At 36.5% G+C, this 288,358-nt stretch overlaps 1 long non-coding RNA gene across 1 annotated transcript; it reads right to left on the minus strand.

Moving 5' to 3' along the window:
• Positions 1-2,789: 2,789 nt before the first annotated feature.
• Positions 2,790-240,890, minus strand: LOC135363736 (uncharacterized). Its single transcript, XR_010409792.1, has 3 exons — positions 240,737-240,890; positions 240,267-240,362; positions 2,790-3,003 (listed from the first exon to the last, which is right to left on the minus strand). It is a non-coding gene; the product is annotated as an uncharacterized LOC135363736 (long non-coding RNA).
• Positions 240,891-288,358: the final 47,468 nt, after the last annotated feature.

Consider the following 288,358-nt stretch of genomic DNA (forward strand, 5'->3'; position numbering starts at 1 on the left):
AATACACTTGAAAGTCAGCTATTTCATAGCATATGAGTTTGAATCCCATGCAATCTGCTATGAAATACAAATTGATTTACTACAGCCAGATAAGACAGTAAGTATACACATTAATATTTTCTCTGTTGTACAATAGCCTCCTTTTATAGAACCATATCATATATATTTAGCTCTATTCCCTATAATTAAAATTAATCCTTAAACATGCCCCATGGTTGAGGAAAAAAAAAAAAGAGTGGGCTGAATGATTTAATTGCTGCTCAGGGAAAATGACCATTTAAAAACCATTATGAGCTCAAATCTCTTCCAATTCCAGAATGTCAGCCTTTGTTCTATTTAGTTCTCAAAAATGGACTATACTACAGATTCAGTTTGAATATTCTTAAGACACTTTGTTATGATACACAAGAAATAGAATTTTGATAAGTATGAGTTGTGAGTTGAAACATCTACCTTACTGTTCTTATGTGATAGGATTATAAGGAAACAATGATACAATTTGAATTTCAGAATTATTACTTTTAGTATTATACACATAATCCCTATAAGAAATTCCCTTCCCCTTTACTATTGATTATAAATCCAAAGCTTTCCAAGAGATGCAGGAAATACGGTCTTAAACATGGAAGTTAGGAGCAATTTAATTCAACATTTACTCAGTGTCTACCATTTATTACAGTGCTGCACAAAACTCACGATTATACAGACATGATTTAAGCTCTAAAATGACTTAAAATTCTGTTCTCTAAGTCAGAAATTATATAATGTGGAACAGGTAAAAAGAGCCCCATAAAAGCAATTAGGAGATAAAGATTCCCGTCTTAGTCCTCTTGGATAAATGATTTCACCTTCCTTACTCTTTGCTTTCTCATCTGTAAAATAAATGTTTGAACTAGTCCATCTCCAAAGCTCCTTTCAACTTGCATGTTCTGTGATCAGTTAACACTGTAGGTAGTAATGGCATTAAAGATTGTATGAAAGTTTAAAGAAGGAAAATTATGGTAACTGATTTGAATGTCTAAAGATAATGTAGGAATTCCTGTAACAAAATTAGCAACAGCTACTTATTCGTGTAGGCTGTGGACTTCATAGATATATACAGAACATTCTCCCCTGAAACAACAGAATACTCATTCTTCTCGAGCACTCATTTAGGTTATAAATATCTGTTGCCAAGTCCTGTACACCGTGTCCTGTGTCAGGTACTGGGAAATCAAAACTGAGTAAGACTTCAAGCAACAGTTAACTAGACAGTTTCAAGGAAGAGTGTTAATTTGTGTAATAGAGACAGGATGCTATGAGCACATTTCTAAACCACACAGTGAGGTTATGAGGGAGATTCTCTGGGGGAAGTGATGCCTGAAACAAATACCGAAGGAACAGCAAGGCGAAAGTGGGAGGCAGCTTTTCTACATGGGGAGGGCATGGAACCAGAATGACTCAGTGCTTTGCATGGAACTGTGAGGAGTTCTGAGTAGCTGGAGTAGGATTCCAAAGATGCAAAACAGTGAAGGTGCTCAGCCAATTCTGCCATGTCCTTCCATCAAATGACAAACAGGCAGGGTGCGAGTATGTACATGCACGTCATTAATCCTACGCATGCAAAAACATGACGTAAGAAATTTAGCTAAGCACTCTTGTTAAAGTATGCAGGATTTTACTGCATAATAAACATAATTTCTATGCATACTTTCCAAATAATGCTATGCCGCAAGTTCCAATTTATTTATATCCCTGTCTCCTCTCAGAATCTAAGAAATCCCCAGCTCATGTCTATTTGCTTTGTTTCAGGTCAGACATTTTTGCTTACACAATACAGATCAGCAGAAATTGACCTAACAGTCTTTCTAGACCTGCATTCCAAACAACCAAGAATGCCCTCCTAGACTGAGACAGACCTTTTCTATATCCCCAGCTCACTTTCCATAGATCTTTACCTAAACATTCCTCTCGTGAAGTTGTAATTTGTTGTTTGTATGTTTGTTTCCCTTGAAGGCAAGCGATAGCTTTGTGTTCTCCAGTTTGCAGGACCTGGAATCTTCTGGGGATGCATCCTTGAATCCATAACCGAATCAGTCAATGTATTAGCTGCCCCTCACCTGGCTAGTGTGCTATTTTTTGCCTTTAAGAGTTGGATTTCATGATATTGCTATCATGTAAACAGACCCTTTTAATTTTAAGGATATATGGTGAAAAAAGTGGGAGTGTTAACCTAGAAACATTAATTTTAACTTGTGACAGAGGAGTAAACACTGAGCTCTCTGGCCCAGCAGCTTATTTCGTTTTATTTGTATTGAACTCGGCTTTGAGTTGAATGCCTCCTTATCCTAACATATGTGTGCATCTCTCCAAGGCACATCAAGGCTATTTAAAGCTCTTGCCCCTGACAGCTATTTAAACTGTACAATCTTTCATCATTGAACAAATGGCATTGCTTTGGGAAGGGAGATTTAATGTCCAGAATTTTCTTTGGTGTTCTCAAAACTAAGTCCACTTATAGGCAAAACTGAGTAGCGGTGTAACCCAGCAGCTGAAAATAGGGCAATGGAGTCAAGATCCTGCCTCTTCTACCTACTTTTCCAGCTTTGGGATGCTGAATGAGTTATGTTACATCTCTGGGGTTGTTTCTTCACCTGTGAAATGAGGACAAAATAAGAGAACTGATAACCATATTTTTTGTGTGTTTATGTCTAAGAATAAAAGAATGCACAAAATGTGCACAGAACAGTGACTGATGCCTAATAAATGCTCACCATATGCATCTATTGGGAGAAATACTCTTTTCTCTACAATTTTGTACTTAGGAATAAGCATATGCAACTAAAGGGAAAATCTAGCCAGACTCATCTGCAAGCACAAAATTATTTCTGTAGGCCAGCGTACAGAGATTTCCAATTTGATTATTCAGTAGTCATTCTGTGTTTACCGTCATTCTTAAGATGAATATGAATTTCTGTCCATGAGTCCTTCCCTTGCTTTGTCTTCTAACAACACCAGTAATGTCTGAAAAGATCAGCAGATAAAGGTGAAATGATTCAAGGTCTTTATTAGCTCTCTATGCAGTCTCACAATGTTCAAACAACTTCTAAGAGTTTCTTCAAAAGCCACTTAAGAAAGGCTTGCTCACATATCCCATCACCAAGCATTATTGACAGATGAAAACTGGAAATGCTGTCCTGCCATTAGGAAATGGAGGCCTCTTTCCTCCAGCTTTTACTAGAAAAGACAGCCAAAACAGTTTGAAGCCTGTTTAGCATGGTGGGCACCAAACCTTCAATTAACACCTCACATTCAGTACCATCTCAATTGAATCAAAGTGTAACCTGACTCATTTTCAGAAGGGACAATATTCTACTCGCTGAAAATTTGGAATTTAGTCAATGGTGTTTATGCCACCTTAATTATTATTATTTTTTTAACCTTAACCCAATATCTTACACCAGGGACTGCAGAATTTCCAGGTACCATCATTTTACTGTTGGCCACCTTTTAAACCTTCATGGACAGATTGACCAAGTTGCAGCAAAATAAAACTTTATTTTTTTATTACTCCATCATTGGCTTTTGATTAGAGAGAAATCAACTATGATCAAAAGCCCTGGCTATTACTGCTTCCATAAATTACACATTTTAAAGGCACTGTAAGAATTATATTTACCATAAATAGAACACTGAAAGATAAGATCAAAATCTCAAGTGATATATTGTTAACCAGGGTTTTACTCCTATATTCTTTAATTTACACCATAATGGTCTGAGACTATTTAGAGATCAACTGAATGCACAATTTTCTTTGCAAGTAAACAGGGAGAGGAGTCCTTACTGCTTGCTGGGGTGATTTTATATGCAAAAACTAGGAGTGACTCATAGTCCTGTTATCAATCTAATGCTCATTTTTGGTATCATTAAAATGAGTTTTCTAAAGCATATTCTGAGTCAATTTGTCTAGATATGCAAGGCTATTTCACCACTGAAATTATCCTAGTGGCCACACAGAGAGATCTATTTAAGATGAAATGTTTTTTTAAGGATCATCATTGGGCTAAACTCTATGTAATAAAATCCTCTTTGATATAGGTTTAGAACTCTGGGATTTTATTTGTCTCTTGTGCAAATGCTGAAATAAAATCAAAATGACTCTTGGAGGAAATAAAACAACCACAATACGGTTTTGCCTGAAGGAGACTCAGTGATTCAATTCATGTGGAAATGATGTGGCCATCCACCCATCCACCTCAGAAAAACAAAAACAGAACAAAAAGCAAACAGAAACATGGTTGGGTTTTCAAGTTTTAAAGCAGAGTGTTGACTCTATATGAACTTATCTAATTTTTAAAGTATAGAGAATGTCTCTCTCTGAGTATAACAGACTAGAAACTCTCTAGGTCAAGTCAAAGCATACCATCAAATTGCTATCCAACTTCATCTCTTTTCCTAAATAGTCTATATTCCACCCACATGTGAGATTATTTTTATCAGAAGCAATATTAACAGAATTGCTTGAATGTTAAAACAAATAACTGCATAAGATTTGTAATTATTCAATAACCTATGCATTTGTACATGTGTTCCACGTCTCAAATAAAGGTTCATGTGAGAAATTTATTTTAGGATTGATTGCATAGTGAATTGTGTTCGCCCTTTGAAAATCTGAGAGTATTTTCCTCCAAAAAGTAGAAAGACTGCAAATGCTGGCTTCCCTCATGTTGGTTGTTGGGAAATCCAAGAGTGTATATGGTATCTGTCAGTCACTTTACTCATCACGGTTACTAGTATAATGCTTTTACCCACTATGTTTATTTTAACACAGAATATCTAAATATATATGATGTTTACATATAAAGACTATGTTTGGATACATAAATATATACATAAGTGTTTATGTATCCACATAATTATAATCTTCCTCAAATAATTTTGGGTAAGAGATAGGGCATAGACAAATATATATTGGGTGTAACTAATTCTGTCATAATATCCTATGTAATTAGGTGTTTTAATGTGATTTTCAACAGTTTCAGTTACTATTATGAATGACATGTTCAATATATTATGCAATATGTAACTTCAAACTTCTCCATGGTTTTAAATGGAACAAATTTTATACCATGCTAGTCATGGTATAGAGTTGTGGAGGTTGTGTACTGCATAACTCCAGAAGTGCCACTAATTCCATAGTCTAAGTAAATAGCTTACTTGGGGTTGTCCCATGCATGAAAAATGTGACTGACAGTTGGCCCTATTATATGTAAGTGCATATTTCTCCAAAGAAACTCAATGAGATTGTAATGTATTAAGGTGTTCTTGACTACAAATCCATCACTAAACTATGTTAATCATGGTGAAATTGATGGGAAATAAATGCAGTCAATTTCCATGTATTAAAACTTCCCTTTCTTTTGGATTGATGGGTAAAGTAGCACCTAAGAAGGCAGATTCTTACTAAAAATTTATAGATTTTGTGATTTATTTATCCATAAATTTATTCCTGACTCTATAAACGTGTTTCTGCAAAATCTATCTACAATAGTTTAGTGTAAAAATATGGAAATTTTCATGGCAGGCATAAAAGATGGACTCATTAATAAAAATTTAGGAAGGTATTATTTGATATGACTGGTTCACATGGATGGAGTGGGCCATAAGCAATGTATAAAAATCAGGATTTGAAGTAAGATATGTAAGGATCTGAAATAAGATATGGTGGCTGTATGAGGGGTAATGCAAATATCTTGGTCTCTCTAGTCAGATCCAAGTGATAAATTATACAACTTTGAGCAAGTTCAATCTTCTTGAGTCTCATTTGCCTCCTTAGAACACTGGTAACACCAAGACTTCTTTCACTCTGCAACTGTTAATTAGAATGATACCTGGGCAGGAGTCAGCTCTCTTTAGCATATACTAGCTATTCCCAATCCTCCTTTGAATTTGAAATGTAATGAAAAAAATAATAGACAAGAAACAGAATGACAACTGAACGTGCAAAAAGCAGATATCTCTTCTTCCTGAGAAACTTCTAAATCTAATACATTGAATTGCAAAATAATTTGGAAATTTTATTTTGAAACTACATCTTAAAGTACTAGAAACTTAGGAATAAAAATGTGACATTACATAAAAAAAAAAACTTTATGGAAAATTATCTATAAGGATATTAAATATAAATTAGGAGAAATGTAAATAAAATTTACTAAATACTATTTTGTATATTTATGTTAAAAGGATGAACATCACAGTATCTGGTGATTGAGCTCTTTTAAAATTAAAAAAAAAAATTTCCTCCAAACCAAGATTATTTAACATGCAAACGTAGTGTAAAGATCACAAAAGCTTTGTCCTAAAGCAATAGAATTCTACCCAAGGTGCAGTTAAAGCCGATGCTAATGAGTGATGAAGTAAGAGTAAGAGACTTAGAAATGAGAGACATGCCAAGCCTTCCTTTGCTCTGAGGGAAATGAGGCTGGAGGAGGTTAAGCACATTCTCTGCAAGAAGAGAGGTAGGTCCCGAGAGATCAGGCAGCTCATCTACTTTCTGTGTGTCAGGAGCAACCGAGGCAGCTCATCATGTGTGCTGGGAACTGCATCAGACTCGGTTCAAAGAAAAATAATAGAACAACTTCTATTAAAAGTCCAATGTTCTCCTTATAATCATATTTGTCTTATAAACCTTAATAAAGGGGGATCCAAATATTGGGATAATTTTGATGTTTTCCTCATGCAAATCTGGCTCATTTGAAATTACAGTAAAGCTGTAACACTGAGCCTTTATTCTCTGAACCATAACTGGTCCTGGATGGCCCTGACGAAGGGCTCTGTTATCATAAAGTAGCAAAACAGATGTACTGCACAGTATGACCTTCATCTTCACCATGTTTCTGAAAGATGCCTTGTACTACTTTATTTAAAAAAAAAAAAACAAAAACCACGCACACAAAAAAACCCAAACATACACACACATTCTTTTGGGGACCTCACCCAGTCTTGTGCCTTAAAATACCATCTACATTGGGACAACACTCAGAATTATTTATCCAGTCCAGATCTCTTCCTGGAACTCCAGGCTCCTAGATCCAATGGTCTACTATACACCTCTACAGGAATGTTCAGTAGGCATCTCAAACTTACCATTTCCAAAATCAAATTACTGCTCTTTTCTCCAAAAACTTTATCTGCAGTCTGTCCGGACTAAGTTAATTTCAACTCCATCCTTCCAATTAATTACTCAGGCCAAAGACCTGCGACTCACCCAGACACTCCTTCCATACTCCACATCTCATCTATCGCCCAATCTCTTAGCTTCATCATGAATCTGATTCTTACCACGTTTCACCACCCCTACTGACATCATCCTGTCTCACTTCCCCATCATTTCCCACCTGGTGTGCCACAAAGCCTCATCACCGGTGCCTCTGCCTCCACCATGCACACTGTGTCTCTTCTCAACAAGGAAGACCAACAAAATGATCCTGTGAAACTGTGAATCTTATCACATCCATCTTTGGGCTCAAAACCCTCCAATGGCTTCCTACGTCACTCTGATGAATTGGCCAGGTTCACTCTCACTTTTGAGGCTCCATAGAACTTGGCATCCCAGTATTGCTCTCATTGCATTCTCCGATAGTTGCCTGGTCCTTCTCTCAGGTCCAGCCACACATCCAGCTGCCCCTCAGACATCCCCAGCCTCCACATCATTCCACTTGCTTTTCCTCTATCTCCCCCATCACTCTCAGGTCTGTGCTCAAATATCACCCACCCAGCGCAGCCTTCTGTCTTAGGCTGTTTGCGCTGCTCTGAGAAATTGGCATTGACTGTGTGACTTAAACAGCAAACATTTCTCACAGTTCTGGAGGCTAAGAAGTCCAAGATCAAGGCGCCAGCAGATCTGGGTCTGAGAACCCTTTTCCTAGTGTACAGATGGTTGTCTTCTTATGGTTTGCTCACATGGTGGTGAACAGAGAGATGGCACAAGCTCTCTTGTCCCTCTTCTTATAAGGGCATTAACTCCATCAAGAGGGTCCCCACCCTCAAGCTCTAATTACCTCCCAAAGCCTCAATCCCCAAGTACCATCACAGTGAAGATGAAGTTTTCGATACATGAATTTTGGGAAGTCACAAACATTCAGTCCATGGCACCTTCCCTGACAAGTCTATTTACAATTAAACTCTCCCATTGCCCACACTATCCCCTTGTCCTGCTTCATCTTTTTTATACACCCATCATCACACTGTACATTTTAATTATTTTGTTATTGTCAGTCTCTCTCAACTATACCATAAGCTCTATGAGAGCAGGAACTTGTGTTCATTTTTTAAGAATTTATTTATTTATTTATTTGAGAGAGAGTGTGAGAGAGAGAGATCATTAGCAAGGAGGAGGGGTAGAGGAAGAAGCAGACTCCCTACTGAGCAGGGAGCCTGATGCAGGACTCGATCCCAGGACCCTGGGATCATGACCTGAGCTGAAGACAGATGCTTAACCGACTGAGCCACCCAGGTGCCCACTTTTGTTCATTTTAATAACTATCTCCCCCCCACCCCCGCAAGCCTAAAGCAGGGGCTGACCCACCAGGAGAAGCTCAATACATATTTGTTAAATTGATTAGTAAATTTCTCTCCCAACAAATCCTGTCATTAATTTTCCAATTTTCTGTATTTTTGTCTTAGTATCTTTCCTGTATATTTGAGTCTACAGAAAACACATTTTACTTGCTTTCACCAAATATAAAGTTTACAGGACTCATTTTTTATTCCCTTTGATGTTTTTGATTGATTTTTAGAAAAAGAAGAAAATGTTGACTTCTACAGCCAAGTGCATGGAGAAAATCCTTCTAGTCTGTGTCTGAGACCAATTGTTTCTTCTTTGCTGCCACATCTCTAAATTTCACTCATAATTCAGAGCCTCTCACACAGTTCCCCGAGCTCTAGTACCTTCCTGCAATACATCTTATACCTCCTACAGGAAAACACAACATTTGCTTTTGCCACCCTCGGATCTAGAATTCCCTATTGCATCTTTTGAAGTTTCTATCTAGAATCCGGGGTCCCTGAGGTTTATGTTCCTAGCTCTGATGCCTTTTTTATTTTACTTACACATATCCTCCAATATCCCTTTCCTACCTCAATTCAAGCTTTCCACCTTCCTCCCCCATTTTGTCTTCCTGCCCTATTTCCCCAAATACTCGTCAGTCTTCAAGACCTAGTTCAACTGGTCCCTCTCCTTATAGCAATTTCCAATCATTCCAGGTAACATTGATCATTTCCTTACTGAAGTAACTACATAGTTTTAGTATGAGACATAATTGAGCATTTAGTTGTTCTTTAGTTTATAAGCTCCTTGAGCACTATATAAAAACTCAAATTTCTTTGATATCGTCTGGGACATATAATCCTAAAACCTCAATCATTTTTTATTCATCTGACATATAACAAGGTGCCTAGCACCTATTGGCCACTTCTGTTTTCTTTGCAGAAAATGAAAAAGGAAGGAAGGAGGAAAGAAGAGAGGGTAAGAGGGAGGGAAGAAGAAAGGAGCTAAATTTTTGAGTTCTAGGTATTGGGGAATAAATATATTACCTTATGTATTCCACAATTTGTTTGCTTTTTGAAACTCATTGACTTTAGTGAAGGTACATAAAATTAACAAATAGCATATTAACTTTTAAGGATGTTGCGATAAAACTATGATACAAATCACACCCTTTAAATATGCAAAGAAAAAAAAGTTATTGGTAATTGGTATTGTATAAATGTAACTGAAAAACAAGAATTTTACTGTGCTACGGTGTTATTATGGAGTGTTCATATGGAGATTATATGATAAGCCAAATTCAGATTGTTTATACTCAAATGCTTTATTCATAATAAATGCTTAGATTCTACTACTTCTCTTAAAACTACTTCAAATGTTCTTCAGAAATTTGTTATGGCTGTTTGGTAGACATGTAAAGATAATTTAAAGGTGGCCTTCAACTTAAAGGAAATCACAATCAATTGGGGCAAATCTATTTCCTTCCTATTTCTACAATAGGTTTTCTCTTTTTTTTAAAAAAAAGCTAGAGTTCACTAGACATTTTAGACTAGAGAGCAAAAGATAGAAAAGAAGTGGAGTTTCAGTTTTTAAATAGTAAAAGAAGCTTGTGACACAGATTATGTATCAAAAGTAGTCAGAGATAAGATGTATGTATTTCATAGGACTAACAGATCATAAGGGTAGAAAATTATTAAATAAAGGCAAATTTATTTTGAGAGGAATAATATATGCATTCAAAAGCACATTTTAAAATGGTAAAATATTTGGTGCATCCAGCCTGTCTATTCCCTGCAACAGATTTCTCATTTGGCCACAGTGAACAATCGTCCAGCTGTCAGGGGAAAATCTGTCATATTTGGGCCAACTTCCTCTGTGCCAAGAACAAGGTCAGACGTAAAGAAAAGGAATATCCTGTCACTTAATGGATTTGACAGTAAATTACTCTTTGATGAACAGATGGACTTCGAGTGATTTAAATTCATAATCAAAGTGTAATCTTGAGGAACAGTGATTTGGAATCTTCTGTCAACCCATCAGTGAAGGACATATCTTGAACACAAGTCACTGAATCCTGTCTTGCTCCCTATCTAGATCTTGTCCACCATCATGTGAAGTGTATCTATGTGCTACTAAAAATTATGCAGTTCTGCAAGTGTGTGAATTACATTTGTAGCATCTTTCCTATATAAACTGAAAATCATGTTCAATACGATGTGGGGACTAAAAAGCAAAGCTAGAGCATTTTTTGAAAAATTTACTATTTTTAAGGACAAAATACACATTAGTAAATGTGCATATATCTGAATGAGCTAAACTACAAGCCTTTACTTGATAACATTAGGGTGGGGGGGATTAATGATAGCAGCAGCTTTCAAATCTCCTAAAGTAAGCTCCCACGAAGTTCGTGGGTCTTTCAAAGGCAATGTGTATAAAGTGCCTAGAAAGTGCTCAGTATATGTCCTCACCATTGCGTTTATTAATGTGGTGGTGACGAAGACACTAATGATGATGATGAAAAGTTTGGTATAAATATGCCGACATGCAAGGAAAGATAGTCTAAATGTAGATCTGCCATGAATTTATCGAGAAACTCAGAACTCTTCATCACAATACTGTTTTCCTTTCTCCCTATTTGTGTCTCTTCTTCCTGGCATCCTCCCATTTTTCCTCCTCTCCTCCCTCACTTTCCCTTTTTCCTAATAAGTAAATGCCTACTATGTGTTAAATAATATGCTATATGGTAGAGAGAGAAATATGCACAAAAAAGTTCCCTAGCTTACAAGAATATATAGACCATTATATTGTATTAGGCATGTAGAAATTCAAAGATAATAACAATTTATGAGTGGCACACAGACATAACAGAAGTTTTTCTATTTAGAAACTTTCCCTATATGAACATATGCTCCAAAGTAAATTGGATTGCCTCAATGCAATGTTTCTGAAGATGGACTCATTCTTTTAATTTGTGCAAGTGCTTTGAAGGACTGAAAACAGAAACATCTCTTAATCATGCTAGATTTAGAAACAGCAAGTTGGTACAACACACTTAAAGGCACAATACAGGGCAGAAGAAAATAATAGTTTTGTGTGGGACAGCATAAAGATAGACAAAACTTCATTAAGAGAAGAGGCTATTCTTGCTGAATCTTAAAGGTAATAAAAGCAAAAATTTGGGGTGAGACTAGAGATGAATGGCAGGAACACGTAATTAGAAATTTAGAGTAAGCACAATTACAAAAATAATAAAAAAGCACGTGAATAAAACCAATCCATTTGGCAAGGATGGAGTCTAGAGCTCATGGTAGATAAATGGGCTAAGCTTGATTTAGAGGTGCAGAGATACACAAGGCCAAGTTATGATAGATCTCAAATAGGTTTGGACTTTATCCTATAGTTTTGGGAGAATTCTTCAAAAGTTTTAAGCACAGGGGTAGCATCTCCGTGTTTTGTAAAGAACATTCTGATGGTGTCGAACAGTGGTTCTCAACAGGGGACAATGTTACCCTTTAGAGGATGTATGTAACTATATGGAGATATTTGTGATGATCACAACTTATGATAGGGAAGGGTGCTGCTGGTTTCTAATGGGTAGAGAACATGGATGATGTTCAATATTTTTAAATGCACAGGACAGCTCCCCCAGAAGGAATTGTATAATCCAATATGCCATGGTACTGAGGTTGAAAACCCTGATGTTGGGCTGCCTGGGTGGCTTAGTCGTTAAGCGTCTGCCTTCGGCTCAGGTCATGATCCCAGTGTCCTGGGATGGAGCCCCACATCGGGCTCCAGCCCCACATCGGGCTCCAGCCCCGCATCGGGCTCCCTGCTCGGCGGGAAGCCTGCTTCTCCCTCTCTCACTCCCCCTGCTTGTGTTCCCTCTCATGCTGTTTCTCTCTGTCAAATAAATAAAATCTTTAAAAACAAAACAAAACAAAAAACGCTGATGTAGACGATTAACTGTGGGCATGGAATGGGAACACAGAAAATGAATAGAGAGAGAACAGTTTCAAGATCAGAGGAAAATAGTCCCAAGGCATCAAAGAATTTACCTAAAAGGGGATGGAAGTGCTAGTGGGTAGGCAGTCCCACAAAGCCCGGGGGTCAGTTACTCCTGCACTTGGTTTAACATTCTGCTTTTGTGATACAAAAATTCATAGTATTTTTGAAAAAGAAGTCCATATTTTCATATTGTTGCCAATTAAGAACTAGTCCTAAAGATCAGATTTTGGAGTTGTTAAGGAAGACAAATGATGGGTACAGCGAGGAGGGACTGAAGAAAAGGAAGGAAACGGAGTTAATGGTAAGGCTTGAGATGCATTGTTACTAGTTAGGAGAAATAGAGTTCAGGTCTTAGGGAAAAGATAATGAGCGTAGTTGATATGTATTGATTTAGAGCCACCTCTTGTATGTTCAAGTAAAATTAGGCAAAAGACAGCATCCTGAAAGTATGAGAATTTTAGGAGCAAGGGTACCTCTGGGCCACAGTCATTAATGTTAAGAATCTAAATTCTACAGTAGAGAGAAAATGATATGACAGTATCTGGGAAAAATCAACTTTTGGCTAACATAAGCACGTTCATGTCATGGAAGTAGTTATATACTTAATTTAAAATGCACAATGATTATTTCATCCTTTTTAAAGAGATTAAAATATGGTGAAATTTTTGCAAATCAAAGCACATTTGTACTTGAATGCCTGTGTTTTCTCTATTTGAGGACAAGTTCTTTGAAGTAACTTTTTTTTTACTTTTTTAAAGTATTTTTAAGCACTTAGAAATCTGTGTTACAATAAATGGACCCAAAAGAAATGTACTCATTTTCCTAAAAGAAGCATAGATTTGGTAACCAATGAATATGAGCCAAAGAAGTGATATTATGTTATTTTTTTCTTGGTAGGCCTTGAGACATGGCAACTACAGCTGCTAAAGTTTATAGCTAAGATTTTAATAGCTGCTAGTCCTGAAACTGACTTTAAAATACATTTTAACAAAAATATACACAATTTCCAAAGTAAAAATCTTTTAAAACTTAGATTTTTTTCCTATCTTAGGGCCTTTAATTTTTTTTCATATCTTTGATCAGTCATGTGCTATCTTTTCTATGTCATGCTCCATCAAAATCCATTTGTAGTATACAGTATTCATCATAAAGTCAGTATATTACTGTGTTCAATGGATGCTGCCTCTATAAGAGTTGTTTGAAAAATGTATTCCTTTAGATATTATAGTCTCATGACACTTGAACCTTATCTATTTTGCTGGTATTAGTTGAATTTTTCCAAATAAATCCTAAAACACTTCAGAAATCATATACAAAATATGTATAGTGCATTTCTTTAGGGAAAGTTGAATTTTTTTACCTTTGCAGATTTCTATTCTGTTCCCTCAGAATAGAATGTGGAGATAAGCTGATGTATCATGATTACATTTATGAATGGTCATAATTACATTTACGAAGGAAGTAGAATTCTTTCTAGTCATGCAATGCCCAAGTCATACTTATAAAAGAATGCTCGAACTTTGTAAAAGGAAAGAAGAGGTCTTTAAGGATAAATAACTTGTTAGAGGCATGGAGCTAAAATTACCAAAATTATCTTTGTTTTTTGAGACTGAGGAGGTGGTTTAAACTAAGGACAGATAAGTTTAACCATGGAGATGTGCTTAACCTTGGTCTGAGCTGGGTATCCTGGGATGTGGTTAGAGTCATTCCAACCCTGACCCTGAAAATGATGTTGCTGAATACTGTGGAGCCAGATGGATCAAATCAGACAGATTGCAGGCTATTTATATGACAATGGAGATTTCTATCATTAACAAGGACTATGTAGCCTAAATAAGGATGTTCCCTGCCCTTGCTGAAGAAATAGGTAAACTTAAATGAAAGAAATGTAGTGTCACATTTTCTAACTTTTATATACAAATGACAGCCCAGACTAACAAAGAAAAAATATAGTGTTACAGTTTCACTTTGCCATCCTTTATGAGGCCATGCTCCCATTTCCCTCAAAGACAGACATGCATTATCTTTTAAGAAAGGTTAGGGAGAAAAGACAGTCTGATTCCTTTGTACTGCATTTCTGCCATTTTCGTCAAAGTAGTTTAGGATCTCCAAAACTCTGCCATGCCTTTAGTCAGAAATTCTGTTTTTGTAAAATTATAAAAATGGAAACTTAGTTCTTATGATTTCACTTTCTCTCTTCCATTTATTTGTTCATCTTCCAGTCAAGTAGAGGGCTCATGCCTTTCTGTGAATCAGTGCAGTTTGGTCTAGCTAGCTATTCCACTGCTCACTTCCAAGTTCAATGTATTTTCCATGTTTACATTCACACCACAACCTAAAAATCCCCTACATGCTGATTTGGATCAAAAACTCCAAAAAAATCAAGAGTATGTTAGTAGAAAACAAGGTTTGTGGGTGATTTTCTATTAGAAGCTACATTATGTAGGTACTCATTAAATTGGAACTTGCTTTTAAATGTTATAACAACTTAAACTGTAAGACTATCACAAGGAATGTTTGTATTTACAAGACACTTCCCATTTTAGAAAGTGTGCTTTCCTTCACATACTGTTCTAGAAAGTAAGGGATGAATGATGAAAAATCATCATATTCATCTTAATGAAGGGGGGAGGCCATTTAGAGGATGATGTTGCCATTGTGGTCATGGCTCCAAGTTGTTGAAATGATGCATAAACGGTGTGGCCTAGAGTTTGAGGAAGGACAAAGGCTCTGGATCTAATTTTGCCTCCTCTGAAATAGATCCCTGGGGCTTCCTCTGTGTGTGTCCTTTGGTGAGTTACAGAGCTGGGATTTATTCTGCGGTGTCACCATTCCCTAACCTATCACATGGGATTAATAACCGTGTCTTCCTCATAGGCTTACCCTAAGTATTAAATATTAATGTAAAGAACAAAGCTGGGCACATATCATGATGTTAAATGTTAGTTATTTCTTAAATTCCTTTCCAAATTTCTAAATTTATTTCTAGTAAGTCTTACTTATTAAGGAGTTTTTATTCTACTCCTTCTAAGAACTTTAGCTAGTTTTGGTGCTGTTGTTAATTTAATGCACACTTCTCTGTATGTAGGTTTTTGTTAAAAGGTGACTTGGTGAACAAGTTTTCTTTGATAACTAGGACCTGTTAAAAATAATCACGGTTATTCTGTATCTGTGCCCATAGAGGAAAGCTCCCTACCTCTTTTATACACACATTTGCCTTTGTTTCCCTTTACACCTGCCTCCTTCAAGCTGCTTCTACCATATTTCTTAAAGATGAATTCCTATAGTAACTGCAATATTTACCTACTAATTAGAGATTGATACTTTTAACTGGACTATTATTTTTATTAGGATTGTGCAAATGTGTTTGCCTATGGCGACAAAGCAGAAGTTAGAACATTAGCCCTGTTCTTGTAGGAGCACGACGTTACAGAGCAGGATGCAATGCTGTTTGTTTTGCATGCACTTATCACCACACTTGAACTAAACATACGATTTATAAAAACCAACGACTGGGACTGCCTTTGAATGCCTAGAAGTTGAATCCATTTAGGGTTCATGGATATAGGTCTCTAGTCTTTCTTTTCTGGTACCTGAGCTTTTGCCAATTTCACAGCCACTCCAAAGTGTTGGTAATTCCATGGTGAGCATAAAATTTCTGAAACTCAAATCAGTCTTTATTGACACTTATTAAGTCATCTATAAACAACATTGGAGTGGAGGCTTTATTATTGACTATACTTGCATATTTTTAAATGTACTGACTGTGGCAAATGCAGAACATATTATGCTACATATTCTTTATTATGACAGAAATCTTGACTGCCATATAAATACTCATCCATCTGATTCTCATCCTGCATGGCACTAAAATTATTTTGGTGATTATTTCTCTGTTGAAGTGTTGAGTTGATGTTCTACTTTTTACACACATTATCCTAACGAAAATTTTAGGAGGGGTGACATGGAGGATATAAACCAAGCTTCCATACAGAGCTAGATACCTACACAGATGTGCTGAGTGGACCTGGACCAGATTGTTCATCTCATTTCACCAAGGGAAGGAGTCAGCTAACTGATTTGTAATACACTGCTGGACCCAGAGAAATCTATCAGGCTCGTGGTGCTTTGGCACTCAAAAGTAGAGTGGCAGAAAGTTATTTTTAATCCTGCCTGCCACTGAAGTGACCGTTCCAGTTTGCTTCAGGTGGGACCAGGAAAAGGATGGATATGGACTCAAGTCAGCCAGATGAATGTTAATACGGGACATATCAGCACATATACATGTTTCTATTAGAAATCATAATTCATTAATGCTGTTATTTGTAAACTTGGAGTAAAAAGAATAGATACCCAAGACTCAGTATTTCCCACAATAAAGGTAAGCGATAACCCTTATGGAGGATTTCTCTGTGCCAGGAACCAGTTAAAAGTTTTACCTTCCTCATCTCATTTTATTTTCCCACAATAACTTACTATTCCACATTAAGTAGGAAAGCAAAGACTTAGAGAAGAAGCCCACTGACTGCTACAATAGGTCCTAAAGATACAGAGCCTCTTCTGGAACCTCAGCCCAGGGATTAACGGCTTCAATGTAATACACTTCAGTGTAATACTCGGTGGTCACACAGCTCTGATACATTGTATAATCTGCATTTGGCCTGGTTTCTGTACTCAAGATGTCGGTTTTACATGTTCTATCACCTCCTGGATTAGAAAATCGACCGGCTTTTGCTGCTTCCAAACAGAAGTTTATCTTTACTTCATGAGTATGCCTAAATAAAACTGAAAACTGAAATATTCCAACTCTGCTTGTGTTACTGGGATGGGGTGGGAGACAGGAGGCCAGTGAATGTACAAGCCCCTCCTGATAGCTCTTCTTCAAAGTGCCCCATCTTTCAAGACCCACCATCAATGTAAATTAAGGGAAGATGTGTTTGACTTCCAATATTCTCTGAACAACGCCCAAGTTCTGCTTGGTCATACTTTCCTTTTATTTAAGGTTTGACATACAGATCTTTCTGCTGTCAGCTTTAATGTGGTAGACTATGAAATGTAAATTGACACTGAAGTATACATATGATTTTGTAGTATTGTTTTAATGGTTTGGTTATAAAAACATTTGCTAGATAGTTGCTTTTGTTTTACTCAGTGGACCTGTATGAAGTTTTATCTTCAAGATGTCATACTCCAGTCAGAATTCCAATGCTTGGATGATTACTGTGCTTGATTTTTCAGTATTCATGGAATATTATAAGCTGATTTCATTATGCCCTACTCAACTCAACTCTGGTTTTAAAACTCTTTTATAATTTTTCTATTTCACTTTTATCTTTAGCTAATCTATTCACTGCATTATACGATGCTTATTGTCTAAGCAGAAAAACCAGAACTGTAGATTTCAAGTTTCATTCTAATAAAAATACTACACATAATGCCATGTATTCCTATTTAACATACAGTAATATTTATATTCACATTTAAACATAAGGTGTAAATAACATGGATTTTCTATACTCAGTATTTGACTGTAAGACCAGCTAGTTAGTTGAAAGGTAGTTTAATGAACCACATGACTCAATGACACAGAAGGACTGCATCTGAGAACTAGAAACAAGAAATAAAACCAGAGTGCAGTGTATGCGGGTTCAAGCAGCAAGGAACACTATGGTGCTACTGGGACTGCACCTGATAACCACCACTGTTGTTATTTAATTCGTCTTTTGAGATATGCCTGCCCTTTTCACTTTAACTAAGAAGTCTTGAACATGACATTTTTTGAATATCTTTGGACTGATAAGAATCATGGGAAGATTTATCAGTGGAAAAACTGAGCTCCCATAAAATTGGTTGGGAAGAGTCCAGAGCCTGCACTTTACCTGAGAATTACCAGAACTGTCTCAGAACATCTGGATGAAGTAAGTCACCCAACACATCATCTGACTTTGCAACTCTTGAATCTTATAGGTTACAGCCATCCCAGTAGGCACTCTTGTAGTATCCAATAGCATTAGCCTTATTGGGGGTATAATTGTATTGGCTCCATCACTAAAGGATGCTTCTCTTTCATACCATTAAGTAGCAATCTGCCAAAGTTCTATTACCAGGATAAATGGAGTTTTAATATAGATTAATTTTATATGCTGACTTATCCATTTAAAAAATAATGTCTAAAGGCATTTTGAAAGAGCGTTTCTCATACCAAAGTAAAATAATAAAATCAACAAAATCTAAAGGTAAAGTAATTTTCTTTAGGCTCATCTTACCAATTATGCTAAGTCCAACTCTATGCCTGTCAGAATCACATTAATGTTTTCTTTTTCTGAAAAATCATCTAATAAGTTTTAAAATACAGATAATATTGATATATATCACTGCAGTATTTACTAAGCATTTCCAAAACATATTTAGAGTTTGAAATTATTTGGACACCATTTAGTTATTTCATGTATTACTTCAGATGGCTTTTGTTTAGTATTTCGTGTATCTGATACCTAATCAACTTTTAGAATCACATATTCTAATGGCTGGCTGATTTTTAAACCAAGTTGGATTTACTGCACACTTTAGAAGCACATTCTCTTTTGGGGAATAATCCTCAAGTGAGTCATATATTTATTATCCTCTAATTTCCAAATATCCTTCAACAAAAACCTCAAAGAAAATACAGGTATATATTCTCCTTTCTTTAAATAGCAAAATAAAACCAAGGCCAATAAAAAAATGAAGCTGTTGTAGAAGATGTATTTACTTTTTAAAACCCTAAAGTATTTTTAAAAGTTTCATTCATTTTTAATTTCTTTAAAATTGAACTGAAAGAAATTATATGCCTAACTGCTCAAATGCTTCCTTTTGGAAAACAAAAATTAAGTAAAGCTGCATGATCTGCAACCACCTCTCCTAATTGCTGTTCGATATATGCTGCATCAGGGAAATAGAGTTTAATTTACTCAAAATGAAATTTATCCATAAATAATTATCAAATTGATAGAAAAGAATGATTATGAGAAAATTGATAGAAAATAATTCAAACTGCAATACTCTTAGATAAATCATAGTTAATTGTACATGGAAATCCATTAGCTTCATTTGGAAACACAGTTAGATGACTAATTATGTTGAAAATGCAGTGGCCCTCTAAAGCATATGTTCCCTTCCCCAAGCCCTGGAGGGTGGCCTTTCTTCTGGGAATAGAAGTCATTTGTTAAATTTAAAAGATCTTTACATTCCATAACATCTTTAAAATTTGAAGGCAATGATATGTGGAATTACTTGTCCACGTCAGAAAAATCTATTACTTTATTTTCAAAAGCAAACCATTTCGCTCCTGAAGGACATATATATCCATTTAAGGTTTGTCAAGAATTGGATTCAGCTTTAAATATTAAGGGTTTTTCATTACCATATGATGAAACTAATGTTATTTTAGTTTTCCTTATTCCCATGGGTAATACATCCCTACCAAAATAATAATAATAGTAATAATAAAACAAAAAATAAAAAAAGCTTCTGTTCTCATTGCATTCCAGCTTCTGTTTAGTTTTAATTTTTTTTACATCTGATGTATACCCTACAGTTACTATAACTTTCTCTAGTAAATGTACATGATCTTTTCACCTATAAAAGCAATGAGACATCCCCGAGAGTTGCTAGTTGTCATTGATGGTACAGATAGCGTTAAGTCTTCTGCGTATTCCTCTACCCATAGGAATGTATGCCATCCCAGCCTCCTGAGATTGTACCTGCTAAGATCATTTATGCTTGTCCATTTGCCAAATCTATTCAAGCAATTTGGTCTCTCTTGTCTGAATCTCTGACTTATTGGACTATATTGACCATTTTTCTTCTGGAATCCTCTTCTTCATTTTTCTCAGAAGGAAATAGCCTGGTCTTGTCTCTGCTGTCTTTAATGCTCGTTTCTTATTCCACCTACCCTTCAATCCTGGAGTTTCTTAGAGTACAGAATCCACTCTCCTCTCTCTCTCCATGCTCTCTAGGGGCCATCCTATTATTTTCCCCTCTGTTGTTTTTTATTCAACACTGACTTCTCTTCACAATTAGAGGTTCATCTATTTAGTTGTCTGGTTAATATTGCCACTTAGTTCGTTATATCAGCTACTCATATTAAATGGGTACTAACTGTAATTTTTGGTACAGCCTTTTAAAATCACTACTCTCCCAACCACGCTGTTTCTCAACCTGAGAACAACAATCATTCTAGTAAATTGTTCTGAGAGCAAACACTGAGTCTTACTCATTTCTATATTTCCAGCAGCTGGTATAATACCTGAAACATAGAAGTTGCCCAGTATTTTGAATAACTTTTTCCTTTCCCCTGCTTCTCAAATCCAACTCACTCTATTGATTTCTAGCTCATTCTTGAATATAAAAACTGTGCCATCTCAAAAATCTACTTACCTGAATGATATTTCTCTTCCAGACAATACCTAGTATGTATTCATTCCTGCTATAGCTGTGTAGAGATTTCAAAATCCATAATTCCATCTCAGTATTCCTCCAATTTTCCCAATATGTCAGACCTTTGTACCTCATTTTCTTGCTTACAGAGTTGGAAACAGTCAATCAAGTGGACTCCAGTAGTACCTTCAAGTCTAATCCCCGCCCCCGCTTTTTTTACTCACTTGGGCCCTCCACACCAGATCAGCAGTGTTTTCCCTTGCAATTGGTCAGCTCTCCATTTTCCTCAGAGATTGTTCAGATCTGCTACTTTTCTCCACACTCCTCTCTCCTTCTCTTACCCAGAGATGATCGCCTTTATTCATTATTTCAGAAGTTTAAAGCCACTAGGCATGAAAGCCACCAACAACTCCTAACTGCAGCACCCACGAGTTGCTACTTGCGGATATTTCAGGGCTGCTTCCCCTCCAGTCTTTGAAGATAAGGTCTGTTCAGTGCCACCCTGCCTGTGATAGTCTCAGTCCTGTTCACTCCTGTATCTTCCTGCACTTAGCTTTTCAGTCATTTGTCTCTCCTGAGTCTTTATGTATCCCTTGCTACTGATTCTTTCCCCTTAGAGCAAATTATACTCTGTATCCTTGGTCTCTGCCTCCCTCACTAAATCTGCTTTTGCACTTGGCCCTTGAATGCTGATGTTTCCACATTTCCATTCTTTTCTAACCTTCGTGCTTTAATAAGATGATGTCGGGCGCCTGGGTGGCTCAGTTGGTTAAGCGACTGCCTTCGGCTCGGGTCATGATCCTGGAGTCCCAGGATCGAGTCCCGCATCGGGCTCCTTGCTCAGCAGGGAATCTGCTTCTCCCTCTGACCTCCCCCCTCTCATGCTCTCTCTATCTCATTCTCTCTCAAATAAATAAATAAAATCTTAAAAAAAAAAAAAGATGATGTCATCTTCCACCTATAAATTAACAACTTTCAAATCTCTATCTCCAGCTCTGACAAAACCCATGAATTCTAGGTATGTATACCCACCTGCTTACTGGCTAAAGCCATGTAAAGTATGTAAAATACATACAAATGAAATTATTTCTGCCTTTATTTCATCCCACCAAAAACTTATTCATTCTCCTTGTTCATTCTCTTAGGGACCATCTCCATTCTCCAGCCAATGGCTGAAGCCAGAAATTCTAGGACAATGACTGACTGCTATCTTTTCCTTTAAAGACTTCAGGAAGACTTGAATATTACTTATTATCTTAGTTTCATCTTTATCATTTTTGAAGAATCCTATATTCAGGTATTACTTACTAAAACATTTTTCACATAGGCATGGAAAATATCGATACCTAGAGACAACTGATTTGTATTTTTTTTTTTTTAACATCCTAGGGATCTTCTGAACACTATAGGCTTTGGGACAGATAGACTGTGTCTTAGAGCCAACTGTGTTCCTTGGTATGACATAATGAAGTTTGTCTTCAAGGGCCTTGTGTAAGGATTCTACATTCTAGTCTTATATTACTCTCAAGGTTGCCATTCCCTGAATCCCAGGGTATCTACCATGAATCTGCTATATAAAAGAAAGAGTGAGATAACCCAAGGGGGGGAGTTGGACATTATCTTATAAATTTGGGGTTTTAAGAAGGGTCATCATTAATCTTTCAGTACATAGCTAGTGCTTTGCATACATCAGGACTACACAAATATATTCATTTGATTCTAGCAACCACTTGAGGCTGATATTTATTCCTAAGCCTCCTTCAGTTTGGATTGCACCCACACTACACCCTGAATCATACTTTGTCAAAATCACCAGTGGGTCCATTCCACTTATCAATCTTCTTTTGCATGACTTCCCCCATAGGATTTGAAAAGTTTGGCTACTCCCTCCAAATTTGGAAACTTTTGAAATTCTCATTTGTCTTGCATAATAGCAAGTGTCCTAGTTCTTCTTTGTCTAGTACACTTTATGTATTCTCTTTCTTGAGCCACTTCTGAAATGGAAGTGTTAGTGGACCTGGGGAGGATGTCTTAGATCTTCTCTTCTCATGCAACATACCCTCCCTAGGAGACAGCTTTCAATTCTAGTGACTCTAATTAACCTTAGGTACTGAGCATTGTCCATTGTTTATATCCAGCCTAGATCTTTCATCTGAACTCTAATACACCCAACTGCATAATAAATACCTGCATTTGCTGCCTTAAAAGGATTTCAAATTTTTCATGTTCAATATAAAGCCATCCTATTATATTCCCCCGTCTTTTTTGTGTGTGTGGATTCATTTCTTCCCTATGCTTGCAATTCCTCCCCATCCTTATTATAGAAACAGCTTTTCATCTCCCAGTGGCTCAAGCCAGAAACCTAGGCATCATTCCTGACTTCCTTTCCCCTTCATACCTTTATCTATTTAACTCCCAACCCTGGATCCACCTGACAAATTCCAATATATCCATTTATAGACATACCTTCATGTCACAACCATGGTCCCAGTAAACAATCATCTCCCACCCAGATTTATATCTCCTGGTTTTGTAACTGGTTCCCATTTCCTCAAATGTTATGCCTTTCAGCTGTTTTGGAGACTGCAGCCAGGGTGACTTTTAAACACACATTTGATCAGGTAATCCCTTTGATTAAAAAACTTAAATGTTTTCCCATTCTCTCCCTTTTCTCCCAGTGCTAGCCATCTGTGACCACCTTCTCCTCTGCAAACATTGAAAACTATGTTACCCATGTTTAAATTGAACTTCTTTCAAGGCATTCATTGTCATATTACTCATTTTGCTTTGACCACCACCCCACCCTTTTACCCTACAATGGTCTTCATTTACTGAATAAATCCTGGTATTTCCTCCAGGATACAGCTTACAAGACTGATTTGGGAGTTCCATTGACATGCTCATATGTACATTATGGCTCCTTATACAGCTCATCCTTTATTGTAATCCCCTCCATTGAAGTTTAAGATTTGTATTAATGGGAACTGACTCAATTTTGCTTATTTCATTCCCAGCACTTGGCACCTGTGGGAGGCAAAATTCTAAGAATAACCCTAATGACACTTAACCCTTGTATGATCTCTACCCCTTGAGGGTGGGTATAAATAGGATCCAACATCATTCCCTGATTATATTACATTATATAGTAAAAGAATTAAGGTTAATAATCAGTTGACTTCAGGTTAATCAAAAGGAAGATTATCTGTATGGGTCCACTCTAACCATATGAACCTTTTAAAAGCATAGAGTTTTCTCTCATTTGTAGTAGAAGAGAGAGTCAGAAATATTCAAAGAATGAAAAGGATTCCAGCCAATACTGCTGACAACCTGAAGCAACTTGGATGTGGATTTTTTTTTTTTTGTATGACCTACAAGTAAGAGCTCAGCCTAGCTGATACCTTGATTTTAGTCCATTAGACCTTAGCAGAGAACCCAATTAAGACTACTTGGACTTCTGACCTAAACAACTATGAGATAATACATGGGTATTGTTTTATGTCACAAAGTTTGTGCTAATTTGTTATAGCAGCAATAGGAAACTAACATAGCATGCTTCCTGAAACAGTTGGGGCTCAAGAAATTATGGAATAATTGAATGCAACTTTAAGAATATAAAAAAGAGTTCTACACTATTCTGCTCTTTGAAGTACAACTGTATTTTTTGAAGGTATACTATGTATATTGTTTTTAAGTTAGTAATGGACTCATTTTTAAGGTGATTCATTTGATGTTGTCTGTGTAATTTAAGCAGTGTCTCTAGGCCAAGAGCTTCTCAATGTTAAACTACATTTAATGGGTCTATTATAAGAGATATATAATACATCCAACAAAAATATAAAGACTCCAATATCAGCACTATTATTAGTAATTCAGGGAAAGATCTAGCATTCAAAGCTTGCCATTGGTTTCAAAAGGGTTGGTTCTATTGATGTCTTTGTCTCCCACATACATCCCTGGGTGACTGCCTTAGTGTTCGGGTTTTAGCTTGCCATTTTTCCCAGAGGCAACTCTTAAATCTATGTCAGTGCAATGTAGAATGTCTGCTTATTCAAACCAGGTATTCAAACCACCTGCTGTTCCGGGATTGTTGTTGGATCGCTGGCATTTATTTCTCTTTGAGTTATAGTCTATTAAGAAAACATTTCCTATGATAAGGAAAGTAAAGCTATAAATCCTTCCCTGTTTTGACCATATTTTCCCTTTAAATAATTAAGGTTATTTAGAGAATCTTTTAAAAGAACACCTAGATGAACCTTTGAAATACAACTGTGTGGATTCATTAGATTTTTGTTGAAAACTTTGGGTCAGGCACAGTGTTGGGCACTGGAATAAAAGGATAAATTAGTCACAGTGAACATCATATTTCAAATAATCTCATACAAAATTGATCTCAATGCAAAATCAAGTAGCAGATACTGCCTTAGTCTAGCCACATAAATACTAAAAGGTCAAAGTTCTGCCTTATGAGTGGTTTGAGCAGAAAAGTAGTTCAAAAAGAATGTGGATAGAATATTCCTGAGTGGAAACTTAAAGAAGATCGGTCTATAAATTAGGATATAGATTTGTGAGTTATATTTGGGAAGAGCGAGTAATGCACCTTAAGTGTCACGTAGACTGGAATATAGGGAGGATCAAGAGATGAAATTGGAAAAGTCATGTCAAGAACTGTGAAGAAATGGAGCCCATCTATAGAGAGCTACAAAGTTAGCCTGCCAGAGTTTCACGGATGCTATAGGACATACAAGACTGCTACTGAGTTAGATGCAATGAGAAAAGGGATTTTTGTCTTCTCACAAATGCCATATGAATGACCAAATCCTGTTATAGCTCTCAGGGTATACATATTTATCTCTACACAAAAAACACACATTCATATACTGGATTGTGTAATACCTAAGATAGATTTTTCCAAATAGCCCCAGAAGTTTTAGCCATGTAGGGAATACATAGGTCAATGGTACCACAAACAAAGTAAGTCTTTAACACAAAGTAAAACCCAGGGGCCACCTGGGTGGCTCCATCAGTTAAGCAAATGCCTTCAGCTCAGGTCATGATCCCAGGGTCCTGGGATCGAGTCCCATGTCAGGCTCCCTGTTCAGCAGGGAGTCTGCTTCTCCCTCTACCCACTTGGGCCGTTTCTCACTCTCCCTCTCTCTCAAATAAATAAAATCTTAAAAAAAAAAAAAAGTAAAACCCAGGCCACTTTTCCAACAATGTTGAGAGATGATACAGTGATTAGAAGCTTATTTGACCCAGGGCCAGAAAGAATGACTGTAGTACCAAAATAAAGACAAAATATTCACTAGAATCAATTTAAACAAATGGTTGCTACTACTTTTAGAAGATAAAAGATTCATTTAAACGTGAATATTTAGTTAAATAGGTTACTTAAATTTAGGATACTGATAGTTCCTACATTTCATTTAGAAAATGAAGTGCTATATTTATTTTTAAAATATTTTTATTGAACACACAGAGAGAGAGCATGAGCAGAGGGAGAGGCAGAGAGAGGGGAAGAGGGGAAGAGAGAGGGAGAGAAAGACTCTGAGCTGAGCTCAGAGCCCAACATGGGTCTCGATCCCAGGACCCTGAGATCATGACCTGAGCCAAAATCAAGACTTGGATGCTTAACCGACTGAGCCACTCTGGTGCCCCATGAAGTGCTATATTTTAAAGGTATCAAATGTGAATCCCAAGTTACTTTTTGTTAAGTGCCTTAAATGCCCTGGATATGTTCTGCCAAGTTTAGCCTATTTCTAAACTTCCTATTCAGACAGTATTTTGATCAAATATGCATAATCTTCTCTGATGTATCTGTGTTCATGAGCACAAACTCTCATACATATAGTCATAAAGACGACTGATTGACCAAACTAATGACATTTGGGTCTTTTGTTCTTTGTCCATTCTTTTATAATTAATGCCCAGGGGTGACTTTTTTCTTTTCACACATATATATCCCTCCCCACAGTTTGCCCATGACTCAGTTCTCTTTTCAGGCATTTCTAACACTGTCTTTGTAAAGTCTTTCTTCTCATCATATTTCTGAAAGGATGTCAGTCCCTTTTAAAATTCTCCAATGAGGGCATTTTCTCCTTCTTCAGAACAGAATCTTTTTTCTTTGACAAAAAGTTTCTCTTTCTCTCTGCTACTTTCAATCTCTTTTTAATATTTTTCATTGTTTTTGAGAAACTTTCCAAAGTAGTTATATCTTTTTAATCCTCCACCCTCCCAGATTGCTAAAATACAATTATTTATATATTTAGAATAATTATATCCTTTTTGTGTTGATCATAGTCTATATTCACAATCAAATCACAATAAAAATATGGGAGATTATAATGTATATTCTTTCAGTTCCAGATACAGGACAGAAGCAACAGTTTTAAAAGCACCTGGGTTATACATAAAGGACATTTACTGATTAATTTTAGGGCATGTGCTGGAGGAGCAGGAATCTGTAGAAGCTTACTCCAGGAACAAAAATTCTGGTGGGTGCCATTTTTCTTATCTTCCTTTAACCTAGCTGGTTGGATCGTTGTGGGAGCCAGCTCTGACACTTTCCATGTTGCTAGTACAGCTTGCCTTCCTCTGCTGACCCACAGCACTCAACGCACCCACCCAGCAGGCAACCCTCCAAAGCAGCTCCTGCCCTGGGGAGGGGGTGGTCAGCCCCATCAACCAGTATGCCTGCAGCAGCTATAATACTCTGAAAACTGTAAGACACTGATGAAAAAAACTGAAGATCACACAAAGAAACGGAAAGACATCCCACGCTCATGGATTGGAAGAACAGATATTGTTAAAATGTCTACACTATCCAAAGCACTCTACAGATTCAATGCAAGATACCTATGAAAATATCATCAGTGTTTTTCACAGAACTGGAACAAATTATCCTAAAATTTATATGAAACCACAAAAGATCTGAAATAGCCAAAGAAATCTTGAGAAAGAACAACAAAGCTGAAGGTATCACAATCCCAGATTTCAAACTATATTACAAAGCTATGGTAATCAAACAGTATGTTACTGGCACAAAAATAGACACAGAGATCAATGGAACAGGATAGAGAGCCCAGAAATAAACCTATGCCTATATGGTCAATTAACCTATGACAAAGGAGGCAGGGACATACAATGGGAAAAAGAATCTCTTCAATAAATAGTGTTGGGAAAACTGGGCAGCTACATACAAAAAATGAAATGAGACTACTTTCTTATACCATATGCAAAAATAAACTCAAAATGAATTAAAGACCTACATTAAGATCTGAAACCAAAAAAACTCCTAAAAGAAAACATAGGCAATAAACTCTTGGACATTTGTCTTAGCAATATTTTTCTGGAGCAGTCTCCTCAGGTGAGAGAAACAAAAGCAAAAATAACCAATTAGGACTACATCAAACTAAAAAGCTTTTGCACAGCAAAAATAACCATCGACAAAATTAAAAGGCAACCACTGAATGAGAGAAGATATTTGCAAATGATATATTCACTAAGGGGTTAATATCCAAAATATATGAAGAACTCCTAGAACTCAATACAAAAAAAAAAGGGGGGGGGAAATCCAAAAGCAAATAGTCCAATTAAAAAATCAGCAGAGGACCTGAATAGACTTTTTTTTTTTTTTTAGATTAGACATAGAGGTGGCCAACAGACACATGAAAAAATGTTCAACATCACTAATCAGGGAAATATAGATCAAAACCACAATGAGATACCACCTCACAGCCGTCAGAATGGGTAGTATCAAAAAGACAAAAATAACAAGTGTTGATGAGGATATGGAGGAAAGAGAACAGTCTTGCACTGTTGGTGGGAATGCAAACTGGTGCAGCCACTGTGAAAATCAGTACTGAGGTTCCTCAAAAAAATTAAAAATAGAACTCCCATATGAGAGGCACCTGGGTGGCTCAGTTGGTTAAGCATCTGACTCTTGATTTTGGCTCAGGTCATGATCTCAGGGTCATGAGATCAAACTCCACATCTGGTTCCACACTCAGTATGGAGTCTACTTGAGATTCTCTCTCTCCTTCTTCCCGTGCCCCTCCCCTGCTTGTGCACACTCTCTCTCTCTCTCTCAAAATAAATAAATAAATAAAATCTTAAAAAAAAAAAAAAAGAACTCCCATATGATCCAGGAATTCTACTTCTGGGTATTTACCTGGGCGGGGGGGGTGGGGGGGAAATAAAACACACAACCAAAAAAACAAAAACACTGTTTTGAATAGATATATGCACCCTTGTCTTTATGGCAGCATTATTTACAATAGCCAAACTATGGAAGCCACTCAAGTGTCCATCAGTAAATAAATAGATAAAGATTTGGTACACACACACACACACACACATACAGAGGAATATTACTCAGCCATAAAAAAATAAGATCTTGCTATTTGTGACAACATAAATAGACCTAAAGGGTATTATGCTAAATGCTACAAGTTAAACAGAAAAAGACAAATACCTTATGACTTCATTTATATGTGAAATCTAAAAAACAAAGCAAATGAGCAAACAAGCCCAGAAATGGACTAAAATACAGAGAAAAAACTGGTGGCTGCCAGAGGAGTGGAGGGGGTGGTGGCCAGGGGTCGGGAGGGGTAGGTGAAAGGGATTAAGAGGTACAGACTTCCAGTTATAAAACAAATCACAGAGATAAAAAGTACAGCATAGGGAATACGGTCAATATTTTAATGACTTTGTATGGAAACAGATGGTAACTACACTTATTGGGGTGAGTATTTTGTAATGTATATAACTGTTGAATCACTATGCTGTATACCTGAAACTAATATTGTATGTTAACTATACTGCAATTAAAAAAAAAAAATCTTCATGTGATGACATTATTCAACTGATTTTCAAAAGTGAAAGCTAAATGCTTCTGGTTTCAATTAACATGGAACTCAATAAAACTTTATAAAGAAATAAAATATAAAGAAATATCTTGAGCGCCTGGGTGGCTCAGATGGTTAAGCGTCTGCCTTCGGTTCCAGTCACAATCCCAGGGTCCTGGGATCAAGCCCCACATCACGCTCCATGCTCAGTGGGGAGCCCTATTCTCCCTCTCCCACTCCCTCTGCTTGTGCTCTCTGGTTCTATCTCTCTGTCAAATAAATAAATAAAATCTTAAAAAAAAAAAAAGGAAACATCTTAAAGGCACGTTAATTACACCATTTAATCTAGGAATTTGGATATGAAAAAGTATTATATATATTATGCAAAGCATATGTCACTTTCTTACTATAATTTTATCAAAACTTGAAAAAACAACTAAGATCAAAAATGCATGAGATAATCAGTAAAGATTTCTGCTAGTTTAGCTTCAAGCATAATCATATGCAACATAAATATGATACAAATCCTAAAGCTCCGGTTGACTGGAAACAGAATTAGAAGACCTGGATCCTCACCTTGCCTTTGCTCTTAATTCACTGTTGTCACCCTTACATCAATTTGTACCCTTAAGGACAAGTATTTTTTTCTCATCAGTAAGATAGTCAGGATCTCTAAAGCGGTTGCAAAACTTAGACTCAGGTTTTAGTTAAAAGTTTTAGATTAGAAATCCAACACATCCTTAAATTGTTATCTGATTTCACTCCTCTGCATTTCCCACAAACAACTGACTAGTCTTGGTCATCTTAGCAGAGTGAGAAAATTATTCTTTCAAAATCTAATTGAAATCCAGTATCTCCTAAAATATTTTTTATAGTTTCCTTTGTGAGGTTCTTATACTGGTACAGCTTTATAAAACTTAGGAGCATCCTCAGGAACATCATCTGTTCCCCACCTAGAGACTATCTGGAAAAAAAAACAAAAACCCCCAAACCCTTCTTCTTACCTTTTATGATAAGAGCTAGCCTTAACTAGTATAAATATTAAATCTGTAATACAGAACAAAGCATAAAAAAAATATCAAGAAGGATACAGAAGTCAGGAATAGATCCCAGAAACAGATGCTCAGCAAAATTGATAGTACGTGTCCCCATATTTAGCAGACTGTATTTTCAAAAAATGGCCACATGTGCTTCTTCAAATTGGATATCAGTGCTCCTCCCAGGAGAATGAGGTTCATGTTCCCTCCTCTTGAATTTGCCTAGCCTGAGAGTACAGTGTAAATGATAATGTTGTGATTTTCAAGGCAAGGTTATAAAAGGTGATTCAGCTTTAGCCTGGAGCTCTAGGGCTTTGATGTTGGAAGCCAGGCACCGAGCCGTGAAGAAGCAGAGGGGCCACATGGCAAGAGCACATGGCAGTGTTTGAGCTGGCAACCACAACCAAGGCTAGTCATCAACCTCCAGATCTGTGAGTCAGCATGCCTTCAAATGTCTGGTCTGCAACCACCAACTCACTTTCAGCCTTCGACTCTTCCCAACTGAGGTTCCAGACATCATGAAACATACTGTTTCCCATATTCTATCCAAACTCCAAGTCACAGAATCTATGCATATAACAAAATATTCATTGTTTTGTGCCAGTACATTTGGGGTATTTTGTTATGCGGCAAAAGATAACTTGAGCACAATGCAGTAGTCAAATGATTTTTTTTTCCTCTCATATCAACCAAACTGGATATGAATTTGTGGTCATTCTATTATAGAGGATTCATAATACACAGCTTTATTTCTCATGTTATAAAGGAAGTTCAAGTAATACTACTGACTTTACTACATGATCAATGCCTTTATGCCTATTAAAATACAAATTACATTCATTAAAACATCATTTTATATAAATTAGTAATTACTCATCAAAGCTCATTAATGTATTGATAATAGTAAATTGATTTGCTTTCTCAAACTTAATCCTGTCGCCTGCCAAAGGCTGTATCAGTAATAACCAATCAAGATTCCTTCATTCTGGCTTTGCTTTTTCACTTTATCTCCAATCCATATAAAACACCACTGCCCCTTAAAACTCACAGGGAAATACTCTCTTCTAGGTTGCTATGTCAGGCCCTTAGTGCTTTTCTTTCTGTTTCATCTTGAAATTCCATTTTTTTTTAAGATTTTATTTATTTGTCAGAGAGACAGACGCAGGCAGAGGGAGAAGCAGGCTCAGCAAGGAGCCTGCCGTGGGATTTGATCCCAGGACGCTGGGATCATGACCTGAGCCAAAGGCAGATGCTTAACCAACTGAGCCACCCAGGCATCCCTCATCTTGAAATTTCAGTCCCTAACCTCTCCCATGTCTATTTGACACAGTGGAATCAATTCCCTCTTCACCCTAGTGTTGGATCAAGGAAATCTCCTGTCTTCCATCTCACTGCTCTATTGTTCATGAATTCTTCTTTTTCTCCTTTGAGCTGAGAACTCACTGTTCATTGAGAAGAAGCTTCTACAGTTCATGAACATCAAAATATTTACAATGGGATCTCTGATATTGAAATGTAGAGATAAATCAGCACTATACAAATATGGGTTTTCTTTCTCAGTTGAAATATTAAAAAATGTGTAAATGAATTTGACTTTTAAGAGTTAACAGAATTTATTTTAGAAGTGGAATCCAACCTGCTAACATCATTAAGATAGGTTAGAAGAGCTAAACAGCAGCCTTTGAATTAAAATAGAGATTTCAGCTTTGGCATTTATATGTTTATGTCACTTCAGCCCGTATCAGAAAAATGGTAGAATGCCTCAGCGACTATTAATTATTTAGGGCTTTCTACATTGTAGACATTTGATTAGGTATTATGTCTTTAATATTTTTAATGCTTTTAACAATGCTACAATGTAGATCTCAAAATCCTAGTTTTCCAGATAAGAAAACTGAAGCCTAAAAACATTAAGTAGCAATCTAAGATCAAAGACTATTACATTCATTTATATTTAACTCAGAGTTACTGCTTCTGTCACTTCAATAGATTTCTTCCTCCCCAGCTAAATACAGTCACAGAAACAATCCCATTTCTTTTTTTTAAGATCATAGCATTTTTGGCATTTTTAAAGACACTGTTCTTCCAGTTTGTCAAGATATAATTTCTAAAAGATTTATTGAGAAATATTATATACTTAACCAAAGATTTGACAATAACATCAGTCTGATGTTATTTTTATTAATAATATAGAATGATATGGTGTGGTATGATTCCTACTTCATTATTTTTTTAAACATTTTTATTTATTATTTATTTGAAAAAGACAGAGACAGAGAACACCAGCAGAGGGAGGGGAAGAATTAGACCCCCTGCTGAGCAGGGAGCCGACGATGTGGGGCTCAGTCCCAGGACCCTGGGATCATGACCAGAGCTGAAGGCAGACACCTAACTAACTGAGCCACCCAGCCACCCCCTAATTCATTATTTATTTAAGCATGCATGTGTGTGAGTTTTTACTGCCTAGTATACATTTAGTCACTCACCTACAGAGCCTTTTACTTAAGCCTATACTTAGTATGTTGTCAGTAAAAGTTAATTCTAAACTACATTTTCAACTGAGGGTTGCTGGAGTTGGGGGTGGGGTGGGAGGGATGGGGTGACTGGGTGATAGACACTGGGGAGGGTATGTGCTCTGGTAAGTGCTATGAATTGGGCAAGACTGTTGAATCTCAGATCTGTACCTATGAAACAAATAATGCAATATATGTTAAGAAAAAAAAGAAAAAGAAGATAGCAGGAGGGGAAGAATGAAGGGGGGGAATTGGAGGGGTAGACGAACCATGAGAGACAATGGACTCTGAAAAACAAACTGAGGTTTCTAGAGGGGAGGGGGGTGGGAGGATGGGTTAGCCTGGTGATGGGTATTAAAGAGGGCATGTTCTGCATGGAGCACTGGGTGTTATGCACAAACAATGAATCATGGAACACTACATCTAAAACTAATGATGTAATGTATGGGGATTAACATAACAATTAAAAAATTAAAAAAAAACCCCTTATTTAATATCTATATCTCAGTTCTTAAAGATCCTCAGAGAAAATCTTATAGCCACAGGACACATTTTTCAATCACGTTTTTCAAAGTTGCTCTCAATATCACTAGACAGAATGTCTACACATCTCTTTTATTTTCACACTTCAGTTTTCCAGGATATACATTTCATAATTTCACCTCTCTCCTTAAATCTATATCTGGCTGATCCTTGAGAACCTTATTCATGTGCAACTTGTTTTTGGAGACACATCACATGTTCATTACCACCTGGAGGTAGGTGTCATTCTTTGCTGCTTCTAAACCATTTCTTTGCCCCTACTCTTCCCAAACTTCCTGCTCCCTTAAGAATACAAGGCATCAGGCAGGTCTTCCTTTGTGATAAAATCTCTTAACCTCTCATTCACTTATTTATAATTCACTTAAATTGTATCTAGTTTTCTTGTTTTATTCAACTCTATGCCTGTACTAACCATTGAAGACCTCAGCATTCATATAAAGAATCACCTAGCACCTTCATCTCTCAGTTCTTGACACCCTCACCTTCAACCATCTTTTCCTCCACTTCTCATCAGTCATGAACTGTCATCCCCAACGATGACTCTAGCTCTGCCATCATGATCTCAAGCATTCCACCTTGGGGTCAATATTTCCTATTTTCCATCTTATGTACTATACAGTATTCCCATTCACTCAGGTCTCCTATCTCATCAGAGTTTCAATCCATTAATCTACCATCTGTTCTACTCTCAGATGTTAACCTTACCTCCCAATTCATAGAGACAATAGATGTGATCATATAGGATAGCCTCTTCTTTTGTCCATCAAATTCATCAATCTGGTTGTCTGTGTGTCCATATAACCTACCTTCTCAGGTTATAGTGGAAAATGTGTCCTGATTTTTTTTTAATTTTATTTATTTATTTGTGAGAGAGAGAATGAGAGAGAGCATATGAGAGGGGGGAGGGTCAGAGGGAGAAGCAGACTCCCTGCTGAGCAGGGAGCCCGATGCGGGACTCGATCCAGGGACTCTGGGATCATGACCTGAGCCAAAGACAGTTGCTTAACCAACTGAGCCACCCAGGCACCCATGTGTCCTGATTTTCATCTCTGCCCTGAATCCCATGTCTTTTCACCTTTTCATTGTCTTTACTTTGGGGAATATTCTACTTTTTTCTCCTGCATGATACTTTCTTCTCATTCTGTGGTTCATTACCATCAGCACACAAACATGTTTTAATATTAACCATCTTAAAACTTACTTTGACTTATTCTCCCCCAGCTACATCTGATTTGACTATTAAAGCAAATTTCCCAAAGTAGCAGTTCTGGACACTTTCCCTACGATATCACTGCTTTAATAATCTTACCTGGTCCAAAATTTTACATCTCATCTTTCTATTAATAACTACCAAATATTTTTGTTTATCTGGAATATCCTAAGCCGTAGACTAAAACAACCAAATAAACCCTCTCTATTAACAACTTAGAGGTTGACATCTTATATTTAACCAAACTCTTGATGTTTCTTCGTATTAAACCCTGTCTTCTCCAAATCTTCTCTAACTTTGTAGAAGGTATCACAAGTTTCTCAGGCTAAAAATCTAGTGTACGAGTCAGCTAAGGCTACCAGAGAAAATATCCATATACTCAATGACTTAAACAACAGTGTTTTTCTCATGGTTCTGGAGGCTCAAAATTCAAGCTCCTGGTGTTTGTAGACAGCCACCTTCTCACTATGTGCTAGAGAAAGAGAATTATGTGATATCTCTTCTTACAGGGTACTAATCACATCATGAGAACTCTATCCTCATGATCTCATCTAAACCCAATTAATTCTCAAAGGACCTTCACCATATACTGTCACATTAGGCATTAGGGCTTCAACATGTGAATGTGGGAGGATGCAATTCCATCAGTAACACCTAAGTATAAACCCTCACTTCCTCCTTTGTTGATCCTTTCTACAGTCAATTTACCCACAGATCCGATCATTTGTCACCATGTTGCTCTGACACAAGTTCAAGCCACATAGTTCATCTATGACATGGCAACAGCCTTCTAAATAGTCTTTCTGTTTTCTCATTGGGCTGTAAGTCCTTTGTAAACTCAGAGGTCAGGGTCTTAGTTTGGGATGCCATAAGAAACTACCACAGATTGGGTGGCTTATTTCTCATAGTTCTGAGGCTGCAAGTCCAATATCAGGGTACCAGCATGGTCAGATTCTGCTGAGAGCCTTCCTCCAAGTTGCAGATTGCCAACTTCTTATTGTATCTGCACACAGCAGAGAGCTCTCTGGGGTTCCTTTTATAAGGACACTAATTCATTCATGAGGACTGCATTCTGAAGACTTAATTACCTCCCACAGGCTCCAGACCTCCTAATAGTAGAGCTTAGGATTTCAATATATGAATGGGGTGGGGGCACAAACATCAGTCCATTGCTGCCAGAGTAATCTTTTTAGATCCAGCCATGTTATTCCTCTGCTAAAATCCTCCCAATAGCTTCCCTGGCAACTTTCCTTCCCATGGCCTCACTTTTCTTTGCTGATAATCTATTTTACCTTATCTCCATCTTCTCTACACTGGCCTTTTCCAAACCTTGGTTATATTAATCTCTTTGTATTTCAGAGCTTCTCCATTTGTTAATCTTCTAGAAGTTGTTCTCCTGCAGACCCTTGTATGGCTGCCTCATCATTTACGCCAAGTGTCCTCTCTTCACAGAAGCTTCTCTGATGGACAACTTAAGCTAATGAAGCTGTCTGTTAATGGCTCATGATTGATCATGTTCTATTTTCCTATTGCAGTCATTATCTCAAATTTTCTTTTGTGTATGTTTATGTGTAGGTTTGTGTTTGGCCATTAAAATGGAACCTCCTCGAGAGCAGGAATGCGGTCTTTCTCAACATTTCATAACTAACACTTAGAAATGTGGCTGCACATAGGAAGCCATTAATAAATATTTGCTGACTGGTTCATGCTTTGTGATAACACACACATTAGGATCCTCTAAAATGCATAGTCTCAGAGTATCTGTAGAGTTTAACTGGTTTGGGAGAGAGAGAAAAAAAATCTAAATTATACATTTATCAGACACCTATTGCATAGTGCTGGTCAACAAACACCACTAATTGAGAAATATTTTATATAGTATCTCTGATGTTTTGCACCATTTCCTGTGAGAACTAACTTTTACATTCATATGTTTGAAAAAACAAATCCCAGGCCAAAGAGTTCACCTGAAATGATTTTTCTTTATAAAAAGATTTTTCTGTATATACTTAAGGCTGTCTATTGCTCATGACTCCTTTAAGTCTTATAACTTAAGACTGTCTCATGAAGTTTGTTATACCAATTAACCAGCCATTTTCAGCAGGCTTTAAAGAAACTCCTCTAAAAAGCTACCATTCTTACTATTCGGATTTTTCTGAATTTTGACTATCTTCCTAATTCAGTGATTCTCTTGTTGTAATGTGCGTTAAGAACCATATGGGTAGTCAAGAGAAAGGCACAAAAATGTGATAAAAATGTAGATTCTACCTCATCCCCACATTTGCTCAGAAATCTACATTTTGAATAAACATACCAGATGATTCCAATGCAGGTAATGCTACATTTAATTCTCAAATAAAATCAATGAGATTGATTCTTTGAAGAGTTATCCTTTCTTAGTGGATGGCTCCATGGGAACAATTTGTTGGTAGCTTGTATCTTTAAAAACATCCAATATAAGGAATATATGCTGTTTTAGAAAATTTGGAAAGTACTGAATAATATGCAGATGGTGAATATCACTTATAAACTTATGGTTACAGGCAACCACTGTTAACTTGATAACACATTTCTTAATATAAATGCTTTTCTATTTTTTATAAGCACATACAATATACCAGGCACTGAATATACAATACATATGTAAGCAAGATGAAAATGTATCTGTTCTCATGAAGATATATCATGAAGATATATATAGACATATATATGTGTGTGTGTGTGTGTGTGTGTTATATAATTTCAACTGGTGCGGTCATCAACAATTCTTAATGGTTAAAAAAATATTTCATTGCATAGATGGACTACAACTTTTAAAACTATTCTAGTGTTCAGTATTTAAGATGCATAAAAAACATCTTTCTGTATAATATTCACCTAGGTTTTAGATTATTTTTATATGGATACCTCTTAAAAGCACAATTTACAGAAATGGTGAATAAACAACACACAGCAGGGTGCCTGGGTGGCTCAGTTGGTTAAGCGACTGCCTTCGGCTCAGGTCATGATCCTGGAGTCCCTGGATCGAGTCCTGCATCGGGCTCCCTGCTCGGCAGGGAGTCTGCTTTGCCCTCTGACCCTATCCCCTCTCGTGTGTTCTCTCTCTCTCCCATCCTCTCTCTCACAAATAAATAAAATCTTTAAAAAAAACAAAAAAAAACAAAAAAAAAACAAAAAACACACAGCAAATGGTTTGTAAAAAAAAAAAAAAAAAAAGGGCTGACAATTTTCCTTCCAGAGGCAATAATCTTTCAGGTCTCCTTTCCCTCTGGGGAAAAGTATTTTAATTTTCCAAAATCTATTATTACAAAATTTAGATTAAAAAATCTAATTTAATATATTAACAAGCATTTTTATTTCTTTAAAAAGTTCTTTTTAATTCATCATTTAAACATTAATATTTAATACTTTATGTATTATTATTGCACCTGGTCAATGGTACCTCATGGAGTTGTTCCACATAGCAGCTCTGATGCACCCATTTTTCATTTGTGGGGAATCTTAATGATTTTCTTAATAACAAGAAAGTATTTCACACTATTTTCTTAAATTTTGAATGGCTTCATGACAGATCTGTATATGAATTATTCTCTTAATCTTTCTTTTCATTTCAATCTTATCCCACTGATACTATAGACAGAAAGTGCTTTATTTTATAAACAGTATACTTTTGTTCTCTTTGGTCTTTAATTTTTCAACTCTTAGCTCTTAATTTGCAAAGAATGTATTTGTTTTAATGTATGAAGTTAGGATCTAAATTTGTTTATTCCCCAAAGCTAACCAATATTCCTTAAACCATTAATTGGCAATCCTAATTATTCTTTCCTCATCCATGTAGTATACAGTAATCTTAACATGTACAGGGAAATTGTTTCCAAAGATTTGTCAGACATTTTTTTCTAGCTAAAGATATATATTTTTTTGTTTGTTTAGAATTGTAATTTCACTTTCAAAAGCATGGATCAATAGGATCAATTACTAATGAGTAGCTATATAGGAGCATTCCTAAATTCTCCACTGGGGGTTGGAATGACTGACATCAATGTCAAGCCTTGTGTATGACATTTCCTACAGAAAATGTCAAGCCTTTAGGTAAACTTAGTATAAAATATAATGTGACCAGAGAGAACTCTAAGCTGTCACTATCAACTGATCATTGGAATATTTTGATGTTCCTTTTTATTCAAACTCATAGTTTCTGTGATATATTTGAGCCAACGATGATCAGACAGACATCTACTCCCTTAACTGAATATTTGAAGGAAGTAAACCAGTGAGAGTATTCACCCTTTTGTAATAGATCTGGGAAATAAAACCAATCAGAAGCCAGGGGGCATCAGGAGAGCCAGGAGTTGTGGGTGGATTCTATAAAAGGGCCAAGGCTCTGGGACGAAGTAAGGATGGTTCAGGATATATCTTCCTTGTTCAAATAATGCTCTGAGAGTTGGTTGAATTAGAATTATTTTCCCTGTCAAACAAGACAAACAAATTAAAATGTGGCTCAACTCAGCCAAAATATGGTCCAAAACAGGAGCTCCTTATAATTAGAACAGCAAAAGCCGTATCTGTTCTAATATATCATTCAGTTGGGCCAGGAATAAGAAAATGAGGAGATGATATTTGGAAGCAAGGCTACATATTACTAATTGTTATTATTATTATTTTACATTGGCAATAAGAAAATCTGTGTTTTTTGTTGACTAATAAAACCTATTGTTGACAATACTCAATAAAACATGGAGGTGAGAAAAATTGATACAGACTATCTGTAAACATCTTGTTCATGCTCTCACTCGCTGTTCACTCAGTGCAGAGCCATTCGCTGATTTATGTCAGAGCTAAGTTCCAAAGAGTTTGCTCACCCTGAGGAATTTGTACATTTTCCTTTATTTAACAATAAGAATCACATAATGAATCGTGTATTGATTCATGTATCAAACCTGGTTCAGTTATCTGGAGTATCTCATATGTTATTTACCAGTCAACTGAAATACAGTAGAGACCTATCTGATACAGGAGTTAGGTTTTCAAGTTAGCACATCAGGCAAAATAATATATAGTCAAATTCATCCTTAAAAATCTCCTTTCTAGGTTCCACCTTAGAAACCAACCCACCGTGTTTCAAAACTCAAACCCAGCCCATCCAGTCTCTTTTCCAATATTGAAAATGATTGCTATTCTACAAATAGGTCAAGTATTTTTCATATACATTCAGACTCCAAATCCACACTGTGCAATAAGATGCTCTCACTGTGGGAAGCAACCAGAAGTGAGTGGGCCCAGGTGATGACCAGGACAGCAGACTCACATCTTTCATCCAACCTCGTGAGGGGGATTAGTAGTCCAATTTCCCACGTGGTTGAACTAGTTCTGTCTTGCGCTCTTCATTTTCATGGCTCTCCTATATTTTAATTCACTACAATCAGGTAGACAGATGAGTCAATAGCATTGTAACTTGTATATAACTATGGTCTGTATGTATATCCATATTCCAGTTTTCTAGTCTTTGATCTCTATCCAGCATTTACAGTTCCTGAATTTCTGATTTTCATTTATTTTCTGAATTGTATATATCATATGTGATCAATGCCTGGGTGAAAGTAGGTAGAGAAAAATGTACAGAGTATAGTTAAGCATGAAAATACATAAAAGTAACCAAGAAGAAAGGCAAAAAAGGCAAAGTTTCCTATATTTTCCCCAGTGAACACTGTGATAAAAAATTGTTTAAAAGTAAATAAAATTTTCCATTATAAGAATTATAAAAGACTTTTATCTGGCCTTCCATCTACAAGTAAATGGAACCAAAACAGAAATTGAAACAGATTGTCACTTCAAGAGAAATACTAAAAAAAGAAAAAAGAAATTCAATATGGAAGCGGATTGAAACATGAGAAAACAAGGCCACTGTGGCAGAAGTGGTAGCTGGTCTTTTTTGCAGGACATGCAAAGAACAGCTCAGAGTTGGTAGTAGAGAAGGTAGAAATGACAATCGAGTTAACAGTATTCACTGAAGGTCTAATGCTGAGACTTTCAGCATCTGGCCCCACCTTTATTCACAGGACTGAAAGCCTGATGTATACTGTAGAGAGGAAGAGAGGGCAGGGAAGAGGCTCTTCACTAAGTAAACTGAACAAACGGGAGAACTGAAGCTTCCACTCTAAGTCTGGAGTGCCTTAAAGAAAAGCATTCCTAAATCTGGAATCACAGAAGTGTTTTGTATGCAGTGTCGGATTGTCTGTAATAGAAAAGTGCCTAAATATCTATCAATGAGGGACTGAGTGAATGAGTGTAGATACAAGGTAGCATAGAATTTTAGATAGCCAATAAAAATAATTATAAGTGTGCAGACATAATATTAGCAAGTTTTTTTAAGAGAAAATGGCATAGCATAACACTGTATAATATGCTACTGTTTGAACTAAAACAACTTAAAAGGAGAACTATAAAATATCTCCAAATATTTACATATTTGGAAGAGAGAAGCAGTGAAAGTGGGTTTAAGGAAAATGAACTGAACCCTTTTCTTTCCTAATGGAGAGCTAAAAGGCATTATCTAGAGTTGATTAAAAAATACAGGCATATCGGGGCACCTCAGTTGGTTGTCTGTGTCTGCCTTTGGCTCAGGTCATGATCAGGATCCTGGGATAGAGCCTGGCATCTGGTTCCCTGCTCAGTGGGGAGTATCTCTCTCTCTCTCTCTCTCTCTCAAATAAATAAATATTTCCTAAAAAAATACAGGCATATTGCTTAGAATTATGGGCTGAACTACAAAAAAAAAAAAAAAAGCCAAATTTACAAAGACTACAGGAAATAAGTGAAAAAAAAAAAAAGGTTCTGAAATCTGACCTCCTGGGTTTAAATTTGCATAGCCACACCTTAGTTATATGGCTTTAATCAAATCACCCATTTCCTCTCTTCTAAATGGGTGATAAAAATAGAATCTTTGACATGGATCGGATGTGTTAATTTTTTTTATGGAATATAAAGATCTTAGTCCAATACTTGACATACAGAAACCAACCAATAAGCTTTAGAAATACTAGCTAACATTATTATTTCTGAGAGGTAAGTCTATGAGTGGGTAGAAGTAAGAGATGGTAAAATGTCACTATCCAGAGATACTATGTATTTATTTTACATGTTATCCTATCATGATTTACTGAAATAAAATTTTTAAATCTGTCTTTTATGAATAAGGACATTTGGCAAACTGGGTGATCCTGATATGAAGTAATAGGGAACAGAACAAAGCAGCAATGGAGACTGATTGGAGGAGAATCATGAGGACAGGGTCAGCAAATGAGCCCAAGACATGGAAACATGAAATAACCATGAACAGAACTAGAAAATGTTGGCTGGAGATCCAGTTTGGGATATAACTTAATTTTAGGTATGTTGAGCCTGAAGGGATATCAGTCTATCCAGATAGAAATATCCAACCCTTCTTTTCAAAGCAGGGATTCTGTCTCATTCATCCTTAATACTCACAACCTAGTTCACTTGGTGAAATATAGTAGCACTCAATATATGTTGAATGAATGAATGTTTGGATGGATGGATAAATAGATGAATATTGATTTAAGTGTCACACATATGTTTCAGTAAAACCATCAGAGTGTGTAAACAAAGAGAAAAGATTGAGTATCTGTATTTAAAGAAAAATAAGCAAGAAAGATCACTGAGGGACACCAGAAAATTAGAAATAAAACCAGTGATCATAGCATCAAGCCATGGAATAAGGATTTTAACTTATTAATAATAAGTGTTTCTGCTTGTTTTCTACTGTTAGGAAAAATGGATGACCCCTCCCTTTGGTCAGAAAAAATGCCTGTTAATTGAAAAATACATAGCATCTTATTTCTAGAATAAAGATGAGGATACTTAAATTTCTGTTTTATAGTTTAAAAATAACCAAAAAGTCCTATTGTATTGAGTGCTGATTTGTATGTATCTATTCAATATATATTTATTGGATTACATTAAATATCTTTGCTTGAAGGTAATATCATATCACTCAAAAAAACTATACATGCTAATTATAAGCAATTGAAAAACATACAGAAAATTGGAAGGAAGAGTAAATCATTGGTTTAACTATAACACTTTGATGACTTAGAGTTTCTAAGTTGTTATATTACATTGATTTTTGAAGAAGTTATTATGCTAAAGGAATTTTCATACCATCAAAGGTGTTTTTGTTTATTAAATGCATGATCAGATCAAGGTTATATTAGGAAATATTTATACATTTCTTTCAGAGCAGAGGCATTCTGTACATTTCAGTTTTCATCTTTTAAATTATCTGGACCTTACACAAAACTTCTTACTGACATGCATATTCATTACCCAAGAATGCATAGATATTAATTTGATATTTTGCAGCATACTGCCTGTGGAAGTGATTCCTTTAAATATTCTGACTTTATGGTGGGTAAATTTTTATGCTTTTAATGTGGCTTTATTATTTCATGTGCAGTAAATGGTCACTGTTTGAACAGGCTCATGGTAGCCAGTGATAGGTCTTTAGGACATATCTTTAATTCTTCTCTGGCTATGCAATCAAACATGCAATTTTACTACAAATGGTGCTCCTTAGGCTATAGGGATGTGCAATGGGTATTTTCAAAGTGAAGTTGCTAAGAAACATTAAGAAAATTGCTATGAAAGCAAAGTTAATGATCTCAGTTGGTACCATTTAGTGAAGGCATTTAAGCTAATGGCAGCATCAGACTGAATTTACTGTGAATCAGCAGCTCCTTTTCTCTGCTTTGTTGGAGACATCTTCATTCTCCAAACAACAGTTAGTGCTTTTGGTCTTTCAATTGCTCAGCAAAATTAACAAATTAATATACCACACTCTGTGGAGTGGTTATTATTCCCATTTCACTATTAGCAAAATAATAAACAAGTAATGTGTTTTGATGGGAAAATAAACTAGATAAATTAAGAGAAAAACTCAAAACACTAAAATTTGTTGATATTAGCAAGACAACATCCTTAGATCTTCCTTAAATATTGTAAACTTATTTGATGCAAATACTTAATACATGAGAAATTCTTAAAATATTTTGCTATTTTCCTGGATTTTATGTTTCATTTGGTGTTAACACAAAATACAAAATTCACAAATTACAAGTGGGTGGCTCAGGTTAGCTGACTAGATTAGTTAATGGATCTCTTGTACTGTTGCTACGTGAGAAATCAGCAAAAAAAAAAAAAATCAAATGGCTTGTAGATACATCCTTGAGTGATGGAATTGTGAAAAATGGCCACATTCTTTGTCACAGAGTCTTCAGCAGCTGGGACCATCACCTGTCTGCTCTATTCACTATTGGTTAGTACCAACCTTATGAACAACCCACCCTCTTCTAATGTAAAAAGAAGAGAAGGATCAGAAGTATGGGTGATGGGATATTGGGGTCATATAGGGTGCTTAAACGAATATCTCATGAAGTTTGGGGGTACAAGTTACTATGGAAAATTGACCTCTTGATTTGGGCTAGATGCTTACCAAGTCTTAGGACCACGGACTCACTGTGGTGCAAAGTTCTTGGAAGAACATTCTGGGAACATCTGTCCAAACTGTGTTATCCTTGTTTAGGCCCTGTCTGCTATTAAGTGGGGAACAGGGAGACACTTTACATGTACCCCCTGAAGTTTAAGTAGATCTTTTAAACAGAGATTAGAGCTCTCTTCAGTTCTAGAGAATTTTGAGGGCAGGAGTCTTTGGAGTTGTGTGTGGAAGCAGGGCTTGAAAATATGGTGGTAAGTTTTTGTCAGGAAGAATATGGAGCAACCTCTGGCCTATGTCCCATTTCTTCACAGCACACTTGAAAAGGGCAAATAAAGCTTTCCTCATGTGGTTTTAAAGTTCTAGGGAATGATATGTTAAGAAGTATTGGTCAGGAGGGGGCAAAAGCTTTGAGTCTTCTAGTATGTCAAACCTGAGAAGGGCCAAATTGAGACAGAGCCCCCTGCACTAGATGAAGGGAGGTATTTGGCAATCATATACTTGGAGCGAAGGGGATAGTCTCATCACCAGTATAAACCACCTCAGGAAAAACAGAACCCCACCAGGTGCAACAAAGAACTCCCACCACTGGCATAAGGAGCCTTATTCTTCCTCTCTCTCCTGCCTGATTCAAACACAGGGGGAGCTAGCTGCTGAGGGACATGGGACAGACAGCACCACCACTCAGGAAGAGCAAGACTTACTCTTTTAAATTAAGTTAGCTTAGAAATCTGTAATGTTAACAAGGGTGATGTCTTCTATGTAGTAAAGAAATTGTGCTCTAAACCCAAAGTCAAAGGGAAAGTTATGGAACTTGGCAAAGATGTCATTAAAGTACCTATTACAAAGAGTCAAGGGAGATATGACAGTGTTCAGACGAAAAGAATGGTTGGGGAGACTATCAAGCCATTCATGTTCCTACCCTAGTATTTTGAGACTTCTCACAAAACTGGTTCCATTCTATTTGTGGCAAGTTACATACTTTATCAAAGAGGAAATGAAAACTCATGTCCATATATGAAAGGAAAATTTCCAAAAGAACAGCATTATGAGAATTTCCCTTAGAAGAATAATGGAAATAATACTATGTTTAGGTTAGATAATGAGTATATTGTGGCTTGAAATAATTTTTTCTTTACTAGAAAACAGTATTTTGATTTGTACTATCTTCTCTAGAATCTCTTAAAAAGGTCAAAGAGTTTAGCCAACAGAGATTCAACCTCTATATCTTTAACTGGACTGGAGGAATTATGTCAATAAAGGTTACAACTTTGAGGATTAAGGATAAGTTGGAAACAGATCTTACACTGATAAGGATCTGTGTAGAGAACGTGAACTGAAAAGAACTATAAAATGGTTTGAGCTTTGAAGTAGGTCAAAGGTAGGATTTGGTCCTTATTCATACATCCTATTCAGACAATGATGTAAGGCCCAGAATGCCTCAGAAGAGTCATGTACTTCTTGAAGGGGAGAATGTACAGGCCATGCCAAGAGAGAAGAATGGGAGATGAGGGGTAATTGACTAGTGGGATCATTTAGTCTTTTGTGAAGAAACACAATAAATTAAACTTTCCCTTTGAGTTCTTGATGTAAACAATGTATGGTAGGACAGAATCTAACATTATATATCACCTGTGGGTCAAAAACTTAATATGTATGAACTTTCAAGACAAACGTGAGTTTCACAGTATGAAATTTACTCTTCATTGAGGAAACTGAGGTCCAGGGTTGGCATTTAATAATATTTCACACTGGCCATTTTACCTAGGTTATAAGATAGAATCAGGATTCTGAAATTCTTATTCTAATAATTCACCTTTTTGCAGTATACAATGGATTTTAGCAAGGAGGCACCATTTAAGAGAGAGTGATGTGTTATGAAAGGAAGGAAAAGTGACTCGTTACAGCCAAAATAAGCAATAACAATGCTTAACAGTTTCTCAGCTGGAAAAAAAAAAATACAGCTTGATCTTGGCTGTGGTCTAATGAAGGATGTGACTTCCGTCTCATTGTTAGGAAAGCTCAGATTTGTTTTTCTGCAGTGACAATGGTTCCCCTGATGACCCAGGTGGCAGTCTTATTGATTTTTATGACTAAATGAGTTGCTGCAGCTTATATGCATAACTAGGCTTAAGTGCTTCCCTGAGTGAAATTGACAGTTCATTTTATCTGGTTTGCACAGAATTCTTGTCCTTTGCTTTACACATCTTATAAGCAATGTGAGAAGAAGTTGATTTTCTACTATTTACATTAGGCAGGCAATGTTTACTCTCCAGGGCTGGGAATTGGCCCTGGAGAAGGAGTGGGAGGGTGGGTTGGTATTTTCTTAGCAGAAATCTTATGCCTTCTTTAGTTGAGGGTGCCATAGGTATAATTCTCTCCCTCTCCTATAACTCCTCTATGTCTACCTATTTCTTTCAATATAATTTGCATTTCATCCGGTCCAATACACAAAGGCTGAACCTTGAAGCAAAATGGTTGAAAGACACAAAATAGTAACTGAGAAAGTCAGACTAAAGGATATTGGTTGCTCTTACCTACATTCTAGCATCATGCCATCAGACAAGATTTTAAGAATGAAAAGTGATCATTATACATTTTAAGCCTGGCCTTGCCAAGTGTGTATTTTACACTATTAGGAACTTGAATATGTTAATGATCTCAGAATCCTCCGTCTTTGCCCCCTCACTCACTTTAAGCTCACTATTAACATTATTTCCCTTCCTTCCCCAGGTGGCTTCTTTAAAATCATCCCCTTCTTTTCCCTAAACTATTCATTGCAAATCTTCTCTCTACTCTTCAATCTTCTCATCTCCCATATCTGTGCTATCAGTAAGTCATCTTGTCCCAGTGTGATTATTGTTTTTTAATATAGCAGCTTTACAGAGATTGTAATTCACATATCATTCATCCATTTAAAATATCCAATTCAATAGTTTCTAGTGGACTCACAGAATTGTGCAATATTACCATCATCAATTTTAGAACATTGCCATCACTGCAGAAAGAAACCCCATACCCATTACCAATCATTCCCCTCTTCCACCCATCCCCAGCTCCTGATAATCCCTTATCTGTAGATTTGCCCATTCTGGATATTTCAAATAAATGGAGTCATACATTTGAGTTTTCTGTGCCTGGCTTCCTTCACTTAATATAATGTTTTCAAGGTTCATCCACATTGTAGCATGTATCAGTACCTCATTCAGTCTTCTGAGTAATATTCCATGGTATGTATATACTACATTTTGCTTATCCATTCATCATTTGATGGACAGTTGGGTTGTTTCCACTTTTGGGCTATTATGGGTAACATTGCCATGCATGTTTCTTTCAAGTTGTTGTTTAAATCTATGTTTTCACTCATTTCAGGTATACATCTAGGAGTGGAATTGCTTCTAGATATGTTCTCATGACTCAGTTTCTTCTGAATAGCCCACACTCATGCTTATAGTACCAGGCTTTGTTAGTACTTTTCAATTTCACCTTCACTTGGGACCTTCCATTGAGCATTGGACTTACACCTAATTAAATCCTTAACACCTTGACTTAGGTATCACACAGAAACTTTAAACTCAGTGTCACACAACCCAGCTCATGATGTTTTCCACAAAACCCTGGTCTGGGGCCAGGGCTCTTTCTCAGTAAATAGTACATTTGTTCTTCTGCTCATAGAAGCTAGAATCATTCCTTAACTCCTTCCTTACTTCCTGGGTCCAATTAATAACCAGATACATATAATTCAATTTTCTAAGTTTATTCCACATGTATCTACCTTTTCCTGCCTCCATCACAGCTCCTTTTAGACTTTGCTTGGATCACGTTAATTATCTTCCAAACCATCTTTCACATTTGCTCGAGACTTCATCCAAATTCACTCCACCCTCCTTTAAAATCAGGAACATGTTGTTAAAGTGTATGTATGACACTACCCTGCCCAACTCCTCAGCTTTGTCTTCCTCCTCAACCCCTTTTGGGCAGCACAGATACCTTCCTCTCATTTTTTCCAGTTCTTTCAATAGGCTCATTCCTTTCCCAACTTGAGGACTTGTTCAAATATTCTTTCTTCTGCCACACTCTAGCCTCATTTAGAAACGCTACCCGTCTTTACTTTCTTAACCTAAAATTACATCTTCAAAAATCTAGCTCTGAGCACTCAATATCGCTCAGCATCAGGGAAATCCAAATCAAAACCTCAATGAGATACCACTTCACACCAGTCAGAATGGCTAAAATTAACAAGTCAGGAAACGACAGATGTTGGCGGGGATGCGGAGAAAGGGGAACCCTCCTACACTGTTGGTGGGAATGCAAGCTGGTGCAGCCACTCTGGACAACAGTATGGAGGTTCCTCAAAAAGTTGAAGATAGAGCTACCATATGATCCAGCAATTGCACTACTGGGTATTTACCCCAAAGATACAAAAGTAGGGATCTGAAGGGGTACGTGCACCCCGATGTTTATAGCAGCAATGTCCACGATAGCCAAACTGTGGAAAGAGCCAAGATGTCCATCGACAGATGACTGGATAAAGAAGATGTGGTATATATATACAATGGAATATTATGCAGCCATCAAAAGGAATGAGATCTTGCCATTTGCAACGACATGGATGGAACTGGAGGGGATTATGTTGAGTGAAATAAGTCAAACAGAGAAAGACATGTATCATATGATCTCACTGATATGAGGAATTCTTAATTGCAGGAAACAAACTGAGGGTTGCTGGAGTGGGGGGTGGGGTGGGAGGGATGGGGTGACTGGGTGATAGACACTGGGGAGGGTATGTGCTCTGGTAAGCGCTGTGAATTGTGCAAGACTGTTGAATCTCAGATCTGTACCTCTGAAACAAATAATGCAATATATGTTAAGAAAAAAAAAAGAAGAAGAAGAAGGTAGCAGGAGGGGAAGAATGAAGCGGGGGAAATCGGAGGGGTAAAGGAACCATGAGAGATGATGGACTCTGAAAAACAAACTGAGGGTTCTGGAGGGGAGGGGGGGTGGGAGGATGGGTTAGCCTGGTGGTGGGTATTGAGGAGGGCACATTCTGCATGAAGCACTGGGTGTTATGCACAAACAATGAATCATGGAACACTTCATCTAAAACTAATGATGTAATGTATGGGGATTAACATAAGAATAAAAAAAATAAATTAAAAAAAAAGAAAGATTTTTGAATTAATGAGTCAGTGAACCTCCAACCCACTTCATTCATAATTTGATTTGGCTTATAAATCCAAATTATATAATAGGAGCAAATTAGAAATAACTAGGACCAGAAAAAGTTAAAAAATGAAAACCTTAGTAGATGATGACTATGTGTTAGAATACACCACAAGAGGAAACATATTTCATGCTTTCTAAGAAACAAGGAGCCCAAAGCCCTCTTCCTCCTATTTAAACTCTCAAATAAAGCTCACATCGGGCTCCCTTGTACTGCTGCCCCTGCGCAAGTAAACGCTGATGGTCCTTGGCAAGTTTACGTCATATCTTTCTCCTTGGCACAGCCTGTTTATCTGAATTCTGTGTTTTCATCCAAGCCCACAGAGTGCTCGTGTTGATGATATCAGTCCAGTTCCCTCCACTGCTGATCTTTACTCTTGATTTAATTTTACCTCTTATCTCTCCCATCTTTTCCTCTTCCATGACACCAACTCATGCAAAAATCTTGTTTTCAAAAATAAATACTAAATAATATCCCTTAAAAAAAAAACTAAGATGGGATTTGGGCTGTATCAATTGTACATGCTGTTTCTGTGATAAAAGTGGAGTTGAAATCATTAAGTAGGAAGCATGCCTGTTTACAGTGTCTGGCCAATAAACCTGATTTACTCACTTTATTCTAGATTTAGATGGCAATCCGAACTATTTCAACCCAAATTGCTGATAATACTTAAATTGCTAAGTAGTGTTAAGGAGCTGTAAAGCCAGTACTCGGTATAATATAGGACTTTGAGCTAACTCTAGGTCATAGGGAACAACTAAATTTAGAGTCAAGAGATTAGGATTTAATCAAGGCTCAACCACCCACCGGGTCCAATCTGACTCCGGACAACTCACTCAAATTTTCTGGGTCTGAATTGTCTCTGTTTATAAGATGGGAAAAGAATTACCTATTTCATTTGGTAGCTTTGAGAACTTAATTTGATAATATAGCTAAAGCATTTGGCCCATAATAAGTTCTCCACACTTGTTAGTTTAATGGAAATCATATTTTGAATTCTACATTTATCTGACAATAGTATATCCACTAATGGAGATACTCAGTAGACATAACAGGCTTTCCTTTTTTTTTTTTTTTACCAGCAAATACACCAATGTTTGAATTTTAATTTGGAGAAGGTTTTAGCGGAATAGTGTATTAATAAGTTGAGATCTATATATATCGATATGTATTTATCTGTAGACATTTACATTGATATGTATTTATCTATACACATTAACTGTGAATTTTGGTAGGCAAGTGAAATATTACTAAGTTATTTAATGCAAGTGTTGTTAACAAACTTTCTCTGCAAAGGACCAGATAGTAAATACTTTAGGCTTTGCAGATCATATGATCTCTCTTTCTCAACTACTTAACTCTTGGAATGCAAAAGCAGCTATAAAAAATACTTAAACCAATAAGCATGGCTATGTTTCAGTAAAAGTTTACTTATACAGAGGAATTTTAAATTCACATGTCATGAAATCTTCTGAAGTTTTTCAACCATTTAAAAATGTTAAAACAAACAAACAAACAAACAAAAATAACTTAGCTCACAGGCCTTCTAAACACAGGTGGCAGGCCTGACGTACCCCATAGGTGGTGGTTGCCCCCTGGGCACATCATATGACTTGTTGAATTATTATGTTCACTTTTCATTGATCCTCTAGTCTGCAAAATACATAAATTCAATAAGCACAGGGTTGTTTTATTTTCTGATGTATTCCAAATGCCTGAACAGTGACTAGCATTAGTTAAATAATAAAGATTTGTTAAATAAATGATCTTTTTCCTCCCAAACTCTTTATGGTAGAAATCTCTAGCAACACGAGTTTGTACATGCTCTTTGACATGCTCCCACAGACAAAGAGGGTTGAAGATTTTAAAAAGGTGACTTTTGACTTAATGACTATTACTCTAAAGTAATAATTATAATTTAACCATGGTGTCAAAAGAAGTATATGTTAAAGGTTAATATCTTTTTCATGTATATGTATAGAAAGTGTGTAGTTATATACAGAAATATATATGTGTACACACACAACTATTTTCTAAACATATACAAGTTCTATCGTGACATCAATACTTCACAGAGCTAACTTACATATGGGTTTATATAAATTGTTATTCCAGTGTAAATTATTTCTTTGAGTATGGTACTTAAACAGATGTTTAATCAGGGCAGCTAAGTGGTAATGACACTAATTAATCACAAAATGAAAACACATTCACCTTAGAAAAACCAACAATATTAAACTCTAAGAGATTAATTGGCTTAAAAAAAAACACATTGTAACATAATTATCTTAGGACAAGTTCAAATGTTCTGTTGAATCTATGTTTGTATTCAGTAAGCATGAAGACCAAACCATTCACCATAAATCATAATCCACCTTGGTAACAAAAGGGAAAAGAAGCATGTTTTTACACAATACTTACATAGCATAATTTCTCAGAAAAAAAATTCTAAAATAAATCTGTGTAGTTAACCTTTTAACTTCTACATATAAGACTGTCTGTAAACATTTTAGAATGGATATTCTATACTGCAGATCAAATAATCATATATAATTCTATAGAAAATGTAGTAGTTTCCCTATCTCAAGTAATTTTTAGTAGGCCAAAGTGGACTATATTCAGTTATCAGATTTATATCACATCTGCAATAAAATGAGAACTAGAAAAAATAAAAGTAACTCTTAAAATCCTTATACAATGGAGTTACTGCTGTGAGATTTAAATTTAGCCAAAATCATAATTTAGGAGTTGCAAATTTATTGTCATAGTTGAATGCTTGAGGAGAACAATTTAATCCACTTGTAAACTCAAAGTTAATTAAAAGTTTTTTTTTTAATGTTTTATTTATTTATTCATGAGAGTCAGAGAAAGAGAGAGAAAGGGGTAGGGGCAGAGGGAGGAGCAGGCTCCCCACCTAGCAGGGAGCCCGATGCGGGACTCGATCCCAGCACCCTGGGATCACGACCTGAGCCGAAGGCAGATACCTAATCATCTGAGCCACCCAGGCGCCCCCCAATTAAAACAGTTTTTATGTTAGTTTCAACAAAAGTCTCGCTAGCATCTTGGCACTTCTGCATCAAAACCATTCTCAATCACCGTCTTTGTGTGTTCCTGTTACCGCTGCCAGAAAGCTTAGAAAATTCAGCACCAAGGGCATTAAGCTTAATGTATTAAATAGCAAGGACCACTTTGCACAACATTTTGAACATACTGCAACGTGCCATCTAGTTTCCACTCCAGTAGCAAATGTCATCACCAAAGGAGTGAACAGTCACAGACAGCAAAGCTGTAGCTGGCATAGTAAACAGCACCTGTGTAGCAGGTGAGGGACTAACAGAACGTGTAGAGATTAATTATTCCAAGGCTCACACTTTGAATCATAGAATCAAAGTATAGCAACTATCATCCATTTTCTCAGGTGCTATACCCCTGGGGTCATTCATAGATTATCATCTAGCCCTCAATGTGACCATGTTAGGCGTCAACGATAGGCTACAAAAACCCTTCCACGTGGTTACTCTGTAACTTTGATTCACTGGTGTTTAGTTTGGCCCCAGTGATCTACTAAAAAGTTCTGTAAAAACATCATGAAAAAAATTGTATTTAATCAAGTAATACATGAACAAATATTTACTGCAACATCCTCAAATAATATGAGTAAAATATATTGAGTAAAATGGGAAAAAGCCTCTCTAAAATGCACACTCACATGCACACATACATCTTATTTCTATACGAATATGAGTGTAATTTATAGAGGGTCTCTTGTCTTTTTTTCCTCCTTGGCTTCATCTATCGGAAAGTGATCTACACCACTATTTATATCTCTATTCCGTTCCTTTTAAAGGCTGAGCATACATATACAATAATTTATTCAATTATAATCTTATTTATGGAACTTAGTTTTCCCTTTCCATTTCCAGTATGATAGAATTCTGCAGTGAACATTCTGGGCATATATCCTGGTAGTAATGTATGACTATTACTCTAGGATAAATTTCTAGAGAAAAATCCTAGGTCAATGGGGATGTGGACATCAAATTTGAAAATAGAGCTAAATGCTCCCTCAAATGGGCTTTACCCATAGAGTCTATGATTTGTTCTGCTTTTTGTATCCTCATGTATAACAGATATTATCAACCTTTCTGATAATGGTCAAGTATACAGATTAAAAGGACCATCATTGCTTAATTATATTTCTTAGATTGTGAGACCAAGCATCTTTTCTAACACTTTTTGGAAATACTTGTAATTCTTGCTATCTGATCTGTACGTTCTTACTCTTTGTTCATTTGTTCCTGGCTATCTTTCACTCATTGTTATATAAGCAATGACCCTATGCCTACTATATTTGTTAAAAATATTTTTTCTAATTGTCATTTGTATCTTTAATGTCAAATTTTAACATTGAGAATATTTAATTTTCATTTGTCAAATATGTAAATTTTTGCATTATGGTGTTTGGGTTTTGATTCTGACTTGGGAAAGTCTTTCTCCAATATTATAAATCTTTTTCATTATTTATTATTTCTAAACATGTTAAATTTTAGCTCTTGGCTTCATCTAAAATGCAGATGTGAGTGTGTATGGTGTAACTGTGTATGGTATATGGAAGGTGTTTATTTACCAATGGATAGAGTGTAATCAAAGCATAATTTATTGAATAAATAGGTTTTAAAATGACAACTCTATCATAAACTATATCTCTGGAGGCTGATTTGGAATCTAATATGTATTCCATAGATATAATTTTTCTATTCATGTATATATTATACTGTCTCTTTTATTATAGATTAATAAACTTTTGGGGCATGTAGCAAAGGAAAGCCAGGTCCCTGTACTTCTTTTTAAAAATTGTCATGGTTATACCTTCACATTTTCTTTTATTTTTTTTTAAAGATTTTATTTATTTATTTCACAGAGAGAGATGCAGCGAGAGAAGGAACACAAGCAAGGGGAATGAGAGAGGGGGAAGCAGGCTTCCCGCTGAGCAGGGAGCCCAATGCGGGGCTCGATCCCAGGACCCCAGGATCATGACCTGAGCCGAAGGCAGACGCTTAACGACTGAGCCACCCAGGTGCCCCCCCTTCACATTTTCTTATCCATACACATTATGAAATCAGGTTGTCATAGTTGATAAAAAGTCATTTGAGATGTTGATTTGCATTACATTTAAAATATATACATATATTTTTACATATATATTTTTTTACAGTGAGAAGATCTTACAGAGTGTCCAAGATGTCTCAAGGAAGTTGGAAAAGAGAAGCTGAGATACCTTACAAGACTCCAAAATTCTGCTCTCTAGGCCTGTGATGCTATCCTGTAATTGCAGTATGCACTGGACTAAGAGAGGCTTACGCATAGGCAACTCAAATAAAACATAATGCTAATATTTTAAACTTATAATGAAAAGGATCATTGGGTGAGTTAAGTCCTCATGTCTTCTACATATCATATTTTCTCAATGTAACAAGCTACAGGGTAACACAAATTATAATCAAAAAGTTGATTGAGCATGAAATAAGAACAAAGGAAGTCCATTATTTAATTCAAACATTTAATGATGCAATTGATCCAACTATTCAACAGAGATTCACAAACCACTTGACTTGGACACATAAATTCCCTGTGCCAGGCTGTACTTTCCCATGGGCATTCTTGAAGTCCTTTTGGCAATATTTACCTTTTTTACACTCACATTTCTATACTTGTGTTTTATAGCAATCCCCCTTCTGATGGAAACAGATTTTCTTATATTTTGCATCTGATAAGAATGTGATAAGATGTGCATAACTGAAATCCTGATAAACAGTGACTTGAATGACTCAATAGTAGTAAATGCAGCCAAAGGGGGGTAATGGTTGGGAATAGGTACAGTGCTGTTCATGTAGGGCCATGGTTCATCTAGGTACTAGCAAATCCCATCAGCTGGGTCACCATTTTGCTAAAAATACTCAGTTTAACCATTCTATAGTGTTAGATATTATTTTTATAGTTTCAAGTGGGTACCTAATTCATATTGGTCCCACATTCCTGAGAAGCATTTTATTTATTCTCTCATGGTCTAGATGTACTTCTGTTTCTTCTTTTATATTTGATTTCTTTAGAACAAACACTCTTAAAATTTCTATAAAACCACAAAAACAACCCTGAATAGCCAAATCAATCTTGAGAAAGAAGAACAAAGCAGGAAGTATCATACTTCCTGATTTAAAATTATATTACAAAGCCACAGTAATCAAAACAGTATGGTATTGGCTTCAAAACAGACATATAGATGCATAACAACATATATGCACCATTACAGTATCATATAGAATAATTTAATTGCCTTAAAAATTCTCTGTGCTCCACATATTCAGAATGTGCAACACAGAGAAAACCCTAATGTAAATTTAGACTGTAGTTAATAATAATAGATCAACATCAGCTCATAATTTTCTAAGAAATGCACCACACTAATATGAGATGTTATTAATAGGAGAAACTGGGGAGGGGAAGGTATTGAGTGGGGACATTGGAACTGTGTACTTTCTGCTCAATTTTTCTGTAAACATTTAACTGCTCCCCAAACTAAAGTCTATTAATTTTTAAAATGAGACATATTTAATTATGGTCCTCTTAGAATATTTCCATTTTTTAGTGAGAGCAAAAATGTAGTATTAATAAATGGAACATCAAAAAAAAAAAAAAACAGACACATAGATCAATGTAACAGAATAGAATGGCAAAAAATAAACCCATCTGTATTCAGTCAATTAATTTACAATGAAGGTGCCAAGAATATACAATGGGGAAAGGACAGTCTCTTCAACAAATGTTGAGAAAACTGGACAGCCACATGTAAAAGAGTGAAACTAGACATCTTACAGCATATACAACTATTAATCCAAAATGGATTAAAGCCTTAAAGGTAAGACTAAAAACAGTAAACTCCTAGAAGAAAACATAGGCAGCAAGCTCCTTGACATCACTCTTGGTGATGTTTTTTAACACCACCAAAAATTTTGATTAACACCAAAAGCAAAGGCAAGAAAAGCAAAAATAAATAAGTGGGAGACTAAAAAGCTTCTGCACAACAAAGGACACCTTCAGTAAAATGAAAAGGAAACCTACAGAATGGGAAAAGGTATTTGTAAACCATATATAAGGGTTTAATATAAAAAATATACATGGAGTTCATACAACTCAACACCAAAAAAAACAATTTCATTAAAAAACAGAGTATCCAAAGAGACATTTTTCCAAGGGGAAGATACAAGGGGCCAAAAGACACACACAAAAAAGTTCAACATCACCAATTACCAGGGAAATGAAAATCAAAACTACAATGAGATATCACCTCACATTTTTCAGAATGGTTATTAACAAAAAGACAAGAAATAGCAAATGTTGATGAAGACGCACTGTTCATTTCTATGTGAATAGGTGCAGCCACAATGGAAAAGAATACAGAGTTCCCTCAAAAAATTTAGAAATAGGGCTACCATATGACCCAGTAATTCCATTTCTGGCTATTTAGAGGAAGGAAAAAAAACATATTAACTCGAAGATATATATGCACTCCCATATTTGTTGCAACATTATTGACAGTAGCCAAGACATGGAAAAACCTAAATGATCATCAATAGGTGAATAAAGAATATATATAGATGTAGATATATAAACACACACATACACACAATAGATTATTATTCAGCCATAAAAAAGAAGGGAATCCCACCATTTGTGACAACACAGATGGACCACCATTTGTGACAACATAGATGGACCCCTTCAGGGCATTTATGATAAGTGCAACGAGTCAGACAGAGAAAGACAAATACCATATGATCTCACTCACATGTGGACTCTAAGGAAAAGAAGAAAAGTAATTCATGGATACAGAGAACAAACTGGTGCTTTTCAGAGGCAGAGAGTGGGGGATGGGTAAAATGGGTAAGGGTGGTCATGGGTACAAACTTTCAGTTATAAAGTAAATGTGTCATAAGGATGTTTTGTACAGCATGAGGACTGTAGTTAGTGTTGCTATGTTTCGTATTTGGGAGCTGCCAGAAGAGTGGATCTTGAAAGTTCCCATCATAAGAAAAAGAATTTCTGTGTGTGTTGATGGATGTTAACTAGACACCATGGAGATCATTTCCCAATGTGCGCCATGTGTGAAATCATTATGGTGTTCGCCTAACTTTAATATTATATGTCAATGGCATCTCAAAAGAATTACAGTTTTTCAACTAATTAAAAGTAGCTACCCTATCGTCCATGGTATGATTTTAATTTTTGTGTATTTCTACATTTTTCAAATATTTTGCTACATGATGATGTTCAGATACCTCGCCATCCTACTCACTGTTCTGTTTGAATTTTAAGTACTTAGTGTGTATCAAAAACATGGAGGCTGTAACTAGACACAAGAGTACTGATGTTGCTTAACCAGCATGTGTTCTCAACCCCTTTTTTGTATTGTCAAGTGTATTTTATTAAACAATACCTGATCTCCACATTTCTATTATGGACCCATTTCTTACCAATACAAATATATTTTACGTGGAAACATCTTCCCAGTTCTCCTGCCTTAATGTTTAAAATTTTCACTATTAGAGTCACAGGATGAAAAAGTCACAATCCTTGTAGAGATACATGACAGCACAGTGGTGCACTACACCTCAGAAATACACCAAATGTCCAAAATTGTCCACATTGCCCATTGTATGTCTGGTCCGTTCTCCTTTGTTGGAAATGTTTTCTCAACAGAAGCTCTCCTGAAGGGGTGGGCCAAGATGGTCTCCTTGCTGCTAAATAACCCCATTTGCTGGTCACAGCTGTGTGCACACATGCATATCTGGCTCAGGGCACTTATTTTAGGGGAATTCAATTCATTAGTCTAAGCTTATCCAAATATACGCTTCCTTTAATAAATTTTGGATCGTAAAACTGAGAGATAATTCAGATTCGTATCAGTAGAAATGAAAGAGGTTATAAAACTAGTTCTAGACAATGTCACATACAATTCAAAGCTGTGAAATACAAGGAAGCCAAAGGAGGAGAGAAAGGTGCTCTGCAGAGAAAAATTGGAGATGTGAGGTAAACAGAGCTATACACCACTGAGGGCCCATGAACTAAAGAGAGAGTAGCCTTGACTCATGACTTTCCACTTGGCTGTGAATTAAAAAAATCTTCGTGGCTTGGGTGAAAAATGTCTTTTTGTCCATGGAAAGCTACCAGATTCCCCTGTGTCTCATCAATAATACCCTTTCATATTTGAGCTACTTTGATTGGACTTTTCTTCCTTGTAACAACATTGTGAGTTTGTAAGTCAGGCATCATGGAACTAGAGAAATGCAGTCACCAGTTTTGCTCTGGAATGTCAGGGAATGCTCCATTGAGTAGGTGGCCTATGTGCTGGGTCTTGAGGAATGAACATAAATTGGTAAAGAAATGAACAGATGAATTCCATGCAGGGGTCAATGAGGACACAATCTGAACTATCTGGGTTTTTTAAGGAAATATTTGGTTACATTAATTTCCTTAGATAACTAAAACCAGTTGATTTTTTACTAGTATAGTCAATAGACATGTGACTTTTGTCAAAGACCAGAAGGAAGTAAGGTAGCAAGGCATGTGGGTATCAGGGGAAGAACACTCCAGACAGAGAGAATAATAAGAACAAGAGCCCTAAGGTAGGACCTGTCTGGTGTATCTTAGGGACTACCAGGGCAGTGTGACAAAGAGTGGTGTGAATAAGACATAATGTGTTGGGAAATGAGGTCAGGCAGCGATTGGGAGCAGAGCATATGAGGTTCGGCAATGCAACCTAGGAATTGGGGACTTTATGTTGATCAAGATGGGAAACTGTGGAACATTTTTGAGCAGAGAAATGATTTTAAAGAATCATCATTAAATATACTTAAGTGAAACATAAATTCATGACTACTTTTAATTTACCAAAGACAACTTCCAGATTGTAATAATGTAATCATAATTAATAATTAGTTCATACATAAGCTACTGAAAAATTAGATCAATGGACATATTTGATATTTTTTAAGTAATCCATAACCCCCTCTCTGTGTAAAAGTTTTAGTAACAATTTTATAGAAAATATGACACCATATTCTGTAATGAAAGCCTGGAACTGAGGAAATTTGTTTTCTCAAATTAAGTGCTATTAAAAAAAAGTGAAACAAATATTCAAAGAACACAACAGACTATACAGTACACAAAATGTACTAAACAATTGCTAATTCTCACTATTATTAAAAATTGACATTTTTAGAATCAACTTAGAGATAGAGGATAATACTGATATTCCACTTTGAAAGAGTGGGCAGCCTAATCACTACCTATAGAACATTCAATTCGAAGCAATGTAAATTTGTGATGAACACTCTCTTTATTAACTACACAGAGTAATCTGTGGAATGGGTATGTTAGTAAAAGCTAATTAAACATCAGATGATATCTACCAAACTGTTTATTTCTATTTCTAACTAGTCGATCTTAAGCCATACTTTAAAAATGACAATCTTAAATAGCAATTATATAGGCTGAGTTAGACAGGCTTCAGGTAAAATGGTCAATAAGATACAGGAAAATTATTTCCATTCATTTTGAATAAAAAGTAAGAATCTCTGAACCTAAGCTATTTCTTCCATTTCACTCTCATATTTTATTACTTGGTAATTCTAAAAAATTAAAAGTTCCCAGAACACACTGTTTAGCTCGTCTATAACTGTAAATGCTGTTCCCTCCACCTGGACAGGTCTTCCAACTTGTCTGCCTAGCGAATTTCATATAGGGTCCCTCCATCTGAAGCTTTCCCTCAACAGAGGCACAGTTCACTCCTCCTCCTCCTGCTTTCCTGAATTAGTTTTCTATTGCAGCTATAACAAAACATCTCTCTCTCTCTGACTATAGTCTGGAAAAGCTCTCCACTTTTCGGGACTCATGTGATTAGGTTGTAGACACTCATATCATCCAGGGTCATCTCCCTGTGTCAAGATCCCTAATTTAAATACATCTACAAACTCCTTTTTCTATATAAAGTAACATATTCACAGATTTCAGGAATTAGAATATGGACATCTTCAGAGGCCATTATTCAACCTACCACAGAACCTAAAAGCCTAAGTCATCCACTATAGTAACTACCATGGGTACTGTAATTATTGGTTTGTAGTCTTTCGATAACACTGCATTCTTGGACAGTAGGGTTTATATTTGTTATACCCACCATGTTTGACACAGTGCCTAATACAATACTAAGTAGCTCAAATAAATGAATAAATTTATAAATCAATAAATATACCATTTAAATCTATATGGTGCTATTAAAATAAAGGACAATGAAAATTCAGAAGTAATGAGTGGATATTTTAGAGAAGTTACTGTCCATAGGACAGTCATACTGTAAAGATTTTATTCTTTAGTACATTTGGGATACTTTTACTCTATAAATCATTTTATATAATTTGGAGATAAATTTTGTATTTGTTATATCAGTATTTTGATGACACGCACAATAACTTTTTTTATGGGTTTTCTCATTAAAATTGAAGTAATGATGGGATTTTATTTGTTTTTAGTTCATATTTGTTTATATTTTACTGTTTTGTGGAACAATGGCTATTAAATATTTAAATTAGGTCATTAATTGTCAACATCTAAGATCATTACATACCAGGAACTGATATTTCCTCAGAAATTAGCCAGAATAGACAGGCTACAATTTTTATTTTTCTAAAAAGAAATTAAAACTAAAATTCCTTCACTATTTTGTAATGATTTTCTTTTAGAGTTGGTCATATGGTTTAGTAATAGAAGCTCCATTTATAGTTTAAGATTTTATTTGTTTTTCAGTTATTTAAATGATCATTAGGCAAATATTTAACACAGGTTTCTCTGAAAAGTCATATGCAGAATGGAATCAAAGACTGAGAGATCTTCTAGCCAAATCTAATTTCATTCACATACCAGGAATTGAAGACTTCTAGAATCAAATGAATTTTATAATTTTACACTAGAGAGGCTTCTGTACATTTTCTAAATAGTATAGAAGTCATGATGTAAAGAAAGATTTTTACATCTCAGACTGTCCATAAAGTAAGCATATTCATAATTTAATCAAAATTCTGACGAGAATTTAAATAATAGCATTTATAAAAAAGAGCAGCTTTGAGCCTATTCTTCACCTTGGTGTGGTGTTATTTTAATCCTCCATCTGGTTTTCAAATAGGCATAGTGCTGGTATTCAAGACAATAATTAGATTAAATTAATTATGAGCATGATCCAGTGCTTTGTTAAAATCAATGCATATTACACCTGGACTTTCTCTTTATAGACCAATGTTTTACTTCCATAAAGTTTATTGACAAATTATTTTTTCCCTAAACTTCTATGACTTTTCGGTATTATCTTTATCTTGTTTGTTCATGGATTTTTCTTTAAATTGACTACATAATAAAATCAAACTAATCACACAATAATTATCTTCTTTTATGTCTTAATATTTTATCAGACTTCTTTCTATTTCACCTATTTCTCCATAAATTTTCGAAAGAGCTTTGTCAATAATCTACTTTTCCCAAATGCAGGGCAGTGCTTTGCATTAATATGTGTAGCTACATATTAGAGAAAATAACACATTTAATTTTTTGAGCAGTAATACAGGAAAAAGAATCATTGCGACACATAGATCTCAAGTAGTACCAAGAGGTTGTAACAAGAGAATAAACTCAGTAATTCTTATTACAAACTTGATCTTAGTAGTAAAAAAGGAGTTAACTATATTTGGAAAAAATGGCCTCAATTTAATGAAGTAGTGAGCTTAATATTTCAAAATTCCATTAAAAAAATAGAGACTATTTCATAAAGGTTACCAACACACCATTTTATCAATTAGTGGTTAAAAACAACTTTCTTTTTCTTTTAAAGATGCATAGAACATTTAAATAATTAAACCATTAAAATTTGTTTTTGGATAGATATTCCTGTTTTTACACATAATTCAGATTGCGTATTCCTAGAAGTAATTTCTGTTTTTGTGCATCAGCTTAGAAATAGATGAACGAAATGTTGACAAATTCAATTTATGTCATCCTGCTTCAAAGCAAATCAGTAAAATGCTAATTTCTTAATATCACACTCATAGAAAAATTTTAATTCAGCTATCATTGGATATTTACCCATAAACTAAAATTCTATCTAGTGGATAATTTCGAGAATATAATTTTGAGCTTCACATTCATATCCAAATCTTGACTAGAAGATCAGCAGTGGAGGTTAATACTAATCAGAAAAAAAATCTGCAAAAAGGTAAATACTATCACACCCAGCAAATGGCCATCAGTGTCTAGTAATTGAGAGAATATGCCATACTTTACTTCAAGAATATTATCAGAAGACAGGAACACACACTTTCCCTCTCCAACATGTGGTTGAATTTCAGGTTTACTTAAAAAGTTCATCATATTGAGTACTTTGTATTTTGTATGACTTAATTTAGCAAGACATTGAGATCTCTAAGCAAATGAGGTAAGAAAACACATTTGAGTGGGGAGATATGATCTTGGTTTAGTGATACACTTCAGAGCAAACATTATCTGGGTTTACTTATACACGTCTATGCTGTGAAGGGGTCTCCATATTTTGAATTTCCCATCAGAATGACCTGTGGATGAACACAGAGTGCAGCTGACCACCTGCCTCATGGTAGGTACACAACATCTGTGAACCATAGGATTCTCTGTGCCTTGGTTTTCTTAACTGTAAAACAACCTCCAAATTCCTTCCTGGCTCCCAATCTATTATAGTAGAATAAAATCTTATTGTTTCTACAAATACAGAAAGTGTTAAAATCATGAAGTCAGGGGAATTAAGGGGTTATTAAGACATCGTTTTGAAACAATGAGATCCCAGGTTGGGGTTTCATGGAAAACAACGTATACAATGAAAGTTTAACTACAAGGGTATCTCTCTTGGTTGCCTGGATTATAATGACCCTCCTCATCTTAATTATAAATAGTAAGAAAAGACATTCATGTTAAATAAATATTAATGGCAGAATAATTCATGATTGAGTTAGCTCCCATTTGGGAAACAGGAGATGCATTTGGATGATGTACCAGAGCAGCAGACAAAGAGTGAATGGAAGGTTAAATAGATATAATGAACCAGATGCTCAAAATCTCCTGGGTAAAGAGACCTGGTCTATTCCTTAGTCATACTTTGTATGACTCTATCTGGCATTAATATGTTTTGTGTGGATCCACTTTATACCACCTGTTCTGACACTTGGAAGAATACCCTAAGTAGAGTAGCAAAGGTGGATCAACTCTAAAAACACCAGATGGAATCATTTATCTTCTTTGTAATTGTACCACACTTTCCAATAAATGTAAGATGACAGAGGACATGTAATGCAGACTTTTTTTTTTTTAAGGTTGAATACCCTGGGGGCGCCTGGGTGGCTCAGTCCATTAAGCGTCTGCCTTCAGCTCAGGTCATGAGCCCAGGGTCCTGGGATTGAGCCCCACATCAGGATTCCCGCTCAGTGGGGAGCCAGCTTCTCCCCCCCACCGCTTGTGCTCTCTCTCTCGCTCTCTCTGTCAAATAAATAAATAAATAAAATGTTAAAAAAAAAAGGTTGAATACACTGAACACTGGAGAGATGAGAGTCTAGAGATTTTAAACACTAGTTTCATATTCCTCATTTTCATTGCCCTAATCATTTGGCATAAACAGGATATCATGTATTATGAACTTCCAATATTTACACAAGGACATAGTCGTCTTGAAAATAATTTACTCTTTTACTTAAATTTCACTCATCTGACTTTGCAAACCCAGTGCTCTTGTTGAAAAAAAATCTTGAAATTTTTAAATATATAAAATATATATACTGAATTGAATTTATAAACTATATATAAAATCTTAAAGAATTTTGAAAAATCTGATTATCAAAAAGGGATCCTAACTACACTGAAACGTATATGTAAAGAAAAGTATCAGTGATGTACCCTTAAAGTGACACCTGAATCAACAGTTTAAGATCATTGGGGAGCCTGGGTGGCTCAGTCTTTAAGTGTCTGCCTTCAGCTCAGGTCATGATCCCAGGGTCCTGGGATCGAGTCCCACATCGGGCTCCCTGCTCCACGGGAAGCCTGCTTCTCCCTCTCCCACTCCCCCTGCTTGTGTTCCCTCTCTCGCTGTGTCTCTGTCAAATAAATAAAATCTTAAAAACAAACAAACAAACAAACATTTTAAGACCATCATACCAGGGGTTATTTATCTCTATTAAGCATCTTCTGTGGAGCCATCTCAGGGAAATGGTGGCTTAGTAGAAAGGACCTGGGAGCCTGTCAGAAGACAGGGCTCTTATTCTAATACCACCATAGTGACACTTTGAGAAGAAGACAGTGTAAATCTAGTTCCTTTCTGTAAATCAGGAATAATAAAGTCACCAATTTTCTAGTCTCTGTGAGTGATTACTCATTCATTGAATACATATTTGTGTGAGGTCTAAACTTTTTACTGGAATTAATGAAATAAGAAAATAATGAATAAATAAAAGGAATATTAATCACCTGCTATTTGCCAGGCATTATGGTGAATGCAAAAAGATACAGGAGCTAAATCATTTTGCTTTAGTTTAATCTTATTTATAAAAATGGGCTTTGAATTATTGGGAAGCTTGTCCTAATTTTTTTCCCTTTGGTTATTTGTTCAACAAATTTTAATTCAGCAAGTCCCAAATGCTTGGCACTATTTCTAGCATCTGATGACACAGGGGTGAACAGGAGTAACAATGCCCTTACTTTCAGAAATCCACTCACCTTCTAGGTTTTAAAATTAACACTGTAACAATCAGAAAACAATACTAATCATAAAGCAACAAAAATAACTAAACTATGTAGAGAAGGGAAAAGTTAGCTATCCTGAAAGCCTTTACTTTTCACCTCCCTTCTTAGTAATTTTATAGAATTAAAATCACTCACATTTCAAACACAAAGCAATTCAGGGAGTATTATGAATATTGAACAATTTAATAACAGTTAAATGAATAAAGTCTTTAGAAAAATCATATGTAAGAGAATACTACTAATTTGATTCTGAAAAACACTGCAAACTAATTTGTTTTTGTCTTTTTTTTTAAAGAGAATGGTAGATTTTTTTCAATAAATAAGTTTGTAATATACTTGTATTATTTCTTTTGCAGAAATTATTAGTTCCATGAATGACTTCTTTACCATTTAGCAAAATAATGTAAAAACACCGACAATGTTTGCAATTTCTCTGTTAGCGTGTGGATTATGACCTTGCAGTTTATTGACATGGATCTACATCCACTTTTCTACTCCCTCATTAAAAAGAAACTAATAAATATTGTATAATTACAGAACAGTATCTCCAAAATGTTACAACATGCTGGGGTCTGTTTCAACTTTTTTTTTTTTGCTCCTTTTACTTTTATTTTTTATTATAGTTTTTTATTATTATGTTAATCACCATACATTACATCATTAGTTTTTGATGTAGTGTTCCATGATTCATTGTTTGCGTATAACACCCAGTGCTCCATGCAGTACGTTAAATTCTTAAATCTCACCCATTAACATTTCAGCAGGTCAATATAATTTTTTAGGCATCTTGCCTTCAACTTCACAAAACCTAACGGACTAGAAATGTGTTGGACAAAACTGAGTATGAAAATATAGTATAGGGGCGCCTGGGTGGCTCAGTTGTTAAGTGTCTGCCTTTGGCTCTGGTCATGATCTCAGAGTCCTGGGATCGAGCCCCGCATCGGGCTCCTCACTCTGCGGGAGGCCTGCTTCTCCCTCTCCCACTCCCCCTGCTTGTGTTCCCTCTCTTGCTGTGTCTCTGTCAAATAAATAAATAAAATCTTTAAAAAAAAAAAAGAAAATATAGTATAGTTCTATATTAAATTATGAATTTTGAGTTATATCTCCAGTTGTCTATTGTTTTGAATATAATGAATTAAAATTTTACTAAGAAACATTCACAGGTAATCATGAGGGAGGTTTTGGAGGAAGGCGTGACTCCATTCTTGTAGAGAAGAGCAAATAGAGCTATGCTGCTGGACGATGGGGGAAAAAATCTCAAAAGCTGAGTTTAAAGTTGGGTGGAAGAGAAGCATGAAGAGAATTTCTGTTCCCTTTATGAATCTTCTGTGACATGAGTAAAACACTCCATAGGAGCACAATTAACTTAAGGTTTGGGGGGGCTTCTGATCGACTTTGAAATTCTTAGATTTGTCAAGAGCTTCCAATGGACTTTTAAGAGCTTTTTGGCTTCCACTTTGATTCAATTCACTAAGAACAAGATCAAGAAAAGAAGCTACAAATTTAACCAAATAATAAATAATAAACCACACAAACATACTACATTTCAATATCCTTGAAAATGGCTACCGTCAAACTCAAGGTGCAATGGAAATCAAGACCATAAAGAAAAAAACATGCATTATCATTATGTTGTATAAAACTAATTTGGCCCCAAATATCTCAGAAACCTGCATACTATCAGTCTGAAGAATGCTGAGACTAAAATCTCAATAGCTATGCTGAAAGGAAGTTTACATGGAACTGCCTATTTACAGTTTCCTTATTGTCATTAGTAAAATCAAAATCAAGTGCATACATGGTATTTAGTACTTCTCTTATTTGCCCCAACTTCCTGCCATTAATAAAGTGATGGCTGATCTTAATACTGAAGAGGTTAAATGCTAAAGGAGATAGTATTACTTAATCCTGATTAGTTCAAATTCTAGTTAAAGTCATACCTAGCACAATGATTATGCTCACCAATTTCTTTCCCACTCAACACATTACCAAGGAGAATACAGACTTTTTGAGAAAAGGGGATCAACTAGATCAACTGCTTTTAATAAGGGACTTTCTTATGTACAAACAGTGGGACATAAGGTTGTTGGGTCAGTAGATCACTAAATGCTATACATATATACACCTATATATTAAATTATTATTTTTTTCTTTCTAAAGACAATTAAATACAGTTAAGAACTTTTTTTCAAGCAAACAGGGAGCTTTCAGACAATTCTTTCTGCCAACCTAGGCAGCCTACCATAGAAAACTTAGCAAGGTACCATTTACTTCATGTTAATGAGAAGAGTATGCAATGAACCCACTGGAGGAAGAGTTCTGTGTTCTTTTTAAGTAACAATGTAACGTCCTCTTCATGTACATGCTTTCTTGTTCAATTTCTGCTCAGATAATTAAAGGCAAAATGTTGGTATCTGCAATAGAATTCACCATAGTAACTTTCACTTTCAATTCTTTTGGATTTCTTTAAGAATATTCTAATGAAATAAGTTCCCAAAACTCTGCAAATTCAATATGGGTTATACACAATTTTTTCCTTATGTATTTTTATCTTCTTGACTTTCTCTTTTTAATTTTAATTTTACTATTCAAAAATTGAATACAATCTTTGCAAGTCACCAGAATAATTTCTTATATTCCTCCACATCGGTTGAATTTAATCAGTGAAAGGAAGTTTAAACATAATATGGTGTTTTGACTTCTAATATAATGGTCTAGTCATTTTTATTAACTCCTTATTGTTTAATCTCTCTATATATACATATATGTATATACATATGTATGTATATACATATATGTATATGTATATACGTGTGTGTGTGTGTGTGTATATTCCCCCCCCCAACAGGACAGGTCATAATGCTAGATACCCCTTACTAGGTACCTAGAGTATAGAAAGACTTGTATCACATCTGTAAGGAGCTTACATATTGTAGAAGTTATATTATTTATCTTCCTTCAATTTTCTCAAAACAATACTTCTTTAGAAAATTAAGAAGAATTAAAAACCGAAACCAATAGTGGCAAGTATATCAATTATTGGCCAAGTGAAGAGTCTCCTGTGGAAGTCTGTTACAGGAAGTTCCTCCCATTTTGGGAACAGAAATGCTTCATGATTTCCCATTTTATTTTGTAAATCCCATTATAATTGGCACTTTGAAATCAAAGTCAACAACGTCTGTCTGCCCCTGAATATGTCCTAGGAAAAAATGTAACCACCTTATGCCCTACCCCAAGAGCTGATATCCCTTTTTTTTTTATAAATCATATAAGAAAGTTCAGACAATAATTTATTTGTCAAGAATTCACAGGCCTGAAATGGAGAAAGGAAATATGATTCAGGCTTAATCTCTATTTTGAAAAGTATTTAATTAACCAAATTATATATTCTTACTAGTAGAATAAAAAAATTACTAAAAAACAAAGTGATAACTGCCATAGGAAATACAGACTTGAGTGCTTTGTAAAGTTCAAAAGGCAGGAGAGAGAAGTTCTCACTTCACAGAAAAATGAAATTTTGTGGCATTTAGGTTAGATCTTTAAAAACACTAAAATTTGGGCATATGCAAAGACAAGGGGGAAATTCCAGGATAATGGAACAGCTTAAGCAAGAGAATAGAGTTCAGAAAGCAAATAGATTTGCATAATATGCCATGATTAGTGTTATGTGCTGTGAATTTGTACACATAGTGGGGCATAAGGTTGTTGGGTCAGTAGATCATTAAATACTGTACATATATATACACCTGTATATTAAATTATTCTTTTTACTTTATTATTTAGATACATTGGAACCTATCTTTTTATTTTTAACCAAATAGATCTTGGACATATGATACTGACATTTGTGCTGCTTTATGCTTTATCTCATTTAGAGTTCAGGATCCCACCGATAATGCCAGAAAGATTGTTTCACCACTCCATTCCTTTTTCGAAATGGACTTTGTAGTGGGAGGCAATTCATGAAGAAAAATGGCAAGCTACAGCATATCCCAGAGGCCAGGACTGACTGCAAATTTGAATTTTTTTTTTCTAAACTCAACCAATACCTGACCACAAACTGAATTATAAAAGTCTAGAGTCAGTCAGCCACAAATAATCGTCTAGAAGGGGTGAGTTGCTGCATTAGATGCCCTTGGGGGAAAAAAAAAGTACACAATATGATTGTTGCCCTGAAATAACTTAGTTTCCTCGTTGAAGGGATGAGACCCAGGCACACAAAGTGAAATAATAATGAACGATAAAGCATGGTTAGGCAAATACATGATAGATATGGATCTGTCTGAAGCGACAGTAGTTTCTATCCCAGGGCACCTTCATGCCCTAGGTCTCTGTGAGTAATAACTTGCTTCTGAGGGAACTACGTTCAGTATTACAAGAGTCCAAAGGAAAATGCATGGTTCTTTCCTTTTGGCCAGATTCACATGAACTCTGTGTGACAACACTGTTTATCACTAGTAGAAAAACAGGTTACTGCTGCAGGTTTCCAATTTGTACGTGTGTTGGAGGTTAAGCAGCTGGGGTGTTTAAGTATATGGTAGGAAAGGAAGCAATGTGCCTTAAGGAATGGTCTGAAATGAGTATGTAGTGTAAAATGATACCCAAGGTCCCTGATTAATGTGGTAGGCCTAATAGAGGATAACCTATTCAAGATTATACAGTTATAACTATATACAGACCACTCTTCAATCACATGATAACAAGAGTTTCTATTAATACACCCATCACAGTTTTTAATTATTTTTAAGGATCTATATTTTATCTCACTAGACTGTGTGATTTTTAGAGTAGACATTCTAATTTATTCATCTCTGCAACCCAGTCTCTAGCATAACACTTGACAGATGTATATAACAAAAAGTGTTTGTGAAAGAAATAAATAGAAATGTGGAATCAAATCATGAAGAATATTTAATGTCAATTGGCAGGATCTTATCTGTAGAGGAGTTGTGGGTGGAGGTTTGGCCTGAGCAGAACTCTAGGAAGAGAAATCCAGTAGTACTATAAGCTACACGGCACTCGGTCTTACAACCCTGAGATCATGACTTGAGCCAAAATCAAGAGTCAGATACTTAACCGACTGAGTCTCAGGCATCCCCTGATCATGAATTTTAGATCACTGCATTTTAGCATGTCAAGTTTGCCTTCAGAGTCCTACAAGTTGGTGTGATACAAAAATTATACCAAGCTATAGCCTAGAAATAATTTATTTTCTTTTTTCTTTTCTTTTTTTTTTTTTTTTAAGATTTTATTTATTTATTTGGCAGAAAGAGACACAGCAAGAGAGGGAACACAAGCAGGGGGAGTGGGAGAAGGAGAAGCAGGCTTCCTGCAGAGCAGGGAGCCTGATGTAGGGCTCGATCCCAGGACCCTGGGACCAGGACATGAGCTGAAGGCAGACGCTTAACGACTGAGCCACCCAGGTGCCTTGAAATAATTTATTTTCTAAAATAATTCCACTCGATTTGTTTTAAATGGCAGTTATACAGTGACACTTTGAATATTTGCTCTTTGCTTCTTTTTCTCAAACTTTTCTTCTCATTTCCTCAGATGTTTAGAGTAAAACATCATATGGATAAAGAAATTAAATGACAATGTCGTAAGGGTCAAAAGGAGGAATTAGTAATATTCCATTATCTCTGTAGTGCGTGAAAAGTGGTACAGCATTATTTGAAGGCGGTTAAATTAGCTAAAATATATATTAGAAACTCTAAAACCACCACTAAAATAATTTTTAAAAGAAGAATAATTGACATGCTAAGAGAGGAGATAAAATGTTCAGTGAAAACCTGAGAAAACATTAAAGGAGAGGGACATGCAACAAATATAAAATAGGTTTAGGGGCGCCCGGGTGGCTGAGTCATTAAGCATCTGCCTTCGGCTCAGGTCGTGATCCCAGGGTCCTGGGATTGAGCCCCACATCGGGCTCCCTGCTCGGCGGGAAGCCTGCTTCTCCCTCTCCCACTCCCCCTGCGTGTGTTCCCTCTCTCGCTGTGTCTCTCTCTGACAAATAAATAAAATCTTTAAAATAAAAATAGGTTTAAACATGTTAGATAGTAATTCAACTGTATCTATAATACCTTTAAATAATGCACTAATTAAAAGACAGATTGTCAAGTGAATAAAAATACAAGACTCAATTATGTATTCTCTACAAGAAACTCACTGTAAATATAAAGACACAGGTAGGTTAAAAGTAAATGGATAGAGACATATATACCATGCTAAGAGTAATCAAAAGAAAGATGGAGTAGCTACATTAATTTCAGACAAAGCAGCTTTCAGAACATGGAATAAATTAAAAGACAAGCAACAAACTGGGAGAAAATATTTGCAAAATCATATCTAATAAAGAACATATATTTTAAAAATACAAAGAACTCTTTAAACAGTAAGTAAATAAATAACCCATTACTTCCTGACTTTGACTATATTCCCAAAGTGAAATTTATACAAGGACTGAACTATCCTAATGTACAGATATTAGGCAGTTGAGTTTCTCATTACTAGAGTGGGAGATGACAGATATGTGCAGGAGGCTAGAATGTGTCATGCTGTAATGGTATTCTATAGAATACCTTACTAGCGCTTACTCAAAACTATTAAAGTCGTCAAAAACAATGCAAGTTTTGGAAACTGTCAGACTCCAAAAGAGCCTAAGAAGACATGACTGCAAATACTATGTGTCACCTTGGATGGGTTCATTGGGGGGATAAAAAAAAAGGACATTAAGTAAAAATGAGGTAATACGAATAAACTATTGTGATGCTTAATTTTATATGTCAATAGGCTATAGTGCTCAATTTTTTGATCAAATACTAGTGTTGATGTTGTTGTGAAGGTCTTCTTTAGTTAACAATTAGCATTTAAGGCAGTACAATATCTTGAGTAAAACATATTACCTTGCATAATGTGGTTGCTCTTCATCTAGTCAGTTGAAGGTCTTAAAAGCATAAGACTAAGGTCCTCCGAGGAGAAGGAGTTCTCAAGACTGTTTTCTGGAGAACCCTAATGCAACTATGGACACTGGTTAATAATAATGTTGGTTTATTAATTGGAACAAATGGACAATGTTAATATAAGCTGTGGATGATGGTGGAAACTGCATCAGAGGTATATTGTAACTGTCTGTACTACCTTCACAATTTTTTTTTGTAAATCCCAAGCTATTCTAAAATAAAATGTTCATTTTTAAATAATGATAAGGACAGTTCTCAAATCAGGCTATGTTTTACATATAATTTTAGCCAAATACAGAACCCTAAAATATTAAAAATCAGGGAAAGAAAATCACGACAACACGCACACCTGTCCTGCCTAAATATATGTGTGTGTGTACTCTACATATCAAAGAAAAAAAGAATAATTTGCAAACTAGATCAAGGAATTTCAAAATACTTTCTCAGTGGCAAACCAAAATTACAGATATGGTGGTTCAATTTATGCAGAACATAATTCAAAGAGTACTAAGTACTAAGAATAAGATTAGGGCCTAAGGAAGGCTAAGTATCTTTGGGCAGGGGGTGGGAGGGGGGGGAACTACTGAAGGACAAACAGGGATACTTCAATTTGAATTTTTTTATGAGTGAAAAGCCCTTGAAGAACATAGAGTATGTTATCCCTCAGTTATGCATCTTTACCTACCCCACTGACTATTAAACTTATCATAAAGATTCCTTAACAGTTTGTCTAGGCATGCAAATTTAAAAATCAACTCAATAGGGCGCCTGGGTGGCTCAGTTGGTTAAGCGACTGCCTTCGGCTTGGGTCATGGTCCTGGAGTCCCGGGATCAAGTCCCACATCAGGCTCCCTGCTCAGCAGGGAGTCTGCTTCTCCCTCTGACCCTCCTCCCTCTCATGCTCTCTGTCTCTCATTGTCTCTCTCGCAAATAAATAAAATCTTAAAAAAAAAATCAACTCAATAAATGACATAGTTGTTATAAAATAATTCCTGAAGAAAAGTAACACTTGACTTAAAAAAAAAGTACACTGGGGTGTCTGGGTGGCTCAGTCGGTTAAGCATCTGCCTTCAGCTCAGGTCATGATCCCAGGGTCCTGGGGTTGAGGGAGTCTGCTTCTCCCTGTCCTCCCTGCTCTTACTCTCTCTTGCTGTCTCTCTCAAACAAATAAATAAAATCTTCAAAATAGAAAATAAAAATGAAAAATAAATTTTAAAAAAGTATACAAGAAAAATCTTAGGTTAAAAAAGTTGAAATTCTGTCAACTAACACTTTAAATTTATAAAATGGATTTTATTGTAGAGACATCTAGTTAAATCAGAAAGACAAAATTTTCTTCTAAAGAACTATGTGCAGGCAATCAACAAATCAAATATATTGTTCTTTTGTAGCTAATTAGTTGAAAATATGTGTCTTATTTTGATTAGAAAGTAACTTCCATGACATCAAATACTTTGAGAAAGGTATGTATAGATAGTACATGTACATGTGTATTGTATGTACACATAGAAACACACCAAGTACAGGAAATAGATAAGCACCTTTTTAGTTCATCTGCCTCTGTAAGTAAGAGCAATGGTCTATTTGACCACTGAATCCTTTGAGGTCCAAAATTCCACTTTGCATTCAATGTGGAAAACGTCTTCCCTTTGTCATTCAGCCTGTGCTTGAATACCTCCAGGGATGGAAAACTCACTTTATGAAATAACCCAATGATGTCTGGAAAATTCTGAACACTACAAAATTATTCCTGGAAGACATCTAGGAATTTGATTTGTACAAGTATAATAACTGCTAATCTAGAACATTCTTGGGTATTTTTTTCCCAATATGGGGGTAGTTCTAGCCTTTGAAATAGAGTAGGCCACATAGCTCTTTCTCACAGGAAAATTTTCCATGGATAAATACATTTGCTTTTTATTAAAATGTACATTTTTTTCCTCCAGAAAGTCACAGTACGAATGGTTTTTCTCTTTAGTTTTATCACATTAACTCTTTTGGGGTTTTGCTTTAGCTAACTAATGCTGATCTTCTACAATTTCATATATCCTTAAATGGGTGGGTATCTCAATTACTCATGTAATTCATTCCTCTTATCAAATCATTAAGGTGGGTGAGATAAGATCACCTACAATCTCCTTGCCTCCAAAATCCATCCCCTCCTGCCATTATTATGCAGTTTAGCTGTGAGGACTCCAATCTGACCTACATCTTGCTAGATGTGAGCTTTCCTAAAGTCATAACCAATGTGCCTTTGGTTCAATATGACTGCCTAAAGGATTTAGTAGTGACCTCTCAAATAAGGAAGCCCAAAAGAATTGGCCAATATTAGTAGGAAAAAGTCTTTACAAAAGATCATGAATAAATACAGTATCAGATATTAAGGTAAAAATTAGAATATATATTATTCATGTAAAGAGTAATAATCCAGAAGATGGATATCATAATTCTAGTAGCAAATGAATGGATCTATTGTATAACATTTCAACTACAAAATAGAGTCTTTGGAACATTCTGTTATACTTGGGGAGGATCATAACAATGTATAATAAGCCTTAAATAATAATATAAAATCTTTAATAATGTATACAAAATCTTATTCTGCATTGAAGATCCCAAGAAAATGAAATACACTGCGCTTCCAAATAAAAGATTGAATCCTCTGACATTTTAAACAAATTACTGTGAGAAATTTACTATTGTAGCTTATTACTCGCAATAGTACATTTTGTGTTCACTGTTGGACTGCATCTTAATGGACAATCACATCTCATTTCTGGTAAAAATTCAAAAGTAACAGAAAGGTGATGCAGCCCTTGTACCTACTAAATTAGTATTTACAGTTGCAAAAGTAGCAACTAAAAATATGGATTGGAGAATTCACAGCATTACTATAAAAAAGTGATTTGTTTTCTGTGTTTAATACATCAAGAATTCTATTAATGAGATTTTTCTAAATAAAAGGTGTTATGCCTCTCAAGCAATACAAGGCCACTCTGAAGAATGTTAAGTGGACATTGATTTCTTGTATGATTTCATAATTAGGTCTCTACACTTTAAAGCAAAACTGTCATAATTCAAATCCAATTTTAACTCTAAGACTTATAAATAAAATTAATCTATACATTGATACTGTGACTAGTTGAACCAAAGCCCTATATATTTGCCAAGATTTTGCTAAGATAGCTATCATTAATATGCTAAATTTAAAATGGAAACTTCCTCATTAAAAATATGTATATTTGATAAAACATACCCCGTTTCTGAAAAATTGCTTTCCACCATAAAAGATAAGGTGCGCATAAAGTCAATGAGGACAAGAGAAATACCAATGAAGACAAAGAATCACAGACCCAGAAGGAAACTGCGGCAAACATCCTGAATAGGATCATGTATACACGTCTGCGGGAACCCTGTGTGTCAGGTGTGTGACTATCTTGCCTATACTCCCATAAAAGGTAGCTGCTCTTTAGCGCCCACGTGATTGTGTCATGCAGAAATGCAGGGCACACAGATGTCTCCATCACACTCCCACTGGCTGTTTATCTTGGTAGAGATCGGCTTATATTTTTTCTTCAAAAAAATCCCTGAGTAGATCAATACTCTTCAGACTAAACAAAACATGTCGGCAAACTACATTTTTTCATCGACTGATGGTCTGCCACCTCTCATCTAGACCATTCAGTAGTTCATATAACTCACTCTCCAGATAGAAATCTTTTGGACTAATAGTTGCATTATCTTCTTTAGATATTTTAAGATCTAATATAAAATGATCTTTTTCAGTTTATACTAATTTTCTCCTGTCTTAGAGTAAACTATTATATTTGACCTTTTGTTGACATTAGGTTTACATTGTAGATCATTTTTTAACTCTCTTTCATGAGCATATACATCATTTAAGCAAATCCCCTGAAGATAAAATTCTAATCAAGTTGTAAAAATGGTGATAAGATGATTATATTTCCTATCTTTAATAACATTACCATAAAGCCAGTTTTATCTGACAAAGTGGTAAGAATTATACATAGTAAATTTTCTAGATTATAGCATTTTACCCATTTAGTAACCAATTTGTTGTATTTCATACTTTTTAATATACTTTCTTAAATGTATAGCCTCCATAAACTCAATAAAATGATTATTTTACATTTTTGTAAAATAGGATACATTTAGGGTATCATAATAACCAAAATAATATACAATGTTTTATTATGTACATACATTAATGGAGCCTCAGAGATTGATTGTACTATTTGTCTTTAAAAGTCCCAAACTGATTTTGTCTTTGAGATCGTGTGTCTAGGGTTTTTTTATTCTCTACTAGTGTTGGCAGATAGTGTACAGAATGCCCCTCATTCTGTTTTGTGGTACACAATTTCTATTATTTGAGCATACAGATAGTAAGTTAGAAAAACAGGTGCTAAGTCAGAAAAACGCCTAGAGTAAGATTCTAAAAGAGAATTAGAATGGTTCTAATAGGAGTCCTTGTTCCCATGATAGATGGTGCAGTTTTAAGCAGAATCACCCAAGTTTTTTATTTATTTATTTTAAAGATTTTATTTATTCCTTTTAGGGGTGCCTAGGTGGCTCAGTCAGTTAAGCGTCTGCCTTTGGCTCAGGTCATGATCCCAGTGTCCTGGGATTGAGCCCCCTCTCCCCCCCACTAAGTGGGGAGCCTGCTTCTCTCTCTGACCCTCCCCCCACTCATGCCCTCTCCCACTCGCTCTCTCAAATAAATATTTAAAATAAAAAAATTTTTTAAAGATTTTATTTATTTATTTGAGAGAGAGAATGAGATAGAGAGAGCATGAGAGGGTGGAGGGTCAGAGGGAGAAGCAGACTCCCCGCTGAGCAGGGAGCCCGATGTGGGACTCGATCCCGGGACTCCAGGATCATGACCTGAGCCGAAGGCAGTTGCTTAACCAACTGAGCCACGCAGGTGCCCCTAAAATAAAATTTTAAGATTTTATTTATTCTTTTTATTTTAGATTGTGAGAGAGAACAGGGGAAGGGGCAAAGGGAGAGGGAGAGAATCCCAAGCAGACTCCACACTGAGCACAGAGCCTGACCCGGGCTCAATCCCATGGCCCTGAGATCATGACCTGAGCTGAAACTAAGAGTCAGAGGTTTAACCAACTGAGCCACCCAGCCACCCCTCACCCAAGTTCCTTTGTATGAAAGTTGTGTGCCCCACCCTTCCCTCTAGCATGCTAATTGAAACACTTGGAGGAAGTATGGCCTGGTAGAAAGAGAATGCATTCTGGAGAGAGATGGTTTTGAGATTTAACCCTTACTTTAAATGTGAACTTAGGTAAACCACGTCATCTCTCTGAGTCTTGTTTCCCAGGCTACAAATAATGCTAACATTCTTTATACAACTAAGACTCTTGTGCAGTATAAATACGGTCGTATATTTGAAGTATTGAGCACAGTCCCGGCACTTAGTTGCCTTTAAGTAAACATTGGCTTTATTTGCCAATAATTACCGATTGTTTATACTGTGAACACGGTGAGAAAGAGAAAAGCAGTCCCTGGCCCCTTTGTCACTTATACAGCTAGACTCTAAAATTTTCCTGTTGAAAGAAACAGCTTCACAGAATATTAACATCAGCCAAGGTCACCCTGTGACCATAATGGATCGAGAGAAAAAGCAAGACTGCTCCATGACTATTTCTGAACACAGATGGAAGCATAGTCTTTTTCCAAATCAACAAAATTGACTTAAACAACTTATCCTGGCTAATACAAAACAAAACAAACAAACAAAACCCTACTTCTAGATTATTAAAATACCTAGTCATAAAATTATTTTTGCTTCCTGACAGTATCCAATTCAGAGCAAAGAGCTGCTTCCATAGCGATTTCCCCAAATGATGTAACGTGAACCCAAATCTTAGAAGTCTTTGTAACACCCTTTTACTGAGATGCCCCGTGCCTCCTTATGGTGAGTGTCCTCTCAGCAATGAGCAAAAAAATCTAGCTTGTTCAATCCCAGGTGTATTCCTTATAGTCATTGGCTGGAGAGAATTCACAAAGGAATATCAAGGAAAGTTCCAAAATGGGGCAGTCTTTTTTGTCAGAGATGACATTTATAGTCATGCTGTTCTAGCCACCATATAGGCCCCAAATTCTTTCATCAGAGACTATGTATCTTGCAAGTTAAACGTCAAACTTAGTTAACAGAAGTTACAGTAAGTTAACAGCAAGCTTACTATTTTTCTTAAGCCAAACTATTGGAAATAGGTTTCCATCTCCATTCTTTATACGTACATAGAGAAGTTAAAGATCAAGATTATTGACTTCCCTTTTTATTTTTCACTAACTCAAGCAAATTGTTAATAGAAAGAAGCAGTTACTTCAGACTCCTAAAATGGGAATTTTAAACTAAAAAATAAAGTTCAGAAGGAGTTTCAAAGCCATATTAAAACTACATTTTTTTTTAAAGATTTTATTTATTTATTTGACAGAGAAAGACACAGCGAGAGAGGGAACACAAACGGGGAGTGGGAGAGGGAGAAGCAGACTCCCCGCCGAGCAGGGAGCCTGATGCGGGACTCGATCCCGGGAATCCAGGATCATGACCTGAGCCGAAGGCAGTCGCTTAACCAACTGAGCCACCCAGGCACCCCAAAACTACATTTTAAACTCTAACTTCAGAAGGAAAAGATACTTTAAGAAGGCAAGTGTTTCACATTGATTTTGATTGTAGAAGTATTTGATGCACTTCAATCTTCAAGCAATATGGAAATCTTGAGCAGTATCCTCACATCAATTATAAAATACAGGCTGTATTAGGCAAACAATTTAATCAGTGAAATGGTAATAATGCCACATCAGTTGCATGCTGATCACCTGCTAGGCCCTCTGTTACATGCCTTACATGTGTAATCTGAATTAATCTTCAAAACAACCCTTTGCATTAGAAATTACAATTATCTCCACTTTACTGGTAAAGGAACTAGGGCTTCAATAGGATAAGAAACTTGTCTGAGCTTATATAGCTTGATGCTATAGCTGGAATGCAAACCCATAAAAGCCAGTTCCAGAAGCCACACACTTAACCTCTAAGAATAGCTTTGGCATTGCCCAAGGATTCAGATTTCTTCTGGGAACATCATACATTTCCACATACAGTGAACCCTGTATATGATAGGAGTATAAAAACTTCAGAGAAATGTCTCTGTTGAAGCAACTCTAGAACCTCTCCAGAAATCAGGAAATAACATTTTTGAAGTCTAATGATTCAAAGGCTGGTGGCCCCACTTCTGCTTCATTAACAACAACTTCATTAAAAATATTTGCAGTCAAGTTAACTATAGGCCATGTGTCACATCGTCAATAAAAAATCACTGGAATGAGGTGTCAGGACCTGCAAGTTCTAATCCTGACTCCAGTAAAGGCATTAATAACCCATCTTTTTAGAGGTGAACAAATTAGAGGTTAATTCCAAAATTATTAGCAAAAGCATTAAGTTTAAATTTGAAGCTAGGAATTAATGTAATGCCCAATACCCTGAGACTTTATTATCAATAATTATGTCACTACAATGGTAAGTACCTTCTTATAATACAGTAAGTTCCAGACCAGAACAACAAATTAGAAGTTAAAAAGGAAATTCACTAGAAAATAAACTTTTTAAACATGTGGAATCCACGGTCTTTTGACATGGAGCCATGTTTACGGGAATGGCTGCTTGTTCCCATAATGTACCACAGGTATAATTCTAACAAATGTACCTTTCAAAAGCAGATGGAAAGTTATATTCCCATTTAGTGGTTAAAACACATTTATTGAAGGCCTTTTAGGAGCTTAACATGGTTCAAGACACAATGGGTATATTAAAAACAATTCAGCTGGAAAATAGTTTACTATCTATGAATTGGGAGTCATAGAAAGTGACTTATAGAACCTTCCTTTTTGATACATACCTCATGGTATGATCATGTCCCAGTGTCATTCAGAGCACACTAATCAGGTCCAAGCATTATTATCTCTGACCTTACAGAACCACTAAAAGTGATATTGTTAAGATCCCACTGGGGGGCACCTGGGTGGCTCAGTTGGTTAAGCGACTGCCTTCGGCTCAGGTCATGATCCTGGAGTCCCTGGATCGAGTCCCGCATCGGGCTCCCTGCTTGGCAGGGAGTCTGCTTCTCCCTCTGACCCTCCCCCTTCTCATGTGCTCTCTCTCATTCTCTCTCTCTCTCAAATAAATTAATAAAATCTTAAAAAAAAAAAAGATCCCATTGGTTTTCTACCTATAGCTAACAAGTTTAGTTTTGCGGAATGTTTGAGCCAAAATGGCAAAATATAATACTGTGCTTAGGAACAGCAAATTGCCTGGAGCTCACATTAGCAAATTCTTCATCATGAGTTTAAAAATGTTTCTAGAAATCTACACCTTTACAGCTTTCCTAGATTTTTCACGGACCGTGGCTTTTCTCATATGTTGAACTAAGGATATGAAAGAAACTACGTCTTACTAGGTTTGTAAAGCTTTAAATAGGCTCAGTTTAATTTGATGAAGTAGGCAAAGGTAGTTACATCGACAGATATTCTATGGTTCATTACATCACCCTAGCTAGAAATAGGCTTGTTTTATGGGGTATAGCCTTGCCATTGGAAGGCCTTTGAATGCCTGCTAAAGAACAAGTGAGTCACTTAGGTATGATTTTCAGTCCCTAAATGAAATATTTTACTTTGTATTTCTTTTGATCTGTAATTTATATATATGTACACACACACACACAAACACACACACCTACATACAGCCCTATAGTACATAGTATAAACAGTCCACGGGGTACAGGACAGCCAAATTCTCAACCTTTGCCATAATAGTTGGAATATAACGAAATGTATGTATATAGCCTTTTTATTCAGAATTAATTGGCTAGGAGTAGGCTACTACTCGGATGTTCCAGCACACTGAAGTGAGAGACAGATGCTTTGCTCCCACAGTGAGAGCTGGAAAATTAAAGGCCGTATTTGGGGAGTGTTTTCCTATCTGCTCTACAGATAAGATGTCTGTTCTAAGCATTCTGTAACCCAGGAAGTCACAGCAACATGAAATCACCAGGGCATCAGTCACGCCTTTATGATGCAGTCAGGTTGGCTCTGAACTCCCTCGAAGCTGGCCTCGGGCGTCCTTTCAGAGTGACGGGGGTGATGGGTGAGGGGATTTCGGCACTGCTGACTGCCCAGCTATCACCTTAGCAGACGTGTGTGATGAATACCTTCGCCTCACAAATGCCATTAGTTCACAATTCTGCTTGTCTCTCTGTCATTGTAGACGAGTGCCCAGGGGTGAAAGAAGACAGGAATTATTTGGGGTGACGTTTCTGCTCCCTTTCCAAACCCTCCACGTTTACCATGCTATTCTGTTGGCACCGATTCTGCACAGATTCTCTCCGCCAGATAAAAATACTACTGTTTGTGCAGCTACCTTACTCGCCCCGCCAACCTCAAAGTTCACATGCTGGAATGGTCTGCTTTTAAGATCACTCTGTAGAAATTTTTAAGGAAGAGAAATGACACATTGCCTTGGTACCACGGAGATATTTATGTTTCAGAAATATATTACAGAACTGTGGGTTGATTACATCAATGATGGGATTGTAATTACATTTCCTTAAGTCATGCTGAGTCTTAATAGAGCTGACTAAAATAATTTGATGTTTTTTTCAAGCAAGTTTTTGCTCAACATAGCAGGAAAACAACAACAACAACAAATACAAGAAAAAATGAGTTCTGCGGTTGTGATATCCCGTCTTGGGTCTCCAACTGGGCTTCAGAGTCCTATAGCAGGAAGACAGGATTGATTACAAACTGGGCACCAAATGATATCTTTGTGTAATCATCCATACCTGCAAAAACCTCTGCCCCATCTCCTCTGAGACTCAGCAAAGCTGCCAGTTCTAGTTACTTACAGATCAGGTGGCAACTGAAAGAACCTGAAGTGAAGAAGTAAAACATAAAAACAGTACATATATCTACCTTAATATGGCATTTTGTGAATTAATTAATTCATTAATTATGGGGGGTGGGGCAAGGGCAAGGCAAAGGCAGAGGGAGAGCGAATTTCAAGCGGACTCCCCACTGAGTGCGGAATCCACCAGGGACTCCATCTCCCGACCCCGAGATCACGGCCTGAGCTGAAATCAAGAGTCCGTTGCTTAACTGACTGAGCTGCTCAGGCGTCCCTTGTGAATATATTTAACTGAACAGGTTGCTCTCTGCCATACTGAATCTTATTCTTCATGTTCAAATTTTGGAGAAACCACTGAACAAATGGCCTTCATTAATGAATTTGTCCTGCAGTGTAGCAGCTAAATACTTCTCACTTCTAAATTTCAAATGCTAAGTATCTAGTTTTGTTCTCTAGTGACAGGGTTTACATCCTAATGGCCACTATTGGTTTTTCTGAAGAATTATGCTCGTGATCTAAAATTTCATTTCTTAACTTTGTAACTGAAAAAAGAATTTTTAGAAGTTAAAATAGAACTTATTTATAGTCTGGCCTTGAGTGGTTAATTGACGTATCTTTAATGTGCCTAAAACAGGCTTTACTAAAGTAATTAAATTAAGGGGAGTAGATAATGATGAGTAGAATAGGACCTGAAATACTTCACTAAAAACTGACAAGAATTGGTTTCACTGTTTCCTCCACAGGTATTTTCCCTTTTATGACTCATTCTATTTTCAAAGAATACAGTAAGAATATACCTGTGCACTAAACCAAAACAAGCATGGTGTAACCTAAGTCTTCTGATTTTTTATTCTTGCAAGAGTACAAAATTAAATAATATCACTGTTTCCTTTGCTTATAATATTGTACATTTATGTGACAATCAGCCCTGGAGGCAAAACTTCCGTACTGGAAACTATCTTTGTTGATTTTCAAGGGCTATTAAATATTATTCAATGACCAAAGGATTTACTACTTAGCTTAAAAACAAGTAGTTATTTTACAAGTATGTGTGAGACATTTCTGCTTTTACAAGTGAATTTTACTTCTCCAATATGCCATGGTAATGGTCTATATATGAAATGGGTTTAAACATGTTTTATATTAAAAAAAAAAAGAACTTTAATGTTTCCTTTGGGAAATAAAATGGCAGGTGACGAAGATGTGAGAGCAATGAGCATCATACATATTAAGATGAGATTGTCCTTTTTATGGCCAATGAACTGAATACTCTTGTCTACTATCTTGCAATTATGAAAGTATTCTCTCCATAATATGATTTCTTATAATTTGCTTTATAATGTGCATGTTCCATTAACTGATATGAGCTAACCAGGGACAAGATTTTCTTATATAAGAACTTTGCCAGTATATTGACTTAAGGTGAACTAGTGTCCATATAATAGTGTCCAATGTATACAACCTCAGCCAGAGAAATAAGTTTATTTACACCTATCAGAAAATATGCTCTTCTCATTGTGTTCAATAGCACTATAATTAAAGTATAAAATGCAATATTCCTTGTAAGCATTCTTCAGAGTGGTGAGATAACCTAAATCCCCATTCACATCATAGAACAGATGTGAAGCCAGGCCTTCCTCATGTTCATTTATTCATTCAACATCATTGTAAGATAGGTAGGACAGATGTCATCAGTGATAATGCAGGAAACAAAGGACCAGAGCGTACAATTTACTTTGCAAAATTAGAAGCCACTCATTTTTGGCAGACCCCAGATGGTATGTAGCATTCTGTGTATAATGAGTAAGAAAAAACATACAGGCATTTTGAATGTCTCCTTACCAGCCCTACTTTGATTTACTCTGTTAATTCCATGTTTACTTTAAAATAGCCATTTTTTTCAGTAAGAATGGACAAATAGAAGCTAGTATTTTAAAAAGGTCATCATAATCTGTAACAGAATGTCAAAAGGAAATTTTCCTGTGGTCTTATAGAAGAGATAAAGTGTCAAAGGTGAATACCTTGATCGTACCCATACTCTAAAGAACCTTAAGGAGCTTCCAGATCTATCTCCACAAAATCTGCTAAGTTGGCAAACCCAGCCCAGTTACCATCAGCAGACTACACTCCTCCAGTCTCCGTAAGCAGCACTATGAAAGGAAATTGGAAGCATTCTCAGGAGTGTAATGTTCTTGGTGAGAGATTATGTGGGGATGGAGAGGGTTACTTCTCTCCCAGAGGCCAAGCTAAGTGAGGAGGGCACATCAAGGGAATCATTCCTTGTGAAAGAGGCTGCCACAGAAACGCATACCAAGATTTCATTTATGCACTGGAAGCCGGCTTATGCGGTAGCCTTATCAAGCTGCACAAGTTACCAAGTTAAGAAGAAGGAATTAAGTAGGCTGAGACAGCTGGGAGGTTTAACCACCAACCAGCCTGCAGAACAGTTTGACATGGGAAGGGTGAAGCTACCTAAACTACAAAGATCAGCAAAACCAGATATATCAAGCCAAAAGGCCCTTTGCTGTCAGAGATAAATGCCTAAAAGATACCCTCCTACATCTCCAAAACTTACATGTGTGAGTCAAGAGAAAGCCAGCAATTGATTACTCGCTACACAGAGGACAGATGGGAACAGACAGTGCTAATCAGAATTAATGGCTTTTGTCCCTTTTCTCTAAGAAAAGAGCACACCTTCTCCACATTTCGGGTTTCTCAGCTGGGGCCTGGGTAGCATTAGGAAGAGGGGAGAACATGAGCATTGATTTAGAAGAAACACTGAGTAGACTAGAGTGAACTTGAGTAGAAAGACAGAGGATAGACAGGATCTGCCTCAAATCGTATCAATGGATGAGAAAGGGAGTTTCAATAGAATATGTTTGAAGCTAGTGATTGCAGAAATAATTGAGTAATGTCTGAATCCCACCAAAATAATAAACCAGTTTCACAGGTAATCTTTAGATAGTTACTTAATACTGCTAAATATTACTTAATATTTCTGGGCTTCAGTTACTTCATTTTAAAAAATGAGATGCTAATATCCCACCTTTTTACATTTATGCCACTAACATCTATTAACTGCTTTTTGTATGCCTAATTCTTTTCTTCCAGAAGAAGGCTAACATACATGATCAGAAGACTGGCACCTCTACATGTCAGATGGCATTGCAGAAAGTTAGACTTCTCAATCAAGTAACAACCTTTAAGAAGTCAAACAAGCTAAAAAATACCCATCATTTATTCCTCATGTCCTCCATGCCAGACTATGTAATGTCCTTGGGGGGAAAAAAAATCCCAGCCCTCAAGATGCTTACAATCTAAAAGTAAAATATACACATAGAATAGCTTTGAATTGTAATAAATGTGATGACTTTGTTTTTCATTTCACATGTGCAAAACTCTGCAATAGGTCTCATTAAATCCAGTTTTACAAATGAGAAAATTAAGTCATCGTGCTAAGAAACAGTATATCATGGTTTTGAATAAAGGTTTCCTCGGCTCCCAAGTCTATATGTTTTGATATCACTGATCATAACCTCAAAGACAAAGCAATGCTTCGCATATACAATTTATAACCTCAAGTTGAACCAAAGCCTGGAAATATGTTTAAAATTGTTTTGCGGGCGCCTGGGTGGCTCAGTTGGTTAAGCGACTGCCTTCGGCTCAGGTCATGATCCTGGAGTCCCAGGATCGAGTCCCGCATCGGGCTCCCTGCTTGGCAAGGAGTCCGCTTCTCCCTCTGACCCTCCTCCCTCTCATGCTCTCTGTCTCTCATTCTGTCTCTCTCTCAAATAAATAAATAAAATCTTTAAAAATAAATAAATAAATAAATAAAATAAAATTGTTTTGCATCAATAAATAGTTATTAAGGGAAGATAAGGACATTTGAAAGAGGAATTCCAACCTTCTTTTAGTGATGACATTATGAACTGCCATGGTTTTTGTAGCAAACATTTGTCTTTTTTTGTTGGGCTGTCTACAATCATCCCACTGCAATTAGTAATGTATCATGTTTACTTGATTTTAATTTAGCCTCGCCCCTTAATTCCACATATGTGACCAAGAATAATCCTAATCCTCTGGCATTTGTTTCAAGACAGGACAATCAAGCTCTCCCAGGGACTAGGGGGAACATAGCATTCTTTTAGTTGGATCCCTAGATGGATGATTTAAGCCAAGAGTTATTTATGGTGACCTGGTGGCCATATTTTCCACCTTTAAAGAGATATGCTTGAGAATAAAGGCATTAGAGAGAAAAGATACGGTAGGGAGGGAGAGAGGGAAACAGGGCAGGAAAGAGAGAGAAAGGAAGAGGGAGCTTCCCTAGCTCCCTTTAGTCCAACCCGGATGTGAGGCAAAAAAAAAAAAAAAAAGGTTCTGCCGCCCTAGCTTTACAATTCATGAAGCAAGTAATTATGAGTATCTATGATGTGTCAGGCCTGCACAAAGGGCTAAAATGTTTTAGCTTAAGACAAAGAACACACTAGTGTTTTATTCTAAGTTAATGATATGGACTATATCCTGTGATTAATAACTCTAGAAGTTCCAAGAAAAAATTTACTAAATGGCCCACCAGGACCCAGGTTTTGACAATTCCACCCTTTTTTTCCCCTCTATGAATCATTATGCATTTTTAAAAATTTGACTGTTATTCAAAGATAATTTTAATGGGACTTTATTTTTCTGAACTCAATCCAGTGTTGGCAACCACATATGTGTGTATCTATATACACAGGTGTAAACATATATAAAACTTATCTGTGGAAATGAAGATTAAAATTTTTTACTATCTTGAGTCTTCTGTTTTATCTTTAATGATTTGGAGGTTCCGTCTCTGCCACACAACATTTATTATTCATTCTCCAACACATTCTTCCCCCACCCCACCCAACCCATGCTTTCCTCTTTCCTTAGCTTCATGAATTCTTAAACTAAGCTGAATAGTTAAAAAATGAAATTCTTATTAATAAACTTTTCTAGTTGCAATTTCCATGTAATATTACAGAAACAATCTGTTCCTTTGCTCCCCCATCACTTGGTTTTTCAACTATTTTGCCTGATACATACTGTGAATCCAGGCCTGGCAGATCTAGTGAGCAATCCTTACAATACTATACTAATTCAAATGTAATTCAGTAAACACTCATTGGACACTACTAACTTGTCCTTGTCCTCCAGGAGTTCACAGTATAGAAGGGAACACAGACATGCAGAATGTAATCAAACTTCTTAGTGAGAACTGCAGCAGTGCAAGCATGTGCCAAATACGGGAGGCAACACGGAGGAGTGATTCATCCCATTTGGAGGCATTTATAAAGGCTTCAGGGAGTGAATTGATTCAAGAAGTAAGATTGGAAGGATTAAAAAAAAAAAAAAATCTGCCCAGTAGGGTATCAGGAATAGAAGTCAAGAACAATTAGAGAATAGTTCTTTCTTGCCTTTATTTCAGAACATATTTCTGAGTTAAAAATTTACTTAATTACTGAAGAAAGTTATAGTGAATTTTCTGTGAAGAGTCAGGTAGTAAATATTTTTTATTTTGTGAGCTATGTTGTCTCTGTTACAACTACTCAACTCTGGAGTTGTAGCTTGAATGCAATTATAAGGTAATACTTAAATGAAGAGCTGTGACTGTGTTCCCATAAAACTTGACTTAAAAAATAAGTGGTGCATTGGACTTGACCCATGGGCCTTATTTTGCAGTTCCTTGGTTTGCAGTATTTATCAATAGCACAGAGAAAATGATCTTTAATTTTAGCCAGAGTCTTACAGACCAATGATATAATGTTGGGGAGGAGGCATGTGAAATTGAAGACACTTTATTCATGTCTTTATTTTTAAATAAATATCAGAATCCAAGTACATAGTTTATTTTCTTCCTACTTCAATATATCTTTTGAGAGGGGACAGAACACTGAAAAGACTCTTAATTAGCTTTCCAAAAGTGTTTTAATTCCTTTCCAATGACAACAACTTTGGGAATTGAATAAATTTTGTCACAGAATAAGCTAAGAGCATGAGCTAATATTTAAGCACCACTAGGGACAATTCTTTGAACAGAGGACAAAAATTATTACTACAAGTGTATTTCTTCTAAAAAGCAACAATCCCAAGCTTCATTGAAATTATACTATTCCAAATAAATTAGAATTAGCAAATTCCTTCAACTACCACATAGAAGAATGAAACTAAACAAGAGATATAAAGACAAAAATGAAGGAAATAAAAATTTACTGTGTTACCTATTTCAAACAACAAGGGTAAGAGACAAAGATTGAAACCTAAAACTTGCTGGAAAAGGAGTATACTTTATATGTACACAAGTATACACAAACACATTTTTCCACAAGATAACATAAATTAAATGATTTATGAGACCTTTCATTTTCATTAAGTAAACAATAAATTGTAATAATTCTATTTCAAAAGTAATCCTCCTGACTTATTTTAAGATTTTTTTCCACTAAGCTCTTCTAAATCATGGTATATTTTTTAACATTATAGTTATATTGTTACTTATGTCTGTTTTTAGATGTGTAAATATGCTACTAATTACAAAATGAACAAACAAACAAAACTACTTACCCTGTGAAACCTGGAATACGTTTTGGGCCAGTCATCTTATTTAAGCTTGAGGCTTTAAAGGCTTTAAAATTTGGTTCATTAAAAGCTCCTACTTGTGGGCCTTAGAAATGTAGATTTTTGATAGCCTTCCCCCAAGGTTTTTCTGATGCAGAAAACCACACTTTGAAAGAAAATATTAAAACTTTCTTAGGAGGGGTGCCTGGGTGGCTCAGTCGTTAAGTGTCTGCCTTCGGCTCAGGTCATGATCCCAGGGTCCTGGGATCGAGCCCCGCATCAGGCTCCCTGCTCGGCGGGAAGCCTGCTTCTCCCTCTCCCACTCCCCCTGCTTGTGTTCCCTCTCTTGCTGTGTCTCTCTGTCAAATAAATTAAAAAAAAAGAAAAAAAAACTTTCTTAGGATACAAATGACTCTGAAAAAGACAAATCTTGCTCTTTCAACTCTGCTCACAGGATGCATTTGGTTTCTACTTGGTTTTGATGCTCTAAGAATGCTCCTTGGATACATTTCCTGTGGGAGCTTTCTCCCAACTTCATACATAGTAGGCAGTGATGAGCTTGGATTAAAATTAGTATTCTGGGGCGCCTGGGTGGCTCAGTTGGTTAAGCGACTGCCTTCGGCTCAGGTCATGATCCTGGAGTCCCGGGATCGAGTCCCGCATCGGGCTCCCTGTTTGGCAGGGAGTCTGCTTCTCCCTCTGACCCTCCTCCCTCTCATGCTCTCTCTCATTCTCTCTCTCTCAAATAAATAAATAAAATCTTTAAAAAAAAATTAGTATTCTGCTTTCTTATTTTAATGTACATTACTAATATTTTCATCTTAGACATTACAATTTTATCATTAAACTCATGTAGCTTTTGTCATTTAATAAGTTATGTGGTTTAGGGTGAAAACGTAACAAACAAATGTAGTTTGTTATATATAAAAGCTAATACATACAGCTCTGAACAGAAAAGCGACCACTTTCTGGAAGGTAGGACGTGCGGAGAAGTGAATCCCAAGCGATACTAGGGAGGATAGACGGCGGGGGAGGGGCCTCCGCCCGCCGCTTCTGGCAAGTGATAGAGCTGTGGAGCACAAAATCAGAACTTCTAGACGTCTGCTCCGCTGAGGGACGTCACTCCGGTGGCTAAGTGGGGGGTGGAAACCTCGCGGGACAGTGTGGTCTCAGGACCCTCAGGGTCACAGAAAGACCGGGGGTGCCTGAGTGCAGCGGAGCTCCCAGGTATTGGAGCAGGGAAGCCGGCTGCAGAGGCGGAGCCCAGACGCGGGCTCTCAGCTCAGGGTTGCCGTAAACCATGATCTGCGGCAGAGTCAGGCCACTGCTCCTCCAGGAGGGACCCAACAAGCGGCAGATCCGGGGAGACTCCCCTTTCTCCCCGGGGAGGAGAGGCGCCGGAGCGCACCATAGGGATCTGCTGGGTTTGGAGACTCCACACGGGGTCAGGTTCCAGAGATAGAAACGCTCGGTCATAGGCCAGGTGAGCACAGAGTGAGGCCGGAGACCGGGGAGATGGGAGTGACTGACTGCTTTTCTCTGGGGGCTCATTGAGGAGCGGGGCCCTGAGTTCTCGGCTCCTCTGGGGCGGAGATTGGGAGGCTGCCATTTTCACTCTCATCCTCCAAAGCTGTACCGAAAGCTTGCAGGGAACAAAAGCCCCCAAGAGCAAATCCGAGCAGGTTACTTAGCCCGGACTGGGCAAGGGCAGGGCAACTCCGCCTCCTGCAAAGACATTTGGGAACCACGGCAACAGGTCCCTCCCCCAGAAGATCAGTGAGAACAGCCAGACAAGACCAAGTTTACCAATCAATGAGAATGGCAGAACTCCAGTGCTAGGGGAATACTGCACATAGAATCCATGGCTTTTTTACCAAGATTCTGTTGTCTCTCAAAGTTAATTTTTTTTTAACATTTTTTTTTAATTTTTCTTTTTCCATTTTTCAACCAACATCTTATCAATCCCTTTTTTAAAAAACATTTTTATTATTCATTTTTAGAGTCATATTCTATCCCTTCATAGTAGTTACCTGTATTTTTGGCATATATATAAGTTGTTCTCTCTTTAAAATTTTGAGATAGTTTCTTCTAACAGATCAAAATATACCCTAAATCTCTAGTGTATGGTTTTTTTCTACTCTCCTGCCTGATCACATTCTCTCCCTTTTTCTTTTTTTTTTAAATCCTCTTCTTTCTTTTTTCAAACTTATCAATTCCTTTTATAAAATTTTTTATAATTTCCATCTTTACAGTCATATCCCATCCCTTCATCATATCAACCCTTATTTTTGTACATATATAAGTTTTTCTTTCTTTAAAATTTTGGGAGGTACTTTCTTCTAACAGACCAAAATACACCCAAAATCTAGTGTGTGGCACTGATCATATACCAGCCTGATCATATTTGATCATATTCTGTTTGTTTTGTTTTGTTTTGTTCTGTTTTTGTTTGTTTTTATCTTTTTCTTTTTCTTTTTTTCTTTTTCTTTTTTCTCTCTTTCCCTTTCTTTTCCCACTGCTTCAGGTCTTTTCTGATTTGTTTAGAGTATATTTTCTGGGGAGGTTGTTACCCTGTTAGCATTTCATTCATTAATCTATTCTCCTCTGGACAAAATGACAAGACGGAAAAAATCACCGCGACAAAAAGAATAAGAGGTAGTACCGAACTGCCAGGGACCTACTCAATACGGACATTAGTACGATGTCGGATCTAGAGTTCAGAATCATCACTTTAAAGATACTAGCTGGGCTTGAAAAAGCATGGAAGTTATTAGAGAAACCCTTTCTGGAGAAGTAAAAGAACTAAAATCTAACCAAGTCGAAATAAAAAAGGCTATTAATGAGGTACAATCAAATATGGGGGTACTAACTGCTAGGATAAATGAAGCAGAAGAGAGAATTAGTGATATAGAAGACCAAATGATGGAAAATAAAGAAGCTGAGAAAAAGAGAGACAAACAACTACTGGATCACAAGGGCAGAATTCGAGGGACAAGCGATACCATAAGACAAAACAACATTAGAATAATTGGGATCCCAGAAGAAGAAGAAAGAGTGAGAGGGGCAGAAGGTATAATGGAGCAAATTATAGCAGAGGACTTCCCTAATTTGGGGAAGGAAACAGGCATCAAAATCTAGGAAGCACAGAGAACCCCTCTCAAAATCAATAAAAATAGGTCAACACCCTGACATCTAATAGTAAAACTTACGAGTCCAAACTCATTTTATGAGGCCAGCATTACCTTGATCCCAAAATCAGACAAAGATCCCATCAAAAAGGAGAATTACAGACCAATATCCCTGATGAACATGGATGCAAAAATTCTCACCAAAATACTAGCCAATAGGATCCAACAGTACATTAAAAGGATTATTCACCACGACCAAGTGGGATTTATCCCTGGGCTGCAAGGTTGGTTCAACATCTGCACATCAATCAACATGATACAATACATTAACAAAAGAAAGAACAAGAACCATATGATCCTCTCAATAGACGCAAAAAATGCATTTGACAAAGTACAGCATCCTTTCTTGATCAAAACTCTTCAGAGTATGGGCATAGAGGGTACATACCTCAATATCATAAAAGCCATCTATGAAAAACCTACAGCGAATATCCTTCTCAATGGGGAAAAACTGAGAGCTTTCCCCCTAAGGTCAGGAAGGCGGCAGGGATTTCCGCTATCACCACTGCTATTCAACATAGTATTGGAAGGCCTAGCCACAGCAATCAGACAACAAAAAGAAATCAAAGGCATCCAAATTGGCAAAGAAGAAGTCAAACTCTCACTCTTTGCAGATGATATGATACTTTATGTGGAAAACCCCAAAGACACCACCCCAAAACTGCTAGAACTCATACAGGAATTCAGAAAAGTGGCAGGATATAAAATCACTGCACAGAAGTCAGTGGCATTCCTATACACCAACTACAAGACAGAAGAAAGAGAAATTAAGGAAGTTGATCCCATTTACAATTGCACCCAAAACCCTATACACCAACAACAAGACAGAAGAAAGAGAAATTAAGGAGTCGATCCCATTTACAATTGCACCCAAAACCATAAGATACCTAGGAATAAATCTAACCAAAGAGGCAAAGAATCTGTACTCAGAAAACTATAAAATACTCATGAAACAAATTGAGGAAGACACAAAGAAATGGAAAAACATTCCATGCTCATGGACTGGAAGAACAAATATTGTGAAGATGTCAATGCTACCTAGAGCAATCTACACATTCAATGATATCCCCATCAAAATACCATCCACTTTTTTCAAAGAAATGGAACAAATCATCCTAACATTTGTATGGAACCAGAAAAGACCCTGAATAGCCAGAGGAATATTGAAAAAGAAAAAGCAAAGCTGGTGGTATCACAATTCCGGACTTCAAGCTCTATTACAAAGCTGTCATCATCAAGACAGTATGGTACTGGCACAAAAACAGGCACATAGATCAATGGAACAGAATAGAGCGCCCAGAAATGGACCCTCAACTCTTTGGCCAACTAATCTTTGACAAAGCAAGAAGGAATGTCCAGTGGAAAAAAGACAGTCTCTTCAACAAACGGTGTTGGGAAAATTGGACAGCCACATGCAGAAGAATGAAACTGGACCATTTCCTTACACCACACACAAAAATAGACTCCAAATGGTTGAAAGACCTCAATGTGAGACAGGAGTCCATCAAAATCCTAAAGGAGAACACAGGCAGCAACCTCTTTGACCTCAGCCACAACAACTTCTTCCTAGAAACATCGCCAAAGGCAAGGGAAGCAAGGGCAAAAATGAACTATTGGGACTTCATCAAGATAAAAAGCTTTTGCAAAGCAAAGGAAACAGTCAACAAAACCAAAAGACACCCGACAGAATAGGAGAAGATATTTGCAAATGACATATCAGATAAAGGGCTAGTATCCAAAATCTATAAAGAACTTATCAAACTCAACACCCAAAGAACAAAGAATCCAATCAAGAAATGGGCAGAAGAGGGCGCCTGGGTGGCTCAGTTGGTTGGGCGACTGCCTTCGGCTCAGGTCATGATCCGAGGGTCCTGGGATCGAGTCCCGCATCGGGCTCCCTGCTCTGCAGGGAGCCTGCTTCTCCCTCTCCCACTCTCCCTGCTTGTGTTCCCTCTCTCGCTGTGTCTCTCTCTGTCAAATAAATAAATAAAATCTTTAAAAAAAAAAAGAAAAAAAAGAAATGGGCAGAAGACATGAACAGACATTTTTCCAAAGAAGACATCCAAATGGCCAACAGACACATGAAAAAGTGCTCAACATCACTCGGCATCAGGGAAATCCAAATCAAAACCTCAGTGAGATACCACCTCACACCAGTCAGAATGGCTAAAATTAATGAGTCAGGAAATGACAGATGTTGGTGGGGATGTGGAGAAAGGGGAACCCTCCTACACTGTTGGTGGGAATGCAAGCTGGTGCAGCCACTCTGGATAACAGTATGGAGGTTCCTCAAAAAGTTGAAGATAGAGCTACCATATGATCCAGCAATTGCACTACTGGGTATTTACCGCAAAGATACAAATGTAGTGATCCGAAAGGGTATGTGCACCCCAATGTTTATAGCAGCAATGTCCACAATAGCCAAACTGTGGAAAGAACCAAGATGTCCATCGACAGATGAATGGATAAAGAAGATGTGGTATATATATATACAATGGAATATTATGCAGCCATCAAAAGGAATGAAATCTTGCTATTTGCAACGACGTGGATGGAACTGGAGGGTATTATGCTGAGCGAAATAAGTCAATCAGAGAAAGACATGTATCATATGACCTCACTGATATGAGGAATTCTTAATCTCAGGAAACAAACTGAGGGTTGCTGGAGTGGGGGGTGGGGTGGGAGGGATGGGGTGACTGGGTGATAGAAATTGGGGAGGGTATGTGCTCTGGTAAGCACTGTGAATTATGCAAGACTGTTGAATCTCAGATCTGTACCTATGAAACAAATAATGCAATATATGTTAAAAAAGAAAAAAGAAGATAGCAGGAGGGGAAGAATGAAGGGGGGGAAATTGGAAGGGGAGATGAACCAGGAGAGACGATGGACTCTGAAAAACAAACTGAGGGTTCTAGAGGGGAGTGGGGTGGGAGGATGGGTTAGCCTGGTGATGGGTATTAAAGAGGGCACGTTCTGCATGGAGCACTGGGTGTCACGCACAAACAATGAATCATGGAACACTACATCTAAAACTAATGATGGAATGTATGGGGATTAACATAACAATAAAATTTTTTTTTAAAAAAAGCTGTTACATACATATACACACACAGACATACACACGCACACCTAAATGGTATATACCCATACATATTTGTGGTATAGGTTTATATTTGCCATAGAAGAGGCAGCCCCACTCATCTATATTTTAAAATCTTATGTTTTAAATTTCACTTTAATAATTTAGTGCAAGATTGAATATACAATGGGTAATGGCTTGACAATATATGACAAATGAATTCTGATTCACAATCTGTACAGCAACCAGCCTGGGAAGCAAAACCACAACCCCTGCAGCAATCACCTTAGAGTATTCATAACTTTGTTAATGTTTTCCAGCTTTCCTATTTTGGGTCCTTGACTCCAACTAGGACCAATTAATGGGAGCCAAATACATACCCCAAACATTTTATTAGAATCTGGTACTTTTCTTCCTTGCAACACCTAATTCCTGTTCTTCTGCCCTTACCAGAAGAAGGGAAATAGTTAGTCCATACCTATCAATTATTAATTTAAATCCAAGTGGGACTAAATTCTCCAAAGAGACAAAGAGGCTGACTGGATTAAAAAAACAATACCCAATGATATGCTGCCCACACAAAATTCACTTAAGTTTTAAGGGACATACAGATTGAAAATGAAGAAATGGAAAGAGATATTCCAGGAAAATGGAAACCAAAAGAAAGCATGGGTAGCTAAACTTATATTAGACAAAAGTCTTTAAGCCAAAGACTATAATAAGAGACATAGAAGGTCATTAAAGAAAGAGGTAAAGTTTTTGAAAAGATAAACAAAATAGTCTTAAGCTAGACTTACCAAGAAAAACAAAGACACAGAATTATAAATGAAAGAGGAGACATTACAACTGATACAAATACAAAGGATCCTAAGACATAGCTATGAACAATTATATGCCAACAAATTGGGCAACCTAGAAAAAGTGGATAAATTCCTAGACACATACAGTGAATCATAAAAGGAAAATATGAACAGAGGGATTATTAGTAGGGATTTGAATGAGTAATCAAAAACCTTCCAACAAAGAAAAGTTCAGGATCAGATAGATTCACTGATGAATTCTACCAAAGATTTAAAGAAAACATTCCAATCCTTCTCAAACTTTTTCAAAAAACAAAACAAAACAAAACAGAAACAAACAAACAAAAAACCAAACAAACAGAAGAGGAGAGGCCACTTCCAAATTTATTTTGTGAAGCCAAGATTACTCGGATACCAATCCAGACCAGGAACACTATAGCAAAAGATTACAGACAATATCTCTACACATGCAAAAATCCTTATATAATTAGCAAACCAAATTCAGTAGTGCATTAGAAGGATTATACACATGATCAAGGGGGATCTATTCCAGGGAAGGAAGAATGGTCCAACATCTGCAAAACATTAAGCGTCATACACTAGATTAACAAAATATAGGAAAAGTCATATGACCATTTCAGTGGATGCAGAGAAAGCATTTAACAAAATTTAGTAATTTTTCATGACACAAACTCCCAACAAACTGAGTATAGAGGAAACATATCTCGACATAATAAAAATCACATACAACAAACCCACAGAGCTAACATCATACACAAGAGCGAAAAGCTAAACACTTTGAGACAAGGATGCCCTCTCTCACCACTTTTATTTGACATACTACTGAGAATCTCAACCAGAGAAATTAGGCAAGAAATAGAAATGAGACATCCATATCAGAAAGAAGTAAAATTGTCTCTATTTGCAGATGACATATTAAATATAGTAAACCCTAAAGACTTAAAACTGTTAAAAAAAATGAATGAATTTAGTAAAGTTTCAGGATACAAAGTCAATATACAAAAATTAGTTGTGTTTCTGTATACCAACAAACTCCCAGAAAGGGAAATTAATAAAATCCCATTTTATAAAATCATCAAAAGGGAGGGAATACTTAGGAATAAATTTTACCAAGGAACTGAAAGATGAAGAGGACACAAATAAGTGGAAAGATAGCACACGTTGAAGAACTAGAAGAATATTGCTAAAAGGTCCATAATACCCAAAGCAATCTACAGATCAGTATAATTTCTTCAAAAGTTCCTATGACATTTTTCACAGTTACAGAAAAACTGATCCTAAACTTTTATGAAACCCCAAAAGCCTCTAGATAGCCTCTTGAGGAAGGACAGAACTGGAAGCATCACACTTCAGATTTCAAACTATACTACAAAGCTATCTAAACAGTATGGTATCAGCATAAGAACAGAAACATAGATGAATGGAACAGAATAGAGAGCCCCAAAATAAGCTCATATGTATATGGTGAATTATTTTATACTAAAGTTGAGAATATACAATGGGGAAACACCAGCTAGTCAATAAATGATGTTGAGAAACCTGGGTGGCCGTGTGTCAAAGGATAAAACTGAACCCCTTCTTACGTCATAAGCAAACATCAGCTCAAAAGGGATTAAAGACTTGAATGTAAAACTGAAACTGTAAAACTCCTAGAAGAAAACAGAGGGAAAAGTACACTCCTTGATATCATTCTTAGCAGTTTTTTTTTTCTTTTTTGATACCAAGAGCAAAAAATAAACAAGTAGGACTACATCAAACTAAAAAGCCTCTGCACAGCAAAGGAAACCATCAACAAAATGAAAAGGCAACCTAGGGAATGGAATAAAATATTTGCAAATCTGATAAAGGATTAATATCCCCAACATACAAGGAACTAATACAACTCAGTAGCAAAAAACCAACAACCCAATTTAAAAATGGCAAAGGATCTGAATATTTTTTCAAAGAGCTACAAATGACCCATGGTACATGAAAATATGCTCAACATGACAAATCATTAAGAAAACACAAATCAAAACCACAGTAAGAAAACACCTCAGACCTATCAGAATGGCCATTACCAAAAAAATTAGAGATAGTAAATGCTCGCAAGGACATGGAAAAAAGGAAATCCTTGTACACTTTTGGTGGAAATGTAAACTAGTAAAAGCCAATGTAGGCACCAGTATGGAGCTTTCTCAATAAATTAAAAATAAAACTACCATATGATCCAGCAGTCCCACTTCTGGGCATATACCTAAAGGAAATAAAATCATTATCTCAAAGAACTATCACTCCCATGTTTACTGCAACATTATTCACAATAGACATGGTATGAAAACAACCTAAGTGTCTGTCAACAAATGGGTAGATAAAGAAAATGTATATATGCACATTGGGATATTCAGCCTTTAAAAAAAAATACTGACGTGATATACATGATGACATGGACGAAGCTGGGGAGCATTATGCTAAGTGAATTAAGTCAGATCAAGACAAAACTGCATGCAATCACTTATATGTGGAATCTAAGTTGAACTCATAGAGTAGAAAAGTGGTTGCCAGGGTCTCAGAGAGTGGAGGAAACACTGGTTGCCAAAAGAATACAACTTGCCTATTCAGGACCAATCAAAAAAAAATTAGTATGTTCCCCAAACCAATCACATGCCCTGATTCTAGTTAGCCCACCTGCAGCTTCCAAATGTCAACAATCTCCTACCACGGCACATCTGAAGCTTTTCCCCACTGCCACCAACAAAACTTTCTCATTGCCCTGTTTGACTTTGAGTCTCTGACAGTGACGGATTCCCCTGCTCTGAATGAATAGCCTGCCTGTTCTCATCTGGGTTATCTTCATTCATTTCCACATTAGTCATGTCCTCCTTTTACTAAGAAGAAAATCTGACACTTATATAATGAACAATTTTGATAGCTCTTAACATTAACTTAGACTAGAATAAGGTCTCACAATGCCTATCTTTTTCTCATCAAACAATATGCCTGCCATGGGTCTTTATGAACTTTAATGCAAAGGCATCTTCTGAAAAGTCTTTGAACTGCTAATAATGACTTCCCAGTTTTAAGCTGCTATCCTCACTGAAAATTTCTCCCACAACTTTTACGTCTTTCCTCTGGGACTTATTTTTATGACCTGTAGTTTCCACATCATGTTATTAGACATGTCTGGCTGATTTGAACCATATCTCTAGGTAACATAAATCAACACCTTTCTTTGTACTTAATCCTCATATCATCACACTGCAGTGTGGATAAAGTTCCTTATGCATCTTTAAATTGCTATCATTTTGTTTCTGGCTAGTATCTTATTATAAATTGCCAATTCTCAAAGGCAAAGACAATTTTTTTTTTTTAATTCCACTGTAGCTCTCCACAGAACATAGAACATAGCTCTAAACCCATGGATGGTCATTCCATGTTGGCAATGGAATGATGAGATAAAAGAACCAACAGATTTGAAACTGTAATTTGAAACTGTTCTCTTTCTTTTTTTTTTTTTTAAAGATTTTATTTATTTATTTGAGAGAGAGAGAATGAGAGATAGAGAGCACGAGAGGGAAGAGGGTCAGAGGGAGAAGCAGACTCCCTGCTGAGCAGGGAGCCCGATGCGGGACTCGATCCTGGGACTCCAGGATCATGACCTGAGCCGAAGGCAGTCGCTTAACCAACTGAGCCACCCAGGCACCCGAAACTGTTCTCTTTCTATATACTCCTGAAGTGAACACAAAATTCTTCAGTGTTCTGATAGCTCTCTGGACCAGTAGAGATTCTCAAGATTGGGTCCCTGGACCCAAGTCAGCAGTATCACCTTGGAGTTTGCCAGAAATGCAAATTATTACCCAATCTCCCTCCTGCCACACATATACTGAATCAGAAACTCTGGAGCCAAGCATATTTATTTTAACACGAGCACATGGTGATTCTCATCCATGCTTCAAGTGTTAGAACTAGTGTCATATACTCTTACAACTCCACGTACGGCCCATGGAAGCAGAAGTTTGAGCCTCATCTGGGGACTTGTTAAAAAGGCAGAATCTTAGGCCCTATCCCAAGCTGAATAAGATTCTCTTTTTTAAATAAAAATCTACTTGCGTGATTTGTTTGCACATTAAAGTTTGAGAAACATTGGTCTAGAGAATTCCATCGCACAGAACCTATCAGAATTTTAACCAGAAAATCAACAATCCATTTTATTTTTTGTCCAGGAGGAGGCTGTTATTGGCTCCATTCATAAGAATCAATTGTGCATATCTCCTATTAACTAGAAGTTTAGTGCCATCATGCTGAGAGTTTAAAATATGCCATTATAGAAACATTTGCACCACAGAAATTAGCAAATACTACACTGTCACTCAGCTACTTTACCTGCATACCAAGGGTAAGAGGACTCATTTTATTAAATTTCACCCAATCTAAGGTGTGATATATTCAGTTAATAAGGAATCAGAACTTATTGCGAAAGGTGTTATTCCGTTTTTGACCTCTTCTACTGGGTTAGAACAGTGGGGTTTTTTTTAACTAAGGTTTGAACCTATCCCATGGTTTCCATTTGTTAAATTTTACCAAGTTGATTCTATAGTTATTGAGAGGGTTAATAAAACACCAGAGCTCAGGGTTTTGATTCATTCGTAGGAAAATTGCAACCCAAGGTCAAAGCAGTATGCTATAATATTAATAGAATTATTGAATAATTTCAAGAAAATATGAATGGCATTTTAGTAACTACATTCAGTAACATTACACCAATCATATTACTATGAATTATTTATCAGTTCCATGAAACTAACCATTACACTCCCTTCACTGTTAATCAGATGAAGGAACATTATTGTGACCTTGGCTAGTTGTGACAGGATCCGTCACTTTCAGAAAGAGTAAAACCAAACTACCTCGAGTTGACTACTATTTTTCTATAATGCAAATTCCACTGGAATGGACTTTGCGATGTGTACAATTTCACCTTCATAACCCTCCTGCTATACTTTAAAAGAATCTTTTTCATGAGATATATTCAATAGCAGAATATCATCAGGGATACGAAAGACTGAGTTAGAAAGATTTATAATCACAGATACAAAATACCTACAAGAAAACAAAATATTGGGCGCCTGGGTGGCTCAGTTGGTTAAGCGACTGCCTTCGGCTCAGGTCATGATCCTGGAGTCCCGGGATCGAGTCCCACGTCGGGCTCCCTGCTCTCTCTCTCTGACTCTCCCCCCTCTCATTCTCTCTCTCAAATAAATAAATAAAATCTTTTAAAAAAAAAAGAAAAGAAAAGAAAACAGAATATTATAAACTCATAAAGTATACGTTGTGAAAAAATTAAATTATTTGGGGGAAAACTGACAGTGCATTGAGTTTAGAACGCATTCTAAAAGAGTAGAACACAACTAAATATTCTAATGGTAAATGGACAATGCTTTTTAAAAATCTTATTTGGAAGGGACTCAGTTAATTTTCCATCATTTTTTCCATTTAGCAAAATGTTAGAGGTAACTAACATGCTGATTTTTCTTTTTATCTTCACATTTTAAAAGCAAACCACTGACTTCTGGGTTTTAAATAAAATTAAGTAGTTGGAGTTTCCATCCCATCTCAAGAAAACATCAATTTTGCTGATATAATAGGCTTCCTTTTCCATCTATTATTTTAAGGTAATGATTCCCTGTGCCTTTTATAATTCAGAAACTACCCATCTATTGACCATTTAGTGGAAAATAAATAAAGGAGTTGCCATCCAAACTCTGTAGGTAAGCAGTGTAGTCCTCCTGCTAAAATTCATGAGCCTTAGAAAGAACCGGATATGGTCATAATTGACTAGAAGAAAGCAATTTTAACAGTCTCCCTCCAACTTACACCCATGATGCATTGGTCTTACAGCAATTCCCACATATTTCACCAAATTATTTCAGACTCATCTTCCATATGAATTTTTAGATTTGTTTGAATCAAACTAATTTTCTAATACTCACCTAAATTTTCCATATTCAGGTCTGACATTTATCATCATATAGATATATTTTACATTTTAAACAGCAATAGATGACAGCAGGAATTTTACATTCTAAGGAAAAATTATCAGGCTCAAGTTGGAAATAATGCTTTAGTGATTCTGGAGAAGTAGAAAAGTCATCTGGAGATAGTACGTACTAAAGTTGTCTTAAAAAAGAACCTGCTTATAAGCACTGATAGGAGAATACATAGATGAGCACCTTACTACATGGGCTTATTAAATATTTGTTGATTTTCTTTAATAGAATTGTAGAGTTAACATTTGAAAGTATATCATAAATCTCTTTCTGGCCTTTAGCGGAGTACTTATTTTGGTATCTTGTGAAATTATACTATAAAAATCAATTCTAATTACTACCTATAATACAACACAGGCAAAAGATAAGGAAATGAAATGTTAATAGTAAGTGATTATGCATTAAATTGCAAGGATTTTTATGATGGGAAGTTCTGAGATTTGGTGTTATCACTACTCTTAATTCATTTTTATTGAGGTTCATTGAGCGAATAGCTCAAGACTCATGAAGTAGTAGTTTGTAGTACGCATATCCACAGTTTTATTCATTCAGCCTTTGCTTACTGAACGCACATTTGATTCAATATACTATGTTGGATACCAAAGGAAATACAGCAACCGTGAAAGCGTTAGAAACAGTTCTAAAGACACACTGGTGAATGACAGTTCCCATATTAGAGTCTAATATGTAGCTGTCTTATCTTTTTACTTATTGCAATCCTTGTGAAGGCAAAGACTGTACCTTGTTTATTATTTAATCACCCAGGGCCTAACCCAGTACCTTGCAAATGGTAAGTGTTCAGCAAATACGATCTTAAAGACTTTGTTTTGTCTATGAATTTTTCCCCATTATACCTGACAAATACCAGTGTGCTGGTTGAGAAAAGATAATACAGTAAGTTCACGCTTGACTACAGCACTTAAAGACAGTTTTTCTTCTCATACAAAGAAACCATTAACCCAAAGCCAATAATTACTCTTCTCCTTAGAAAACCAAAGGAAACCCTTAATTCAAAAGTGTGTATGTCTAGCTTTGGTTAACTTAATTAGTCAGATTCTAGCCTTTCTAATGAACATAAAATGAATACCAAGGCTTTTAAAAGTAGTTGGAATTGTAACTCTTTTGTAAGTTATTACTTTCACAAATTTCGTATTTCAGTCCAAAATTTTAAAATGCACTTCCCAAGTTTAACTTTTAGGATTCTATTTCATTTTTGGAGGTCTCTGAGGTTAAGAGTATAGCTTTCAGCTGCTTATCCGTGACAGTAAAAGGTTTTACCTTAGTAACTTGAATAATTCTGTATGCTTTACCATTAACAATTTCTCCAAGTAGAAAGGATTTATCAACTCCTGAAGAAGGCAGAACTCCTTTCTGATACCCTGCTCTCATTTCCAGCAGTGGGGAATACCCAGTATTTGTTGACTCTTCCTATCAAAACCCAAGAGAAATTGCATTTTCATAAAATTACCTTATAAATTAAGGAGGAAATGGAAAAATAGGTTTTAAATCTCCTTCTGACTTCATCATGTCAAATCATTGTATTTACTCAACTACATAAAGATATGTATCTGGAGTTTGGTGATCTTAAGTGAAGTAAAAAAATGGAAAAATAACTTTCAAAATAGAAAAATGGTATCATCACTAACTTTGTTATATAATGAATATAAAATATCCCTTCTCAGCTTCAGACTTACATCACTGAAATCATGAGAAAGGCAAAAAATGACAAGAGTTAGGATAAACAAAAGGTAAAATAACAAATGTTTTAATTGTTGAAGATATTGTTAAGACTATCCATTGGATGCAAATTCTTTGGACTTTTGTGGCAAAAAGAGTTTCTATGTCAATGATCCAATGACCTTCTAGAATATCACTCTTGATGAATGCCTCCTGATGATTAAAATTAAATCAGGATTGTATGTGGAACTGACAAAATCATTGACAAAGTCAATTAGAGTATGGAATGGATTACATCTCCTGGCCATGAAAATCCTTGTTGCTCTAGAAGCAGATAGTCTTATGTCACAAACTCTGAGAGTTTTCTGATTAATGTGGGCTTCCTTTTTTCCATTTTGTATCTGGTTGTTTCTTTGTGTGCATTAGTTTTGTAGACTTTGACATTTGGCAACAAACTGAATGGATTATTATTATAACTGTCCTGTCTGAAATGGGTGTAAAATGATGATTCAATATAGAGAAGTAAAAACTATGCTTTGAAGTAAAATAAATCTAAGCAACAATGCTGCAAGTACACCAAACTGCAAATTAAATTTTTTTGCAATATGTCAATTCCCAAATCCTCTATCCTACTCTACAAATAACAAAATTGTATTTATTTCTATGATATGTGCACTAGTCTTGAAGTGCTAACGCCAATGTCTGAATAATAATGCTATCAGAGTTTCAATCAAAAAATGAAATTTGTGTTGATGTCGAGGTGACTTTTTTTCTCTTAGGTGTAGGGCTGAAAGTACTAGGTTTATGAAAAGAAGTAATCCTCTGTCTTTCTGTCTGACAAATATTTAATAGAACAGCAGTAGCTGTAAATGCTGGTGGCCTCAACTTTGAATTGAAATGTCAGATACAGCATTCAAACCTGAATATGTCTTTTCAGACACTACATTAAAAAAAATGAAACCTGAATTACCCTCATAAGAAGATGCTTTACCATCTGTTAGTGCACTCAAACTATGAAGAATTTCAGAAAAAATATCTTAATGGTGCAATAATGCTAGTTTTACCGTGGTTTGCTATTACTCCTGTTTACCTAGGTCAATGAAAGTTATTCATAAGACATCCATCCCTGCAAAGTAACGAGTCAATCAAATAAAAGACCAATTAATAAAAGCTTTTAAGTGGAGAATTCTCTGATTACAAGGAGAAGATAAAGGAAAGAACCAACAAGGCCAGAACCAGAAAACAGAGAATCTTGCTGCTACATATTATTTTTAAGTAATAATTACAAAGTTTTGCTTGTTGTATATTTATGCATTTATTTATATAATGTACTTTGTTTCTATCATTATTACTCTGGGGAAACATAACTCGATTGCTTATTCCTTATTCTCACTAACTTAACTGGGGAAAAGCAAAAGGAGGGATTAAACTTATATGAAGACAGCTAGAAAAAAAATACATTTCTAAAATCAATGTTCATTCTCAGTAGAAATGTGTCACAATCTCAAAATGTGGACTTGATGCCTTCTCTAAATTATTAAAATTAGGAAAATATTTGAAAACAAAATTCACACTTTGTTTTCGTCAGAAATAACTCAAGGCTAGTTTTAGGTTTCCAGCATTTCTTCAGGAAACATTGAGTACTTAGTTATATGCTTAGTAAGGTAGTCCCTACTGGAGAGCAAAAGATGAGTGAGTCTATATCCTTGTAAGCCCCATAGGGTATCTTTTGCAGAATACTACCCATGCGTTCATCTGAATTTCAGTTTTCACAAGCAAGATTTTCCAATTTTCAAATTTATATGCTTAATAAAATACTTTTCAGTCCCTCTTTTTTTTAATATATTCCATTTCTTTCCTAGTCATGCACATCTTTCCTTTACTCCCTTGAACATAGGAAGAATAATTATAAGCACAATTTTGCTGTCCTTGCCTACTAGAATCATCTTTTTCAGTTAATTCCTTTTTTATTTATCTCCTCTTTATGGATGACATATTTGTGCTTCTTTGCTTAGCTGGGTATTTATGACTGTCAGACATTATGTATTTCACATTGTAAGTTGTTGGATTTTGATGTGTCTCTCAAGACTGTTGTCCTTTGTTCCGGTGTGCAATTAAGTTACTTTGGGACTAGATGAATGCTTTCAAGGCTTGCTTTTAAGTGTCATAAAGCAAGTACAGAACAGCTTTAGTCTAGGGCTAACTTAACCCCATTGATAATAAACATCTGACAATCTTACCAAATAACCCATGTGTTACAAGATTTTCACTCTAGTTTATGGGAACAGGAAATGTTCCATTGTTTTTCCCTTTGCTCTGGGTAGTTATCACTCATGCATGTGGGACCAGTACTGAGCTCAAGTACTGTTTGAGGAGATTGAGGAGAAACCCCCTTCAGTTCTGTTTGCCTTTGTCTCTAACTCTCTCCTCTGATATTTTCTCCACAAACTGGCAATCTTGGCCTCTGCGAATTCTGGTCTCTGCTTCCTCGACTCGCCAAGACCACCAGGCCCTGTGTGGGTTCCCTATTCTACGCAATGGCCTGGGAATTGCAAGCAGTAAGCTGAGGCACTTCTAGATCTTGACTTGTCTATTTCTCTTCCCTCAGCCTTTTCCCCAATGCATGAAAATCATTGTGTGATGTAATCTGCCTTTCTAGTTGTTTAAACCAGAAGGCTATTCCCTCAACTTGGGCAGAAGTAAAACCACTCCCCAAAGCTTAATAAAAAAAATTTGCATTAAAGAAATATTGCTCAAAAACTAAGGGAACAGTCTGTTACTTCTAGCAAACACTAAAGCTTTTATTTTTTTTAACCAAAAGAAAAATGTAAGAATGGAGCAATGAATTTTCAAGGCTGTTGAAAATGTTTCCTGTGAGTTCTCAATGTCTTATAGGACTTGTACTTGAGTTCCTGGTGATGAGACAAATCAAAGGACCATCAAAACTCATCTCTCAGCTGGGGTAAATACGTACTTGAATTTTCAAAGGCGGGAGAAGAATTGCTAGTGACGGTGTTCAGGAAAGAAGTATATATAAAACCCTCGTTTGTAACTAAAACTGGTGACTAAAATAGTCTTGGTCAGTTTCTCAACAGAACTAAATCTCCTTGCTCTTGTTAGTCAAACACCTGTCTCCCTTGATAGAGGCTGAGGACAGCTAGTAATAGTTCTTTGTGGCCACATTTTAACAGGAATCCTTTCAGGCTAATAAAAAGGAAAGAACAATCACAAATGCTTATGCAAATACACAAATACATCTGTAACAACAATTTGAGTTACAAAAAAGTATAAAACTCTCACTGGGTACGTGAAGAGGATGAAATAGTAGGAAATTGTTTAATTCTACATTACTTTCCCTAAGCTAAAGAGTTAGTAGTAGCATAACAATTATTTCTTTTATTATTTCAGTATCATGGTTAAGGAATCTGTCTCCACAAGATTTAAAAAGTGCCTAAGGTCTATAGCAAATAATGAAAAAAAAATTGAATTTAAATCTGAGTGTTTTATATTTATATAATGCAAGTTTATCCATGTAGATCATCAACTTTTTATGCTATTACCCAAGAATGGAAATGTCAAGCATAACTCTGAGAAAACCCACCTTTTTTGCCAGGTAACCCAATAATGAATGGATCATTATAGAGAATTCTATAATCTATGGAGGTTTTCTTGAGCCAGATATTTGTCTTCAGCTTATTTACAAATGATTAGCACCCACTTTCTCCCCAGGCACTCTCTCCACTCCTAAGAGGCAAGAATTTTTTTCTACTCTTGGGCTGTCCACATCTCACCACCTAGGTGCTCTGTTGTGGTTGCTTCTCTGAATCCATCCACTAAGCTCCACGTTTCACTCCCCATCAGACATCTGTATATTAATTGGTAGTCTTTAGGGAGCAAAAAACATTCTCACCCTCTCTCAGCTCATGTACTATTATACACATGACAGCTTTTCTCACCCACAGGGTGGTTGTCTGTCAAAATCTTGATCCATAATATTAAGGAAACCTAGAGTACAGCACCTATTCCTTTTTGTTTTGTTTTGGTTTCCAGAATAAAAGGAGGAGCCTGAAACTCAGACAAGTTAGATGACTGGTCTAAGGTAAGCCAGCAGTGTAAGCTGCCATGATGGGATTCAAGTTTGAGTCTTCTGAATCCCAGGGTTTCATTAAAGGTTTCCTACTATCCCCAGATGTTCCAAGTTATGGCATGTAGACTTTTGTGACCCAGGGTTTTGTTTTTTTCTTTTTTGTGCATTTATTTTTTTCATTCATTTGAAGGGGCAAACATTTTATAAAATTAGGGTATTTTACATACAAACTCAGATTTCCTGCTTCTCTGGACTAAATGGCAGATTCAGCGGCAATGCCCACACTCTCACATGGCAACCATTTGCTAGAACAGACAGAACATGAGCCTCTCCATTCCTTCCACTTTCTGTGGTCTCTGCAGTACTGAGACAAAGTTTGAATTTTCATTTGTTAATTTATGCCAAGCTCACATCACCCATTTATTCAATTGGTCTCCCAGACAATTATGTGGAGACCTTTGTAATCCACACTATTTACTTGTTTCTGCAACACAGTGCTAATGGTATACCAGATCAGACTATAAACAGTTTCTCCATTCTCAGTCTTCTTCTTCTCTGCGAATGGCATTTCCATCCTTCCCATTTTACAGGCTGAACACAGGGGAGCCATTGCTGTTGTTCACTCTCATCCATATCCAACCCATATCCAACCCATGTTCAGTTCTCCCTTTAAAATGTATCAAAAATCCAACAACTCCCCACCACCTCCACCAAGAAGATGGATACCATAATCTCAGACCTGGAATATTTAAATAACTTCCTAATTAGTCTCCCCATTTCCATTTTTCTCCCCTGCAGTCAGACACTGTAACAACACTGCTCAAAACCCACCAAGAGTTCCCATCTCATTCTAAATGCTAAGGAATTTGCCAGGGTTACTTGCTCTAGCCCCTCCTTCTGCCATCTCTTCACGTCTGACCTGATCCTCAAGTTCTGTTTCTGTGGCTCATTCTTTTCTAGTCACCCTGGACTCCTAGCTGTTTGGGTCATATTATATCATAAGTATGTGTATTCTCAATAAACATGTGCACAATAAATAAATGGTTAGAGAATGAGCTAAATACACAAGGACTATGCTGGATTCTCTGGTCAGCTAGGACCTTCGAATTTTATCTAGATAAGAGAAACGGAAGTACCAGTGAGTAGAGAGCAGACTTTAAAATAGGGCTGAAGTCTTCCCTAACAGGAATGATGGTGGAAAAGGGGGTCAAAGGAGTGGGGTATTCTGGGTAATGACAGGAAAGAGACAATGTGAATTTCAGTCAAACAATGAGGGCATTGAGGGTCTAAAGAAAGCGATTTACATTGAAAATCTGGAGGAACCTGGTAATTGCTGCAATGAAGCTGTAAGAGATAGAAGATGACTGTGATTAGTGAATGGGTATTTGAAACTGCATTTTGGGGTATGGGCTCTTATTGGTCATGACAAAGTCTATTATATGCACATGCAGGAGATAGCTGATGTAAGTGAGGAGAAGGAACGGAGAAGTCAAGACACTGAATTGATCATCTAGTGGGAATGGAAATAACAGTGTAAGCAACAAAAATATTTGTGGAAAAGAATACAGTAAGAGAAGTGTTACAGTCTTCAGCAAATGAAGGAGACAAATCAAGAGGACAGTATGACTAAAAATGGGAGGACCACAAGATAAAATCTGATGTCAAGTACCTCAAAGGAGCTCAATGGTCTGGAAGCAGCAAGGAGAATCCAGACGTACTCCTCTGGGCTAGTGGTAAGGAAATCAAGGGACATAAAACATGAAAGGCTGTGGGAGAAACAGTCTTAGGTTGTTTCATTTCAATATCATAGATTCAAGGAAGTTTCCTTATATTACTTTAAATCTAACAAGGCTATAGAGCTCTTATTGCTTTAGCTTCATAAAAATAAAGTATTTCCTTCACTGAGTATTATATTTTAATTTTTCTGTCTTGAAAATCCAGTTATGTTGAAAACAAACCACAAAACCTCTAAGAGTGCTTAAATTTCCAAGGTGAATAATTTATCTTCAAATAGATTACATATACACATGTATATATGTGCACACATATATGCTAATGTTAATAACATATCAATTTTTAACATTAAATAATAGAGAACCACAGATTTGAGCTAGAGGTCTCAAAACATTTACTTCAATCCCTTAACTACTTCTCAAAGAGGTAACTCAAATATAGGGCATGCAATACCAGCTTCATTATCAATCCCTTCTGCTACCCTTTTCCTTGCCAACTGAATACCACTTTCTCTTTTATACACAATGTTCTCCAGCATCCCAAGATTATTTTCAGTCCAGGACTTTGCTCAAGGATTATTTATGCCTGGAATTCTCCTCCATTGATTTTCGTAGAAGTAACTCCTTCTTCTGACTCAGATCTCAGCTTAAATGCCATCTCCTCAAACAGGATTCTCTGACTACACAGAATACAAGGGCAACCCATCCAATCATTATCATACACTCTTTTAAATCCCATAGCATCTAAGTTTTATATTGGTTTCTTTATTGTCTCACCCATTAAAAAGAATAACCAGTATTACTGCCTAAAATTGTGTCTGGTACACAGTCAATTCTCCGTAAGACTGGATGAATTAAAAAAAAATTATGGATAATGTTACTCTCAAATTGTACAAAATGGGTTCTTGTTCCATATCTCTATTGCTTAGCCAAGTTTATTATCTAAATCACATCTCTATTTGACCTGCAATCAACTGATAAAATGGAAAAGGATAAAATTGATAAAAGCAGCAAAATAAATTTCACGATAAAATGCTTTAAGCTATTTTAAGAAAAAGGTTATATATACCTTAGCTATATTATCATGGTTATATCAATAGAGAATGGCAAGTCAAAGAACCCAGGATTTAATATAAATTAGCTTGATTCCTTAGTGGATAATTCTATCAAAATTTGTGACCAGAATTACTGTCAAAGTATACAACAAACGCTTAACAGGCTGCAATTGTAGTTCAGAGCATGTGTAACTTTATAATCATCACATTGAAAGTTATGTTTTGACAAGGTCAAACAGAAAAAATGTTAAACTATGGGTAATAGGTTACTAACAAAATGCATGGGAAACAGAGACAAATAGGTTTATGAACTTTTTTTTTAACATTAAGTGTATAATGGGTTCTAAAAATATTACTCTTCCACATAAGATTTGTACATTTTTCAAAATAGCTAAACACTCTCAGTTGTGCATGGTGTAAGTTTGTATACATTTTTATTAATCCCTTCACACTCAGAAATAAAGTTCAAGTAATCTCAAAACATATTAACATATAGTAGGTCTATTAGAATCCTTATCTAGTGCTAGATGTTTAGTGTACGAGCTAATGAAGTCAGTGATAATCCATACCCCAAAAAACACTAAGGTTGTAATTATTATTCATTTTGAACTTCAAAAATCAAGTATTGAAATAACTGTAAGGCTTTGTGAATTATATGTGCTCATCATTTGTTTACTCCTGGCCGGCTATGTAGTGATTTATTTAATAAATTTTAATGAGTTTTCTACCACAAGTCTAGAACCCAACACAATATTTACAAAAACCCAGTGGTTCCTCCTCAATCTCATTCCTCTGCCTAACAATCGGAGACGATCGGAGAATCTTTCCATTCCCATGCTTGTCCCTCCCTTTTTACTCAGTTTTATATGCATACGTACTCTGAATAGGCCTTAAAATGTATTTGCTTGTATTTGTGATATTTCTAATTTTATTAGAAAGACTTCATACTGCATGCAATCTTTAGGAACATACTTTTTTCATTTATTCTCATATTGCCAAGATAAATCTGTACTGCTGTGTATCATTGTATTGCATTTGTTTTGTCTCTCATATAATATTCATCATAGAAGTATCCAGAGGTTACTTCATCCACTCTTAACTGATAGACACTTCCACTGATTCTAGACTTTTGTTATTACGAGCAGCACTACTATGAATGTTACTGTCCAAATCTGAATATACATGCACAAACATTGTTCTTGGATACACTCCAAAGGGTTTAGAGTATGTAAACAATTTCTTGAATTTCTATTTTTTTTATTTTAAAGACTTATTTATTTGAGAGAGAGCGAGAGAGTGTGTGTGAATGCGGGGGGAGGAGCAAAGGGAGAGAATCTTCAAGCAGACTCCATGCTAACTGGGAAGCCCGTCTAGGGGCTCAATTGCATGACCCACGAGATCATGACTTAAGGCTAAACCAAGAGTCAGTCGCTTAACTGACTGAACTACCCAGGTGCCCCAAGTTTTTGAATTTTTAAAAGGTAATACTATAGGGCGCCTGGGTGGCTCAGTTGGTTAAGCGACTGCCTTCGGCTCAGGTCATGATCCTGGAGTCCCGGGATCGAGTCCCACATCGGGCTCCCTGCTCGGCAGGGAGCCTGCTTCTCCCTCTGGCCCTCCCCCCTCTCATGTGCTCTCTGTCTCTCTCATTCTCTCTGTCTCAAATAAATAAATAAAATCTTTAAAAAAAAAAGGTAATACTATAATACTCTTTTTCAAAGTTGTTGCACAAATGTGTGCTCCCATTAGCAATACATCAAGATACTATACCTGTATCTTCTTTAAAACTGTTTCCAGACTTTCTATTCCTGACAATAGGTAGAAAATGGCACCATACTGCTATCTTGATTAGTATATTAATGATCAGTAATATTGAATATCACATGTTTACTGATCATATGGGCTTTCATTTCTGTGAGATACCTAGTTATGTCTTCTGACAAGTTTCTATTGAATTTTGAAATTTTCTTATTCATTTATAGGAATTCTTTATGTATTCTTGATACTAATATATTGTGGTTTGTACAATTATCTTATCCCAGTTTGTAATCTATTCCTTTGCTTACCTTAAGGTAGCTTTTTAAGTATCCATGATCTTATTTTAATATGACTAAGTGTAGTATTTTCTGTTGTAGTCAATTAAGAAACAAGAAATATGAATTAAACATTTCACTATCTCAATATAGAGGTTTATCTATATTTTTAGTCAAGCATTTTAAAATTGTATTTTTGATGTATGACCAATTGGATTAAGTTTCAATATCTTTTATGAGGTAAGGATATATTTTTTTCCATACGTATAGTTATTTTTCAGGTTCATTTATGATATAATCCTTCCATAATCCACTGAAATGACAGGCCAATGTTGTCATATAATAAAGTCCTACACATTAATGAATTGATTTCTCATCAACTGGACTGTCTCTGCATCTTTGCCATACTATCTTAGTAACCATGGTTTATTATTAGCAAATATTTTCTTGCTGCACTTCTGATTTCTACGTATTCTTTGTTTACCTGTCAACGTAAAATTCAAAATCACATTATTGAGTTTCATCAACAATTTGGGGGGATTTTGATGGAATAACACTGATCAATTTAGGGAGATTTAACATTTCACACTATTGTTTTCCTGTCCGTGAATAGGACAGATCTCAATTAACTTAGTTCTTTAATTTTTATAATCTTCTCTGTATTTTTACTTTATAAACTTATTCTTAAACACTTGATATTATCTTTTACAATTTTAAATGATGTTTTCTCTCTAAACTTTCCAGTTTGCTGCCTTTTATAGAAATGTAATGGATTTTCCCATATTAATTATTCTTTATGTATCAACACTTATCTGCCACCTATCAATTTCTTGCATTATATCAAATAATTTGCAGGTGAGTTATTTTGTATTTCTACATATATGATCATATAATAGGGTAAAATTGCTTTTATTCCTAATTTACAGTCTTTGTCTTCTAGTTATATTTTCTTCCCTTTTGCCTGGGGTAGAACCTCTAAAATGATATTGAAGACAAATGGTGATAGTGACGTTAATAACCTTGTTCCTGTTATTAAAGATATTTCTTCTAATGTTTCAACATTTAATATGTTTGTTATAATGTGTAGTAGATATTCTTTAAGAGAATAAGTACAAATCAGTTCTGATAAATTATGTACTTTAAAAGATGTATCCATTTTGCCTACTTTTTAAAAATGTTGCTATATAGTGGTTACTTTTCTCATGCTATTATTAAAATCTATTTTTCATGTGGCTAGTATCCATATTTTCATTAGTACCACTATTAATTTTTGTCTTTTCCTAATCTGCTGGATAGACCTATATCTATTTTGCTAGATTTTTTTAAGAATTATCAGGAAAAGAAATTAAGAAAATCCCACTTAAAATTACATCAAAAAAATAATGTACCTAGGAAATAAATTGATGAAAGAAATGGAGTCTCTTTCCACAATAAGTGGAAAGATATTCCATGCTCATGGATTGAAAGAATATTTTTTCAATATCTATACTACCGAAAGCAATCTATAGATTCCATGCAACTCCTATCAAAATTCCAATTGTATTTTTAATGGAAAAAAAATAAACAATCCTAAAATTTGTTGGAACCACAAAAGACCCCCAATATCTAAAGCAAACTGAAGGAGAACAAAGCTGGAAACATCATGCCTTCTGACTTCAAACTATATTATAAAGATATAGTAATCAAAGAAGTATGGTGTTGGGACATCTGGGTGGCTCAGTTGGTTAAGTCTCCAACTCTCCATGTCAGCTCAGGTCTCGGTCTCAGGGCATTAGTTCAAGCCCCATGCTGGGCTCCACACTGGGTACGGAGCCTTCTTAAAAAAATAAATAAATACAATTTAGAAGTATGTTGTTGGCACAATAGCAGACACAGATCAGTGAAACTAAATAGCCCAGAAATAAAGCCATGGATACTTGGGCAATTAATTTATGGCAAAACAGACAAGAATATATAATAGGGAGAGGGCAGTGTCTTTAATAAATGGTGCTGGGAAAACTGGATAGCCATAGGCAAAAGAATGAGACTGTACCACTATTTTATACCATACACAAAAATCAACTCAAAATAGATTAAAGACTTGAGCCAAAGACCTGCAGCCATACAAATCCTGGAAGTAAACTTAGGGGATAACCTCCTTGACCATGGTCATGGTGATGTTTTTTGTTGTTTTTGTTGTTGTTTATGTTTTGTATGTGATACCAAAAGCAAAAATAAACCAATGAAACCATAGCAAGCTAAAAAGCCTCTGCACAGCAAAGGAAACCATCAACAAAATAAAAAGACAATCTACAGAATGGGAGAAAATATTTGAGAACCACGTATCTAATAAGGGGTTAATATCTAAAGTATATAAAGAACTCCTACAACTCAGTATCAAAAAAACTAAAAATATGATTTTAAAAATGGACAAAGAAACTGAACGAACATTCTTCCACAAACAACATACAGATGACAAACAGGCACATGTAAAGGTATTCAAGGCACATGTAAAGGTGTTCATCTGTTACCAGGGAAATGCAAATCCAACCACAATAAGGTATCATTTCAGACCTATTAGAATGGCTATCATCAGAAAGTCCAGAAATAGGTTTTGGTAAATATGTAGAGGAAAGAGAACCCTTGTCCACTGCTGATGGGAATGTAAATTGGTATAGCCACTATAGAATACAGTATGGAAGTACCTCAAAAAATTAAAAGCAGGACTACCATATGATTCAGAAATTCTACTTCTGAGTATTTATCTGAAGGAAATGAAAACACTGATTTGACAAGCTATATGCACTCCCAGGTTCACTGCAGCATTATTTACTATACCTGAGACCTGGAAGAAACCTAAGTGTCTGTTAACAAAGGAATGGATGGATAAAGAAAATATGGCATATATATACGTACATTATACATAGGTACATACATGTAGTGTGTGTATATACACATACATACATACACAATGGATTATTATTCAGCCATCAAAAAACGGAAATCTTTCCATTTACAGCAACATGGATGGACCTTGAGGGCATTATTCTAAGTGGAATATGTCAGACAGAGAAAGATAAATACCCTATGATCTCACCTACAAGTGAAATCTAAAACAAAAAACCTCCCCACATCCACCCACCCCCCAAAACAAACCTAAGTCATAGATACAGAAAACAGAGGCAGGGGTTGGGAAGTACACAAAATGGATGAAGGGGGTCAAAAGTACAAACTTCGGGTTATAAGTCATGGGGATGTAACATACAGCATGGTGACTTAGTTAACAATACTGTATTATGTATCTGAAAGTTGCTAAAAGAGTAGATCTTAAAAGTTTTTATCACAAGAAATGAAAATTTGTAAATATGTGTGGTGATGGAAGTGTAAATATATTGTGATCATTTTGCAATATATATTTATCAAATTGTGTTACACATCTGAAATTAATATAATGTTATGTCAATTATAGCTCAAAAGAAAAAAAAAAGCAGCAAAGAGGTCATTAAACTAAAAAAAAAAAAAAAATGGACCAAAGGACAATAAACTTGAGAATACTTTAAGAACCCATACTGAATTCCTGAACTCATACTATAATAGCAGTTTTACATTAATATATTGTTAACACAAATAAGCTCCAGGAATATGGTTTAGGTGACATTTTTAAAAATTTAAGTCATATCTAAAGAATTATGGGTCGATGGTATTTATCACTGAATGAAGTATATTTTCTTAGAGAAGTAGACTTATCTTTTAAAAATGACTTTCATTATTTGCCATAGAAATATACCTATTTGGTCATTTCAGGACAACACACACTTATTCATCCTTATCTTTTAGAATGCAATTTCTTGCCTTCTCACCATGAGACTGGGCTTGTCATTGTTAGCTTCCACATTCTCCTAATACAAGTTTACCCCACTATGCAGAAGTAAAGTGTTATGAAAACATCCTAAGCCAAAATGTTTGAAAGTGAGAAGTAACTCACACTTTCCCACGAAGTTCACATTATGTCACTTTGCTTTTAGGAAAGACCAGCAATATTATCTGTTTCACTAACCAGAAATCCTAAGAGAATTTTAACACTAAAAAAAAAAAAAAAAAACCTGTTACCATACTAGAGCAGATCTTTCATAAAAGTGAAGCGGCATAACAGCAAGTTTTAGAAAGTGAGGGATACTCGTCTAAGACTGGACAATAGATTAGCAAAAGCAAATGGATAATAACACATGTTCGATAAACTTATGTGGAAATGAATCAAACACTGATTTTATATAGAACAGGTTTTGGCAGAATATAAAACTCTGGCACATTTCATTTAGATAATTTAGTGATGAATGTTATATTGCTTAGTTTACATTTTGAAACTGATTTTACAATGACTACCAGTGTTTGATTGAAATGTGGGTCAGTGTTAGGAGGAAGCTACTGAAATGTTAATTTTATAAAAATTATGTTAAGATGGGTTCATTGTAAAAAACAGAAAGCATCGATATTAATCAAGACAACTCTATTGTGTTTCAATACATGTCTGACTTATATCAAAATAGCCTAGTTTGTCGAAAGTAGACCTTGAGAACTCATGAAAAGAAATATAGTAAGAGAAAAATCAGACAGTAATATACCATGATTTCAGAGGAAAGAAAAATAAAAGAGGTAGTTTAAGGACAAGAATATTAGCAGAATGGAGCACTGGGTGTTATACGCAGACAATGAATCATGGAACACTACATCAAAAACTAATGATGTAATGTATGGTGATTAACATAATAAATTAAAAAAAAAAGAATATTAGAACCACAAAATCAAACTGAAAGCACTGTACTCTATCTTATAATACAGGGCAATTTGAACTTCACTTTGTCTTCTAAACTGTCAGTAATTAGCAATTTCCTGCTCTCCCTGGCTCCTGGGATGTAGGCACAGACATATTGATCCTCATGCTGGTGAAGTATCACTTTGCAGTAAGTGTCTAAGTGGTGTTGTAACACCTGGTACTTTGATGGTCTAAGAGAAGGACACCTCTAGACCCATCTCATTATAAAGAAGTAAGACAAATGTCGGTCTCTTGATAAATAAAACCAAAAACTAAGGGTGGTTGTAAACTTCCCATCTCACCATGTTACTCTTTCATCTGTTACCTATTTAAATTTTTTTCATTAAAATATTAAATATAAAAATACTGTGTTCTAGAGAGACAAAATATGATCTATTAATGTCGCAATATATGAAAATGAAGTACCTAGAAATGTATATAAAGCAATATGATAAAATTCTGACCAGTTTAAATAAATCCCCTCAAGATAAAGTTTGATTACCCAAGGCTGGAGTAATAGAAAGTGGTGGGCCAGGGGGGGAAAGTGGTAAGAAAGTGGTAGAATGCTTTTGGGTTTGTTAAGACTTAGTGTGGCATCACTGTGAACAATATCCACCAATAGCAGGTGCACAGGAACTAGTTAGGAGATCCCTGGAATATTCCAGGGGAGAAAAGTTTCCTTGATGAACAATGGACAGGAATTGATAACTGACTAGAATGGATAAAAATACCTAGTTAAGGAGTGTGCAATGAAAACAGACAGAGTTCAGTGCAATAGACACCATGCCCCAAAGAAGGCAGTTGTAGAGATCAGAGTTGACCAGAAGGTGCAAGGTCAAAGATTGTGGCCTGATATAGGAGCCAAACAATTAGAAAACAAGAATTTCCAGAAAATAAGCCAATTGGTGATAGATGTTAGGGATGCAGAACTCAAGATATCAAACTCATGATCAAGGTTAAGAATGAAAATTGTAGGACGATAGCAAGACAATTTATAAACATGATGGGTCCTGCGTAACAATGATTTCTCGCTCAGAAACCAGCTACCCCAATTTGCCTCCCCTTTATAAACATCATAACTTGTAGCATCTTTTTCATATTTTTGTTGGTAGAGATTTTCCCCCTCGATAAATACTATGCTCTAAGTTTTTGTCATCTTTTATTGATTACACACAATAAGATTTCTTTAGTATTTAAAGAATAATTTTAATAGATTTACTTTGACAAAAATTTCATGTTTGTAATGATTCCGTTTTTTTAAAATGTGTAATGTCATTCATTCATTCATTCATTCATTCATTCAGAGAGTGTGTGAGTGAGAGGGGAGGGAGAGAGAGTATCTTAAGCAGGCTCCATGCCCAATGTGGAGCCTGATGTGGGGCTCAATCTTCCCTGAGATCATGACCTAGCCAAAATCAAGAGTCAGTTGCTTCCGGACTGAGCCACCCAGGTGTCCCATTCAGTTTATTTTCATACAAAGTTGTACTTTGTATATGATCAAGATATTTTTGAGGTTGGGTGCCTGGGTGGCACAGTTGGTTGAGCATCTGACTCTTGGTTTCGGCTCAGGTCTGATCTCCAGGTGGTGGGATCGAGCCCCAAGCTGGGCTCCGTGCTCAGTGTGGAGTCTCTGCTTGAGTTTCTCTCTTGCTCTCTGCCTCTCCTCTTCATGCTCCTCTAAAATAATAAATCTTTAAAAACAAAAAGATATTTCTGAAGAAAATCTGAAAAAATGTTTCTTTGCTGTAAAACAAGTTCCTATAATATTTACAGAATTACTTTACATTGATCAATACAAAGTTTCTTCTAATCTTGTAACTTAATCCATGTTTCTTCTTTAATATTTATTTTTAAAAAAGATAAAGCAACTATGTCTTTCATAAATCTCTTATCAAAAATTTAGAGGCTGATCCAGTATAGGATTCAGCAACGTGCCTTTAGAATTTAGGCCCCATATAAATGGAACTGAAGCCCAAATTTATTTCCTCCTTAAATGCTTGCTATCATAAAATTCATTGTGAAATGTCCAAGTAAAGCCCTTGGACCTTTTTACTGGGAAGAAATCAGAGCAAAGTAATGGTGCCTGTAATTTGTTTTTTTTAACTAACTATTTCATCATCTAATCTCTTCTTTGCCTGAGAACATGGACATATTTACTTTTATCCAAACTTTCTTGAAACTTGAAAGTAAATTATTTCCATTATTTTGTCAAAGATTTCTCAAAATAGGTCTTTTCTTGGGCGCCTGGGTGGCTCAGTTGGTTAAGCGACTGTCTTCGGCTCAGGTCATGATCCTGAAGTCCCTGGATCGAGTCCCGCATAGGGCTCCCTGCTCGGCGGGGAGCCTGCTTCTCCCTCTGATCCTCCCCCCTCTCATGTGCTCTCTCTCTCTCATTCTCTCTGTCTCAAATAAATAAATAAAATCTTTAAAAAAAATAGGTCTTTTCTTAAAATACAAACTTTTAACATAATAAAATTTTAAAAAAATACGAACTTTTAAAAACTAAGAAGCACTAGAGCAAATCAATGCAATTCTGCAAAACACAAACAGAAAACCCTTGCTGTTTTAGTGCTTCTTGACAGAATGGTATTTGCATGTTTTACAACCCAGTAACCTATCTGATGACACTGTATGCTGTACAGTAGGAAATATGAGAAGTAAAAATTGTTTCCATTATTTTTGCTCATTAAAATCAAATTGAGTTTTTGTATCTGTTGGGAGTAAAAGTCAAACATTTAGACTTTCATAAAATCCACACTATTTTTTATTGTCAGGACAGCCATGTGACCAATTTTATATTTTACCCCTTAATAGTTTCAAATCCCGCCCTTTCAGAAAGTAAAGAACTATTAAAATTACACTGCTTAAAATATTCATGTTTTAATATAAAAAGCTTTTAAAGCCCCTGAAAATCTAAGATTGTTTTTATTTTTGATAAAACACTAGTTTTATAACTACTTTCAAATGTTTAAGAATTTAGATTCAGTCATATTTCAGAAACTGGGCATGTAGACTAAAAGTTATTATATCTACTTGCTTCACATTCAGTTTTGGCTTGGAGTTAGAACACTGACATTGAATGGGAGGTTTGTTTCCCAAATCCCACCTATTTTCATCATTATGTGCCATTATTGCTTCCCTGAAAGTAAACAACACAGTTATCATTTGAATATAATTTTATTATGGACATGTGTAATATGTAAATATTTTCTGATTGTGACATTAGTAAGCCAAAATTTTATCTCATCTTAAACATTAATACTAAAGTAGTATTACTATTCCTGTAATTTTTGTCATTTAACTTTTATTTTGAGTGTATTTTTGGGAAAGTAAGTAGAGATGATAAAGCGAATATGTGCCACAAAAAGTAAACAAATGACGAACATACTCATCCTCCTGTATTTTGTTCATAGGGACAAATACTCTACATAATTAGGGTCTAACACAAATTAAAAAACATTTTTGTAGATACATGTGTGTGCACATTTGGCATCATAAATACATTTAATTCATTGTAAAAACACAGCTATAAAAATAAAAAATAAGCTACCCAATTAGCAATTATATATTTGGGGTTTTTTTTAAAGATTTTATTTATTTGAGAGAGAGAGGTAAGGAGCAGTGGGGAGAGGCAGAGGAAGAAAGAGAGAGAAGCAGATTCCCTGCTGAGCAGGGAGCCTGACTGGACTTGGGCTCAGTCCCAGGACGTGGAGATCATGACCTGAGCCAAAGTCAGACCCTTAACCAACTAAGCCACCCAGGTACCACTATATATTTGTTTTAAATAAAATTTCTGTAATTATTAGAACATTAAAGGACATTATTAACTGTCCTTTAAAGCCTTTTAGAAATGTCCAGATCAGTAAAAGCAAGTTCCTGAGCTTAAAACTGCACATTAGTAGTAGCTTTGGTAATTCTCAAAATGTATAATCCCCGGCTTTCATATATACCCAATCAACATTTTCCTGTGTGTCTGAGATCAAATATCCTTAAAAATACTTTCAAGTGCACATTGCTAGCTAATTGGATAGTTATAATAGCATTTAATTCATTCCTAAATGTGGAAATAAATGTGGCAGAAGTCTAGCTAATGTCATAAAACACAAGGCTCTGAATAGGTCTCCCATTTTCATGAAATACAATAAATAAATATTGCATAAAACACTTAATGGCTCCTTAAAAACTTCCATTTTAATGTCATTGATTTCTCAAACACCTATGGCCTTTTCATTTGAAGTCTGTGAAGCAAATATTTATAAATAGAAAATTCTACTCCAACCTTACATTACAGGCATAATAGGACATCCTGTCTTGAAGAACAATATCACTAGGCAAGAAAGACATGAAGAAATATTGGAAACAGAAAACAGTATAGACAAATAACATCCTATATATATGTTATATATTATTTATATATAATATATACTACTAGTAAAGTAGTATTAATTTTCCTGTAATTTTTGACATTTAACTTTTATTTTGAGTATATTTTTGGTAAAGTAAGTAGAGATGATAAAGTGAATACATATATTCATATATATTCGTATATTATATGGCATATGTGTGTTTACACATAAGCTATATAGTATATATATATGTGTGTATATATCCAGATATATAGCATCTGTTCTTTGAACAGAAATAATATTTTGAAATGGTCCATCTGGTGCCAAGCAAGCACTTTCATTTAATGAATGTTTTAGGAAAATAAAATATCTTCATCGTCTTATTCTTTTCATTACGGCTAAGTCTACCTAAGGGATCAAATTCAACCTATGAGGAGGACTGTAGAGAGTGACTTTCTCGGACAAGGAAATTTTCTCTATTTTCTAAAATAAAATTTGTGATCTGTTTCCAAATTAAATTGCAATGATTGCAATGTGTTGACTGCTTACTCTACACTGTGCTGTTACTTCCCACAGCATTCCTGTGAAGTACTCCCATAGTTCTCATTTTAAAATTGAGAAAACTAAGGATAGAGGCAGTTACATAAGTGAATTATCTTGAGCCATTTCAGTAGTAAATCATGAAGCTGGGATGGGGCACAGATCCCTATGACTTTAGAGCTCACACTATTAACACCCTACTTATTGTGCGTCAATCATCTTTACTCCTCACTGCTAAAAGTCACTTAAAGGTGAAGTACAGAGAACAAAAAAACAATGCAGGAGCTAACAAACCAGTATTCCCAGCTTGTTTACCCTAGTCCCAGTAAAAAGGATTATCTTTGAAAAGCTTAAGCAATACGGAGATACATCCCACCTCAGCTAGAATGTACAGTTTAGTATTATATATGCAGTCAGAACTTCTGAAAATGTGTTATTGAGAAAGTGGAAGGACTGCAAAGTCATTATAAAAAAGCATTTGAGAAAGTTCAGAGTGGGAGAGTGGCTGGGGCGGGGGAAGGAAGGAGACTCATGATGTCAGCAATGGACCTTGCCAGGAATATTTCAAAGATTTTTAGGGCTATGAAATGAGGATTTTGCACATATGCCTCTAATTACATAATTTATATACCCAGTTGCTTTTGTTTTGTTGCAAACTGTAATTACTTCTTACTTTGCTTACTAATCAAAATTGTACTGAGTGCTCCGATTTTTCTTTTTTGTTGTTGCGGAATTGAAATTACAATAAAGAATCCTCCACAGGGTGCATGTTAGTTAGCATCTAAAACACTCTTCTCTAATATAAATTACAAGGGTCTGGTAAAGATCTGAAGACAATGGTTTAAGTAAGACTTTTTTTTTGGTCAGCAAAAGTTTGGTTGCGTGGACACACAATATGAAATGAAATAAGATGTACATTTCAGCTGGTATTCAGACAAATAAATATTTTATTAGCCATTTCTGTGAATGATTTTTTTTTCAAGCTGCAAAAATATTTACACTTGGAATACTGGAGGACAGGTAGAAGGGAGGCAATTTGAAATCCTGTCTGTCATCGACCCAGCCAGGGTGTTACTGTGCTTCTATTTCAACCAGGTATCTCAGACATCGCTATTTTTGCTTTATAATTAACATTACTGTGAATATAAAGACTGAGAAGACTTTTTCAATTTAGCCTTCTCTTTAGTGAAACTTCAGATTTCACCATTCATCAGTTTCTCATTATGTGATAAAATATCCAAAGACAGAGTGGAACCGGATGAGAAGTAGCTTTAACTCGCAGACTTTAGTCATTTTGAGAAAATATAAACTGGAGGCAGTCTGTAATAATTATGCTTTAAAATACATTCCTACTTTGACTTCTGCCTCATTGAATTTAGGGTGTTCTCGTGCATTAAAAGATTGAGGAAGAAAGGAAGATGGAAAGACTAGATCATTGAAGAAATTATGCAGTCTTCACCCAAGAATGAGCAGAGATAATACACTGGCAATTAAAAATTCAACAAGTAACATCTTATTATGATGTTTTTAAAAATTTAGATTTTTGGGGTGCCCGGGTGGCTCAGTTGGTTAAGCATCTGACTTCTGCTCAGGTCATGATCTCAGGGTCCTGGGATAGAACCCTGAATCAGTCTCCCCACTCAGTAATTAAGTCTGCTTGTCCCTCTCCCTCTGTCCCTTTCCCTGTTTGTGTCCTTTCTCTCTCTCAAATAAACAAAAAATTTACACACACAGGATTATAATATATAGGAAAATGCTTGTTTGGTGGACGGATGAATTAAAGAAACAGTGAACACAGGTGCCTGGGTAGCTCAGTTGGTTAAGTGTCTGACTGCTGATTTTGGCTCAGGTCATGATCTCAGGGTCCTGGAATCAAGCCCCTAGTCAGGCTCCGCCCTCAGCAGGAAGTCTGCTGGAGATTGTCTCTCTCCCTCTTACCCTGCTCACGCCCTCTCTCTAAATAAATAAACAAAACCTTAAAAATTAAAAAAAAAAAAGAAAAGAAAAAGTGAATAAAAAACTAATGCTCTGCAGGGAATTGTATCCCCTCCATGATATGCCAAGAGCTGGTCCTAGCACATCCCCCTAAGAACGGATGTTAAAAATAGGCACATGGAGGTGATTACCATCTTCCACCACTGGCAATCTCCCTTAACCAATGAGAAGAGACAACTGGGATTAGAATCAGAGGATTCTGTGCAACTTCCCTAAGGGCCAGAATTTGAGCCCTCTCAGTATACCAACCCATTGCATTGCTAAATAGTGTCTCTCATCTCCAAATGTTGATTCATGTTTTTCTGAGGCTGCGAAGTACTTAATCAGCCTTCCAACAACTCCTTCAGTTCTCCATCTGACTAATTAGGAAAAGCTGGCTTGAAGCAAGGAAGTGTGAGGAAGAAAAAATGCGGTGGGGGGAAGGTTTTTTTTCCAGAACTTCATGGTCTCATAACTGGTTCTCTTTCATAGAAGGGGAAATTAACATCAAAGCCTCTTCTAACTCCAGAACAATTATGTAGAATGCAGTTCACCTAGTTGAAGTAAAGCACCTTTATTGAGAGGTCTCCACTTTTTACAACTTCCTTTGATGACAGTTTACCAAGCCAGAAGACTGTGGCTATCTTATGCTGTCTTCTTGGCCCCTGTTGATAGACTGCTATAGCCATGGTCTGGGCTTTTCTAAGCCCAACATTTTTACTTCAAAAGATTCCTCAAGTTAAAATGAATGAAATGAATGAATAAATACAGCTGGAATAATAACACTCCCCCTTCTATAATACTTAAGTTTTGTTTTTAGAGTGAAATCAGAAACTGATGACTAGAGGAAGCTAAGCCATCTAATTCTTTGTACATATTTGAAGGAAGAATTATAACCTACTTGACTCCCTAGTATGTTCCACACCCTCAGTTTCTCAGAAATTTAGGATTGCAAGCCCTGACATAGGTCAGGGCACAAAATTCTAATAGGTTGAAAGAGGGAAGGCATAAATCAGGAGTTGCCTGATACCTGAGCACATAAATTCAAGAAGAACATGAAAAGCAGCATCAAAGAAAAAAAAAATACCAGGTCATTGATCCAAAGCCACTAAACACAGAATTCAGTATGGATTAAATAACAAGCACCACCACAAAATGATGAATAGGAAACTCAGCTGGGACCAAAGCATTGGAAATAGGTAGGGATGCGGAATCCAAAGAAACTCTTTGAAGGCGGAAATGAAATGGCAAGCCTCTTCATTAACCCTCTTTTCCTTTCCAGGGAGATGGAGAGGTATGAATGAATCTGACCTGACCTAGAGGCACTAAGCAAAATCTGTTCCTGCCCATGGGTAGTTTGAGGAGTACTGAATCATTGGTATCTTCCTGTGTATTTACTCTGGTTCTTTTCAAGTCAACAACTCTTACCTTATAGCCTACTTCCAGAACATGTTCAGACTCATTTCTCTGGGACAAAGGCCTTGATTTAATACTTTCCTTAATACTCCCATCTACTTGGGAATGAAATCCCTACTTCTTTTACTTGGCCTCTTAGGAATAGGCAAACTGTCTAATAACTCAATCCAGATGCTCTATCTTGGTCTCTTTATTTGTACTTGTAGTTTCCCTTTGGGAAACTTCCTACCACACTGTATGCCTGCATCTTGCAGCCCCCAGATATTTGTATGCCATGCTCCTCATGCCTACCCAGCAGGACCTATCATGTGCATGTGCCCAGTCCCAGAAGTACAAAGAGAAAAAGACATCTTTCCTATCCTCAAGGGGCTCTCATTTTAATAAGGATGACTTGTTAGTGACCAGATGAACCACAGTGCCTTAAGTACCAGAGAGTACACAGAAAGCTTCTTCTGCCCTGAGGCAAGGTAGTAACAGCTCTACAAAGTATATTGCAAGGAATTTGGCCCAGCTAGGAAAAGCCTCAGAGAGGGTTGTGTTGGGCTTTGAATTTGAGCTAAGACTTTATCCAATGAAGACAAGCTGGAAGCATCTTCCAGTCCTAGGGAACTTCATTGCAGGAGGCATGGAGGAATGAGGACTTGCTGGTTTGGGAAGTGAGGGATTTGCTAGTAAAGAAGCAAGGGCAGGAAATGATTCCAGAAATGTGATTTCAGGACAAAATGAAGGGTTCTTGAGTATCATAGTCAAGGGTTTTGATTTTGTTCTGTAAGAAATCAAGGAGCCATCTATAGCTTTTAAAATTAGAGCATGATTACGTCTGTAGTTCACAAAAGTAATGCTGATGGTAGTGTTAAAGATGACTATGCACTCAGATCTTCACCCCTCTTATTACTGGGAGATGTACAGACTGTTCACTCTGTTCTAGCAGCTACACCATTTCCCCTGATCTTGTTCTCTGACCTACAACCAATAAAGCCCTTATTTTGATAGGTTGAATGCTAATTATCAGGGGGATCTTTCAAAATATCTAAGAAAACATGCTAATTTTCTGAACCAAATGAGAATTTTCCCCAATGTATAAAATAACACAAGCAGGTGTAATACACAGCAGGAGACAGGAAAGAGGTGAGGGTTTTCGAGTGGTAAGTGTTTTAAAAAGAGAAACTGGGCTTTTCAGATGGTATAGGAGCAAGTTTGAATTAAGCAACAACATTGTAAATTAAACTTGCCCACGTGGTTCTTTGCTATCAGCTGGGAACAAACGATGATGATTTAAAGAAGGCAAAGACAAAAACCATTATGAAATGGGTCTAGGTTGCTGCAGTAAATGCTTATTAGCAGGACATTGTAAGAAAAGTATTTCTTCCTGCTACAAATCACAAACCAGAATAAACATCAATTCTTAGAATGTCAGGAATGAAGGAAACACTGAAACAGATTAGCCCGAAGTAAAGACAGGGAGACAGGATGGAAAAGATGAAGGTAGTACATAAAGTGAGATCACAGGGAGCCTGCGTAGCTCAGTGGGTTAAGCAACCGACTCCTGGTTTTGGCTCAGGTCATGATCTCAGGGTTGGAAGATAGAGCCCCACGTTGGGCTCCATGCCCAGCATGGAATCTGCTTGTCCCTATTCCTGACCCTCTGCCCCTCCCCCCTCACAAACTATCTCTCTCAAATAAAATCTTAAAAAAAAAAAAAAAAGAGAGAGGTGGCAATTGTTACTGCAGGTAAGTTAGGCAAGTGAGAACTGTTTATAACTAGTGAGGGTCATTCTTCCCTGGCCATAGAGCTAGATGTTGACAGCTAGATGTTGATATCTGATATCCTGATACCTGTCCTGTGAGAAACAGAAAAATAAAATTGCATGAAGAAAACTAGTCAAGGTAGAAGTAAATACCTGAAAACCGAGTCAGAATAAATTAATGTCATTTGCTCTAACAGTTAACATCATAATAGAAAACCAGATTTTAGCCTTAGAGAATCCTGGTTCCACCACTTACTAAACACCTAGTATATGGCAAGATCCTGCCCCTTCCTTTGCTTTCATTTACATTGTTTAAAAAATAGATTCATTCAACGATCCTGATTATAAACAGATAAAATTGGATAATATCTAAATGGCACTTGGCACATATTCATTGAATGCTGGAAGACATTCTACCACCAGATCAAGAGAGAGGGTCTTGTTTCCAGCAGCATAACGCAACCTCATAAATGATGACATTAAAAAGGACCAATAACTAATGGCAAATTTTGATGGCACTGGCAGCTAAGGTATAAATCTTGCCCATTAGAAGTGCCTTCAACCAGCAATGAGAACAGCGACAGCAGATCAGACTTGTAAGGACAAATGCAAAGGCTGGAGCCAAGGTCATGGAAAAAAAAAAATGACCTCAAATTTGGAAACAGGCAAAAGGATGCAAGGTTTCTTTGCAGAGTAGTAGAGGATGTTGTAGTAGCTCAATCTGCTTGAGAAATTATCTGACCTTCAAGGTACATGTACCTGTCTTCCTATTTAAGTACATTTAATAACTCTTAAGAGTGGAAGTTAGCAGGCACCTGGGTGGCTCAGTCGTTAAGCGTCTGCCTTCGGCTCAGGTCATGATCTCGGAGTCCTGGGATCGAGTCCCACATCGGGCTCCCTGTTCGGCGGGAAGCCTGCTTCTCCCTCTCCCACCCCTCCTGCTTGTGTTCCCTCTCTCACTGTGTCTCTGTCAAATAAATAAAAAATCTTAAAAAAAAAAAAAGTTGGGGGCGCCTGGGTGGCTCAGTCGTTAAGCGTCTGCCTTCGGCTCAGGTCATGATCCCAGGGTCCTGGGATCGAGCCCCGCATCGGGCTCTCTGCTCAGCAGGAAGCCTGCTTCTCCCTCTCCTACTCCCCCTGCTTGTGTTCCCTCTCTCGCTGTGTCTCTCTCTGTCAAATAAATAAAAATCTTTGAAAAAAAAAAAAGTTGAAGTTAGCATGTAGAAAAGCAGTAAGTAAATGACTGTCTGAGAGCAATGAAGATGGTTTTATTCAATAGCACTATAAGTATCTTCTGTCCAGGATAGAAGGTAACACCAGAGGTTACCGTTTATTTCCCTGAGTTTTGTATCTATTAGCACATTCATTGCCCTATTCCTTTGACTGACCGATCTCTAAATTTCTGTTCCTTTGTTTTTGAGCTAGTCTTAAACATCAAACTGATCCTTTCAGTAACTGATATATTCAAGGAAATCTTTGGCATATGTTCAAATTTTGTATCAGAGTCATTTCTAAGATTTTGAACATACTCTACCACAAACTTCTTTCCAATGATAGTACAAAACACTTGGAAGTCTTGATTACTATGTGAATTTGTTAATGTTTCATTACAAATATGCCTTAGTTAACTATTTACATGTAACTCACTGCAGATGTTACTTTGGTCCCTCATCCTTAATTCCACCATTTCAAAGTCCTAAAGATTCCTTTCTAGGTGTCAAGAAAAGAGAAACTTGGAAGCCATGGGGATTGACCACATTTCAGGTGGGACTGCTCCTCCCTTGAGTGTGCCAAGTTGGCCAACCATTTACATTAACTTTGCCCACACAGCTGTTGATCACAAAAGGATGGTGCCAGATGACCATCTTTCCCAAAAGCAGTGGAAAGTATAAAAACTGGCCACGCTATCACTCCATGTTTGATATAAGAAGTGAAAGACAGAAGGCAAGGAGAACAGGTTTATCCACCACTTCAGGTTTTGCCTGCACAACAGCCTCCATGCCCACTTTCCTACCCCCGGCCCCACCCCATGCACACACACATCACACTCTCCCCACTGAGAATGACTAGAGACATTACAGTAACGCAGCCTTCTCTAATAGCTAGGCACACAGTTTTTCTTGGGTAACGGATATATTCTTCTAATAATTTTATCAATAATTTTTATCTTACAAATAACTTATTTAATAACTTACCAGTAACTTACAAGTAAGTATTTAATAAGCCCTTACTATGCACAAAGCATTCTATTATAAGTTTTGTGGCTGTGTGTGCACTAACGAAGAAGTAGAAGACTGAATTCCTGCTCTGGACTAAATGTTTGTGTACCTCTAAAATTCATGTATTAAAACCTAATGCCCGGGGCGCCTGGGTGGCTCAGTCGTTAGGCATCTGCCTTTGGCTCGGGTCATGATCCCAGAGTCCTCGGATCGAGCCCTGCATCGGGCTCCCTGCTCAGCGGGAGGCCTGCTTCTCCCTCTCCCACTCCCCCTGCTTGTGTTCCCTCTCTCGCTCTCTATCAAATAAATAAATAAAATCTTAAAAAAAACAAAACAAAACAACCTAATGCCCAGTGTATAACAAGGTGGGGCCTTTGAGAGGTGCTTAGATCTAAGGATAGATCCCTCTTGGATGGGATTAGCGCCCTTATAAAAATGGTCTGAGAGCTCCCTTGTCCCATCGTGCAGAGTTACTATATGAAAACCACTGTCTAGGAAGCAGTTTTGCCCCAGACGCCAAATCCACCACTGCCGTGAGCTTGAATTTTCACCCTTCAGAACTGTGAGAAATGTTTATTTATAAGCACCTATTTTATATTATAGTAGTCCAAACAGAATAAAACAATTCCTTTAATGAAGGTGTTCACCATTTATAACAATTTTTAATATTATTAATAGTAACTAAGTTGCCCTGAAAATGTTTATGAATTTTCAAGGGCCTAATTTATAGGTGAGAATTCCTTAGATTACATTAGGTAAAGATGTTTGCTTTATTTGATTTATCCAAGTATTAAACATGGATCTCACAGTATGATCACTGAAATCATTATGTGAACAATTGGATCAGCTGGGGCCCAAGAAAGTAGTGGAAAAAGAGAGGATAGCCTCCTGCTAAAGCACCTATATTTCACTATCTTGGGAAAACACTTTTTTCCAAAGTATTGCTGCTCATAAAATTATTTTTCATGGACACTTAAATGTGTTATCACTATTACAAATATAATATGAAGCCAAGTAGACTTACAAAACATTAAAAATCAATAAACTACCCAAACCAAAGAAATAGGTGAAAATGTGCATACACACTGAAGTTTCTATAAAAATATGATTAAGGAGTTGAATGCTATAATTTTTTTTTCATTCCCAGACTATTTACATGTAAGCTTTTTCCTTAGAGTTTTAGGGGGAAGGGGAAAGGAAGGAAATACCTCTGTGTGAGTCTGAATTTTTTTTTAACCTAGATATGTAAGCTACTTACTGGTAAGAGGCATTGTACTTGAATGAGAATATCAAACCTATTTTTTTCTCATTGATAACTTTATTCCTTACTCAGAAACCACAATTAATGTTTCAGATGATTTTGAAAAATCTCAGAATCACGAGTTCAGATTTACTTTCATTTGCAATCTTCCTTTGCCTCTTCCAGATATATGACAACATATTTTGTAAAATCACTACTTCCTTTTGCAAATGAACCATATAATTGTGCTCTTAGTCTATACAGTTTTTCTGATTTGTGAGATATGAAGTCTTTTCGGGATGCCTAAAGATAAGATATTTCAAAAATGGCTCTAAAACTCTTCTTGATCAAAATTTGTCTCCTTTCAAATGAAGAAGTTTACAATAACATGTTTAGGTCTATAAAATCTCTACAGCAAAAAAACAATGAGAAAAATCAAAGTCACACACACGGTAATATGCCGAATGCTTTCCAGCAATATTTTGTCTTACCAGATAATGCTGACTAGAGCTCATACTACAACAAACTTTAACAAGGTATCACCTGCTTGTTCTTAAAGTCTTATTTCTATTCTCAGGTCTCTTCATTTGGATCTTGCTCTCCAGTCTGTGCTAATCTACAAGAAAGACCAGAGAACTGCCACCTATTTAACTGTTTTATTTTCAGTCATTTATTATGGCAACTAGGCACATAAATTATTTTATCTTTATTGCAGAGTGAAAACCTTTGTTTCCTGTTAGGATAATATTAGGCATTAATATTCAGGCATGGAGACTTTTAAATTGGCTAACAGCAAACATGTTTGTATCTAATCATAAGGTAGGATGTGGAAGCAGTTCTAAAAGAGTGTATTTTTTATCTCATCATCCACACCTTTATGTGCTGTGTGTGGGCCAACTACCATAATCACTTTGAATCTAGCACTGGAGATCTCAAGTACAGCCAATATGGTCTTTTTTTTTTTTTTTTAATTTTAAATTACTATCTTGTATATGTGCAAACAGGCTTTCAGGTGTGTTCATTGTTGTATTTAAAGTATGCATGAAAAGAATTTTTTTGCCATTAACTTACTCACAGATTAAGTACAGAAATCTCTAGGATATACACGACACTACCGAACTTCTTGATAAGAATTGTCATTTTAGTTCTCATGAATGGAAACCACAACATTAAAGTACATGAAATACAAGAGGTAATGGCACTTTAATAAAAACGTACTAATTTTTATGCAATTGTTTTGTAAATTACTACTTTTTAAGCAGTGACGCATGAATTGTCAGATAGCTTGAAATCACACAAACTAATGGATTTGTTTTCCAAAACTGTGACATAACCATCTATATCTTTAAAATAAATTGGATTGTATGTTTCATAAACAGAACATGGATATTAGCAAAACAAAGGATTCATTTTTTTATGGACAGTTAAATCTATTTTTTTTTTTAGTTACTGTCAGTCTTCGTTTATTAAATTTTTTTTTTGAATTTCATTTTTTTTATTCTTCTGTTAATCCCCATACATTACATCATTAGTTTTAGATGAAGTGTTCCATGATTCATTGTTTGTGCACAACACCCAGTGCTCCATGCAGAATGTGCCCTCCTCAATACCCACCACCAGCCTAACCCATCCTCCCACCCCCCCTCCCCTCTAGAACCCTGTTTGTTTTTCAGAGTCCATTGTCTCTCATGGTTCGTCTACCCCTCCGATTTCCCCCGCTTCATTCTTCCCCTCCCGCTACCTTCTTCTTTTTTTTTTCTTAACATATATTGCATTATTTGTTTCAGAGGTACAGATCTGAGATTCAACAGTCTTGCACAATTCACAGTGCTTACCAGAGCACATACCCTCCCCAGTGTCTATCACCCAGTCACCCCATCCCGCCCACCCTACCCCCCACTCCAACAGACATGAAAAAGTGCTCAATATCGCTCGGCATCAGGGAAATCCAAATCAAAACCTCAATGAGATACCACCTCACACCAGTCAGAATGGCTAAAATTAACAAGTCAGGAAATGACAGATGTTGGCGGGGATGCGGAGAAAGGGGAACCCTCCTACACTGTTGGTGGGAATGCAAGCTGGTCCAGCCACTCTGGAAAACAGTATGGAGGTTCCTCAAAAAGTTGAAAATAGAGCTACCCTATGATCCAGCAATTGCACTACTGGGTATTTACCCCAAAGATACAAAAGTAGGGATCCGAAGGGGTACAAACTGAGTGTTGTTGCAGTTAAATCTATTCTTAACATCAGGAATCCTGCTTAAGAAATCACTTGACTTTTTAAAAATTTTCAGTCTTTCCTACCAGCTTAAAAATTGATTTTAAAGACACACTTTTTATTACTAGATTAGATATTCAATACATAAGTGAACTTTTCAGAAAATTGTTCTTTGGAAGATATAGGATATATACTTTAATTTTTTTAAAGATTTTATTTATTTATTTGAGAGAGAGAGAGAGAGAGCACATGAGAGGGGGGAGGGTCAGAGGGAGAAGCAGACTCCCTGCTGAGCAGGGAGCCCGATGTGGGGTGCTCAACCAACTGAGCCACCCAGGCGCCCGGATATATACTTTAATTTAGAAAATAATCCAACACCTAGTGTGTGCCAACTCCTTTAAATATATTTTCACTGTCTAGTCAGTTCAAACCAGTATTTTTGCTTATATTACCAAAAATACACCTCATATGAAAAAAACTAAGAACCTCGTTTGTGTGCCCAGAAATAGTAATTAATAAAGTTGATATTGGCACTCTTATGTATTTTATTTCATAGACTTTTTCCTTTCATTACAGAGCTTCCTTCAGAGCATGTTATATTTATTAACAGAGAGCAATGGGGGGGATTTTAGGAACTATAAAAGTCAACTATTTTTTTTTTCTAGGAAGAATCCTGAACAAGATCAAAACTCTGCTTCTCTGTAACTCTTAAATTTCTTAATATTTTGCCCCCTTCCCTGACAGACACAGAGCTGATCCAAAGCATTACTGGGCTCCCTCTTCCCTGGTGTGAGCTGTACATGCTTCCTGGTTAAGGACGTGAATGTTTCCTGTTTACAGAATGCTTGTGGTAGCATATTAAATACTTGCCTGATGTGGAGAAATTCATTAGAGAGTAAATGGAGTCTTCAAATCATTTTGTCCATGATGGAAATTGAGCATGAAACCCTGTTTCTTCAAGGATGAAAGTCATGTCGGTGTTGAGCTCATGAAATTTGTTTCTACTTAGATACATCGTTATACATACATTGAGATTTTAATGAATTCACAAGTACTTATTGAATGCCCACTATGTACACAGCATTGAATTTAGTCTATAGAGAATTTCAAAGGTATACAGTCTAGCTAGTGAGGTTGTATTAGCCATTTACAAAACCTATGTGCTTGTATGTGTATTGCTCTCAGTTTAGGAGGCCAGAATTCCTGTGGTTTCTATAGAAATTGATTTCAAAGTCATGCTTTGAGATACAATTTACAGATGCCCCATAAGATTTTTCTTTTTATGTCCTAAATTAGGCCAGATCTAGAGTTTGCTCATAGTTTGTGAGCTTCTCTTATCTTACCCCACTCACCATCTACTTGGTAACTTGGTTACTACTCATCTCTCTCCTAAGGTTGTATCTAAAGCTCTACCACTTACTATATGTGTGAACTTGTAGGAGTTATTTAACTTCTGTGTGTCTCAGTTTCCCCACCTGAGTTAACAGAGGCTATGTATTAGCTTTTTATTCCTAAGATGAGCTGATGCATTACATACATACTTCTTACATGGATAAATTCATTAATTATTGTTTGGTTATAAAAATAAAGCTAGATTAAGTATGATCACTGAGACTATTTTGGCTGATATCTGTATTTACTATTGATTGGGAATAGAAAGTATCATGGCAGCCAAAACTAATTCAAAGAAAATGAATAAAAAAATATTTTTTCAACCCATTCTAAAATGTCTGAAAGAAATAAATAGGACTGTGTATGTTAAGTTACAAGAGAAAACAAATTGATAAAGAAATTTAGTAGCCAAATCAGTATACTTCAATTATAAAAGTATAAAGAAGCATAAAGTGTTACTAATTTTCCCCATCAATAATTTAATTTGCCTAATAATTCCATTTTAGATACTAGTCTTTCATCTTAGCCCTTTTTCAACTTATGCATTTGAAAGTCTTTACATTTACCTTACCTTATATTTAATGTAATTTACTTAAAAATGCATTGATGTAAAAAGATGACAGTATGTAAATCAATGATACATGTATCTATAAGAGTTTGACATCAGCATGCTGTCAAGCCATTTTCATTTGTTAAAACGTGGGCTGAATGACTTACTCCAGAGATCTTCCACCGTTTTAGTAAGGTGATTTCTAACAATACTATTCTATGCTGTACAAAAAAAAAAAAAAACAACAGTATTTTGTTATCAAGATAATTCATTCAAATTTCATTAGATACCAGGATTTATTATCAGTGGGTCAAGGATTCAAGAAGAATGTTGGTTTACTGATTTTAAAAATCCACATTTAAAAAGATCTTCAAAACAGTCTTGTTTTCATAAATCATGTTATGCTTCAAGATATTTAAAACAATTCCATGAAGTTCAGGCATTTGGGGGCCTTAATTTTCTGTCTACGGTCTTTCTAGTTGTTAATCTGATTTGGCATTTGCTTTATGTTTTGATGAGAAGGTTGCAGTTTTGATTAGAAAGAGATTTTAGACAAAAGTGTATTTTCCCTTATCAAGGGTCATTAAGAAATAAGGCATCCAGCAAAAGACAAGCTGGAACTCATTAGTTAGCTTAATAAAACACTTATGAGGAACATCGCATACTAAAAGAATGACTTTATTTATATGGCCTTTTAAATAAAGCAAAGCCAAAAATCACAAGCAAAAATGACCTAAAATAGATTAAAAGGTAAAAGTTGAGCAGCTAGGAAAACCACCTGCATGTTATTATCTTATACATTGTGGAAATTAGTTTTTCTTCAAAAGAGTAAAATAGGGTCTTTATACAATTCATTTAATCCTATATCATGCTTTACTTAAGACAGTGGTTGGGATTTCAAGATTTTAACTTTCCCTCAAATATAACATTTGAGTTGATAAGTAATTTAAGTTTCTTAGATTACTCACCACAAAAATGCATGCAACTCCATACACTAACGTGGCTTTGCATTTCTTGGAAGAAATTATAGAGCCAAAGCAAAAGATAGTACTAAGTTTAATTTATAAGTTATATCCTGTGCTTATTTTTTTTTCTAACTTAAACTATGGCAGACTATGTTGAAAAACAATAAATTACCTTGAAATAAAATGGTTTATTAATAGTGGTAATGATACTTAGAAAAAAATATTGAGATTCAATGAGTAAATGGAATTACAGATGTTTATTGTGACTACAGACCCAAAACAATGATAAATAACATGAGTAATACGTATAATGTTTGAAGTGCCAACGCACTAGTTTTCATAGCCTGCCAAACTACAAATTATGTTTTACCTGATGCAAGAATTTTTAAGCTTTTCGAAAATTCTCAATGAAAAATGATGGTAACAATGTTGATGCATTGTACTGCTTAGTTCATGTGACGTAAGTGTATGGAAATACCTACCACTAGGCAAATAAAGCACAAAAAGGGCCAGCTACTTTTAACGTATTAAGAAAATAGCTTTTCGGGCGCCTGGGTGGCTCAGTTGGTTAAGCGACTGCCTTCGGCTCAGGTCATGATCCTGGAGTCCCTGGATCGAGTCCCGCATCGGGCTCCCTGCTCGGCAGGGGGTCTGCTTCTCCCTCTGACCCTCCCCCCTCTCGTGTGCTTGCTCTCATTCTCTCTCAAATAAATAAATAAAATCTTAAAAAAAAAAAAAAAAGAAAGTAGCTTTTCCTTAAGTCAATGATTACTGGAGTAGTCATAAAAATGTTAGCTCCTGAAAGTTCAGTTTTATGGGGAATATATTAAGGATATGCTGATCTTCCAGACAATCAGTGCACATAACACAGATGGACCGTGCTTTAGATATTCGAAGGATTTAATGATGGAGATTGAGGTAGACAATCTTTATAAAATATGTATTGCCATCTTAGTTCATATTTTTCTAACTAAATTCCTCTTAACTTTAGAGATACAGTCTCATGAGGGAAAAATACTTTGGTACCAAATTATACTAAAAATCACAGTTAAGATTCCTAATGTTTTTTTTTTCCAAAACTATTCTACCTTAGTGAAAATACATGTATATTTAATTCACTAACACTGATTCTGAGAGAATGAGAAAATTACCCTGATAAACTGCATTAACATTCAAACTGCCATTTCCTCAAGTGCAAAAGAGGATTTCCACTTTGATAGTTGTAATCTATTGAAAGGAACTTGGATGTTCAATACCCCTGCTGTGTCAGTCTCCACCCACCTCTCAGCCAATTGAAAGGGCAAATGGAGAGGACTTTGCTAATAATGTTTCCATTTAAGGGCGCCTGGGTGGCTCAGTTGGTTAAGCAACTGCCTTCGGCTCAGGTCATGATCCTGGAGTCCCGGGATCGAGTCCCGCATCGGGCTCCCTGCTCGGCGGGGAGTCTGCTTCTCCCTCATCCTCCCCCATCTCATGCTCTCTCTCTCTCTCTCATTCTCTCTCTCAAATAAATAAACTCTTAAAAAAAAAAAAAAATAATGTTTCCATTTAAATATATGGTCCTTAAATACATGAGGTGTTCTTAAGTAAGTTCCTGCATCTTTTATTCACTCACCCAACCAAAAAGCAACATTCACAGAAAATATCCTTTGGACCAGTAGCTGCAATTGTTCTCGGGGATGTGGAATGTAACAATGACATATACAATGAAACAAAAATGCTAGAGCATATCTACCCTCCTTTCCAAGACTTGAGATTAGTGGGGACCCACAAAAAATTGCAATACCTTGTGAAAATTTCCACAATTAAAATATATCTGCAATTCTATGGGAAAACATAAAAGGCAATGGCTAACTTTATAACATTAACTAACAGAAAACCTAACTGATTAATGCCTATTAAGATGGTACGGAGGCATGTATCCTGAACTAAATTGAGACAGTATTTCTGTTCTATAAAGATTACCTTTGGGCCCCTGGGTGTTTCAATCGGGCTTCGGTGTCTGACTCTTGATTTTGGCTCAGGTCATGATCTCAGGATTGTGAGATCAAGCCAGCTTCATTCTCCCTGCTCAGCAGGGAGTCTGCTTCTCTCCCTCTCCCTCTGCACCTCCCCCCAACTCTCTCTCTAATAAGTAAATCTAAAAAAAAAATTCTCTTTTAAGACAGGTGCTGGCAATTATCAGGAATTTGGGGAGCAAGTAGTTCAACACACATTTTAAAAATTTTAAGTTTTAAAATTATTTTAATTTTTAACTTACAGTAAAACCAAAGATAATAAACACTCAAAACCCACAACTTCCTACTATTTTACTATTATCTATGCTCTTGAGGTTATTTAAGCCTGTGTGATAGAAATACTATAAAAATAAAAAACTCCACGTTTAGTGATGTCATGTCGGAGACTGGAAATAATCTGTTCATATTTACAACAAAGAAATTGGAAAATAGTACAATGCAGGTTTCAGTGTGTGTGCATGAGAGTGATGCAAGTCAATTATTAAACATTTTCTAGCATACCACAGAAGGCACCCAAAACAAGTCATCCGATTCACAGTAACAAAATATAAACAGAAAATGTACCTTAGGTATATTAGATACATTAAGGTAAAGATACCTTAAACATTTAAAAAAAAAAAAAAAACAGCACAATGACACTTAAGTCCTTCCATGATAGGTATGGTTATGTTGTCTAATATGAAAAGCTTCTACCAGGGAAATTAGGAATTGATATTAAGATTTTCTTTTTTTTTTCTTTTTTTTTTTTTTTAAGATTTTTTATTTATTTATTTGAGACAGAGAGAATGAGAAAGAGAGAGCACATGAGAGGGGGGAGGGTCAGAGGCAGAAGCAGGCTCCCTGCCGAGCAGGGAGCCCGATGCGGGACTCCATCCAGGGACTCCAGGATCATGACCTGAGCCGAAGGCAGTCGCTTAACCAACTGAGCCACCCAGGCGCCCTGATATTAAGATTTTCTTCACTTAGTCTTCAGACCGTGATTAATGTAGGTTTGATGGTCTCTTAACTTCTGGAATATATTTTATCTAATAAATTCCATTATCCAGAATTGAAATTGATTACACTGGAAATACTTCAAAATCTTATACCACATGATCTTCCAGACTGCTGTAGTAATTAGAGGAGCAAGGTCCAATTAAAATGTTAACCAGCACCTCTTTCAAATGTATAAAGGGTAAATGCAACACATGAAGAGTAAATTCTATTTTCTATTTCCCACCATCCAAATCCGTCACTTTACCCAGAGACCTCTTTCTTGACCATTATGTTGGATCCTTTTCCTCACCCCACCACCTCCTACCCTTCTAAGAGCATTCCAGATAGATCACACGAACTGTCCCTTGCTGCCTACAGCCCCTGGACACTAAAAGTTCTGTTGTCCCAGACACACTATCACTATTATGGCTTTTATCTCAAGAATCCTGCCCCTACACCCTTGGTCGTTGGAGAAAGCTCTGGACAACTGCACATTAACTATCTTTGGCTAAACTTTGATATATTTAACATTTAGAAGTAGGAAAGCTTATGAATATAATTTCTCAAACTATGATTTGATATGGAATTTTCTATAGCTTATAGAACAGTATCAGCCACACCCAAAAGATTGCAATTTATTACTACAGTAAGGAGAATATGGTGTACCATTTAACATGTAGAAATGTGATTAATTTATGAGTGATTAAGAGAAAACCATCATATATAAAAGTTGAGGTAATTACAAGTAACCTTAGTTCAATACCAAAATTTGATCTTGAACCCCTTTCCTTATCCAGAAAATTTTTTCCAAAACTGATTTATACATATATATGTAACACTTTCTACTAGAAGAATCTTCAATTACTCTATCAAATGCAATACTATTCTTGGAAAAATATAAATTCCTTGTGCATTTGAGATAGTAACATTAATTTGAATCTATTAAATAGAGCTTCAATGCTCATACATTAGATTAATAGATATTCAAAACTCATAGTATGTCTTTTATTATATATATATTTTTTACAGAAAGCTATTTAGGTAAAAAATAGCTTATATAAACACTTAGGTAGCTGTCATTCCATGCCTAAAATGTCATTTTACTGAAAGCTACATAAATGTACAAAATAGGATTTTGATTAATGCTAAAAGCTAAAGGAAATGCTATGTTAAGGAAAGCATAATTAACTGCATATACCCCATTCTTGTGTATTACCTTCCCTCCTACTTTATAAGAAAATCAATGTTTTTTTTTTTTTCTATGTAATTAGCTTGTAGATATTTAAAAGTAAAACCCCAGGCATTGGCTGGATGGAAAGGTGGTGGTATGGTCAGTGTTTTTCTGAGTTTACATAGTTACCATTCTCATTTTGATTTTCCATGGTTTCATGTTAAAATATCTTACTGATCATTGCCTTCTTCATATTATACATAGACTGAGATGTGATGAGAGAAATGTAATCACCAAACAGAAATTTTTAAAATAAAAATCTTCTAATCTATTGCTATCTGAACCTGCCCTTAGAGTTAATCAAAATGTCAAAGCGGGGAATTATATAACTTGTTCTTTTCAGTGTCATTTTAAACGCATGAGAGTATGTTTATTAGTCCCTTAAAGTAAGGTCAAGCTTTTCTCTTTGCGAGTATTTTCACTGAGTTCCCTTTACATAAACCACATCCACAACACATTTACTTTTTCTAATTTTATTTTCTTTCAAGTACAGCACAAATTAAAACACTTTAATATAAGTGGGAGTTCTTCTTGGATGTTTACTAATTGTTTTTCCAATCCATATCTTGTTCAACAAAATTTTAGTACTTTACCTTTTCTAAACTGATCCAAAACTGGAGTTTTAGTTTTAATGGAAAAAACTGCTCTTCAGTCTTTCTTCTTCCACCTTTAAGTTTACACATTTCCACGAACCTAGTCACTTCTGGTGTCAGCACACATGACCTACAAGGTCAGGGCGGCATTCAAGAAGTGGATAGGAAGAAACGAGAGGTACTCTTCCAACTCTCACGTTCAAGTCACAGTGGATGGGAGTCCGAACGTTTCCAGACTGAATGGGGAGATCTGGTAAATCCATTGTTTCGGTAAAATGAAAAGTGAGTTAAAAAGAAAAAAAAAAAAAAAAAGATTCCAAGCGGTTAAAATTGAAACTTGTGAGTAAGTCCTTATCCAATTACCGATACCTGGAAAAAGAGTACTTAGGAGACTATCCAATTTATCTTACCTGCATCTCCTCAAAATCTCTCTAGTCTATTCATTCTTTTCTACTACATTTCTGATTCTGCAGTCCAGGTAACCACTGTCTTATTCCTGAACTTTTCCAGAACATTCTAAAAAGAATTTGTTCCTCCACTTGTTCCTTTTGCAAGATATCCTAACCCAGAAGTTAATGCCCTTTCACTCTATTGCATCTGATTACATCATCCTTGAATTTAAAACCTAAATTAATGTTCTACTGACTTTTGGCTAAAAGCCAAAGTCATCAATATAAAAGACATTTTATCATTTCCCCCTTCCCTCAATGTCTCTCTCATTGGCTTTCTATGTGCCCATCTCATTACTATTATGTATTCCTCTACTGCCCTGTGTTTTGAGGATATTATCCCCTTAACACCATGTTTTCAAACAATTTTTCTCACTTTGCAACACTCTTCTAAACACTTGTTCAATTTCTCTCTGGTCTTCATCTGGATAATTTTTACTTATTTACCAAGGGTCAGCTTATAGTTCTTTCCCTTACCTCCTCGAGTTGGTTGAGTATTTTCTGTATTCAAATAGAAACCTGTTCTGCCTCACTAGTCCACTAGAATTGCCTTTTTCCTGCATGTTGCTCACTATGATACACATAGAATGCCTAAAAATGAAATAAATAAAATCTTTAAAAAAAAAAGAATGCCTAAAAATGTGTGTTTAGTAGAAGAAAATAGGTAAATGGGGAAAGAATAGATGCTTGTTTAAAATTCATAGTTACTGTTCACTAAGTGCCATGTGTAAAGGTACTTAACACAGTATCTCTCATCCAGCAAACTATTATTCACTTGCATTGTTCTTGCTCTAACTCTTGGGAGTGTGTCTAATGGCAGAAAATTATTCTTCTGCAGTGATTTCAGTAGGTCTGGGTTTTTCTTTGCAGCCCTGGGGTACAAAACTTGAGGATATTTTGAAAGTCTGAAAGGTGTAAGAAACTGACACAGAAGCTGTGACAAAAGGGATTGAGAGAGAGACAGGAGATCTACAAGGTACCTGACAACTGTCTAGCTACCCTTGCTTCTGGAAAGTTCAGGACAGAGCAGTTACCACTGAAAAGAAATTTTAGGAAGTATTGAATGTGGCATGTGATAGAATTCTCCTCTCCATTTGCCTCAAAAAAACTTCACTAAAAAAAAAAAAATCCATTAAACTCTTGATGTCAGAGTTTATATGCATCCTTTTTATAAATGTAATTAGTGTTCTGAGCTATAGATTTCAAACTGATAGAAGGACTCATTTTAAGCTTGGTCTAAAGGTGGTTCTGGCAAGAGAAGTTCAAATTTACCCAGGTTAGTACTACAAATGGATATGGGAAAATCTCTCTCGTTCTCTCCTCTTTTATGTGCAAAGACCATTTTCCTATAAAGGACAAAATGGAAGTAAGGGCTGAAGATTGTAAGAATAGGGAAACAAAAGGTGTCTAAATAGGACTCTGCCTGGTTCCAGATTGGACCCTCAAACATTAAGAAAAACGGATAAAGTCTGGGGCAGGAGTAGTCTTTGATCTCACTTAGTTCATGGTCATGAGAATAGACCAGGGATTTGGGGCAGAAATCCAACCCAACAACTTGACAGACACATCCTCTATGTATCACATTGCTCAGGTAAAGAAGGAACTGGCTGGCTGTCTGAGTCTTCTTTAGGCCGAGGTAAGAGAAACCTTGACTTCTGGGACAAATAGCAAAAAAACAGAACCTCAACTTCTGGAAACAGTAGACTTTAAAAACAAAATCAGTGTGAGGCATCTCATCTCTTCATTTTCCTTTCATTTTTCCTGTGCTGCTTTGTCACAAATTATTTGCAATTATCTCAAGTGCAGAAGGACCTTTCTTTGGGTAAAATTTTGGAACTGTGCAACTTTCAGATATAAATGGTACTAGGTAGATTAAGATAAAAAAAAAATCTGTTACTCTTCTCAGCATGGCTCCCAGGAATTGATATTGCTATATTATTCTTTGGGAGTGGAGAATTGGCATGAACTTTTACTTCAATAACCTCAGTGGCCAGAAAAAATGCTTGTTTGCATCAGCAGCTATGTGACAATTCTGTTTCTGGCTCATACTGTTGCCCGCCCCCCAGTTAGGTTTCTTTGGTCAGAAACATCCCATTCTAGGTACAGAGGAATGACAGTAATGGTTTTTTAGAAAATTTACGCTTTATATGTACAAGCGCATGGTCCACATCATTACCTCAACATTAAGATAGGTTTCATGTAGTAACTCCAGAAATTATTTCCTCAAAAACTAGGTATTTTGAAATTAATGAATGATATTGGAATTTGTTACTCATCTGAATTAGAATAATAAATTCCTTTACCACACATATGTTTTAGAAATGACCTAGGTACTGGATATTATAATCAAGAGCTAAAAATCATTTTCTAAATTTAACTTGGGATTAAAGTTATTAAACAAAATGTTACATATTAGCAGAAATTGAAGACAAAATTATATTTACAGAACAATTCTATTTTTCTAATGTGACATGAAGATTATCCTGTCACTTTAAAATTATGTCAATAAATGGTAATTTTATGATTAAAATACAAAGGAAATTTTAAAGATAAGCAAGTCAATGAATTTTATTCTATTAATGAATATTCAGTGCTAAGTATCAAGCAATTACTTAAATTATGAAAATAATATGTTGATAACAAGTGTTGGCAAGGATGTGGATAAAAGAGAATCTTTGTACGCTGCTGGTAGGAATATAAACTGGTGCATCCAGTGTGAAAAACAGTATAAAGTTACCTCAAAAAATTAAAAATAGAACTACCATAGGATTTAACAAAACCTACTTCTGGGTATATATCCAAAAGGAGCAAAATCAGTATCTCCAAGAGGTATCTACAGTCCATGTTCATTGCAACAGTATTTACAATAGCCAAGTTATGGAAACAAACTAAATGTCTAATGACAGATTAATAAAGAAAATCTTGTATATATACATACATAACATGGTATATTATTCAGCCATAAAAGAGAAAGAAATTCTTCCATTTACAACAACATGGATGAACCTGGAGGACACTGCTAACTCCAATAAGCTAGATACAGAAAGACAAATACCATAGGATAGCACTTGTATGAGGAATTTTAAAAAGTCAAACTAATCAAACCAGAGAGTAATAAAGGAGTGGTTGCCAGAGATTGGGAGATGGGGGACAAACAAGGGGAAATATTGGTCAAAGGGTACAAACTTTCAGTTATAAGATGAGTAAGTTCTAAGTTCTGAAGATCTAATGCACAGCAGAGCAATTATTGTAAACTTGAAAATAGTTAAGAGGGTAAATTTCTATTATTTCTTTGCAGTAGGTACTATTAAAAGTTTGTTTAGCTTTTAAAATATTATGTAATACATATAGGGCCTTAGTTAAACTGCTTAATTGATATACTCCTGAACTTTTTTTTCTTCTCAACAGTATGTTACATATATCAGTGTTTTCTTACAGTGCACAGATCTTCAACCTCTCTTAAAGTGGAAAATGAATAAACCGGAGATATCCTAGAAAGAGGAGTACAAGAAAGTCTTTGAAATTCATATCCTTTGAAGATTCACAATGTTTTAAAGATTTTTTTATTTATTCATTTGAGACACAGATACAGAGAGAGAGAGCATGAGCAGGGGGAGAGGCAGAGGGAGAGGGAGCAGCAGGCAAGGGGCTCAGTCCCAGGACCCCGGGATCATGACCTGAGCCCAACGCAGATGCTTAACCATCTGAGCCATCCAGGCACCCTGATTCACAATGTTTTAAACCTAATCTAGTCCTACAGAGGCCCAAGTCATCTTTTCAAAAAGCAGATCTGATCTTGCCACTGTTGTGGTTAAAATTCTTTAATGACTTCCCAGTGCTCTTGGAATAAAGACCGAAGTCCTTTATAGAGTCACAGTGGTGTGACTGATTGTCCCTTTATCACTTCACTTACTCTCCTCTCCCACTTGTTCTCCCCACCCACCCCCCACACCATTTCCACCCAGCAGATCTCAATCAAAGGTTATTTCCTCAGGAAAAAATCACCAGCACCAAAACTGAATCAAAGTCTCCTGTTCCTCCCCTTTCTCCTTTATACTTGTGTCATAAGTCATTAAATGATGGGTTCATTTTTAAAATGCCTAATTCCTCTAATAGTAAATGCAGTGAAGATAGGGCCATTTAGGTCTTACTCACTGCTCTATCCTCAGTGGCTAAGATAGTTCCAAGCACTTGTTAGCTGCCCTACAAATATTTTGAATATGCATTTTTTTATTACTATGTGACTTTTATATTTTAGAATTCCTCTCACTCTTACACAGATTCCCATATGTATACCTTGTATTTATGAATTTTCAACTCTTGCAGTTCCTTAGTTATTTTCATTAGAAAATATCAAATGGCCTTTTTCTATGTGAATCATTTAATGTTTTCCCCTCTCTTTTAATTTTCTATTTTGAATTTCAGGCTAGTTTAACATTTGAAGCCTGAAAATTAATTTCTACTAAACACAAGAGATATTCATGGAATAATGACATGATACATTCAACTAGGATAACCAACCAAGCATTTATTTATTCAAACTTTCATTCAAAATACTCATTCTCAATGCTATCTGTAAAAATTAGCACATAGCCTTTCACCACCCCTTCCCTATAATGTGTTTTTTTTTTAATATTTTATTTATTTGTTTGACAGAGAGAGGCACAGTGAGAGAGCGAACACAAGCAGGGGGAGTGGGAGAGGGAGAAGCAGGCCCCCCGCGGAGCAGGGAGCCCGATGCGGGGCTGGATCCCAGGACCCAGGGATCATGACCTGAGCCAAAGGCAGACGCTTAACGACTGAGACACCTAGGCGCCCCAATGTGGTTATTTGTATACAAAGTGCAAATTCAATGGTTTTTACATCTTCTTATCTACTTGCAACCTATATATACTGTAATCGGGAAAAAATGAGATTAAAGTCTTAGAAAAAAGGCAGTAAGGAGGATAGAAAAATATCTTAAAAGTTTTCAGAATAGAAAATGAGAGTAACCATAAAGCGTTTGGGAAAATCTATCCCTGTCTACAACAGGACTAATCCACAGATAAAGTATAGATGTGAATTTCTTACTGGTCTGCTTTCCTGGGACTCTGCAGAAACGGTTTTGTGAAGGCCATCTAAGGCAACTTGCGTGGAAAGAGATGGATTGCTACCCCTGAAGCCATGCTTCTGCTTTCCAGAAAGGTAGAACCACAGCTCTAGACTAAATTTTTGGTAAAAATAGATGTTTCTTGGGCGCCTGGGTGGCTCAGATGGTTGAGCGTCTGCCTTCGGCTCAGGTCATGATCCCAGGGTCCTGGGATCAAGTCCCGCATTGGGCTCCCTGCTCCTTGGGAGCCTGCTTCTCCCTCTGCCTCTCTCTCTCTCATGAATAAATAAAATCTTAAAAAAAAAAAAAATAGATGTCTCTTTCTGATGCACCATAGATGAGCATCAATAAATATAGAAATGTGGGGCACCTGGGTGGCTCAGTCGTTAAGCGTCTGCCTTTGGCTCAGGTCATGATCCCAGGGTCATGGGCTTGAGCCCCGCATCGGGCTCCCAGCTCAGCGGGAAGCCTGCTTCTCCCTCTCCCACTCCCCCTGCTTGTGTTCCCTCTGTCTGTCAGATAAATAAATAAAATCTTTAAAAAAATAAATAAATATGAAATGAGGAATATGGAGGTGGGTTCAATACAAAAGCGTGAAGCAATTTTGTTCAAGACCCCAACCTATTAGTATAGAAAACCTGCCTCATTCAAGTGTGTGAAAGTCCAGGAAAAAAAGAGAAATGACAACCACTGCTATTTATAGGGAATTTAAGAGGTCCTGTTTTAAGAATATTTTTTAAAGTGTATTTCTTAATTATTAGCCAATAAGGTAAATGAATTAAACAGTATCTATCCAGTGGCCTGAATTGATGATAGTGAGACAGAAATAACAGATTAAACGTGTTTACATGTAAACACATTTAAACTGTTCCATTCTTATAATATACATAAGAATCCAATTATTAAAAATACACAAGTCATGAATTCTTAGATGTCTGAAACAAGCCTTGAGATATCATATAATTATGTTCCATTCAGGATTGAGTTATTAATCTTGTGCCTGTAGATTCCCAGTGAAACGGAATATATATTTTGTTTCCTCAATCATTGCAGTGTATTGCAGCTCTTACAATCAGAAAATTGCACATTTTACCTTCAATTACCTTTTCCTATTATCTAAAGAAAATATACTACTACAATGTGCACAACAGGGTCTATATTCACTCCATTCTGCTGCAGATGCTATGTTTTCAACAGCTATTAAAAAGCTAGTGTTTTGTTTTGTTTTTCATTGCATGAATGTGTTCAATATTTGCATAATGATCCCTCTCAAAAGATGAGAGAATGAATGAGGAATAAATAAATTGCAACCTCCCTGAATAATGACTCTACCTTTAAAGATGGATCACGCATGGCCATGCTCGAATGCATCCAATATATCAATATTTATTAAGTAGACAGAAAGTCAATTGAACCATAACTTGCTTTGTGCTAAGAAAGAAGAAACATTGAAAAGGATATGGGAGGATTATTAAAAAGAAACATAAGAACCCTCCCCGACGTCAATATCAGAAGCTCTTACTGAATCTTTTTTTCCAAATCTTTATGGAATTGAATAAACCATCTACACAGGGAATTAAAAAAGATAACTGAATATGAAATGGCCATGCCGTGTCAGAAAACCTTATTGAGTTCTTAAAACAAAAATCTTCAATCTCTATTTGCAAAGATGTTCTGTAGCATTCTTATACATTGTGCAAGAATTTTTAGTTATTATAGATATACATTCATCTCCCCAACTGGAACATATTCCTTGAGAACATGGTCATTGCTCTCATGTATTTTGAGTTCCATAGAAAAGTGTTTAGTAAATGTAAACTAGCAGATGGTGAAGAACTGGGGCAGTGTATTAGAAAGATAGCAATCACATACAAAAACCAAAACAAAATGCCACTCCTAAGCATGGTCTTACCCCTTTATTATAGTAATACTTGTTGAACATTCTGTGTACCAGGCACATTAAATAACTCTCCTTATGTTATTTAATGCTGACAAACTCTGAATTTTATAATTTCCACTGTATAAAGGAAACAATACTTAAAATACTCTTTTTTTCTAGATTAAAAAAGGAATAATTAGAAACCCAGGCACTGAACACTGTTTTTTCTAATCCCACAGACCATGCTTTTAACCACCTTACTATAATTTTTGGACCACTTGGTGATTACCTTGAAAAAGATTGATATGAACAACACGTTTGATTGAAAAAGAGACTTAAAGTAAATCCTCAGCTGTCACTCTCTGCCTGATAATTAAAAATGTACTCCCACACAGATGCCAACGCAGGCTTTTTGAAAATATTTATTCCTCCCTAGATGATAAAAAAAAGTGGGGGGCAAGATATCTAACCCCTCACTGCCTTATTATCCAATCTATAATGTGGATATACTGTTTGGAGATATTATTTTAGGTTCTCTGTATGTGTATAGGTTTCCTTTTCTGTGTTTTCTATTTTCACCTCCCTTCGTCCCAATACCTGTCTGGCTCAGTCTTAGGGAAGGGTTGTGACTTTTGTTTTACACAAGTTTGGGCTCCAGGAAAGGAAAACTTCCTCGGCCATGACCAAAATAGAGAATGACAAACTTTTGGATTACATAGGTAGGGGGGGTGTGTGTGTGTGTGTGTGTGTGTGTGTGTGTGTGTGTATAAATATATGGATAACCTACAATTTTGAGTATAAGCATAAAGAAAGATACATGTTAAAGAACACAAGTTTTGGGGCGCCTGGGTGGCTCAGTTGGCTGGGCGACTGCCTTCGGCTCAGGTCATGATCCTGGAGTCCCTGGATCGAGTCTCACATCGGGCTCCCTGCTCGGCGGGGAGTCTGCTTCTCCCTCTGACCCTCCCAACCCTCCCCCCTCTCATGTGCTCTCTCTCTCAGTCTCTCTCTCTCAAATAAATCTCAAATAAATAAAATCTTTAAAAAAAAAAAGAACACAAATTTCATAAATTACGTTTACTTTTCAGCATGTAGGTCTTCTAGGAATAGTCTGTCTAAGGAAATACAAAATTTCATCTTCCTATAAAAAGTTAAATTTTAAAATGAAGCAAAGTAGCTAAATAGCAGGGATTTTCAATATCCTGTGATTTTCCTTCCATCGACTTTGACTCCTGCTCTCTACCATAAGATCTTTGTCAAAACAAACATAAAACCAAAAATCTATGTTTTGCTCCTCTAAATTAATTGGTCCCAGAGACTGAACAGTTGAGCTCAAATGCACAATAATAAGGCAGCAGGTTAAAGGTGAGATAACAAATGATTTTATGCCAAGGGTAAGGCCCGCTGGGGCCACCATTCATTATGTGCTTTCTGTTTAGATCAAGAATGAGAGTAGACTTTGGGCAGGATTAGCTTTAAGAGAATTAAGAAGGATCCACCTGGCTGGAGTAGAGTCTCCATGAGGCTACCTCCCACAGGATGCTTCCTCTTGACAAAATTTGTTATTTCTGAGGATCCTTCAAGTTCTTCTACTCCTTCAGTTTACTGGGCATCTCCTTTGTGCTTTTTCTCTTATATTTTTTCCTCTCTTACCTGGTTAAAAATCTCAAAGGTATGCTCCGCCTCTAGTTTGCAAATTATGTTCTATACATCCTAAGTCTGAGAACTAGGAAGAGGAGGGGAAGAATACAAGTTTTACTTCTTACCATTTTCAGGGTTTCTCTCTCTCTCTCTCGGTCTCTCTCACACACACACACACACACACTCTTCCACTTTTGAAATAATAAAAATAAATAAATCTCAAAGTTTGAAAAACATCGGTCTATTCACACTTAATTTCTTATTGTTCATTTACTCTATAGCATCCTAAAATCCAGTTTCCAATCTCACTACTCAACTGAAACAATCTTTTAAAAGCCACAGCTGGACTTAATGGAGAAGCCAGTCCATTTGCTTTTTCCCACCAGATACTTTCCCATCTCTCTGTAGCACTTGAAACTGACAGTACCCTCCTTTGAAAAAACTCTTCTTCACTTTGTCCTTCTTGGGCAATCTACTATCCCAGTTACCCTCTGACTACCCTAAAAGCTACTCCCCAGAATCCTTCACTGACTCTCATTACTCCAGCCACTCTCTGTGGGCAAAGCAACGTCAGGGGCAGAGGGGGGAGGCAATAAAAATAGTGGACTTGGAATCTGAAGAGTTGGGAACAAGCTTAGGGATTTTTGGATTTTCTATCAAATATGATCAAATATATCACACAGTCCTGAACACAATGGATGCTTAATAACTGATTGTGAAGGCAAGAATATAATAACTGAATATATTCTTAGCAAAAGTGGAATAAATTTAAAATACCAGATTTGAAATATTTGCTTTGGAATGATATTCTTTTAGGATATTCTTTGAGTGAAATGTAGTGTTAACATTTTGACAGTCTAGTTTCTTAACTCGTGATATTTCCATGATAACGCTGTGTGAAGGGAAGAATATTAAAATAACCAATTGATAGAATCAAGGCAACGTGTTGAAGGAAGATATCTTATTTTCCCATGTATACTAAAATACAGTTTTGTTGACTAAATGTCTAAATGTCAGGTCATTTGGGATTTTATCCAAGAAAAATACTACTACTTCTAAAAAAGTAATAGAATAATTAGACCTATATGATCTGAGTTTTAATAATTCTCTATTGAACATATTTTTAGACTTAATAACCTCTGTATTTTAAAAATTGGTGATAAGTTTTTGCCCTGTATTTAACTGAATGTAGCTTTGATGGCTAATACAAATGACAAATGGTAATTTAGTATGAATAGTTGCATATGAGCAATGAGTAGTACGTTAATCAGAGAGTTACATCATTTAGCAACATTTTTTTAAAGTAGTGAAAATTAGATAGATTCTCCTGAGATAATGATTATGGCTATATTCATTTTGCATCCTTTTTAAGTTGCATTAAAATGGTTTAACACAGATCTCAACTATGGGAAATGGATTTCTGAGATCATAAGCTTTATCTCATGATCAATTTTGTTTCATTCATTTCAATTAGTGGAAAAAATATCAAAATCTAAGATAAAAACAAATGGTCCAATTATACAGAGTTACAACACAAATTTATAATCTTTACAGAGAATATATTTAAAGGAAAATTATCAAAAAGTTTGAAGAATTACACATTTAAATGGGGATTTGTAATATATATTTGAAAGATTTAAATAATTATCTGTCTACTCAAAGATAAAATGTGCAGGGGCCTTTTCACAATATACAACAAGAATTACAATAAAGATGATGAGATGGTCTACCGATTGATTACCTTCTAAAAATTAGGTTCCAAGCAATATTTAATTTGAAAGCACATGGCCACATTAACTCTTTGCACTAAAATCTTGGAGAGCCCAGTACCTGGAGTGAAGCTTGTAAATCACGGGGTTCAAGTCCTATAGATATCGTGAAGTTAGACAAGTTACTTAGTTGATGTGTATTCACCATAACTCAAGAGTAAATAGAATGGAACTTTTTTTTTTTTAATATTTTATTTATTTATTTGACAGAGATAGAGAGAGTGAGAGCAGGAACACAAGCAGGGGGAGTGGGAGAGGGAGAAGCAGGCTTTCCGCTGAGCAGGGAGCCCGATGTGGGGCTCGATCCCAGGACCCTGGGATCATGACCTGAGCCGAAGGCAGACGCTTAACGACTGAGCCACCCAGGCGCCCCTAGAATGGAACTTCCATAAAAGCTGAAGAGGTACATCATATATTGAAGCTACCTTAACACATTTATAGTCTATTAGCAGGGTTTTTGTTTTTTGTTTTTGGTGGGTTTTTTTTTTTTTTTTGGTGTTTTGAAGTCATATATCTGTAGGGCCCCCCTTCTAATGTGTGTAGCTGAGGCTGGGAATCTGCTCACTCACTGTTGTGACCTCATAACTATCACAGGGCCTGCTGCAATGTAGATAACTATTTGTTGATTGGATGAATGGAATAATTTATCAAACACTAAGTAGGTATCTATCACTTCCTAATCATCTGCTCTCTGGTCTCCGATTCTTTGTGCATAATGACCCAGGATGGCTTTAAATCCTGCCTGATCAGCTGTTCTTGGTTTCTGTTTGAACAATATTTCCTGGTTTGGACTGAATCCTTGATAGCCAGTATCCGGTCTTTCATCGCCAGTGACCTCAACCAATAGCTTTCAGCCCCTATCCTTGTTAATTGCCTCTAATGGTCTATCTCCTATCTACTTGGCCATCTAGATTCACATTTCTTAAATTTTCAATATTAATCCCAATATTCTTCCAGGAGTAACCTCTCCATTTGGAATCCTAACATCTACTCATTCTCACCCTGCATGCTTGAATTCTTAGATTTTGAGTTTGGACTATTTCAGAACTAGACATTCTGCACCTGTCCTTATGAACATAGAACTTTATTGGCTATAGTGACTCATTTAACTTCTCTAACAAGTATAACCCCCAAGCACCCTTTACACTGTCACTGAGACTTTGGCAGGGCATTTTTTTTGCCTCTCCTGCAAAGAAGTATCAAACACAATCAAGCCCCCACAACTCTGTGCTGGACTGCTCCATCCCATCTCCCATATTCAGTATCCATATGCTTCCCAACGGTAGGAAAGGAACCAGAGAAAATAATACAACTACAAGAAGGTAAAAACAGAGAAAATAGAGGCATTGGTTACAAATGAAAATGAAAAATTCTAGATCATAATTGGAAAGGTAATTTAGGATAATAGGAATTAGGGGTTTTGAAATGGAAAAGGTTGAATTAGAGAGATCGCAATAAAGAGGAGCTTTCTCTTTACTACTTTGATCTTTCCATAAAGGTAATAGGAAGGTGGGTTTTATTGAAAGAGATGAGACAGATTTTAAGGAGCTAGCAAATGTTTCTGGAAAATGTTTTTGCTGTAATTCCCCAGGGAATCTAGATACTTTGCATTAAAATAAATAAAGAAGTAATAGTCCAGGTGATGTTAGGCAGCATAATGCAGTTGGTCAACTCTATCATAAAACACTGACAAGATACGGTACTTGCTAACTAATCTTATTTCCAAAAATAATGTTATAATCATAAAACTTACTATATTCTCATATATTGAATTTAATCATTTCTAAAGAAACAGTCCAACAAAGAATCTAGTAATACAAAAGGTAGAGTAAAAATAAGTGCAATATTCAGTTTAAAACGCAATTCTTTGATTCTTGGTTTGCTACCTTCTTTCCTGTAAAGCAAACTACTGTAACCAAATGAGGTTTGCATTTGGGTTATATCCAAGGGCACCATTCAATTTCACAATTTTCACTACAGCAATTATACTGAGCTCATTTCATTCATGTGCATAGAAGCACTAAAAAAAAATCTATGTCAACAATTGTGGTACTTTCTTCTTTTCCCTATGGGCATTATCTTGCTCAACTGTCCTCAAACAACATAACAGAAAAAATAAATATTAAGAGCAACATTAATTAAAGTGCAGAAAATTAGTGCCAACATTGTACTTGCAATGTGTTAAATGGAAGATTAATGTATGCAATACTGTTTATTGTGAGGGACTGAAATTCATATCTATTCATATGTATCTACATACATATGAAAATTTATTCTACATATATAGATGTATACTATATTAAAATATCTAGACAAGCATATTACATAGATATGTCTACGTTATACAAATATGAAACTATGTATCTCTAAGTATATTGACATTCAGAATTTATACATATCTGTACCTAATAAATCTGCTCCACTTGACAAGTTAAAATTTAAACTACTATAATCACATCAGTAAAATAGCATCTTAGGCTTATATGTAACTTTATAATTTAGAGTTGTGACTGGTTTTTATATATAATCCCTAAACCTGATGGAATAGAAGATGCATTATGCTCACTACAGAAGTGAATAAACTGAGTTATGGATAGGTTAATCAATAGGTACTAGGTCAGAAAGCTGGTCAGTGAAGAATCCGAATTTTGTAAGAGACCAAGTTCTCCAAGTCTTTTCTTGCTACCCTATTTTAATAAACTTCAGTCCCGACCGACATATCCTTATCACCTACAAGTTTACCTAGACTCTCAAGTACCTTTTTACATGTCTCGGCACAGCCCCTTCTCCCATTTCCAGCAACAGGGATTCCAGAGCCTCCATCTTTCCAAGCCCTTTTAGCTCATTGCTGACTTCTGTCTAGCAGATGATTACATGATCTACCACTTTGAGAAAACTGGAGTTTTCAGGAATGAATAGTCAGTTTGATATTTCAAAGGAGCCCTTATTTTTCTGGGTTTCAATATTTCCTTTGCTAAAAGGGAGGTTTAATTTCCAGACAAGTTGATTCCTTTCAGTGGCATGTTAAAGTCTCTCCCTTTTCTTATACTATGTACTACTAGCTATTCTGACGCTTCAAGAGGAAAATAATAGACTTTATTGCTGTCGAAACCACAATGACAACCCTAATTAGCCAGGAATCCTGCTTTTCACCAGTTCCAGGGAAGAGGGCTAGGATCTTCCTAACAGGTGTAACCCTTACTTACACTTAAGCTAGCAAAACTCATCTGACTTATCTTAGATTTTCCAGGTGATTCTACTGTAGCTCAGATTTGAGAACCAGTGACTTATGTATTCAACAGTAAGGCAGAATAAAAAGGAGAGAATCCAGATTCTCTAGAGGAGTTAAAAATCAGAGAAATTGGTGCAACAGGTTTTGGGCATAGGTCTTTGGGAACCACAGTGTCTTTGTATGCAGGCTAATTTTCCTACTATTGTGCTGTATTCCTTCAAAACATTCTAGGATTATATACCCTTTGCTTTACAGTCCTCTACATGTGAAAAGTATGCTTCCAGAAAACCTGTCTTCAAAAAACAATAAGGAATTTCAGCTTTATGTGGTTTGAAATTCAAATGAATATAGTTTCATTCTTTTGTGAATGATTAATCTGTTGTTTTCAGGAAGAGTTTGATTTAAAAAACAATCCTTCCAGGTATCGTTACAAATATGTTATCACTTTAAAATTTGGTTCCAGAGTGGGCAAATTAAGTGAGAAGCACTCCTTACAAAACGTCAATTTCACACACCTGCTTTTTCATAAGCCTTAGGCTTACTATATAATTTGCATATCATACAAATGATACAACATAATCATACTAACAGCTTAAAAGTCTCTACTATGTATGCAATACTTAGATAAAAGAACCCTATTCTTCAAAAAACTTTAAAGCAATTGTTACTAATGATTTCTTAGTTAAATATGCCCATAATTTCAGATACAAAAGATGAAAAGTTACTTGATTTTTTAAACTAGAAGAGTAATCATTTTTTCTTAGGCTTCAGAAATAATCATTTATGGTTATAGATCATCTTCTGGGAGAAAAAGACAAAATCTCTGAGTTTATGCTATATTTATTAAATATTTTATTGTTTTTACCCTACCTTTATAAAAAGTATTTTTTAAAAGTGGGAGCGTGCTATAATTGCTAAGATTTTTCTTAGAGATGTTAGTACTTACATTTAAAAGGAATTGTTGATATTGGAACTGGACATTTATAAATCTGAACGTTAATTACAGCCATTATGCATAGTCATTACACTTTTGGAGGTATGGATATCACCCTAGTGTTTCATTATATATTTAAAAAAAAAAATGCACCATCGAAGACTTGCTCCTAAGCATATCAGCTTCTGTCAAAAGATTTTCATTACTATAGAAATTATTTAAAATAACAATGGTCTATCATGTGGAATGCTTTGAAGTGCTGAACTATAGCCTTTAAAGATCTTTATGATAAGTTATAAGACAGAAAAACATAGGGTATTTTAAGTATTGGAATGCTATATATCACTTATTTTTCAAACTTACATATTTATTAGAGAGCCTTTACAATTCCATAACTTAAAGTACTAGAAAACAACATCCTAAAATTCTAACTGAACTTAAACGATTTCCAATTTCAGAATCACAGCTTATTTGAATGTGTATTTAAAAATTTTGCTAATATTTGATTTTAATCAGCAAGTGTGCAAAATAAAGGGGTTTCTTACAGTAATTATGATTTACATTCATGGAAAAATGCTATGAATCAAAATAATGTAAGTGAAATCCATTTTCTCATATTAATTGGTTACAATATTTAGATTGCTCACCAGGAGTCTCTTGACTACATAGCAATGGGCAAAGGTATGTTGTGTAATCAACTACCAACTCTACATACTTGTAGCCTTGTCTTTAAGTTCTAGATAAATTAAACAATTCAAAATTAATATTACCTTAAAGTTGTCTAGCACTTCACATTTTACAGTACTATCAGAACATATCCCAATTGCCACCTTAAAAAAATATTTAATATTCTATACCATAAAACCTGTGTGTAAAAGGATGTTTGTGGGTACTTTCTCAAATACAAATTTATCATTTTCATTTGGCATCCATTTGTTTATAATACATGTTATTAGTTTTAATCAAACAGTATGTAGAGACCATACTAAAAGAATATTTTAGTGTCTAAATACCATCAAGCCACAGATCAGATCTTATGTTCTATATGCATTCCTATACTTAACAGATGTTCATAGACTACCTATTGAACATTTCTTCGCATATTACAGAAATTAGAAAAAAGGTTCCTGTGATACCATTTCTGTGATCAAAACTTTGAACCTCATAGTTTTTGGACATAAACATTTTTGACCAATTATACAATAGCCACCATTGGCTGCAAAAAAAATAATTAATCCATTAATTCTTTATGTATTCTCAATATGTTCTATGGGAGCTTTATTAGCAATGGGAGAGGATAAATCATTAATTTACATGTGTACTGAAACTTGAAGGAGTTTTCATCAGGCAAAATAAGTGATGTATGATTTCGCCCTTTCACTGATTACATGCCACCCTCATCTTTGACCATCCTTGAACATAACCCATACCTAAAATTATGCAGCCAATTTGAAAATAATCCTATTGTTACTTTAAAATATAGAAGTGATTGATTTGGCCTGTAACATGGTTTAAAATTCATTTCTGTATTTCCTACTATGAAATCTCAGTGCAATCATTAACTTTGTCTTCCTCTCCATTGCCCAAGGACACTCAAGCTGTTAAGTGTTTCCAGATCCGTGGCCCATGTCCATTCTCTACACTCTTGGGGGGGAAAAAAATCTATAGAGTTGTGAAAAAATATGAAACAGAATTATGAAACTGTTTCTATTTATTTAAGGAGAGGGGGCAAGAGTTGAAACATTGAATCAACCAGCATAATTGGGACTAATCCTAATGTTGTAAGCACCAGAATGTTGCTTTAGCATTTCCTATAGTTTGGGTGTAAAATAGGAAAAAGATGACTAAAAATGTTCACTTTTCCTATTTTTCAGTGTACTAGATACTGCAAATGTGTATCTAACCTGGAGGAGTAAAATTCTACTTCACATTTATAATTCTTTTCTGTGAACTTTAAAATTTTATCACGTAATGCTTTCAACTCTACTGAGAAAAGATGTTAATTTATGGCGACATTAATAAATATAATCTATAGGAAGTCATTATAAGCCTATTGGAGCATTGCATCTTAGAATATTTTCTAGTAATGTAAAGCCATTAATTCTGATGAAATAATTCATGGAGCAAAATGTAGAACAAATGTTCCCTGGAATGTATTCTGAAAATTTGGAAGTAGTTGAAATAATAAGTAACATGGGCAGAGAACTAGCATCCATGAGTCACTTCCCCCCCACCGCACCCCCAGTCCCCCAGGAGCACAGGGAAATGAAATGGTCGGCTTAATGCTGAGTTATTTTTGGTTTTGATTTTAAATAGGTATAAATATTCTTTTTGAATCTTAACTAGCAATAATACAATGGCCCCAAAAAAGAATGTTCTTGTCAAAGAATACATTAGCTTTCACTGGAAAAACTGAGATAGTCTATGAAAGAGTAGAATTTTAGTTGGTAGAAATACAAGAGCAAAACAAAACATTCTGAAAAATCAGAATGATTAGATATACTGTGGATTGCAAATTATTGCACTTTAATTTTTAAATGAGCTTAGACATCTGTGAAATTTAAACCCCAGGGCCAATGATTTGTGTGGCAGTAGCTCACAAAAGGAACAAAGCTTTGACATGCAAATTTCAGCTTTATGTTGCATCAGCTCAGGTAACCTTGCGAACCACCTTCACACAAACACGGGAAGCTGAGTGATGCCTCCCATATGGATCCATTCTTCCTTTCCCCTTCCCAATCAAGTTGACAGCAATTCTCAGTTCATTTTCGAAACACACTGATAAAAGATATACTAGGTCTTTACTTGTTATTAACCTCCCTGTACTATTATTACTCATATTTTTTTTTTCTTTTGAGAGAAGCAGCTAAATGCAGAAGCTGATCTTTGCATATGGTGGGCCATTACCCCCCAAAAAGAATTGCAAATGTCAACCTATTATTGGGTCATTAATGTCAGGTCATGATATTTCAGAATTTGATGTTTTTAACCTTTACAGACATCAACCCATATACAATACACTTTTGAAAAGAGTTTATTTATCCTTAGAAACAGTGGATGCATGCTCCAGGAATGCTGTCGTGTAATGTTAGGTGCTGTGTATATGGCAAGGATCATTAAGTACATTTATGTAACTCTCTCTTCAGCTTAGTTTGGCCCTTCATCTATTACTTTAGAAGAATCCCAAATCACAGATGAAAGGAACGTTCAGATGTCTGATAGAGAAAATGAAGGAAATATAATTTAATAGTGTTTCTCTTTTATTGTAGAATTACTCAATTTTGACTTACTGTTTAGACAAAATTTGCAAGGATATTTTTTCTTCTTCATCAGAAGTCAAAGTTGTTTCCTGTTATAAAATTCAATGGAGTCAATTTCACCACATGAAATAGTTTTAGTGCATAACATTAAAGTCATAATTCAAGAGGGTAAGGAAAATCTATGATGAGATAATTTAAATAGGAGATTCTGTACGCAGCTGTGCCCATGTTTACACTACTTTGGATACATGCATTTGCGACGTGGCGTGAAAATATTAGAAAATAACACAGGATGCCTGTGTATTTTAGAATTATTTGAAGTCATTTTGCTGATTTATTTTTAATTGTTTTGTCTTTTTCATTAAGTCCCTACTTTTTAGGTTAACTGGACATACCTAAAAAATATTTTGAAAACAAGTAATGGAGAATAAAAAGGAATCTAGTCAGAGGGAAAAAAATAGAGTTAAACAAATTTATTATCTTATGCTCAAAGGAAGGGATTTTCTGCATATTTCTGTAAAGTAGCCTGCATATAAACCATCCTTCCACTGAACGAAGCATTCACTGGGCAGCTATTACCTCAGAACCTACTGTGGGTTGGCACAGGACTCTTGATGAAGGATAGTCAGAAGAAAGGCCGGCAGGGTCAAGGAGTCCCCATCACCCTAAGAGAAAACCACCCTTAAAAGGATTTTACACCACCCTGGAAGGAGCCCTCCACCTTTTCCCACCTGATAGAGAGGACCAAAACCTGATTGGATGACAGGCGTATGGAGGGTTAATCGGATTGAAACAGCCTGCCAACGAGCCCTTGAAAACCCCTAGACTTAGAAACTCTCTTGGCAACCCTCTCAGGTCCTCTCTCCTCTTCGGGAGCTTTATATTCTGTCACTCAAACTTTACCATCACTCAGTAAGCTTTGTTTTGCTGCCCACCACTCTGTCTGGTCTACCTCTTCATTCTTTGAAGTGGTGTGACCAAGAACTGTGGGCACCAAAGGAGAAGAAATCTTGTAACACCGGGCCCTGCTGTGGTAGGCAGACTCTCATCACGATCCCTGCCTTGTGTCATTTCTCCCCCGGAGTGTGAACAGACCTATGATTTGCTCCTAACAGAATATGCCAGCGATGAGGAGATGTCCCTCCCCCCTCCCAATTATGTTATATAAGATTGTCACGTCCATCTTGCTAACAAACTCTGCTGTCTTCTCAATTTGCATACTCTCATAAAGCAAGCAGCTATGTTGGAGAAGCTCACATGGTCAGAACCTGAAAGCAGCCTCTGGGCAATAGGGAGGGAGGATCTGAATTCCACCCAACAATTACGTGAGCCTGGAAGCTTATCTTGCCCTGTTTTACCTTTTAATGGGACTCCAGCCCTGATTGACACCTTGTTTGTAACCTTGTGAGAGACCGTGAAGTAGAGCAAACAGCTAAGCTGTCCTGACCCACAGAAACAAATAATGTGGGGTTTAAGTTCCGAAATGTGTGGTAATTTGTTATGCAACAGTGGAGAACTAATGAACCAAGGGATGCCATAATAAATAAAACCATTAATAGTTGCTGTATCTTAGGGACTTATGTAGCCCATGGGGAAGGAGCACAGTTTTAACACAGCATGGTAAATGTGACCAAGAGAAAGGTGACTAAGGCTACTGGAGGGACACAAATTTGGAGAACCAAATGGGGCCTGGGGAATAAGGAAAGTCTCCCAGGGAAGTAGCAGCTGAAACTTGAAGGATGAGTAGGAGTTACTCGGGAGAAGGAGGAGGTATGTTTTGTGTGTCATGAGTGGATGGTGTTGGTCTGGAAGATACAGCATGTGAAAATGCAGAAGTGAGAAGGGGAATGAAAGTTGCGCCTCATCAACATGTCTGGGATATCAGAAACAAGCCAAGGTGTAGTAAAAGATGAAGAATTAAGAGAAACCAGATCGGGCGCCTGGGTGGCTCAGTTGGTTAAGCGACTGCCTTCGGCTCAGGTCATGATCCTGGAGTCCCTGGATCGAGTCCCGCATCGGGCTCCCTGCTCGGCAGAGAGCCTGCTTCTCCCTCTGACCCTCCCCCCTCTCATGTGCTCTCTGTCTCTCTCATTCTCTCTGTCTCAAATAAATAAATAAAATCTTTAAAAAAAAAAAAAAAAGAGAAACCAGATCATGTAAAGCCATAGGACTCATATCTACAATAAAAACCATGCTTAAAATAAAATTCTAGGGCAATAAAATTATAAGAATCTTGCAGAATTATTTGCAAGAAGCATTTGCTCCACAGTATTTTCTGATTATTTGATAAGTCTAATTTTCATAAAATTTTAAAATGAGACTTTATTACAAATATAAGTGGTCAAAGATTAAATGGTGAGGGAATACATACTAAAGACTACTAATTAAGAGAACCCAGTAAAATATTAAGATTGGTTTAAGTGAGGTGGAGGTTTTCATCATCACCTAAACAAGATTTTTTGCATTGGTGTGAATAGGAATCTCTTGTTGTGCTATTAGTTTTCTAGAAGGCAGTTAAAGACTCATTCTTACATAACCCTTTATATAATCAGATAATTCGAGGAGGACCCACTAGACTATCTTCAGCAATCTACTGGAAAGTCACATAGTAATTAATCATTTTGCCTATTTGCAAATATTTCATAATTTTCCTTATTAAATTGCATAACACAGAACATCTATGACTTTCATTTGACTGCCTATTTTCTGAAGGATTAAATACTTGGGTCACAACTATTTCCCCGAACCTTGTTTTTGTTTTTTGTTTGTTTTTTATCCTTTTCCTCCTGGCATTTAAATTGACAGAGAAATTTGAACTTCTCTCCCAAATTCTTGTATCCTCCTTGAAAACTTTTTTTTGGGGGGGAGGGCTTTTGTTGTTGTTGCTCTGATGCTCTAAATCCATGTAATTAAATACCTTACTAGAGTCTGTCTATGGAGCTAAGATTCCTTTTATTATTTTGATTAGAGCTTCAGGTCATCTTTATTTCTACACCCAATTGTCTTTCATTGTTTTAGTGTGACAATAGCTAACATTTATTCTGTACTTATCTGTACTAGGCATTAGGATAAACACCTTACATGCCTTACTCATGTAAAGCCTAACATATTTAAGAATTAGAACAATATCCACCTATTTCACAAATGAGAGAACTGCACAAAAAGGCCATATGTTCAAGATCGAATAGCTAGTAAGTACTAGGATGAGAGGTGGACTCAAGTTGACCAGCCCCACTTTGATTAGTGTGATCATCACCCACTGATTAATTCAACAAATAGTGATAAGATACCTACAATATCTAAGCCTGATGCAGGGCAAGGAGACTAGTGTGCTAAACAAATCTAATAATAGAGACTTTTTAATGTTTGATATTTTAAATTTAAATTAAAGCAAACACTGATTAAAATGAAATCTAAGCAATAAGACAAAGCTCTGTTGTCGAGTAAACATCCAATACTCAGGAAAATCCCAGGGAGCAGTGTCCCCTGTCCCAGGATCCCCAGGAGTTCAGCTCTTTAATTCTGCTAACACAATATGAACATCGCTCTACTGGGCCATCTTTTGTTTCCTACCTGTATTTTTGCCACAGTCTGGCTTTCTACTCTTCTCAGTTTGGGGCCATGCTGTCTCCAGTCTCCTATCAAGAATGTCAAATTGCTTTCTAAAATGTTCTATGGGTTCCGGAGAAAAGTGTGTCTCCCTCTGAGCCTCACCGATTCTATTCCCTCCAATTTTCTCTGCAATATATTCTTTCAAGCCCCCTGGTGTTGAATTTTATTACATTTCTCATCCTCAACAAGGAGGGAACTATGCACCATTGGCATCTGCCCTCGGCTTCCATCGGTGGCTGTGCAGATCCCAGACAACAGGCTGTTTCCGTTCTCCCAGCACAGCGGGGCCGCAGACCGCACCTGCCCATGCCATGCCTCCGCAGAGCCTCACTTGCGCAAGGATGAGAACTTCTTCTGCCCCAGTCTGCTCTTCTGACAGGTTCGCAGGATACCCAGAGGCTGGGAGGATAGAGACTCACAATCTTTCTGTTGTGTTTCAAGTAGGCCCATCAGTTCTACTTCATAAATCCAAACACTGTCAGCTATTTAGGTCTTCAGCAGTGCTTGCCTCACAGCTGGTAGACATTCCTCCCAGGAATGGACGGTGGCCAGGCTTCCTAGCTTTGTGCCCTCTGGGTACCCTATGGTGTTTGGAGTTCCCCCTTCTCTCCTTCCTGTGTTCCTATCCTCCTTCATCTCTTCCTTTCTTGGCTTCTTATATTTTGGTGAAACATTTGGGAAGGGTATATTAGGTTCACATACTCTAACAGCATTTTACACAGGAAGTCCCTTATTCAAATGTTAACCCTGACCAGCCTTTAAACTTCCTTACTTTGGGGCTTCTGGTGCATTTAGGGATCTAGGAGTCACGTGCCCCACCCGACCTCACTGGCCAAACAGTGCAGAGAGTCTGCAACCAGAACAGAGAGAATGTAGGTTTGCCAAATCAGACCTGTGAGCCCCTGTACGATCAGATGATTGTCTCCTGCCATACCATCAGGCTTAGCATTTGCTCATTTGATGCCCTATTTATTTTTAGTTTATTTATGGTTATTGTACTCCTACCACAGGAATATTACCCAGACCACATGTGTCTATACTAAAGAAACCATCCCTTCAGTGTCCTTTGTTTCTTTACTTACCTGGTCACATATAGTAGGACTTGCTGAACTCCTGCTCAGTGTTGGCATTTATCTCTAGACCTCTATCTTCTGCCTCTCTGCTCTCCTCTCCTGCTCCTTCACACCCCTCACCCCCAGATCTCTTCATCTAAGGGAAATATCACTACATTTTATATTCTTACTAAATGTTTTTAGAGGATTAGGACTTGGAATGTTCTTTTTTATTTCATTTAAGACTTGTTGCATAATATGGGGCACCTGGTGGCTCAGTCGTTAAGCGTCTGCCTTCGGCTCAGGTCGTGATCCCAGGGTCCTGGGACTGAGCCCCATGTCAGGCTCCCTGCTCAGTGGGAGTCTGCTTCTCCCTCTCCCACTCCCCCTGCTTGTGTTCCCTCTCTCACTGTGTCTCTTTCTGTCAAATAAATAAATAAAATCTTAAAAAAAAAAAAAGACTTGTTGCATAATATTCCTATAGCATTCTTTGTCCATCAGTTTCTTTCTCGTTCTCAAAAATGTGGTTGTAGCAGCTAAGCCTATCAAAACAACGTGTATCACCAAGCTTTGTACTATTTAGGATTATTCCCTCTGATTTATGGAAAACATATGTTCAAAGAGAATTAACAAGTAAGTTACCAGTCATAAAAGAGTAAGGATAGAAACAGACTGCCCATCTATTATGATTCCTGGAAAAATATTTTTGCTGGAAGTGACAGTTGCTCTTGTTCTCAACTTAGTTTAAACGTGAAGCCGAACATGCCTCTACAACATGTTTTATTTCTCCCTAGGAGGTCACCTTGGGCAAAGCACATAGATGCACTCACCCCAGCATTGCTCTGTACAGAAAGGGACTTCCACATTGTTCAGAGACAAAGCATAGGGGACACATTGGGCTCACAGCATGGGTACTCCAGGGAATTGGGTCTCAATTTTTTTCTCTGGGCACAACGCAAACTACTGTGTACATCAAATAATAGGTCAGTTGCCAAGTTCTGAGGGAAAAACTCCGACTATGTTTGCCTTTTGAAGGCAAAAATATATTACTTTTAAAGCATGCAGCAGTGTTACATAGAAACCATATATAAGCCAATGGAGCTAAAACCACTCATAATCAAGTACAAAGATTACAAATTACATATGCTTAGTCTAGATCCAGGGTTAAGTTAGCTTTCCAACATTTTAGAAAAAAGGATTTATTTTTTTTAAAGGAATTTAGTTCTGTGATCTGTCCAGAAGAGGATTTAAATGAACGGAGTTCAGAATTTCCATACAAGTATTTTCACATCTTTTTATGTAAAATGCACATGATCTGTTACTATCTGATGAGAAGTAGTTGACACATGGCTGTGTTTCCTAGATATATGATAGCAAGATCTGGACATTTCATCAAGTATTAAAATCTCTTTTACGCCATGCCCAACATACTCATTTACCTATAATGGCAGGTTTCACATTCCAATCATGGTCCCTATGTTTGCTCTTGCTGTGACATATAACTGAAAACAAGCAAGAGCTTCCTACCCTCATCCCACTCTTACCAGAACCACTATTACCACATGGGCTTGCATAAAAATACAGAGATCTCTAAATGGTGAATGGAATCACTCAGAGGATGTGAATATAGATTACTTGAGTTAAACTAGGTTTTGGTAGAAACACTTAGTAATTAGCAAGATAGAGGAGAAATGCAAGAATCACCCATCCAAACCATGAACTCTCTTGGAAAGAAAAATACCAGGAAAAACAAAAAAAAATCCAAAATTCTGCCTTAACTTTGGTAGACTCTTGTGCACCACAACACACAAGGACTCAGACTTCTGCAGGGATTAGGGTTTTCATCCAAAGAATTCTTCACAGAGGATACATCTATGTTATTTCATTTTCTGTGCACTTATGTAGCTGGTCAGTCAAGATGGCAACAAACTATACCTTCTATTAAGAACCTTTTTTTCAGTGATTGAATGAAACAGTAACCTTGCTCTTGTTTCTCCCTTTGGACAAATGTTATTCTACTCTCAGATCACTTTTCATATTGTGTTATAGCACACTTACTATTCTTGCTTACATGGACTTATTCTCACCCAGACAGCACAGATGCTCTTTAATAAAGGACGGATTCTTTTTTTTTTTTTTTAATTGTCCACTGTTCTCAGTATAAAGTCTTGTATGTTCAATAAGTAGTTATGGTGTTGGATATACTCTTGAAATGTTTAGCCAACATGGAACAGATATTTAAAGTTGGACAATAATTCAGTAAAACTATTTGTCAGCACTATGGTAAGCTAGGACAAAAGAGAAAAGTCAAATGAGCCTTCCCTTTAAGAATTTAAATCTCATGGGAATTTAAATCTATATCCACTAGGAATTGCAGTCTAAAAACAGATGTGTAAATAAATAAAGCTACTGTAATTAAAACAGTTTGATATAGGGACAGTTGACAAATAGAAAACTACAAATGAATGGATTACAGAAATAAAATATTTGAATTCCAAGATGAAAGAATTATTTAATGAATGCAATTGGATAATTTACTGTATAATTTGAAAAAAACACTCCTACAACTTAGTGTACACAAAAACAAATTCCAAATAAGGGATCAAAGCATTAATAAAATTTCAGAAAATTAGAATAATTGCTTTCATCTTTAAGTAGACACTTTGAAAAAGCAATCAAGTAATATAGCATCCCCAAAGAGAATAATTGGTAGGCTTGATTACATAAAAACCAGTGGGAATCATAAGTATTTAATGATAAAATATGGACTTGGGGCAAAAAAAAAAAAAAGAATATAGACAGACAAAATGATAATTTCTCCGCTAAACCAAGTATCCCCATGGATAAATATGAACAGGACTTAAAAACAAAAATGGATAATACAAATTTACATTTGATGGAAATATGTAAACAAAGATCTTTTAAATACACCAAAAAAGTTTAACATGAGGAATACAATGATCAACTTCGAAAAGTTAGCTGTACCCACTGTCAACAATGATATAAGAAATAGGTACTCAGAAACAGGCATTTTACTCTGGACTGAAAATTACCCTGATGCTGTTCAGACACAAAGCAGAGGGGTCACAGATTTGTCTTGCAGGACTGAAGCTGTATGACAAGTGTAAGAGAATAAATCTTATAGAATCATTCTGGAGTTTCACTTCAAAAAAAAAAAAAATGCTGCTACTAAGATACTAAGAGAAACAGATAAAGATAAATGAACAAGGTTGTTTATGGCCCTGTGCAACAGTCAAAAAGAAGAAAAGGATACATCTAAAGGTCCATCATGTGAAACAGATCAAATAATTTCTAGTATACATTCACACCAGGAAATACAAAGTAGCTATTTTACCATTTTACTGAGGAGGTACATCTATACATACTAAGGTTGAGAGTAGTGAATAAAGAGTAGATCTTTTTTAACTTGTGGGAGAAAAATGTCATTCTATTTTGTTATAGATCTGTTTTTATAATTTTTTTTCCATGGGCATGAACACATTGAAGGAGATACACATAAAACTAATAGCAGTGGTCGTGTCTGGAGGGAAGGCTGGGATGCAACGGAAGGGCTGCAAGGGAAGATCCATTTGTACTTCATATTTCAATATGAAAATGGCAGTATTTGGGAAACTTTTACATCCTTTCTTTATCCTTTTATTTCAAACCAAAAATGAATGAAACCAAGTAGCTAAGATAGTGTGATATACACAATAATAAAAGAGTATTCTGGATAGCCCCACACAGAAATGGAATACTTATTTGTGAGGTTTAGGACTTGAGAGAGTACTAGACAGCAAGGGTCTTTTTTGGTGTTGTTTGTTTTTTGTCTCCCACATAAGGGGGTTGGTGGGGGAGAAGGGGTAGTGTAAAGCACCTATTAGAAGACTCTACATGCAAGGTGGAGAAGAGCAAGCAGATTGGAGCACTATACGGGCTCCAAGTTCCTTGTTCCTCTCTTCTATATCCTAGATGGGTCTCTAGGTAAGCCCAAAGCCTGGAACCCAAGTGAGTACAGTCAGAAAATGCTCAAAAGTGGAAAGCACTCCTTCTCGCCAGAGAATCAGGAGGGATGTTCTTGGGAATTGCACCACTCGCTCCAAGTACAATGCTACAGTGAAGCTACAGCTCTTCCCCCTGCTTTCTTCCCCCCGGGGGCGGCCGCCATGCTTAGAAACAGCAACAACTGTATTTACAGACAAGAGGCGTCTGGCATTCCCCATCTGTCTTATACCAGTTGAGCCCCAGCCATCCAGTGGCTCCTCTTCCCCCACCTCACTAACAGGGTTGAGTCCTGTTTTAACTCCCCTTGCCCTAAAACTGAGACACAATATTGACGCCACCCGTGGATGCAGCAGCAGCAATGGTGGGAATGGCTGAAGCAGCCATGCAGCCTCTTTCCTGTCACCACATTGCCACCTGTTGGGCCAATTTGTGGGTACCGTGCAGCAGGGTGGGGAGGCTAATGCCCCAACTTTTAAAACTGAACACAAGGAATAAGAACACTGGGGAAACAGAGACTGAGGATAAGATCATGGAGAGGAGGAATCAGAAGGGGCTCTTTGCATCTGTGTATGAAATCTCCATTCACTCTTTAACTGAAAGAATGAAACCAACTGAATTCAGATGGCAGATACTTCCAGAACAAGTAAAGGCTGAGGCTAAATTAAAGACTGGACTATATTGGCATATGCATAGACCAGACAAGGACAGGTCCAGGGTAGGATCTAAATTATTAGAAATGTGAAGAAACAAGGAAACAATCATCAGGGGAAGGACAATCAACAGATACCAACCAGGAGATGACACAAGTGTTAAAGATTTTTTTAAACAGCTATTATAAAAATGACCCATGAAGAAAAGTCAATACTCTTGAAATGGAAAGACCGAAGTCTCAAAGAAAAAACTTCTGGAAAGAAAAAAAAAAAATCGACAAAAAATTTTACTGGGGTGTCTCAAAAGTGCAATTGAGAGGTCAAAGGAAACAATGTACATTGTACATTAAGATCGAACAACAGAAATCATCTAAAAAATTATGTATAAGAATCAACAGAGTCTCAGGGAAAAATATCAAAAGGTCTAATATCTGTGGCATAAAAGACCCAGTAGGAGAGGAGAAAGATCAGAACAACAACAAAGAAAAAAACATTTGAAGAAATAAGGCTGAAGGCTTCCCACTTTGGGTAAAAGACCTAAATTGAAAGTTCTCAGAAACTAAGTAAACCATCAGGATAAACTTAATCATCCCCAGGCACATTAGTATCAGACTGCTAAAAGCCAAAAATAAACTTTTTTTCAAAAGGCAGAATAGAATAAACTATTATGTATAAGAAAACAGGAAATCAAATGCCTACAGATTTCTTGTGGGAAACCAAGAATGGTAGAAGAGAGTGGAGCAATATTTTTAAAGTGCTGGGGAAAAAAAAAAAAAATGACCTATCAATCCAGAATCCTCAATCTAGTGAAAATAGTCTTCAGAGAGGAAGGTAAAATAATTTCAGCAGGAATAAAACTAAGCAATTTGTCAATACTAGATCTGCTTTAAAATAAATGCTAAGGCAGAGGAGGAGCAAGATGGTGGAGGAGTAGGACACCTAAATTTCGTCTGGTCCCAGGAATTCAGCTAGATAGGGATCAAACCATTCTGAACACGTACAAACTCAACAGGGGAGATCAAAGAAAAGAATAGCAGCAACTCTGTAAACAGAAAAGTGACCACTTTCTGGAAGGTAGGACGGGCAGAGAGGTGAATCCGAGGTGATATTTAGGAAGACAGATAGTGGGGGGATGGGGGCCTCTGTCAGCCGCTACCGGCTGACAGAGCAGCAGAGCACAAAATTGGAACTTTTAGAAGTTGGCTTTGCTGAGGGACGTCGCTCCAGTGGCTAAGCAGGGGGTGGAACCCTTACTGGGACAGTGTGGTCTCGGGACCCTCGGGGTCACAGAATGACCGGCGGTGCCTGAGTGCGGCAGAACTCCCAGGTATTGGAGTGGGGAAGCTGGCTGCAGAGACAGAGCTGAGGAGCGGGCTTACAGTTCCGGGTTGCTATAAACCGTGATCCGTGGCACAGTCAGGCCACTACTCCTCCAGCAGGGACCCAACAGGCGGCAGAGTGGGGAGACTCCCCTTGCTCCCCCGGGAGGAGCAGTGCGGGAGAGCATCGCAGGGATCTGCTGGGTTTGGAGACTCCACATTTAGTCGGGTGCCAGAGATAGAAACGCTCGGTCACAGGCTGGGTGAGCACAGAGTGCAGCCAGAGACCAGGGAGAGGGGAGTGATTGACTGCTTTTCTCTGGGGGCTCACTGAGGAGTGGGGCCTGAGTTCTCGGCTCCTCCGGGACAGAGATTGGGAGGTTGCCATTTTCACTCTCATCCTCCAAAGCTGTACCAAAAGCTTGCAGGGAACAAATCTCCCGAGAGCAAACCTGAGCAGATTACTTAGCCCAGCCCCCAGCAAAGACATCTGAGAACCATAGCAACAGGCCCCTCCCCCAGAAGATCAGGAAGAACAGCCAGCCAAGACCAAGTTTACTGATCAATGAGAATGGCAGAATTCCAGCACTAGGGGAATACAGCACATAGAATTCATGGCTTTTTTCCCCATGATTCTTTAGTCTTTTAAAGTTATTTTAATTTTTTTCTCTCTTTTTTTTTTTAATTTTTCTTTTTCCCTTTTCAACCAACATCTTACCAATCCGTTTTTTAAAAATATTTTTTATTTTTCATATTAGAGTCATATTCTATCCCTTCATTGTAGTTAACTTTTTGGTATATATATAAGTTGTTCTCTCTTTAAAATTTTGGGATACAGTTTCTTCTAACAGACCACAAGATACCCTAAATCTCTAGTGTATGGCTTTGTTCTAGTCTCCTGCCTGATCACATTCTCCTTTTTTTTTTCTTTCTTTTTTCAACCAACTTATCAATTCCTTTTTAAAAAATCTTTTATAATTTTCATCTTTACAGTCATATTCCATCATTCACTGTATTTACCCTTAGTTTTGTACATATATACGTTTTTCTTTAAAATTTTGAGACGCAGTTTCTTCTAACAGACCAAAATACACCCAAAATCTAGTATGTGGCACTGATCTATGCACCAGCCTGATCATATCTGACCATTTTTTTCTTTTTTCTTTCTTTCCCTTTCTTTTCCCCCAGTTTCGGGTCTTTTCTGATTTGTTTAGTGTTTATTGTTCTGGGGTCATTGTTACCCTGTTAGCATTTTGTTCTCTCATTCATCTCTTCTCCTCTGGACAAAATGACAAAACGGAAAAAATCACCTCAACAACAACAACAACAACAAAAAAGAACAAGAGGCAGTACCGACTGCCAGGGACCTAATCAATACGGACATTAGTAAGATGTCAGAACTAGAGTTCAGAATGACGATTTTAAAGGTACTAGTTGGGCTTGAAAAAGGCACGGAAGATATTAGAGAAACCCTTTCTGGAGAAATAAAAGAACTAAAATCTAACCAAGTTGAAATCAAAAAGGCTATTAATGAGGTGCAATAAAAAATGGAGGCTCTAACTGCTAGGATAAATAAGGCAGAAGAGAGAATTAGTGGTACAGAAGACCAAATGATGGAGAATAAAGAAGCTGAGAAAAAGAGATCAACAACTACTGGATCACGAGGGCAGAATTCAAGAGATAAGTGAGACCATAAGATGAAACAATATTAGAATAATTGGGATCCCAGAAGAAGAAAGAGAGAGAGGGGCAGAAGGTATACTGGAGCAAATTACATCAGAGAACTTCCCTAATTTGGGGAAGGAAACAGGCATCAAAATACAGGAGGCACAGAGAACCTCCCCTCAAAATCAATAAAAATAGGTCAACACCCTGACCTCTAATAGTAAAACTTACAAGTCTCAGAGACAAAGAAAATCCTGAAAGCAGCTCAGACAAGAGCTCTGTAACTTACAATGGTAGAAACATTAGATTGCCAACAGACCTATCCACAGAGACCTGGCAGGCCAGAAAGGACTAGCATGATATATTCAGAGCACTAAATGAGAAAAATATGCAGCCAGGAATATTATATCCAGCTAGGCTGTCATAGAAAATAGAAGGAGAGATAAAAAGCTTCCAGGACAAACAAAAACTGAAGGAATTTGCAAACACGAAACCAGCCCTACAAGAAATCTTGAAAGGGGTCCTCTAAGCAAAGAGAGAGCCTAAAAGCGACATAGACCAGAAAGGAACACAGACAATATACAGTAACAGTCACCTTACAGGCAATACAGTGGCACTAAATTCCTATCTTTCAATAGTTACCCTGAATGTAAATGGACTAAATGCCCCAATCAAAAGACACAGGCTATCAGATTGGATAAAAAAACAAGACCCATAGATATGCTGTCTGCAAGAGACTCATTTTAGACCCAAAGACACCTCCAGATTGAAAGTGAGGGGGGTAGAAAACCATTTACCATGCTAATGGACACCAAAAGAAAGCTGGGGTGGCAATCCTTGTATCAGACAAATTAGATTTTAAACCAAAGACTATAATAAGAGCTAAGGAAGGACACTATATCATACTTAAAGTGTCTGTCCAACAAGAAGATCTAACAATTGTAAATATCTATGCCCCTAACATGGGAGCAGCCAATTACATAAGCCAATAACAAAAGCAAAGAAACACATCTACAACAATACAATGATAGTGGGGGACTTTACCACCCCCCTCACTGAAATGGACAGATCATCTAAGCAAAAGATCAACAAGGAAATAAAGACTTTAAATGACACACTGGACCAAATGGACTTCACAGATATATTCAGAACATTCCAACCCAAAGCAACAGAATACACATTCTTCTCTAGTGCCCATGGAACATTCTCCAGAATCAATCACATCCTAGGTCACAAATCAGGTCTCAACCAGTACCAAAAGTTGAGGATCATTCCCTGCATATTTTCAGACCACAGTGCTTTGAAACTAGAACTCAACCACAAGAGGAAAGTCGGAAAGAACTCAAATACATGGAGGCTAAAGAGCATCCTACTAAAGAATGAATGGGTCGACCAGGAAATTAAAGAAGAATTTAAAAAATTCATGGAAACCAATGTAAATGAAAACACAACTGTTCAAAAACTATGGGACGCAGCAAAGGCAGTCCTAAGAGGAAAGTATATAGCAATACAAGCCTTCCTCAAGAAACAAGAAAGGTCTCAAGTACACAACCTAACCCTACACCTAAAGGAGCTGGAGAAAGAACAGCAAATAAAGCCTAAACCCAGCAGGAGAAGAGAAATAATAAAGATCAGAGCAGAAATCAATGAAATAGAAACCAAAAGAACAGTAGAACAGATCAACGAAATTAGGAGCTGGTTCTTTGAAAGAATTAACAAGATGGATAAACCCTTGGCCAGACTTATCAAAAAGAAAAGAGAAAGGACCCAAATCAACAAAATCATGAATGAAAGAGGAGAGATCACAACCAACACCAAAGAAATACAAACAATTATAAAAATATATTATGAGCAACTATATGCCAGCAAATTAGATAATCTGGAAGAAATGGATGCACTCCTCGAGATGGATCAACTACCAAAACTGAACCAGGAAGAAATAGAAAACCTGAAGAGACCCATAACCACTAAGGAAATTGAAGCAGTCATCAAAAATCTCCCAACAAACAAGAGCCCAGGGCCAGATGGCTTCCCAGGGGAATTCTACCAAACATTTAAAGAAGAATACTTATTATTCTGAAACTGTTCCAAAAAACAGAAATGGAAGGAAAACTTCCAAACTCATTTTATGAGGCCACCATTACCTTGATCCCAAAATCACACAAAGACCCCATCAAAAAGAATGAAAGACCAATAACCTTGATGAACATAGATGCAAAAATTATCACCAAAATCCTAGCCAATAGGATCCAACAGTACATTAAAAGGATTATTCACCACAACCAATTGGGATTTATTCCTGGGCTGCAATTTTGGTTCAACAGCCACAAATCAATCAACGTGATACAATACATTAAGAAAAGAAAGAACAAGAACCATATGATCCTCTCAATAGATGCAGAAAAAGCATTTGACAAAGTACAGCACCCTTTCTTGATCAAAACTCTTCACAGTGTAGTGAGAGAGGGTACATACCTCACTATCATAAAAGCCATCTATGAAAAACCCACAGTGGATATCCTTCTCAATGGGGAAAAACTGAGAGCTTTCCCTCTAAAGTCAGGAACACGGCAGGGATGTCCACTATCACCATTGCTATTCAACATAGTACTAGAAGTCCTAGCCACAACAATCAGACAACAGAAAGAAATAAAAGGCATCCAAATCAGCAAAGAAGAAGTCAAACGCTCACTCTTTGCAGATGATATGATCCTTTATGTGGAAAACCCAAAAGACTCCACCCCAAAACTGCTAGAACTCATACAGGAATTCAGTAAAGTGGCAGGATATAAAAATCAATGCACAGAAATCAGTTGCATTTATATACACCAACAACAAGACAGAAGAAAGAGAAATTAAGGAGTCACAATCCCACTTACAATTGTACCCAAAACCATAAGATACATAGGAATAATTCTAACCAAAGAGGCAAAGAATCTGTACTCAGAAAACTATAAAATACTTATGAAACAAATTGAGGAAGACACAAAGAAATGGAAAAACATTCCATGCTCATGGATTGGAAGAACAAATATTGTGAAGATGTCAACGCTACCTAGAGCAATCTACACATTTAATGCAATCCCTATCAAAATACCATCCACTTTTTTCAAAGAAATGGAATAATCCTAACACTTGTATGGAATCAGAAAAGACCCTGAATAGCCACAGGAATGTTGAGAATGAAAAGCAAAGCAGGTGGTATCACAATTCCGGACTTTAAGCTCTATTACAAAGCTGTCATCATCAATACAGTATGGTACTGGCACAAAAACAGACACATAGATCAATGGAACAAAATAGGGAGCCTAGAAATGGATGCTCAACTCTATAGTCAACTAATCTTCGACAAAGCAGAAAAGAATGTCCAATGGAAAAAAAAGTCTCTTCAACAAATGGTGTTGGGAAAATTGGACAGCCACATGCAGAAGAATGAAACTGGACCATTTCCTTAGACCACACACAAAAATAGACTCCAAATGGTTGAAAGACCTAAACGTGAGACAGGAATCCATCAAAATCCTAGCAGAGAACACAGGCAGCAACTTCTTCAACCTCACCCGTACCAATTTCCTCCTAGAAACATCGCCAAAGGCAAGGGAAGCAAGGGCAAAAATGAACTATTGGGACTTCATCAAGATAAAAAGCTTTTGCACAGCAAAGGAAACAGTCAACAAAACCAAAAGACAACCGACAGAATGGGAGAAGATATTTGCAAATGACATATCAGATAAAGGGCTAGTACCCAAAATCTATAAAGAACTTATCAAACTCAACACCCAAAGAACAAATGATCCAATCAAGAAATGGGCAGAAGACATGAACAGACATTTTTCCAAAGAAGACATCCAAATGGCCAACAGACACATGAAAAAGTCCTCAACATCACTCGGCATCAGGGAAACCCAAATCAAAACCTCAATGAGATACCACCTCCCACAAGTCAGAATGGCTAAAATGAACAAGTCAGGAAATGACAGTTGTTGGTGTGGATGTGGAGAAAGGGGAACCCTCCTACACTGTTGGTGGGAATGCAAGCTGGTGCAGCCACTCTGGAAAACAGTATGGAGGTTCCTCAAAAAGTTGAAAATAGAGCTACTGTATGACCCAGCAATTGCACTACTGGGTATTTACCCCAAAGATATAAATGTAGTGATCCAAAGGGGTACGTGCACCCCGATGTTTATAGCAGCAATGTCCACAATAGCCAAACTTGGAAAGAGCCAAGATGTCCATCAACAGATGAATGGATAAAAAAGAAGTGGTATATGTATACAATGGAATATTATGCAGCCATCAAAAAGAAAAGCGAAATCTTGCCATTTGCAACAACATGGATGGAACTGGAGGGTATTATGCTGAGCGAAATAAGTCAATCAGAGAAAGACATGTATCATATGATATCACTGATAGGAGGAATTCTTAATCTCAGGAAACAAAGTGAGGGTTGTTGGAGTGGGTGGGGGGTGGGAGGGATGGGGTGGCTGGGTGATAGAAATTGGGGAGGGTATGTGCTATGGTGAGCACTGTGAATTTGTAAGGCTGATGATTCACATACCTGTACCTCTGAAACAAGTAATACATCATATGTTAAAAAAAAAAATAGTAGGAAGGGAAAAATGAAGGGGGGAAATTGGAGGGGGAGATGAACTATGAGAGACTGTGGACTCTGAAACACAAAGTGAGAGTTCTAGAGGGGAGGGGGTTGGGGGGATGGGTTAGCCTGGTGATGGGTATTAAAGAGGGCACGTACTGAATGGAGCACTGGGTGTTATATGCAAACAATGAATCATGGAACACTACCTCAAAAAAATAAATAAATAAAATAAATGCTAAGGCAAGATCTTCAGTGGAAGGGAAAGGGTAGCAGAAGGACATGTGGAATGTCAGGAATGAAGGAAGAAAAACAGAAAGAGAAACATCTTGGTAAATAAAAGACAGTTTGGGCTTATAATTTCATTAAATGACACGTCGCAGGTGAAAGCACATGTTATAACACTAATGGGATTTTCAGTGCAGTTAGATGTAATACTTTGGGCAACTACATCATAGAGGAAGTATAGGTAATGAAAGATATACGTGGGTAAGATCATTACATTTTGCTTGAAGTGGTAAAATATTAATTCTAAGTGGATTGTATAAAGTTTGTTAATATAATCCTTAGAAGCCACTGCGTAATACTAGAACCTATTTACATGTGGATATTTTCCTTTTCCTCCATTTATTTAATAGAATCTACTTCTGCATCTAGTTATTAATCATTCATGTGCTTCTATGTGCTTCAATATTTTCTTCCAATGGGTTTTTTAGCTTTATGAAATATTTTGCCAAGTTTTTATCTTTATATAATTAACATTTAGTCTATTCTACCATTCTATTTTTATCTTTATATTTTTAGATCTTGTCTTCTAAAAGTACAAGTTATCTCAGAAACATTTACCAAATGTTAGCACTTTCCTTATAATTGTATTTTCTAACCTCTTTATAAATTACATTATTAGCATACACTGGCTCTTTTACTGCAATCATTTATGTAATTATTTGTTCTCTCTTAAAGTCTGGCCAATGTACATTTTCACTATGATTCTGGTTTAGTTTCCTTTTATTTCTACATTTGTTTGCTATTTGTTTTGGTTTTACATTTTTTGGTTTATTAGACCTTCCTGCTTGCTCTGTTTTTAGGTACTCATTCATTGTTACAAAATAACATTTTCCCATTTAATATTAGCTTAAAAGTGGTAATTTCCCAGCTGTTTACTTTCTCACTTTAACATTTCACTGTTAGCTGTTCAACCTCCTTGTGCCTTTCATGTTTGAATGATCTATGAACATCAGAGCTAATGTTCTTTAGCTCATTTTAACATTCTTCATATTTTAATTAATCAGCTGAATCCAATCAATGGATTTATATAATTAATGTTTGGTCTTATTAGTATATCTTCATATGTTCTTACTTGTAATCTACTACTCTCCTTTTGTTGCCTTTCCAATTATCTTGGGTTTCCTCACTATATTGATCAAGTTTACACTAAAATTGCCTTCCTTCCATCTCATAATTAATGTTTAAGTTCATATGTATTTCTATTCTATTAGCTATTTTCAAACCGTAAAACATTTAAATGCATTTTAAAGTAATCAATATATACGAGCCCCTGCATGTTCTTTACTGCACATTTAATTCTCCTCACCTCCTATCTTACAATTCTAGGTTTTCAGGTAACCTGAAACTTTAGATTTTTATTCAGAGAATAAAATATTTTATTCAGAGATTACTAATAGCAAAATGTGAACATGCATGCAATTTTATTCTATTATGAATAAATAGGACAAGAGAATCTAATACCTTGCTGCTTTAGCTTCAAAAGAAGTCACAAGACAACTGTATATATTAAAATAAAGGGAACAGTTGAGCTGATACCAGACACAGGGTAAGAGAACGGAGCAAAACTTGCACAAATTTTGAGTACTGCCTCCTTTTTCCACCCACTTCCCAATTCTGGTTCTAAATCAAGCAACATGGTATCCAATATTCACATCTTACAGTTTTTTTTCACTCTATCACTATATATATATTCTCTCTATTATATATATATATATATATATATATATATATTAGGCACTCTCCCAAGTTATAAAAGCCAACAAAGGGGTGTTTGACCTCACACAATTACCAGTTAATGGTGCAGACAACTAAATGGGTTGTCAAATGGAGGAACATGAGGTAAGTGTTGCAGGGGTCAAAATACCGAGTGTTTAAAAAGCCCAGAGAAAAGGGAAACTATTCTGCCTCTTGAAAGTGTCCAAGAATTATGTAGCCTGATATCAGGGTATACTACATATGGATATAAACAGAGAGAAGGAAACTCTGTCGATGAAGATACCACAGTCGTGAAATACAGTAATAGAAGGATATTCATTGTGGCAGAAGGATTCTCACAGAGAATGTCAAGTGTTAAAGGTACAAGGCCCAACTAAGGAGAAGAATTTTAGGCATAAAATGCCTCAAAAGTCTTGTTCAAATTTTGAACCTGGTCCTAAGGGCAATGTTATTCATTCTAAGTCTGATGTAAATCAGAGCTTTAACATACCATTATTCTAAATAGCAGGCAAAATTTCCCTATTTTCACTAAGCACGCAAAATCTATAAACATATTGACAGAAAGGACAAGTTTGAGTCATGTATTAGCCATCCCAGTGAAAGATAACATGCAACTCAATGAAATGGAAACATAACCTAGCTTTCAGGGGAGCAGGTCATTTGAATGCAAGAGGGCAGTAAATTGTAGTACATTGTAATTCACTATAACTACACTTCATAATGAGGGTAATCATTTATTATACAGATAACAAAAAAGATTTTGTTGAATTAACTGCTTGTAAGCAAATAAATTGTTTCACAAGGGTGTTGTTTTCTTAGATATTTCTTACAGTTAACAAAGAATCAAGTGTATAGTTGCAGCTGAGCCAAAGAAAATATAGCTATTATTCAGCTTCTTTCTCAGTGAACATCATAAAATTACATCCTTAATTTTGAAATGGAACTGAAGTTAATATTTAATGGTTATATGGTCATATTCAGAGTAAATTATGGCTGAATACAGAATTTATGAGTTTGTTTTTAACCACCAGGGCACTATGTTCCCATGAAGCTATTTGACAAAAAAATATTTTATCTCAACCATAAAAAATAGTTCACAAAATCGTAGATAAGTTTTTATTATCTCAATTATGCATGTGTTCTATACAATAGAGGTACTCAGGATATACAAAGCAATTTCTATTGCACTGAAGTATTAGCAACCCAGTTCTTTAAGAACTACTCTGAACATTACATCATCATGGTATAGATCTTCATCCATGGATCCTGAGGGAGTTTTTTACTTGCCTTGTCTGAAAATGATCCTAATTTTAAGTTAAATAATTTTTTCATGTTATTGTTATAGGAGGACATGAGTTATTCTACTACAAAATGGAGACATTTTTAACCTTTGCTAGACAACATCTGAAAGAACGAGGAGGATGCAGCCAGCGGTATCCTTCTTTCTCCGCTGGATCCCTGGTCATTGGAATAATTGCTGACACTTGGTAAGTTCTTCATAACTGTTTGTTCAACACTTGAATGAGTGCAAGGAAAAATATTCTTCGTATGTATTAGTATACAGTTGATTCTTGTTCCTCACAATAGTTACGCTCTATAAAGTCACAGCCAACGCTGAACCACTGCTCCTAAGGAAGATACAAAATAAGGTTCCTACAAGCCTCTGGTCAAAACATTTTCATCAAATAATGTATAGCCTTGTTTTATGTGTGCTTCAGATTACGAACACTGTATTTAGTACCTATTATTGATTCATTAACATTGAACTCCCAGCCAACAGCACTACAACTCAAGTTCGAATAAAGGTTATCTAACACGTACATTTTTCTCCATGAGGCATACTTGAGTCTTCTTTTACCTGAGAATACAAGGAAGCACTTCAGCATCACACTTGGGGCCATTTTAAATGACAAAATTATTAACAAAAGGCATAGAAGTGCTATACAGGAATACTGTCTTTTGTTGCATTTGGCTTTATTGCACTTGGCAGATATTGTGTGTGTTTCTTTCAACAAGTTGAAGGTTTGTGGCAACTCTGCCTCAAGCGGTCTATCAGCACCATTTTTCCAACGGCATTTGCTTACATTTTTGTGTGTGCCACAGTTTCATAATTCTTGCACTATTTCAGGTTTTTCATTATTAGTGTATTTGTTATGGTGATCTGTCATTAATCTTTAATGTTACTATTACAATTGTTTTGGGGCACCATAAACCATGCCCATATAAGGTAGCAAAATTCATAAATGCTGTGGGTACTCTGACTACTCCACTGACCAATTGTTCTCCCACTTTTCTCTTCAGACCTTCCTGATCCTTGAGACCCAGCAATATTGACATTAGGCCAATTAATAACCCTACAATTACTTCTATGTGTTCGAATAGAGTTGAACATCTCTTATTTTAAAACCAAAAGGTAGAAATGATTAAGCTTAGTGAACAAGGCATGTCAAAAGCTAAGACTCTTGCACCAAAGCTAGCCAAGTTGTGATTGCAAAGGAAAAGTTCTAGAAGGAAATTAAAAGTGCTATTCCAGTGAACATGCAAATTATAAGAAAGAAACAGCCTTATTGCTGATAGGGAAAAAGTTTTAATGGAAGATCAAACCAGCCACAATATTCCCTTAAGCCAAAACCTAATCCAGAGCAAGGCCCTAATTCTCTTCAATTCTACGAAGACTGAGAGGTGAAAAAGCTGCAGGAGTCAAGTCTGACACTAGTGGAGACTGGTTCATGAGGCTTAAGGAAAGAAGCCATCTCTGTTAACATCAAAGTGAAAGCAGCAAATGCTGATGTAGAAGCTCTACTAAGTGACCCAGAAGATCTAAGATAATTAATGAAAGTGGCTACACTAAACAACAGATTTTTCAGTGTAGACAAAACAGCCTTCTATTAGAAGAAAATACCATAGCTGGAGAGGAAAAGTCAATGCCTGGTTTCAAAGCTTCAAAGGACAGGCTGAGTCTCTTGTTAGGAGCCAGTGCAGCTGGTGACTATGTTGAAGCCAATGCTCATTCACCAGTTTGAAAATTTGAGGGCCCTTATGAATTATGCTTTATCTACTCTGCCTGTGCTCTATAAATGGATGACAGCGTATCTGTTCATAACATGGTTTACTGAAACTTCTAAGCCCACTGTTGCGATCAACTACTCAGAAAAATGTTGCTTTTAAAATATTACTGCTGACAATGTACCTGGTTACTCAAAAACTCAGATTGTACAATGAGGTTAATACAGTTTTCATGCCTGTTAACACCACATCTATTAGGTACCTCATGGATAAAAGTTACTTTGACTTTCAAGAATCACTTAAATACCTTTCATAAGGCTAGAGCTGCCATAGATAGTGATCCCTCTGATGGATGTGGGTAAAGTAAATTGAGAATCTTCTGGAAAGCATTCACCATTCTAGACACCATCAAGAACATTTGTGATTCACGGGAAGAGGTCAAAATATCAATATTCATAGGAGTTTGGAAGAAGTTGATTCCACCCTCATGGATAACCTAGAGGGGCTCAAGACTTCACTGGAGGAAATCACTGCAGATGTGGTAGGAAAAAAAGAACAAGAGAACTAGAATTAAAAGTGGAACCTGAAGAGTGAGTTGCTGCAATCTCATACTAATGGATGAGGAGTTGCTTACAAATGAGCAAAAAAGTAGTTTCTTGAGATGGAATCTACTCCTGGTGATGGGGAATATAGCCCTAAATAAGAAACAAATCCCCTGTTAAAGTATAATTGCTTCAAAATAATCATCCAAATAATTTCTCTGGAATCAGGTGTTTCTGGGCCCCATTTGTGTGTGTAAGCATCTTATCAGAACATACGGGATGGTTTTGTAACTAAGAAATAAAATCAAAGAAGTGAACAGAAATAAATATTCAGTAACTGCTGAAAAACAAATAGGTCTGGATTAAATGAAAATGTCGGCTCTGTATTTAAGGAATTATAATAAGTATAAAAGGCATTGAATTTTTAAGTATTTTCTGAGGAATTAGAAGAAATATGGATAGATTGGCTCATGGCCGAAGAGAAAAAAATCATTTGCTGGAAATAGAAATTCTATTACCAAACATCCATCATAAAGAGTAAACTGAAAAAGTTTTTCCCAAATACTATCTAGAGATGGAATTATCTTATGAGGGAGAACTGATGCAACATCAACTTAATAAAAATATTCCTTTGTTCTCCACCCCACTCCCACCAGAGCCTTACAGTTTAAGAGAAAATTAGATTAGCCATAAGATCATGCCAATTGTATTGGCAGAGTAATCTAAGACCTCCTCAGTGGCCTTAGATGCAATGAATGACAAATTTTTTTTTGTGCCATTACTATCAATAGAAGATATATTATCATGAACCAGAAGTATAGCTTTTAGAGAAAAAAGTTTCCTGACTGTCTTCTCACATGTTTTAAATGTTCACAGAGTGATGTTCAAAGCACTTTGCTTTCTATGAGAAAGATTGGGAAAAGCTACATTCCCAAATATATTTGGTGCGTGGTAGTCCAGAAGGCCTTCGGGGGAAGTCATCCTTTATTAATCTATATAACACCAGTTACCTATAAAAGTTAAAACATCTTAAATGTTGTGCCCAAAATATAATGTAAAAAGAGCCAAAGAATTTGACTTTCTCTGGCATCTATGTAATTTGTTTCTAATTTAGTCTTAAGGTTAGGAATTTTGCTACAACACAGAATACAAAAAGTGATGTGAGTTACGTTTCTAACTTTTTTAAAATTGAAGTATAGAATGCACATTCAAGAAAACAAACGAATTTTGAAACTGTGCAACCAACAGTGAGGTCAAGCACAACATGACAGGGTGCCTTGGTTTGTTGATTTCAGTAGGAAACTTTCAGGATTTTAGACATTATAGAAGATCGTTAACTATTAATGTCAAGTTTATGCTGGGTTTATTTTTTAAAAAATTTGGAAGTTTTTTTTGGCGTTGTTGTTGTTGTTGTTGTTTTGGTTCTCCCTGAAGAACTTGTCTTAGGTTGGTATTATTTCTTCTCTAAGTATTTGCAAGAATTCTCAATTGGAGACACTGAGCCTCGAGTCTCCTCTGTGGGAAGTTGTTTTTAATTAAATATTCAATTTTAATAATGGAATATGATTTACATATAGTATTCTAAGTTTGCTCCCTTGCATTTTACCAGTTTGTTCATTTCATCAAAATTTTCAAATTTATTGTCCAAAAAATTGGGTTATATATTCTCTAATGAGCAATTTATCACTTTTGTATAGTCACGTCTCCTTTCCCACTCATGATATTAGTAATTTGTGTCTTTTTTCTCTTCCTCATTGGTTTTTGTCAGGGGCTGATCAGTTTTATTTTACTCTTCCCACAAAGAATTATTCCTTTCAATTGAACATGTTTTTAAGTTTCTGCTTTTAATCTTGATTTGCTTGCTTCTTTCAGTTTCATTTGCAGCTACTTTTACATTTTTCTTTAGATAAAGATTGGTTTTTAGCCTTTTCTCTGTGTTAGTATATGCATTTCAAGCTACTCATTTTCCCCTGAGCACAGCTATGGCTGCAATCCCATAAATTTATGCCATGTTACCATTGTCTTTCAATTCCAAATATTGAGTAAATTTTTCTTCTAATTTCTTGACCTACAGGGTATTTATTTATTTATTTATTTATTTAAAGATTTTATTTATTTGACAGAGAGAGACACAGCGAGAGAGGGAACACAAGCAGGGGGAGTGGGAAAGGGAGAAGCAGGCTCCCCGCAGAGCAGGGAGCCCGATGTGGGACTCGATCCCAGGACCCTGGGATCATGACCTGAACTGAAGGCAGTCGCTTAACCAACTGAGCCACCCAGGCGTCCCGACCTACAGGGTATTTAGAAACATCTAGGTCAGTTTCCAATGATATTGATCTTTCCCACTCAGTTTTTGTTACTATTTTTTAGTTTAATCACACTCTGTCCATATAATATGTTCTATCGTTTAGAATTTATTGAAATGATTATATGGTCTTGTATGTTTGGGTACAGAGTGTTTGTATGTAGCACCTCAGTTGCAAACCCAAACCACCATGAAAACCTTTACAATAAAATTAGGTATGCAGGTATTCTCCCCCATAAAACAAACTAGAAGAGGGACAGGGAGAAACAAGTGATCACTGAACTGTGAATTATCTTCATCTGTGTGTGGAAAAAACAAAGGAAAGCAACAGGGCACCTGAAGGACCTCAGCCTGGAGGCCACTTGCAATTTCTAGCCAACGTGGTCACTCCCTTCATCAAGCCAGCAAAGGGATTCCAGAACATTCCTAACATTCCCCAAATTGCACAGCTAGGATATGAACTATTATCCAACTCCAAAGATCAATTCCTTACTCTCCATCCCTTAAATGTTATGCTTCATGGAAGACAGGAAATAAACGATCTAAGAAGGGAATAACCCTTGGAAAGCAAAAACCACTTTTCTCAAACAATTAGAAGAAAGACACAAAGAAATATTTTCATAGAGAGGAGGAAGGAAAGAAAACTTATATCCAATGATTTTGAGTAGAACTTTGCAGCTGAATGGAAAGTATTTAGTATTTTGGTGCAACTTGAGATCACGTTCTTTATGCTGCAAATAGCCTGTATCACTACTTCAGCATGTACGTATTTTAAACAATATCCAAGGGATAACTTATTTACATGACTTTTTATTTTATTTTATTTCTCTAATATGATCTCTGGTTTTCATGTTTCTCCACGACGGAGAGAGACCTGGAATTCCTCCATAGTAAGTGAAAATGGCTATGCTCTCAGATATAAAAATTGAAACCAAGGTAGTCTATCTTTATGGCAGGGTAGAAAATATTGGTTTCCCACTGATAGCTGAATAGCATGGCAAGGGCGGGACAGATAAGAATATTGGTGTAAGAATAGATTTACTCAGGGTTTAGTATACTCAGTAGGATATAGTAATGAAGCACACAATGAGAAACTGATAATTGGAACTAATTCTCAATTTTTTAATACATTTTCCCTTCAAGTTTTACAGGAAGTATATTTATGTCCTTCTGTGAACTTGAAATTATATACTGTGGGAAATGGGTTTGAATAAAACAGTCTATTTTATGAGCGTTTGTAAGGTAATAGATTCTAGTTCCTTCATCTTTCATCTTTCATCTGAATCCATGACTTGCTACTGCCTAAACTGTATCTGATTGGTATCTGCCAATCATTCTGTTCAAGTGAACATATTAAGCATGCTCTGAAAATAGATGGGCTAAAACACATGGCATTGGTGCCACATACATGGCTCCTTTTTGACTTTGCTGGCTGCCTGGCCCAAACTCCCTCACTCTGAAAGACAGGTAGAAAATGACACATCTATTTTCTTTATTATATCAGGTCTTAACCCAACATTAATATCAATTGAATAAAATCAATTTTAAAACTTCCCCCAAATGTCACATTATTCAAATAGACTGTGTTGTCACAAAATGTACTATCTATTAAAGCAATGAAAGTAAAACACAAATGCCCCGTGTTGACATTTCTCCGCACAGCATCTCCACTAATAAGATTCTGGCTCCACTTCTACTTATAATGCACTTGTGAAACACTAGGAACCAAATATAAATCAGATGCTATAAAGCAGCCCCAAGCTCCATGACAGCCCAAGAGCCTGCAGAGAAAGCAGCATTGGAAGGAAAGGGCAGACAAGTTTGCTTTTCTCTTTGTCTCAGAGATAGGCAAGCATTTTTCTTCCCTTTCTCCTTTTTTATGTTTGTTGTATGTATTGTTGAACAATAAAGGTCACTAGAGAGTGCTCGCATGTGCACACACATACTTAAGATGCTATACCATTTTATCTTGTGTTCTATTATGTATTTGATCACCTGCAGTTAGTTTTCCATTTTTAATGTAGCTTTCATCATTGCATTGAACGGTTTAGAGAAATTCTCTGTTTATACCCGTTATTATTTTCCTTCCAAATTCCCTATCGGGATCAGTAATAGTAACTTCACTATGGCCGACAAAACGGGTGAGAAATAGGATCTGTCTTTGCCTCACACCCCTTTGACCTTCCTTTACCAATGAATGTGCTTTTAATTAAGTTTCCTCCTTTGATTAGAAGTAGATATATAAAAAATATGAAGTATTGAAGCCATTTCTCAAAAATCTGTAAGTTTCCTTATCAGCAATCATTTCATTATTAGTGCAATTCTTTTGTTTAAAATTCTTTCCTTTCCCTATTTTCCTATTTCCCAGATATTTAAAATTGGCCATTTATACTTTCATTAAACTTCCTTAAGTTTTCCTTTTCCTCTTTTACAGAAATTCGTTAAGATAGTAAGTTAAATAGCTTCAGAAAGTCAATATTCGAACTTATACACTGAAAAATGCTGCATTTAAACAGTTTGAGGTTTTTCTTTCTAAAAATCAGTTTTAGTCTTCATCAATATGGGTGTGTGAACTTCCAAAGCTTCTTTCTACCCAGGGATTTTATATATAAAAATATTAGACATTAATATTCACTAATGGGAAGCCAGAGGACTCAGGCTTATATTCAAATGTTATTTTACTTGCTAACTCGAATGAATAGCCAAGTTCTATTTTTCAAAGGAACATATGAGAACTTTTTTGAGAAACACTGGGGAATTTACTTCTTTATCTGATGAATCATTTTTCATTAATTCTGGGGAATGAAGTCCTACAAAGGGGTGAAATTTAAACATGAGCTCCCTTCCATTGTCCAAGCTTTTATTAAAACTTAACAAATGAGGCTTTTTTCAGTATTTACATAAAGCACTTTATTATCAAATGGTTCATGTGTCATGAGTTAATGTCTTTTTAATATGAAAGTAGTGAAGTTTTCCTATTGACCTGTACATCATTCTGCTCACTGGTATAATTAGTGGTAATAAAACATTATCTCTCTTAATCAACTCTTTAAAGCTGGCAGGAATCATCAATTCTACATCCTTCCCATTTAGATGAGTAATGTGCACTCTTCAGAGATTTTGTCCCATTTAGGTGAAAATATATTCTTTTTAGAGAATGTTCCATTCGCTCTACTAATGACTAATCAATGACAATAATTACCATACAACACTAGATTCCTTATTACAAGGTAGAAACTTTTTTTGCCATGTCTGACCTCTGAAGCATTACTAAGCTTTCAATTACCAATGTAGTATGGAAGATGCTGACTGGAATATTTGATTCTGTTATTTTTTATTTTATCTCATAAGGTTATGTTAGCAAAATTGGAAAATAAGACCAGTCAAGAAAAATAAAGCAGTTCTTTCACAAAGAGATAACCAGTACTTATTAACTGTTTATGGTTTTCATTTAATGTATCGTAGAATTGTTTTCCTATTATTTTAACAAATTTAGGGACTTTTAAATTTTAAATATGAGGGTGCTTGTAAAGTTGATGTAATGTTCTGATGGGCATTTTGGTACATGAATGTTATTAGTTAAGAACTGAAATCAAAGTTTTGGACAAGTTATGATAGTTTCCGGTAATTTGTTATTTCAACTACAATAACAGCTGAAATTTGGTGTCTTAGGGATTAAACATTTGGCTTTTAATTCCAACAAACAGAAATGTCTTTAAGCAGAGAACATCTAATCTGAAGAGACTGGTTTTGAATTCTCATGTTAATTAAATCAAGTAATAAAATAGGAATAAAGGTGGATGTTATATAATAGATTTTCTACCAAGAAAATTTCAGAATGCTATGTGCACATGAAAAGAGAAAGAGGAAAAGGAACTAAATCATGGTTTACTACAGTGGCCAAACCCATCCCACTAATTTCTTATGACTAGTGTATCGATTTTTGAAATTTCTAGAACTCAGCAGGGAGTTGCAGATATGGCACGAAGAATGGTAAAGCCGCAGAGGCCCTGGTCCAGGATGTAGTGGAAGGAAAGAATAGAATATGTAAGACAGGGAACATAGACCAGAGCATAGGCTTGCTCGGATGGGCAGGGTCTGCTAGGGACTTACAGAACAGCACACAGCACAGATGGAAAGAACATGGTTCTGTCATAATAGGACATTACCGACAGAGTGTTTAAACAGGATTTTTCTGCTCTCATTTTCCAATTGAGGAATGAAAACAATAGATGCAATATTCCAAAGAGTTAGATAAGCCATATGGCACGGTTTCCAAGAAGGAGCTTAAGAGTATTTAGGAAATTCTTCTGCATTGATAATTGGAGATTTGAGAGAACCTCTGAGTAGAGTTTCTGGGGAGGGCTAGTATGTTTTTAGCACTCTCCCTACCCTCAAGGTAGAGGAATGGCCAAGACCGTATCTCTGAACTCCAATTTCAGTTAGACTTCAGCTGGATAATACAAAAAAAAAAAACTTGACACAAACCCCAGTGCGCAGAACAGACTGACTCATGTATAGAAATCTAGAAGAGGAACAAGCAGTTTAGTTGCTCTGGCTGCATCCTAGAGGGGAGTTGCTCTTGCACTGGGTTTGGCCTGTTTTCCAGAGTTTGTTGAGTCAAGAATATATGATTATCTCCCAGTCAAAAGACACGGGTTCCCCCTAACCCCTCAAAGATAGATCTATCTATCTATCTATATCCCATTTGTGAAAGAGCCAGCATGAGGATTACCCTGAAGCCTTCTCAAATGGGCCACTGAGAGGTGTGATGAACCTAAGAAGCTGGCAGCTACAGGTGCATTACTGATCTGTAGAGTTGCAGAGACAGTGACTCACCAAGCCAGTGAGGAATGCTTAGCCCAAGCCCCCCAAACCAATAAAATCTGTTGAGATCATAAGCTCTGAACACCTGGCAGGCCCAGCCATTTTAGAATAAGTCAGGTAAGAACACTCAGTCACCTGCCTCTCTGTCTCGCTCTTGCTTCAATCTTGTATCAGATACTGGTGGTTGGTAAAATGAGAAACTGGAGTCAAAGCCTAAGGAAAGGTAGGAAGGGAAAGACAGGGTGGAGTGTTCTCAGTACTGAATTGCATCTGTTTTCCACTTTACACCGCTAAAGGAGTTTTATTATCCAAGATTTAGTAGAAAATAGGACTGCTAGAGTTTTCAAGCAGGGGTAGGGGAGAAACTTCTTCCACAAAACACATTTTAAAACGGACAGTGGAGATTAAAAAAAAAATAAGCGTCTTTTATTATATCCCCTGCATTGTAACTGTTCAAAATATTCCATGAAGCTTCTATTTGCCTTTGGAGGCTGCACACACATAAGAATGGAAGGGTAAAAACAAAACAAAACAAAAACAGGAAAGAAAATGTAAAGAGCAAGGGTGGGGCAAAAACTAAATGATTAAATGTTTACTCCAAAGAAAAGAACTTAGAAAGCCAAAATAAATTAGGGAGTTTGAAGTGACAATTACAAATGGCTCCTACCAATAACAGAAATGAGAGTTGGAAAGAAAGTTGAATTCAAATTTAGAAAGAAATATCAGGTCTTCTGTATATCCAAGGTGTATTCTATAAACACAATTGTGGGGCGCATAATGCCAAAATAATCTTAAACAGATTGTTAACTTCTATCCTCTTGAGTGGTATATGAAAATGCAAACCTTACTCTCTCTCTCAAGGCTCTTAAATCTTTACCAATGGGCAAGAATAGAATCTCAGTATTTGGAACCAGGAAGTCATAGAATTGATTTTATGTGTGTATGTTTAGTATGAAATTTTAGAGTTTACCAATTACCAGGAACAAGGTTTAAGATTGAATACAGGATATTCTTTTTATTTCCCAGTCCAGTATATTTGGAGATGATAAAAATAAATTCCAAATGTGTCTCACCTTTGTACCAGTTAAAACTGGAAAAAAAAAAATCCTTTTTTTTCTATTAACATATTGATCAGAAAACAATTGTACATACTTTAACAAGTTTAACCACTGTAATGAATCAATATTGATAGAGCATCCAAAGTCTACCCCAAATAATAATTATGGCAACTATTGTCTTGTAATATTTATAAGCCCACAGAGGAATTGTATCTCGGGCCAAGTTTTAGGATGCATTTTCTGCACAGGTTAGAAAGTGCCTGATAGCTTTGGTTTAACCAACACTGCAATTAGCAGGTTTTGACACCATTACGGGATACGGGATACAGCCCTGTTTTTTTAACGGATTTGCATTAGACTCTCCCTACAAATAAATGAAATTTTATATTCTAACCTAAAAGTCATTATGAGAAGAAGCCCAGATATTTAGGTAACAGAAATTAACTTGTTCCCCATTACTATTTTTTTCCCTTTGAAATCTGTAATTTCTTCTATATTTTCATTCAACAAAGATTTGATGAGCAATTTATAGCTTAGCAAGGCAATCATAATAAACTGGTGTCATAAAAACAAACCCCAAATTGATTACCTTTTATTTTCTTATACTTTTTAAATAAAACCTTTTATTATATCTGGATAATTACTATTAAAAGGCAAGTTCATTTAGCTCATATACTCTACAACTAAAATGACTCATCAAGAACATCCTTATATTAAAAGTTTCCCCTACCAGCTTAAAGGCTAGAACCACATGAGTATATGTTGGGTGCAGATATTTATCTGGAATCATGTACATAGTATGGACTTCATAAAACTTTTGATATTTAAGAGGTGATAGGTGAAAATATTCAAGATCTACCAATTTTTTTTTTTCATATCGTAACAGATTATGGTAGTCATACCTATTCTGAGTCTATAAACAGCCAAATAGCTTCAAAAAGCATAATTATGCAAAACTTAGGCAGCTCCCATCTACTCCTCACAAATACTGGGGTGTATTCACAGTATTTAAAGAACATACTTTGGGGCGCCTCAGTGGTGCATTAGTTAAGTGCCTTGAGTCTTGGTTTCAGCTCAGGTCATGATCTCAGGGTCCTATGATCGAGCCCCACACAGGGCTTCGCGCTCAGTTGGGAGTCTGCTTGAAGATTCTCCTTCTCCCTCGGCAACCCCCGCTTGTGCTCACTCGCTGTTTCTCAAAATAAATATTTTTTTAAAAAAGAACGTACTTTGCTTTAAGATCAAATTTCAATTTAGTCAAAATTTAAAACTATTACCAGATACTCCCCGGCACATTTTTCACTTCAAATAGAACTTTTTGGTTTTGTTTTGAATCTTTCCAAGTACTTCCCTAAAGTTAAGTATCTGGTCCCTACTGAACAAATTTCTTTACTGCAGTGTGTTTTTACTTTAAGGATATCCAGCAACTATTTTCTTTCTAATAGGATTTTTATATGAAAAGTTAGTAATAGGAAAAAAAAAAGATTGTCAAATTTGATTCTTTACTTTCAAACTGATGAAGGGAAAAAATACAGGGGTATGTCTTTTTATAAAAAAATAGAATATAAGTAATTTTGTCCCAGGAACTATCAATTAGTGGATTAATTTTGTTTTTTTATTTATTAAGATTTTATTTTTTTTTATTTATTTTTTAAAGATTTTATTTATTTATTTGACAGAGAGAGAGAGACACACACAGTGAGAGAGGAAACAAGCAGGGGGAGTGGGAGAGGGAGAAGCAGGCTTCCCGCGGAGCAGAGAGCCTGATGCGGGGCTCGATCCCAGGACCCTGGGACCATGACCTGAGCCGAAGGCAGACACTTAATGACTGACCCACCCAGGCGCCCCTAAGATTTTATTTTTAAGTAATCTCTACACCCAACATGGGGCTTGAATTTACAACCCTGAGATCAAGAATCACACCTCTACCAACTGAGCCATCCGGGTGCCCCTAGGGGATTAATTTTAATTGGCAGGAATTCATAATGAGCTAGGTGCATCTCCACTTTGTCAATGTACAACCAATAAATTAAAACATGTTCCACTGTGAAAATACACAATAAAACAACAGCTTGGAAAGGAGTAAAAAAGATGAGAGAAAAACAATGCTATGAAGTAAATGGTGGAAATGCATTTCACCCAAAGCTCCAGCAAGACCACAGAGTCCGTCTCAAATATTGCTAATTCTAGATAACCTCTGACAATATTCTGGATTTAAAAGTATTTGAACCATTGTGGGATTTGGCGATATAACTTAACGCATTTCATTTGCTTCCTTCCCATTTGTTTATTCTGCAGAGAACTTAGGAATACTTAAGAAAATGTGGTATATATAATAAATTGTATACTCACATCTATGGACATACGCATTCAACAGAACACACCATCTCTGAGTGACTATCAGATACCAGGAGTGGTACTCCAAAAATAGATCTATATCTCTATCTATATTCCAAATCAACAGGTTGTACAAATAAGCTTTTTCCACAAATACAGAGAGAATTATAAGTATGGAAATCATGGCATCTTAGAAAAAATAAAATATACCTTTGTTTCATCAATGTTGCTTGATTTGCCTAAGAAAATTGATTCAGAATATTAGGTCCTAGTGATTCTCCTCCTAAATGATTTTTAAAGTGACCCGATAAAGAGTATGCAAAGGAAATTATACAGAATTGTTCCCTCCTTTCTGAACACTGTGTACCCATACTTTCTTTTGAGCCTGTATGAAAATCCTTGGAACAGAAGTAGAGACAACATAAACAAAGATAATAAACGGATAAGGAAAATAATGACAATACTGAAAGAAACCAAATACTCTGAGTTCCAAGTGCCTGGAAGCCAAGGGACCCAGCTGTGTTACTGCTGAAATTTATCCCTATGCTAATATTCTAAAATCTACTAAGAGATCTAGCAGAGAAATCCAGACTAGTAGTGATTGCATAAAGAAAACATCTGCCCGAGCAACTGTTTTTGTTCCTTAAGAAGAAACCTGAATAGCATGATACTTTAAGTTCACATATCCTTATTAAAAATTTAAGTTTCTATTTTTTTAATATTGAATGGTATAGGACATATTAAAATAACATCCATTTTATTTTTAAACCTTAGGTGTCTAGATGCATAGATTTCCATCTAGAACCTACAGGAATTTCCATGTTTTTAGGTTAGATGCCCTTCCATGAGAGTTCACAGATTCAAATGACCATGGCTTCTAAATGAAGAAAAATCATAGTTTTGTTTGACATTGAGACAGAAAGTATGCTTAGCTCTATCAATGATGCCCCCTTCTAATTAGGTATAGAACTGTTTTCTCTGCTTTTACAATGGTGAAAGTATGAACACAGTATGTTCTTTTCCTCAAGAGGTACCCCAGAGTGTTATATATAAAATCAGGTTTTGTCCCCATTTTGTCCAACACAAGTGGTTCCATTTTCTAGCCAAGTGAGTTAAGAGTGAGGAGCTAGTGCCAAGGTCACTTTAATGTGCATCTATATCAACTTCATTAAATGCAGAATACCTATCATTACCCCAAGTTTCTTCAAAGAAGCTTCCATTATTTTTTGAGCATGCCTGGGTATTAACTAGACCATCGAGTCTCATTCAATTGTTGGTGCTACCAACACTCCCAAATTCTTAAATTCTGGCTGAAGGCTCATTTCTACCCGTCTTTTAATCTTCCTATTGGAATCTGTATCAGTTATCTTCCTTTGTCCAGATGCACTCTCCATCCTGCTCTCTGTCCCAAGAGGCTGACAGGCATGGATTACCTTAATTGGTGCTCATGCTTGTTGGCTTCCAATTAATTCTGCCAATGGGGAATCCCAGGGAATACTCGAGGAAAGAAAAAGAGTGTCATCTAGTTTACATGCCCCATGACGCCTCGCCCACCCAATCCCTGGTTCACTCCCTATGATGTTGCCTTGGTCTGTCTTACGGGTGGAATCCACTGGGCTACTACTTGCTCTCTTTCTATAGTATCTTTTAGTAGTTCCCTTACACCCTACTATTATCCTTACAGTTAATCATTTTGTAAGCAAAACCTCCTTGAACTATCCTAATTTTTTCCTGTTGGGAACCTGAGACAGTCTCTTTATCTTCCTAAAATTAAACTCATCCATTTCCCCCTCAGTGATCTGATTTCCACAATTCTGTTAGTATTACCAGTTCTCTAGGCAGGTCATCATGAAATTTCATAATAAAACTAATAACAATCTTCATCTGCTTAGAGCATAATTAACAATTTCACGTACATCCTTTCATTTACTCTCCATTTATGCTTCCTTGCTTCTATTACACACATGAAGCAATCTGCTTTGCATCATGCCCGTGATCATCCAAAATCCTCTTTGCTTCATCCATTTGGTCTCTGCTGAACACAGCTGTGACTTTTTCCTTCCCTCCATTACCAGCTATTAATTTATTCCCATTCCATCTATCTCGTTTTTTGTATCCCATTATTTTAGCTGCTCACTAAATAGAGCCCTAAATAGATTTCTATCCTCACTCACTCCAGTGTACCAGCAGTAGAATAAGTGTCCTTAGAGCTCTCATTTTATATGCAAGTTCTAAACCCATAGGTGGCTTTTCATTGACACAAAACTTCCATAGTCCACAATTTTCTAGCCTGTAACAACCCCTTGAAACTTGTCTCCCACTATTCCCCTCATTACTTCCTGAATTTTAGTCCAAATAAAATGAATACAAGTGTACCTGATTTTCCCTATTTCTCGGCCTTGCCTACATACTCTGCTATCATGGCAAAATTCTCCCTTTTTTAGAAAGAGTTAAAATACTCCCCATCTTAAAAGGTCCAAGGGAGAGACCACCGTAAGTTTCCTCTGCCAGCAGAAAATCATTTTGCTCTCGAAACTTCCACAGCCCTGTCACATTCTTCCATTTTTATCACAATGCACTTCTATTTTAGCTTTTACGTATATGTTTTATATGACACCCATTCTCTATTTTGGACCCTTTTAGCTAAAGGAATGGGTCTTATTCATGTTTATAGTACTTAGGAAGTCACTGAAGCTTGGCTGACAAAGAATTAGTCTCAGAGATGATGACATTTGATTTTTTTGTAATATCAACTCAGTAGTGTATTAACAGTAATGTTCATAATTTTTGATCACTGGTATTAACTGTATTGCCAGAAATTCTATTTTCTATCTTTTAATAAAATCTTAGGTAGATTGTATAACTTTATGGTAACCTCTAGCAATGAAAATATGATCCAGAAAAACTTGTTATACAATAGTAATTTTCATCTAAGAGGTGGTAGAGATATACATACACATGTTTTTATAAGTCTATATATGCAAATATATGACCATGTGTATTTTTTCTTTAATACATTCTAATACCTGGAATGGACCTATCACTTTATAGTCTCAAAAGTATTTTTGGTAAAAAAGCAGATAAAACAAGACTAAAGGTTTTTATGTAGTTTTATATTAGTGCTGCAAATACTTGGGTAGATATATAATAAAAGCATCTCATTACAACCACACAGGGAGCTTCTTTCTTACATGTATTTGCATTTATTACAACATAATGATTACTCTGTTAACGAGAAATAGCTGTACCTTATCCAAATATCAACCTTCCTTGCCTTACAAATAACTATGTCATCTTTGACAACACAGGTCTTCTTATCCCCTTTCTGTTCTCCTTCAAAAAATTTACAAACTTATTAGAGTCCAGCCATATCACTAATGCTTTTCTAGACCTGAGTGTTACCCTCAAATCAATGGTTGCTTAATATTCTAAGTTACTTAAATTCCATCCTTTCTCAGATAATTTATTTCTTCAGATAAGACATAAAGGATAGAACCATATTGGGGAGATTATTTTACCTTTTGACTGCAAAAACTCAGTTTGCAATCATTATATTAGAGTGTTTGATGTTCTCTTTGCTTCTAACTACATTTACCCTTGCTCTGCATTATTGAATAACACTGTGCTATAGATGAGAACCAGCTTCCTTTGGACCACACATGATTGAAAAATGAGCCAGAATAAATACACCTAATTGGGGCTATAAATGGTCACTTAACAGGGTGTAGTTAAGCAAAGCACAGTTTGCTAAACTCTTATAGAGAAGCTTTATGCAAGTCTGACTTTATTCTGCCTCTTCTGGTACCCAACCATTTAAAAGGAAAGAGATATTGGCTTTTGGGGTCTTCTATGTGCCAGGCACTGTGCTAGGATATTATACACATTACTTTTTTATACTCCCTTTACAAAAGTGTTTTTTATAAATGAGGTCCAGGGAAGCTACCTTGTTCCAGTGGTCATGTAGGAAGAAGTCAGTGGGGTGAGATTCTGAAATCTACCATCTTTTCCATGCCCCATGCTGCATCCCAAGAGTGGTCCAGAGGGACTGAGTAAAACAGCCATCATGAAACACGGCATCTACTCAGATATATACAGAAGCAAGAGAGTAAATAAGACCAAATAAACTCTGATTTCTAGCATTTGGAGATTTCATAGTTTATTCTCATCATGACTAATTTCAGACTACCAACATGGGGTCACTGAATGCAGACTTGGGTAAAAGGGTGCATCGTTGGCTCTCGTCACTGGTAAGAGCCAGCACGTACACACCACTGGATATTCCAAAGGAAAAAAAAAAGTATGCGGCCATTGAGGAAATCTAAATGCAAATGTTTTCTACCATCCATCCAATCAGTGATTATTGAAAGGTAGATGTGAAGCAGACATGGCAACTTCTGCCCAGACACTATCTGGCCACTAAGTCAAACATGGACCTTTTTTTGCAAAGCAATTAGATTTCAAAACTGAACCATTTGAGAGTAGAATGCTCCATTCTTATTATAAAATTGTATGTTCACCAGAAAACTGGACCAAACTGTCAGATCACATCAAGGACGCAAAGATACTTCATACAAGAAGAGGATTAGATATTGATGGAAGACAGAGCATGTGTTTAGGTATGTTAAAAAAAATAAAAGCATTAGAAAATATTCTTTGGGGTTTTCTTTCAATTTTGGTCTTGTATATAAATTGACATCCATAGATGTGCATATTCACAGAGTATTTTCTTCATTCAATAAATAATTGCTCAACTCCCATGTGACCACATTGTTCTAGATTCCACAGACTTATTACTAACCAACATAGATTACATTTCCTCTCACAATAGGCTTATGTTCCATTTAGGAGAGAGAAATTAAGTACGTAAGAAAATATATTTTATTATGGCTTTAAAAATAAATTTTCCAAAGTTCAAGCTAATATTTTCAAAAGCACGCATGATACAAATCTACTTTAATATATCTAGTATCTCAATATATTTTATAAGTCATATTATGGAAACTTAGAAAAGCCACTTGATCCATCAAAAATTATTTCATCAGTGCCTACTATAGGCAAGCAATATTCTAGGAAATGGGACAATTGTTTTTTCCAAGTCACTTATTGTCCCTCACTTTAAGCAATTTTCTAATGGAGGAGGAAGACAACACAAAGTATTAGATAATTTCAGTTACTGATATATACTATTAAAACAATGAAAAAAGGTAGTAACAGAGTGATTAAGTGACAACTTGAATCAAAGTGGTCAGCTAAACAATCCTAATGATGTGGAACGGAAGAGATCTCTGAAAACCCCACCTCCCAGTCCATCTGATAACACCAGCAACTCCTCCTGTTTCTGCTTCAAATTTCCAGGGACTTGAAACTCCTTCCTTTCAGGACCATGGAAGGATTGGGAACAAAACATTAACATCTGAAGAAAACGAAAATCAAGGTGCCCTGAGCTAAGAATGAGCTTGATGCATTCTAGAAAAAGGTTCATGTAGCCTAATAGAAAAGATAATGAATTTCAGTATCAGATAAAGTCCTAAAGTTTTGCAGAAACTATGAACAGCTCTATAGGCATTGGTAAATAATTTTGCAGTTAACTATAATTCTAAAAGAGTTATAGAAGGGGTACCTGGGTGGATCAGTTTAGTGTCCAGCTCTTGATTTTGGCTCAGATCATGATCTCAGTGTCCTGGGAATAAGCCCCATGCTCAGTAGGCAGTCTGCTCGAGATTCTCTCCCTCTTAAATATCACAGGTTATTTTAAAATTTTGATTTCTAGAATTCAATTATGTAGACTTCTATGTATATGTGTGTGTGTGTGTATATACACACACACACACACACACCCCCACGAAGGTATATATGTTAGATATTACTATTAATAGCTTCTTCTGGCTTTGCTTATGTTCTTTTTCCCTACTGTTCTTCTTTACTAAGTTTAATTAGCTGATTTTAATATTGCCCATCTTATACCATCATTTTAAAGGTTCAACAGACTTATGACATGTCATAAATACAAGATAAGCAATTTTCAGCCTTGTGGACATGGTTAAACTGAATTCTCCCACAGAAAGGATGTAATTATCTATAATAAGAATAGGACTTAGTGTTAGAGACTAAGTTACCACCCATGATATTTTATTCCTTGGTAATAGAAAGTTCATTTTAGCTGAGACTATACTACATAGCTGTCCATCCTACTAGCTGACCTTCCTAATACTTGGAGTATGGAGGTGATAACATCCTGCAGGAGCTCCAGAGGTATCTTGGAACCTGCAAATTTAGCCATATACTAAGAAAGATAGAAAAGAACATTGAAACCACTGTGGTCCTTCATGACCTTGAGCATACCTTTTACTTCTTTTATGTGAGAGGAAAAAAAAATTTTTTTTTAAAGATTATTTATTTATTTGAGAGAGAGAGAATGAGAGAGAGCACATGAGAGGGGGGAGGGTCAGAGGGAGAAGCAGACTCCCCGCCGAGCAGGGAGCCTGATGCGGGACTCGATCCAGGGACTCCAGGATCATGACCTGAGCCGAAGGCAGTCGCCCAACCAACTGAGCCACCCAGGTGCCCCGAGAGGAAAAAATTCTTAATGAATCTGCTGTTATCTAGAGATCTGTTGTATGCACGTGAATCTGATCTTAATTGACAGAATTCAGTTTATTTCTAAATTTCTATTTTACCTAGTCATTCCTATAGACTTCTAAATAGGAGGATACCATTTTACCAGGGGAAAAAAAAAAATGAAAATGTCACTAGGAGGAACCTAAAAACCAATTCAACTGCTTTAAAAATTAATGATGAAAGACAAAGCACATATACTCAACTCCAGCTCTGGCTTTGTGTCTTTTTTCTAGTTTTTTTTTTTTTTTTTTTTTTTTTTAATGATTTCTTGAGCACTTAAAATATGGATTGGAATTACTGGTATTATTTGCTTATTGAAAAACTAGATATAATTATCAGTGTGTTTTTACAAATGAAGCATTAAAGTTCCTAACCATGCTTATATTTTTCTCAGCTTTTGTAATTACCATCTAACGTAATGGTCACTGACATGATTAGTACAATATATTTTAAAATTATAACTAAATTGGTCACTGAGCAATTGCATATATTCCAAGTTAAAAGATAAAAGGAAATATTTGATTCGTTTGTGCTAAATATCCATGAACCCCATCTACCTAAGTCTATCATCTTCCTAATTTCATTTGAATTTACAGGTATTATAGGTATGCTGAGTTCATTAGATTAAGTATCCTTAATATCTACAGTACATCCATATGTATGTCTTAAACATTCCCTACTTTAAAAATGCCTACTATACCAAAATCCAAGAGTATAAACACAACATCCTAAGTACTTACTGTACCCTCTGTTGTAACATTGTCTATTATAAAAGTTTCCCTTCATCAGGAGAGAGGAACATAGAGAATACCCATAGTCTACCGTGAGGGCTATCATGGAGACCCATAGAAACAGCTATGGTGGCATATAGAAAGGAGATGAATCTGTATTGACTTTGGGGAAAGAGAAAGCAATACTCTAGCTGTGTACTGAAGGGTAAGAAGAAATCAGTAGGTAGAAGAGGAAAAAGGGAATTCAACCAGAAGGAAACACCCTGAACACAAGCATGAGAGCAAATACAAGCCACCTCTCTCACGTTATTTTGCCAAGAGCAAGCCTCACCTAACACACTGATACTGCCATCCAATAATTTCATGAACTTAAAAAATTCCATTTTTAACAGCCTGTTGTTTGATTCACCACCTCCTATACATCGAGCTATTGACTTCCGTATTGTCAGTTCATCAATACCATGCTTAACTGTCTTCCCAGATTCACTGACCATTTGCTAGGTTTTCCTGGAACTTTATGATGAATTGCAATTTTAATTGATGCTGTGGGACAGTATCACAATATTTAAGCATACAACACATGAATTATGAAGAAAGTAAGGTACCAAGGAGAATCCTAAATATAATTTTTATACATTGAAACATTACCATATTTATGGATTTAAATTATTTTAACTTGGGTTTCTAACCCAAAACCCATTTTTTGGAGATTTATTTTCATACATGCCAAATAAACATTCCTTTTTGCCCCCAAACAATGAAAATGACCTGCCATGTGCCATCATAAAGCTGGTCAGGTTTTATTTTTATTAGTTTACATTGCATCCTTACTTAGCAGGATCTGGAAAAGTCTGAAAATCCAATTTTATCAGTCAGCCAAATCTCGTTTTAACATGCGTTATTTTACATCTTTCATCTATAGTTATTTTTTGACAACGGTAAATTATACTCGTTTTTATTTGTCAAAAGCGATAATCTTGAAGGAGAGACAACAACGGCAGTGAAGGTCATTCAAGCTATTTCGGAGGAGCTGTTCCATAGCATTAGCCTACAACTTGCAAGTGTTCTCCTCTGCCAGTATCTTTAAATACACAGCCTCTTTATGGACATAAGGAAGGATGAAGTGGATGTGAGTTCTGCTCAAGACACATGGTATAAGGAGCATTGTTCTCTTGAGGACCTTTATACACATTCAGTGACAGCTGTGAGCACAATTTCAAGTTTCATTAATGGGAGTTTCTTTCAAACTAATCTTCATTTATTTGAAGGCTAATATTAAAATGGGCATATGGTAGTTGCCCATCTTATGAGTAAGACTCTGCCTAAAATCATACCAATGAGGGGCACCTGGGTGGCTCAGTCGTTAAGCGTCTGCCTTCGGCTCAGGTCGTGATCCCAGGGTCCTGGGATCGAGCCCCACATCGGGCTCCCTGCTCTGCGGGAAGCCTGCTTCTCCCTCTCCCACTCCCCCTGCTTGTGTTCCCTCTCTCACTGTGTCTCTGTCAAATAAATAAATAAAATCTTTAAAAAAAATCATACCCATGAACACAAGCACACAGACCTATACATAAAGCCATATATCTGTTGTGGGACACACAGGCACATGCTTTAAATGGTTATCTTTACCTCTCAATTTTGTTGGCTGACATGTATCAGTGAATTCCTATAAATCATTTATGAGGCGACCCTACAATTTATGATTGAATGACCATTTGTCAGAAAAATATATATATATAGGATCTATTCATATGAATGCAGAAGTATTTGTTATCCATTGACCTTTAGTATTATGCGTTTGTTATTGATTTCTTGTTTAAAATATGCAATTACATAAAATATGATTTCGTTAACTAAACTGTATTTATCATGTTTGACAGATACCAGGAGAGTCATTGTGTTAGAACCTCGGAGATAAATGGGTAACATTTCCACCAGGCAAGTTTCTAGTATGCATGCATTTAATTTCTATAGTTCTTAGATAATATTTTGTTCGGGTCGAATAAGATGCTGACTGAACAGAACTAATTAAAACAACACAGGTTCCTGAATGACTTGCTTTGTTCTGCACTCTGTACATACCATTGTTTCTTTATTCTGCCATTACCTGAAATACCTTAAAACACTGCATGTGTCCTATCACTACCCCCTCCAAAAAACTTATCTCCTATGTATTCAGACAAGCTCCCTCTGGCCACCCCTCAATAGGATTCTATAGGAAAAGCCAAGTAACAACAGGAAAACATCTGGATAAACATACACAAAGGGATTCTTAGCCTGACCTCTTTGTATGGACCAAACACAAGAATGACCATGCAGAAGAAATTTAAGGAGCAAGTCTTTGAATTGTGGCTTAAGAGATGCTGCATGAAGATAACATTCAGTTACTCACACCCCTTTGTATTGGCCTCTGTAACCTCAGTTTAAAGCAAGCATCATTTACCAGGTTTTAGCATCTGGTGAAAATTAAAAACTTTAGCAACTCTGCCATAGTTCTGTAATGGGGAGGGAAGGTTTGATCAGGCAGTCTTCCACTGGAGGGACAACATCTCCAGCAGCAGGAAAACCTGAGTTTTCCTGACAGAATTGTTATCTCAGCATCCTGTGTTCAGCACTGCTTCGTGTCCTTTGCCAGTTGGAGTCCTCGCCTTCTCTCCTAGCCTCCTGGTGAATTCCAAAATAATTTTTTATTGAGTTTTATTGAACTCATTACACAGAATTTATTTAATCCTACCACAACCCCAGCTAGGAGGCAGTATCACCAATTCACAGATGAGAAAACTGACTGGGGAGATGAAGGAATTTGCTCAAGGTTAGGCTCTTGTAAAATGTGGTGGAAACCGGTTAAGAAAGCAGCCTATATGACTCTGGATCCCCAAGATTTAACTCCTGTAACTAGGTTCTTACAGTGGATCTTCAGGTTTTTCTTTCTCCAGATTTTTATTTAAATTCCAGTTAACATATAGTGCAGTATTGGCTTCAAGAGTAGAATTTAGTGACTCATCACTTACATGTAACACCCAGTGCTCATCACAAAGACCTTCCTTAATACCCATCACCTAACCAACCCACCTGCCCTCCAGTAACCCTCAGTTTGTTCTCTGTATTTGAGTCTGTTTCTTGTTTGCCTTCCTCCCCCCATGTTCATTTGTTCTGTTTCTTAAATTCCACCCATGAGTGAAATCATACGGTAGATCTTTGACTTATTTGCTTTGCATCATACTCTCTAGCTCCACCCATGTCATTGCAAATGGCAAGAGCTCCTTTTTCATGGCTGAGTAATATTCCATTCTTCATACATAGCACATCTCTTTAGCCATTGCTATCCAATTTCTTTGATGTGTCTCAACTTTCACACACTGTCTGCTGGCAGACTGTCAAAGTATGAAACTTAACTTCCTGGCACACCATCCTACTTTCCCAAAATACTCCCAGCCAGCCCTCCCAAAGCTCCCAGTCTATAGGCCTAAAAATCCAATGTTTGTTTTCCCACTGCCACTCCTCTATTTCATGTCCCACCAGCCTATCAAGGCATCCTACAGTATTTACACACAGGTTCCCTCTCTGCCCTTAACCGCCCCCCTCACCCCCCACTTCATGATTATGCTATAGGGACTTGCTTAGGTTGCCTAGAAGATAGGACTTAGGCCTGGCAGTTTGTTATCTGAGTCCCAAACATCCTCACGACCTCCTAAAGAGTTATTTAACATGTGTATGTGCCCCATCTGTCCATCTGGATTATAAATGTGTTATTACTACGTATCTGCACTCTCCTAGTATCTATCAAAGGTTAATGCATATACCAAACAATGCAGGTGGAAAAAAAAGCACACGCATGATATATGGATAAATGCTGTTTTCCAATTATTATTTGGGGAGAAACCAGAGCATTTATAAACAGTAATTGTTCAAACGTGTGAAAGGGCTTCTATTCTATTACATTATAATTATATATAAAAGGGTAAAACAAATGACTTTCTGTATAACATAGTATATTCCACAAATCATCACTCAGCAGCTTATTTGGAGTACACAGCTTACTTCATCTTATGTATTTATAATTGCCTATGTATTATGTATATTACAATATACCTATAAGGGGTGGTAAATGTTTCATAGACTATGTTGTACTAAGTACTATTAAAGTATTCCTATTTCCTATGAAACAGTCAATTTACACTTGCTTAAGATATGTAAGAGACAATAGCAATAAAAATAGTATTAAAGAAGAATAAATTATATATTAGTGTCACCAAATGTACTATGTGGTGATTATGTATGAGTCATAGTTCAACTGTTAAATATACCAGTATCTAAGACTTCATGGTGACTTAAAGTCTTAATTTACTCTTCCTTCTGTATGAGTTTTCATGAGGAACAAGTAACATTTTACACAAACGCGCGCGCGTGCAAATGGTTTGCAAGCTGCAAATATTCAACATGTTAATAACTAACTGAAAAAGAGTGGTCTTCATTTTCAGAAGTATTAGGTTTTATGACAAAGCAAATTAAGTCACAGTATAGGGCATAGATGATACATTGTAATCATTTAGTTTTGTAGGATATCATGCAAAAGTCTAAGCACACTGCTGGTCTTTAATAATCCCACACAGGGCAAACACCATCCTTGTGGAAGAATCATGAGACAACATGGCAAAATAACTGAAAGAAATATTCGCATCACATCAGCATCACTGAGTACGTACCACAGACATTTGGATTTTTTTTTTTTTATCTAAGTGGTTAACGAAAAAATTAGTATACTGAATCTCATAATTAAGATGAACTAATTTAAGTATCAAAGTTGAAAACCACTTATAAAAACCTGAAAAACATGACACTATGTCTAAAACATAATAAACTCTAACAGAAAAACTGATATACTTAAAGAAAAATATGTTTGCATAGCCAGAGAACAGAGTTCAGAAATTGAAGTCTATCTTGTTTCTAGGTTTACCTCTGGATTTTTAGGGTTTTTTTTTTGTTTTTTTGTTTTGTTTTGTTTTGTTTTAAATATGAAGAGCTAATCCTCCAACTGTAGCATAAGCTATAGTTGCTTTTTCAGAAAGTATTAAAAACAAAACTGTGATGCATCGCCCCACCTCCCTCCAAGTCTCCAATGTGGCAATTATGTTGGCAGGAAGGTTGGTCAAGACTAGCGATATGGCTTATAGACCATAATGAAGCAATCTATTTCTATACCTGACTTTCCAACAAGGAACAGACAAGAACAAGCAACTGAGATTCTCCCTCACCACCACATATTGAGACAATTTCTCACTGACATAAGTAGACACATTATCCTAATGAATGAATTCAATAAATTTATCTTTGTTATTGATGATGCTATACATCACAGTATTTCAGAGCCCTCTAACCAGCAAGCCATTGGAGATATAAATCAGATACAAAGTCCTCAAGTTTAAAATAATGCCTTTTAAACCTAACTTTTCCTAGTATTTAGGATGTGTAAAGTAACATACAGTACAAAATAGTCCTTGCATATCAAAAGCAAAAGTTATTTTCGTTAGTAACTATTACCTTTATACCCATCTTTGTGTTACAGAATCGGTGAGGTAATCCTGGGTAATTATAATAATTTACTGTATTTTACTCTAAATGAGACCTATTTCTCACCTTTGTCCTAAATAAAAAAAATTGTAGAAGTCTTATCATTTTTATAAGGATGTTTAAACACAAATGCCCAGTTAAAACATTCACCAAAAATATATTCGAACCCAAGAAAAAAAGGAGTATGTTCCACACAATGTTAAAATAAGTAATAATAAAAGTGGAAAAAAGATCCTGACTACACACCTCCAAAGCAACGTTAGTAAGGCTAGGATCCACTGGCTTTGTGGATTTGATATGTGGTATTAAATTATTTTTATAGCATGAAATTGAGAATCCAATTCTGAGCATGTCTATTTGTAAGGGATACATGTTAGAGACGGTCTGTAAGGTAAGGTTGTTAAAGCTAATGCTAGCACTATTTTCAGACAATCCTCCAAAAAACTGAGGGATTCTATTTTTTACCCATGATACACTTCAACTTATTCTCCCATTCCCTGAACTACCATTGTCATGGACTATTAAACTCTGAAATCTGAGACTAATTGTCTAATTTTTGATTAAGAAGTCCTATCCTCCTAAGCTTTTCACACCAAGAACATTGTATCTCAATTTTGTTGCAACCTCCATCTCCCTGAGGAGCTCCATTTTCATCCATTCCCTTATACCTCTAATTTCTTTCCATAATCATTTTTTACAGAAAACCTATGCTTCAGCAACTCATCGCTTCTTACCAGGCACAAATTTGTCTCCAAAACTTGTGTTCATCTCCTTTTATCGGTTCTTATACCAATCATTCTGGAGTGGAAGCAAATTTGGCAGAAGAACTCTTCAAGATGATTTCTCATACAAAACACTTATTGTACTTGGGGTTGTGCTTGAATGATAGGGAGTAAATATTTCTCCAAAGAGTAATGTAATCCACTTGATTCTTGGCAAAGATCTAATAACTTCATGTATTTAAGAATATGTTCAATTTAAATAAGTTCAGAAAACAATTAGTTTCTCCCTTGAGCTATAGGTATTCCATCTTATCCCCATGCCTGATTAGTATTCATAAACACTAGTTCTTCTAAGCCTTTTAAGTTTCTAGAGCTCATCTTTTATGGTTTTAAGGACTCTGAAATGCTCTTCCAGGATTACCTTGGTTACAAACAATAGGAGTCAAACTTACTAACTACTGTAAAAAGATAATTTGTTGACTCAGGCAGCTGAGAAGTCCAGGAGTAGCTGGAGTTTCAGTTTGGCTGGATCCAGATGCTCAGATACTATCATCAGGAGTCTTCTTACATCAGAATACGGCTATTATCCTTATTGGCCTAATTCCAGACAGGTTCATTCCATACAAGAGCAGCACAGTTAACAACAGCTCCAGGCTTACAAACCATAAGCCTAGCAAAATGCACAGATAAAGAGCTCTTCTTTCCTTTAGTCTAGCCATAATCTCAAGATATGTTTGGCTTGAGTCACTAACCTGCCGCCAAAACAATCACTTTGGCTTGAGAGATAAGATGTTTGAAAGTGTCCTGTTCCCATCCTATGAGACTGGATTAAGAGGATTTGTAATGTGTAATGCAGGAGTGGAGAGAAAGACAGAAGGTGGTTCCTAAACCAAAATTTGAAGGCTGTTGTCAGATAAAAAATTCTCTGGACAGTGGCGAAACATTAGATTCCTAATATATCCTGTGTTATGGACTCAACAATGTTCCACCAAATTTATGAAGCCCAAACCCCCAATATGGGTATATTTGAAAACAGTGCCTTTAAGGAGATAGTAGGGTTAAGTGAGGTCATAGGTCATTAGCACTGGTGTTTTTATAGGAAAAGATACACCAGGGAATTGTGTGCACAGAGAAAAGGTCATGTAAGACCATGAAAAAGCTGTAGTCTCCAAGCCAGAGACACCCTAGAAAGACCCACCTTTGTTGGTACCTTGATCTTGGACTTCTAGCCTTCACAACTATGAGAAAGTCAGTTTGTTTTTAAAGCCACCCAGGATGGGGTATTTTCTTACAATGGCCCTAGAATACAAATATGCTAAGTACAACTGACAAATATTGGTGTTTGGAAAATGGGGAGGAAAAAATCAGGACACATCAGAGTAAAAATAACCTAATTTCAGGAATTCAAGCTTCTTTTAATTCTGATGAATGAATTGTATTCCCAGGGTTAATGTTACACTTAAGGATTGGCTACTATCTTCAGGATCTATGTAATAAAACCAGGGACAATTACACATAAACAAAAGAATGTATTTGTATGATAACTGGGAATAGTTTTTAAAGGGGAAAAAAAGAAAAGGACACTATTTGGTGATGTCCAAAGATCTTTTATTTCCAAAGCTGAGATGGTGTTCAGATTCTTCAGTCTTATAACAATTATTTTTAAATCTTACCTTATAAATTTGATATCAACTCCTTACCATCTGTACTATCAATATCACAGTATTTCTGGACATTTTTTTTTTTGGACATTTTTATAAGCCTATTTGTGCTGTCAGAGGCACTATGTCCAGCAGGTGCCCAGTCATTGTTGTGACAATGATTTTTAATATAAAAAAGCTAAAGTTTGTTAACACCAATTAAAAAATCAATCCTAGGATGTACAAAAATAGTAAGATATTTATCTTATAAAATATTAGATTATGGAAATGCTGACTTTAGAAGATCAAATATGATAAAGTTTAAAAAAATTAGTCAAATGTATATTGAAATAATCAACCGTAAATTGTATGAAAGCCAATCTTTGGTGGGTAGAAATCCGGCCTGGACCGTCACGGAAATATACTGGAACTCATATTACAATATAATTCCCTATACTATAATTCAGGTAGGATAGAGATTACATCTATTATATCTCTGGATATCCGATCCATTATTGTTTCTTCAGCTTGATTATATACATATTTTTTAAGATTTTATTTGAGAGAGAGAACATGAGGGTGCGACAGAGCATGCAAGAGCGCACAAGAGAGTAGGAACAGGGGGAGGGGCAGAGGGAGAGGTGGGCTCCCCGCTGAGCAGGGAGCCCAAGGCAGGACTGGATCCCAGGGCCCTGGGATCATGACCTGGGCCGAAGGCAGACCCTTAACCATCTGAGCCACCCAGGAACCCCTGATTATATCTTTTTAAATAATGGATATAAATTCTGTAATAGTACTTTGTAATTAATCTCAAGAACCAATTCCTATTTCTTTGCAAATGTGGATACATAACAGTTGTGTGGTTGTGCATTGTGTGTTGTCACACCAGAAGACCTTAATGCTATGGATTGTTTGTTATATAGGACTAGATTATAAGAATGGTGTGGATATTCACTGAATTATCTTAGGTCAAGAAGTTTTGTTTTACTACACAGACTGAATGAAATTATGGACCTAAACAAATGGAAAGACATTCACACTCATGAATCCAAAGACAATACTGTTAAGATGGCAATAGTCCCCGAATTGATCTATGGATTCAACAAATCCCCATCCAAGTGTCAGCTAGTTCCTTTGCAAAAATTGAGACGGTAATCCTAAAAAAAAAAAAAAAAAAAAAAAAAAAATTCAAAGGACCCAGAAAAGCCAAAATAATCTTACAAGAAAAGACAAAAGTTGGAGGACCCATACTTCCCATTTTCAAGATTTACTATAAAGCTACAGTAATCAAGACAGTGTGGTACTGGACATAGAAGATTAATGGAATAAATTTGAGTCTACACCTAAAATCTCATGTTCGTGATCAGTTGATTTTTCAACTTTTGCTAACAATTCAAGAAGAATCTTTTCAACAAATGATGCTGTGACAACTGGATCTCAATATGCAAAATAATGAAACTGGATTCCTACCTCATACCATACACAATTAGAAAACTTGAGTATAAATCTCAATTGTTTCTTTAGTGAGACATTTCTAATGCAAGCAATAGAAGCAAAGATGGACAAATGAGACCTCAAACTTAAAAACTTGTGCTTCAAAGAACACCATTACAAAAATGAGAAAAACCTATGCAATAGGAGAAACCTTGCTAATCCTCTGATAAGACTTGTATTTAGAAAACATAAGAACTCTGAGAACTCGTTAAGAAACTGGAGGGTATTATGCTGAGCGAAATAAGTCAATCAGAGAAAGACATGTATCATATGACCTCACTGATATGAGGCATTCTTAATCTCAGGAAACAAACAGGGTTGCTGGAGTGGTGGGGGGTGGGAGGGATGGGGTGGCTGGGTGATAGACATTGGGGAGGGTATGTGCTATGGTGAGCACTGTGAATTGTGTAAGGCTGATGAATCACATACCTGTACCTCTGAAACAAATTATACATTATATGTTTAAAAAAAAAAAAAAAGAAGAAGAAGAAGATAGCAGGAAGGGAAAAATGAAGGGGGGAACCGGAGGGGGAGGCGAACCATGAGAGATGATGGACTCTGAAAAACAAACTGAGGGTTCTAGAGGGGAGGGGGGTGTGAGGATGGGTTAGCCTGGTGATGGGTATTAAAGAGGGCACGTTCTGCATGGAGCACTGGGTGTTATGCACAAACAATGAATCATGGAACACTGCATCAAAAACTAATGATGTAATGTATGGTGATTAACATAAAAAAAAAAAAAAACAGTCAAACTTAAAATGGGCAAAGAACCTGAGACGACCTTTCTTCCAAGAAGGTACACAAACGGCCAGTAAATGAAAAGATGTTCAACATCTTTAGCTTCAGGGAAATGCAAATCAAAACCACTAGGAGTTATTCCTTCACACCTACAAAAGTAGTTACAATCAAAAAGACAGAAAAAAATATATCACATTAAGTTAGAGGCCAATCATAAAGACCGCATACATGATTCCATTTATAGGAATGTCCAGAATAGGCAAATTTATATGGACAGAAAAGTAGCAGTGGTTGCCTAGGGCTGGGAAGAGACCGTGGGTGTGTGTTTTTTTTGTGGGGGGTGGTGATGACAATGTTCTAAAATTAACAGTTATACAACTTCGTGCCTATACTCAAAACCACTGAATTTCATACTTTATATTGTATAGTATGGGACCTATATCTCAATAAAGGTGTTATAAAAATTAATGGTGTTTTAAAATTCACACAAGAATGGAGGTACGTGAAATGCACACATATTTGGATGAGAGAGTCATAGGATCATGATTTACTGATGCATATGAAGAAACAAAGCCCCTCATTTATATACAATTGTTAACAGAAAGACAAGACACAAACGTAAGTGTACTGATCATTAAAACCTCATGATGAGAGTCCTCCGTTCATATCCGTTCCATTCCTCAAGATATTAGGTATGGAATATTTTCATGAATACGTCGATGAACCATCAGAGCAGGAAACATGTTGAAATCTTGCAAAAACCAAAGATAGCTCTTTCTGTAACTATGAGGATTTAGATGCATGAGAGGACACTTGCATGCAGTGTATAAGGTCAGCAATTTGAGACCTCATGGAGGCGAAGACAGTAATGTATTTCCATGCAAGAAACATAAAAGTTGCTGAGTACCCTATGTATTTTGCTTTTTAACAGTGGGGACTTTGTGCTCTATCATTCTAAACACTTGATTTCACTAACTGAAACTTGAATCAAGATACATATCTACAGGGGCGCCTGGGTGGCTCAGTCGTTAAGCGTCTGCCTTCGGCTCAGGTCATGATCCCAGCATCCTGGGATCGAGCCCCGCATCGGGCTCCCTGCTCGGCGGGAAGCCTGCTTCTCCCTCTCCCACTCCCCCTGCTTGTGTTCCCTCTCTAGCTGTCTCTGTCAAATAAATAAATCTTAAAAAAAAAAAAAGATACATATCTACAGTTAACTATAATTATATACACTTAGTTAAAACTTAATAGACAATGTCTAATCCTTAAAGAATATTAAAACAAGGATTTGAAAATATCTAAGTAGGAACAATTCATTTAAAATTCATGAGAATAAGAATTCACATTAAAATAACATTAATTACTCCAACAATATTGAAATATTAACTCAGTACGGTGAATTCAACTTCAGTTCTACAGTTCCATCTTTATCCAGCACATAATTCTGATACATTTCTATTGGCACATAGAATACCTAGCTCATATTGTCTTTTGTAGAGAGAATGTACACAAATTACATATTTATGTCATTTGTAATGAAATGACAGTTTAGTATAAAAGTATTCTTTAATACTTCCTCTCCTATCCAATTTTAGATTGGATCTTTAGAAGCCCTTTCAACATGGAGAGTCTGATTTTTTTGAATTATCTAAAAATATGTAAGTTGATTATATTTAAAGCATTTGAGCAGACATTAATACTCATTAAGTTTCCTGTTCCAAAATGGATTATACAAGATAATTTTAAGTAGATTCTATTAGTGCTTTTTATAATACAGAACTTCAATCAATGTTGCTCTATTTCAGAAGAGGTCAGATAGGAGTTAAACTTCCATAGAGGAAGAAAGAACGCTATTCCATCTGAATCATTAGGAAAAAGACCTAACTTATTTTGGAAACAAGTTTTTCAAAAGAAATGTTTTCATTTCTTAAAGCGATGTCAGCAATATGCTTAGCTTTGAGTACAACTAAAAATGCCAGTTGGATATCACTGTTATATCAAATATAATAGAAAAAAAAGGGGGGGAAAGAGTGTCTAAGATAAATTCAAGAAAAAAATTTAATAAGGCAATGAGAAACATGAGAAAAAAAAAAAAACAATAAATTTTGAATAGCCCCAATATAGGAAAGGCCACTGATAAAAGGACATCATCCTATTTGGATTGACTTGGGGATTTCCATTAAAACTGCTAATAAACAATATTTTCCTCAATTGTCTAAGATGTTCCTCTCAATTTGCTAAGTTAATCAGCCTTTTTTGAGAGTGAGAGAGAGCGCATGCGTGCACACAGGGGCAGAGGAAGAGGGAAAGAGAATCTCAAGCAGACTCCACGCCCAGCACAGACCTGAGATCATGACATGAACTGAAATGAAGAGTTGGATGCTTAACCAACCCATCATATTTTTAATAGAAAAATAGAGATTTGTGAAACTGCACCGGGCCAAACAGCATTGTTTTCAAATGTAAAAAAAAAGTCAGCTTAGCTAGAAACTACAGAAGGACTGGGTAGAAAAAGTGCATTTACCTGGGGAATAGGAGTATGAAAAATTGAATAAGATAATGTACAATTTTCACATACTCAAATATTTCATAAGTAACTGAAAATTTTGTGTATAGAAGATAGTCCCAATGATAAAGAGTCTCTTACCATAAATACGTTATTAGTAAGGTAACAGACTATAGTCAATCCACAGGTGCTTGGGCATAGTAAGAACTAAATTTTTCTATTATTAATTCTATTGTAATTATCTAAAGGCAAGATTTCCTGGTCAAGATACAGAAATATAGACATGGGGTGAATAAAATGGTGACCTTTATTGATCAAGGGTGTGAAGCCTAAAAAGAAAAATCATAAAGTACACCTAATCATCATGTACATTTAAAAGCTTCCCTAAGTATTTTTTTTAATATTTCCCTGACTTCACTCCTTAATTTTTGTGGATTTATCTTTCTATCGAGTTGTATGGCCCCAAATTGTTGACATTTTTCCTGCATTTGTCCCAATTTAAAAACAGACTAGATTTTCTGTCAAAGCCCCATCAGAGGAGTGAGTGTTTACACAATTAGGTCTCAACAAACCAATGATTCAATTGCTTATTCTAAGTGTGAATTGCTGAAAACTGTAATAAAATAGCAATGCCTTTTTAATTGCTACAAACTTTGCTTTATATAGAATGTAGTATTTGATGACAGCAATGACTTTCTTCTCCCCTCCATCTGAGGTCATATTTAAGTTGGTTGCTGTAGGGCAGATCTGCCATTTAAATATCCCTTTCTGATGTGCCATAAGCATTGTTCTTCCATTACCCTGAAATGAGATGATGACCAAGTATAAAAGTATTTTGTAGCCATAGTGGCAATAAAGCAATAATCTAAAGATAGACAGCCCAAAAGATTACATGGCAGCTACAGAGAGAGGCTGACATTTAGATATGATCGAAATGCTCAATTTAGTTCAAGCAATTTCTGAAGGCCTGCCATTCAAATATACGAAGAAGTTCTTTGGGTCAAGTTGAAGATTCTCTTGAAAACAGCTTTGATACTCTTGCTTGAATGGTTGAAAAAAAATGCGGAAGTTTTGATAACTGCTTCAGTTACAGATTTAATGTGGTTTCTTTAGATTAGAAAGGAACATCCAACATTGTTATTTGTGATAGGAGGGATGCTTAGATTAAAGCCACTATGAGAAACCTCAGAAAAGTCCCCCCGCCCCATATTTCAGGCTATAAATCCACAATAAATTTCTATAAATTTGATATCTTCCTAACCATTTTAAGGTCTTCTTTTGGATATGTAAATTATAGCATTTACAACAAGAATTTGTGTCAAGGAGTGTAAGATGGGTCTGCTATATCCATGAATTTCCATTAGTGAATGGTGCTCAATCATATCTGCCAGGCACATAAATATTGCTGACCATAGAGCCAGCTTTAGTTGGACACTTATGACATTCCTTTACTCCAGCTTTAAGGATGTAGAGATGCTATATAATTTTAGAAGGAATAGGCAATGAAATTAACCTTGCAATATTACTGGTAGCCTGTCTTTAAACTAAGATGAAATTTGAATTTGACTTACTGCATAGAACTTCACCACTACCCTTCCCCCAACCATGTATCCACCACCTGGTACTTTCATAGATGTATTTCTGGGTAATTTGACTACATGAACATGCCAACATAACCACTGAAACAAATCAGGCTGAATGACAAAAATCATTTTGTTTTCCTTCTACAATTTAGAAAATTAAAGGTAAACTAAACTAACTGCCACATCAGATTCAATCAGAATAGTTTAGGATCATAAAATATTCACACCATGTTTGTTTTTTTTTTTTTGTTTTTTTTTTAAAGATTTTATTTATTTATCTGAGACAGAGAGAATGAGAGAGACAGAGAGGGGGGAGGGTCAGAGGGAGATCTGCTGTAGGGCTGCGGGACTCGATCCAGGGACTCCAGGATCATGACCTGAGCCGAAGGCAGTCGCTTAACCAACTGAGCCACCCAGGCGCCCCCACACCATGTTTTCATCCCATCAAGAACGACATATGTACCAAGAGTTCACTTAAGGAATTCCTATTTAGCATTTGATTTTCTGATTAGGCAACCTCTGGAAGAATATATATCTGGATCTATATATTTCTATAGGTAATTAAAATGGTAGATTAAGGCCAGTTTAATTCTAAACCTTTTTGCCTCTTTATGATAGAGTTAGATTCATCTCAAGGGGAATTAAAATATCCTATTTTCTGAGGGATGCTTTAGGGATTTCTGTATCTATTAATGGACCAACAGGTGTTCTCTAAACAATTCGGACTAATTAGCATTTTTGTTGACTAGATTGAACAGGGAGCACTGGAAGAAACACTTAATGGCCACATAAGTGATTATTTCACCCTTGGAATTTCATTTGCCAGTGAAGAGATAAAATGTACTGTGGAGAATCATGGAAAAGGGAAAGTTGCTTTACTCCATGATTATCATCATGAGTTAGCTTCCTTTAAAGGAGGGGGAAAAATGTTAAATTATTTGTAAGCCAAACTAGATTCCTATCTACAATAGCTAGCATATATTATGCTGAATCCTTTATGTAATTTACCTCTTAGCCTCAGGAACCTTACAAGTACTGTTATCACCATATTTACTTTTAAGGAAATAGATATTTCAAGAGGATATTTAACTTCTTTACCATCATAGAAATAACCAGCTCTAAATATGGCTATCCTACCACAAACGACCTTTGCTTTTTGAAGACACCTTGCCACCTGTCTCCCCCTCCAAACCCAAGAACATCTCATTTATTAAGGACTTTTATTTTAACAGTGGAATAGCATGCTGAATTATATAGTCACTAACTAGGATTTTCTAATTTCTAGCTTCACAGAAAATGCTCTTCATATTTCTTTTCATTCATCAGTGTAATTTTGACAATCTATGTGCCAATCATTATACCAGACCCAGGAAAGAAAACAGAGTAACTAAAACAATATTTGCTCTAAAGGGCAGCATGTTTTAGTACAGTTTTAAGTCTATTCTGATCATTATTTATACCCTTTATCAAGTTCTCTCTCAAGTTTGTTACAGTAATGGAAAGGTAATGGAGTTTGTGGATCATTAATAAGCACAATGGTTATTTAAGTTACTTCTGGTTTTAATATATCGGGAATGAGATAGCCAGATAGCAGAAATCTCAAAATTAAACTTAGCTAGAGTCAACAAATATGCTGATATCAAAAAGAGAATTACATTAAATAACTGAATTGTTTCATAGTTATTAAAGATTTAAATTCATGTGTTCACAGTATATTACATAGATATTCTCTAAACACATTGATGAGGTATTACAATTTGACAATTTTTTAAAATACCCCAAATTGCATGATAGCTCCATAATCAGCCTGAGAATATGTTACCTAAGTTATAATATTCTTCAAAGTTCTATTATATGAGGACATATTTATACTTTTCACTTTGTAGATAGGCATTAGGCAAGTATTAATCCAATACATATCATTTGCAAAGCTGTCTGCTCTTTGGTCTAGATTTTTCATGAGACCATATCTGCTCTGGATCTCGTGTACAGAGTAGCAGTGGATTTCTACTTTCTTTCTTCCTTAGGCAAATATTAAGAAAAATTTACTTCAGGAAAACTTTTAATTCTCAATCGTAAGACACAGTAGTGTATGAAAAGCTAATAAATAAGATTATTAAATTCCCTCTTAATACAATTTTATACTTCAAACGCTTAGGGGGCCTGGGGGGAGGGGGAGAGAAAGAGAGAGACACTATAAGACAATGCCAAATTGCACCTCTACCAACCTGCCATCGGAACCTACAAGAGTTTAATGCCGCCAATGTAATTCCTTGCAATATGTGATACTTACAGCAAGAAGTTTTGTCATATTGACTCTAAGTCTCTGAAGAGTTAAAACTAAATTTCTGAAGCCCAAGGAGATAGAGGAAGCTCAAGAAGGTAAAATCGAGCATAGCTGCTGCTGAATTATAAGTAAGAAGCCAAATATAGGACCAAGCTCAAAGCAGATTGACATCACAAAGCTATAAATGAGTAGTAACCAATAGCCTCTTGAAGGACTTAAGAGAGGCCACATGGATTTCACCATCATGCCGACATTTCTTCAACAATGACCTGCATTTTAGGTTTTCTTTATCGGATGTTCAACTTAATAAAATCTCCACTGTGAATAAAGTATATATTAAGAGTAGGAAATATAAATACTGACAGCACAAATCTAAATTCAATCATAGAAAATAATTTAGGTAAGAGTAATAAGTTTTGTTCCATTTCCCAATTCATAACCCAGTTAATATAGCTGTATAGTTTTTTAGAGTAAAAAGTCAACATTACCTTCTGTCATGAATACAGAATTTCAACTTTAATATTAGGATTCTGATGTATATATGTAAAGAATCACCAATGACCTAGGATTTTGTAAAAAGCAATTCCCATTCTTTGTATGGTACTTCCCCACTGTGCTTTCCAAAAGAAAAGACTAGCTCAGCTGTTTCTTCAGGAATTCCTTTCCATACCCAAATAGAGTTACACTGCTATTATTTGAATGATCAATCTCAGATATTGACCCATGACTTCCTGTTGTGGCAGGTACAAATTTAATTTCTTGGGCTCTCATCTTTAACATTTCCACTCCCTCCAAAACCACATATAGGGTTATTACAGGTTTTGGTTAAATCGATGGTCAGAGTTTATATTTTCATTACTATGTAAATGCCACTCGCCCCTGAGCCAGTGTATTTTATTTCTTTTGTCTTCTCATGAGTTTGTTTTGCTATTATTTTTTACTTTGCTTTATAGAGCATTCTTGTCACACACACACACAATTTTTTCCAGATGCTCAAGCAAATCTTCCAGACCTATCAATCTCTTCCAAATAATCCTTAAGTCCGTAGGTAAACCTTTGCTGGTCTCCCCAGCTCCCATCTCGGGGATGGTTTGAGCTTGCTCCTCCATTTACATTGCCACCCTCAAGGATGCTACACCTGCAACTCTGTCTGGCTGTTTTCCGGTGATGGATCCTCACACATCCTCTCTCCCCACAGAGGATTTTCATCAGAAAAATAAGTTTTGAAGAAATGGTACATAAAAGGTAGTTTTGATGTTTAGGTTTACGACACGTTATCTTGTTCCCTTCCTTACTGGTAAAAATCAAGTGGGTATAGCTAGCTAGTTCATCATTTTTCTTCAGACTTTTGAAGGTATTTATTGAGTAGATACAGAACAGGCTCTTCAAAATAAATTCTGATATTTCCCAAGTTTAACATTTTCTAGCTAGTTCCTCTAATTTCTTTTTAGAATGCCTACTGAATGTATATAGGGCCCCTTTAATTTTTCTTCGAACCCCTACATCTTCAATTTTTCTATGATTTTTACCTTATTCTTCCATTGATTAGTCTTTAAATACAATATTTTTAAAATCTAATTTATATTTTATTTTGTATTACGTAGTTCTCTTTGGAGACATGGTTCTAGATTTAACTGGTCAAAGCTCAGGGCCTTTCTCAAATCCTCCAGTTCAATGTACAGCTCTCTATGTAGTAGGAAGATTTTTATGGCCTAATCACCACTCATAGCACTTTATGTGCTCTTTTCTCCCTTTATCGGAGTTTCTCTCTTGATTGACACTTTTCTTTCTTGAAGGCATATAAAAGTAATAGCAAAGAGATGGTTTTGATTCATCTGCCATAGTTATTCAGGAGTGTTAAAATAATCTCAAAGGTACAAGTTTATATTCAGTTCAATAAACAGATCCAGAATACTAATTGTTGTTCTCTTAAACTCCCTTGACAATCATGTCAAAAATTTCAAAGAAAGTACTTCAGATGCAATAGTGGCTTACAAATTTCTATTTTCCAAATTCTATCCGGTAGAGTCTTAGCTTTCAGCTGTTGCCACATACTTAGCATTTTGAATTAAAAAAAAAAAAAGCCTAATAGAAAAAAGGACAAAGAACCTTTGGGAAAGGGTTCATGAAGGCATTTTGGGGAAGAATTTGAGATCAGCATTAGGTATTTGGGGTTCTCCCCCCCGCGATTGCTCTAACTTATGACTTTTGCACGTGTATGCATATACATTTCAAAAATCAATTCTCGAGTAATTTTTGTTCCCTTTTATATGTATCCAGAAATCAGCTGGCAAAAGTTCACACATTTTTATTTCAGGTCAATTAATCAAAGTTATTAGATTCCACTGATTTACAGAACACTAAATTGCTTAAAATTCATCAACAGCTGCATTATACTTTAAGACTGCCCCTCAGAAACCCTCAATCCCAATTTTAGTATAGATCCTGGGATCCAGTGCAAGTTGTGCAGTACTGTTTAATTCAATGACATTCTTTTATTTAAAAAACAAAAACAAATACGGTACAAATACATTCACTGAAGTCAAAGACAGGATTCGTGCAGAGGGCAAGCTGCTATGGGTGGCACAACAACAAAAAAAGTTCCACATTTAAATAACTTAAAATCAGATAGAAAATACATAGATACATCAAGAAGTAGACTGATCAATGCCATGAAAGAATTAAAGTAATATGGATAGTTATAGGATGCTCCAGAGTCCTTTCTACTTGGGAAACACTGAGAAAGTCAGGAATCAGCTCACATTGGGGTCTCATCCAAGCCCAACACCAACAAGCCACTCAGTAGCTGATAGGGTAAGAGGTGGTCTAGGGCTAGGGAAAAGTTATACAAGTTGGAAAGCACAATCAGCAAAAAATGGTTTCTATGACTATTATAATGTCAGGGGTTCCCAAGACCACCCCTAGGGTTTGTCGATTTGCTAGAGCAACTCACAGGACTCAGCATATAGTTGTTTGGGCTAGGACTCAGCTAACTGATAAAAAGCACTAGCAGCAGGGGGAAGAGACACATGGGGCAAAACGCACAAAAACAGATACCTTATTTAAAAGTCCTCGTAACAGAGCCATAGAGTATATGCAGATCCTCTAGGGACAGAATTGTGACATGTATGACAGTTTACAAAGGAAACTCACCTGAGCCTAGGAATCCAAGGTTTTTATGGGAAGTCATCGAGGTACCTTCCACGTAATACATACCCAAATTCTAGACCTCCAAAAGGAAAGTATTCATCATAAAAGTGTTTGTACCAATTTTAGACAAGCGATCCACTTTTATCAGTTCTGAGAATAGTAAGAACCCTCTTGAAACCAAGTTACCATAAGCCAACCAAGGGCCAAATTTGTAAGCAGGCCTTTCTAACAAGAGAAGTCTTAGACCTGCTACGTTAATTCTCTTTGCATGATTATTAACTATAGTTAATAGTTAATGAAAGGTCTTGAGAATTAAAAAGAAAAACTAAAAAAGTTTCCTGAAGCATTTATTATTTTGGTAATACTTTACAAAATTGATAAAACTTGCTACTCTGCCACAGTGGAACTTCCTAAGGTTTGTTACTCTTCATCGTTAGGAGAGAACAGACAAGAAAGGTCTTGGTCAACAAGTAAACTACTGATAGTACTATTCTGAGGGCATGACTAGTACATTACATCAAGTTTTCTTTTGTTTTTCCTCTCATAATGTAGAACGTTCTTTTAGAGTTTAGATTATTTTTTAAGATTTTATTTGACAGTGAAAGAGAGAGAGGGGGAACACAAGCAGACAGAGTAGGCAGAGGGAAAAGCAGGGCCTCAGTCCCAGGACCCCAGGATCATGACCTGAGCCAAAAGCAGATGCTTAACCAACTGAGCCACCCAGGCACCCCAAGTTTAGATTATCTTTAAATAATTCCAAGTTACCACAACCTGTTTTATGCATGGTGTTCAGTTTCAAGTATGAAAACCATTACTAGGTTATGAAAACATTTTGATAAAAATTGGATGTGTGTACAAGATGCTTATTTTTCATAGCAGTAACACCAGGCTGAAGTTGAAATGCCTTCAAACATTTCATTGACCAGGCGAAGAAGGGGAGGGGGAAAAAAAAAAAAAGCAATCTTTATTGCTCTTCAAAATTTTGATCTTTCATGAATTACAAGTATACTATTCACAAAGCTAGTCTTTGTTAAACATAAGAAAACTAGGTTTCCAAACTCTTTCAACCCAATTTTTATCACCATCCAGAGCCATAGTTATACAAAATATCCAAAGGTTATAGAATGAATTTTTATGTCATATTTACTACTTACAATTTCTATCATTGTGACTGAAGAAATATCAACCTGCAGAAGCATGGTGTCTTTTTTTAAGTAAATGGCAAATAAAGGCAACTTCAATAGTATACAAAAGCAGATTTCCCAAGTAGCTAATTAAATATTATTCTTCTGATAGAAAACCCCTGATATTCTTAAAGTTCTTCCGCGGTTCCAATAAAAAAAAATACAACTATGAAGGAAAAGTTGACCCCTGATGTTAAGTAAGATTTATTTTATCTCCAGAATAGGGTGGGAATAAGTTTGGCTAAAATCACTAGGGTGTAACGAACATGATGATTATTTCCATGTGTCAAATACAAGAGGAAGAAGTCTTTCAAGTTTATTGGGTCCAACTTGCATAGAACAAAATGGCTTTGAGGTCAGGTATGAACTCTTTTGTGCTATTAATCTTCATCTGAACATAAAATTGTTTTTCTTTTAGTTTTAGCAATAGGCTCTAACTGTCACTTTTCCTGTAAAAGCAAGTTATACAAACAAGGAGAGAACGTGGACAAAGAAAGTTAGATTTAGGATTTACAGTCATCATAAGAAATCTGTAAACACTTGCTCAAAATGTTTTCCGGTCAACCTAAAACAATTTTGCATAAAATAGGAAAAGAGGTTCTATAGTCCACCTGGTCCATGCCAATATTTGGCATAAAGTCATCATTTGTTTTTATTGAATGAACACTTGCTAATTTTGCCATCAACATGCTAAGTTTAAAATATTTGAGAAATAGTTTGAAACTATTAGCTATCAATACTATTAACCTTTTTGGGGCACCTGGGTGGCTCAGTCATTAAGCGTCTGCCTTCGGCTCAGGTCATGATCCCAGGGTCCTGGGATTGAGCCCCACATCGGGCTCCCTGCTCCGCGGGAAGCCTGCTTCTCCCTCTGCCACTCCCCCTGCTTGTGTTCCCTCTCACGCTGTCTCTGTGTCAGATAAAGTCTTTAAAAAAATAAGATAAATACTACTAACATTTTTGAAATTTTAATAGTTGGCAAACTCTTACTATGAATATTCTTAAGTTGGGAAATATCCTCTAAATGAAATGAGACTGCGTAATAAGGGAGGATGTTAAAAAAAAAAAAAAAAAGAGGGCCCAAGAAAACATTCCTGACACATCTTAAGGATGTCAAAAAACAAAAACAAAAAACCACAGTGGAAGAAATTGCTTTGTGTCTGGGAAAACCAGCGTCATGTCTTAGTTTCCCTTTAATGTTTCTAATAGTTTTGCATTAGCATTTTCTTCTTTGACCATCTGTTGTTTCTGCTTCAGTGTTTTCTTCTCTTCATTTACTGTAATTAAACTACTTCAATTATTTCTATCAAGTCTCAGTTCATGTGCATCCCTGTATTTAAACAATTTCAAACGCATCAAATAAATAGTACCATCACTCAATTGTGAAAAGTATTTGAAGGCATACTTTATAACCAGTTGTGCGGTGCTGTTTCTTCCTCCCATCTTTTCCTACTAACCAGGGGAGCTCAGAGAGGACAAGAGCTCAGTCCTCCTGTGTTCTGAGGTGTTTTCTCACTCTTACTCAGCAGCACTCGGTGCCTAGAGATTACAGAATTGATCGCAGATACCACAGGAAGATAACCACTTTGTCACAACACAAAGAAAGGGTGGCTTCACTGCACAGATTAGCTTGGGGAAAACAAAAGATAAAATTCCCACCAGCTAAAAGGTCAAGAATCACACTCATTTACTGGCAACACTCAAATACCACGCAATTCATAAAATGCTTCTGCTTGACTACTATTTAAGATAGAACTGGATGATGCTAATCAAGCAGTGAAGAGTCTACTACATTGTTCCAGAATTACAATTTAAAGGTCTAGTATTTTCTAGTGAACTTAAAAGAGCTGTAGCTTATATGCAGGAATAAGAATGTTCCTGAGGGGTATCAAGATATGGAGAGGGAGACAGAACTGGGTTCTAGCTGAGACCGTTTACAATGGAAGCCAAGTCTCCTCCTGCTTAATGGAAAGGATTAGGACTGATAAAGAGACTGGACAGTGACAACAAGAAGAACCAATGGCCGCAAAGCATGGACACTCTGCTGTAATAGTCCGAAGAGGTTTGATTAAGGGTATTACATGCAGGTGGTAACTACAGGATTCAACCGGCCCCAAGATCAATGCCAAATGTTTACTTCAGTGGTAAAGACTTGGAAGTCACAGGAAATCAGAGGGTAGATTGTTACCATGGTAGAAGAGGGTGCTGGACAGACACGGGATCATGACTGACAAATCTCTGCCTTTCATCTCTAATCCCATGAGTCTACTGTAGGGCATCTATCGGAGCCAAAACCAGTGAACCTGATACTATGACTTTTTTTTTTTTTTTTAAAGATTTGTCAAAGAGCAAGAGAGCGAGCACAAGCAGGGGGAGCAGCAGGCTCCCCGCTGAGCAAGGAACCCAATGCGGGACTCGATCCCAGGACCCTGGGATCATAGCCTGAGCCAAAGGCAGAACCAAACCAACTGAGCCACCCGGGCGCCCCTGAATACTAGGATTTCTGACAAGTGAGTCCTCTTGCTTTATTGATCTTTTACATAATGCCCTTTAGCAGGGATTCATTATACATAGGATAAAATAAGGTGCATGGAAATACAGTATATTCTCAGAAATAGCTCAGGTTGCAATCAGCCAAAATAGCATAGCCTTGAGAAGTTAATTAGCATTCTACCCTGGGACAGTCATAAAACTATTTCTCAGCTATGATTAAACAGAGAGTACTAGTTTCTTAACCAGCAAGTCTTCTAAGACAGGAGCACCAGGGCTGAAACCCCTGCTTTGCCATATACACCTGACAACCCCTGGCCAGTAGTGTTTAACTATGTGCTCTCACTGCTTTGATTTTTCATCGGCAAACTGATGCTAATACTCTGATCAATACCACGCACTTGTTTTGGGAATGAATTAACATAGGAAGCATAGAATATACTCTCTAACATAGGTAAATACTTCCATGGGTTGTTGGCCATCATTCCTACTGCATTACTGGAGTGGGGCTGCCAGCCTAGACCACAAACAGAAGAGTGGGTGGTGACGGTGCAGCACTTCTGTCCAATAAGGCCCAGAAATCAGAGCCAGTGTAATCATTTGTCATGGAGCCACTGTTCAGGTTCTTCAGGTTTCTGAAGCTCAGTTGCCCCATCTGAATTGAAAAATGAAAGACCAAGCAGTTGATTTACACTGCAGAATCTCAGATGCTCAAAAATGGGCTTCCCTAGGGGGTCTCTTTGGGGAAGGGGGCAGGTTAGACCTGAGGGAAAAAAAAAATGGATAAATTCAGTGAGCATTTATTTTGTATTTAGACCACTCGGTCCCCTCTCTCAAGCTCTTAGCCAGGTGGTCAGCTTCCCACTTGAGCAGAGGCCAGACCTTTCCTGCACAGATCATAGAACCAGCAAGGTTCCAAAGGGAGGCACAGCCCTTGCCAACCAGAGGCAAGGGGAGTATTTCTCTCCAGTGAAGTTCTGACGAACCCCTAGAAAGGCCTACAAAAGGGGCATTAAAGATTGTCCCGGCAAGTGTCAGAATATCAACAACCAAGCCCTACCCAAGGAGACCGATTCTAGTCAATTTGTAGTGTCCCATTATTAAATAGGGACTAAGGGGCGCCTGGGTGGCTCAGTCGTTAAGCGTCTGCCTTTGGCTCAGGTCATGATCCCAGGGTCCCGGGATCGAGTCCCACATCGGGCTCCCTGCTCCGCGGGAAGCCTGCTTCTCCCTCTCCCACCACCCCTGCTTGTGTTCCCTCTCTCACGGTCTCTCTCTCTGTTGAAAAATAAAATCTTTAAAAAAAAAAAATAGGGACTAAGTATGTTATCAGATGTGCGAGAGAACCACTAACATTGTAGACAAATCCATACAGAATTTTTAAAAAAGAAATTAGTGAGAAAAAAAAAATCCAGTGAGAAACGAACATGAAATGGAATAAACCACCCTCAAATGAATATATTTATAGATATGAAAGCTTGAAGATATTAGTGGTATAGAAAAATGTATTTTCTGGCCTATTTAAAATCTCCATCTCTAAATTTGCCTCTCATCTCTACAATGGTTTGATTCACCCCACCATAGCACCCAGAAATCCGTTTAAAAAATTTATACTCTTTGCTATCCAAACATATAGATTTAGTATTTATTACAACTCTAGAAGTAGATTTTATTCCCCACCTAGACAAGGAAACTAAGTCACAGAGAAGCTGGTAACACTCAAGGGTCACAGTGTTGCTACATATCAAACATATAGTATTTTAGCCCAGGTGAGCAGCTTTCACTTTTCCCGGTTCTGAAGTACATTCCTTGTGCTGCCTTCTCTACATTATAAGGTAGAGACACCCCCACCTCAAATGTTAGATCTCCAGTATTGCTAATTAGCACTCCCCTTGGCTCTTGGTTGGCAAGTTCTTGTACACAAGAAGGTGGGTATGCAGTACATAGTTGTTGAATTGGGGAAACAATAAAAACCAGTATTCACAAAGAACTCTACTTACATTGAACGGAATATTTATATAGTCAAAATATAAACATGAATTTAACTGGAAGCATTCTCTAATTATAGGGTGGTGAGGTGGAAAAAAAGTATGTACGTGTTAATAAGGTGAAAGACCTAAATCCTTTTAGTAGAAAGGCAATAGGAAATTCCTATTTAACTGAAATATCTAGAAATAGTATTTTAAGGCAGGTTTAAAAAAAATACGGAGGTGAACACCAGAAGAAACCAAATCTCTAAAAAGAGAATCCTTGCCTTAGGTGTATGGTCTATCATGTCTGGGAGAGGGGCAGAAGCTGCTGGCAAAAATAGTACAACCTTTTTCTTCTGGATGGCTCCTTTCGAATGCCAAAACCCACCCTCAACATCACATGAGAAAACCTGAGAAAAGTGCACAGAAATCTACAGGCAACCTCTAACAGCACTGTGAAGATGAACAGTCGTGTAAGTTCAGAGACCCTATGTTTATTATTAACATACATCCTTTAAAGCCTGAGGAGGCTCTAATTTCACTGTGGACTTAGAAACATTCTGACTTTGCAAACCTATTTCAGTTTCTGCCCCCAAACCTTTTATGAACAAAATCAACAAACTGCTTTAGTGTTCCTGAGAGGCTTTTTTGCCTAAGGATTGCCTTTCTAATTAAGCCCTCCAACTCTTTAACATGCTAATTTTATCCATTAACTTGTAGATGAAGTGGTTTCAGCTGCTATCCATGCATCACACACGACAGGGCTTGATCCACCATTTCGGGGAAGCTGGTTTGAAAATTTTTGCCGGTTTTCATTAAAGAAACTTGAGTTTTATAGCACCAAATTATACTTCAGCGTAGCTGACGGGAGCTTCATGGACTGGCCAAAGGGGAAGATAAAAGGAAATCAGCAGTGAAGCTGGGGAGGGAGCAAAGGCGAATGATGAAGTGAAAGTCCTTTTGTGGATCTCCACCATAGAGTGAAAGGAAAAAAACCTAACATTTAATGGTATTGAGACTTCTGGAAATGTAACCTAGGCTACTATTACTGACCATATCCGTGAACCCAAATACAAGTGGAGGAATTCTAGATTGGCATGCCAATCTGAAAAAGAGTTGCATCGGAGACCACTGGATTCACTTGAAGATCAAATCGGTACTGGTTCCACTTCTACATGGCTTTCCTACTTGGGATTCTTAACCTCCGGACACCTCAGTTTGCTAAAAATTAGGGTAAAAATATCACCAATGTCATGCAATTGTTGGGGGGATAAAACGCTGTATGTGTTTTAGATGTTGTATTAGATTTCACTTACGCGATTACGAGAAGGATAATGGAGTTTTCTGGCATGCTCAACGCAGAATGCCATATGCAAGCTAGTCTGTAACCTACCTCAAGGGAAATTCATAAAAGGTTGTAATCAAACCATTAGAAATAGGCTTTCGTTCGAATCTAAGTGGCACGACCCAGGATATGGAATTTGAACATGCTTCATGCCTGAAAGAGGGAAAAATTAAGAACCTATGTCAAAGGAAAATGGCACCTAACAGTTAAACAGGCAAAGACTTTATTCAATACTATCACAGTAAGGGCTGAGACTTTCAGTGGAGTGGAGTGGAGTTGAGGATCTGTCCCTTATTGTAACAAAAGGCCAGAGAGTTTAAGTTGAGGTGAGCTAAAGACAAAGAACTGGCAGATGGAGTTACAAAGAGCAAGGGTAATCCATGTGAATAGACTACCAGTGTTTGCTAATTAGCACTAACCTTAAATTAGGCTCCTCCTCTCCCACAGAAACCGGGGGACGGGGTCCTCTGTTTCTTCATGACTGCCTTTCAAAGGTATGTCCCCTAGGTCTTTGAAAAGGACGGTCCTGGGTTGTCAAACTGTCAAGAGCCTGGAAAACTTTTATATCTCGAACGGGTGGAGAAAATTTGCAATAGCAAGCTTCCTCAAGTAAACACTCTAAGAAAAACATGTCCGGGTAGTCTAGTCAGGAAGAAATCAGTCTGAAATTTAGTCCGGCTGAGGAGACTGGGAAGGTGATCTCCATTACCTGAGGCAACAAACCCTTGTCCTCTTTAGGAAAGGTACTGTGTGTTATGGTGGAGACCCCAAACTGTGTGACTGGACCCCTGCCCCCCACTTACCCGCTGTGCGACTGTGGTCAAGTCCTACGGCTGGAGCTGCACCCTCCTTACTTACAGCAAAAGTACCAGGCCTTGGCACGGAATGGCTGCTCGGTAAGAATTAGCTATCATGATTGTTCTTTTCACCATCATTACCCTATTAGTACTTGTTTGGCACTTGAGCATGTTTTGAAACACTAGACACTGAGGGAGAAACAAGTTTCAGACGGTGAGAGGGGTGGTAATTGTAGGAAGGTAGGCCATAGGAACAGGTCTGGCCTTATCAATAGGGCTATTCCCCTCGGAGATTATCTGAAGCTACAACCACCTTAGGACTCCCGTTTGGGAGATCAAAGCCTAGGGTTCTATTGTTGGAATGCTGTTCCTCCCTGGAGACTCAAAGGGCTGGCATTCCACCGGGCCCCTGCCCTCTGACCACACCAGGTCCTCGAGGGCCTCACACCAAAGCCTGGTCTGAGGAGGGATGACAAGTTCCCTTAAACCGAGTACACCACAAGAGAAGACACACACCGCTAGGACGCAGGAGATCCCACAGGGAGGGCTGCCATCCTGCCCTTCCACAGCTTAATACACTATTACACCCTAACGATGCCTGGACAACGCCCTAGAGCCCCAGAACCACAATGCAATAGGGAAGGGCCAAGGCCGCCTTCAGGTAAGGCTTCCAAGCAGCTCAAAGAGCCCATTGCTTCTAGGCGCTCGCTTCCCGAAACAACCATGACTATTCTGTTTGGTGAGCACAAGCCACTCCACCAAAGGACACAGAACTTCCGCAGTCACCAGTTCATCACGCTTTATCAAATTTCAGACAGAAAAAAACCCAAATTCATGAAAGAGAAACCACATGAATTATTTTCCTTTCTCCCAGATTCCTTTGCCAAATAGCAAATGTTGATGTATTAAAATTGCTTTAATTATTCCATTGAGTTGTTCCAGCAATTACATTCTCTCAAATTAATTAAGAAAGTGTTATAAGGCTTTTAATGGAAATAAACTTGTTCAAGCTGTAAAAAGATGGATAAAAAGTTCGAAACCTTGATAGGAAGAGGCCTGCTAAACATGCTTAAATCACAACGCTCCTTCACAAGTTATATATATATATATAAACTTTGTAGAATCCCCAATTTTTTTTTCCACATGGATATAATCATTTCTGCTAAAATGGTATTTTATTACTGTTAAGCAAATCCCCTTCTAAGGCTTAAACAGCAAAATAAAACAATATGTATTTCTTACCTTGTAGTTCTAGAGGTCAGAAGCCTGAAATGGTCTTGAAGCAGAAGGTAAGCTGCGGGCAAAACACAAGCTAACACCCCACAACCCCAGCGCAACTCTTTCTGCCCATAGGTCCTGTCCTGTTTCTAGGATAAAACCACCTTTTTGCACCAAAAGCATCTCAAGAATTCTTTCTTGGCCTTTGGCTCCCAAAACCCACCTCAAACCACATTATTCTTACTTTTAGTCGGGGGAGATGGAGGCGTAGTCAGAACTTTGTTCCTTCTGGAAGCTCTAGAGGAGAATCCATTGCTTTGCATTTTGCAGCTTCTAGAGGCTTCCAATATTTTTTGGTTGATGCCTCCCTTTCTCCATCTTCAAAACCAGCAGTAGCAGACCTCGGCCTGACCACATCACCAGCTCCCATCATGTCCTGCTTCTTCTCTCTTTCACGTTATAAAGACCCTTGTGATTCCATTGGGCCCACCTGAACAATCCAGGCTATGGTCCCAATCTCCAGGTCAGCTAATTAGTAATTCCACCAGCAACCCTAAAGCCTCTTTGCTGTGTACCCTAGCGCTTTCACGGGTTCCAGGGATTAAGATGTGAGACATCTGTGGAGAGCCATTACTCTGCCTACCATAGGGTGGCTAGGAAAGAAATACGGCAGGGGAATAAGAGGCCCCAGGCTCGCCCTCCAGCAGAACCACTGTGTTACCTGAATTCTAAGCGGCATTATTATCAGGATGATACACAACATAGAGGCAACTGAAGCAGCTGAAGGCTTACCACAGTTAACAGCTCACCACCAACCTAAATCAAGGCGAGTAGTAGGGGCTGAGAGTCAAGTGTTCAGAAGGGTGAAATTGGCTTAACAGAGTATGTCTCTTAAGTGGATACTTCAGTAATGTTTATAAAGATGAGTGAATTAATGCTTTAAAAAAAGTGCTATTGGTCTTCTAAAGCACTATGCAAAAATATGGGTGAGTCCCATGTACCTTTTTGACTTTAAAGTAATTTGTAACAAACCACCAAAATTGAATAAACTAGAAATATTGAATAAGCCCTAAAAACAGAAAGCAAGACAGTATAAAAGGAATTAATGCCTGAACAGCCCTTGGTTTTCACATGATAGAAAGCCGCCGAGAAGACTCACTATCTCGCTCAGAAGTACTGTGACCAATAAAAAAGTTAAACTCTGATCATGTATATTTTTTTTAAATCTGTGATTGTAACAATATAGAACCCATTTGAGGCTTTTATAAAGAAGAGAATAAGCATCAGATAACAATCAGACATATCAATAAAATGTTCTGTGTCATGGAAGCAGGGTTTTTTATGTCTGTCATAGAAAGCTCCAACCACAATGTAGGGTTAGAAAGCTCTGTGCACATGATAGTCTTACAGCAGTTTCCTTTATAAAGCACTTGAATCTTCCAGCTTTAACTTCTGAGATACACTGGCTAATGGAAGCAGGACTATAGAAAAAGACTATCAAGTGGAATTCACCTGCCCTGAACTATTTGGGAGTTTGCCTGTTTTTTCTGAAGACCATAAAGGAGTTCTTCATTATCAATAATGGAAAAACTGACAAAACATTTCTGGTGTGATTTTTGGGATGCCACAGATTATTAACTTGTTGATGGATGGAGTTCTAACACCCTCTGCTTTTTAAATATTAGTTTACATAATGGCTCTGCCACATTATAGAGTTATTTCAGGGGCAATAGCAGAAGTTTTAAATTCCTCAAAAGGAATTATTCACTAGATAATGATCGTTGTCAAGCAAGATAAGGCCCCATTTTCTGACAGATTCTCAGAGGTAAGTGTTCCATAGATAGCAAACATAAAAATTTTCTGTTCCAAGGCATTCTTTTTCTCCCCCTATTGCTGGGCTGTCTTTCTAGTCACTGAAAATTATTATATGAAATAAAATCTGTCTTCCCAAGTTTTCCATTAAAAAACTGATTTGAGTCCTCCAGGAGGATGGGAAGTTTGTCATATATACGTTTGATACAAAGGAAAACACATTGAAAATGTACAATTTATATTTAGCAACTGCAGGGAACATCTGTTAACTAAGGGACACGTCTATTATTCAAGGCAATCATCAACATAACTATTCTATCATTTGTCTGAGAAACCTGAGCTTTGAGTTCAGAGAGAAATCCCCCCCCTCTCGTTTGGGCTGGTGCAGAGGAGAGCAGGAGTGTGGTTTGTATCAATCGGATTCTTGTCAAGATTATTCCCCTTGGTGGTGGCTTGACTACAGCTGAGAGAAACCTCTTTTACTACCTTCCCATCCATCATTGATTCGTTGGATACATTGCCAAGTGATTTTGGTGGTAGAGCCTAGGAGTACCATAGTACAGGAGTGATATGCAAAATGTTTAACAACAAGGCCCGTGAAGGTAATACCCCATTAGGATGGGTCCTGACAAGAGCAGAGTCCCGAGGTCCTCCTGAGCCTCGCAGTCTTCAGGTCCAGGCCCAGAATAAGGTCCTTAGGGAGGTACTAGGGTTGCTGCACACCCCGAGGACATTAGTGGAGCTTAAGACAGCAGCTATTTATTGATCTGAAGTATTCCAATGTTTTAACAATGGGTCCAAACAAACTGAATATAAGCTCTAGTATAAGCAAGGAAATTTCACTACTGTATTGGGTTTGACGCCCCCAGAAACAGTGGGTCCACGTGGCAGACACTTCCATCACAATGTGGTAAGATGTAAAACTCTCCCTCTTTAAGATATTATGCATGTTTGGGCACCTGGGTGGCTCAGATGGTTAAGCGTCTGCCTTCGGGGTCCTGGGATCGAGCCCCGCATCGGGCTCCCTGCTAGACGGTGAGCCTGCTTCTCCCTCTGCCTCTGCCTCTCTCTCTCTCTCTCTGACTCTCATGAATAAAAAAAAAAAAAAGATATTATGCATGTTAAAGACCTGTTTGAAGGAATGAAGAGTCCCAGAGAAACTCAACTACCCACGGATTTTGTTGTATTAGCTCATTTTTTTTTTTAAGATTTTTATTTACTTTTCCAACAGAGAGAGACAGCAAGAGAGGGAACACAAGCAGGGGGAGTGGGAGAGGGAGAAGCAGGCTTCCCGCTGAGCAGGGAGCCCGATGCGGGGCTCAATCCCAGGACCCCGGGATCATGACCTGAGCTGAAGGCAGGCGCTTAACCGACTGAGCCACCCAGGCACCCCTGTATTAGCTCATTTTTACTCGTAATAGAAGATTGTTTTTGAACATTTAATGTATCTCTGCAGGGAATATAGCGTAAGGGAAAATGCTCACACTTCAGGGCTAATAGTCCTCTGTCAAGATCACGGTCCTACAATTTGTCAACCTCTGCCATCTGGGCAAGTTGCTTCACCCGTGTGCTTTGGTGGGCAGAGCTACAGGTCAGGCCAAGGGTGCCTCCTCACAGCTGTTCCCATGTCTGCATAGAGCACTTCTGCAGCATCCGTAGCCCTTGCTACCTGCTAACCATGCCAAACTTTGTTTCTTACTTTTTTTTTAATATTTTATTTATTTATATGACAGAGAGATAGAGAGTACAGGTAGGCAGAGAGGCAGGCAGAGGGAGAGGGAGAAGCAGGCTCTCCGCCGAGCAGGAAGCCGATGTGGGGCTCGATCCCAGGACCCTGGGATCATGACCTGAGCCGAAGGCAGACACTCAACCGACTGAGCCACCCAGGTGCCCGTTTCTTATGTTTTGACTGTTTCCCCCAACTAGAATGTAACTTCCATGAGATTTGTCTTTTTTTTTTTTTTAATCACTATTCATGTTATGTCTCCAATGCCTAGAACTCTGGCTGGCACCTGGTAGTAGATCTACATGTATCTGTTGAATAAATCAATATTGTAACATTTATCTGTTGAATAAATTAATACTGTAACATGTGCTGGTTCATTTGTATCTGTTAGGATGCTCTCTGCTACAGTAACAGAAAACCTGAGCTAAGTTGGTTTAAATAATAAGGAAATGTGGTGTTCTCATGAGACTGGAAATCCTGCACTATCCAAGTTGAAGCTCTGTTTTCAAGTGCTTTATTCTGCTTCCCCTTCGCTTTTCCGTCTACAAGCTCAATTTTCTCCTGCTGTCAAAAAGTCTGCCAGCAGCAGTTGGGGTAGTTTCCTATTTTAATCAAAAGGAGGTAGAGAAAACCTCTCTCATATCCATGGGTAAAAGTCCTTTCCATGGATCAGACTGAACCTATCTAATTCATGAGCTCATCAACCCATTTGTTTCCAAACTTGAGCATGTATCAGACTCATCTGGAGGGTGCGTTCCAAGATTGCTGGGGTCCCCTCCTCTCGTTTTTGATCCAGGAGGTCTCAGTGCGAGCCCAAGATTTTGCATTTCTGACAAGTCCCCAGGGGCTGCTCCTGCTGCACCGTACTTAGAGAACCTCTGCCATAACCACTATCCATCTTCTGGGAGAAGCCACAAACCGCCTGGCTAAAGCCTGGGTCCTTGAATCAATCAGTGTAAGAGGGATGGGAGGATGAAGGTCAGCTTGGATTTCAGGGGCCACCCTTACTGCTGAGGGCAGGATCAACTTCCCCTGACCTACACAGGTTACAAAGGGAGGATGTCAGGAACAAGGAGGAGCAGAATGGATGGATTCTGGATGGGAAACCCGCCGCCAAATAACCCCTTTAATGTAACTGGCTTAGGAAACATGCACAGTATCCATCAATTCTTTGTTTCCTCCGAAGAGTTCTCGTGACCAAGATTCAATTACCAGCGTTCAGTGGATTTCTTTTCCTTCTAAAGCCCTCCTACCCTGCATATGCCAAGAGTCAGCTGCTTTTCCAACTATCATTTATTTTATTCATCTATTTATTTATTACATGTCTGAGGGCCTGCTTCTCCAAGGCACTAAACACTATTCTGGATTAATTAATAGAAAATAAAATAGCTCTATTTTTAAAGAGTGGTCATTTAAAACTCAGCTGTTGGCAAGGCAGTGGCACCAATGCCTTGGAGAACCTTTAAAATAGGAAAGTCTATTATATAAGATGGAATGCTTTGAAATCTACAAGAAAGGCTTGATTCATGTGAGGTTTGTCTGATTTCTTTACTTCATTGGCCTCTTCTCCAAGCCATGCCAATGTGATACCTATCTTTAGTTTTGTTCTCATTTCTGACTTGAAAACTACAGTTGCTATATCAGGAGGAACAATTCAACCTTGTTTTAAGGCGACTCGTATGCTGCTCCCATCCATTTGCCTTATTTTGGGGACTAAGGACCCACCTTGCAGCAAGAACGTTCTCTTTTATACTTTATATATTGCTCTAACAGATCTTACTTTTTATAAACACCATATTAACTTTTTATGTCCTGGTCGAAATATTTTTAAAAGATTTTGGAACAAGGTTGTTGGTGATTATTATGACTATTATTTGGAACTGGAGAAGTTCCTTGATTCGCCTGAAAAGAACAGATAGCTATAGATAAAAGGAGGTCTAGTGATAACTTTGTGCAATCAGATTTTAGTTATGAGGAAGAAGCAACTCTTTTTAGCAATGCTAAGAAGGAAAAGAAGGGAACTGAGCCCCAAACATCAGCGGAGAATTGGCAAAACCTTCCTAAAATACTTTTTAAATGCCTACCGAGGAACCTAAATGTGTTGAGTTATTCAACAGGAAATCAGAATCTGCTATGAAAAAAAGAAATAAAGCTTAATAGTTTCCATGATGCATATTGAAACTCTGAATCTTTATGGTACATAAAGAAAAAAAATATGTTCTCATCACTGTGACACTGATAACATGCTAAAAATCTAACATATGATACATAAAAATGCACACATACTTTTGTTCACATGAGATAATAACTAGGCATTAATTTTTACAGTTAATGCAGAATTCTCACATGCATTTTATTTATATACCTACTGTGTCAAAAGGTTTTTAGGAGTATTAACTGTTATTAAACAACCTCAGATTCAGGATCAAGCTTATTACCAGTAGTTTTAGGTGCTCACCAGATGTTAGTTCCAATTCCTTATTTTCTTGCAGAGTCAATAGGCAAGAATTGATTACAACCATTCTATACAGAAGACTGAAATGCATCCTGTTTAAATCTTTCACCTAATATCACGGAGCAGAGACAAAACTCAAACTTTACCCCAATTGTTTCCATGGCTGTTCTATTCTTTTGATGAGATGATTCTTTCCACCTTCTTACTCATAATTTGGCCTGAAAATTCTTCCCAGGTCTAAAATTTTTGTATTTTATTGTGAACATTCTTATTAGTATAAGAACAATTCATGAAATTAAGGTCTTACCTTGAATGGATATGCCCCCACATTGTTCCAAACATTTGTTTTAATTCAAGGCATTGAGAAATAAGTGACAATTAAAAGGTTCAACCAGCATATTTCTTCATTTCTCATACTGGATCAACTGGGACTGGTGATTTATATGTAATAAGTAAGAGAAATGGGTTCATAATAAAATATGTACCTATAGTTTCTATGTGTTTTACCCTAGATTTCAGGATCTCAGTGCAGGTGCTAACATTATTCCATATCGAGTTATGTGATTTTCATTGATTTTTGGCTGGTTTCCACAGCTGACAGAGAATATACTCTGAGTGATTTTTTTATGGCCCAACATATTATTGATGTGGTAAATATCCTATGTGTGCTTGAAAAGAACATGGTTTCTGGCATTGTTGGGCTCAATTTTCTATTACTGGATGCAGTGTTCACTGTATTAATTAGAATAGGTCAGTGATTTATGTTGTTAATGTCTTCTATATCCTTACTGTCTTCTGCTTTTTCTTTCAGTTATTGTAAAAGGTATGTGAAGATCTCCCACCAGGACTGTGAATTTATTTCAATAATCTGATACTAATATAATAATCCTGCTATTCCATAATGCTGCCAAGATGACTTCCATGAAGTAACATCAATTTATTTTATTATAGTATTTTATTGACATCAAAGATACCATCACTTGTAACATGTACCATTATTTTACGTACTATAAAGAAAGGAAAATCCTTGCTAAATAACATCTGTCATGATACCACAGTGACAACTCTATGTAATTTTGTCATTCAAGACTCATGTTCTTAAATTCCTTTCATTTCTTTCAAGGCATCTAGCAATCTCCCTTAACTTCAGTTGCATTGCACCTGAATCAGTAATAAAGCAAAGTATAGCTTCATCTATTTGTGGGAATGCTTCTTTCATAGGTCCCCTAAGGTACTTGGTTTTTGCTCTAAAAGAATAGAAAATTGAATTGAACTCATGCTTCTACTTCTGAATATTTGCTTAAAAAATAGCAAATGCATGCCCACTGCTCTGTTTGTATGACTCTCTGCAAAAGACAATATATTTTTTGCCTTAATGCTGAGTCACTGTGTAATTTTTTTGAAGATCTCTTCTATAACCGTTGAAGTCAACACATGCCGTATCAACCAAGCTGATCATTAATTAAAGTGGCAACGTGCTATGGGTGCCACCTGGCCAACAACACCTTAAGACTTCCATCAATTCTGGGGTGCCTGGGTGGCTCAGTTGGTTGAGCGACTGCCTTCGGCTCAGGTCATGATCCTGGAGTCCCGGGATCGAGTCCCGCATTGGGCTCCCTGCTCAGCGGGGGGTCTGCTTCTCCCTCTGACCCTCTCCCCTCTCGTGCTCTCTGTCTCTCATTCTCTCTCTCAAATAAATAAATAAAATCTTTAAAAAAAAAAAAAAGACTTCCATCAATTCTAAGATTTAACCGGGTGTCAGAAATGTGTCTTAGAACTAATGAAATACCACTCTCAGACATCTGATTCATCCTTTTATGTTGTTAAATTTTACACTTTAGTCTATAATGTCTTCCTCTCTTTAATCGTAAAAGGCATAAATAATGGCAACTCAAATTTCTGAAGAACAAAGATCATGAATAACCCAAAGTATGCCAATCCATTAGTGTTAGCTTTCACTGGAGTCCACAGATGATGTTCAGTACATGCTTGATGACAGGGAAGATGAAAGAATAGGAAATGAGAGAGTGTGTAACCTCGTGTGTGTGTGTGTGCATGTGTGTGTGTGTGTGTCGCCCTCCCTGCACTACTCTCTTTTTTTTTTTTTCCTGGAAAAGGTATTCTTCGTTTTTGGGAACACTTCTTTTGCTCTAACCATGAGATCAGCACAGGAACCACTAACTTCTTACATGATCCCCCAACTCCATAATTACAGGTATTGGTTTAAAGATGACATCTGAGCAAGGCTGGTCCAAACATAGTAACAGGTTCCTGGGCCCATAATAATTAGTCTAGTTGTAGGCATGTGACCCTACATAGGCCAATTAGAAAAGTTCCCCCAGGACTTTTCAAAATGAAGCTGAAAATGGCAATTTTTTTTTTTTCCTTTGGGAAAGCTTTGAGGATACAGGCACTGATGATGTCAGAAATCATGAGTTTAGCCCTGAAGAAACACAGTCTGAGGTAATTTGGCTGGCAAAAAGCCAAAAATGAGAGGTACAAAGAGAATCCTGTTTTAATTCTCTAGTTCCTCTAATTGAGAGTCTTCTACAGTTTACATGAGCCAAATAATCCCCCATTTTGCTTAAGTATGTTTGCATTGGATTTCTTACATTTATACCCAAAATTGCATTAGCTCTGGCCAATACAATTATTTAAGGAAATATGTACTTAGCACATGTTTATGATGAAGGATAATATAATTACAATTATTTTGTGTGACAGCAAGTGTCACTTCATCACAGAAATTAAATCACAATATTTTGGGGTATATAGAAGTGAATAAAACTTTCACTGAGGTCTTTTTTTATTTTTCTTTTGAGCTCATGTTTTAAGAAGGAATGCGTGAGCAAAATATTACTTGGAACTTGGGAAAAGTTCACTGTAAAAAAAAAATAAAAGGGATTCAAAATAACATAGTCATGCCTCAGCATATTGAAAAATGCAGCCATTCATTCCTTTTTGGATATGTTATTATATAATTAAAATAAAGTTTGGCCGTGATTATAATTACAATGACTGTGCTTCATATTCTCAATGAGAATACATTGAACAAAGACTTAGATATGAGCAGGTGTTTTCAATTTGACTTACAGACAGGGTCCAAGTAATTTCCAGCTTGCTCTGAAATTTAGTAATATCTATATATTGCAGGCTTTTGCCTATGCCTATTTTTCTTAAAGGATTCCTGAGACACAAAACTATATACACTAGTCTGGAGGGACTATCACAGCTCTTTTTTTTTTTTTTTAAGATTTTATTTATTTATTTGAGACAGAGAGAATGAGATATAGAGAGCATGAGAGGGAGGAGGGTCGGAGGGAGAAGCAGACTCCCTGCCGAGCAGGGAGCCCGATGCGGGACTCGATCCAGGGACTCGAGGATCATGACCTGAGCCGAAGGCAGTCGCTTAACCAACTGAGCCACCCAGGCGCCCCTATCACAGCTCTTTTTAAAATAAAAACCCTTGTGTTTGAATTGATGCAGTCAGTATTAACACTTCTGTCTGAATTTTAAAATAAAACTTCAATGGTTCTGTGACTGATGTAATCTGTCCATTTAGTACAAATGGGCAAATCTCCGGACTGTATGAAGACTCCCAAGACAGATCCAACACTAATATTTCCTGAGTAGCGTTGAAATCTTGAGCCTTTAATTTGACTTATAAAATATCCAAACATATGAATTATAAAAATAATAATGATCAATGTTCTCTTATGAAATTAGTCTTCTAATTGAAAATAGACAATATTTCCTTTCAAACCATATGAAGTCACCTTTATATTTTTATGAAAGAAAATATTTTTTCACTATTAAATATTATCTCAAATAGAATTAACCACTTTCTGACACTGGGGACATTTATATTTTGAAATTAAATGAGAAGTCGATTGATTTAGTATGTTACTTTTGCTTTCAAATGAAAGGAAAGGTGATATTAGAATTAATGAATTAAGTTCTCAGATACTTTATATAACTTTTACGTTAAGTGGACCATAGGCTAGGTGCTGCTGATTTTGGAGACTGGAATACACAGATCTCTGCAGTGAAAAGAACAATGAACTTCTCAAATGCTATTTCCTGCTACTTGACTAAGTAATGGTCACGTACTTATTTTTTACAAAGAATCTAATTCTAGAAGAACCTCACTTCCTACTTTTAAACTATCTGGCAATATTGAGCTCTCTTTAATTTCCTTTGCTGTAACATTGATACAACAGTTGATAGCAAGTTATTTGATCATGGAAGAGAGTCAAACCGTATTTGCTGACTTCCCTTTAGATGTTAAACATTTTTCTAAATGAAATAAAAAGTGTGTATTTCCAGAGCATCTGGGTGGCTCAGTTGGTTAAGCATCTGCCTTCAGCTCAGGTCATGATCCTGGGGTCCTGGGATCAAGCCCAGTGTCAGGCTCTCTGCTCAGTGGGAAGCCTGCTTCTCCCTCTCCACTTGCTTTCTGCTCCACTTGCTTGTGCCCTTTCTCTCTCTGTCAAATAAATAAGTAAAATCTTTTTTTTTTCTTTTAAGTGTGTATTGCCTACCAAACTTACTTATCATCTGTAAGTCAGGTACCTCTCTGATGTCTCAGTATTAGTATGGAATTAATGGAATAAGACTTGGTTTGGACTCACTGTTTTCCAATTCATTTTGAGTATGTGACCATTTCTCTATTTCTAAGATAGAGATGTGACTGTAGCTTATCAGAAATAACTTACTTGGATCCTTTTCCAACTGAAATTTGCTAGTAAAGATTATATAAATAGCCATCCTGGATCAGAAATTAAAATTTATCAGGCCACTTAGGTATCTCTGTCATTGGCTTCAAGGCTATACAGGTGGTGGACTTCTTTCTTGACATCATTGATGAAAGGTGCAATTATCTTCCTAAGGTTCTGACTTTACTCATTGTTTTATTAATTTATTTACTCATTTACTCATCCATCCACATCTGTATTTCACTCATGATGGAAGCAAGAATAATATCTGAGCTAATTAGATCATACAGATTTTTGAACAGCAGGTTATAAATTTGGACCTCAGAATCCTGTGGGGAAATCATTATCTACTAATAAAGAAGTGTTACTAATTAATAAGGAGCATATGAATGACCTATAAACAAATCTGTCAGTGAGAAACATTTTTAATCGGACACAGCTAGTAACAGAATCAGTGCCAGGAATATAGTGGAATACAGCACTAAACCTTTTAGTGAAGAGAGGCACAGAATACCTAAATACATAATATATAAACAAATACATAATCAGATATCTATGGATGAGAATAAGTTCTCTAGTACAAAATAGTTGGGTGCTATGATATGGAGGGGATGGTTGACCTCTTTACATAAATCAGAAATGATTTTTTAGAGAAGATGTTATTTCACCATAGAGTGAAAAGATAAGAAGGAGCCTTAAGTCAGAAAAGCGAGGCACCAGAATTCCGGGAAAAGGAAACAAAGTGCAAGGATTTTGAAGCAAGAATTTGTTGGCATGTTGAGGCCCATGTAGCCATGTGGCTATAATGTAGTCGCTTAGCATGCAATAGGTCTATATATATATATATATATATATATATATATATCCTACATGTCATATTTCATATATATCATGTATATGTGTATATATTATATATTACTTCTATATCTTTATATATACATATATACATATTTTTCTAAGAAAAATACGAAAACTTTTACTATGACATTAAAAACAGGTAGCAAAAGCAACCTATTCTTCATTTTCCCAAAGAATACTGGGGGCGGGATGCAGCCCCACAAGAATAAAGTGGAATGACAGAAACCAAGGCATACAAAAGTACTACAGCAGGTTATGACTTTACACAGGATTTTAAACGGCTAATGCAGACAATACAATTGACTACGAATCTGAAGAAGCAGTACATATTTCTGAAATGAAACATACCTTTCGACGTCATAGTATAACATGTCAAAAAGCAGCTCTTATCCAGGCTGATGAGGACAGGCAGCCTCGTGGCTGGTGACCACACCACATAACATCCTATTAAGGACACGATGTACACATACATATGTCATATTATGTACATGACAGTTCCTTCTCTGAATACCATGATATTTCCAATGTATTCTGTTCTTGGTACTTCCAAATTTCAAGTTCACAAGTATGAAGTCTATAAGAAAATGGCAGGCTTCGGCGGTGGGTGGGGGGGTGGATATTTTACTATTGCTTTGTATGCTTGGAACTTCAGAGAAGGGAATTGTGAGTGAAAAAGATGCTTATAAAGCATATCAGGAATCTGCGAGTGGAGGCGTTTAATGAACTCTGTGTGAGCAGAGACTATCTGAGCTGTCCCCATTGCCGCCGTCACCACTGCCTTCAGTACCATTCACTTCCCTCATCCTCAGCCTGCTCACCTTTAGTTGTACAATTCATGTTGTTTCCACTGCACAGTTTTCAGTATCTTAACGTTTCCTGTATGGCAGGCCCACCCAAATAAATATTATTTTAACTTAGGATCAAGTCATGCACAATAGCATACTTTCTCCTATCTGAGGCTAGAAAGGAGAATGCCCCACTTTCACCCACTGCTTTCTGTGTCTGGCAACCGCGTGTCTCTGTCTCTGTGCTTTGTTTATCGGTAAGATGAGCTGCTGTTGATGTTGAAAGTTCTCCCAGTTACTCTGGGTCTGACGTGGATAAGGAGAGGAGAGGGCAAAGTTACAGCTTTGATGTTGGCATGTTGGAAAGTAGAAAACAGAATAGCTTAGCAGCTAGAGAAATGTTGCCTTTGGATCATGAACAGGAGGGCCAAAGCAAAAGTTTTATAAATAACAGTGAAATTTCTCTAAGACTAAAATCTTTAGTGAGGCCACTTAGTTTTCAATAAAATTTTCAGTTGGAGACTAATTCTCTTGTAGGGTTATAATTATATTTTAGGGCTGATTAAATATAGAACAATAAAAAACTAATCAAACCTCTGCTTCTCCCTCTTAAAAATCAGTTAAATTTTAAAATACATATTAAGCATATATACTTATATATTAAGTGCTTTCTACATAGAAATCTTCATTTCTATTCTTATTGCTATGTGAAAGTTCGTATATGCCTTTAAAATAAAACATTACCTCTCTAATTAAATCTTATAAAAATATCAGGAACTATCAGCATAAGTGGTTGTAAAATTGATATTAATACTTCAAAAATTTTAGACAAACTATTTAATAATAGATATTACTACTTCATTGATAGTATATTATATAGTATTACTTTTATGAGATGGAATACATCTTTATTTCCAATAAATTCTGTAAGAGAAATATATTTTGAAGATATTATTAATGAAAAGCAAAATGAATTCTTCTCTAATTAGTTATTCATTATGCTTTCCTTGCTCCCTTGGCTCCTGCCCTACTGGCTCGCTCAGTCTTTGCAAGGCTCAGCGAGTCCATGCCAGAAGGTCTGTGCACAGACTCTGTCCTCCTCATCAAATGCTCATACTCTCCTTAAAAGCGAGTGTTGAATCACACTGAATCTCCTTCTGAATCCAGAATGCCTGTGAGTACATAACAACTCTATGTTTACTGAATGAATCAGTGAATCAATGAAATTCTGAGATAAACTTAATGGCCAGCAAAACTTTTCAAAGGCAAATAAAAATTATATTTTTTGGAGGTGGTTCAAGATGGCGGCATAGGAAGTCCTGAACTTACCTCCTCCCACAGACACAATAAAACTCTAGCTACGTATGCAACAATTCTCTCTGAAAAACCAGCTGAACAGCTCCTCCACAATAAAGGATAAAAGGACCACACCGAGACCAGTAGGAGTGGCAGGGGCATGGTCTCACCAAAAACCCAACCTCTGGTGTGGTGATGCATAATTGGGAGGGATCTCACAAATACAGAGCTTCTCCCTGAGGACTGAAGGGTTTGTGCCCCATATCAGGCACCCCAACCCTTGGGATGTGCATGGGAGTGATGAGCCTCCAAAACATTTGGCTTTAGGATACCTGGCTGGCCCAGTCGGTAGAGCATGTGACTCTTGATCTTGGTGTTGTGAGTTCGAGCCCCACACTGGGTGTAGAGATTACTTAAAAATAACAAAATCTGCACCTGGGTGGCTCAGTTGGTTAAGCGACTGCCTTCGGCTCAGGTCATGATCCTAGAGTCCCGGGATCGAGTCCCGCATCGGGCTCCCTGCTCAGCAGGGAGTCTGCTTCTCCCTCTGACCCTCCCCCCTCTCATGCTGTATCTCATTCTCTCTCTCAAATAAATAAATAAAATCTTTAAAAATAAATAAATAAATAAATAAATAAATAAATAAATAAATAATAAAGTCTCTAAATGAAACAAAACAAAACATTTGGCTTTGAAAACCAAGGGGGATACATCTAGGAGAACCAGAGAACTGTAGAGAATGAGGAGTCAGCTCTTAAAGGGCGGGTGCACAGACTTACTTGCCCCAGGACTCAACATAAAAGGAGCAGTTTGAAAAGCACCTAGAGTATAGGAGAAGGAGATGCATTTGCTAATCTTAAAGCATCTTCCAGAAGCCTGTTAGAACTCACTCCAGAGCCTGAAGCACTAGTGGGCACCATTTTTGCACTCCTTTCTAACTTGCTAGCACCATGGGCATACCCCACCGCATGCTACTCCCAAGATCCTGCTCTAGCCACGGTTGAGCTCCTCACCCCTGCTCCCATCATCCCACCAAAGCTGATAATTTTGTACCACCGAAGCCGGCAGTCTGGCATACCACGGCTCCTGCATTGCTCCTGTACCCCACCAAGGCCATGCACACACCCCACACAGGAACACCCCTTGAGCCCCTGGCTCTGGTGGCCAGGGGGATTGTGTGTCAGGGCCCCACAGATCTGGAACAATAAGAGAGATAGTTCTTGGCAGGCTATCTCCCCCAGGGCACTACACAGACAGCAGACTGAAACACAACCCCAGTCTTCCTCAGGGAAGGCTATAGGCTTATCACACTTCCAGAAGCTACGAAAGTGTTCTCAAGGAACCTAGGCCAGGGGATGCCGTCTTTGTGCTATCCCTTGGCCTCATTATAGCTTGCCAATACTTGCACAAAAGAGCTCATCTATTCATCTGAAACCCCAATATTTGCAACTGCCACCAGATTACCTGGTCTGAAGGCCAGCAGGCTTCACAATTGTTGTCACACAGGACTGCATGTATTTGTATACCTTAAAATCTGCTGCCCGAGGGTCTAGCTCCCAATCAGCCTGAAACTAGGTGTTGACATTTATCCAGAGAAGACATACCCATGACCAAGAGGCACATGAAAAGATGCTCAACATCATTAATAATCGGGAAAAAGCAAATGAAAACCACAAGGAGATATCACCTTACACCTGCCAGAATGACTATTATCAAAAAGACAGAACTAGCCAGTGTTGGCGAGGATGTGGAGACAAGAGAACCCTTGTGCACCCTTGGTGGGAATGTAAATTGGTGCAGCCACTGTGGAAAACAGTATGGAAGTTTTAAATTTAAAAAATAAATTAAGAATAGAAATAACATATGATCCAGCAATTCTACTTCTGGGTACTTATCCAAAGAAAATGAAAATACTAAATCAAAAAGATATATGCACCCCTATGTTCATTGCAGCATTATTTACAATAGCCAAAATATGGAAACAACCTAAATGTACATCAACGAGTGGTTGGATAAAGAATGGTATATTTATTCAATGCAATACTATTCAGCCACAAAAAAGAATGAAAATTTGCTATTTTTGCAATGACATGGCTGGACCTATAGGGTATTAAGCTAAGTGAAATAAGTCAGACAGAGAAAGACCAATAGCATATGATTTCACTTTTACATGGAATCTAAAATACAAAACAAACAAAACATAACTTATAGATACAGAGAACAAATTGGTGGTTGCCAGAAGGGAGGAGGTTGCGGGGGTTGCAAAATGGAAGAAGGTGATCAAGAGGTACCTACTTCAAGTTATAAAATAAATAAGTCATAGAGACCTAATGTACAGCATTGTGACTATAGTCAATAATAATGTATTGTACATTTGAATGTTGCTAAGAGAGTAAATCTTAAAATTCTCATAAGGAAAAAGGCAAATTTTATAAATTTTGTAGGGCAACAGATGTTAACTAGACTTAATGTGGTGATTATTTAGCAATACAAACAAATTTCAAATCAATGCGGTGTACCTGAAACTAATATAATTTTACATATCAATTATACTTCAATAAAAAAGCTTCAGAACATAAAACAAATTAATTTTTAATGAAACACTTATTTTTATTAAATGTAACATCCTTTATTCAAATGAAGTACAATTGGTAGTTTGTTCCTCTAAGTTGTTCATTGAAACCCACTTGCCAGAGTTATAGCATTTTCTGTTTGCTTTATGTCCTATCACATTAGTTGTTAGTTCTTACATCCTTCTTTTCTGCACCATGATCACTGACACAGGTATATAGTGGCCTAAAGAACACAAAAGTAGGAATACGGTGTAGTTATTAAAGGCAGTGGATTTGGGGCGCCTGGGTGGCTCAGCTGGTTAAGCGACTGCCTTCGGCTCAGGTCCTGATCCTGGAGTCCCGGGATTGAGTCCCGCATCCGGCTCCCTGCTCGGCAGGGGGTCTGCTTCTCCCTCTGACCCTCCCCCCTCTCATGTGCTCTCTCTCATTCTCTCTCTCTCAAATAAATAAAATCTTAAAAAAAAAAAAAAGAGGGCGCCTGGGTGGCTCAGTCGTTAAGCGTCTGCCTTCGGCTCAGGTCATGATCCTGGAGTCCCGGGATCCAGTCCCGCATCGGGCTCCCTGCTCGGCGGGGAGTCTGCTTCTCCCTCTGACCCTCCCCCCTCTCATGTATTCTCTTTCTCAAATAAATAAATAAAATCTTAAAAAAAAAAAAAAGGCAGTGGATTTGTCCTCGAATAGATTTGGATTTAAATGCTACAGTTGAACACTTGTCTGGCAACAGGAGCAAATTAATGTTAGTTTTTTTAACATTTGGAGCCAATATACTGTAATGATTATTTTAAAGATTAAATAATGAGTATAAACCCAATAAATACAATACACTTTTCATAGTGCCTGATTTAATTTTTTTATTTACTCTTCTTTTGTAAGTTTATAATCCTGTCCTGTGATTTAATTTCATGTCCTGTTTAGGTCCTGTCTTGTTATTTAATTTCAGGCGCTGAGCATGCCCAACAGTAAATTTAGAAAACACGTATTTTATGTCTGTATGTAGATTATGGTTCAAATATATTTACTATATAAGAAAATGCATAGACAGATTTTAATATCAAATTATATTGCAATATTCATTTACATTGAAGGGCCATGCAATCTTATGCCTTGATTTTCAGATGCATTTTCAATTATTATTCTTCCTAAATTATCCTAAATGCAATACCATGTCCACACATCTATAGCAGAGATTTTTATTAGACTACTAATGTTTCTCTGATTTAAGCTTTAGAATTTTCAATGATAATTATCCTAAGATAAGCTTATTTTTTCCTGATAATAGACGTCTTTGAATCTGTGCCCTGTTCAGTCATGACCCTAAAATCACTTTCTTTCTCACTCTACCTCAGATTTTGAGGAAATGGCCCTAAAGACCACATTGTTGGAGAAAGACTATTAAATGAAGTGAGATCTAACAGGGAAGCTAATAGTAGGTCAGAAAGAGCCTAGTATATGCCCTCTGCTAATCCTTTTTACACTTAGGTTTTATTTTTTTCTATTCTCTTCCCTAATGAATACCTGCATTACCATGCATTACATGGCATTGTGTGTAGCTTCAGGCTACAGCAAACTGAAACCGATTTCTAAATTCCTAAGATGCATATCCCACCATGACCACTATGCAATTTCTGAATGAGGATACTGTTCTTCTGTAAGGAAATGTGCAAAAGCATTGTCAGGCAGGTTCGAGGCAGTGGAATGAGCCTTGAACTTGAATCATGGGATCTCTCTTGGTATCCTGGCCTCTTTTAACTTACTCAGGGACTTCGGAGACTTGTTCTAACTTTTCTTTTTCCTCACCTGCAAATAATGAATCATCATACCTCGACTACCACGGTGACAGTATCAGGATCCGGTAGGTTTCTATATGGCAATGTCTGCCATGCACATTGCATCCATTGCCTGAACCCGCAATGTGCTGAGCATGGCTCTCAAGTCAGATAGAGATCTGTGAGTTCCATCTCAACCACCCTTGATGAGCTGGGTGAAATCAGGTGGGAGGTGCTTCAACTCTCTGAACATCAGATTTGGTGGGGTTTGTTTGTTTGTTTGTTTTTAGCTGTAAAATAAGGATAATTATCTCTACTTTATATGGTTTATGAAAATAGATTGCCATAAAGAAGTAATGGTACTCAGATGGACTCCATTAACTAGAGTTACCTATAGCAAGATATGGAATGCAAATTTGGGCCAACAGTTTGAAGATAAGGAACTTCTAGTTAAAATGTTTTCAGCCCAATTAAACCTTGATACCAAAAACCATTATGCAAATAGCCAGGTTTTTAAATTATATTCAGCTTATAATTTACCCATTCTGGAGTATATCTTGCTGAATATCAATTTTTTAATTTGGAGAATTAGTATCTTACTAAAACTACAGAGTCATAAATATTAAAATGCTTCACATGTTTTTCATAGCCTAAGCAAATATTTATAATTAGATTAGACATAATGTGCTTGCATGACTGCTTCCTGAAGTACTACGTCTTAGTTAAAGAGCATGGATCATGGTGCTACCCAGACAGGATGTGACTCTTCCTATCCCTGACAGCCACTGATGTGTTAGGAGACAGCAAGTCAATGTGGAGCAGGGTTGTTACATACAGGACTGTAGGGCTATATGTTTCTGGGATGCACCCCCGCAAAGCAGGTGGTCAGCACCTAGTAGAACATTAAACAAAGGTTATCTAAAGATTATACTTCTAAAAAATGTACATTTTTCCTAATGCAAAGACTAAAACCTTTGTTACAAAAGTACTAACATAAGAAAATTGGCCTCTTACTCCTTCCATTCCTCTAGTCTTCCTTCCTTTTATTCATCCAGCAGAGTTATATTAAAGTTCCAATGAGTTTTTCTGTAGGCCAGTCACTGAGTTCACCGTGTTGTTAAACATTGGAAATTCAAACAGAATGGTATTTCTCTCACTCTTAAAAGAGATAAGTAAAAGCAGAGTAATACATCATTACCTGTATAATAAAAAGCTGTCCAGTCTATAAGGGGAGCATAAAGAATGGAGTGGCTAATCCCCCTGGCCAGGAAAAGGCTCTCAAAACAGAAGGGAGTGGAGACACCAGAAGTATCCGAAAGAATGAGGAGCCTGTGGGGCAAAGCTGACCAAGGAGAGCCCTCCAGACCTGCTTACAGAGCATAGCCAACTCCTCAAGACTCAGAGAGCCGTGTCTAGAGCATCTGTGTTAATTTATGTAGAATGATAAAATGGTACTAAATTCCATTTCAGAGTTTAAATACAACCATTCTCAAAGTGGATTTTAGCCTATCAATCAAATCCATAGTTGAAGAAATCTCACTTACCTATTATTCAATGTAGGAAACTGTATCCAATATAGGTTTCAACCTCTACTGTTAGTTACATATCCATAATAAAATGAATACTAGTTACTGTTTCATGGTCCTCTAGATAATTTGTATTTTATTAATATAAGTGTAAAAATGCTACTTTGATTCCATCTTAAATTATGAAACAGTAAATTTTATTTTTAATAGAGAAAGGAAATATTTATCTAATTTAAACGTACAAATGGGTAGGTAGATATCAAATTAATAATATTCTTTAAATTCTGTAGGAGTATAATATGCAATATATTTTTAATAAGCTCTCAATAAAATTTCATGATTACAGTGTCAGATAAACTTATTTCAGGGTTAGAAAAGTAATAATGGAATATGTGTATATTTGTCATGCAAACATAAATTTACTTGTTGTACTGTCTACATTTCAGTAATCTGTAATTCCATGCCAGGACACAGAAATAAAATTAATCTAAAATGAATTTTTTTTTGTATTATTCCCAGACCAACTAAAATTAATAAACATTGTTCTCACCTTTAGACATCTAATTTCATAATTACCAAGTGCTTCAATTAAGCAACACTTTTTCTTCCACATTTAAAACTAAAAATAAACTAATCTTATATTACTGAACATTATATTATTTTAAGATCTTTAGGAAAAAGAACTGTGAAAAAGGAATGACCACTGTTACTATGCACTGTTACATTTATTTATAAAATCCACTCCATGAAATAGTGAATGATTCCTTTAAACAATGAGCTCCATGTGTCTTTTTAGTTTGTTTTGCTTTCTCTTATTTTGCTTTTATTTTATATCCTCATTTATTGTCATGCACTTACTGTATACGAATGAAACAGCTTAGTGAAAATCAAAGGTACAAAAGAAATACATAAAATAAAGGCTTCTTTTCTCTTTCTCCTCCTTTCCCTTTACTTTTTCTCTGTTAGGTGCCATTTTTACTCTCAACTCTGACAATTAATTAATAGTGGGCTTGTTCAAAGCTGTGCTTTTAGCAGAGTAACTTCCTCCTCTTGTATTTCTTTAAAGATAATCCATCGGAACCTCTTTTAGCTGTCAATAAGTCTTCACGGCCTCCTTTCTTTCCTCTTGTCATCAGCAAGTGATACATTTAGAGCTACATGGGAGCCCATCGAAATTGTCCCCAGGAAAAAAAATGAGCTTTTCGATATTATATATGCTACTAGTAATTTTTAAGAGCCCTGTTCTCTCAAAATAGAGATTCCAGCAGTAGCAACTGACTGATATATCTATTTGCATCAGACTGAAATGGGAGAAAGGAGAAAAATATGCCAAAGTAGGCACTGTCCTACATACCACCATATGATTAAAGGGGTTTTAGAACATAGCTAGTTACCATAGTGGGAGTTTCATGTTAAAAAGTAAATAAAAAATCAGCCACACAATTTGTGGTTAGAAGAAGAAAAAAATCTTGAGGGGAGTAAAGAAGACTTTATTTCGCATTCAGTCATAATGTTCTTTATATGAGTAATTAAGCCTGAGAATATTGTACTGAACAATGATGATAGAAATTAATAGATTCTAAATGAAGCATTTTCCTTTTATTCTCAACAGCTGTTCATTTTTACTTAGAGTGCACATCTTTCCCCCAAAAAGAGAAAAGTAAAATTATTCCTTAGGAAATTAATCACATGCGTCTCATTATTTCAAATAAAATGTTCTAAAACCTAGCATCTTCCTAAATGAAGAATAATCTCTTCACTGCACCCGCCTCAGCATCTCTTCAATGAGGAGTGCAGTGCCACCTTCTGGTAGAGAGGGGGATCGCTTTTCTCCGTCTAGAGAATTTCCTGGAAGGTTGGAATCCAATTGTGGAAATGTATGTAGTAAGTAAGGTAAAGAAACGGTATTTTTTTTTTTAATTTTATTATGTTATGTTAGTCACCATACAATACATCATTGGTTTTTGATGTGGTGATCCACGATCCATTGTTTTCGTATAACACCCAGTGCTCCATGCGTTACATGCCCTCCTTAATACCCATCACTGGGCTAACCAATCCCCCCTCCGCCCTCCCCTCTAAAACCCTGTTTGTTTCTCAGGTCCATAGTCTCTCATGGTTCATCTCTCCCTCCGATTTCCCTCCCTTCATTTTCCCCTTCCTTCTCCTAATGTCCTCCATGCTATTCCTTATGTTCCACAAATAAGTGAAACCATATGATAATTGACTTTCTCTGCTTGACTTATTTCACTTAGCATAATCTCCTCCAGTCCCATCCATGTTGATGTAAAAGTTGGGTTTTCATCCTTTCTGGTGGCTGAGTAATATTGCATTGTATATATGGACCACATCTTTATCCATTCATCTGTTGAAGGGCATCTTGGCTCTTTCCACAGTTTGGCTATTGCGGACATTGCTGCTATGAACATTGGGGTGCATATGGCCCTTCTTTTCACTACCTCTGTGTCTTTGGGGTAAATACCCAGGAGTGCAATTGCTGGGTCATAGGGTAGCTCTATTTTTAGTTCTTTGAGGCACCTCCACACTGTTTTCCGAAGTGGCTGTACGAACTTGCATTCCCACCAACAGTGTAAGAGGGTTCCCCTTTCTCCACAACCTCTCCAACATTTGTTGTTTCTCTCCCTGTCCATTTTTGCCATTCTAACTGGTATAAGGTGGTATCTCAATGTGGTTTTGATTTGAATTTCCCTGATGGCTAATGATGATGAACATTTTTTCATGTGTCTGTTAGCCATTTGTATGTCTTCTTCAGAGAAGTGTCTTTTCGTATCTTCTGCCCACTTTTTGACTTGATTATTTGTTTTTTGGGTGTTGAGTTTGAGAAGTTCTTTATAGATCTTGGATACCAGCCCTTTATCTGTAGTGTCATTTGCAAATATCTTCTCCCATTCTGTGCGTTGCCTCTTTGTTTTGTTGACTGTTTCCTTTGCTGTGCAGAAGCTTTTTATCTAGATGAAGTCCCAAAAGTTCATTTTTGCTTTTGTTTCACTAGCTTTTGGAGATGTATCTTGAAAGAAGTTGCTGTGGCCAATGTCAAAGAGGTTACTGCCTATGTTCTCCTCTGTGATTTTGATGGATTCCTGTCTCACATTGAGGTCTTTCATCCACTTTGAGTTTATCTTTGTGAATGGTGTTAGAGAATGGTCGAGTTTCATTCTTCTGCATGTGGCTGTCCAATTTTCCCAGCACCATTTACTGAAGAGACTGTCTTTTTTCCATTGCATGTTTTTTCCTGCTTTGTCAAAGATTATTTGACCATAGAGTTGAGGGTCCGCATCTGGATTCTCTATTCTGTTCCATTGGTCTATATGTTTGTTTTTGTGCCAGTGCTATGCTGTCTTGATGATCACAGCTTTGTAATATAGCTTGAAATCGGGCAATGTGATGCCCCCAGCTTTGTTTTTCTTTTTCAACATTTCCTTGGCGATTCGGGATCTTTTCTGATTCCATACAAATTTTAAGATTGTTTGTTCCAGCACTTTGAAAAATGGCATTGGGATTTTGATCGAGATGGCATTGAAGGTACAGATTGTTCTGGGTAGCATAGATATTTTAACAATGTTTATTCTTCCGATCCATGAGCATGGAATATTTTTCCATCTTTTTGTGTCTTCTTCAATTTCTTTCATGAGTGTTTTGTAGTTCCTAGAGTATAGATCTGTACCTCTTTGGTTAGGCTTATTCTGAGGTATCTTATGGTTTTTGGTGCTATTGTAAATGGAATTGTTTCTCTAATTTCTCTTTCTACAGTTGCATTGTTAGTGTATAAGAAAGCAACTGATTTCTGTGCATTGATTTTGTATCCTGCCACATTACTGAATTGCTGGATGAGTTCTAGTAATTTGGGGGTGGAGTCTTTTGGGTTTTCCACATAAAGTATCATGTCGTCTGCGAAAAGAGAGAGTTTGACTTCTTCTTTGCCAATTTGAATACCTTTTATTTCTTTTTGTTGTCTGATTGCTGTTGCCAGGACTTCTAGTACTATGTTGAACAACAGTGGCGAGACTGGGCATCCTTGACGTGTTCCTGATCTTAAGGGAAAGGCTCTCAGCTTTTCCCCTTTGAGGATGATATTCGCTGTGGGTTTTTCATAGATGGATTTTATGAACTTGAGGAATGTTCCCTCTATCTCTATACTCTGAAGAGTTTTAATCAGGAAAGGATGTTGTATTTTGTCAAATGCTTTTTCTGCATCAATTGAGAGGACTATATGGTTCTTCTCCCTCCTCTTATTAATGTGTTCTATCACATTGATTGATTTGCGAATGTTGAACCACCCTTATATCCCGGGGATAAATCCCACTTGGTCGTGGTGGATGAATCTTTTAATGTATTGTTGGATCCTATTAGCTAGGATTTTGAGGATTTTGGAATCCATATTCATCAGGGATATCGGTCTGAAATTCTCCTTTTTGACGGGGTCTTTGCCTGGTTTGGGGACTAAGGTAATGCTGGCCTCATAGAATGAGTTTGGAAGTTTTCCTTCTGTTTCTATTTTTTGAAACAGCTTCAGGAGAATAGGTATTATTTCTTCTTTGAATGTTTGGTAGAGTTCCCCAGGGAATCCACCAGGCCCTGGACTCTTGTTTTTTGGGAGGTTTTTGATCACTGCTTCAATCTCGTTACTGGTTATTGGCCTATTCAGGTTGTCAATTTCTTCCTGTTTCAGTCTTGGCAGCTTATAGGTTTCCAGAAAGGCCTCCATTTCATCCAGATTGCTCAGTTTATTGGCATATAGTTGTTGATAATAATTTCTATTGTTTCTATTTTCTTGGTGTTAGTCGTGATCTCTCCCCTTTCATTCATAATTTTATTAATTTGGGTCCTTTCTCTTTTCTTTTGGATAAGTCTGGCCAGTGGTTTATCGATCTTATTAATTCTCTCAAAGAACCAACTTCTAGTTTCGTTGATCTGATCTACTGTGTTTCTGGTTTCTAATTCATTGATTTCTGTTCTAATTTTAATTATTTCTCTTCTAATGTGTGGCTTAGGCATCATTTGTTGCTTTTCCTCTAGTTCTTTAAGGTGTAGAGTTAGTTGGTGAATTTGGGATTTTTCTATTTTTGTGACTGAGGCTTGGATGGCTACTATGTATTTCCCCCTTAGGACCACCTTTGCAGTATCCCATAGGTTTTGGACCGATGTGTTTTCGTTCTCATTGATTTCTATGAATTGTTTCAGTTCTTCTTTGATTTCCTGGTTGACCCAAACATTCTTGAGCAGAGTGGTCTTTAGCTTCCAAGTGTTTGAATTTCTGCCAATTTTTTTCTTGTGATTGAGTTCCGGTTTTAAAGCATTGTGGTCTGAGAATATGCAGGGAATAATCTCAATCTTTCGGTATCGGTTGAGACCTGATTTGTGACCCAGTATGTGGTCTATTCTGGAGAAAGTTCCATGCGTGCTCAAGAAGAATGAGTATTCTGTTGTTTTAGGGTGGAATGTTCTGTAAATATCTATGAGGTCCAACTGGTCCAATGTATCATTCAAAGCTCTTGTTCCCTTGTTGATTTTCTGCTTAGATGATCTGTCCATCGCTGAGAGTGGAGTATTGAGGACTCCTACAATTAACGTATTGTTATCAATATGATTCTTTATTTTGGTTAACAGTTGGCTTATGTAGATGGCTGCTCCCATGTTGGGGGCATAGATATTTACAATTGTTAGATCTTCTTGTTGGATAGACCCTTTAAGAATGATATAGTGTCCTTCTGTGTCTCTAATTACAGACTTTAGTTTAAAATTTAATTTGTCTGACGTAAGAATTGCTACCACAGCTTTCTTTTGAGGTCCACCAGCATGGAAGATGGATCTCCATCCCTTCACTTTCAGTCTAGATATATCTTTAGGTTCAAAATGTGTCTCTTGTAGGCAGCATATGGATGGGTCCTGTCTTTTTATCCAATCTGCAACCCTGTGCCATTTTATGGGAGCATTTAGGCCATTCACATTGAGAGTGATTATTGAAAGATATGAATTGTCATCATGTTGCCTGTGAAGACGTTGTTTTTATAGATTGTCCCTGTAAATTTCTGTTGTAGATCACTCTTGGGGTCTTTCTCCTTTTATAGAACCCCCCTTAATATTTCTTGCAGGGCCGGCTTAGTGGTCACATATTCTTTCAGTTTCTGCCAGTCGTGGAAGCTCTTCATCTCTCCATCCATTCTAAATGAAAGCCTTGCCAGATAAAGTATTCTTGGCTGCATGTTCTTCTCATTTAGTACACTGAAAATGTCTTGCCAGGCCTTTCTGGCTTGCCAGGTCTCTGTGGATAGGTCTGACATTATTCTGATGTTCCTCCCTCTGTACATAAGGGATCTCTTCCCCCTAACTGCACTTAAGATGGTTTCCTTGGTTCTAAGATTTGTAAGTTTTACTATTACATGCTGGGGTGTTGGCCTGTTTTCCTTGATCTTGGGAGGGGTTCTCTCTGCTTTTAGGACTCAAATGTTTGTTTCATTCCCCAGATTAGGGAAGTTCTCAGCTACGATTCGCTCAAATACATCTTCTAGCCTTCTCTCTCTCCACTCCCTCCGGGATTCCAATTATTCTGACATTGGAACGCTTCATGGTGTCACTTATTTCTCTGATTCTATTTTCATGGATTCTGAGTTGTTTTTCCCTGGCCTCCTCTTTTCCCTTTTTATCTATTATACTGTCTTTCAGATTGCTTATTCTCTCTTCTGCCTCAGTTACCCTAGCTCTTAGGTTATCTAGATTGGATTGGATCTCATTGATAGCATTTTTAAGTTCTGCCAATTCACCTTTTATTTCTGCCCTTAGAGACTCTATGTTGCCATTAATTGATTTCTCCATTCTAGCCATTGTCTTCACAATTGCTAGCCTGAGTTCCATCTCTGACATCTTGGGTATATCTGCATCCATTTGTAAATCTGCAGCATAAGTCATAATCTCTGAGTCTTTTCTGTTTTGGGGGCTCCTCCTCCTAGTCATTCTGTTGATGGGTGTTTGAGGGAATGTATAGAGTCCAAATTATTGACCAGAACCCAAGCAAGATGCACCTGTTTTCTTGGGACCTTAGGGTTGCTGGCCTCTTGTTTTCCCAGCCTGTCTTCTGGGGGAGGGGCCTGCCACGCTGTTACTCAGGCAACCCTGTTTGGGCAGAGTTGCCCTGCGCCCCTGTGGCGGGGGATGGGCTCAGTGGGAATCAGTCTTTGGGGCTTTTGCTCTCTGGCGCCTTTCCCTGGGGGCTTTCCGCGTCTCTTCCGCAAGTCAGAGCAGAAGAGACCGTTCCCAACCCTCTGCCTCAGAGCAGAGAGACCGCAGTCTGTTCTTCAGTGAGCTCTCCAGGCCACACTGTCTCCGTTTCTGTCCCTGCTGCTATAAACTGCAGCGGCCTGGGTTGTGCGCCCCTCCGCAGCGCTCCCAGTCCTGCCTCCAGGTCGGGGCACGTCTCTGCCCTTTGTGCTTCTAAAACCGCCAGCCCCCCTCCCCCCACAGTTCACCCGTGGGACCCCGCCGCTCTGGGTTTCTGCCCCGGGGGCTGCCCTAAAGTCCTTTCCGCACCGCTACTGGTCTGGGAGTCTGTGCCCCGTCCCCAGCACGCGAGGCTGTCACTCACCGGTGGTGTAGGATCCCCAGGGCCAGGCACCCTCCCGCTGCCATTTATCCTCCGGTATCTGCCCGCGGAATCACTGCTCCCTGCTTTGTACCTCAAAACCTACCGCCTGTGATATTCTGTTTGTAGAGATCCAGATCTTCTTACATCTCAGGCTGATTTCGTGGGTGCTCAGAGTGGTCTGGTAGATATCCAGCTCAATTCCGGGGACCAGCTGAAATAGGGTCCCCTACTCCTCCGCCATCTTTCCTTCTCTCTCAAGAAACCGTATTCTTAAGCATGTCTACTTCTTTATTATAATGGCACAATGGGTTGAAACTTAGTCCCCTGCTAACATGGTTTGATGTATAGTTAACTTAAAGTATTTTTGAGGTTTTTTTGTTTTTTTTAATAGGAAGCAATCACTATGTCAAACTCAACAAGCCTTAGTGATTTCCTATGTTAAAAGATAGCAAATGAGTAATTTGTTTTTAAAAACGTATGAGACAAAGGAATATAACTTTCAAGATATAACAAACATTAGCACCTACTGCATTACATCTTAAAGTTGCATGTGTTTAGGGGCACCTGGGTGGCTCAGTCATTAAGTGTCTGCCTTCAGCTCAGGTCATGGTCCCAGGGTCCAGGGATCAAGCCCCCCATTGGGCTCCCTGCTCAGCGAGAGGCCTGCTTTTCCCTCTCCCACTCCCCCTGCTTGTGGTCCTGCTCTTGCTATCTCTCTCTCTGTCAAATAAATAAATAAAATCTTTTTTAAAAAAATAAATAAAAAATAAAGTTGAATGTGTTGCTTTAAATTGGGGTGGTGATTTCTTCATGTAAATACAGGTTACATGGAGAGTTTGCATACATACTGAGTGAACAGTTTTGGAAGTTCATGTTTATATAATATGTACATGAGGATTTTCCATTGAAATATGCTTAATGCATACATTAAATTTCATAACAACCAATGAAGCATTTTATTCTAGACGAGGGAACTGAGATTCAAACTGGACAAGTTTCCTGTCCTAGATGATTCAGTGAGTGGTGGTGAGTCAGAATTCAAACTCAGAACAATTCAGATTTTAATGAGTTTTCTACAGGCACTTCCCTCAATTCACTGAATATCCAAAAATGTGTTCTACTAAGAGTCCAAAGGTTTAATTTGCTTAAGTTTTCCCAAGCATTCATGTTTACTTCCTCATACCACAAATATTCAACCAATTAAATCTTAGCAAATATACTATATGTGATTATAGAAAACTGTATATTGTATAACATATATTTCCATAAAATTTATTCATTTTACATATATGTTATACATAACATATTATATAGGTATATATGATGGCTCCTAAAGGTCTAGATAGATTGATAAAGTTTTCACATGAATTTAACTCAGGTTTTCCTCAGAAATCCCAGGGTATTATACTATATGCAATGGTAATGACAATATTTCTTTGAATTGGTTCTGTACCAAATTTCACAGCTTTGATGCCAAAATTATCAAAATACTTATTAGGGATCCACACTCAAAATGTCTTGATTTAAAATGATTAGAAACTATAAAAAAATCTATAAAAAATTTAGAAGATAATTGCTACCAGAATGATTTTCCTTAAAAGGTTAATTTTCTGGCTATATTATCTTCAAAAGCAACTCTGTTAGGATCTGGGATTTTTGAAATATAGCTTCCTTTGAGCCCCCTATTTTACATTAATTTTTAAGTAGTATCTGATTATACTGCTTACATTTAACCTTAAGTTAATATTTCATTACTGCTCAAGGCTCTGTTATTATATTTTCTCTCTGAATATTTCTCCTTAATTGAATCACTACTAGCATTCAGTATTCATATATTTTGAGCTGAAAAATATCATCATAAAGTGAAAATAAGACAATGCTTGCTTTACTTATTCCTTTCCAAAGTTCATTGAGAACCTAATAATATTTGCATCTTATCATTTGTATTAAACTATTTACATGGGTAATCAATGAGCATAATCTGGTTAAAACACAGTAGTATAGGCTAATTGGCAGTAATATTGAACAATTTGTCAACTTTAAAATGTCAATTTAGCTCGGAGTTATACTATTTTATGTTTTGTTTTACTGAAGTTAAATTTATTTTATTAAACCAAAATACTACATCAAAAACGAATGATGTAATGCATGGTGATTAGCATAACATAATAAAATAAAAAAAGAATAAAATAAAATAAACCAAAATCATCAGATCATTTGCCATTTTGATAAACGCACCTAGGTCTAACGAGCCCCAGTTCCGTGAAGTTGAAAAATAACACATTTCTTATTATTGGGGTGAAAACTGGCATTTACTTTCGAAAACTCTCTAAATATGCTTTTTATCAACAAGATGACCATTTCATTTCTTTCTCTGGAGAACTGAGGCATTGCCCCTAGTAGTTCACAAGACTGTGAAAATATATCTTACTAAGTTTAAGAGAATTGATACTAATTATTTTAAGCTAGAGATCAGGTAGGTGATACCTACCCCCACACTACCTTGGGGATCAAAATCATTGTGTTCACTTTTATGCATATTACCAACTTAAAAGGAAAAATTTCCACACGCTTACTAAAGGGATAACAAAATCAAATATTGTGTTTTAGCCCACCAGCTCTGGCCAACTGAAGCTGATAAATGTTCCTGAACATTGAGTGAACCTATCCTTTCAGATACTTGTTATATCAAACTAAGGATTGTTTTCCAAGGAATGAACGACGGGACCTGATATAACCAACAGTGTTACAGATCTATGAACTCACATATCGTACTGCAAGTCTCTAATACTTAACTTACAAAATCACCATAAACTCCTTTTCTCTGGCATTTAAAAATCCCTGATTTTTCCTCATCAGCAAATTACTCAGTGAATTTCTTCATTGGTGTATTCCCTTGCCTGGCACATTAAGAGACTTGGCTTTGTACATTTCTTGTTTAGCTCTGGTAGTCTTTGTTTCATTGTATTAAAATCATTGTGTGTTAAGTTTCTCATTAATTATCAGGAAGAGAATAAATGAAGACATCAACTTTTAGAATTGGAAGTCACCTTAGAAATGACAGACACCCTCTTGTAATAATACAATAGATTAAGGTGATGTAAGCTCTCCTACAATACATACTTAAATATGTTGAATAAAAATAAAACAAAAACTCTATTAAATGCATAGCTGAGTTTTCAACAACAACAACAACAAAAAGAATCCTTAGTTTTCCTAAAGGAAGAAAGAATTTAAATCTGGGATGACAAATGTTCAGTCTATCACTGGGGCTGCCTTGGTTGGTGAAGATAAGGGTGGAGGATTGCTCTTAGTTATTTAAAGGCTCAATTTTAATGCAAAGGCAGATGCTAAAGCTTCAGATCTGGGGATAAAGCAAAATGTGGAAAATGAGGGCATTCCACAAAGTTAGGACCCTCAGGGGGCTGTGTTTGCAAAGACTGATCTTTAAAATGTCTACCCAGTGGCTCATGAAAAAAAATTTAAAAATGTTGTATTCTCCTGGGCTCTGGAAAAAGTCATTTTTTTCTTGAGATTTTGAAGGAGCTTAAGTATTCAACTAATGCAATTTTTTAAATTTTATTATGTTATGTTAATCACCATACATTACATCATTAGTTTTTGATGTAGTGTTCCATGATTCATTGTTTGCATATAACACCCAGTGCTCCATTCAGTACGTGACCTCTTTAATACCCATCACCAGGCTAACCCATCCCCCCAACCCCCTCCCCTCTAGAACCCTCAGTTTGTTTCTCAGAGTCCATAGTCTCTCATGGTTCGTCTCCCCCTCCGATTTTCCCCCCCTTCATTTTTCCTTCCTACTATCTTCTTTTTTTTTTTTTTAATATAATGTATTATTTGTTTCAGAGGTACAGGTCTGTGATTCAACAGTCTTACACAATTCACAGCACTCACCATAGCACATACCCTCCCCAATGTCTATCACCCAGCCACCCTATCCCTCCCACCCCGCACCACCCAGCAACCCTCAGTTTGTTTCCTGAGATTAAGAATTCCTCATATCAGTGAGATCATATGATACATGTCTTTCTCTGATTGACTTATTTCACTCAGCATAATACCCTCCAGTTCTATCCACATCGTTACAAATGGCAAGATTTCATTCCTTTTGATGGCTGCATAATATTCTATTGTATATAGATACCACATCTTCTTTACCCATTCATCTGCCGATGGAGATCTTGGCTCTTTCCATAGTTTGGCTATTGTGGACATTGCTGCTATAAACATCGAGGTGCACATACCCCTTCGGATCACTACATTTGTATCTTTGTGGTAAATACCCAGTAGTGCGATTGCTGGGTCGTACAGTAGCTCTATTTTCAACTTTTTGAGGAACCTCCATACTGTTTTCCAGAGTGGCTGCACCAGCTTGCATTCCCACCAACAGTGTAGGAGGGTTCCCTTTTCTCTGCATCCCCACCAACATCTGTCATTTCCTGACTCATTAATTTTAGCCATTCTGACTGGTGTGAGGTGGTATCTCATTGAACTTTTGATTGGGATTTCCCTGATGCTGAGCGATGTTGAGCACTTTTTCATGTATCTGTTGGCCATTTGGATGTCTTCTTTGGAAAAATGTCTGTTCATGTCTTCTGCCCATTTCTTGACTGGATTATTTGTTCTTTGGGTGCTGAGTTTGATAAGTTCTTTACAGATTTTGGATACTAGCCCTTTATCTGATATGTCATTTGCAAATATCTTCTCCCATTCTGTCGGTTGTCTTTTGGTTTTGTTGACTGTTTCTTTTGCTGTGCAAAAGCTTTTTATCTTGATGAAGTCCCAGTAGTTCATTTTTGCCCTTATTCCCTTGCCTTTGGCGATGTGTCTAGGAAGAAGTTGCTGTGGCTGAGGTTGAAGAGGTTGCTGCCTGTGTTCTCCTCTAGGATTTTGATGGACTCCTGTCTCACATTTAGGTCTTTCAACCATTTGGAGTCTATTTTTGTGTGTGGTGTAAGGAAATGGTCCAGTTTCATTCTTCTGCATGTGGCTGTCCAATTTCCCCAACACCATTTGTTGAAGAGACTATCTTTTTTTTTTATGTTATGTTAATCATCATACATTACATCATTAGTTTTTGATGTAGTGTTCCATGATTCATTGTTTGCATATAACACCCAGTGCTCCATTCAGTACGTGCCCTCTTTAATACCTATCACCAGGCTAACCTATCCCCCCACCCCCTCCCCTCTAGAACCCTCAGTTTGTTTCTCAGAGTCCATAGTCTCTCACTGTCTTTTTTCCATTGGACATTCTTTCCTGCTTTGTCAAAGATTAGTTGACCATAGAGTTGAGGGTCCATTTCTGGGTTCTCTATTCTGTTCCATTGATCTATGTGTCTGTTTTTGTGCCAGTACCATACTGTCTTGATGATGACGGCTTTGTAATAGAGTTTGAAGTCTGGAATTGTGATGCCACCAGCTTTTGCAATTTTGATGTTCAAATTTATACCACATGGATATATGTAACAAAATGAGAGGTTTCCCATGGAGTTCTGAAATAAGCTAACATAATCATTATGCACTGTCTTATACTAAAGGCAATCCCAATAAAACAAAACAAAGATAAGTTTGCAATAAAAATAATACACCACAAATACAAACAGCACACAAAATAAGAAACAAGATGAGAGCCACACAAATTTGAGATAATAGAGTGGAAATGTGATAGAAAATATAAACAGTTTTGTTTACAATGATTAAGATTGAAGTTTTATAAATTACTTTAAAAATATGATTTAAACTAATATTGTCAGAGGTTGGATTAAAACACTGTATTAGACAGGGTCAAAGAGAAAATTAGTAAACTGAGTGATATATATGAGGAAATTACACAGATTGTATCATGTTATTTTTAAAAACTGACACATCATGGTGACTAAAACCATAAGGGATTTACAAATAAATAGAAAAGAATGTCCCTGACATTTATAAAGAACATCATAAACTTCATTGAAAACGATAAAATTAGACCTAAGTGGATGAATACATCATATTTATGTTGAACTAATATGATAAGGAGTGTATCACTCCTCAATTAATCTGCAAATTCATTGCAATACAAATAAAGTTTCTGAGAGTGTTTTCACAGATTTTAATCTTAAAATTCATATGTTATCCAAAATTGACAATAATATTTAAAAAATACGAATAGAGGATAAACTCTATTATATATCATTTTTAAAGCACTATAATAATTAAATCAGAATGACATTAGTACAAGGTTAATGGTTAGACTAAAGAGAAACATTCACTTATATGGGACTAATATTTAACAAATGAAACACTATAAGTCTGAAAGAAAATAACAGATTAATTTATGAATGGTGCCAAGACTGTGAATATCTATATGGAAAAAGAAAAAAATTGGAACTCTACCTAATAATAGCCAAATACATTAATTCTGATTAGTTGAAAGAGTAATTAAAAAAACATTTTTTAGGAAAAATTAATAAAATATAGAAAAACATCTTTATGACACCAGAATAAGAAATATTTCTTAAGTATTATTATATATGTATATATTTAAACCAAACATTTATATATGATACATATATATATGTGTTTGTGTATATATATGTATGTATATATATATATTTGTATGCCATGGAGGAAATGATTAATAAATTTAAACTCACTTAAACTAAAAATATCTGCCTAGAAAAACACTCTTGTCCAAAAAAGATAAAAAGATATGCCCCTGATGGGGAGTAAATATAGTCAAACTATACAATTCACAAAGGAATAATATCCACAATGTACAGTGAGTTATGAAAATTAATAGAAAAAATGAAAAATACATAGGCAACTAACAGGCAACAAAACATGAATAAACTAATGAGAAGATGTTCAACTTCAATACTACTTTGAAAGATGCAAACTAAAGTAAAAATGAGATTTCTTAAATCTGTATTAATCCATTTCAGCAACAATTAATTATGATGATATCAAATAAGGGCAAAGATATGCAAAGATCTGCTGCTGGTAGAAGTATAAATCGGCACAAGCTCTCTGGAGGGTAATTAAGAAATACACAGTAAATAAAATTATACTTTCTATCATCTACCTTAAACTTATTATGACATACCTCCAAAAAGGAATGGGTTCAAAGCTCAGTGAGTTATTTATAAAAGGAAAAATATGGGAGGAATGGGAAAGGAAAAAATGGTTTATTTGAACCTTTTAATACTACAGAGAAGCTGAAATAAGTGATCCTATATATTGACATGAATAACAAAAAAACAGTGCTACTGCAAAAAAATATCATAAGTAATGATAACAATATGTAAATATTGAAACAAAATTAAGTTTATATATTTGGCATGGTTTATTCATATTTTGGTTTTATGTAGTCAAAACATCAATATCCTGGGAATGATCTACAACCCTTCAAGTTTGTAGGCTACTTCTACAAGAATTAAGAACACAAGTGATCAGAAGTAGAGCTTTAGCTGTATGTGCCAATTTTACTTCTTTGAAAGCCAGAGAGAAAGAAAGCAACATTGGGAGAGAACAAACAAACAAAACACCTCTATTAACCTCAGTTCTGGGTTTTAAATTATTTTCTGTGTTTTGTGTGTGTTTGAAATACTCCAGAGTTTACATTTTAAACATTAAAAAATGGAAGAAAGAAGATTCTAAAGACAAACTTCTCACGTTATAGAGAAGTAAATGATGTCTAGAGGAAGAAAGAGATACACCTAATTTCACAGAAAGAGGACAGGTTAGACCAGAATCCAGCCCAGGAAAAATGGCCCAAATGTTTTCAAAGGATGGAACGCTATCTTTGGTGTTGTGCATTTTCTGCCTCTAAGTTTCAAATTGCAAAGAGAGAGCTGTCAGGCCTTAGAGCCAAGAACAGCATTGTCAAATCCTCTCATATTCTTCCTTAAGGTGACTGACCTCCTGCAAGATGTAGTAAGTGACTGTAAATCTGAGTCCACTTCATACAAAATCAAAGAGGCTAAGAAGAAGAAAATTTGGGGGAGAGCTGCTATGTGTGTGACCTTAATAACTCTAATAGAAATAAGCCAAACATATGGCAACAGGTCTGTTTATAAAGTACAGAGCTTGAGGGACCTAGGAGTAAGTACTTTATTGACACCTGAGAAGTCTAAAGGGTAGAGGACTGTACAACAGAAATATAATGCAAACCACTATGTAATTTAAAATTTCCCGTAGTCAAATGTAGTCAGTTTTTTTAAAAAAAATTTTTAAAAAACAGGTGAAATGTTTTAAAAATGTGTTTTCTTTTACCCAATATATTAAAAATATTGCCATTTTAACATGTAATAATTATCAATGATGTATTTTATATTATTTTTCCATCAGAAGTTTATACAATCTGGTGTGTATTTTACACCTGTAGACTTTCTCAATTTAGACTAGCTACATTTGAGGTGCTCAATAGGATACGGCTAGTGATGGCTATTTTGGACAACAGAGGGTTAGATTAAATAGAAGCTTCTTCAATCTGCCTAGAGAAGGTAAAATGGGCTGACTGGAAACTGAGTGCACTTCCAACAATGATGAACAAAAACATGTGTTTTCCAAAATTAGATGTGGACCCTACAGAAAGGAGGTTTGGAGTCTTCCTATAAAGGGATCCCATGCAAGAGATCTTGCTTACACTTGGAGAGAGTAGGATATCTGATCAGAAGCCAAGACAACCATATGTAGTCTGCAGAAAGGAAGCACTGCTTAGGTCAGGGGAGAAGGAAAGCTGCTTTTGGGAATGTTTGGGAATTTCCAGGGAGGGCAAAAGGTCTCTATGCAAAGGAATTCTGTAGTACTGGGAGACACTGTCCCCAGCTGATAACCTATCACTGATCTACTTTCTGCTCCAACTCGGAAAGAGCCAGAATGTTTGCAAGGGAGTGGAAGACAAGGTGGATGGAAAAAAAAGAGAAGCTGACTTTACTCTCTTATCCCACCCCAGGCTTCCAAGTTTGGGTCAGGCTCATGCAGGGAGAGGGAGAAGCTTACATGGGGTGAGAGTTTTAAGTTTTGATTACCAAACTGGCCAGGAGTTACTGATTATTAGGCTGGACTAGAATTTAAGATCAAAATAAAACACAACTTGCTTATTTTCTAAATGTGTCTGGAAAGGTTATGGTGAAAAACATGTTCACAAAGTGAGTTTAATAAGTAGTAAGAACAAAGTTGATATTTGCCTACACTCTGCCAATGCCACTCTGTTCAATAAACCAATTTTACCTACATTAAAATTGTAATAAAAACAAAATACACTCATATGTAACATAAAACAAACATTAACACATTAACTACTTTTCCCAGGAATGTACATTTTAGCTTGAAATTATATTTTCTTCTGCCATCTTTGCTTCAATGATGAGTACCCTGAGGGCACAAAAGTAAATGTTAAAATGTTTACCATTTGCAATTATGGATGATAATCATGATTTTCTTAATACGGGGAACCCCCCAAAATTATATGACTATATTATTAATTAAAAAATACATTAATAAAAAAATATATACATTAAGTAGAACACTGGCATTACCTCTAATCTTAAACTTTTGTGTTCACTTAAATTAATTCATTATGCTCATCAGGTGACTTTATAAATAAATATTAACATTGAACTTAGTAATTCAATTTATATTAATAAAACATTTATTTTTCAGTTTAAGAATTGGGGTTACTCTTTATTGTTTGAAAACAATGGATTCTACTTTGAACATTCTTTTGAAAATCACTGACCTAATTTTTAGACAAATGCAGTAAGTTTTACAATTTGGCTGCATCTGGGCAACACCTACATTCCTGGCTGAGTTATATTCTTCCATTGCCTTCAAAGTATGTATAGAACCATTACAATATAAATATAAGGAAGTTACACTTAAGGTAAACCTTTCCTAATTAATTATATAGCATACTTCAAAATGATCATTTTTGAATTTCCCTATTCTTTTGGATTATTCATCCCCTGAACCTTTCTGCAACAAAATGCCTGAAATGTTAAATGACTACGAAGAAAAAAGCCTATTTCTCAACCCAGTTCTCGACGCTCAGATTCTTCACAAGCACGAATTTCTCTTGATAACTGTAATTCTACCCCTTGATTCTCAGTACAAACCTACCCCAAATATTCACTGTTCCCCAAGTATTCTATGTAAGCTCTTATTGCACATCATGCTTAAGGTAGGATAACATCTTTCTATTTTAATTTAATCCATTGACTCTATCTGACCCATTTCAAGTTCATTTTCATCATTTTGCCTTCTTTTATATTCACATAACACAATTTTACATTTTGGAGAAACAATGGGATACAAATACAAAGCATCAAGCTTTGGAATGAATCAGGGAATCTGACCTCCTACCTCTGCTAAGTCATCTATTTGTTGTATTTTCCTGGATAAGTAATTCTTAGGGTTCATAAAAATAAAAAATAAAAAAGGTCTACCTTTAAAATCCTGGTAATATACATTTCCTCATCATTTACATAAGCTACACATATGAATTTTACACATTAATACTTTAAAAAGTCACTCCAGCAAAACTGCACTATTATAAGAAAAAATCTTTTGTAGCGCTCAGCATAGCACATAGCAATGATCCATGTATTCAAAAACATTAATTATCTAGCACATCAAGAAGGAAATTGTATTTATTTATTGTTTGCTTGATTGAATTCATTCATTAGTCAGACTTTCCCCAAACACAAAATACTTTCTAAGAATAAATTAAAAGCTGTGGTACTTGGTCTAAGTTTAGTTTACTCAGTAACAAGAAATTATGTGCTGTGGTTCTTATTATTAACACTTATTTTTAAAGTTCATTTCAGTTGTATCTTGTCACTACTTTTAATTTTTTTTCCCCTCTAACCAGGATTACTTAGTAAAACTTTAAAAGCTAATTAGTTATTGTGAACTATTTGCACAGAGTAGTATTTGCCAGGCTATCTGTAGCAAGCAGAGATGAACTGTTTTTGCCAAGTGATGTTCAGATAGGTCTGGAGTTTAATAAAACAATTCATGCACAGCTTTAGTAGCTGAAGGAAGATAGTAATTTACATGTACTTTTTTTTCTCATTATAAAAGAAATACCTGTTCATTGTGAACAATTAGAAAGTAGAGATAAGAAAATTAAAATCATTTGTAATCATAATACCTAAAAGATAACCACTGGTAATATTTCGTGAATTTACTTCTGTTCTTTGTATAAATACACACACATACACAAAGAGAAAATTAGACTCAAATTATTGATGCAATGGCCTTACTTTTTTTTTAGTTTTACTAATTATTATTTTCCCATGTCTTAAAATATAATTTTATAGTGTAGTTAATTCCCTGTGCTACAACCTAACAGTTGAAGATGAGACCAAAAAACAGCCAATTTAGTTGTTAGTATTAATCAAAAGAGATTTAACCTTGCTGCAAAGATCAGGTTTACTGTGGGGCGTTCTCAACCAAACCTCTTATTTTCATACATAAGCAGGGTGCCCTGAGTCACCACGTGGAGAAAAGCCAACAGCTAATTATGAAGACTTGCCTTGGACACTGAAAAATAAGCTCTAAGACAGGATATACATTTGGGCATATTAATTAGAGCAGTTTAGGTGACCTCAACTGAAAGAATGTGGAATCAGTAAAAACCTGGCTTATGATTCAAATCTAAGGCCATACTTAACATTTGTTTCTCCACACTAAAAACTGTAATAAAATATATGGATAGAATTTTGTTTAAATTTAGTCTTGTAATATCTTTCCCCATCTAAAATTTAGCCAATTCACTTATACTTTTCCATTTTCCCTTTAAGGTTTCCAACTTTAACATTTGTTTGTTTAATCTATACACATATTAATTTGCTATAAAAATTCAATCTTCCCAAAGGCCAGAATAAAAAGTACTATGATCACATAAATCATCAGAGTCAAATCTTTAAGAGCATATAATCAATCTGAAGAAAAGAATTCTAGGCTCTGAATATTTTTCTCTTGGATACGAGATTTGTCAACATTACCTGATGGTAGGAAAAATCTATTTGAGCCAAAGATGAGCCAAACTCATTTGGGAACAGTTCCAACAGAAAACCAAGGTATTATCCCTTTTTCCTTTTTTTTTTAATCATTTTTTTTAAATGATGGATCATATGTAGATGCTTTTCTTTTTCTCCAGAGCTAGATTAGAAATCTTGGCCCCAAAATACCCAATCTGTCTCATTTTACTTCTAGAGAAACTATTAATTACTCAATATGTAAGGATAAAAAGACGTTAATCAACAAGTGTAGTCATTTAACTAGAATACATTTTGGGCTTAATGTAAAGTTCAAGTAGTCTGTGGTAGAACACTTTCTTAAAGACATAATAAATTAGTTTGTTTAAAAGAAAACTTGAAATTCTTACACTAGTAGCAGTACAGACCCAAAATGCAAATTAGCTCATATTAGTTCAGGAATTAGCAACTGTTGATATACAGTATTAACACGTTTCTTTTTTTTTTTTTTAAAGATTTCATTTATTTATTTGAGAGAGACAGAGAGAGCGCGAGAGCAGGAACACAAGCAGGGGGAGTAGGAGAAGGAGAAGCGGGCTTCCCGCCAAGCAGGGAGCCCGATATGGGACTCGATCCCAGGACCCTGGGATCATGACCTGAGCCGAAGGCAGACGCTTAACGACTGAGCCACCCAGGCGCCCCCAGTATTAACACATTTCAAAGACTACTTGACATATATATAATGCACATATATATATATAAGAGAATACTATGTATTCACTATAAATTACCAATACTATATATCACAAACTACTATATTGCCAGTATTCATGTATATACATGTTATGTATATGTGTCCGTGTGTGTATGTGGTGTGTGTGTATATATATATATACACATATATATATAATGTATTGAACTTGTGGTCCACAATTTCTATATATAATATACAAATACATCTAATAAATTGTAGGCCACAAGTTCAACCACTAATAGGTAAATTAAAGGGGCAAATACCTCCAGTTTAATATGCAATCTCAATGGAAGGCTATGAACAACTTTTTAAGTAAAGAAAACTCTTTCCACAACTGCTGACATGCTTTTCAGGATTTTTGTTTGACTACTGCCAGTTTGAATCCCTAGACTGGAATAAATGCAGAGCCATCTGTTCTGACGCGGCTGTTGCGACAGTTTTAGGCTCAGTGAAGCAGTTGTTTCTATTACCCTTAGTACTCATGATAGGCTTCACTTTGTTCCTACCGAAAAAAAACTGAGCCGAACTTGGATCACAAATAGAATTAGGTTATGATCTTGGTAAAAATTCTCTGTGCTGCAATAGCTTAACCCTCTCAGCTCCAGGCCTCCAAAAAATGTTCATCAGTGGCTTGAACTTCCGTGGGCCATTCCCAACCCTTCCCCCCTCATTAGCAAAATGAGAAAAATGAAGGGGGGAGCTATGGTGTTTTGAAGCAAATGTTTGTTGAGCCTTGTAATTCATTGTAACTAAACAGTGCTGTGCCTTGGATGTTGTGATGAGTCTTTTCAAGGGAGTAGAGTATAAACCAGGAGGCTGAGTTCAGGGCTGTGTTCAGAGCTGTCATGTAGAGCTCATGAAAAGAACAGGAGAAAGACAGTGTGAAGTAAAAGTGATTTTGCTGGCAAATGTGGATGCTTCAGCCCTGCAAGAGATCATTTTGATCAAAGACTGTGCATATCTGCTCTAAATAAATTAATGGTAATTTGAGTAAGTCTCCATAAAATGTAATGGTGGAGACCAGAACATGCTAGCAGCTCATTCTGTTATTAGCACCAGGCGAGAGGTTTTACAGGATGACAGTATAAAAAGGGTAGAACAAAGTAGCTTTAATAAGCTGAGATTTAAGGAATTAATGAAATTATAAGAATATAAACATTATATAAAGGTAACATGTTTGAAGTTTGGCTTTCCATTAAGATTAGCTAATCATTTGAAATGACAAACCAAATGAGATGGGGTATGCTAAAATACCACTGAAGATACAAACCACATATTTTAAGGCATGACCATGATAGGTGCCAAAGCTCAGCAGGGAGGATGAAAACCAGGTAAGAAGAGGGTGCTCAGGTTGGCAGAGGCAATGCTGACTTAAAAGTCTAGAAACAAGTAAAGATAGAAGCTTGAGATGCCAGACAAAAGCCAGGAGTCTGTAAGCCAGGACATTAACTGAGAAGGAAAACAAGCTGGTCATACGAGGTATTCGAAATCCAAAGAAGACCGAGCAATCAAAACAGTGATGGAGGTCTCAAGAGATGGAGGTTGCACCTTACTAGTTTAACACTGTGGCCAAAATGGCTGGATGAGACAGAGTCTGTCTCATCCAGACATAATGGATGTAGAATTGAGCAACCTGCTTCTAGATATAAAACATGAACTAGTGCATAACTAGGTCTCCAGTAAAGGTGAAGTGGAGATATAATCATGCGTGGTAGGTAGTATGTGGGGGATCAGTAACCTAGGGCTGAGATGAGGCTGTGGAGAGAGGGGCTCTGGGCATTTGGGAGGGAGGCTGGAAAGATGGGGGCTAGAATGCGGGAGCCTGGGGAGGTGGGGGTGAGACAGAGAAAAATGGAAAGACTCAGAGGTCCAAAAGTCAGTGAGCCAAGGGAAAATCAGAATCCACAGTCCAGGTGTCTTGGGTAAAACTTCTCATTAAAAAAAAAAAAAAAATGAGTGTTAGTTATTGGTTGCTAAAAGCTATAGAGCAGTTAAAGCAGTACCCCCTCGGTCGGTGATGAAGCTGAGTCTTACCTAAGATGGGGAACTGGCTGCCTGGTGGTTAGAGCATAAATACAATGAAAAGAACATCTATTATTTCTCGTCTTTATCTAGGTCTCAGTATCTGGAGAGATGAATGTTACAGGGTGATGAATATTGCAGGGTGACACAAAGCTGTCTTGAGACAGGACAACCAGATCGTGAATGTTATGCACTTTATCCACAGAGAGTCTCTGCATGAAATGGAGGTTCTTAGTGTGGCACCCAGATTAACAGGATTAACATATCTGGGCAGTGATTGAAAACGCAGTCATTGGTCCCACCCCAGACTGACGGATTCAGAAATTCTGGGAGTGTAGCCCAGCAATCTGACTTGTAACAAGACCTACAGGGGATGCTGGCCCATGTTGAGTTCTGAGAACCACTGTCTTTCTGGAAACTAACCTTAGCGATAGATAAAGAGCAAACTCTGTAATTAATGGTAAAGCTTTTGTCTGACCCGAAAAAGTAGGAACTAGCACTTCCGAGGTACAATATCTCAGATTCTACAACATGAAGAGACACAGTTTTGAGAAGAACTGTGAGATTGGTAATGGAATCTACAGAGATAAGAGTTCTCAAGAGTCTTTAAAGACGTAAATGTGCCTGGTTGCAAAGAGACTTGTTTGCTTTGCTTTGGGGAATATTACATGTTTGCAAGTGCATAGTTATGTTGCACACTTGCTAATATAAAAAGATTTCTAATGAGAATTACTTACAGTGTTACAGTCAATAAAGAATAGGATAGGTTAAAGAGTTTCTCTGAATTTAAAAAAAAACTAAAAGTATATTTTGCAAAAGTACTAAGCACACAAGCCCCATCTAGTGGCCTCTCTGCCAAGAGTTCAGGGAAGGTTTCTAAAAGGGTGCAAGGCAATTATAGAATGAGAAAGATACATGCACGTAATTCTTAGATACCTGGACTACAGCATGTAAGCATTATAGTTCTGTCTTGTCCTCTTCTGCAAACATTCCTCAAGTTTTTTAGAACCACTCCTAAATTTCACAACTATCTAGAATCAGAAAAGGGGGAAACATTTATTGAATTTCATTTATGTGTCAAGTCTTCTGTTAGCTGCTTTTATATATTTATAGATGCAGGATATGGTATAGATAGAGATGACAGATACATAGGCAGATATAGACATAGACATATAGGGTGGCCATTAAATGTAGAAACACTAATATTACAACATATAATAAAATAAAATGGTCTATGAAAGAAAAAAAAAAAACTCAGAGGGGGACCTTTTTTAAAGTTACTCAGCGTGCTATTCCTATCATACTCTGTGCTTAAGTCCGCTATAGCATTTTCCATTCTATGGCATTGCTATTTATTGTTTTATTTTGTTTTTACCTAGTAGTTTAAGCTCTTTGAGGAATAGAAACTTTTTTTTTTTTTTTACTATGCTGTTTTTATTCTTGGAACCAAGTATAGCGCTCAAGCAAGTAATCAATAATTGTTAAATAAATAAATGCATGAAGGGATAAATGTATGAATTAAGTAACAGATGAGTTACTTATATCTTGTTTTTATAAAAAAATGCTCTAAAAAATCTTGTTTTTATATTTCATATTTTATTTTTTAAAGATTTATTTATTTATTTGAGGTGGGAGGGGCAGAAAGAGAGAGAGAGTATCCTGAAGCAGACTTCCCGCCTAGTGTGGAGTCTGATGTGGGGCTGGATCCTAGGACCCTGAGATCATGAACTGAGTTGAAATCAAGAGTCAGCTGCTTAACCGACTGAGCCACCCAGGTGCCCCTCATATTTCGCATTTCATACATATACACACAAATAGGTATTACTTTCATCACAGTGAAACTGAATCTTATCAGCAAGTATGAGAGCATCCAGAGATATTGTGTTCTGCCTTCTCCAAATATTTATTGACTGAAAATAAAAGTGATTATTGACTCATTAAGGATTTAGTAAGGGAAAATGACTATTTGTACAACTAATTATGATATAATATAGAATGTGAGAAGTGGCACACAAGACATGCCTTTTTGCTCATTGCATTTTAGCAGAAGAAATGACTTGTAGTTGAAGGCAAAACGGTAGACTTTCCTAAACAGATTCCTTGTACTTCAGTACAATTCTGTAAGAAATTAGGATGGGAGGGTATTTCACTAAGAGGAAGAACTTGTGTAAAGGATTTGTTTGGACTTTAGCCAGCACTTCCTAGTGCTCTCCTGACACATTGTACATGAACAAAAGCAACATGGCAACACAGTCTGGAAAGGAGGCGGGGTCAAAGTAGCACAGAGACTGAGGCTTTTACTTCCTACAAGTCCCACAATCAACGGATCTAAGCAAAACCAAAAGTAGCCAACAAAACAAATGTAACAATAACCCTGGTGATAGAGGCAGATCTAGATTTCTAACATGAACTATCCTGTTTTGAAAATATCTACTAGTTCTCGAATTAAATAGGGGTTTAACTGAACTCATATTCAGTTCACAGATCGCAGTATATAGGCAACAGAGGATTTTTCTTTCAGATCAGCTTTCCATACCTGTTCCATCAATAACCGAGAATTAATCTTAACCAAAATAATCCCTGCTGGTTAAACAGATTACAAGTAATTAGAACGAAAATAATCCTGCTTCAACCACTAATGTGTTTCCATTTTTATGAATACATACAGTTAAATGTAAATAATTGCTTAAATTCCCCTTTTTAAAAAAGAAAACTCAAAAAAAAAAAAAGAAAACCCTAGAACTATAGTTTTTTTATAAAGTATAGAGAGAAAAGGGCAAAAATGGATCTTAATTGCTTTGGTGCTATTTAATAATTTAGCATTATACTGCTGAAAGTGGAAAAATTAGTTTCAGATTTCATGTTGTGCATTTTAGGTTTCAATGGAACTAAAATACCATTGAGCAAACCTTTTCAAACAACATATAGGCTAGTATCTCTTTTAAGTAATGTGAAGAGCCATCTTTTTGTAAAAGGCTCCTTCTTTCTCAGAAAATATTTTCAAGGTGACATGTCAGTTAAATGAAAGAAGCATTAGACGAACAAGGGAAACATAAAAATTATTATGACTATAAAACATATGAAAAATTTCACATCTACTAAGAGACATCCTCCCGTTTTTTTTACCACCTTATTTCTCCCCCTAGTCAAAATTGATTCTACTTCTCAGATCTCCCAAACATGAATTTAAAGTTTCAGCTAAGAGTCAATTCAAAGGTTATGTTTTGTTTGCTATTTTCAATCCTGTGAACCATCCCCTGGTTTTACAAACCTTTTAAAATTTTTCATTTCAGAACTTATACCCTAATGATTCCTATATGGCTGTGATTTCCATATTCTCCTTTAGGGTCATTTTCTCCATATACATTAGCATGATCACACAACTTGACTGGATCCCACTACTTTAAATTGGAAATTCAGTTCTTCTTCCAAATTCACACACAAGCACTTCCCTTCTCATAAGTCCGTCCTTCCATCCATCCATCCATCCATCCATCCATCCATCCATCCATCCATCTACCCATCTATCCATTCTTCCATTCACTGAGGAATATTTTTAAGTATTTCCATGTATCTAAGAGCTGGCAATACTACATGTTAACTAGAAATACACAGATTTTATTATCTATTATAGGTAAAAATAAGTGAACTGCCATTTTAAATCGTGTTAATAGGTCCTATGGTGTTGGGAAGCTTTGGGAGCAGATGGGTGTAGAAACCCAAAACTGGCAGCTCAAGACAGGTCCCTTGAAAAATTGAGTGAATTATGGTATTAGCCATTAAGATAGAGGGCAGGTTTCATGGTGGGGGTAATAGAGAAAGAGTTCAGTTATGGATGTGTTGAATTATCTATGTTTGAATTTCAGAAGAAATCATAGGTAAAGGTGTCAATTACCCACCCATCAAAGAGGATAATATCACTCAGAAAAAACACAAAATGAAAAAGTTAGAAGATCTAATAGGAACCCCAAACAGTAACTAAATTAAAGGGCCAAAGGAAAACATATTTCAAAAAAGTGAAGACTGACCTTGACAATTCTGGGGAGTAGACAAATGAAACAAAATTGAGCGGAGACTACAGGAGGACGGTGACTTTAGTAACACCTATTCAGTCGAGAAGGGAAAAATGGATTGAGAGGCAAATTATGTTAGGAACAGTAATCTCTGAATATAGACAACTATTTCAAGAGTCTGGTTGTGACAGGACAGAACTATAAAAGGCAGTTGAGGTGATTATGGGTTTAGGAAGGTGAATGTGGGTATATATGTCTACATATCTATAGATAGATATGTATGTAAGCAATGCATTTACTATTTTTTAATAGAAGAAGCTTGAAAACAACATTCTTTACGGGTAGGATCTATTAGAAAGGGAGTTTGAATATACAGGAAAAAATGGATATAATCTATAAAGCAAGGTCTCTGAGGATGCAGTTGGGAGACTATACAGTACACGAAAGTGGTCCTAGATTAAGAAAGAGGAAGAAAAAGAGTAGGAATGGAGTAAGGTATAAATATTGTGTGGAACAAATCTGAGGAAGTTCCCATCTGATGGGATAATAGAGAATCAGTGTCATGGTAAAAGATTTGAGAAGAATGACACATCTATGCAGTAGCTTCTCCATAGTTACTGCATGAGGGCCAACTGACTTGGGAAGGGATCATAAAAGCAACTTGCCATTATTATAATATGGCTCCATGCCTGAGTGGCTCAGTCACTTAAGCATTCAACTGTTGATTTCTGCTCAGGTTATGACCTCAGGGTCCTGAGATGGAGCCCTGCATTAGGCTTCATGCTCAGCGGAGAGACTGCTTCTTTCCTTCTCCCTCTCCCTCTGCCTCTCTCCCTGCTTGTGCTGTCTCTCAAATAAATAAATAAATAAATAAATAAATAAATAAATAAATAAATAAATCTATCTTTTTTAAAAATTAAGTTTAAATGACTTAAAAAAATATGTTTTATAATTTGAAAATTTCTACTATTGTCTCTCCCGCTACATGTGTATCCCTTTATTCTTATTTCACATCTAAGAAAATAGAGAAATAAAATTCATCAGAAGACTATTGCTAACTCTGATTTTGGAAAACAACTGCTTCTGACAGAAACTGACATGTGAAACTATGGGATCGTTGGTAGTTAAATATTCTCTATTAATAGAAAATCTTGCTTTATGGATATAGGAAGTAAAATCTTAAAAGAAATATAATTACCATCATTAGAATACAAATCTTTGATAATATCCTGAAATTAATACTCAGCCCCACCATTTATGCATGAATTTTTGTAAGGCATTAGAAATTCAAGACAGAAGAACTTTCAAACATAACTTTATTTATTTATTTTTAAAGATTTTATTTATTTATTTGAGAGAGAGAATGAGAGAGAGCACATGAGAGGGGGGAGGGTCAGAGGGAGAAGCAGACTCCCTGCCGAGCAGGGAGCCTGATGCGGGACTCGATCCCGGGCTTCCAGGATCATGACCTGAGCCGAAGGCAGTCGCTTAACCAACTGAGCCACCCAGGTGCCCCTCAAACATAACTTTAAATATAAGCAGTCACTCAATCATTTTCCTGGAAATAGTCCTACGGTGGAAGATTTATTTGAAAAATTTCTCTTGATGTTATCTCCATTGTAATATTTCATGATGTTGACTATGACCCAAGAATAAAGGCCAGAGGAACATATTATTAAAACTTACAATTAAAAAGGAGTATCTTATAATAAGAAAAAATGCCTCCAATCATGTTTATAAGCCAACCTTCCAAAATGTTAAAAAATAAACACTCAAGTAGCAGATTGCCATATGTCCATAGCCTAAACCAAGTAAACATAATGTACTTCTTAATAAGAAGCTTTTGATTTTTTCCACTAATGACAAGTATGCTATTTCAAATTATGAAATGAATGTGCTCCTTTTCTTCATAACTATTATGGATGACTCGATTTAAGTCTTATATTTAACTGCTTCCTGGGCAAAAATAACCCCTAGAAGGCAGACTGAATTTTATGTGTCTTTTGACATCCCAAAAGAAAAAAAAGATGCAGACAAAAACTTCAGCCTAATACAGAACATAAGGTAAGAAATTCAAAGTTTATTCTATATTTGAGGGTGTATACTTTTCAAAGTTCATCTTCAAAGTACCAGTGTTTGATCTTAATGATTTCCCTTTTTGCTCTCTTTTAGTCATTTCTTCGAACACTATTTTTGACATAAAAGTCCTTAACTAAATGAAAGATTTTCTGCATAAAGGAAATGCATCATGGAGGAATGTGAATTTTTGAACTTCAAAGATATTTAAACATGGTTTTGAGGTGAAATAGGTTCTTTAAAAATAGAAACTGAAGACACCTAGGAGGGAAGGTCATTTGGAAATTCTTGAAGGGGACTTGGCTATCTTTGACCCTTGGCCCAGGATCAATTCTCCATCTAGAAATTCAGTCTTCCATGTTGGAACTAGCAGCTCCTTATCAGGACCATGACTGGAGAGAAGAAAATATAGACACCCTGCAAATGCAAATCCATTGAATCAGGCTTGAGCAGAACCAGGAGACAACTATCCTATTGTTCGCCTTGTCACATACTGGGAGATTAGAGAATCACCCAAGGTTTGGACCTCTTTCTTGGATCTACCTAATGACATGGCACTTTCAAGTACAAGCCTTCCTGTTTGAGACCAAAAGTGTATTTTTTTCTTTTTCTTTTTCTTTTTTTTTCTGTTGGGCTGTTATCTCTTGGTCCTAATTGACAGTAAAAGCTGAAGTTGAACTAAAATGAATAAAATTAAATTGAGCTAAGAAGTCAATTTAAAACAACAGTTGACCTTTTCTAAAAGGCTTGGGGCTCTGGTAATCCACATGATTCAGATGACAGCAGCATGGGATCTGGAAGCCCTTGTGTCCAGAGGCAGGGCTGAGTCCATCAAATACAGGTTACCAGCTGTCTGGTTCCGTCGTCCACTCAACCCAAGGAAAGAAATGCTTCATCTGCCCTCCAAATCTATTTTTGCAGGTCAGAGTCTTTAAAGTCAAAATTTATTTTCCTCTGTTCTTAGCCCTAATTCCTGTTGCTTCTCTTAAAACCATTTACTTTATTCAAAGGAAGGGAAAAAACAGAAAATATCATTTGCATAACATATCTTCATACATTGTTACTACTGTTCCCTTTTCTAGGTCTCTTTCTCTCAAGGCTATTTCTTGCTTTTACTCATTTGCCTTGCTTTTACTCATTGCATTTGAGAACACTATGGTATTTGAATTTTTATATCATTTGCAATTTGGATCCTTTTTCTCCCCAATGTTAATAACCATATGGAATATTTTGTTATCAAAAAAACTTCTCTCTCTCCACTTCAATGCCCGGACAATGACGAACATTTAAGTAATGCAATACTGATTATGGAATATCACCTGTTAGCATCTGGGTTACGATGAATTATTACTATTTTTCAGCAGGATAGCTTCAATTCGTTTTTGCCTCTTTAATAGAATAGTCAATATTGTAGGGTACTGGATGGAAGATGTTTTCATAGAACACAAACCACACACTTAACTATGGGAAAAAACAACTGTATATATATTACTTTCCCTATCAAAAATTCCGTTAGTCATTATAAAAGGAAATTTCACTCTTCAGACCTGTGTGTGTGTGTGTGTGTGTATCTCAGTTACCTTGTCTTATTTGCATCATTTTGGGTAAAGAGTAGACTATGATGATCCTAACAGAAACTAAAACAATGTTTCTAATAGAAAGTGGCCAAGATCACACAAGTAATTCTTGCCTTTTTTTTTTACTAATGATTTCACAAGTTTGATTTCTCTCATCTCCTGCCCAAAAATGATTGAGATACCCAGTGTTAAAGAGCCCTCCCCTCATGACCACAGCCAATGTAGGGCTGACCTGTTCTTTCAGGTTCCTCCTTAGAGGAACCTGTGTGAGGCTATAAATGGACCTTCACAATCACAAAGCTATAAATAGCCCATCACAGTGCTCTCTTGTTGAGCTGTCTCACAGTTCTTTTGGTGCACTGTCTCGCGTGAAGCAGCAAATTAATAAACCTAACTTTGTTTGACAATGAAAGCTTCTCAGGTGGTCTTTATCTGGTGGGTTTTATCCTAGTAAGAAGGGCTTTCAACAAAATCAATTATACCTGAGACATTTTCTAAGTAATGACCAATATTTAAAAATATGCCCTTCTCTGAGACATAGAATTTGAAAGATAATATGGAATTTGGGAACATCTTGTCCAAATCCCTTGTTTTTATATGGTAGGCAAATGAGATCCAAGATTTATTCAAGGCCCCTGGACATTAGCGATAGAACCATAATTAGAACTAATGTTACTTAATATATTGTCCAGAGTACCTCTTCCATAAAGCCTATCATTAACTGTAAAGTTCCATACATTTGTGGTCCTTTCAAAAGCACCACAGAATAAATCCTTGCTGTATATGAAAGCATATAAATGAACACTAGTTTTTAACTTGCTTCTTCAGGTATTTAGACCAATATTTAGAAACGTCCTTTCCAAAGACACTTCTCCTCTTTTTGGTGATTTTCAATTTTACCCATATACGCAAAATTTAAAATTATTTAAAATTTAAAAATATGGCATGGAGTTACTCATGCACAATATGCTGAGACTATTCTGTTATTCTTATTTGAAGTTCTATTGCCTGGCTCCAATTCTGGCTCTGCTGCATGCTAACTGAAACTATTGTGACCTTGGGCAAAGAACTCAAGTACTGGTGCCAAACCAGAAAAATATACAAAAACATGTATCACATAGAGTTTTAAGGTTAAATAAGTTAATACAAAGAAAATACCCAGAATAGACCTGGGCTCTGTCATTGAGTAACACTAAATAAATATTAACTATTGTTTTTATGATGTCAGTTAGCTACTAAGAATTATTATTGTTATTATAGGAATTTTAAATATCCATTTTATATTTGCATTTGGTAAACAACAAATGTGACCTTTTAATAATTAACAGACGTTATTTTTTTTTTTTTGAGCAGTTTTACTTTCACAGCAAAACTGAGCAGGAAATATAGAGATTGTGCATATGCCCCTGGCCCCCACACACAACCTCCCCCATTATTAACATCCCCCACCAGATGGGTACACATGCAATGACTGATGAACCTACATTGATTGACACATCATTATCACCCCAAATCCATAGTTTATGCCAGCGTTCACTCTTGGTATTATACATTCTATGGGTTTAGACAAATGTATAATGACACGTTTCCATCATTTTGGTATCATGCACAGTATTTTCACTGCCCTAAAAACCCTCTGTGCTCCATCAGTTTTTCCCTCCCTTCCCCTAAACCCTGATCTTTTTACTGTCTCTCTAATTTGCTTATTGCCCATCTCACAAGCTGGAATCATATAGTATGTAGCCTTTTCAGATTGGCTTCTTTTACTCAGTAATATGAATGTAATATTCCTCCATGTCTTTTCATTACTTATTAGCTCATTTCTTTTTAGCATTGAATAATATTCCATTTTCCAGATGTACCAGTTTATCCATTCACCTGCTGAAGGACATCTTGGCTCCTTCTGAGTTTTGGCTATTATTAAGAAAGCTGTTAAGAACATACATGCACAGGTTTTTATGTGGATGCAAATTTTCAATTCTTTTGAGTAACTATGAAGGAGTGGGATTCCTCGACCATAGAGTAAGAATGCATTTATTTGTGTAAGTAAACTTCACCTTTGAAATAGAACATTTTTACTGTTCTTACTATTCTTGCCATTGTTCACTGATCTTGAGCATGTTTTGCTGAACCTACATATAGGAACATCATGCGGTGATGACAAGTTATCTTCAAAGACATCGACAGCTTCTGAAATACAATAAACCCTACAAAGAGTGTGATCGTAGCCTGGATGATCTGCATGTTGAGGAAATGAAATAGTCAGTAGAAATATTCAGTAGGAAAATTCAGTTAATCTTTATCATATACATCATAACTTTCCCATTTCTTTCCATAACTTTTGTTCTTCCTACTCCCATTTTATTCTTGTATGGCTTTATATTACTATACTCCCCATGATGACTTCAAAATACTTTTCTTCACTTATTCATGTACTCATACATTAACTCAACAAAGATTTTCTGAACATCTTTACTCATGCACTATATGTAATTCCAAGGATATAAAGATGGACATGGGTACCGTTTTTAGAAACTCAGGGTCTAAGAAGAAATAAAACATAAATGAATAAACTACAGTGTAATAATATAAATATGTATAAGCGTTAAGTTAGCAGATAAAGTAGCGACCAAGTTCACTTGATGAGGTGGAGAAATCACAACAAGAAAAAAAAAATATTTGACTTTCATTTATGTCATCAACATATCATACCTCTATTACTGCATTAACAACTCTCTCCAGATGCATTTTTAACACTGCAATTACACAGAGCTCTTTCTAGAGTGCAAATTGATCAATGAACTGACTTTTGGCATAGCATATTATGGGTAAGTGATTCATTAGTTTATGCCAATCCTCAGGCTACATTGTATATTACAGCATTCTGGGATTCCATGCAGTTTTCTAATGATCCTCAGCTTTTCCAGTTATCATGTTTCTGCTCCTGCTTCCTCATCCTGTAAGGATTATTCTCCTGGCTATTTATAACCCTATTAATAACTGTTTCTTCAGCATCAGATTATATTTCAATTCCTTTGAGAAAACTTCCTATAATCCCTGAGATGGTATAAGATAGCTTTCCTTTATGCTCCCATAAGATCTGTTTTCCCACAAATAAATTCCTTCATACTGCACTGTAATTTCCTAATTACTCATCTGTATTCCCCAGGGGCAGAAATTTGCATAGTTACTAGCATAGAATGAGTTGAATGAATAAATGAGTGGATAGATGGATTGAGAGGTAAGGGGTTAACATCAAAGAAAAGACTGGTTTTATGGGCTGGGAGTATAAAGAAGAAGTAATTAGTGACTCAAATTTAATTTGGAGTTCAAAATTTGTATTAAATTAGTGTCATGCTATTCCCCTATGAGCTCCATAATGTAATTTAGATTTTGGGAAAAAAAATTAGATTCCATCAAATGTGGTTTTATCATAAAGGTGAGACTAAGTAATTTCTCTGAGAAATGCTACAATAGAAAATCTGTATTATTTTGCAAAATTGTACCAACTGAAAATAATTATATATATTACTTAATCATTTATATTTTATATTTTTAAAATTCAGCATGAAACATTAGAATTATAAGGAAATTAGAGGAAGTCAACCATAATAAACCAAAAAGATACCCCCCAGCAACACAAACTGCGTTAATGCATCTCTTCCAAAATTGAGACATTACACATTAATCTAGAAAATTACCCTCTTAAATTCAGTACTTCACACTCCAATTTAACAATTAGCACTCAAATAATTACTTTTGATTTATTAATTTTCACTCAAAATACCACATTAAGCTAATGCAAAAACTCCTCAGTCAGTTCTCTACTGTGTGAAGATATGAAAGTTATTCATATAATTCACAAATACTGATAGTTGTCAAAGAAAACTATGCTTACCAAACGTATTCTATATTTAACAGCTATGGTCTTTTGAGTGTGAACATATTTATATTCATTTTGATTTCCAGTTAATATTCTTGACTAAAATTAATGTCAATATTTTCAATTTATTAAAAAACCTGGGTTTTAATGTTAATTAAGATGTGTCTCAGAGACATGTAGATTATACTCATATCCATTCATGTAATTCAGAACACATTCATTAAATGTCGAATGTTTGGAGGCATTGTTTGTAAGGACTGTGAGGCAGTTGTTCTCAAGCTTTATTGGGAATAATTATTATTTATTATGCTTGCTAAATATAAATTTCTGGGCTCTACCCATGGAACTGTTGATTCAATATTTTGGGGTGGAATTCTATAATCTGCATTTTAAACAAGCATGGGGATAATTCTGATGGAAATTGTATACTCCATGATCAAAAATATTGCTGTGATGTATGGAAAGATACCTATTAAAAAACACTTTTGATAGGTGCTGCCTGCCTTGCCCTCAAGATCTTACAACCTATTGTAGTTAATGTGACTCATATACAAAACCATATTCTTGCGGGGGCATAGGAATGAATAAAAGCTTTGGTGCTAGTAGGTGCAGGAATTGAATCATACTTCAGAAATATGTATATCCGCAGGACATCTAGGTGGCTCAGTCAGTTGACTGAGCCACTCAGTCAGGTGGCTCAGTCAGTTGATTGACAAGATTTCAGCTCAGGTCCTGATCTCAGGGTTGCGGGATCTGGTCCTGCGTGGGGCTCCGTGCTCAGTGTGGTGTCTGCTTGTCTCCCTCTGTTCCTCCCCCCCACTTGCTCTCCCTCCCTCTAAAATAAATAAGTAAATAAAATCTTTAAAAAGAAATATATATCTGCTAAATATACAAGGTGTTGAAGAAGTGCTTGACTGTATCTTAGAGAGTTAATTCAAATATTCCAAATCTAGGAAGACCTGAAATTAATAATAGTAAAAGAAAGAGACTTGGAATTTGTTTTCATGAACCAACAACATTTGGTACCTTGGAATTGCCAGTCCCATTTGCTAATTTTTATGTATGTGTGTTTTAATTGCCCCCCTGCCTCAACCTTTCCCAGCCCTATATAGTTGGCTCCATGGAAGACCCAAACCCACTAGTCCCAGAAGTCATCCTCAGGGACAGTTTTACAAGGTGGTTTCATCAACACTTAGAGCTTCAAGTCAATTCATGTTGATCAAGCACCATGCCACATTTAAACAAAGGCTCAAGGTTTCAGGGCTGATTCCCCCAGGGTATTTCTCGCCCAGAAGATATCTATTTCCTCTTACTCTCTCTTCAACATGTCCAAGCATGAATGGATTATTTCTTCTCATTTTCTACATGATTGTTTTCCTCTGGAATTTGGGAGGAAACGTAAAACAGGTGTTAGCCTACACAGTACATTGTGATGGTTTTATCCCCTTGAACACCACGGGAAGGTCTTGCTGGTTCTCAGATAATAATTATATTATCCTGATTCTAACTTTATACAATAATATACCAGCTGTATCAGACAGGGTCCAGTCCAACAATAAACGAAACAAAGCCCAGGGATTGCGCTAGCTATTTTAGAGTTAACATAACACAAGAAGCTGATATATAGATATTCAAAGATTAGTGGGACCAAAAGAAGATGTCAAAAAGAAGGCCATAGATATTAGTAACTATAAAGAGTAGCTCTCACTCTTAGGGTTGAAGGAAAGAAAGAGATAGGATATCCGGAATCGAGAGACTTGAAAGAGGAGTTTACTTCTCAGAACGGACAATGGAAATGTAAGTCTTCCCCAATCACATTCAGGCCTCTATGGGGCACTGCAATGCTGAGATCAGACTCAGTGGAAGCAAATGCTGGCACGGGTATTTTCAAGGGCTAGAACCCAGCTGCCACCGTAAGTGCTAAGTTTGTCTGGAGGCACGGGAGTGATACTCTGCTGGGGATATAACGCTGACAAGAATTGGAAAGAGGAAGGAAGTATTTTCTCCCTTCTCTCTCTCTCTCTCTCTTTTTTTTTTTTAAGATTTTATTTATTTATTTGAGAGAGAGAATGAGAGAGAGCACATGAGAGGGGGGTGGTCAGAGGGAGAAGCAGACTCCCCGCTGAGCAGGGAGCCCGATGTGGGACTCAATCCCGGGACTCCAGGATCATGACCTGAGCCGAAGGCAGTCGCTTAACCAACTGAGCCACCCAGGCGCCCCCCCTTCTCTCTTAAGATCTCCTTTTCGTATCTCCCACTGGCAGAAAAGTAACAGGATGCTGGCTGGCAAGATAATTTGGGAAACATAATTTATAGACTTCGTGTAATTTGGGAATTTAGTTGAGAGTTTAGAAAATGTAGTTTGCATCATCACAGAACAGTTTTTAGAAGGGTCGTCTGGAGTGGAGACACAACAGGTAAATGACCAGCACAACAGCCGTAACAATCTTTCTACATTTTTGAAGTCTGGGTCTTAAGAAAGAACAATTGTGCACCAGCACTCACTTCACTGGGATATGGTTTAATTTGGCCAAAAGCAACAGGGTATCCTCAGAAAAAATGAAATTGTCTGTCTGAAATGACAAATAATTAAAAGCTATTGTTCAAATGTTCGTAAGCTCTCAAGACTGAAATAGCCTCTTCTTAGAAGACCAATTCTCTGCCTAATGTGACTTCCTGGTGGCTTGGGGTGCCGTATCTCAGCAAAGCACCAGACTCAGTTTAAAAATATTACATTAACAGCAGGGCACAGATGGGAAAAATAGAAGCAAAGAGACCATTATGCATTATAAAAACAGTTATGTCAAGAGATGGGGAGGACCTAAGTTAAGAAAGTAGCAATGGGAATAGGAAAGAGACTGTATTTAAGAGAAATTGAGCAGGTAAAGACAATGGGCTTTTCTAACTATGGGGAGTGAAGGAAGCAGAGGAACCTTGGCCAACTCCTGAATCTGACTTGATAGGATATAAGTGGTAGTGTGTCCACCAAATATGGAAAATTAAAACACAGATTTAGGTGAAAATTTGACAAGTTTATTTTGGGGCTCCTTGACTACACAATCTAGATCTAACTGTTGCCTGAACATCACTGGAATTTGTGATACTGTTTTGACATTGGGCCTTAAATATATGGATTTTCCCTTGGAGTCTTTTGCAGTTGAGTAAATCATTATTTCTTAGAGGAAAAAAAAAAAACCCAGAAACCATGGCATTATATATTGTCCTACATTATAGAGATTGGTTATTATTTTGCTAGCCTCTTGTCTCATCCTCCCTCAAAAACAGTGTTTCAGGAAGATCAAACACATTATGAATACATTCTGATACCTGAAACATTTGTGCTTTTGTAAACGTTCTGTCTGGAATAAATTTTATCCCCCAGCCCATCTGACTATTTTTGATCCTCCATGGACCCCAGTACAGATGTGACTTTTAGGATGTTATTCCTGGCTAAATAAATAAATAAATAAATAAATGTAAAATTTATTATTCTTCCTATTATGTGCTCTCTGTGCCTCATATTGTTTCATTTTTTAAATATTTTCACAGTTTAGTTTATTTCCTTACATATCTGTCTCCCTTCTAGACTTTGAGCACCTTAAGTGTATAAAGGCCACATACATATATTTAAAAAATGTACACACTCAAAAGGGCAAAGACATTTCTTGGGACTCATACTGGCAAAATATTAGGTATATAATGAGATACCTCAAATCAACCTAGTAATAAAATAGGAAAAGGGAGGGGAGGCACTTTGCAAAACAGGAATAACCAATAAACAAAAAAAGTGATGCTCTATTTCAGCAATCAGTGAAATGCACACAGCCAAGAAAGATCCCCTCAACTTAGGTAACCTTTAGACAGGTTTCCTCCTGACTCAATGTCTCTGACCTCCCTTTTCTTAGAGCACTTACTTTAAAAAACTAGCTATTGTAAATAGACTATTGGTGACACATGCATTTGAAAAATACAGTTGCTTTACACATACATCAAAAACCTAAGTATGTCTGTATGCACATGTATTATGTCAAGGTCCACAACCAAACATAAACAAGAGCATTACCATTTCCTTAAAACTTGAAATGGTCTGGGAGATTCAGGGAAGATACCTTTGCAGCATAGCCTTTGGAAACCCCCAGATCCACACAAGAACCAGACAGAACAATTATATAACAAAGTCAAAATCATGTCATACCATCTTACAACCCAACTCATGAGTTATCCTCATGAACCTCAACACACACATGCGTGAGGACATACAAACAAGAGTCACTAAACCTAATGCCATCAGAAATCCTACAGAAGAAAGCAGTGGGAAGCAACACAGCATGTTACAGACCTGAAAACAAAAGAAAAGAATGCAAAATAGCCAACTGTTCTGTGCTGGAAATCAATTTGAACGCAGCAGAGAATTGGGAGTAGTAGTTTTTCCCACTCTAATAATGAGAGAATATAAGGCTGACGGGGCTAGAGCCTCTGACTCGAATATCATCTGGCAAGTCTTTCTTACTATTTGGGGGTCCACAAAGAAGAGAAGTGGAATCAAGAATTAGTGGGACAAGGCCAATAGAGAGTTAGGAAAGAGAAGACAGGAGTAAATGTAGGGGAAGGGACAGAGCCAGAGTATCTCAGAAAATAAATCACCATATTTTGTTTAACACTATGTGAAAACAGTAGGACTGGGAACTCAGTTAATTTAGTAAATCTATCTGAACCAAGCCTCCTTCTAAAAATTTAGAAAATTTAAATTCACATAAAAATAAGCATCAGAAAGGGATTAAGGTCAAATCCTATACAAAGTTATTATAACAAAAATAGTTACTATCTCTACAGTGAGAGCACACCAGAATGACATGTTCAGAAATCAGACCAAAAATTTAACATATCATTTTCAAAATGAGCTAAAAGACATTAGGAAAAGAATATAAGACAACAAATAACATAAAGCAGAATTTGAGAAATTCAGAGATGAGGTTAGATTTTGAAAAAAACATCATTTAAAAATAAAATCTAGAAGTGTAAGAGCAAAGAAACACCACTAGTAATACCTTAACGGAAATAGAAAGTGAAAAAAGGCAGTTATTTAAAATGAAAAATATATTTAAAAACAGATCAAAAGTATTGAGGAATGTTCTGATAAGCAAATACAATTCAACAAATGTCTAATAGGTATTCTTAAAGAAAAGAAAATCAAAACAAGGGAAAAGAACAATTACTTAAAACTATAACTCAAAATTGTCTGCTAAAAATTTTGATATTACTTATTTAAAAGGTATGTTATGTTATTGAGAATGTCAACTCAGAACTACCAACACAAAGCTATATTCTAGCAAAATTACCATGCCTTAAAGAAAACAAGGCATTGGGCACTGAGAAGGTAAAAATATAATATGTGGTTTATCAAGAGTTGAAAATTAGACTGTCAGGGCGCCTGGGTGGCTCAGTTGGTTAAGCAACTGCCTTCGGCTCAGGTCATGATCCTGGAGTCCCGGGGTCGAGTCCCACATCGGGCTCCCTGCTCAGCAAGGAGCCTGCTTCTCCCTCTGACCCTCCCCCCTCTCATGTACTCTCTCTCATTCTCGCGCTCTCAAATAAATAAATCAATCTTTAAAAAAAAAAAAAAAGAAAATTAGACTGTCAGATATTTTCCAGCAGTGCTTTCTTCCAGAACAGTAATCAGTGCATACTGAAGAGATGCAAGGAAAGAAAATGTAATCCAACATTGTTCTATCCAGAAAAATTGACTTTCATGTAAAACGGTCACAAACTCTTATCACCAAGTGAGAATTTATGAAATACTGTATTTATAAGTCCTGCTTAAGAAACGTATAAGAGAGACTTTGACAGAATAACTAGTAGTGAGCATTACATATATAATTACTTGAAGAATAAATTAGGTGTGCATATGTAGCAGGTGACCTAATGATATCTCTATCTATCAAATCTATCTATTTATCTATTTTATATTCTTGCTAAGGAACAATCTATATGACCTCTGCATTGGGTTGTTTGATACATATCAATATCTATTCTAACCATAAAATGGTGTAAGAATATGGATAAAATATGCAAAAATGTAACTGACCTTAGTAATCATAACTGGTAGGGGTAGTTTTAGTATCTTTATGATAATGTGATATATCTAATGCAGAGGAAAGCAAATGAGTAATGAGATTTTTTTTTTCTTTTATCATGTGTCTTTAAGAATCCTGTCTTAAGGAGAATTACAGACCAATATCCTTGATGAACATGGATGCAAAAATTCTCACCAAAATACTAGCCAATAGGATACAACAGTACATTAAAAGGATTGTTCACCATGACCAAGTGGGATTTATCCCTGGGCTGCAAGGTTGGTTCAACATCCGCAAATCAATCAACGTGATACAATACATTAAAAAAAGAAAGAACAAGAACCATATGATCCTCTCAATAGATGCAGAAAAAACATTTGACAAAGTACAGCATCCTTTCTTGATCAAAACTCTTCAGAGTATAGGGATAGAGGGTACATACCTCAATATCATAAAAGCCATCTATGAAAAAAAAACAGCAAATATCATTCTCAAGGGGGAAAAAC

This window comes from Mirounga angustirostris, unplaced genomic scaffold, assembly GCF_029215605.1.
Source record: "Mirounga angustirostris isolate CCGP_5_RB_7025 unplaced genomic scaffold, mMirAng1.0.hap1 SCAF_3, whole genome shotgun sequence".
NCBI lineage: Eukaryota > Metazoa > Chordata > Mammalia > Carnivora > Phocidae > Mirounga > Mirounga angustirostris.